The sequence below is a fragment of the Colletotrichum costaricense genome, assembly GCF_030867565.1.
Source record: "Colletotrichum costaricense strain IMI 309622 chromosome Unknown Scaffold_2.1, whole genome shotgun sequence".
Lineage (NCBI taxonomy): Eukaryota > Fungi > Ascomycota > Sordariomycetes > Glomerellales > Glomerellaceae > Colletotrichum > Colletotrichum costaricense.
Window position 1 is genome coordinate 1,723,093 of NW_026848231.1, and position 203,218 is coordinate 1,926,310.

Below are 203,218 nucleotides of genomic sequence, written 5' to 3' on the forward strand. Positions count from 1 at the left end.
GCCAAGTCGTCTCCCAACCCCTCCATTCTGCAAACGTCGATGCGTTTCTGAGGCCGCGGTCATGTTCTCTATCAATTCATCCATTCCGGGAAGGAGGGGTCTGCAGTTGCACCGATCTGACTCACTGGGTTCTTGTCTTTGATCTGCCTTGCACTGCGGCTAGCTCTACAATCTGTAGGGGTCCATTACCTGATACACATCGTTAAGGCACCCAGGCTTAGATGTTGACAACCTATACCGTAGACGAATCAGACTTCGCGAATCCCTGGGTTTTTAGGAATTACATTGCTACCGAACCAGGATCGCCATACCGAATATGCGCAATCGCGTGCAAAGATATGGTATTTCCATTCACATTGTCGTAACAAGTCACCGTGCACTGCCATGTCGAACCTCAAGTCGATGTTGACTAGGGGGCACTAAGTCGTCGAACCTCTCAGATTGTCTTGTCTGCCTCCCCAGGCACACTCTTCTGCCTGAGGGTGACTCAGTTCAAGGTCGGTTCAATATGAAGCTCGATTGTTGGTCCGTTGGAGGTTCGTTGGAGGTCCGTTGGATATAAATGCTCTGTGATTTCTTGATGCCTTGAATCTCTTTTGTTTCCAACAGACTCATCACACTACACTTCACACCAACAGTCATACACTACTTCATCACAAGACTACCACTGCCTCATCCTACTTCGACTCATACCCAATCCTCAATCCTCTTACGACCAATCGCCACCATGAACACTACTGCCCACGCTACCCCCATGATGCTCCAGAAGGAAAGCTCAGATGAGACAGGTTTCCCCGTTGACCCTCGTGAGTTATTCGAATCTAAACGTAACGCTTCCTGTACTAACTCTACGAAAGTCCCGGGAAAATAAGCCAAGTCGATTTCAGCTACAATGAAGCAAACACATCTCTATCGACGGCGTTTACGGGAATACACACAACATGAAAGAGGCGACACCACACAGCAGGAGCATGTCGTCTGCCTCACGGCGCTCCATTGGCTGGAACACACAAACTGTACTTTTACTAGATTGGGGGACACGGGTTGGATAGTTCTTTATTTCAGAATGGCACGATGTCGGGTATAGGGCTGCAGGGCACAGCATGTGTACCTTACCTACGCAGCCCTAAATACCGCCGCGGGATCTTGCATACAGAGGGGCGTTTTGGGACATTTCTACGACGATATCATTGGAGGACGACGATGATTCCGATATGAGGGGAGGGGTACACACCACGCTCACAGTTACGATACGAGAAGGGAAGGCTACGGCATCTCTGTTGGGCATCTATAGGCTGAAGTTGGCCTATATATACACACACTTACACCCTTACACACACACGCCCTTCATGCGGCTATGGGGCTTCTCTTGTGGCCACCCCTTCTCCAGCGAGTGAATGACCCTCTCAACCAATGCCATGCGTCCTTCATCCGCTTTAGGCAATCGTGACATGTCGTCGGGGTGGATGTACGCCCTTTGCGGAGGGGGCTAAGCGGAGGTGGGAGTGGGAGCGGTGGGATGTTGGGCCACCCGTTGTCGTCTGGCGGGTCCCTAATGACGAGGCTCGGAGGTCGGTTGAGTGTAGATCCTGACTGCATCTTCTGATGGACTGAGGCACCTGTAAGATCAGTTGAAGCGTGGGATAGCTCGTAGACAGGGGTGCATACCTTAAGTGCTGTCCGCTTCTGTAGTGTTGTTGCTACTGCAGTCAACATTTCTAAACATCACTTTGCACAATTCTTCATGGCGATGCAATCATTTCTAATTTATACAAACTTCTCTACGCGGCATTGCATTTCTTTTCGTTGATCATGTGTCTTGGTTTGAGAATCTCGGGGACCACGGCGATCCTTAAATATGAAGCTCGGCTTTGCCGGGTTGAATGCGATCAACCCCAAGCACTGTGAGACGGGTCACATGGTACTCAGAATTACCCTCAAATGGCGCTACAGAGAGCAGATTCTTTTTAAAAGCTTGTTTACGTGGTGCTGAGGTGACGAAGGGTGATGGAAAACACTGGAAGACTCTGGTGCATGGGCTGCTGAGGGGTAGGCATCCCGTGGCCAAGTAACACCACCACCTGATGGGAGAAAATATGGCAACAAGGGCTCATCGGCCTGCCTCTTTGATAGCCTTTATACTTCATTATATCAAGTCTACTCTCATATTGGATTGATTTCCACCATTTTAGTTGCCACTGTCCTAGCCTTTGCTAAGATTAGAGACAAAAACCTAGATTTATGAATGTCTTGAGAGTTTTAGGTTTACATAGCCATTGGCCTACATGCCAGTATTGGACTTGGAGTCATGTACGTATGGTTACACAGGGATGAAGAAGTAGCTACGCTAAAGAGAGTTGTCTGTTTATAGAAAGACATCTGCGGTGAAAGGACTTTTGAAGCATAATGGCTTTGTGGCGATGAAAAAGTAATGGCCATTCCTCTATTCTCTCCTTCAGGGCATTTGCAAGGCTGAGACTCACTGAGCTTGTGGATTTAATCGATCTTTACCTCGATCGATAGTCTGAGACTCAAGATTCATCTCCAAGTGTGATTTTCCTCTTAGAGATAGCCTCCGCCATGGGATATTCATGTGTCGTGGAGGACAAATAAGGTATGTAGCTCCCTTGAGGCAGGAGACCGTGTTGCATACTGGCCGAGACCCCTTACTATCAAGTGAGACTTCAGAGTTGAGCTTTTTTGATATGCTACCTAAGTACCTCAAGTGAGCCTAAATCTGAACAACAGGGCTGTGCCTAACATCTTCCCGTCAGGCAGTCGGCCTCCCGCATACGACCAACAGATGTATGAGTACCCAATCATGTACTCATCTACATTCAAACAAAATTAAAACCTGCTCCTACCCTGCCTTATTAATTCTTCTTCTTTTTCTTCTTCTTACCTCTTCTTCTTCTTCTTTATACCTCACCCAACGCACTCACCTCGAAGAACGAATCTGCGAATTTAGCTACGATAACCAGGATCAATCAACACCGACGCGTTACATCACCTTTCAATCGCCATGGACGTCAGGGACGTTTCTAATCTCGGCGATTTTGCCTCCTTAATGGAACGGCTCCAAGCTGCCGCGGAACGAGGTGGCCGCAGAAAAGGATACGTTCCTCATGATCATCCTCCCCCCGATGTGTTGGTGATGCAGTTCATGCTGGCAAGATCAATGCGCATATCACGCCCGGCAGCTTCTAGTGGAGGGTCGAATATTGCAACTACTCAGGTTCCACCGGCATATCTGCCCTGTATCCAGCCTGTCAACGAGCTAAAGCCTCTGCCAATCTCCAAGATGAGGTTGGAAGAGCACCACCGAGGCAAGCTAGTCATCGTACGGACAATGACGCCCACGGATCAGATCAACGCAATCATGGCCATTGCTGAGGACAAGGCCGGCACCGCCGTCTTACTCCAACTTTACAACCAGCCGGATCATAGGGTTATACAACCTGACGACATATTCCCGGAAGGCAGCATCTGCCTCATCAAGGACCCGTTCTTCAAGGCGACTACCGATGGCAAATACAGTTTACGAGTGGACCACGTTGACGACATCATCCTACTACCCGAGGGCGACGAACGCATCCCGTCGCAGTGGAAGACGTGGACTCCTAGTGCCAATTCCGAGAAGATCCGGCAGCAAGGAAACAATGCTGTAGCACAGCAAGATTGGGGAAAAGCAGAAATCTTGTGAGCAGCAGATATGATGACTATTGATATCGAGGAGGTTTTTACTGAATGCGGTTTAGATATTCCAAGGCACTCGACTCTGCTGCCACGCCTGAACATAAGCGTGCAGCGCTCCTTAACCGTTCCTTGGCAAACCTCAAGCTTCATCGCCCGGAGAAGGCACTGAGCGATGCCATTGAGAGCCGACAGGACAATGACCCAACCGAGAAAGGACTGTTCAGAGAAGCCAAGGCCCACTACGCGCTGGAACAGTTCTCGCTCTGCGCCGAGAAGCTACGTCAAGTTGTTATCCTGAACCCCGAAAACCGTGACGCAGGGAAGGAACTGGAGCGGACTATGTGCCGTATTCGTGAGCAAGATCAGGGGATCTACCAGTGGAAGCACATGCACAACCAGGCCAAGGCCACTCCCCCTACAATCGACTGTGCGACCTACACTGGTCCTGTCGAGGTGCGCCAATCCCCTGGACGTGGACGAGGGCTCTTCACAACCAAGCCCGTGAAGGCTGGTGAACTTCTTCTCTGCGAGAAAGCCTTTGCATACAGCTATGCTGGCGACGACGATACTGTCAGTCGCCAGAACATCAAGATACTTATGAGCTGGGACACAAAGAGGATGACGATGGGTGGGCAGGCAGATCTTCTTTCCGGCCTTGTACAGAAGCTCCATCACAATCCCCAGACTGCCTCCCGCTTCTTTGACTTGCATCGCGGAAAGTATCGACTAGACGAGACTGCAGAGCAGATTGGAACCGTGGTAGATACGTTAGTATCTCATGGGAATACGCGAAGGTCTCAGCACTAACTCTATCACAGGTTCCTTGTCGCGAAGATCATAGGTCTTAATTGCTTCGGTGCACCGCGAGCATCCGTCCTCCACTTGACTGATACGGCAGTTCAACAAGGAAGCTATACCACCTGCGGCATTTGGACTCAAGCGTCCCACATCAATCACTCATGTGTCGGCAACTGTCGCCGCTCGTTCATTGGAGACGTGATGGTGGTGCGAGCTTCGAGAGACATGGACGCCGACACGGAGTTGCTGATCAGCTACCGGCCGCCTGATGAATGTGCGAGCTATGATGAAACTCAGAAGCATCTAAAAAATTGGGGGTTCACTTGCCGATGTGAGCTGTGCGAAGAGAAGAAGTCGATCTCGAAGCAGACTTTCCAAAAACGCCAAGGGCTTTTCCGAGAGTTGAAGAGCACCATGAAAGCTTGCAGGACTCTAGCTCAAGAGTCCAAGGCACAACGGCTAATTGGCCAGCTCGAGGAGACTCACGCCGCCGGAAAAGGATCTTACCGTCTGGAACTATGGGACTCGTCCCTTGCGCTCGCCCAGAAGCGACTGGACAGGGGAAAACACTTAGAGGCTCTCGAGTTGTCCATCAAGAGTCTCGAGGCTCGTGGCTTCATTCTCGAGGCTAGCCGGGCTGTAAAAGCATCAGGCAAGCGCAATCTAAGGATCATCAAATGGGGTCCACCTGGCGAGCATATCGTAACGGCCTTCCTCGTCATGTTCCATGTGTACAAGATTGTGGCCCCTGAGCTATGCGCACCGGCGAGGGAATATGCTAGGACGGCTTACGCAATCTGCTACGGAGAGAATGACAGTATTGGGAAGGTATTTGAGGAGCTTGTGTGATGTTTGCTCACACATAGCTCCTTTGACAAGCAGGTCATACCAGGAGGGGTGGCATTCTCACTCTCATGTATCATACTGACTACTGGGGCTGACACCACGATGAGCCACTTGCTGCACAGAGTATAGCATTGATGACATACAATAAATAGTTTACAGGGGACCAAGAGAAAACACCAACGACCTTAGCGTGTTTGAATTGTGCACGCTGCTGTAGACTTCCCGAAACACCCAGCCTGTAATTGAAGTTATCGATTATCAGGTAGGTCTCAATGAGTGGTGAACAATTTCAATGCTATTTTCCGCGCAAGCCTAAATTACTACTGCTCCAGTTCTTGAAAGAACGGAAAGGCCAGGTCCTTCAACTGTGCCTTCAACTGTGTTGAGTACCTCACCTCTCGGAAGTGGTCGGTGGCTCATATGAAGCCTCGCCCATGTGAGTCACTGAAGTTCAGCTCTACCAGCTCGACCCGCCCGTCCTTCAAGCTATACACTCAGCAAAATCAGATTCAAGGTTCAGTTCCAGGTTATAGTTTATCTCATTGCGTCATGAAGCCGCAATTATGTGGACGCTTCTCAAAATTTAGGATGCTTCTTAGAAGCTACGCTGTTTAGCACTCAGCAGGTGCACCAGCGATGGATGTAAAGCTGTGAACAGCTGCTGCCAGATGAGTTGGGGGTCCCTCTGCCGGAAGGGCCTTATGTAATTTAAGGTTCTGGACTGACCAGGGACCCTGTAGGCCCCTGCCCAACCCGACTTTAATTGACGATAGTGGGACATTTCCAACCGCGTCTCCAGACGCGTCAAACCCCATGCAGCTCGTGATGGAGCTCTCTTCGTCCTTGACGGATTTATCTGCCGTATCATCGCCAGACTCATTCAGGACGGCCTTTCAATCGCCGGATGCCAACTCCGAAAAACCGACTCCCACAGATCCTGCATCACCCCAACGCATGTACTCATCCGCGACCCTGCTCCCCCGTGAGCTGAAGGAACATTGCCAGATCTACCTGGAAGAGCACCTCTGTACGTTAGCAAGATGCCCACCCTCCTCGCGACATACGCTGACTATGCTAGACAATGGCGCACTCGGCCTGTACAATAGCCTTCTCACTGCCGGGTTCTCGCGAAAGATCAACACCAACCCGAAGCGCGTCCCTGTCCCTCCGTTAACCCACCTTGCCCTCCTCAACACCCTGACCATCCACCCGAGCCATACGACTCGAGCCCCCGGCGCCGATCGTCTCGAGGTCTGCTCTCAGACGCTAGACTACCTGCGTAATTTGCTCGCCATTGTTGGACCCATCAATGCCGGCTTTAGGAATGCGTTCCAGTTCCATGGGGTCCAGTATGGCCGCCGGAACCGATACCACGATGAGGAGGACGAGGATCTCGACGGTGATCAGATCGGCAACAACAAGTTGGCCAACGAAGATAGCATATGGCAGCGCGCGCAGGACTTCTGGGCTGTTCTCGGCTGGGCCTTCAACTGCAGCAGACTACATCCTCACCGTTGGCGCTTCTGGAAGACCTGGCTGAAATTCATGATTGACGTTCTCGAGGCTGACATCTACGAACGGAAACGCCTTGATGAGGAGTCTTTGGCCTCATCACAGCAACCTCAGAACTGGACACGCATGCGAGAGTCAATCCTTGTCATGTACATCAAGCAGAAGACTGACTCCGGGCGAGGTGCTCTGAGGATGATCCTTCAAGCCGTCTTCGCTGACGGCTGCACCTCATCCTTGGCGAAATTTCCTGAGGTGTTCAACAAGGAGATAAAGGGGCTACCGAGCGAGGACAAGAAACGCAAACGAATGGCTACGCTTGATATCGAGAACGACCAATTTGGCGACTATTTCAACGAAGAGTTGACGGACGACGAACCCTCCGAGGCGGGTACACCGGGCACGCCTCGTACACCACGCACACCAGCCAGGAAAGCTGGAGATTTTGTCGCTGCCCCACTGGCAGATTCGATTCCCCTTCGTCTGAGACTGATGGAGCTCCTTTCCGAGGTTGCCTACAATATGCCCGAGGAGTTCATGGACCACAACGAATACACGCTGGACTTGTGCAGGTTACTCAAGCAGCAACCCCTTTCGTTCTTTCACCAATTCATCACCGACATGAGTTCGTACATCCAGCGATACGGAGCTGCCTTCAAGATCGACTTTCTGGCCGTTCAGCTCGATCAACTGCTGCCCTCCGGATATGAAGACCCGAAGAAGGTCATCAAGGGGGAGGACAGCGGGATCATCATAAACGCAGACGTCCTCGAGTTGTGCTACCTGGGTCACCATGCTAATACCATTGACCCAGAAGACAACGCCAGGGTAGCGCTGATCCTTGAGAGCCTGCTCTACACGATACCGGCGGAAGAGACCAAGGAAGCCAGAGACAGGCTCCGAAAAGCCGCGCTCAAGGGAATCGAGGCACGGAAGGCCAAGGCCAGGGGTACGAACCGGAGGAGCGCGACGACCCCGAGCCGTCGGGGCCGCGGAAAAAAAGGCCCCAGTCCGCGTGACATCTACGCCAAGGAGATGATGGATCTGGCGGGAGAGCGCATGCTTTTCTATATTGACATCGTGGGCGCTCAGGAACCTGAAGGCGACGTTGACGAGGACGAGAATATGGATGACTGAGGTGAGTTTTCATTTGCGAGGGACAGCGGCGGATTGCACGTAGAAGGGGATTTAGGCGTTTTTCAGAGTCAGAGACCTCATGATACCCATACTCGAAAGTATCGAGATTCATACATTACTTGTTACGCGTATGATTCTCTGCAATTACTCATGAAATCATGTGAAGATGGCTACATTATAGGCAAGCTGCGCCAATGACTTGAGTCCCGATTTGGTAGGTGGGGTAGCTGATCGCAGATGCAAAAAATCCCCAGAAACCCCGCCAAAGTCTGTCACTCACGTTCAACGACAACCCCTCCCAACTCACGAACCGCCAGTATGCCGGTGAGTCTTGCCATTCCTGGGCTCGTGGGAGAAAGAAGTTAACTCTGTGACAGTTGATCGTAGTATCGGGTCTCCCGACCTCGGGTAAGACGACCCGCGCAAAACAGCTGCAAGCCCACCTGGCAGCACGCATCGCCGCCGCCGCCGCCGCCGACGGCAGCAACAAACAATCACCACCGTACCGACTCCATTATATCTCCGACTCGACGCTCTCGATATCGCGCGATGTGTACGACCTCGACCCGAACAAGGTGCGCGCGCACACGCGCTCCGCCAACGCCTCGGAAAAGGACGCCAGGGCGGCTGTCTACGGCGCCGTGAAGCGCGTGCTGTCGGACCGGGATATTGTTATTTTGGACGGGATGAATTACATCAAGGGGTGGCGGTACCAGTTGCACTGCGAGGCTAAAGCTATGAGGACGCCGAGCGTCGTGCTTCAGATTGGGTGTGGAGTTGAGAGGGCTAGGGGGATAAATGAGGAGAGGTTGAGGAGGCGAGGGGCGGCTGCATCGACGACGACGACGACGACGACGACGACCGCGACAGAGGAAGCACAAATGGATAGCAGTCAGATCCCGGAGGACGCAAAGGAGGCAAACACAGAAGGCGAGACGAAGCAAGACGACACCGACGAAGAGCAGCAGCCCTACGACACGGACAACTGGGACAACCTCGTCTTCCGCTACGAGGAGCCAAACCCGATGACGCGCTGGGACAGTCCGCTCTTCACCCTCATCTGGGACGACGACGCGGCGCAGACGGCAAAAGTGTGCGACGACATCTGGGACGCCGTCGCGGGTACGGGGCGGAAGGTCATCAAGCCCAACCAGGCGACGGTCCAGCGCAGCCGTGACACGAGCGGGGATTACCTGTACGTGCTGGACCGCGAGACGCAGGATGTTGTGAAGAGGATTTTGGAGGCGCAGGCTGAAGGGGAGGAGGGCGGGGAGGTCAAGGTCTCCAGGGGGGATGATGGGGCGGGAGGGGAGAAGAAGGAGCTTGTTGTGCAGCTTCCTGGTCGCAAGGTCGGTCTGCCGCAGCTTCAGAGGCTGAGGAGGGCGTTTGTGGGTTTGAACCGTGGCGGGATCGGGCTCGAGGGCGTGGGCAACTTTAGCGCGGAGAGGATGAGGGAGAGCTTTGTTGGGTATCTGAACGATACGTTTGAGCAGGAGGGTTGAGTTCACTCTGCTCCTGAGGAGAGGAAAGGGGAAAAGGGGGGGTGAAGTGCTAGTTGTGGAGAGAGACAGAAAGGCGTTTGCGATAGAGGTTGTATAATTGATACCCCTGAGATGGTGTTCACGACGAATTGGGAATATTCTGTGAGGGTTTGCTTGTGACGTGGGTGAGGCGACATAGAGTTACGATGGCGCATCGCTCTCGTTATCGAAAAGTGTTTACCTTCAACACACACTGCCAAGCACTTGTGAGGCTGGGGCTAGGAATACCTTTTTACTTTGGTCCATCTGGCCTACCGCAGAGGCAGCTGGTTTGTGAAATCTCCTCCGGCGGAATGTACCCATCATGCCTCACTGTGGTCTCTGAAGAATTGACATTCTTGGGTCCTCAAATACTCGGTGTTGGCAGAGAATGAAAGAGACAGACTCTTGCGTCACTGTCTGTCCTTGATTGGTACAGCTCACGGAATCCGAGGGGTCGATTGCACACCGTCAGGAATGCTGCGGAGGTCTCAAGATGACCCAGCGAGACCTAAATGAGAGCCGCCACGCTGCCAAGACGATTTAGACACTTGAGAAAAGTCTAGATCATGCTGGCGTACAGATTCTGTGTGATTCTATCTTAGCCATGGTGTTGGTGGTGTTGCCTATTTTGGAGAAATGCAACTCGCCGAGGGACCTTCCAACTCTACACAGCAGTAAGGCAGATCGCCAAGATCCGCGTTACTGAGTCCCAGTCAGACCATTTTCTCCTTTCCAAGACGGCTTGGCATCTCCTTGGGAGAAGGTGGTCGACAGCAGAAGCTAGCCGGATTCCGGATACCGAAAGACGAGAAAAACAAAGTCTCCGTTCCAGGTCTCCCGATCGGGGGCAGATTCAGCAGCTTTACAAAGTAGCCGCCGGGTTCATCGTGAAGATTGTAGAAAGCATCCACATCATCCATGGACTCACCTGGCATACCGCTTCGGGACCTAGACTCGCTTACTTGGCCCGCGAAGAGAGCAGACACATCAGGTAGACAACCTCAGAGGTGCGACGGACTACGACGGACACACCCGACTTGGCGATAAATCATAGATCTCAGGTGATGAGTTTCACCACGCCCTGAATGCGAGTTACGAATATTAGGATAGGAGTCTCGATACAGGGTAAAGGCTTGTCGTAGGCCAAGAGAGGAGGGAACTGTGGTCGCGGCGAGTAGCGCCTCGGATGTTAACCTAAAAGGTTCGGGACGGGGAATGCAAAAGAAGCGGCAAAGTCTAGGAGACACCGGTGAATGCTAAACCGCATTGGAAGCGACGTGGACGGCGTCGTGTCTTGACTAGCCGACGCCGGCTCTATAGAAGACTGCGTGACTGGGATATGTGGTTTTGTTGCACTTTACGAGGTACGCAGTCCAGACCGAGACGACTTCACTCATGCCAGCTGGTGTGTTTGGCGAGGCGATTTGGCACTGGCTTGATAGCTCTCGTCGGAGCCTGATTGTCTGATTTGAAGCTTTCGACCGCTTCCAGCCCCAACTTTGAGATGCTGTTGACTTGTCTGAATCTCAGCATTAATCAGTCCTCACTATGACCAAAGCGCATCGGTTACTTGAGATATTGAACTCAGCTGTGTTGTCTACAGTGCTGTTCCTGGTGGGAATAATGCGTCGTGTGGTTTCCATTCCGAGTTAGATCTCAATCAATCAGACTCTCTGGTCAAAATGTCTACGGATACACAAATAGATCGACGAGCTTGAGGCGAGGTAGATGGTCGTTTACTGGCCAATGCAGAGAGTGTGTCGCGTGTCGTGTCAGCCGGCGGGGTTTGGGTGTGAAAGTCGAGACTCGGCCGCTTGCCTCACTTTAAGTCGGCCGGCCTTGCAAGCAAGTCGCGTACTCCTTAGCTCAGACTGAAGCTGGGTGATGCGGGTCCACGATAAGGAACACTAAAAAAAAACAAAAAAAAAACGCACAAGCTGGATTGAGCCGTACGACTGTGTCTGTGTTGAGTAGGAGCAGTTTGTGAACCGTGACACTAATGCTGCGACAGTGTCATGAGGGTAAAGTAGCCGTGTGGGCTGATTATTTTCGCTGGAGCTGCGTGCCAGAGTATGCGCGCCGTGCTATGGATGCGGTTCGTCTGGAGCGGGCAACAGCAAAGGGAACAAAAATAAAATTGAGAGACACCCGTCAGATTCAGAGACGGGCAGGACGGCAGCACGGGCAGGCGCAAGCAACGGCAGTGGCAACGGCAACGACATAACGGCAGGCTGCCCCAGCCTTGAAGATCGCTGGCCAGCCACGAGTGATAAGCTTTGCCAAGAGGAACAGAGCCAAGACGGGCAGGTGTGGAAAAGACGGGGTGTCGGGTTGGGGAAGTTTAGGAAGGAAGCACGAAGAACGGGGGAAAGAAAGAAAGCACAAGCCACCTCATCTGCTTACCTTCCCACGCTTTCCTTACGGATACCTACGGATGGCATACCACCTACCTATCTGATGCTGCAGGCTGTAGCCCGGTGGCAATCACGACACATTCGTACCTAAGAACACAACACTCACTTATTGCACCACCGAAGCCTGCCAATTCGTCCGGCTGCAAGCTCCCAAAGGTCCAAGAATAGGTAACTTAGCAAGCGCCCTCCCGTGCCTGCCTCCCATGATTCCATCTGTACCTACAGACCAAGGTACGCACGATTATCTGCGGGGTCGAATGGAGGCAACACCATCTGGTACTGGCCACTGGACTGGACAGTACCTAGAGCCAACAACAGGTTTTGGCCCGGCTGCCACCTGCCGTTCTGCTGATTGTCTGCCACTCCTCGTCTGCAGCAACGTAGGCCAAGTCGATATGCTTTGCCGGGCACCGACATCACCTCACTCTCCTTCAACACATGTATAATGTATTTATCACACCATTCGTACGAATACTTGCACATCAAGCATCCTTCCAAACAAGCAACACCCAGAAAACTTTTTAGAACCCCTGTGTCGATGAGGATTTGCCGTTGGCCTGAGCTCTTGATCCCCTTTTTGCGGACTCGGGAACGATGCAAATGGCCGAGAAGGGACGGACGGGAAGCTTGTTCCAAAGCAAAAGAAAAATCAATCCCAGCGCCTCATATCCGTCACAAAAGACAGGGCTACGCCGCCAAAGGACCTGCTTAGTGGTGGCCTGTCAGTGGTGGTTTTTTTTTGCACAAGTTTCCCCTGCTCATTTCCAACACAGGTACGTACTCGGTCAGTCACCCATTTGGACGATGGCCCGCGTCCATGGGTTGCGGATGACCCGCAGTTCTCGCCCAAAGACTCTGCTCATTGGACGCCCCTTGACCGGATGGATGAGCCCGGGGCAAGGGGCGTGGATGCAAGAGGGAACGCCGTGCCCGGGGACCCTGGCACAGTGTGGGATCCTTCCGCAGCGCTGGCCTTTCATCATTTCCTCATCCAGCTCAGTGGCCGCCGAAGCAAGCCAGCCCTGGAAGACTGTCAGCACTGGGGCTCCTTCCGTTCTCCTCTCCGTCTTGGTAGCACAAACCGTCCGTCCGTTCAATTCTTCCCCTCTCCGTATTAAATCGACAGCGATCACAAGCATAAACTACGGATACGCTCTCACCTCTATTTTATTTAGAGTTGGCAGAGCCACGATAGGCGACGATGAGACCGAATTTCCTGATGTCACCGCTCCCCCTCAAGCTTTCATCAAGTTCAGAAGAAAAAAGTACAAAGGTAACGAGTGATGAATCGACAGGGTGAGAGTCGAGTACCAGTCGAGGGGTTACACTCTTGGTCAGCCCTTTTACCCTTTTTCCGTGTTTCATGAGCCAAGACAAAACGCTCCGAGCTCAGTACTCAAGAGACAACTGGCCGGCCATCTGAATTCTGTACTTGATCAGCGCGGCTGCCCTTCTCCGTGTCAGGGTGCTCCCCTCGAGACGGGGAGGCTTAGACACCCACCGTACCACCGCACCGTTCTCGTTCCCAGCTTCAGCCAACCCTCGCGGACACGCTCTTTCTTCACTTCAACGGTGGGCACGGCGATGCAGCCTGCTATTGACTAGCGCTGGGCGTACAGTGTCGTACTCCCCAGAGTACGTACTCTTTCTGTATTAGATAATGTCTACTACTTATTTTTGTAGGTAGGGACACCCACGATGCAGGTGGCTGACGGGACTGGCGGCGTCCACTTGTCTGGCTCACCTGGCACGCTGGTCTAGGTATTCCAGAACAGTACCGAGTTGACTTCTCCCAATGTCGCCGGATATCGAGCAGCACCGCTTTCTGCTTGCCGAATCAGTTAGATGGTGGCGCGCCTGAGTGATTCTTCCTTATTGCCCAACGATAATTCAATAGTCGAATGCCAGCCTCAATTAGACGACGACGGACTCTCCACTGCTAGGACTCGTGACAGCCCGCGAAGAAGCTTTTTTGAACGAGCCTTCTGTCATACCACGCGATGCAGGACGTGAACGACAGCCGACAGGCTGATTTGTTCTCTAACACCAACTTTCCCCTCCCGTCTGATCTCGATGGCAGCGCTCGTCCTGAGTGCTCACAGTGCAAAGCTGACGAAGAAGGGGCATAGGCGGGGTCTTTGCACACCTTCTCGCTGCAATTTCAATGCGACGGTATTGAATCTCATACTTGGTGCCTCTTTGGAAGCAAGTCAATCAATTATTCGCAGCCATACCCTGGTGTCGGATAGCACGTGTCGTACCTACTGTACTGTGGTAGGTACGCAATACTGCGTATTTTGTCTCCCATCTGACAATCCCACGAAGCCGGAGCCAGCGTCCTCACGGATCGACGATGGATTGCGGAATGGCGTCCGGCAATGCCATGCAGAGTCGGAAGCTTCTTCACACGCCTTTTTGCCAAACGGCGAAGGACCCTTTTCTTGGTGTCTGTAGATCGCCCCGAATCTCGTCGGGTCTGCCAAGCTGTCACTACACGATCGCGGAGTGCTTCGCGACAACTCTTGGAAGAGCCAGTCCCTCTGACTCGGGAATTCACAGTACAGCGACTGTGCGCTGGAGATGAGGGCTACATGAGCCCCACTCCTCATGCCACGGCATCCACGTACAATCACCATGGTCCGAGTCGTATCCGATAGCATTGAGCACAGTTAGCGGAAACGCAGAGCCGGAGAGGGTGTGTAGATAATCCCAGTCCCACGGCTTACAGTGTGCTTCGCCTTCCTCGCACCAAAACCACGTACCGCCCCGGCACCCCCCTCGAGAATCAGAATGACACTGGGAGAGTCGCTGCTCCCCCCCAATTCTATCCCATATCCATCCGCGTCCCCCCGACTTGCTATTCCAAAACACTTTCGAGACGGTCTACGACTCCACCAGACGAGCAAGAACAGCCAGATCTGGCCAGCACCAATCTAACAAAGCGCAACACCGTACACACCATTCAGCACGCCGCCTTCCCCTCTACGGCGACTCAGCAGCCCCCCCGGAAGTAGCTTTTACACTCTCCTTTCCCCCCGGCCTCCTTCTTTTGCCCTCTCTCTCTCCCCCGTATTCTCTTGTCCTCCCAAAATCTCTCGGCGCCCAGCCTGCGATCCCTCCCACATCCCCCACACGCAAGCCTTCTTGGAACGCTTTCTACCGACAACCTCAACCTCGACCCGGTTTATTGACAATTCGATTGTGACCTTTGGCTATTTTGGTCTTCGCCTGGGAGAACTTGGAACATTGACGATTACTTCGAACTAACTACTCAACCTATCGACGACTCTGTGCGCGACTTCAGAACGCCTGGACTCGTATCCTCGACGCTCGCCGCACCCATCCGCCCGACCGAGTCCCGGAACTCGCGTCGCTCGACGACAACAACTCGACGCCTACGCCAATCAACACTGCGAATCCACCGACGACTGCGAAGCTTATTCGATGGCGAGTGTTCGCGAGTAGGACGAAGCCTCTTTCGATCCTCGCCTGCGGCTGGCCGCTCTGTTCTCAATCGACAAGCATCCGACGAGTCGGCGCCGCCATCATGGTAGATCTCGCCGCAGCCGCGAGTCCCTTGCCCTCTCTGGGCGCCGCTGGGGCAGCAGCCGCGAAAATCGCGACCGCCGCGCCTATTATTATTGCGAACAATGGCATCAACTATGAAGAAACCACGACCGGAGGCGCGGTACAATACAACGACCTGCGTGACCCTTTCTTCGCCTCCATCTTCCCCGTCTGTTACGCCCTCGCCGCGACGACAGTAACAGCATACATGCTTGTGATCATGCTTTTCATTACTCCCCGATCATTTCTTGACGGTGGAGTGGTATATCTGGGCCGACGCGGGTTTACGAGTGGTGGAACATCGAATGGAATCAGCATCGGAGGTCGACCATGGCTGCAGAAGGTGGCCGCCGTCACCGTTGCAATTTCTCTCACCATAGCAAGCGCCGATACGTTTAAAGTTGCCGAGCAGCAGTACCAGTGGTCAATTCAAGACGCCAAAAAGATGCAGTCGGAGGTTATGGACGGAACCGAACTGAAAGTCATTCGCCTCATTTCAGACACCTTTTTGTGGCTTGCACAAGCCCAAACTCTCATCCGACTCTTCCCACGTCAGCGGGAAAAGGTTATTATCAAGTGGACTGCCTTTGCGCTGATTACGTTGAACCTCATCTTCAGCGCCTTGAACAGCTTCCAGTATCCCACCAGCGGAAGCAATGGCAACGCCCGTCCACGAAGCTTCGTGGACGCCGTTCCCGCTCTCAGCTACCTATTTCAACTGTCCCTCGGCCTGTTATACGCCGCATGGGTCATTTACTATTCACTTATGAAGAAGCGATACGCCTTCTACCATCCCTTGATGAAGAACATGATTCTGGTCTCTACACTATCACTCTTCGCCATCCTTGTCCCAGTCGTTTTCTTCGTACTGGATATGGCACAGCCAGAATTCGCTGTCTGGGGAGACTACGTTCGCTGGGTCGGTGCTGCAGGCGCCAGTGTCGTGGTTTGGGAATGGGTAGAGAGGATTGAGGCATTGGAAAGAGAAGAGAAGAAGGACGGTATTTTAGGACGCGAGATTTTCGACGGCGATGAAATGCTGGAAGTCTCGGCGTCTGAGTTCCCATGGCTTAGGAGGAGAAAGAACAGAAACGGTGGTAGGGACGGTGACGGTAGCGAAGACGGACCTCAGGGTGGTTCTGGCGCTCAAGGTCCTCCCTCGGCCGAGCGAGGCAACCTTTGGCCAGGCATGACACAAATCGCCTCCAGATATCGCTCTAACCACGCCCACACCAACTCGGGAACAAACAATCAAGGCGGCCAGAGATCAAAGGGCGGTCTGTTGCGTCCGCCCATGTGGCCCTCTCGGCCCGCACCCGCGGTGACGCCCGTCAGCCGTACAGACACAGCCAGCGCAGCGAGCACCGTATATGCCGTAAGATATCAGCTGCCTTCAGAGACAACTTCACGGACACCCGAGGCAGTCATCCGAGCTGCGAACCAAAGAAACGCTGCAGCTGCCGTGTCGAGGAGTAACTCGACATCATCTAGGAGCGAATCGACAACGAGTGACGACGAGCTCTCAATGGCAGCGCCCGTGCCAAGACAAGCAACGCACAAGACCGTTGAAATCGACACAGAGGCCCAGGAGGACATGACAGAGAAGAACCGCAATGGATGGAGATCCTTAGTGGCCAATCCACTCTTCCGCCGCACTGCCCGCGATCCACCAGCGGAGGTGATGGCCCACACCGAGTCAAAGCCCGAGGTGCGTGGAGGTCACGATGATGCGGGTAGATGGGATCTCCGGGCTCGTTTGGAGGACTTTGCTGCGACGCAGGCCGAGAAGATCAGAGAGAAGATGCGACCAACTCCCGAGACAGATAGCCTTCCGGTGACTGTCATTCCTGCGCCACCAAGACAGGGAGCGGCACTGGCCCAACTATTGGAAGAGGAGCAAGACCATGAGCAACCGGGTCTCAGCAGAACCATTAGCGACGCCTCTGCACTCTCGCCTCAAGCTGCGGCTGGTCTGGGAAGGACGCAAAGCAATTTCTCTCGTCGGTCCCCTGCCGCAGGTCAAAGTCAAGAGCCTGCCACTCTTCAGCTCAGCAGACCACCCCTCTGGCCTGGAGTAAGAACTCAACATCAGGACTTTGAGCCGCATTCACCAAATGCGCCGCCTACGCCCTGATGATGAGTTTTACGCGGTTTACGAGTTTCTTTGTCGATTATTCAAAAGCGTGGCGCCGTGGCTTTCTGACTCTTTTGCATCGCGAGCAAGCATAACAGCGCATTACTACGGGAGAACGGACGACTCTGGCACGAGTCTCGATTGGTTGTTCAAATTCAAAGTGTATATTGCAGATGGAGTATATGGGACTGGGGAAAACGCCCTCACGAGGAAGCGGAAACCAAAAATCTTTTGCGAATAATGAGGAGGGGACCCAATTGTGGTTTCATGTACATGTTTGGGGAATACGGAACGAAAGCCTACAGTTGGGCGGATGCAGCGTATAGAAACGCGGCGTTTGGCGGCTTTGTATGTACTTCAGCCTGGCCAACAGGTGATCCCTCCCTCTCAGAGCAGGAGATGGTGATCAAGTCGCGCGCGCTGTATGAGATGGGGCCTCATGTTGTGGAGAGATATCTGCGAGCCGTAGTCAAACTGTGGTGAGGTGGTTGAAGCGCGGAGTACCAGGGGCCGTTTGGGGGATGGACATGAGGTGGTGAGAGGCAGATTTAGCGATAGCCGCAATGGTTTCAACACGTTCAATGGAACCTCTCCAAATTACTTGTTTACGGAGTACACTTGCTTGACGTGAATCGTATGACGGTCTTTTTTGGATCACCAAGTCAGAATGATGTGTGCTCGAAGAATCGTAGTTGACATCCATAGTTGTAAATCACGAACGTCAATAGCTGCACAGTAGTCAACAGTTGAGACCACGTTTGCCGTTCACCGAGGTGACAGAATCTATCTTTCTATCTCTCGTATACTTTGTATCCTTGGCCTAGCCTATGCCACTTGGCAAGGCCGAGCCGTAGACCTTATTTCATCTGCTTGACTGGTACGCGGGGCAGACATGACACGGAGGTCGCGCAGTCAGGAGCTTGAGGAGCGTGTTGTATCGCCACCACCACTACTACCACCAGAGATCGCCGGGGTGTTCCACCGGCAAACGGCGAGGTGAATGTGAGAGACAGCAAAAGTGCGGCCAGTAGCACCCCCGGTGAGAACTCTCCGTTTCCAAAATGACGGGAAAATCTTTCACTGTATTGGGTCTTGGCACTTGGCAACTGCAAGAGAGGCTGTGATAAACTCTCATTTGAAGGTTCAAGGGGGGTCCGCCTGAGAGTCCATGGGGCTTGAAGGCTGGACTTGGCAGACGAGCGGCCTGAAATACTGGATACCCTCGGGCATTGCTGGTGAGCATGGGCGAAATTTGGGGCGTCCTTTGTCGAGGGCGAGAACGACGGGGCCAAGAGATCTGCGAATGCAGCCGTTTGACAGTGGATGACTGGAACCGTCTCGGTGGCGTGAAAGAAGCATTCCACCTTGGCGCTCAGGGGAGTGTCTCTCTCTCTCTCCCCCGGATACCTCCAGCAAATTGCTGAAGATGACAGAAGACGTACAACAGGGCGCAGAGGGCTTCGCCAAGTTTTGCCCCGTCGTGGCTGATGGCTACGATGCGTCAGCAGCATGATTTCAGCGGCCCTCCACCGTTATGTTACAATCTCGACTACGGCGGATGGCGAAGGACATTCGTTCGTTCTTGACGGTGACTCTTCAAAGGCAAATATCGACAGAGCGTTGTAAGTGCACAAGGTTGTACCTTTATTAGCCCCCGACGACAGCGGCGGAAGATGGACTTGACTGCAGGACGATAGCAAAACTCCGAAGGCTGTGCAAGTGGTGTTATCCCGACTGTGTCCGTACTCCGAGATCTTGAGGAAAGCTGTGCTACGCCACCTACGCAGGCCATTGGGCACCAGAGCAGCGAGCCGAGGCGGATTGAGATGCTGCCATGAAGACTACGGAAACTTTGAGAGAGATTTAGATGACGATTTTCCCAAGGTATACCAGGCGTGCCAGGCCATCGGGTTAAGGTACGAATAGGCTGTATCCGTACTCCGTACTCCGTAGTCATACTCCGTAGCGGGGGCGGGAATGCATCCATTCCTCAGTGTGTGGCATGTGAGAGAGGGTCGGCGGGGCCAGCATCCTGGCGTGTCATTTGGCGGGGTTGAAAGTCTGAGATGGTGTCCAACTGGACATACTGAGTGGAATGACGTTTCTGAAGACTGCAACTCGTTCTGCCTCAACAAGAAACGACCTGCAGATTGATTCTCTATTCAAGTGGCACGAATCTGTAGAACGCAACGCATAGGCTCGGTGGATTGGCCCCGGTAGATGTGGTTCGATCCAAGGCGAAGGCAGTGTAGGTGGCTGTGAGGCCGACAATGATGTAGCTGCGCTAATCAATGGCAGCGGGCTGGCCTGGTCGATGCTCGTCATCGCAAGTCTTTGAGAATGGCAGAGGAAGTCGATATATGCGCCACGACGATTGTCCAAAGTTTGTTGTACATAACAATTGTTGATTAGCGAGAGAAGACAGTCTAGAAGAATCTAGCGTACGTCACTCTGGGGAATCTGTCAGGCATGAACAAGTATGAAGCTTCCGGGCGAGGCTTGCTAGAGGCTGTAGCTATGCAGCCTTGCTTATCATTACCCCCTGGAGCAGGAATCGCGCTCATGCCACAGCTCTATGCCCTGGAGCATCATCGTCGCCGTCGACTTGGGCCATAACAATTTGTCGGTTACGGGGTATGGTATTCTGAATCCGATCTCGATCGCAGAACTGGCTTGACTCGTTTGCATGGCTGCCAGCTCAACATTGTGACATTGTCTGGCCGGGTCAGATTCCAAGGCACTCGGTTTTGAGCTTTATGAAACCTAGGTGCGAGCCGGGGGCATCTCTGTTCGCAGGTGACCTGGCTGGGGGAAACCGGGGAAGAGTGCTTTTCAACTATGCCATGTTGTCCGATCCAGAGGGATGGCCCTGGTTACGTTGTCCACGTCGCTGTTGCGTTTGCATGTGTAGCTGAAAATGTGGAGGCATTGTGAGGCGTGGGCGGGCATCTGACTGCAAAGGCGGAAAGACGATGCAACAGCACGGCGCTGTAAGAGAAGGGAAGAGAAGAGAAGGGGGTGGTGCTGGCTGCATCAGGTTGCGATCGAGCTGAGTTACAACAAGTTACAAGTTACACAACAACGGCGTGGCCAAGCACCCAAGATGCAAGAACCAACAGTCGCATCTCTCCTACAGTGGGTACGCCAAATGCAAGCCCGATAGATCGTCCCGGAAAGGAGGTACCTTAACTCAGGTAAGTATGTATTCCAGGTCCCTCTACGACCCTTACCACCCATAAGGTACTTCGTACTTCAGCATGCATCTCAGGTCTCCCGATTCCCGAGCAGGGGGCCATCGCGGGTAAGATGGGGCACGCACCGGTACCCCAAGCAGGAACCGGCAGATTAACAACGCCTCCGGCCAGGCGTGTGCAACGATTTGCTACGAGGTGCAGCTTTGCCTTCGAGACACCTGTAGCACCTTACTGCAATTGTATAGCTTGCTGAAGTTGGTGTAAGCTCGTTGGCTGTCGTCCGTAGCTCCCGTCTCCATTCGGTTGGTCAATTTACCATCAACTCCTAAACGGTTCTTGGCGAATTTCTTGGATCCTTACTTGATCTTCATTTTTTCCCTTCCTATTTTTACATCTCCGTGGCCCTTACCCGGTTTGATCATTTGAATGAATCCTTCTTTTTTCCCAACATGCCACCATGCGCTTGATCTCATCAACGGCACCTGCACTTGTTTGCTCTGACGAAAAACCAGCGTCTGACCCCCCCCCCCCTGGGATTGACCGAACATCCTTCTCACCCAGCCAGTCCTTCTATCACCTCGCTGTTCCAGCTCCTGCTCTTTGACCGCATTGCGGTGGTAAATGGAAAACAGACGACTGGCCCCTCGGTCAGACGAATTCACACGACGAAACACAGAAGACTCAAGGAACAACCTTGAGTCCGACCTCGAGTTTCCCCCCCGTCGCACTTGTTCTTCAACAGCTCCACTGACCCGCCGACCACGTTCGCCCTGTCTTTCCTTGACCAAACTTCCATGATCGACAGCGGGCCCCCCTGACCTTCTTGACGTCTAATAAATCAGAACCTGGGAGCTCCTTTCCAACCCACGACTAACTGGCCCGGATTTCCTCCTCCGCACCCGCCGACAGCTTCCCAAACTCAGACTCGCTGGCTTTCTCCCCTCTCTTACTTCATTGCGACTTCATCCCGCCGCCCTGCCCTCCGAATCCACCGTCCAACTGCTTTAAATCACCCGAGACGCTGTCAGAAGCGTCCCTCTGTCACCATGGCCGACTCCGAACCCTTCCCTCTCCTCAATACCTCTGTCGACCAACTGCATTCTGCCATCGACCACGCCCCCAGCTCGTCACGAACAACACGACGACGAAAGTCAAGCGCACTTGGCCAAGACATTCGCGCTGGCGATACAGGCCCGGCACTTGCAACAGCCCGAGACAACACCTCCGTCATACCTGTAATTACCCCCCCCCCCCCCCCCCCCCCCCCCCCCCTCCCTCCCCCCCCCCCCCCCCCCCCCCTCTTCCCGCTCCGGTCCCACACCCCCCCCCCCCACCCCCCTCCCACCCCCCACACCCAACCACCCCCCCCCCCCCCCCCGGATCCCATCTTTGCTAGTCGCCCCGGGCCTTGTTCCTAGATACTGGGCTGTGTCCAACATTCAACTAACCTCTAGCCTACTATAGACTGTTCCTACAAAACGTCCCTCGAAGCGCCGGCGAGCTCGTGGCGGCTTCGCTCGAGTTCGACAAGCCATGACCAAACACACGTACCTCGTGCCCGCCCTCATTATTGGCCTTACTCTGGCCCTTTATATTGTTCAGCCAAACGACTCGAACCCGCTTCATCGCTTTATTTTTCTCTCATACCGCTTACCATCCGACCCGGTCAATCCTGATGCCCCTGCTCAATATGGCAAGGGGCTATGGGACATCGCCTTTGTGGCATTTTGGACCGTCGTCTTGACTTTTACTCGGGAATTCATCATGCAAGAACTTTTGCGGCCACTTGCTCGCGCCGCCGGAATCCGCTCGCGTGGCAAGCAAGCTCGTTTTATGGAGCAGATGTACACTGCCATTTATTTTGGCTGTCTTGGACCTGCCGGTCTGTACGTCATGAGCAAGACGCCCGTCTGGTACTACAGTACCCGAGGCATGTACGAGGACTTCCCGCATATGACACACGAGGCTGGTTTCAAGTTCTATTATCTTTTCCAGGCTGCCTACTGGGCTCAACAAGCAATCGTCTTGCTGTTGGGTATGGAGAAACCCCGGAAAGACTTTAAGGAGCTGGTTGGCCATCACATTGTCAGTCTTTCTTTGATTGCTCTTAGCTACCGCTTCCACTTCACCTATATGGGACTGGCAGTGTACTCCACTCACGACATCAGTGACTTCTTTCTTGCTGTAAGTAGACGCTATTCCATGTGAGGCCACAAAGCCAGAAGAGGCTGGTCGGGGAGCTATAGGCAGTGCTAACTCATTCAACAGACATCCAAGGTACTGAATTACATCGATTCTCCAATCGTCGGTCCTTACTTCTTCCTCTTCATGTGCGTTTGGATTTACTTGCGCCACTTCATCAACTTGAAGATCATTCTATCTCTGTTCACAGAGTACACTACTGTCGGGCCATTCGAATTGAACTGGGCCACTCAACAATATAAGTGTACGCTGTCGCAGTACATCACTCTTGGACTTTTGTCATCACTGCAGGCCCTGAATCTTTTCTGGCTCTTCTACATCTTCCGCATTGCCTATCGATTCCTTCGCTACGACATCGCTGAGGACGACCGCAGTGATGCAGAAGTCACTGATGTCGACGACGAGGCCGAGAAGAAGAAGGCTCTTTCCGAGAAGACCAATGGCCACGCTAGCGGAGTCAACGGCACTGCGCCTCAGGCCAGGCTTGTCAATGGCCGCGCATGATAGAAACCCTCGACAAAGAATAGAGCAAGGAGAAGATGCAAACTGAAGCACCGTAGGTGTTGTCGGTTGCCATCGAATCTTTCGCCTACGACTAAAGTTACAACCGGCGGATATACCCAATTGCTGCGAAGAGACGGAGGGAGACACCAGGACATGTCGAGCACCCATTCATCGCTATCCGAAGTCGCGATGGTTTGTCGATTTGGAACAAGAAAAGTGGCTCAGCAGTTGCCGAAACGTGGGGTGCAGAGCGTTTGAATCGCGACACGTGCTGGGATCGCGCCTCCTTACCGCATTGACTTGCACACATTCTTACGAACTGTGTGCGATAGGTGCAATCAACGGTCATGCGCCGAGGGCACAATACGTGCCCAATGAGTCCCAGAGAGACACTAACTGGAGACAGTCATTGTCAGACCGGTTTTAGGCAAGGAATCAATACCTAGACATTGGAAAGCATACGACTTCGGGTGTCGGTCATCGCTGATCGGTTAGCACCGGGAATACTTCTGCAAACAATCGGCATCTCTGAGGCTTAGCGACTATGAGCCGAGGTCAAGGCGTTTGTGGCCTTGGTGATGGTGGTGGTAGTGGTGGTCCCGAGAGGGGTGCGAGTGCGGAGGCAGACGAAGTGAGACAGATGTGCGTCTGTGGACGATGACGGCGCCTCCTCCTGCGCAACCAGGCAGCTTGACGGCATCCTCCCCCACACCGCCTGAATACGGTCTCACACCCACTGGGCTCTCGTGCTCCTTGTGCTCACGACATCCGAATCCACATCTCACTCATTCCCTCCCGCCCTCGTGATTTCATACCGCTTTAGTACCTCTGGGAACGAACACAAGACGGGAGATGACTCTTACCAGACTGAGACATTTCCCGGCCTATGGCTGTAGGTTCAGCGACAAGATCTGGAGAGACTCATGATGGGTTGGGAGGAAGTATCGCGAACGAGTAGACTAGAAAACTCTGCTATACGTGTGTCAAGGAAGGCGGGGAGGTAGAGAGGTGTGTTGTTATGTATGTTGTCTTACACTGGAGAAGAATGTCTTGATGTCTTCGGAGTCTCCAGTGTTTGTTCCTGTTATAGTCAATACTGTCTAGACACCCATACCAACGATTTCAGAACAGTAGCTACTGGTTCAATCCAGTTGTATGCTCCATTTCCGGTGTAGTCTTCACGTCAGATGCGTACAGTTGGACACGCAGGACTTTTTTGAACCTATTTTGAGCATTGAGCAATATTGGATCGCTCCCGGCGCAAGGCCACCTTGCGCGGGGATCGCTACCGTCTATGGACCTCGACCTTTGGGTTGCCGCGAAGCTACCGAGTGTAGTAGCTACAGTCTTCCATAAAAAAGCAAGAAGAGAGGATTGGCCTGAATAGCCGCCCGCCGTCTCTCTTTCCTCATCCACCCTGTCCGGTCTTTGATACTGTGACTAGGAAAAAATGCAAAGTAGACTTGCTGATGGTTCCTCCACAATTAAGGGAAGATCCATCGTCCATCTACACCCACTGCGACCGCGTGGGATTTGGAAAAAAATGATAATGATGCTGGTCTGCCGCCGCTGTCCGAGGCCGTTTTCATCCGGCCCACGACCCTCGAGATCCAACCCCTTTTGGCCACCCAACTTAACCTGGGACAAGAAAAAAAAAGGTAGGCCTCGTCGAATGTAAAGAATCTGGTATCTGCGATGCAATGTCGAACACGCTGCCCATGGTAGCAGGTGGCGATTTGTAGTCGAAAAACAAAATCTTATTGCTGGGAACCCATGATTAGTGTAGAAGCCGTCTCTCCTGTATAATGATGCTGATGATACCGAAAATGCCCTGTCCAATCCAGAGAGAAGAGACAAGTCGCTTGTCGCTGCTGTGAGGACACATGGTGTGTTGTCAACGCTGGATGGGTGTGTCGCAGCCGTGTGTCCGTAAAGAGCGTTTCTGGTAGCGAGAAATCGAGAAAAAGAACCCCCCACCCCCTGAAGAGTAACCGACCGAGCCTAACCGAGAGACCGTTTCTCAGGGTCAAAGTTTTTTGTTCTACTCGTGAAAGTCCTTTTTTGTGTTTTCGGGATCCTGATGATGAAGGGGTAAAGAAATGTGTGAACTCCAAACTCCGAGTCGCCGGTTTGATGCAATCTTAAGCCGTTAATCCGTTAAAACCTGAGTCATGAAAGGCCCAAGCCTTGTTGTGTTCGTGAAGGGAAATGTGCGGTACAGTTTGAAGGTCCGCAGATTAGGGATTAGTGAGAAATGGTGACGATGGGTGGTGTGTGTTGATGTGGCTGATGAGAAGTAGCTTTCGCCAGCAATGAAGCATAGGTAGCCAAATTCATGCCTTTGTCACACTTGTAGAGATTCTGGCTGGAAGAATCAGTGTCGTCGAGAATGGTGCGAGTCATCAGAATGATGTGAGTGATCAGAGTGATGCGATCGGTCAGAATGATGTGAGCGATCCGAATGGTGTGAGTGATCCGAGTGATCAGAGTGATCCGAATCGTGGTGAGCACTGTGTACAGACTCGACATCAGAGCTGTTAGAGCTGGACGAGTCCTCACCCGTAGTGCCGGCCTTGGAGTTGTTCCCTGAGCTGCCTGGAAGGATAGTCGAGGAGTCAAGGCTAGTGTATCCATCCGAATGTCCATCTGTCTGCTTCTTGAGGCCACCAATATTCGCCTTTCTAAGGAGCTTCTGTGCCTTCCTACTAGCAGCACGAGCTTTCTCAGCGGCACGTTCTGCCTGCACTTGTCGCTCCCACATCGAGGCGTAACGTCCGTTGGCGTTGACGAGTTCTTCGTGAGTGCCCTTCTCAGCGATGGTGCCGTTGTTGAGAACAATGATTTGATCAGCATGCGTAATGGTCGACAAGCGGTGTCTGCGAGCTATGTTAGAAAAAAACAAACCAACTGTGAGGCGGAAAAGGTGAAACTTACGCAATGACCAAAAGTGTCCTGCCCTGACCAAGGTGGCCAAGCCGATCTTGAATTTGTTGCTCTGTGTGGGCGTCGAGGGCTGACGTTGCTTCATCCAGCATGATGATCTTGGGGTTCTTGAGAATTGTCCGTGCTATTGCGACTCGCTGTCTCTCGCCACCACTGAGTTTAAGACCACGCTCTCCGACCTTTGTGTTGTACTTCTCTGGGAATGACATAATCCGGTCGTGGATGCTGGCAGCCCGGCATGCTTCAAACACCTCCTCATCAGTGGCCGACTGGTTAGCGTATCTGAGATTGTACATCAGGGTGTCGTTGAACATTGTGGTATCCTGGGGGACGACTCCGATGTAACGTCTGACCGAATCAATAGTAAGATTCTTGACGTCTTGACCGTCAATCTCGATGCTTCCAGAGGATGTGTTGTAGTACCGGAACATGAGGCGGAAAACCGTCGATTTTCCACCGCCAGATTCGCCGACAAACGCCGTGGTGGTGCCAGGCTTACACTCGAAGTCGAGATCCTTCAGGGCCTTATTCTTTGGATCGTAGTTGAACGCTACCTTGTTCCATCGGATGTTGCCGTTGCATTCAAGCAAGGGTTTGGCATCGCCGTCGTCAACCACGGTGGGCTTGACTTTGAATAGCTCCAGAAGACGCTCGCCCGAGATCATTGACTGTTGAATGGTCCTGTAGAAGGATCCGAATATGTTCAGAGGTGCCTGCAGCTGGTTGAGGAAGGTCATGAGGGTCAGGAATCTGCCGACATCCATTCCTCCATGGGTGACCTGGTAAGCTCCAAAGACCATGACCACAGTGAATCCAGCCATGAAAACAAAGGCTTGAATGACGTTCATCTTGTTGACGCCCCACGTTACCTGCTTTTCAGCGTCCTGGTATGCCTCGATAGCGTTGCGGTATCGTTGAAACTCCCACTGCTCGGCATTGAAATATTTGACCGTCTCGTAGCTGGTAATGGAATCGTTCTTGACGGCCTCTTCTTCTCTATCGGCGTTGGACATGAGCCTTCGCTGGTCTGCCCTAGTCTGTGCCATCCTAATAGTGAGGAACAGGTACCAGAAAGTTAGGCAGCTCACTATCGCGCCATAGGTCGCGTCAAAGTACCAGCAGAAGAACACAACGGCCAAGAGCAGATCGAGAATCATGGGTGCCACCGAGAACGTCACTTGCTCGAGAAAGGAGTTGATAGACGCGCCTTTGTTGAGTGCGGACAAAACCTCGCCGGTTCGCTTGCCGAGGTGGAAATCCAGGCTGAGAGAATGGACGTGCTCGAAGGCTGCTGTCGTCAAAGCCCTGTACGAGTTTTGTGAGATTGGTACCCATAAGATGGCTCGTGTCGCATCCAGAAGCATGCCTCCTCCTTGCAAAACCCGTAGGAAGATGAGCAGGCCCAACATATACCACGGAGCCTCTGCGAGGGTTAACTTCTTCGTGAGCCATCCAACAACAATTGGTACAGCTACGTTGATGGCACGCTGTGCCACCAAGAGGAGGACGCAGAGTGCATAGAGAAACTGCAGGTAAAGAGAGTTCTTGGGCCACTGGTAATCGAAGAACATCGTGTAGCTTCGCAGGTAACCCCACCATGTCGTTTGCGGCGCTTTGTCAGGTCGATAGAAGCCCGGCTCCTTATAGTCCTTGGTGATGTTACCACCTTCAGCCGCACCATTAGTGTTGCCGACAGTACTTCCATTCCTAGAGCTTCGTACTGATCGACCATTCAAATCTCGGCCGTTTTGGCTGCTGTATGACGTCCGATGACCGTTAAGCAAAGGCGTCGTTTCCTCGGCGCCTTGAGACGAGTTTTGCAGCTCAGTCTTGTCTGCCTCCTGTTTGGGCGTGTGGACCCAAGCAGCCCAGTAGATGCTGAGCATACACATTGTGAGTGCGATGCGGATGATGTAGAGAACGACGTCAGTCAAATCCCACTTAGATATATGCAGCGTTCTAGTCTCGAGTTGGGTTGTTTCGTCGCTTGCAAATCTCGGGTCCGCGGCCTTAAGCAAAGTGCATATGCAAATGACCAATTCGCCAATTAGAGAGAGAATCCAGGTGAGGAAGTGAGCTATCGTTGGACTTTCGTTCCATTCGAATAGTGTCGTGATGAGGTATAGGTAAAGGTTCGGCGATCCAATGAGGTACACCTGTTCCAAATTAGCCTGCGGGTTGGAGTATACATGGGGGATAACTTACAGTCATGGATTGGGACTCCTTATGTCCCTTGATGACGCCCTCGAGTTCTCCCATAACGTAGCTGAAGTGAGCGACGGCATTGGCGACGAACGTCAAAAATACGACGACGGAGATCCAGGTGAGCCATGATCGGGATGTTGGTGACAGTATCGGACCGTATTGTTTGCGTTTGGGTTCTTCTCCATCGCGGCGCTTCTTCTTCTTCGACACGGGTAGTCGCTTACCGCCTGGGCCCAAAGGTTCTTCGTCCACGTCGTCTTTCGGTGTCGTCAATATGCTGTGTGTCGCGGCAGAGATGACGAAGACCAGCAACAACAACAATGGGTAGTATAGTAATGTCGCCTGGAGCAGGAAACAGTAGAACGGGTCATCCTCTCGGCAGACCTCGTTCATTCTTGCCTCGTTTGCGGTCCGCATTGGCAGGGGCGGCTTCTCAACACCAACCATGGTGTGGACTATTCAGAGGAGGGAAAGTCAGATGTCAGGAATAATGATACAAGGGAAAGTAAACCCCCCCTGCGCGGGTGAGAAAGGGAGAAAGAGAAAGGAAAGAGCAAAGGAAAGAGAAAAGGAAACAATAGAAACTTACAATTCATGATCCGGGAAAAAGGGTTAATGATTTCATACCTTTGCCAGATATGCCACTTGCACGTCGTAGCTGGGACGCAGTCGGCGTCGTTCCCGTGGCAAGTTGGAGGCCCGGTACGGTGCGGTACCTCGATGTGTACGTCGCAAGGAAAGTGGGAGTCCACAAGAGAGATGCAGCCAGAGACACGAGATCTCGTTTCGGGACCAAGATGTTGGAGCGAGACACCAGTGACTGGAGACGCGAGTGGTCTGGCAGGCGATTACCCGCCCGTCTAAAAGGTTCTGGGTCTCGCTGGATGCAGGTGGCACCGGGGGGAGGTAGGGGTCTCGAGCGCTGAGACCGGGGGGTGTCGTGCAAAGCGTGCGTTCCCAAAGGCTCGTGGTGCCGGGGTTGCAGGTCGAACCCACAGGACCACAGGGCGGTACAGACGGGCCCTGTTGAGTTGGAGTCGTGGTGGGGTCGGCTGACTTGCTCAGTGGCGAAAAGCCACTCCGAAGTCCCTGGTAGCCGAGTCAAGGAAGAGTCAAGGACTTGTAGGATACTCGGCGGCCGAGGGCTGGTGGGGCGGGGGGTTTTCTGGCGAGTAGTGGGCTTGACTGCAAAGCAGAGGCAGGCTGTGCCACGATCTGAGAGGCAAGACAGGCGCGGCCCTGGGTGAGGTGAGGTAGTAGAAGCTGGATGACAGAGTGGATTTCGCCTTGGGTTCGCCGCCACAAGTGAGACCTTGGACGGAGGGAACCAAGGAAGTGAAGGCTTGTGACCTGGGTGGATATCCGTAAAAGTTGAAGAAAGAGAGGAATATCGAGAGGCCTCGGGTTCGGAGACGGAGCGTGACGTTGAGAAGGTATCCGTTAGGTACAAGTATTTGTGTTGACGAGACAGCGGACAAGCTATCTAGCTGCCGAGAGCCGGGGTTAGTACCAAGATTTACCCTCTTTGATTTTTCTTCCCCCTCTCTCTCTCTCTTCCGCCGGGTTGAAGAAGGTGTTGACGGAAGTTCTCAACCGGGTTTTCTAGTCGAGAAGAGGAGGGCAAGTAAAAATGCAAGTCCCGGGGAGGAGGTTGCGGGACTGGGAGGGCGTAAGGAAACAAGAAGGGCGTAAAAGAAATGGGATATGGAGAAGAAGAAATTGAAGAAATCGAGAGGAATTAGAAGACCAAAGCGAATGAAAACATGTGGTGGAAGGTTGGGATGGTGACGATGGCGAAAGAAGAAGGGTGGGAAGGGATTATGGCAGGAGACTGCCTGAAAGCAGGTACCAAGTACAGAGTACAGCGCCCACCTGCCACACATCGATTTCGAGGCAGGGACGAGTCGCCCAAAGTAGTAAGTGCGATCCAGGCCTAATGCCACATCCAGTTGTACCTTCCTAGCTGCAGTGAACGGAAGGTTGTACCTCCCACAGCAGACGTAGGTAGGTACCTGCCCACAGTACCTTAGGTAAGGTGAGGAGGGTGTGTACTCCGTAGCGCAGGATGAAGCCCAGCTGCCCAGTACGCCGAAAAGTACGGATACCCAAGCCTCAATCAAGGCCATGTAGGCTAGGAGGGAGGAAGTGAGGCAATAGAGCTGGGCCCGTACTCCGTAGTTTGTGTAAGGCAAGGCAATGGAAGGAGAAGAGAAGGTTGGTAAGGCGAGGTGGAATGGGGACACTCAAATTAAGGTAATGAATGGGACTTACAAGTTACCCCAAAAGGTACCTCGACATATCTGTAATATCGGATTGGCAGAGAGCGAGCGAGGTGTGCCGTGTTGGTGCTTGGTCTGCCAGGTTGTTGTCACAGGCTCAATTCCTCCGTTGGTAGGAGATGCGAAGCCTACGATGGCAGCAACCACCAGACAGAGCACAGAGGGTATCGCGCCTGTAGCGCAGTTGTGGTTGGCAGTAGTGGATCGACGGTGTGTCGGTGTGGTGCTTGTTAGCGACCAGCAGCGCAGCAGCGAGGCAATGGGTGGCTGGTGAGGTAGACTTGGACTATCGCTCGTCGGACTAAATGGTTCGTGAAAATGGATATCGATGTGAATGTACGGAGTATGTGTGAGAGAGAGAGGTGCTGGCACTGGCAACTGGCACCTCGGTGGGCAATGGGCAGTTGTAACTTGTGAGTGAGATGAAGTGGGCAGTGGCCGGATAGTTCAGGTGAGAAGGAGGCAGCGAGAGGAAACAAACGAGAGTCTGGAATCCACACACGGCGCGTCTATGTGGGGACCTGTCCCGGCTGGTTTGCGTGAGAAGTGGAGTACGAAGTAGTGGCCGGGGCTGATGCTGGTGTTCTGCCGGCGTTGTGGTTGTTGTCAATGGCGATGATGAGATCCAATGCTATGAAGACCGGGACGGCTGCCCTGTCGTATGGACCCAAGGTACCTTATGCACGTCGTGGAAAGGTAAGGTAAGGTAGGTCCCGGAGATGGAGTGAGTATCCCAATGGTGGGTGGACGAAGGAATGGATGATTGGACGGCTGGGTGTGAGATGCTCAAGGTATGGTAGGTAAGGTACGGGCACGTAGGCAGTACGTAGAGTAGACAGGTGGATGATACGGAATGCGAGGTGTAAGTCGATGTAAACGGAAGCCAGACAGCTGTGAGTTGCGAGGTGCAGCACCAACTGCAGCAGCTTCTGGGCCGGATGCCAACGAGGGCCTGGACTCGGTTGATGGATGGAAACAGGAAATCGCCAAGGGTCCTGTTGTGCGCCCTGGTAGTGCCGGGGCTACTCATGCATATGATATTGCTCGTAGGGGCTTTTTGGGGCCGTAGGGAGAGCACGGAACATGGAGAGATGGAGATGGAGCTTAAGATGGAGGGGACGCGAACGGGGGATGGAGATGAATTGGGCCCCCAAACAGGAACCGACGGCCAGGGGAAGGCAAGAAAAAGTAACACATCCGGATGCTACGCATGCAACGCGAAGAGAAGGTTAAATGTGGAGGGGGGGAAGGATGGGATTCTACGGATACATGCTCTAAAAAAAACAACCACGCGATACAGACTTGGACAGATTTGGTGGGAGAGAAAGCAGTATCCGGACAAATTATCCATCTGGAGACAAAAGACAACGACGCAGCCGAGGACCCAGTGACGATTCCAATATAAAAAGATTGGGGGGGTGTTCATTGAAGAATAAAGTGGAGGGATATCCGCAGTAACTTGTAACGATGGACGGATGATCAACGTCGGTCTGGATTCTCTTTTTCTTGTCTGCTCTACTGTATTTGTCTCTCGCCCGCCTTAGATACCTAGATCATAGAAGTACCTCATCAGGACAGACAGTCCAAGCAGAGTTGGATAAGGTAGGTAGGTAGTCAAGGTGCGACATGGCAATCCGACATGCTCGTGTTGAGAATACTCCATACACACTCTTGTATCATCAATTGTCAATGCAAATGACAGCAAGAGGCTGTGCCAACGTGCCGGAAAGCCGTCAGGTGCTTCCCAGAGTCTCGAGATCCCATGGTCTTTGACCGTCCTGTCAGTGGTGACCAACAGCCGTAGCCGTGTACGGTGGACCATAGTTCCAGTGACCCAGAATAGCGCATCTCATCTCCTTCTTACCTTTCTGTCACAGGCAAAGCGGAGCGGGGCGGGAGAACAGGTTGGGATGAGGGATCTGAGTCCCGAGACCACACACACCTTGGCTTAGCTCTTGCGATCAAGGGCGCTAGAGCCTTTCTTTGCAGACAACTCGACAAGTAGATAGAGCAGTTCGAGAGCACGGAGCGAACACCCGACCACCACTGCGATCATCAAGGAGGTGTTCCCGGGACGCCTCGAAGCGGAATGTTCTACGGTGTACACAGGACGGGTTTAAGACGGTGCGAGACAATGTTGCAGCTGACGGGGGGACGAGGGGGAGCTAGTTGGAACGACCGAGGTCATCCAGTCATCTGTTTTGTATGGGTAGTTCATCCTTGATCCAAGGTAGCTACCCGGCATTGCTTAGTACCGCTCTTCCCTAGGCTGGCGGTACATACAAAAGTAACAAAAGTTTATGAGAGATATCGGTAATAAGACACGAGGGGACGGGAAGCTTGGAAGGGAAAAAACGGAAACACGGGAACGGGAACGTCCAGAAGAATGACGGCACGCCGCACGGTAGTAAGAAAGAAAAAAAAAGTAAGACGAAGAAATACGTAACGATGGTGAGGGATGTTGAGAAACACAAAGTTACAAAGTCATCTTGACGGATGCCCCCCCCCCCCCCACCTGAGCTGAGAAGACCCGGGAGGAGGAGACTACGAGAGAGGAAGGGGGAGAATCGAATCAAAGATTGTAGCATCCAATGTCCCTCATCGACCCTTGTTGCTTGCAAGTTCTGAATAGAGGCAAGTGCGAATGTACCCAAAGGTTAGGTCCTGCCAGTCAGCTAGTGAGGGGTCCTGCAGTCTATGAAGCATCTTACCAATGGGTTATCAATAAAGTTCTTTTTTCTCTCTCTCTATGTTTTTATTCACTCAGTCATTGCTTCCATGTCGTAGGTTTTTTTTCTTTTTCTTTTTACCTCCTTCTCACTCGTGTTGTCCTTCCTTCGTCTTACCGACAAAATACTCTTGGCCCCCTCCATCTTGAAGATCCTGCTTCGAATGGGAATTGATCCAGAGTTCCGTTCATGGCACCAACGGAACGAGCTAAGTAATAAACTGGCCGTCATTGCATGGGACTTGCTGCATCTGCATTCGACTGCACGCGCTTGCTGCTGCTGCTGGAATTCCTGCCCAGTCCCGGCCTCGGGCCTCGTCGTGTTGTTTCCGGAGAGCTTCCGATGCGTTCCTGCCATGCCTGCCGTGGTGGTGCTGATTGGGCGTTTGGTCGTTTGGTGTAAGACTGTGAGTGAGGTGAGGTGAGGTGCGGTTGTCGCCGTCCGAGGTAAGAAGGTAGGGAGGTACTCAGTACTGAGTGAGGTACGAATACTTACCACTGCTGACGGAGTAATAGCTTACCTTACCTTCCTTACTTGCATTGCCAGCTTCCAAGTTGCAAGCCCTTTCCCTTCCAGACCCATCGCTGGTTCCATTTGGAAAGGGCCTCAGCTGCGGAATGGAAGGATAAACGGGAAGGGGAAACACCAAACCCTTGACCGATCCTTGCCTGCCTTGGACCTCCCCTCCTTCACGCCTCCTCGCCGTCTCCTTCTATTGACTTACGCAGTATCCGTATGCCTCGAATCCCTCTCTTTTGCTGACCGTTCTCGGATCGAGAACTCGGATCGAGCTGGAGTACCTACCTATTCAGTCCATCGCCAGTTCAGCATTTATTCTCTGGTTTCATTCACAACCGATTCCTACCTTACGATGATCATCCTTGAAAACAATTTAGCCGGGCCACTTTGACCCGTCCAGTCACCAGTGTGGTATGGCATGGCTGGGTCAAAGGCTGGCTTACGCCTCTGGCTAACCAACTGACGGACTGTCACTTCGCCTCAACTAACTCGCAGGCTAGCACACTTTCTCGACGCCAGGTCTACCTATCTCTCGATTCTATGAGTCCTCTGACTGCCATGTCAACATCCTCCCTTCTTTGTATCTATACGCAACACGCGTGGAATGTTTCTTGCTTCCTCGACCCCACTATGCTCGAATTGCCCGATGCCTCCGTTCGAGATGCCGAATCACTCACTGTGAATACGAAGGAAAACCAAACAAGGTTTTCGGGCTTGCGCACCCAAAACGCCAAGCAAGAACCTATTTCTCTAGATTCTAGACGTTGTACTGCCACGACAACGGGCAACGGGCATGTATGGTACAGGAGTAGTCCTCGGCCGAGATGCGCACCGACACCTAGACGCAAAAACAACCGCTTGTCAGCCACGACAACCTACAATATCAGCTTTCGCCTAGCCGACGCAGCCTTTCCGATCCGCCGCCGCCGCCGCTCTATGACTGGGTACAACCTCCTTCGTCGGGTTCTCTTTCTTTCTGCCCCGGCCTCGGTTTCCCAGCCCGTATCCGGTGTCAGCATCCGTCAAGGATGTTGCAAAAATGAAAGACCATCGAGCAATCATCAACCTTGTCACTCACGGCTTCCAGAACCCCTGGAACCGCCTGCACCGCTGCCGTCACTGCTTGCGATGCTGTCGCGGTTTGATATCAGCCCGCGCTTTTGGGTGGTCAGAATCCCAACCAAACGGCTTGCATCCAGGCCCTTCTCACCGCTTGAACTCCACCATCAGCTGCGTTAGCAGACGAGGGCACAGTGACGGCAGCCGCAGCGTGCATTTACGCATGCATAGACCGGACCAGCGAGTGAGCCTATGTGCCTACCCACCTGTGACCTAGACACATTCAGGAGCACAAGCAGGTCCAGGTCCGGCACCCACCATCTCAAAGACAGGCCGGACTACCCCTGCAACTCGGCGGCTTGGATCGTTCTCGGGGTGGTGAGTTGCTGTTGCTCTTTGGCTGAACCGTCCGACGCTTTGCGGCACTAGATGGTCTCTGGGATTGGTCGGGCGCCCAACAGCCTCTGGAACCTACCTACCAAAAGTATCCGCCCGTGGATAGGCGGATTTCGCGAGCACATCTCGCCCCCAACGAGAACCAATTCGAACCCTCCTATTAGTCGTAATCGCCATAGGATGGCCCAGAAGCTGCGGAGAAATGTCAAGGATTCCAAGACACAGGATCCCTTTTCGTCACTTTTTGTTCCTCCCGTTGCTTTACACGACCTGGACGCGGTCGATAAATCCGTCGGTCAACCGATGGCTCGATTCTCGTGTCACATACGGTAAGTTTTCGTGCTTAGCCGCCTGTTCAGTTGCGCTGAAGGCTTCCGATTCCATGGCTGCTAAGAGTGAGTGATCTACGCTGTTGCGTTTTGTCCGGTCGCTAGAGCCAGATCTGAGCGATCACACACGGTCAGCCTTTTGCAAGAGATGCGAAAACTAAAGCCTAGGGTTGTACACTAGAGGAGCATGAGTTGTGTTTCCGAACCCAAGTAAGCTTCTCAGCTCGTCCTGTTTACACGAGTGTAGACTTAACCACTGCAAGGAAGAGGTCAGTGACGGATCTGCAACGCCAGCCTCGAGTCACGTCGCCGCTGTAAGTTGCGGCTGTTGCAGACCGTTCGGGAGGGAAGTCGCCGAGGCTTTTAATAGCTGTTTCACCTAGACCGTCCGACACTTATAACAGTCCGATGTGTGTAGGACGCGCAATGAAATGTCGGATGAGACAAGCTGCGCCATTGCTCCAACAACCTTCCAACTATTCACGTTGACCTGGCGCGTCTCACACATCGCTTGCAATTACAAGAAAGCCCTCGATTGGGAACCGATGGAGCATTATCAGCTACCTCATGCAGATGGTCGGTGAGCGTGTGTGTGTGTGTGTGTGTGTGTGTGTGTGTGTGCCTCCCGAGCGGCCTACGGCCCGGTGTAGTCCCGTCAACAGCTGAAGGTCGCTGGCGGCCTGTGAAGATTTGGCCTTCCTTTCGCTTGCGGTTTCCTCTCACGATCTCCGTCTCACGCAAATGCTTCTCACGCGATACAAAATGATCGAGCGTTGGCCTTTGCTTAGGCTAAACAAAGCTTCTCGGTTTCGAGGTATAATTCACCTGCGCAGCCATCGTGGTTCAATACTGGACAGTAAACGTATCGCCTGCATCGAAATTCCCCGTTCGATTTACGTGTCTCAGCTGGGCAGTGAGCTGTTAGCCGCACTGCAGGCCGATGCATTTGCCCCTACCATAAAGACGAAGCCATCTCCGGCGGGCGTTGCCATCAAACATGCGGAGATCAGCCCGCCGTTGTCCGTCAACGTTGGAGGGCCGATTTGGGTACGGATGCAGCTGGTCCTCTCACCGGGTTGCTATGACCATGCTCAACCGCGAAACGGGAAGGCCGTCCGAATCACCGCCGGCATCTTCTGCAGGTGTCTAGACCACACTTTGACACCTCCGACAAGGGTGTCTACGGTAGATCCCCGAGAGTGATGACGGCCACCGACACATTCTCAGCTTCCAGCTTTCAATGTGTGTTTGTCCGTCCCACAGGGCTCCTCCACGTGGTCGAAGTTCCCGTCGCCGACAAGGCCTGGATTTCCTTCTACATTGCATATCGAGGACAGATGTGCCGCGCTGCAGGCTCATGACGTTGAAATGGAGCAAGTAATGATCTGGTGTCACAAGGCTGAGACGTCATTCATTCGACACAACATATGCACCCCGTATGCAAACTTACCTTGATTGGGGTTTGGGGGAACATGGCTCGTGGGGGATGGAAGGGGAATTCTCAGAAGTGGGACTGCACAGCACGCCAACAGTGCCCGTTGGTCCCCCACATCGTGACATTGACTTCTTGAGCCTCACTGGACGTCGTTGGCCATCAACGATTTGCAGCGATGAGGTCCTTGCCCAACCCGGGGCCGACCAAGAACACGCAGCCACAGTATTTACAAAGACTGAGAGCGTCGGTGACTCTGGTCAAGTTGACATATGTCTCCGTTACTTCCAGCTGCGTCGGTCACACTGCCAGACATCATACTACATGGTACGGGCTGCCTTTGTTACAACATGCTGGGTTTGATGCAGTAACCGAACAACATTGGTGAGATCGTCGCAGATCGGACAATCTTGCGGTCTAGACCTTTGCGATCGTCAGCAGGCCGTCCGTCCTACGTGCTAGTCAGCCACACACCGTGACACCCAGTGGCACGGGGCGACCCTCTTGGCTATCACTTGCTGCTGCTATCAAAGGCTGAGTTTCGATATATTGATGTCGGGCTTCTGGGAGGGCAAGGATTGACCACGATATTTTTTTCCCCCGCTAAGCTGGCCCGCAAAGGTTCAGAGTACCAGTTTCGTCTGTTTCAGCGGCTTGGAGTTTCCGTGTGCTGATTTACACTTTTCGTATCGAAACATCCCTTCAGTATTTGTGTTTTGTTGTCGTCACTGACTAAGTAGGGTCGTACCGATAATCGGGGGAGTGATAAACTCAAGTTTCTAGCGAGCCTGCCCCCCTGTTCTCCTACCGGCTGCCCTTCCGACCACAACCGACGACGAGATGGCAGTTTCACCTCCGGGAAGGTCGGCTTCAGGGTCCAATGTTCCAACCTCGATTATGGGTACCCGTTTCGAGATGGATGCGCGAGCATGGGATGAACTTGAATGGGGTGTTGAATACCAAAGACCACCAGTGGCTTTACTTTGAGGCATGAAAAGCACGAGTTGAGTCTGATGACGCTCTGACTCAGAGAAAAGCTGCGAGACCGTCTTGAATTTTTTTTTCCCCTTTTGCTTTTCTGCAACTAAACTCGCCTTCCACCGCCGTTGGTGGCTGCCGCTGCTGTGCGTCAATAGCCAAGGCGGGCGGGCGGATTGGGGTGTTGGGAAAGATGTCACAGCATTTGAGGTGACACGAATCGGTCGCAAAGTGATTTCCTCGGATAATACCCAGGCACCTAGGTTACTAGGTAGATACGTGCAGACGGTGCCCGCGTACCACGTTGTACGAGTTACCAAGCACCAGCTTTTTGTCAGGAAGAAGAAAGCTCTTGGTAGGGAGACAAAGGGCGGTGATGCCCAGCCGGCGGCACAATCTGAGACAATGTTCATGGATTTCTTTTCTTTCTTTCTTTCTTTTTTTTTTTTGCTTGCACCGTACTTTATCTTTCCTTACTCTAATGGCCCCAGTCCATATGTGAGATGTCCTGCATCGAGAGAGAAGGCGGTAGAGCGCCGGACCGAGGAAGCGATCTTGACAGCCAGCCACCCCTTTCCGCCAAGGTAGGAGAGCGGGAACGGATAGCTTCGATGTCACCTTCTCGTCACATGTTTTATTTTATTTTTCTTCTCTTTTCTGGAGCCAAGATACTGGTAGAAACAGGTAAGAATCTGAGAAAACTTATGAAGAGCAGGGTACAGTACCGGCGGTAAGGGGCCTTGCACGACACATCAGGCCTAGGTTCATATCAATTCTCCTGAGTTTCGATCTGATTCAGCAAGTTACAAAGTTACTGTACTCCGTAGCTACTTACACTACAATGCCCAGGGGGGTTGGTTGGTCGTTCAGAGTCGGAGCTTCTCCGCTTGTTCCAACTTCCATTACGCAGATCTTTTTGGGGGATGTAAGCCGAAGGAGCAAGGGTCTCAAAGTACCGTACTCCGTAGACCTAGGGGGGTGGCAGCGGCGGAGGGGAGGGTGCGAGAAAGAGCATATCGCAACGACTTGTCATCAGATTGGACTGACTTGCCATCTAGCCCGAGGCCCTCTTCCAAGTACCTCCCGACTCCCGTGTATTGCCAATGGCAGTATGGAGTATACAGCCCCGGTTACGAGTCTTCTGTTGACTGACTATTGATAGATCGTGGAGATCGTTCTCCAACGGTGGCTTGTCAGCATATATAATGCGCCAATGGACGCCGAGGAGCAGCTGCCTGCCGTTGGAGAGCGAGCGAGAGAGAGAGATACTTAGAGACTGAGAAATGTCTAGAAGAACCGCGGCTGTAACGATGAAGGTTCGAAGACACGCCCCCCGGCCGAGCTGAACCGGATGGGCAATGTAGCAGACCGCCATCCATTAGCTTGAAAAAACCCAACAAGTCAGGTCTTCGCAGTAAGGTGAGATTTTGAAAACGCTCTTTTCCGCGGACCAATAGGTTCTTCCGGAACTTCTAGAGGGGGTGAGGGGGGGCACGCGAGCAATGACCTCGAACGGCCGACCTGAGATGAGTGACGATTCAAGACAAACCGTTCATGGCTTCTTCGAATCTGCGCCAAGTCAAAGCTTGCAGCCCCCCGGAGGATGCATACCTAGATACATATAAACTCCATCACAAAACCATCAAATCGAGATGCTTGATAACATCCCAGGTCCCCCTCCCGACGCACGATATCACGAGGTAAACAACGTAGACGCGAGGCTCCCTGGTCACGTTCACACGGGAACACGTTCGATGGAGGGAAGCCCGCCGTCACACAGCAGAGCCAAGAGTTCCAAAAACACAACGTAAAACATCAAAGGCTTACACGCATACAGACGAGAAGGTCAGACCTACATCTTTCACGTCGAACGAGAACTTGCCTGCCGAAACGAGCCGTCATAGACGAGGACCCAAAAACCCACATTCACGGTTCCGGGACCTCGGTCGTATCTCACTCTCACACTCCCGCTAGACTGGTAGACGGGATTTCTCTCGCTGCTCTGTCCAACATCTCACGGGCCCACAGCCTGCTTCCAAAAAGTTCACTTGTAAGACGGCAATAAAGGTGCGGCCAAGCAAGACGTTGGACAAGTCAGGGGTCGCGATTGGATCTTTGGCTAGCAACACGAACAGCATCCAGTCGCGTCGCCGAAACACAAGAGACCCTGCAGCGTGCGGTGCTTATAGGCTCTGCCAGCTTTTTTTTTCTTCCTCAAGGTGGAAGAACGGCTGATTGGGATACCTATCGTGCCTAAGAAGCAAAGCATTGGACAAGAAATGGAGGTAAGGAAAGAAAGGTTGTAAGAACTAAAAGAAGGAGATACGTGTGATACGACGAAAACCAGAAACGGCATCCCGTGGAAATGGGTTGCAGACTGCAGTCCTTGGTAGCTTGTACATACATACGGGAGGCCCACTGGGAAGTTGGCTCCGCGGCAGCCCTCACATTTCGTTGTTACCCTCCTCCCTTCCCAAGAATCCCGCCTGCATTCGGCTAGCTGCGCCGAGATGGGGGAAAGTAGACTTTCAAAGTGGACTCTCGCGGCACGGTAACCTAGTACCGTGCCGGGGTTGTCGTTCGTGGGCTCGGCTCTTGGGGCTGGGGGGGTTTTATCAACCTGCATAGCGGGATAGTAGCGGTGAAGGGGGTCGGTGTACTACATGCCTGTCTGGGGTGGTTCAAGAAAACGGGTCCCAACTTGCTTCTCTTATCGTTAAATGGCCCTCCAAGTTGCGAGAAGGAAAAAAAAAAAGAATGAGGGCATTAGAAGGAAGAGAGAAAGCAATCCAACCCCCGGCCGGGAGGTGAGATATCTTGCCCCGGGAAACCTTCTCTACAAATGGAAGCATGGCAATGAATCGCTGCGCGCATCTATGATGCGACCAAAATACAATATAGATGGGACGCGACAGCGAGAACGCCATCCGGAGAAGTATTGGCTGAGAGTCCTGTGACTTATATCCAGGCATGTCTCGAAGGCTGTACTCCCGCGATCCGGCCGAATGGGAATACACCACATGGATGCCGCTTGAGATACTCGCCCACTTCCATCACGCCCTCGGTGTAGAGGTTGTCATGCAAGGTCGGGATGGTATAGGTTCTAGATAGGGCTTTGCTTCTTTGCGCAGGCGCCAGCGCCAACGACAGCGGGCCAGCGAACCCGAGAAATCGCAGTGCAACCGGAAGCAGGTTCGGGAATCCCCTTGCTTCTCGAATCGGTGAGCCGGGTCGAAGTCTTGACCGACAGTGTGGACTTCCACATGGGGAGTCTCCGACGCAGCGAGCGGACGCAACTTTACGACTCGCCTTGCAGTAACGTCGTCCAGCCTCCGGAAACCATACCCGGGAGACAAGAAGAAAGAAAAACGACGTCCCGCAGAGATGCAAGTCCCAGACCCCCGGTCCCCGGCAAGCGTTTTGGTTCGCGTAGGCGGTCCAACGTGACCGTTGGTGATCTGCTCGCCTCGCATGGCTCGGTGATACAGCGCCTGGCTCGGCTACGCACACTAAGCAGTCGTGAAAGGAGCATCTTCTCATCGTCCAATACGCAAAGAACGTCTTCTCGTCTTCTCTGCGGGCCAAGGCCTAGATTAAGGGGGGCGGAAGAGACGGGGGCCCTGCCACACTTTCTCGGGAAGCGATTATCGCTGCGGGAAGGCCCGGTTCGTGAGAGTAGTATGTCGATGCGTATGTAGTGGATGCCAGGCCGTAGGTTTGGACCTAGTTCCATGCGCGGTGCGGTCATACTTTTCGGGGACGGGCCGGAGGAAGTCGGCCGTCAGTGTGGTCCTCATGGGGAGACTGTGACATCGCCGCCCGCCCGCCCCGCCGCGGCGAGGGCGGGGCGAGCTCGCCTTTGAACTTCCTAGCAGCTACCAGACTTTCTGGACGCATGTTGGAGACGGTGTACAAGCGAGATACTTCCCGTGCGCCTGCCATTGGTATTACTGGGGGTTAGATCCTCTCGAAAGTGTATGCAGTGCGCGGAAAGACAAAGTCTATGTGACTTGTTGGAAGATCAAGCAAGGACCTTCACCGACAAGCGGTCGAGATATGAGCTGTCATCGGGCTCTTGGCCACCAACTTCGATGGCGGTACCATGGCTCGGTGTTCGGAAAAAGCTGTTAAAAGGGAGTGTGAAATGAGTGAAAATGCGCGGAAAAAGACTGTAGTTGTCAGGCAAATTGGCTTGACAGTTTGAGACGAAGTGTGAGTTTGATGAGAGTTGAAATTCTTTATGGTGCTCCGTTTACGACATTGGTTATCCCCATTCCACGTTGCTGTGTTGCCTTATAAGTCGTCTGGCGTATCATCCATCTCACACGAGACTACCGGAAGAGGAGTGGATCTCGATGGTTCGGATAAATGCGAGTTGAAGTTTGATGGTCGTTCAATCATGACTATGAAAGTAAAGTACAGATAGTCTGGCGGATAAAATGGAAGCTTGGGGAAGACGGGTCCCTCATTTTCTGACAGAAGGAAAGTGGGGTCGGCAGCTTTTGGTGTGGAGGGGCGCTCCTGCTCCATGGGAAACTGAGGTGGAGTGGCCCTCCAGCGGCAGGTGGCAGTCTCCTCCAGGTTTTAGGCGGCTCGTCGTCGCAAAATCCAGGCCGGCCCCACGTGCCCGCCGCCTGCCAAAACCAGAAAACCCCTGCATGATTTCAGCCTTGCGCACCAGTGAGCACCGCCAGCTGCTGAGAACCTGAAGCTTCCCCGGAGGCGGCTCCAAAAAAAAGTCAGCCTTGCCACCAAAGATCACCACTTTCTGCGACCGCGAATGCTCAATTAACCACAGACACTGCGCTTTTTGACATCGATACCCAAGAATTTGCTTACACGTCTTCTAATCAGTATGTCTCTGGATGCTAAGCAGATATTGTACCTGCTAACAACGGATTCCAGGCTCCCACTCCACCGCGTGCGCGACACCTGCCTTACGTAGCAGCTCCATCATCAATCGACCACGGTAAACAATACAGCCCTGCGCTGCCAGAATTACCACCAGCGACACTACTTCATATCACAAATCCCTTACGGATACCAATACGAAGCCTCTCCAGGCGCATTTTTACCTCGAAACCCTACACATACACCTAGCAGATCAGCAAAGATGAGCCAGACACCGTCAACCCCAGTGAAGGTGCCACCTTCGGCCGCAAACCACTCAGCAGCCACTCTAGACCCAGAGCTGAGATCACAAATTAACACATTACTGCTTAAGGACGGTCATGTCACAAAGTAAGCCCTCCCTCATCCTCCATCGAACCCCACATGGCGCTGGTTGGGAAGAGAACATCGCGAAAGCTAACCATCTCTAACCTCTCCTTTCCAGAATCCAGGAACAGCTCCTCCATTCCCTCCACGCAAACCAAGCAAACTGGCCCACGCTGATCCAGAACCACGCCCTCAACCTCCTCCGCACAGGCGAAGTCTCAACCTTCCCAGACCTCCTCCGCCGCGTCCTCGACGACGTCCGCCAGGACACCCTCGACCCCTCAGCCCCCTCCAACGCATCCCCCTCAACAGCAAAAACAAACGGCGCAGCATCGGAGAAGGATAAGGACAAGGACAAGAAGACCAACGGCACCGCCTCCTCTACGCCGGCACCCGGTGGCGCAGACTCGAGTGCCCAGCCGAACCTGGCCATCCCTTCCGCTGTTATTGACGAGGCCATCAAAGTCACACAAGAAAGCCTGGAGGCTGTCTGCGAGATTGACAGTACCAGCTGAAGATGAGGTGTGAGCTTGGGAGATGGAGCTGCGCAGAGATGACGGTGTTACCACGGCAATGACGACGGATTGGGAAGAAGGCTATAGCAGCAGGCCTTTGGGAGAAGATGGTCACGAAAGGTGGCCAATGATGAGCACTGCCTGAGGTTGGGAGGCGACGCCTCTGTGATGTTCACAAGATGGTTCACTCAGCTTTGAGATGCTTATGGAGCATCTCTTTGCTGGCTGGTTTGAGCAAAGTGCTATTGTCGATGATAAAAGCTATTGATGTCAGATAAAGACGATGCCGAGACGGGCATCGTGTGTACACATAAATCAGATTCTTGGGATAGTTCGTTCCGCAGAAGGGACGAGCACACGAGATTCAACTTCTTTACGTAGCCGACTATGATTAAGGGGGCAAAAATGAATAGGTTGACCAATATGCTTCATCCTCAGCATCTCTGTACCATTCAACCCCATTCTGTCACGAGTGATTCCCCGTGCGCATCCTACCATTCTTGCAGACTTGGAGCTCCACCTCGCAATAACAACGACTAAGTGAATTAAGCCAAATAGTCTTGTGAAGACATGGTCTCACGCAATATCACACATCGATCTGGGAATTAGGCTTGATATGGTCAACTTATCATGGAAACTACCTGTCTACCAACTCCGTCCGCCCCCAGATTTCCGTCGATAGGCTCGAATTTCTGTGACTCGGCCCATCATCTGTACGCGTGACGACGCAGATGCATCGGAGAGCAAGGAAAAACTAGAATACAACGAGGGCGTGCTTGCATTAAGTGGCACTCTAACCCACCCATCCCTTAGTCGTAAAGATCATCATCGTTGCCTGCGTCGCCGAAGCTGTTGGCAGCCTCATTTGCGGCACCCTCGCCTTCGGGGAACTTGAAGTACGCGCCAGGACCAGCGTTCTTCATTTGCTGGGCAAAGGCCTCGTACCGGCGAATCTCCACGTCGCTGACGGAACGGCGAGCCATTTGCATGGCCTCTTCGAAATGGCGCTTGGTAAGCTCAGGGACGGGGTCCTCTTCATCCTCATCCATCGCCTCCTCGCCCGCGGCCTCACGAGCCTTGGTCTTCTGGATATCGGCGGTGATGGCCTCCTTGATGGCAAGCTTGACGGCACGCTGAGTGATGAAGCCAAGATCGGCACCGGAGAAGCCGTGGGTCTTGGAGGCGATGAAGTCGATGTCGACATCACCAGCAACAGGGGTCTTGCGGAGCTGAGCCTTGAGAATACCAGCACGGGCGGGCTGGTCGGGCAAAGGCACGTAGATGAGAGAGTCCAGACGTCCAGGACGGCACAGAGCAGGGTCAAGCTGCTCAGGTCTGTTGGTCGCGCCAATGACGAAGACGTTCTTCTTCGAGGTCATACCATCCATCTCTGCGACGGAATTAGCTCATGTTCGTCTCATTCTAGTCTTGAATGCGGGAAAGACTAGAATGCGGGAAACTTACCAGTGAGAAGCTGGTTGACAACACGGTCAGAAGCACCACCAGCATCGCCCATTGATCCACCACGAGCCTTGGCAATGGAGTCCAACTCATCGAGGAACACAATACAAGGGGCAGCGGCGCGAGCCTTGTCGAAGATGTCACGGATGTTGCTCTCAGACTCACCGAACCACATGCTGAGAAGTTCGGGGCCCTTGACGGAGATGAAGTTGGCAGCGCACTCGTTGGCGACGGCCTTGGCCAACATCGTCTTACCGGTACCGGGGGGTCCGTAGAATAGGACACCTCTCGACGGGGAAAGACCGAACTTGAGGAACTTCTCGGGGTGGTCGACGGGGTACTGAACGGACTCCTGCAGCTCGGCCTTGACGGTCTCGAGACCACCAATATCCTCCCAGCGAACGTTGGGCACCTCGACAACGGCGACCTCGCGAAGGGCGGAGGGGTTGGAGACACCGAGAGCGAAGCGGAAGTTCTCCATGGTAACACCAAGGGAGTCGAGGACCTCAGCGTCAATGGTATCCTCGTCGAGATCGATAAGGTCCATCTTCTCACGAATCTGCTGCATGGCGGCCTCGGAGCAGAGGGCAGCGATATCGGAACCGACGTAACCGTGGGTCTCAGAAGCGATCTGCTCCAGGTCGACATCATCACCAAGCTTCATGTTCTTGGTGTGAATCTGGAGAACCTCGAGACGTCCGGTGGGGTCGGGGATACCAATGTCGACCTCACGGTCGAAACGACCGAAACGACGAAGGGCAGGGTCGATGGAGTTGGGTCTGTTGGTGGCAGCCATGACGACGACGTTTGAGCGAGCCTTCATGCCGTCCATGAGGGTGAGAAGCTGAGAGACGACACGGCGCTCGACCTCACCGTTGGTCTTGTCACGCTTGGGCGCAATAGAGTCGATCTCGTCGATGAAGATGATGGCGGGGGAGTTCTTCTCGGCCTCCTCAAAGGCCTTGCGCAGGTTCGACTCTGATTCACCAGCCATCTTTGACATGATCTCAGGACCGTTGATGAGGAAGAAGAAAGCACCAGTCTCGTTGGCGACAGCTCTTGCCATCAACGTCTTACCGGTACCGGGGGGACCGTAAAGAAGAACACCACGGGGAGGCTTGATACCAATCGACTTGAAGAGCTGAGGATGACGGAGAGGAAGCTCGACCATCTCGCGGATCTGGGCCATCTGCTTTCTGCAGCCACCAATGTCGTCGTAACCGACCTCGTTGAGGTTGCCCTCCTCTTCGTCACGCTGGATAGGCTCGCCCTCGCAGTGGATGACAGTATCTTGTGCGACAATGCCGTATTCGGGGGGGTCGACCTCGACAACCTTGAACTCTACTTGTCTCATACCACCGCGCACGATGAAGAGGTCGCCCTGGCGGACAGGTCTGTAGGCCTCACGGAAGTAGGGAGCGAGGAAAACGTCGAAGAGGGAGCCGGTGATACCCTCAACGGTATCGGCGATGGGAAGAACAGCAATGCGCTTGGCCTGTGATGGGGGTCAGTAACTTGTCCTCAGAGAAGCCGTGTCCTGTTGGCACATACGTATTTGATATCCGGGCAGGGGTGGATGGTGATCATGTCACCGTGCTTCACCCGCAGGTTGTGGCGAACGACTCTGTTGATGCGAGCGCTGCCATCGTCCAGCTCATCGTCGGCGAGGACGATCAGGACGGTGTCCTTTCTCTTCTTGCCACGTACGAGCACGGTGTCACCACGGAAAAGCTGAAGAGCCTCCATGGTGTTCTCGGAGAGGGCAATGATGGAGTTGTCATCGTTGACGGCATCGGTAACCCTGCGTCAGTTAGCGTCATGAAGCTTGCCCCACGCTTTCCAAAGCTCACGTACATCAGCTGGTTGGGCTTCTTCTTCTTCTTGAGGATAGCGGTCGCGGTGTCATCTTGCTGTTTGCTCAGTCAGTATCAAAATAATTATCACGATATCCGGTTGCGTCGATCGAGACTCGGGGAAACAAACATCCTTGACCTCAGCACCCGAGGCATCCCTGGTAGTAGGTATCGTCAGCATAGTTCCTTCCTTTTGCGAGCCACATTATGGAGTAGGAACGATAGATGTCTACTCACATAAGGTTGACCTTCTTCTTGTGCTCGGCAGGCTGTTCCGACGGAGGCGCCATCTTGATCGACTGTTTCTGATGATTCGGGAATCCGTATGCAGTCGTAGTGTGAAGGTGAAGGCGGGATCCTCAGCTGGGTGGGGTAGCTGTCAATGGTAGAAATTCCTCTTCGGCAGGAAAGCAGAAAGGAAAGACGATTTGTGTTGGATTTATATCCCTTCCTACGGTGTGAAGGAGAGAATTCGTGGTTGGGGCGGAGATAGGGTGGGAGGTTTGCAGATGGGAAGCTTTGTTTCGGAGACAGGCAGGTGCAGCAATGGAGGTAGTAAAGGCCAGCCAGCAAGAGCAGGAAGGTGTGAGGTGGTGACGGGAGGCGGCGGCAATCCCTGGGTCTGGTCCCCAGACAACCAATGAAATCATAGAGTGGGGCGGATTAAGTGCACTCCGGTGCATTCGGTAGCTTAAGTAAGGCACCGCTCCAGGGGTCGAATCTGGCCCAAGCTCTGCGATTCAGGTGGTGACGGTGTCGTCAGGGCAGTGGAAAGTGTTGGAAGCTTCCACTCTTGCTGACCTTGAGGGTCCGACGGTCTCCAGACAGGTAGGCAGGCAGCCTTTGGGCCACGCACTCTCTCAGCGACTCGGTGTCGCACGCACGGCCTCCACCTAATCCACTATGCTATTGGAATCCACCAGTAAATCCGTACTAAGTCTTATCGCCTTTCTGCATTAGTGAGCTTTTATCGATATGGCAATTGCACACCTTGGAGTTCACCGAGATCACATCACATCACCATAATATGGATCTTGTCATTAACTGCCTTGTCGCCTCAGACTTGCTTGAGATGGACTTTGCGGTCCTGGCAGAAGGATACGTAAGGATGTGCCTACCTTATTTTCCTTACCAAAAATTCTCGCGTGGCGGGCAGAGACAGACGGAAGGAGCGAGCGACTTCTTTGTTATTTCTGCTACAAATCGTCCAAAGGAGCGGCGAACCCGGACCACCAGCTGAGCTTCTGTGAATCCAAAACGTTTGTTCATTTCCTCCGAAATTCGCCATCCGGGCAGCCCCATACCCAAGACTCAAGAGTAAGACTGGGCGCTCGATGCATCCGGAGGCAAACGAATGACGGCTGGCTGGAATGCCAGCCCACTGCAAACAAACGAAGACACCTTTCCCCCCCTCCATCATCCACTTCTCCGATTCTGCTTCTCTACAGGCATCCCTGAAGAACGAGTCATCCGGCGACGGCCTCCCGCGCCATCATCCACTCCCCAAATCCGCACACCCATCCCCAATCAAACGGCAAAGGTGCGATTATTCATCGCCTCCTGCTGGGAAAGCGGCCACGTCGCCACCTTCTGCCGCCATCCAAGGTATCTGGCGCCGCCGACCGCCGCATGGTCAAACATTGGTACCGCGTCGGCGTGCCGCATAGTCGGGAGCAGGTTGATGTGGTGCTCCAACAGCCCGAGCCCGAGGATGCCGACTCCGGAGCGCGGGCTGCCGACGGCGATCCTCGCGGAACGGTCTTGCGTCTGCAGGAACGCCTCGGTCAACCAAGAGAGCGCAGGGTAATTGTTCATACGGCGCCCGATGCTATGGTCGTGGCTTGAGAGGTCGGTCCGCCTACGCACATTGATTAGTTCTATGTACACTTTCACAGCTTCCCACTTCAAAACCTGGAGCGGACTTGCTTACCCCTCGGGCGGACTCCCGGCAACGGAGCCAGTCTCCACCATAACGGACCTGAAGCTCATCTGAAGTGGGGTTTCGGCGGTCTCGTGATGTAACGGGACGGACCGAGCTGTCTATAAAGCCGAGGAAATTTGGCTTTTGGTCGTTCGTCTGGATTTGTCTTTGATCTGAATTTGGAGTATGTCGATCTGTTGAAGGTCGCAACTCTTTTGTTGTCTGTGTCGGCCCAATGGTGAGGAACCAATACCACATCCCACGCTGGAACCTTTCCAGCAAAGTCGCAGGCCAACAAAGTGTTCTTATATCGGTACTGTACGACTGTCCATCCGCCCTACGGAATCTAGATGATCGATCACAGCTCGGCGTCCTCCCGCTCTCGTTGGCCTCCCATTTCTTCATTGCCAGGGGTTATAGTGAGGCAGGCTGCCGCTGCAAGATGGTCTGCAGCCCCTCTAGGCTACCTTACCTTGCTTGCAGATTTGGGGGCCATATGGCTGTATAAGCCCCCCCCCCCCCCCGTGTCACAATCCCATCACACGACACCGCATCGCTAGCCTGACGCTTCCAAACACGCTTGTCCACCATGCCTCTTTGTTCTCATACTCTCTTTTTCGACAGACTCCTTTCCATTCCTGCACAACCGTCACTAGTACTCCATAGACGTCGCATCGATGAAATAGTCGCTGTCAACTACATCGAGTTCCCAAGAAGTAGGGAACCAAAACATGATGCAATGGAACCGCATGAGCCTCCAAGCTCGATAATTGCGACCCGATCTGGTCAGGGTAACAGCACAATGACGAGACAGGCATATCCCACTAGGAGGCTGGCGGTTCCTCAGCCTCAGCCATGGCGTGACTTCCTCCCCTCCCCTCCCCTCTCCGCCGCAAGACAGAGTTGGGAACATTCTGTCGTGATGGCGCATAGCTGCTAGTGCGTTAAACAACTTGAAATTGGCTGCCTGTAGCAAACATCGTCTTTACACAGCCCCTTCTGGTCCGTCTTCTGGAAGACCCAAAAATCCCCTACGGTCTTCCCAAGCCCAATCTGACCCCGCCGTAACCTCCAAGTCCACCTGGGTAGCAACACACGACCTCTTGGCCCGTGGTTCCCGCTCCCAAATCTCGAGGCATATCTACAGCCCCTAATTCTGACGCTGTCGTGCAACTACATGCTGTTCTTTTGATGGACAGCCTTACAGCAAAACCTCGTATTCGAGCGCCATGCCCACGATTTCAATCGTGGTACCTAGGAAGGGCTGAGACTGTTGAGGTCTCCCAGGATGCCCCATACGTGTACTCCATCGCTCATGAGGTCACCCATCAAGCCCAGAGTCAACGTTTCTACAAATCATATCCCTAAATCATATTCAAGACCATAATTATGACCAGTCTCTCATCGCAGCCTCATTGTCTTTCAAGTTGCACTTCTTCTTCTTCTCCCCGTCCCCCCACATCCACATTTTGGTTGCTGTCCCGTCCGTCAGCACTAATACCACATCTATTGATGCAAGCGCTGCACCTCCCGGCCCCCAACGCAACCTTCACCTGCCACCCCGATCTTTTGTCTTGCCCCGAGTATCCACACGGGGATCCGGCCGGTTGCCTCTTCCCACGTCCAGCGATTGCAGGGCTCATGATGAGACCTACATGGATCTACCACACATTTGGTCTTGGTTTGCGCTTTTGATGCTTCGCAGCTTACAAGACAACACTGAGAGCGAAATAGCAGCATGCAATTGATAAGAGAACACCGGGCCATGCTCGGTGATAGCTGCTGCTAATGGAATATCATACAAGATCATGTCCACCATCCCCCCCGATGCGGATATAATAGAAGGCAGGCTGTGCGCAAACTCCTCTTCCCGTATGCTGTCCCTCTCCCGTCGTGCGATAAAGAAAATGCCTGAACAATGCAGTTAAAAAGACTCGCTTTTATGACCCCTTCCCCATGAATAACTCCGTTGTGAATCACCCTTTTCCTCGTCAGGGCAGAAATCACTGCTCTTGAGAAAGCGCTGGCTGGTACCGCATTTGAAGAACCCACTTGTTGTCAAAGTCAATGCCTCTCCGAATCTTGGTACCCGCCTTCTTCCAGACTGTCGCGCCGAGACCCATGTCGGCAATGAATAGCTTCCAGTCTTCATCTTCAGCCACAGCACCATGACCGTCAGCCGCTCCGGCACCGTGAACACTCGAGGGGTCCGTTTCGGAGACAGGTGCCATGGCCTCGAGTAATCCCTTTTTCGGCGCGCCCATCGCCACCACATACCGAGGCTTGACATACAAGCGCCCACCGTCGATGATGCTGACCTTTCCAGTGGATGGGTCGATGCCCGTTGGTACATCCACCGCAAGAACAAAGGCCTCGTTTCGGTTGGCCCATTCTATCAATTCATATACAGTGGCTTGGTCGCCAGTTCGAAGCTCCTCAAACGAGATCGCCAAGCCTAGAAGAGCATCGATGATGAGTGTTACCGATGTTGCTGGGGTGGAAGCTGTTTTGCGAAGCTGTTCGAACAGCTCGATCTTGTTGTGCACGCGACCTCCAAAGTTTCTGTATATTCTCACTTGCTGTCGCATGTCTTCGAGCAGATCTCGCTCACGCTCGATGCCAACGACACAGACTAGTAAGTTGAGACCCTTGTTGCGTAGGTGCCGGGCAGCCGCAATGGCTCTTATTCCGGATTTGTTGTTGCCGGCGAGAATGACGACGGTCGCAGAAGCCGACAAACTGTTGCTTTGAGCATTTGCGCCACCGGTTCCGAAGCGGACTTGAATCGCGGGGTCCTCCAGAGCTCGCAATGTCACCTCAGCGATTCCTCGGCCTGCATTCTCAGCCATCATGTCTTCCGTGAGCCCGACCTCGTTGGCTGCGATGTTTTCCAGGTTCAGCATTTGAAGAGCTGAGACGGTCTCTAGTCGTCGATTTGACGGTTCGAGATAAAATCCGGACTGTGAAACGTGCTGTAGGTGGTTAGTACCATGAAGACTTTTGGGGCTGTCTTGAGAACGAAGCAACGCTTGGGACTGTCTGTTCAGACGTACGTTGGAGTTGACGCGATTGAGGGGCTGACTGGTAAGTTGCGCGCTCGCTTTCCGCGATTGCGACCTCCTCGCAGCCCCTGATTTGCTATCCGCCCTGCGGCTACTCTGAGCACTCCGGACATCACGACCGCTTAGTCGATCAACTCCATTAGCGGCATCGTCAGCCTCGCTGTTCCAAAAGTCCTGACTCGTCTTTGCCGATGCGGCTGGCAGGTCGAGTACATTCTCAGAATAGTGGAGGTTCTTCCCTCCAGCTGTTCCTGGCTTGGGCAGGCGGTTGTGCGAAACCAGCCGGTCTGCCTCGTCAACCAAGTCCTCCTTTCGCATTTGGTCGAAGATGGTACGCTTATCAAACTTTGCCAGGTTGTTTTCGAAATCGAACTCGACCATATCTTCAGTAACGTCTTCCGAAGCCCATCCGTTTTCGGGTAGGTCTTTCTTGCCCTTAAGGCCCCGTTTCAGTGAGTTGAAGGGTTGGAAGGAAGGCGAGCTTTGCAGCATCGGGGTTTGCCTCCAGCCTTTCCCACGGTTAGTCGCATTACCGCGGATCGGGGTGATTTCTGGTATCGTTTCCTCCGTTGCGCCGTTTCGAGCTTTTTGCTTTGCTCGCCGCCTACTGCTCTTCTTTTGTGTTTGACCCTGTACTTCGCCAGCATCCTGCGACACTGCGCTGTTTTCCGCGGCAAATCGTTGTGCGTTGGGCGTCGAGTCGTCCACCTCCAGCTCCTGCAAAGTCTCGCTCAGGCTGACAATGTCGTCCCTCAGACCTCCGGTTAGGTGGACGCCGGACAAAACTCCTGGCTGCCCCGGCCGAAGGTCCATCGGTGCGCCTGCAGCCTGTTGGGGTACAGCTTCCGGGAGTATCTGGCTTTCGCTCCCACTCACGATACCGGAGTCGGGCCTCTTTCCCATACTGAGGATGGCGGGGTCCGCAAAGGCGGGTTGCGCAGGTTGATTGACGACGGGAGCAGGAACAGGACTGACGCCCGGCGCTGTAAAGGTATTGGGCGCAGCATCCTCCTTGAATTCGGAAAGCTCGAGGACGTTGGCGGCATCGATGATGACCCTCGGGAGCCAGTGGTTTGTCCCGTGAGTGAAGACTATGTGGGCGCTTGTTAGTGGGACCGGGCATCTAGTGACGTTGATGGAAACATGAACGTACCGTTACTCAGCGTGAGGCTGATGCCGGGCTCTATAGCACTGACAGTGCCCTTCAGCATCGTACCGTGAGGCTGCCTCAATGTCACCAGCATTTGCAAGCCGATGAACTCCATGGTGACGGATGCGTCGCAGCGTCTGCGTGCTGAGTCGTTGACTGTGTCAGGATGCACCAGAGCAGCGTTGGGTTGGGGCTTCGTCGCAAACACAACTTGCGCGAATTGACCGAAACTTGAGCTTTGGAGATATCGCAAGTGGCCAAGAAAGATCGCAAGATGGAAGCGGCGGCAGTAAGGTGCTGTTGGAGTGCAGAAATGAGGTTGACGTTAGCAGTGAATATGTGTGTTGACCTTGGATCTCGACGAATGACCAGACCAGAGAGCTTGCTTCCCCCAATTCCCCCCTCGGGCACATTTACCTGCTGGGTTCAGGTTCCCTTAACTTTTTCCCAATGCTTATCGATAAGGCAAGCGCAGGGGACTTAAGCGCAGGGCAGGCGCAGGTCCCAGGTGCAAGGTCACGCGGATTTCTGCTGGTGGCGGGCAGCTACAGGCTACAGCATGCCCTGCCCAGGAAGAAGGGACGAACGTCATGGACACAAGCTTCCGGGCCCATCTGGGGTACGAAGTTACCAGCCCGAGGTACCTCAAACTAAGGTACTTGAAGCCTACAAGGTAAGTACCTCAAAAGGTCGGTTGACTCGCTAATTAAGGGAACATACTGTGATCATAGTTTCTATCAAGTGCGCAGCACCTCCCAATCAATCAGGAAGGTAAATACGCCGGATTAACTACGTTTCAACGCACATAGTAGGCGTCGCATCCAAGGAACCTAGGTTGTTATGACTCTTGGTTGTTCTCCATCCATTTGTTGAAGAAGGTGACAGTATATGCAGAGTGGGCAACGATTCTGCTCTTGGCGTTCCTTAACTTACCTTACCTTACTTGCCACTGCGACAATGAATCAAGTCGCCAAAGACAAATATCTTCTAATATTGTTTTCTCTTATTCATTCGTTACAAGAGCAGAGGTATTTCCGTCCAAGACGTGCGTTCCGAAGCGAAACCAGAGCTTGCGAGTCCAACGCTATCCATGTCCAGACAATCATGAAGACTAAATGAACCCCTTCCAACCATGCATAGACCGGCCACTCGAGTAGAGCCTTTGATCACGAGGTGCCTCTAGAACGCCGTATTATGTTACTGCCAACACCCTTCCTGGGTCCCATCTTAAAACCCGCCGTAGCTCGCCATTGCCTCCTCCTCCTCGTCCAAGTCGATCACCTCAACGCCTTTCCTCACAAACGATTGAGACCGCGCGCTCGCTCCAGAAGTACTCCTGACGGGTTTCGTGTCCTTTTCCTTGTGCAGGAAATCAGCCATACTCGGCGGTTTTTTTGCAATGGCTACGTCGGCACTGTAGAGCTTGTTGTAGAACCCTACGACCCGAGGGTGAGCCATCACTTTGTCCTTCCGGAAATTCAGGACCTGTAGGCCTTGTTGACAGGTCGCTCGACTGAGCGCGACATAGGCCTGACCCTTTTCGAATACTTTGCCCAGATCGACCTTGACTCGTTCCAACGTCTGACCTTGTGCCTTGTGAATCGATAGTGCCCATGCAAGGATCAGAGGCAACTGGCTTCGACTAGCCTGCACCTCGCCATTAGGCAACTCAACCTTCCAATCTTCTGGAACGCAAAGGATGGTACGGGTACATCCATCCACCGCCGCGAATTCCACGACAGGATACTCGGCTTTGCCCCTAGTAGCCTGCTCTACTTCTCTGCTGAAAGCTTTGATCTTGCGCCTGGCCCTTGCTTCTCCATCCTCGTCAATGTCCTCGACACTCTGCATCATGAGTGCTGGATTCCAGTGTTCAAAGTCGTCCTCGCTCATGAAATTGACCACTTTTCCAAGGGAACCGTTGACAAGTGTGTCGTCCATGTTTTTGATGAGCATGACTTGAGCACCAACCTTGAGCTCAATCATTTTGGGTGCCATCATATTTTGGAGTAACTTGTCGCGTATTTGGGGGTCTCCGCTATCGCCTGCGTCGTACCGTTTGGGTATTCCGGGCAATCTGCGCAGTCGACTTTGGTTGGCGTTCTCAACCTCATATCGTGTAGGGAACAGCTCTGTGACCTCCAGGCCATCTGTGGCGGGAATCGCCCTAGCTAGGCTTCTAAATGTTTGCACGGTCTCGTCGGTAATTCTGCCAAGACGCATTTCGTTCAACATATTGGCAAAGACTGAAATTGGTTAGCTACTGCGCCGGTCTACAATGTCCAGACTCGTGTTTCATTTCGACATACCTGGATCCCTTTGACGGAACACCTGCGTCAAACCAATCGTGTGGTCAATCGTAGTGTTCCAAGTTGCCGCTTCGAAGGCGAATTTAGAATCCCTGCCTTTATCACCATCAGGTACCGGGGGCAGCTGGAAGAAATCCCCCGTAACTACAAGCTGGATTCCGCCCCAGGGCTTGCCGTTGTTTCTGATGGTTCTGCCGATTTGTGAAAGCTTGTCAAACAGGTCGCCGTCCACCATTGAGACCTCATCAAGGACGAGGATCTTGGTACGAAGCCAGCGGTTCTTCGCTTTGGGGTTTCGCCGGATCTTCTTGACCAATGCCTGGACGTCTTCCTTGCCAAGGCCAATCCCAGAAAAGCTATGCAGTGTTTGGCCTCCGATATTGCAGGCTGCGAGGCCTGTCGACGCTGTGACAGCTAGCCTTTCCGGATCTCTCGCCCATTTCTTCGTGAGCTCTGCGATGATCGATCTCATCAGGACCGACTTTCCAGTTCCGGCCGGACCTGTAAAGAAGACACTCTGGCCTTTGTTGACAACGAGGTCTTGGACGTGCTTTTGCTCTTGAGTGAGAGCAATTACCGATGCCTTGGCTTTGGGCTGGTTGCTTTTCGTCACCTCTGCTCGAATCTGGTCCATAGACCACTCTTCCTCATTGGCGGTTTTCTTGGATTGTGTTTTCAGCTGTTTCTTCTGCTCCTTGAGGGCGCTGGCAGTCATATTCCAGGTCTCTTTCTTCTTCTTGGGAGCAGGCGTGACACCACCATCCGCCCATCGAGAGACCTCCGGCTCGTCTTGTGGCACTGGGATGAAGTCCTCCTCAACTTTCCATTTTGTTGGCAACTTGCGCTTCTTGGGCTGCGGCGCCACTTGAGACTCGAAGTTCTCTGGGGACTCACGCTTCAGTGAGCTTTCGGCAGATGTGGTGCGTGATAGTTGAGGGTGGACGAAATGTGATGCGGGAGACGAGGACCACGGTAAAACTTGTGTCGAAGGTTCCTCGGGCGGCGGGTTGCTAGCCTTCTTTGCTACAACAGGGGGCTTGGGGAGTGATGGTAGAGCCGACGGGGCTTCGAAGTCCAGGTCAAGCTGGTCGTCGTCGCTGAAGTCATCTTCGGCAAAATACACAGCGGGTTTCGAGTTGGCCTGCCCACTTTGGGTGGAGATAGTATCCGGTTCGTCTCGAAAAGAGTCAGACCTGGTATAGAGAGAGGCGAAAGATTTGCCGTTAGGCGCGGATATAGAATCCAGAGCAGACCGATTGCTGCTTGCGAAGTGCGTTACACTTGCAGTCCTGCCCGGCGGGGGTCGTATCGAGTTCGTCGTCGCGGGTGGCGCCGTGGTCGTCGGGTTCGTCTTTTTGAACTGGTCTATGATATTTCCATTCTGAGTGGCGCTGGGGCTGCTCGAGGGAAACAGTTGCTTGGCCAATTCATTCTTCTGGGGCGGCGGAGCGCTGGCCTCGTAGGCCTTCTTCGCTCTGGCTAACATCGAATCGGTATGGGGACCTAGATCCGGATGGGAGGCAGAGGTGTGGACATGAGCGACACGAATTGCTGCTCGGTGGGTGAGTTGGCGGAGTACTGGCGGATATCGAATGGGAAAGAGGCTGGTGATTCCAGCCGTCATCCGAGGGGCTGTCTTGTTGACATTTGTTGTGTGACTCTGTACGTGAGAGGCTTTGCTGTATCGCACGCTGACCGAGGAAGGAAAGAATTCGATCTGCGTCTATCCTGGAAGGGCAATCCCGATTGTGGTCGGGACGCGCCTGGACGCGTTAAGCCCCTCCTGAATCTCAGCGCGAAAGTTGCTCCAGATCAACTTGGCTTAGTCATCCAATTAATCACCACTACCCAATCTCCTCACATTGCCACATTCAACCTCACTCTTCCATGCAGCGCGTCAAAGGGTCGTAGCCGTGAATTATGCCACCTGTTTGTACGACTTATCCCCGATGATCATTGGCCGTTTGTCTACCTTTTCTACGATTGGAATACGCACATACACACTAAAGACATATCCCACTTTCTTTGGAACAACTGATGGACTGTTGGCTACCTAAACGGACTATTCAAACTGTCCAATAGCATGTTACTCAATCACCGTCATTGGCTGCGGACCGTCCACGTTCACCACGTAGCTCCTCTCTTTTGCAGAAAGAGCCTGCGCCTCGATGCAATGTCGTCGAAGGAGAAGCTGTTCGTTCGCCTCATGTTGGGCGTGGGGGATTGACTATCTGCAGTCGACCCCAATAGCAACCTTTTAGGCACAAAGGTTGGGTAGAGCTCCTCCAGCCGGACCTGGCACTACTTATTCAAGCTCTCGCCTTCCATGTTTGTGCTGTGCTACCTCGGCGTCTCTGCAACCTGCAAGCTGCATTGCCAGATTTTATTTTCACTGGGACGAGGAAGATCTTCACTTTATCAAACTGATTGTTCGGATCTTCCATTGGTCAATTTCACTATGCTGCCCTCCGGAAAGACACTGCCTGTCCGACTTTTGTTTCGACTAAAGCATTAACACAGAATAGTTTCATTCTTGCCGATCAACGAGGCGTATAGCTATCGACGACATCCTCAAGCGTGGAAGAAAACCCCGGAAAGGACTGCAAACTTGGGCTACCCTAGTTATGGTACCTCGCCCCTGATCGCCCTAGCGGTTCAAACGGATTGTCATGGTGCCGGCTCATGTACTGTTTTGCTTGTCGCGCTCTCTCTTCGTACGTTTCCTCGTCTCGAAACAAGGCGTCTCTTTCTAGAGAAGACCGACGGAATCGAGTTTCCAGTCGTCGCCTCCGTGTGTCGGCAGCCAGCTCCTCCTCGCCCACACGTCGATCTTCAAATCTCACTTCATCACGGATCGTCATCTTCCTCACATTATCCAAATCATCTTCGTGTCTTGCACGAACAACCTCTTCCGAATCAACAATGCGGAAGCTGGGTCGCCTGTGGATGACACGGGGCGGGAGCACAACTGTTCGACGGCGGCCGAGTCTGTTCAATAGCTCCATGTCTTCCAGGTCGTTGTTATAGGCCGTATCTGCTAGCCGCCGGGGCCGAAATGCTTCATGCTCGAAGCGGTCGACTCCGCCAGGCATTATCAGTGGTGGGGGTGGAGGTGAACTAGGCATACGACCGCGAGGAACATCGTAATCAAAGAGGCGACAGTCCTGTTTCGTATGGTATCGACGGTGGCTACGGCTACGGCTACGGCTTCGACTGCGACCGCGACTTGGATGACGGCCGCGGCGGTGATTATGCCTGCCGGAATCGGAAGACCCAGTGACGGATGTACTCGGCGTCCGGTCCGACTCGCTCCAACTATCGTCTGAACGCGAGCTTCTAGAGCTTCCTGAGCTTCTAGAAGGGATGTCATAGACCTTGGTTTTGCCCTTCTCTGTCTTGATGACTTTGACGTCGGTTTTCTCTTTGCCAGGCTTCGTCAACGGGAACGGAGGGCGAGGCGGTACAACCACTGGTTGCGGGTGAAGCCGCTGAAATTCTTCATGTTGCTGTCGCATCGCCAACTCATGGCCTTGCTGCCGTGCCAATAACTGATGATCAAGATGGTACTGCCGCTGTTGGTCACGCAGGCGTTGTTGATATTCAATCTCCCGTTCTCTCTCCTTGAGAATGGCCTTTGCATCCTCGCCGAAGCGCGGCTCTCGTTTGAAATACACCGTCATCGAGATCGTCTCCAGGAGGTTCTTCTTCGACTTCCTTTCTTTAACCTTGGTTACCACGACCTTCTTAGCCTCTTTCCCAGCCATGTACTGGCGGTACTCGATAGAGTCCTTGCTAAGCTTCCTGATCTTGGTGCTGATCTGCTGCAGAGTGTAATAGAACCGTCTGTCAAGGTTATGTGCGTCGAGATTGTTTTGCGCCTTTTCGATCTGACGCTGCTGCGTCCCTGTGAGGTCGAGCTTCTTCTGCATTGCTGTCTTGCCCTCGGCATCAAGTTGACGGATGGTTCGAGTTATGGCCGGCTTGGGGAGGTCCTGGACCTCTGTGCGGATGACATTCTCCCAGGTCGATTTGACGGGGTTTCCTTCGTCGTCAATCTCGTTCGGGTCATGAACCTTTTCGAACCGGTATACGACATACTCGGACAAGGCTTCGCGTGCATCAGCATCGGTCATGCGTTCGTTGCGAAGATCTGATCGCTCAACAAGACGCTTGCGCCGTAGCTCAGGTGGAATCACATCGTTGGGAGGCTGAACCGGCATGGGCCGAGGCATCATCATTGGGGCTACCATCGGGGCTGCTGGACGTTGAACGACATGATGAGCCGGCGGTCCGTGGACGGGAGGCTTGGGGACCGGTGGTGGAGGCGGTGGATGCGGTCCGCCTTTCGCCCCTTGAGGGTGTTTCGGCGGGCCGGAAGTGAGATTGATAACACCGGGTGGAAGGGGAGCCATGATGGTGACGAGAATTGTAAGGATGCTAGGACTCGGAGGCTATCCTCGAGGGGGGTTGAAAACAGGTAAGGCACGTCTTATATGATGAATCCGTAACCGACGTCTCATGAAACTAACATTCAATGAAGTAGGAGGGAGATACTTATGCAGAGTGGAATGTCGTACCAGAAGAAGTCGAGAGGGTTGTGGCTGTCTCGACTCGGAGACTGTGCTAGACAAAGTGAGGCGAGCGCAGTCCTTTGTGGAAGGGTGTATGAGACACAATGAGCGACGGGAGGGTGTGTTGGTACTTTTGCTGTTGGTCTGTCTTGATCTGTGTTCCTGACTGTAGGATGCAGGTCTGGGCTCGGCGACAAGAACGGAATGGCCACCATCAACAACTTTGGCCGCAGCAGCACGTATCTCAACTGCTTTCTTTCCGATGATACGAGCCTTGTCCTTGGAGTGTCCAGTTCAGCTATCCGGCCTCTTTCGTCTGTTGAGGGGAAGAAAGAAGATGGGAGAGAAGGGTGGGAAATAGTGGCCTTGAGAAGAGGGGGCGGGCGTTGCGAGCTTTCAGGAAGCCAGGAAGCTGACTTTCACCGCCAGGAATATGCAACTGTCTACCATACGCGCAACCTATCACTCAACCCAGCAAGCCACCTACTCATAAAATACTTCGTCGCTCTCGAGGCATCCATTTGCACCATCCCTGTCGCTTCGGTGAAGTGGTGGGCACCGCCCAGTCGAGCGCCACGTTCCTCGCCTTTGGATTGGCAGCCTGGTCATCAAACGGCAATTACTTCAACTGCGATACTTGAGACGCCTGTCTCCCTCGCCTGAGCCAGAGAGTTTGACCTGGTCGATGGATGAACTCGACAAAACGAAACAAAGTCTGAAATGCTACTCGGAGTCCAACGGGCCTCGGCGACTGTGCATTATACGTACCGAATATGCCTGAGTCGTCTGTATTAGAACTGCGCTTGGAATCAGAAGCTGTCACCATGTCTTGGCAAACACGGGCCTCTACACTACACACCGAGAGCTGCTCGTTTACCGTCTCTGCCGGTGCTCATTACCCCGCAAGAGACTGACTTTGTCTTGCACGGGCACGGGCGGATTTGACGGGCGGGAGGGAGGGTCGACCCGGAAGGCGAATTTTGCGGACAGTGGAAATGGTCCGCGCCGCACGAAACAAGGCAACCATCCGGCTGAATATCTGTCAACCTCGATTCCTTCACCGAAGACGTGCCGCTTTTTCTTGAGGTGTGTGGAGGACGCGCATTAAAGAGTGTGTCCAGCTGTATGGCTTGATCGGCAAATCCACGCAGGCTCGCGGTCAACACTGTCCAGGGCCGGCTCAATCGGATATAGGATTCTTACACTTCTGGGTTCCATCATCGACCCCAATCAACGACCACGACTCCCCCTCAAAGACGACTCCAATTGGTGAGGGGTGCATCAAATGACTCCGATAAGGAACATCCAGCAACGACCTGCAGAAATAATGTTACACGGCAGAAGCCCTAGGTGCTTGGCCAATCAAGCTGACACGACACGAAGGAATGGGCAAGAATACAAGATTCTTGTCGGTCATAGGATGCGAATTCGAGATGCCAGCGATCGAGACATGCGTACGTCTTTATGCAGGACGTGAGAGAGATTATTCTGAGTCCGTAACAACCGAGACATTAAGGCTGTTCGTCGACGAGGGTGGTGCAGTCGGTACCGCCCTCGGCTTCGTATCAAAGATAGGATTCGAAGTGCGCCTCTCATCCAGGTTGTGGTCTGGACCGTGCGAATTCTACCTCGATCTTTGGAGCTGGCCTGGTCGGTGGTCCATCTGACACTTCGACAAGACCATTCTGAATGGAGCATCTTACGTGGCTGGTCTTCTGATACGAGTCCAATCCAAACGCCAATTTTTTCGCAGGCGCCTATTTCCCCCCATGTCCACGTCGTTCTCATGGCCTCACAACATTTTAGAGTGCTCGAATGATGTGTAGTGGCGGAGAAGAATGAGACAATAATGCCAACTGGTCTCAGTTGCCATTGCAGAGCCGCACCTTAACTGACGTGACTGACAACTGCTCTGATCGGTTTTATGCTTCCTTTACAAGCACCATCCATGCAATAATGAAGGATCTTTACTACCTCGCGAAGCCTCTTCAACTCCTTCGATCTTCAAGAGACAGGGGAGGCCTGTCCACACCGTCTGCCAGTTAAGCTTGATGATATTTAGACGCCGCGGCTGATCAGCAGAAGCCTAGACCAAGGCTGTCTGCTGTGTCGGTACACAACATCCACGGAGCTGGCACAAACTCGCATTTCCTGACGACACAGAATTCTAAGACCTCGGCGACTTCGATGCGTGTAGTCCCAACGTTGTACTCATCGGCACTGCACGTCGAGAAGCCCGGGTCCCACAGCAACTGAAATCGTCTTTGTGCAGGGCCTTTGCGCGACGTTGGACACGCATATTCTCACATCAGAGGTGATACAAGAAAAATCTCCTCACGTACCCTGGGATCTGTCTTCGTCGTAGCCATTGCAGAGATGCCTAATGCCACAGGGACTTCCCTGCTCACCTCATGTACAACGCGTACAATCGAGCGATCTGGCGGCTTTCCGTCAAACTGCGGGTCTTTTCTTTGTCCTTCAGAAGCCGAAAAGCTGTACTCCATGTCACAAACGAGAGGCCTGGCTCCTGGGTCTCACCGTCTACAAGGCCGCCGCCATCTGTATATATGCCCAACGGTCGAGGGAGGACAAGAGCTGTCACTCTCGCCGTCTCCATTGAATTCTCAACTGATCGTCATGTCAGTACATTCAAGAAGTTTCGGCAAAGTGGCACTATCCTCGAACGTTGAGTGTTTGGTGTAACATCTACAAAGCACCTGGCTTGAAGAGGAATCAGTCAGTATGCTGATAATCCCTGCAAGCAGAAGAGCCCTTGGCTTCTACACAACAAGACACCACCCCTCATTCACATGTACCAGCCTGCGCCCGGTTGCAACACCAAGGGTGTAGATGGGTGCAGAATTCCCAGCTTCTCTCAAAAAAAATTTTGCCCATTCTCAACGAGGCTAGCGAAAGTGCGGTTGCCTCGTCTCTTTTGGCTGACGCGACTGACTTGTTTTCTGCACATTGTAGAGCCCTTTGGCTGGTCATCTACGACGTTCGGCCTTCCTTTTCCGCCTCCCTTGCAATCCATCTCTTGCCCACTAAGTGTAGTCGGAGATGGTTGGCTCATCTGTATAACGGCGTCAAGTCGATGCCTCTTTAAAGAATTAATCAGCAAGGCAGCAGTAAGGTGATGATGTGCCCAGATACATACTCGGTATGACGCCAGACGTTGAACACGCAAAAGGCGTTGCCTCGGCGGATAGAGCCTTTTGAGACAGCGGCTCGACCCGAGGACACCATCACACATGTCTCAACTCGCGCCACTTATCCGACCGGATAAGTCCGAGGTCAAGAGATCAGTGCCTTTCCGAGAGAGTGTGTGCTTACGGCTTGGATGCCTGGCTCAGCCTGCGGTGCGAGATGCTGGCCCCTTTTCGTCCTCTGCGGGGGAACACACAGGTTGTGCCACTACTCAGCTGGCACTTTTCCAGATTCGAGATAAGGACAGCGCTTGCAGAGACAAGACTAGTATACCTGAAAGGGGTGGTATTCTTCGTCTTGAATCGGTGGACAGCTTGGGGACCTCACGATTGCAAGATGATTCTGTTGCCCAGTCGCATCGATGTTCTAAGGAAGAGAACTTCGTCAACATGATGAATTCCAGTCACGGTATGTCTGAAAAGAGGTATTGACCAACGAGATTCAAGCCACAAACATGAGGTAGATGATTTAGAATAGTATGTAGCGTAGTCGTATCTCGTACACATCGCCCCAAGTCGTCAGAGGTAAGCAAATCAGGTAGGAAGATCTCCCATGCGTAACCACAACTAAGTATACAGAAATAGGATTGGGAATTTTTGACCAAAGTCTAAGAGGGCTTGTTTCAAACAGCCCGGTTATGAAGGTTTTTGATGAAGGGAATCAACCTAGGTAGGTCGTTGCATTGATCGTATTGAAGCTATGCAACACATGATACCTCACCCCTTATTGAAGTTATCTCACTTACCAGCTATGTTGAGACACATTTCCTCGTCGTGAATATCTCAGTAACATACTCAATTGTCCATGGTGCAACAATAGAAGCCATTTGCAAACAAACTTTCCACGGCTTGTTTTTGTTTGCTTCTGCTCAATGGGCTGGAGGCACCTTCCCCCCCAATCCACTACTGCCCCCTTTTCATTTAAGACCGTGATGGTATTCACCATCAAAAATCGCACACCGCCCTTGCCTGAGTGAGTATCCAATGAAAGCTTCACATCAAAAGGACGAAAAAGTCTCTTGCCCCTCCCTCTCTTGGAACAAATTCCTCCCACAAACAATTCAACCCCACGAAAGTCTCGTCGACAATCAACAACAGACAATCTCAAACACCCTCTACACCTCACATCACAATATCCCATCCTGAATTCAATCCTTCACTCACACCGCCAAAATGAAGAGCATCACCATCATCACCTCCTTCTCGGCCATCTTGGGCGCAATCGTCACCTCTGCTGCTCCTGCTGAGCAGCCGGTCAAGGCCGACATGGCCACCATCTGCGAGGCCACTGAGGCTCCCTTTGCCAACGCTGTCTGCCACCCCTTCACAGCCTCCGATGGCAGCGTTTTCGCCGTCTTCACTCTCAATCCTGCCAAGTCCAATGAGGGTAACTTCGACAGCGTGAAGAATGCTATCAACTCTGGAGCCACCACCTGGATTCCCAACAAGAAGACTGGTAACGAGGACTTCTGCGACAACGTCAATGGCCTTCACTCTGGCCACATCAACCCCTACATGCCCCTCGTCTCCGACTGCCTCGCCATCAAAGACTGGGCCGCCTCTAACGCTGGCCACTGGGCCGTCTCCAAGGCCGACTTGGACAAGCACCGCTGGGTCGCTCTCTCTGTTGTTGGCACCTGCGCCTTTGTCGTCGGCGCCACCAAGGAGAACCGCCCCGAGGCTGCTATCAACATTGGCAACCAGGATGTCACCGAGATCATCCAGCAGGCCATTGAGAAGCACAGAATGATGGACCAGGTCGAGGTTGCTGGTCGCTCTTCTTGCATCGCCTCGGGTGGCAAGGTCGCTACCGACTGGTACATCGCCAACCCCGACATGATCAAGTGGGACAACTGAGGAGTGAGCATGCCTTGTGATATTTGGCTCCTGAGAATAAACATCATTACAGGGTCGATATGGATTCACAAGAAACGGGTTGCAAGAGCGGGTAGTTCGTGGCCGCATCTTGGAATTCTTTGAGGTCACATTGGAAGGAGGATACTTTTAGTCTCAATACACAGGCTTCGTTACGAACACTATGACTGGACTCATGTGAATGGAATACTCACTACAATAGTCAAGTCTAGTGCCTTGAACTACAGAAGGTTGACTTAGCCTCAGGTGGACAAGATATCTCACCTTGACCCGGCTATTGTGTTACACAGCGCACAGAGAGTGAAATACTTCACATCTGGGCCTTGTATGTGAATATTGTGTTTTCAGGTTCCCTCATTCAATGATTGTCATACCTAAGGTATCATATTTTTCTTTCCCTCTTCACCTCACGCTGCTCCTCCGTGCCTTCCCCTTCACAACTGGCGTTTCTATACACCCACAATCGCACCTTCTCCCTTTGTTTTCCCTCCTTCCTCTACTATTAAGCGAGAAAATACAAAGATTTCAAAGCACCTTGTTCACTGCCTCGAGCTTCCAGTAAAGCAATTACCATCCGAGACTACTTGCTTTTGGTCTTCTTCACCTCTGCCTACCCGCCCGCCCCTCGACTGCCAAATACGACGGATACCACAGCCAGAAGCAGACAAAGTTCTACATTTTTTTACTCCAAGAGACAGCTTCCATCTGTATCACCAATCGAGTCTCCCACATAACAACCCTCAAGATGGTTGTCATAGTTCGTCTTCTCGCTACCGCTACCGCTGTGATGGCGCTTGCCGTCGCCGCCAACCCGGTTGCCCAGGGTCCTGGAATCATCCGCGATCCTGCCTGTGGCTCTCTCTGCGCCTTTACTGAGCCGCCTTGTCCCAAGGCTGTCTGCAACGAGGTCTTTCTCGGCAACGGCAAGTGCAAGGCCATCTTCACCGTTCCGAAGGTCGATAAGGCCGACTCCATCGATGCCGAGGGCGCGGTCTCCTCGGTTGTTGAAGTCAAGCAAACCAAGAAGAGTGTCGACAACATCGCCAAGGATGACATCAACACCGACGATACTCTCCTTGCCAGAGAGACCCTCATTCCCGTTCCCATCATCAATCACTTCAGCACCTCTTCCTTCTCCAAACGTCACATTTTTGAGAAAAGCGAGAAGTCCGAGAAGGTCTGTCAGGGACAAGGCGTTACCTGCTACAACCGCGACCAGAAGGCCTTGGCTAAGGACTGCATGGAGATATACAAGCATATGGCCAAGACATCCGGTACCTGGACCTTCTCTGACCTTGATCTCCGTGGCACCAAGTGGGTTGAGTTCATGCGAATCGGCACGTGTCTCATCGCCGTCGGTTCTGAATTCGCCAATGTTCAAGGTTCTCCGATCAATGGCAAGAGTTCCAAGATCGGCAACCTCGACATGTATGGCATCTTCGCTCAGAGCTTCCATCACTGCGGCAAGGACGATAGCATGGAAGTCAGAGGCAGTATCGGCTGCAAGGAGTTCCCACTCAGTTTCTGGATCGTCGCAACGGACAAGTACGACTGTTGCAAGTCCGACCCGCCTCTGAAGCACGATTAGACGTCTGGAATCACCAGCAATATCTGAAAGGTTGGAGAAGGATACAAGGGAATACTCGGGAAACTTGGGTTAGCTTTGGTTCACAATCATCAACTTTGAGAACACCGCCAAGGAACTGTGCATTTGGTAGTTGCAGTCCACTGCGTAGCTATCAGTAGCCAGAAAAATGAAAAATCGCGGTTCATCCGACACAAAACTTGTCTGTCTCATTGTGACATGTGTTAGATGCCAGGAAGGGTTGACGTTGTTCCATGTTGAGCCTCATCCTCTCCATAAACCTTCGTGAGTCAGGCATTGTTTGACCTAGTCCTCTTATCTCGTCGGGACGGAATCCTCTTCAGAACATAGAGTTTAACTCACAAGGGACGACTCAGTAAATGTGCAAAGGGCACGCATCAGATGGCGAACATGACGGACGGTCTCCGTTGTTTCGCCGTCCTTCTTGGCGTCTTGCCACTACCGCAACAACAAAAGTGTAAAGAGAGACATGGAACGATAGAACAATCGAACGGTGCTGCATGGAAACAATAGAAGTCAGATTGATCCATGTCGTTTCCCGACGCCGTTGTCGTTCATCTCACAACGAGCTTTCTCATCTTGGCCAGACCTTCTCGTTTTCATGCCCTCGCTCTTGGATGTTGACATGGTGTTACATCAATCCACCCCGCACTGATCCGAGTTCGTAGATCATACTCGAGAATGCAACAGCAACGGCTCCGATTACGACGTTTTGCCAAAATTTCGGATGTTCGGCAATCGAATAGCACCCCAAACTTATCCTACAAGCCCCAACAACACCCACACCATCAAGTTCTGGTGGAGTGAGGGTTGCAGTGTCAAACAAGAATCTACCGGCCCGTCGGAGTAATTAGAAATCGAAGTTGCGCCAAACGCGATACCTCCACGTCGTTTGTGTGTATGACTGTCGCGGGCCAGGCGAATGAGCACGGCGCGCGCGAGCGCGCGAGAGCCTTGAGTTTTGAAACCTGAGCAACCTTTCCGCCAGCCTGCTCCTGGCTCGGACCAGAAGCATCGGCCCCCGCGCGATCTCATGCGCCCAGCCTAAAACTCGTAGAGTGCCCGCGTCCATCATGCTTCCCTGCTCGGGGTCTCCCTCGTCTGCCATTCCAGCCCTGCGGTCTTCCCGGTAGAGAAATCACTCTAACACGGATAGGCTGATCCCAAAGCTTCGATCGACTCTGGTGCCTGAGCTTTATTCCCAGGGCCCCGCGGTGAGGACGGAGGAGGGCCAAGTGTGTCGTTCTGAGTTGCGAGGAAGAGCAAGACTTGGGCACCTAGTCGGACCGTGCCGACTCTTCCTTTCCCGCTCGCCTTGTTGCTTGGGAGATCCTTGGCCTGCTTCTGTCCTGTTCACTCGGCGCAATGGACAGTCCGGTTGGGTTAAGTTGAGCGGATGTCCCTGGAACTCTTTTAATGTTGAAGTGACTGCCGCCACTTGTGTTGTATTTCCAGGTCAACGTTGCTCAGAAGGAAGAAGCAGACAGTTCTACAATCCATTCCTTTGGTTTTGGTTGTTGATTTTCTCCATGCTTGTATATATGGGTTCCGATATTCTGCTCGGCGAATTGTCATCTCGGTCTCGGTGTAAGACGTCATGCCTGCGGCAGCGCTCGCTCTGGTCGCCATACTAGCTGCAGCTGTTTCGTGCGTACCGTCGACCCAGGACCTCAGGACCGACATAACCATCATTCGAGACAATGACCTCCTGGGTGAGTCTCAACCAGTGTCACATATCCAGAAGCCTCTGACTGACGATGGCAACCTTCTAGACTCGAAAAGCCCAGCGGCCAATACAAGCGCTCTCTTCCTCAGGGCCCGGGTGCCTTTACGAGAGGCCAAGTCCATGTGCAAAGATCTAGGCGAACAGCTGTGGAAAGCAGATTCAAACTCCACGCAGAGGATATTAGACATTCTCGACTATCAAGAGCCCGATGTTGACTTGTCAGCAATCTGGATCATGCCCGAGAACGGCGATGATCCCCAAACGATCAACCTCAAAGGCGAGGTCTCCTCTGCCGACACATCCGACACGAATACCGTTCTGTGCACGCAGACGGCGCCCTACTCCAACGGCATAGCCCAGGACAGCAGTCCGAGGTGGCAGACTGTGGTGTACTCCAACAGAGAAGCAGTACTTGGCTTTCGCGATAGGAATAGCTTCCGCTTTCATGGCATGCGTTACGCTACGAGGACGAAGCGGTTTGCATACCCTAAAATGTATCGAGGCTCTGGCGGTAATGCTACCGCACTCGAATTCGGATCCCCTTGCTATCAGGGGTTCGGCGGCACAGAAGATTGCCTGTACCTGAACGTTTACACGCCGTATCTTCCCCGTAACAGACGCATCGACAGCGGTCTCCGGCCGGTCATGTTTTGGATTCACGGTGGAGCTCTGACGAGTGGCTTTGGTAGTGATCCCCTGTTTGACGGGGGTAATCTGGCATCTCGTGGCGACGTAGTCGTCGTGACCATAAACTACCGGCTTGGGTCTCTGGGCTTTTTGGCCATTGACGATGGCGAGACAAATGGCAACTTTGGTCTCGCTGACCAGATTCTGGCGTTGGACTGGGTCCGACAACACATCCGAGACTTTGGTGGGGACCCAAGCAAGATCACCATATTTGGCCAATCCGCCGGAGCTGCCTCCGTCCGCGCGATGATGGCGTCTCCAAAGGCTGCCGGGAAGTTTGCGGGCGCGATCCCGCTCAGCAACCTTGGAGGCTTGGCGTACGGGACGTCATACTCCAAGTACTTCTCCATCGAGGAACAGCTAGACCTCGTGGGTAACGCCATCCTCGGCACCACGAACTGCACCAACGCAACGTCGCAGCTCGACTGTCTCAGAGACGCGCCGCTTGGAAGTCTCGGACCAGGAGCGCGGTACCTCGTCAACGATGGTGTCTACCTGACGACAGATGAGTTGTCTCTTAGAGGCGACTCTCTCAATGTCAACGTCATGATGGGCATCACATCTGAGGACGGCTTGCCGTTTCTGATTCTCCCGCGGAATGGGACAGTCCTCAACGATACCCAGTGGCTCACATCTCAGGGCCTCCCAGCTCCGCCACAGCGTCTTTTCCCTCCGACAGATGTCAAGAACCAGACGCGGGCGGCGTTCGGGGTGGGTGCCAGGCTCGCCACCGACGCGATGTTCCGCTGCGTAGATCAAGCTACGGCGTACGCGGGCTTGGAGAACGGCGTCCTTGGGTCCAAGGTGTACTACTATGAGTTTGAGCGGACGTACCAGACGCCCGAATGGCCGCGACTCGACATCTGCGAGGCACCGAAGTCAAAGGCTCACCCCAATGGAAATCCTGAGTCGCCCATCAACAACCTACGATGCCACTCGGGCGAGTTACTTCCGCTGTTTGGCAATCTTGTGCGTCAGGGAAACCCGCTCCGAGACGAGAACGACTTGCCCTGGATGCAATATCTCGTCGACACATTCACCTCATTCGCAAGGACTTATGATCCTAATCCGGATAAGGCCTTCCTCAAGGCCAGAGGGTTCGACAGCACGTTGAGGGCATTGGAAAAGGCCGGGCCCTGGGAGCCGTCTGTGAAAGGCGACATGAAGATGAGGGCCATCGATTGGCCCGTGAAAGACAACATGATGAGAGGATTCAAGGATGTCGAGCAGTGCGAGTGGCTCAAGTTGCCGCTTGACTTTTACGTTTGAGTAAATAACTTACAATGGACGAAGGGGAAAGATGCACATACCAGCATTCAGGACTTACATAATTAGATACTTAGTACATGGCACCGAGTAGAAGGGTTTTATACAACCCCTAATAGATGCATTCTTTGTTAAACATGAAACGGAAAATATCACCTCACTTTCCAATACCCCCATTCGATAGCCAACGTCTGGCGAGGAAGCAACTCACTACCATGGGTGATACTACGGTCGGAAATGGAACCAACTGCATGTGCAATCAAGATAGCTGTGGCGAAGCTATCTGCGGCAAGGTCTTATTGGGCCACGACTGTATGGTCGCATGTAGGGTCCGGGAGGGGTAAATCTGCCTGACAGCCTCGTCTCGCTGACTTATTCTTGCTCGACAGTAGAATGTCGAATTGCTTCATCCTTCTCTCTCAAGTCTCTTGTGAACGTTCGCGTCTCCTCGTGTCGCCTGTTAGTTGCGGTCCCACGCGCCTGGTACATCGCCCTCATCATCGATGGAGGCAGCTATCGGAGCGATTGGGCTCTCATTGCAGCTCATCGACTCTGCCATCAAAGTCAAGAGAGTCGTCACAGCTTACCGGTCTGCATCGGCGGAGATCAACCGGCTGGCACTCAAGATCGAAAGAGTCGAGGTAATATGCGGTGCGATCAAGGACAGTCTCGAGGGAGACGTATCTTCGAGACAGTGCTCTGAGCTTATCAAGACCTGGGGTGTATGCGTTCTCAGAAGTATCTCATCGACACTCGCCGAAATCCATGCCATCATCACAAGGCTGGAAAGGGGGGGTGGAAAGAGACGTCCCTTCAACACCGCGGGATTCACATTTCTGGAATGCAAAGATGATATATCTCGGTTGAGCAAGTGGCTGGACGATGATCTGAATTACCTGCAGCATATGATGACTGCGGAGATACTGTGCGCCTTCCGAGTTCTACTTCTGAAAGCTCCAGACTGACTCGGTAGATAGCTCTAGGTGCAACATCGTCCAGCAGCTGACAATTCGCCGTCAGACCGAAGCATCTTCGTTGTCGAACATGAGCTCTACTCATACGCAGCCTGCTCTGCAACAAGATTACAACGGCGATCTGCCACCCCAGCCAAGACATACAATAATGGCGAAAACAGACGATCAGAAGATGATCAAAGCATTCGGCTTTCGGTTTCAAAACCAAACTAGGACAGTACTCAAGAAGTCTAGCTCTCAAGGGGCACAGGAGGTGTCCAACACGAGCGAGATCAAGACCTACACTTTCGGGCACCGCAGTGTTTCCTACAGGATAGAGCTGCATTGGTCCATGAGCACGTTGAGCCCCATGGTCTACGCCCTCGCTGTCCGCCATGTTCTCACCAGAGATAAAGACGAAGATCTGGTAGATTGGATATTAATTATTATGGGCAGAGGAGACTTGCCAGCGCTACAAGACCTACTCTCTACCAGGACAATCACTTTAGGCACCATGCTGGGGGATAGGACGCTGTTTGAGGTAAGATCTGGTGTTCAGAACTCGGTGGAGATCTTGGGAGGACTAACTTCTTGTCGGTCACAGTCGGCAGCGATTTGTAGCCAGCCGTCTCTTTGCCGCTTCCTCGCCCAGCAGAATCTTGATCTGTGCATAGATGAGAAGTAAGACCGTGAATGCACACATATATTGTCCAGGTATGCGGGTTAACAAGATGGCTAGCATCTGTAGGCCTGACCACTGGGCCGGGTTGATTGCACATCGATTTGAGCCTTCCCATTCTCGGCGCCGTGTTCTTGAAGTAGATGAAATTATTCAACTCACACAACTATCCAGACCCATGAGATTTAGGCTACTAACCGGTTGTGTTGAAGATCTAGATTCTCTGATTGTTGTATACAAACGGTGCAGAGTGCCTGCCGTGGATCAAATGGAGAGAAAAGCTTTCTTCGGTGCTGTCTGGGACATGGCAGTTCGCCTTATGGGGAAGCAGGCCCGTCAACATCCATTTTGGTGCCTAGAAGATCAGCGAACAAAAACTTGGACTCGCTTCTTCGTTGAACTGATCAATGAAGGCGTAGATGTCCACAGAGTCTGCAACTTCCAGGTCTACTATGGATTTAATCACTTACCGAGACCCGGAACCCTGCTTTTCCATCTTACTCGAAGCTCTGACTGCCACTATATAGTCGGAGCTGCCCTTTCTCACTGGGTAAGGATTTTGCTGGTGGCTGAGATTGATATTGCCAAGTATCTTCAACGCGAAGAACCCAGTTTCCCGCAATACATCGATTGGTTGTTCCCCCCATGCAAGGCCAGGGCATGGTTTACAGTGGCAGGCACAACAAAGATCGAAGGCTTTGACGTACCTCTGTTGCATCGGTATGTCGACCCGTATAGCAAAGCATACGAAGTCAGGAACGAGTTTAAAAACTTTGGCAAACTTCTCAAAGGCCATGTTTGGCCCGATCACGGACACTTGTCGACAATAAAAAACACGCATTGTCAGCAGCACGTGTTGTGGAAATCTTGCGAGATCGATGAACTCGAAGAGAGTGAATGGCCATTTGTTTCCAACCTTGTACGGGACTATGAACCGAGTGACCCTTTTCCTTATTGGGACTATCGACACCCCGACGGCAATCCTCCTGCAAGTTTCCACTACGCCCAGAGACTTATGCAGGAGAGGTTCAACAGAAGGCAGTTGAAAAAACTCTACCGATCTGGATATCTCAAAAGAGAAAAACGACCGTTGAAGATACCAGGAGCTTGGCCAGATTCCGCATGGTAGTTTGGAATGGCGATTGCGATCTTAAAAGCTTTTCCGAGATGATTTCCACCTTTCTCTTCAGCGGTTGAATTTGGGAAAGAAAACCAACGACACTTTCACGAGTCCAACCTGCGCTGCTCATGAACTACACGCATGAGAACCGCCACAAATTTGATGTCAGCAGAAGCAAGAGAACACCCCATCAATCTGGCTGTCTCAAGAGAAACAAGAAACCGAGAGGCTTACAAGACGACCGGCGTTGATAATCGAGAGAGAGAAGGTAGAACAGACTCGAAATTCACAGAATGCGTTCATTTCAACTCTCCTGTCATGGCGGCCAGGGTCCATATGTAGTAAATCGGTACCAGTCGGGTTCATGTGAATGTTCTCTTCATTACAAGATCGGTAATTGCCAGGCCAATGCTCCATCATGCATAACCGCCCTTGGCCAGGTTCATGCGGATTAGGCGCCTGTCTACGCTCAGGAAATAGTGAAAACCACCTTCTTTCTGACAAAACCTCTTAACGAGGAGGATTGGGCAGCGGCCTGGGCCCGACAATCTGTCTACGACCCGCCCCGATGCCCTGAGCACCCCGGTTCTGGTTGTCTCCTCCAGTGTATCCCGCCCACTGGCTCACATCCCAGCGGCCTCCAATGCCACCACCGATACCGTCAACCCCGTTGCCACTGGGAACAGCCTTGGCCGTCTCTTTTTGGGACTCCTCCCACTCACGCTGGCGTTCACGTTCCATCTCCATCTCTCGCTCGAGCAGCGACTTTGAAGCCCAACCACCCGCCTTAGTCTTGGTCTGGCTTTGAGCGCGCCGGCGGTCCTCGCCATCTTGCTCGGCAGTAGCGCCAAGCTCGCGTGAGTATGTCTGCTTGGCGACCAATGGCGCAGGCGCTGCGTTGTTGTTGAGATATCTGTCAGTTCGGCTAGGCGGGGCCCGCGCGGCCGCCTGATAAGCAGCAGGATCCGGGAGGGGCCGACCACCAGTCGTATGCGCTACAGCCTTTTGAGGAGGCGAAGCGACCGCCATCGGATCGGGGAGAGGTCTCGGCGATCTTGGTGGCGGCGCGGGGGGTTCGTCATCTTGATGCGAGTCTTGATGTTGCGACCACGCCGTCTGGAGAACCTCACGCTCATTTCTGGACCATGAGTCTTGACGGCTAGGGGTTCCATCGGAAGGCCGGCTCCTAGACCGAACGCGTTCCTTGGGGTCTTTGGTGACGGCCAGTGTCCTGCCCGTTCGTCCCTGGCGTTCAAGTTCATACTGCCTTTCGCGTTCCCTGGCCTCTTCGAGCTCTCTCTCCAGTTCAGCAATCCGATCGGCTCCAGTCTTCTGTGCTTTGATGCCCTGCTCAGACTGATATTGGCTCAGAAACTGGCCCCGGAGTCGTGCGTCGCTCTTGCTCCTTAGACGGCTTTGCTCTTCGTTCAAGCGTGCTTGAGCTTCAGCCTCCTTCTTGCGGCGATCCTCGTCCCTCGCACGCCATTCTTTTTCCTGCCTGTCCCACTCAAGCTTCTCCGCTTTGGCATCCTCTTCCGCTTGCCTCACTTTCAGTAGTCGTTCTTCCTCTTCTTCTTGTTTTCGCATAGCCTCGCGTTCGTCCTCCAGTTTCTTACGCCTTTCCGCGTCCTCTTGCTGTTGCTGTTGGCGCTGATACTCCTCCTCGAGTTCTTTCTCCTTTCGAATGCGCTCCTTCTCGGCCAAACTAGGCACTGCAGGGCCAGCACTCGTGATCTGCCTCCGACTGCCAAATGAGATTCCTAGGTTTCCTTGGCTGGCACCGCCCATATAGCCGTATTGGGCGATGTTCCAAGCGGGAGACGTGGCGCCTTCGTGTTCCTTTCTGCTCCAGCTGGTAACTGGGGAAGTAGGTTTAGTCGGGCTCCAGCGACCCGAGCCGGAGTCTCCGGTCTTGGCGCTGGTCAGAGTAGGCCGAGGCGAGCCGAAGCCTGATGCATTGGAGAATCCGCGCGACCTTGTCGGCGATGGGGTTCCGCGACCAGTTCCTTGGGGACTCATCACTCCTCCCCGGCTCCGGCTTCCGATTGCCGTCGGGAACTTGGCTGGGTTTGCTGCGTTCGCGGCTCGACTGAAAGCGCCCAGGCATTGGAGCACTTGGGCAGGGTCTTTTTGTTCAAATAAGTCGACGGTCAGGAAGACATCGTGGTCTTGAAGGTTGAGAGGAGGTTGTTTGCAGGCGCGCAGAAAGTGAGAGATGTTTTCCATCTGTACGAATGGCATGGCCGACTTCTTGAATTTGACGCCTGGTGGTGGTACCGCGAGATTGATCAACCTAAGGTATCTGGGTCAGTATTGGTAAGTATGGGATATGTTAACCCACGCACTTGCAGAGTGCAACGCCATCCTTCAGTCCCTCCAGCAAGTCGCCTGCTGGTAGTCTTTCACCCAAGACCCCTTCGATCCAACTGCTGACTTCTTTTGCAGCAGCCGGTGTGTACTTGTCGAGGCGCAATTTGCGCAAATCCTTGTCCAAGGACGATACAGAGGCCATGATGGCGTCGTTGACTGGCGATTGATCAAGATAGTCTTTCGTATCGTTGTACCAAATCGAGTCTTGCGGGTTCAGGAGCTTTGAGGTTGGTTTCGCGAGGGCGTTTCAGTAGGGTGACGGTTAGGCGCTGACGTCGGCGGGGTCCGGCGATGACGGAGTTGAAGTAACGGATGCAAGTTTCTGTCGTTCGGCGCGCGTTGCGCGGGACTTGCTTCAGATGATATCGATCGCGTGTCTTCAGTCTTTTTGTGGGTGAAAACAAGTGTTAGGCCAATGTTTTGCGGGGGAATCAAGGCAGTCGGGTGGCAGGTTGAAGTGATTGGAAGGCCCGATGAAGAACGGCCGTGGTGGGGATGTTTTAATTGTTTATGCATCTAGAGCCAGGCGCCGCTGGCGGGAACCTGGATAAGGTGACAGGACCCAGGGTCCGGCTGGACCGCCGCGGTCTTGCGGAGTGACGTGTGCGGTGGTGGCTGGCGGGGCCAATGCAACTCTGATGCTGCGAACGCTCAGTCGCGGGTTTCCATTGCCATTACAGAGGAAATATGTGGCTGACGATAAGATACGCCATTCCTCGGCCAAATTTCAAGTGGCGGTGCAGTCCAAGGTTGACCTCATTACTTTTCTAGGACTTGGCGACTTTTGCATCTAGAAGCCATGGGTTCCTGATCGAAGATATTTCTTTCCCAACCACCCATTCCAACAGCGCAAATGTCTTCAACACGGATATCACCAATTTTAGAGGCGTGGTACAAGTGGAAGTCGCTCAGACTGCCATGGCGCAAACGCTTCCTTGTCGGCATGTTCCCTTCCCCGTCCCCGGCCCATCGACCCCCATTGTCAACGTCCGAGGAGAACTAACACGCTCGGTTCTAGGCCGTGACCTGCAGGGCTATACTTTCTGGGAGTTTCGCGAGTCACGGGGGAATGGTCCCGGCCGCTTCCGCCGTATTGTTAACTATCCCCGATCAATCTACCTCTCCGACGTGAAGGTGTCACCATTGTGGCATCAATGGCTGCGCTACACCCGAGAAGACCCCCCGACACTTGAAGAACAAACAAGAGAGGCATTTAGACAGGAGCGGATGAAAGTTTTGTCCGCGCAGGCCGACGCGAGATGGGAGGCAAAGCCTAGGCTTACCGATGCTCCAGGCCAGCAGACTGGTCAACCTCTGCCGTCATTGAACACTGCGCGGTCACAGCCCACGGCGCCGGAGCTGGAAGCAGCCAACACGAATGCAAAGACGACAGAGCTGCCAGAGGATCAGGCTCAACCTGCGACCGATGCGAAGAAGAAATATGGCAAGGATCCTTGGGCGAAAGCCAGTGGACTAAGCGAGGGCTGGCAGCCAGAAGCTTGGGTTCCGCCATCAGGGAAGAAATAACAAATTAAGAGGCGGCATGCCAATTGTGTATTACTAGACGCCAGAAGAAATCTGCGCCCATGTACCAACAATAATTGAAACCGAACCCGGCTGTCGAGTCCATGAGATCATCCTTGTTACCGTTTGCTTGAAGAATAATGCCCTAGCAGCGTGTCTGTATTTGCTTGCCCTCCAATGCAAACGCCTGAACGCCTATTCCCTGCTATTCCATGCCCAAGTCCTGACGCCACGTTTCGTAATAAGAGCTCTACTGCGTAATCGGTGCTTTAGTCGACGTCTTCCCTCTTGGTCTCCTTCTCTATAGAGCCCCGAAGTCTCTCCTCTTGTCTCCTCCAGTGGCTTCCCTCCTCGTAGTCTTTGCTTATTCTCAAAGCGCTCCTGAGTCTCTCGCTCTCTTTGATCTTAGCGTCTGCCATCTCGTGCACCTGATGGCTTTTGAAGTGCTTCCGTACGGGACCACCACCGCCGCCGCCGCCGCCGCCACGGCTGTTCTTTTGTTTCTCGAGGTCGGCCAGTAGTTTCTTTCGCATTTCGTCGCATCGCTTCTCAACTTCTTCCTCGTCGAGGCTAGAGCACCGTTAGTATCCTTGCAAGGCCAGGGGCGGGGGAGGGGGGTAAGCTTACCCTTCATCTTCGAGGGTGTCGCGCAGATCAAGGACCTTAACCTCGACCTCACGCTTGCGGTCATGCTCTAAGATCTCTTTATCGGGCTGTCGCTGCTTGTGACGGAGCGAGTCGGCGTCTTTGGGAGGATAGGGCGCGCCATAGTCGCGTGGGCGCATGTGCGCAAGGTTGCGCTGAACATAGCCTGAAGTACCGCTGCCACGAGGCGTTGAGAGACCGACGTTGTCGGACATGGTTATCGAGATTATGTGGTATATATCAACTCTAATCGGAGGAAGTAAGGAATGCGCTGTTGATGTTGATCTCTCGAGTCGGTGTTGGCGGGAAAATCAAGATGTATCTCGGTACTTTGGATCTGCAAGAGACGTCACCGAGACTAGACCCTTGGCAATGGTACCACGGACGAAGTTTAGTTGGGCTTCGAAAGGCGGTGAAAGTGTATAGAGAGATGGGGGCCGGCAGAAAAGTTATGACGGGTGGGATGGTGGGGTACTTTTCCGCTTTGGGCGACAGGAAGACTCACTTAATGTGAGAAGACTCATCGATGTAAGTGAGGAACAGAGCAAATTTCACCCCATCACATTTTTTGCCGGAACCTCGGGATCCGAATTTACTCGTGTCCTCGACTATACAAACTGAAATCGCTGTATAGACACTTAGGCCAAGCTAGCCTTCATTCTCAACAATGCCGTCTCTTGAAGGTCTCACTGAGGGGCAGCCAACCCTGGACGCCATAAATAATGCAACTGCTCAGGAGACCGAGGAACTTACCTTTCCGCCAGTCACGAAGGAGCATGTTTTGAACTGTTCATACGATAGTTGGTTCCCGAAGTACCGGACTGTGTCGATCAGATCCAGAATCATCAAGCTGTCGCCTGACTTTGTCCAATACATCCGTGACGACGGCATTATTCTCGCCGACGACGATGAGCCGCAAGAGGACGAAGCAGAGGAGGAATGGTCCGCTTCATCGAATACAGCCGGCGCACCACGACGGAATCAACATCTCGAAGAAGATGATTCCGACGACGAACCCGAAGCTGACTGCCGGCCGCCCAATGAGCGATTCCCTGAAATTCACCAAGAGATCAAGGAGAGGATCAAGGAGCTGGGCGGTTCCGTTGCGCCGAAGCTGAACTGGTCAGCACCGAAAGATGCCGCTTGGATTTCGCCGCATCAGAACACGCTGAAATGCACAACGCCCAACGATATTTACCTCCTGCTCAAGAGCTCTAGCTTCGTGAGCCATGACCTGGAGCACGCCTTTGAGGACACCGTCCCCTCCTCCGCCAACAGGCCTTTCCAACCGGTCCTGGTCCTGAGACCCTTCTTTGCGCCAAACCCGGCCCTCGAGTTCCGGTGCTTCGTCAAACATCGCACTTTGATTGGTCTTTGCCAGCGTGACTGGAACTACTACCCCTTCCTCGATGGCTTACGACCCGCGTTGGTATCTAAGATCACCGATTTCTTCGAAGACCGCCTGCGCTTCACCTTCCCAGACGGCTCATTCACGTTTGACGTCTACGTTCCCGGTGACAGTGATTCACGCGACGAGCTTGGCAAGGTGCGCCTTATCGATATCAACCCCTGGGCGCCTCGGACAGATAGCCTACTCTACAGCTGGGTGGAATTGCTAGAGTTCAAGGTTCCAGGACCCATCCTAGGCTCAGTTGTCAACGAAGAAGAGATTATTAGAATAGGCCCAGGTGCCAACGAGGAAGACCTTGTTGATGGCAGCGGCGTTGAAGAAACGACAGACGATGAAGACATTGACGAATTGGTGCCTGAATTGAGGTTGGTCGAGAAGGATAACCCTGCTGCCTTCAACTTCAGCACACCGCAGTACTCGGCGCACAAGCTTCCCAAGGAGGTCGTTGAGGCCAGCATGTCAGGCGACGGTGGCTTGAGGGAGTTCGCCCAGAGGTGGAAGGAGATGACAGAGGCTGAGGGTGGAGGCGATGTCTGGGAGAACCCTCCCACAGCTGAGTCGTGAGGTTCATCGCAACAAGATAAATGACTGAAGGATCATGGTTAGAATGATCCGGCCCGCGGTCAGGTCAAGATTCAAAAGAGCTTTTTCGAACTGGAAGATTTAGAAACGACCAGGATATGCTCCCCCCCCCCCCCTTTGCGCATGTCTCTTGCTTCCTGTCCCAACCTAGTTGCTTGGAAGGTTCTTCCCTCACGTTCCAAGGGATGTCTTGGCTCAGCCAAGGTAGAGGTATGAGATGGCCGTTTTATAAGAGACCTGCATTGCCAAAGCAGTGTAGGTAGCGAAAGTCCATTTTCCCTGCCATGTGCCTGCGTCTCCATTCTTTGGCATTAAGACGTCGACTGTCACATGAAAGCCATAATCATCAAGGTGAGGTTCAGGTAGTGACGTGATTGGTGACATGACACCTTTTTCAACTTACTGGACCGTTGTGCTCTCACCTCCAGGCCTCTTTCTATCGATTACATAATTCTCGGCAAAGCTTAGGCGGAGAACTTCTGGCCCGAGCTCCCAACTGCACCACAATGGAAGCACCCAAATTGTGAGTGGGACCGAACAGCAATCAGCAGCTTCTTCCCGCTCAATCAACACCAGCTCTTTCGAGGCCCCCAAACTCCTCATCACACACTCTCTGCAGCTGACACCAGCTGCCCACTCTCAACGCCACTTATCATCGCCGACTAGCTAGAGCTCCCTCACCGTCCACCATCGTAAAAGAGGCAGCGTCCTCTTCGATTACCCCATGAGTGCCCGAGGCGGAAGCCGACCACCTCCTCGAGGCCGCCCAAACAAGGTGACGAAGCCCACAGCCGGCCTCAAGAGGGACGCCCACGGCCGCGCCAGCCGACACTCCTCCGTGGCTGCCGACCAGCTCGAGCAGCTCGCCCACGATGCGGAGGCCGAGGCCGAACACGAAGATGACGACGAGATAACCGCCCCTCCCCAACATCACCAACATCATCACCAGCAGCAACACCACCCGCACCCCTTCGACCTAGCCACCGCAGGCATCCTAGCCAACGGCCCCCCCGGCACAGTACCGGGCGCTGACCCCGATATCCATCCCGATCTACACAGCCTGCCGGCCCAGTTCGCCATGGAAGCCCAGATGGGCGGGCATGGTCCTGGCGGCATGTCGAGGACGGCCGAAGATCTCGCTTCCGAGAGTGGATACGGTCAGCTACTCATCGACAGTGCCCTCGCCAAGCGACTGGCCAACAATGAAGGAGAGCGACTTGCAGTACAGCGTCGCCAGGATCAAACTCTGAACCTCAAGAGAAGGAGCAATGTCGAGGCACTACTGGCCCATGTATCGGGACAGGAAGCTCATAGTCCCTGCAAGAGCTGCCATAAAGGATACGGACCCTGGAATGGATGTGTGGTCGTCAGTGGCCAGATGTGTGGTAGCTGCGCCAACTGCTGGTTCAACGCGAGCGGTTCACGCTGTTCTTTCCATGGTAAGCAAAAATGACCCACAAGCTCGACCAGATGTCAAGGTGTTGAGTGACTAACGAACTTGGCCACACAGAGAACAACCTCCCTCAGCACATGCCAGCCATACAGCTACAGCCTGTGCCACAGGTGTCGGCGAATACAAGCTTTGCCGGCACAGCGCCGATGGCTCCCGGCATGGCCCCCGCAGGCCCCAGCTTCGGGCAGCCAGGCGCCGATCCGACCATTGCCCATTTTGTGAAAGATGTGTTGGAAAGAGCCATGACGGAGGCACGGAGCGATAACCCCCACGTTCGATTCCAGCTCCGGATCGAAACGGCGGCGCGGCAGCTAGCATTGGCTAGCGCCGAGTACGCCGAGTTCCTCGCTCAGCAGGGGGGTCACGATCCGAGTCAGCATCCCGACCCAGAGGGCTCCGTGCCGGAGGCGGCGATGGGGGAGGGGGATAACGGGGCGTGAGAGAGGCTCTGTTCACCTCTATTCCCCTCCATGCTTTTTGCTTACATCTCTGAGTACCGAAGTATAAAAGACGAGATGAATTCGATCATCGGGACCGTAAGGCGTCTTCAGGTCTGCGAAGTTTATTCGGAGTTGCCAAGATAGGGTGCCCGAGTCGCCGACTCTGCGCCTTAGCAGTTGGGCAGCAACTATCACGACGTATGGCCACAGTTTCTTTGGCGTCATCGTACCACTTTGCATTTGGGAGCAAGTTGGAGTCAGGTGTTCGACTTACTCGCTCATCAATGTCCTCCCTTTAACTCCCCTTGGCGCTTGCATCGTCAGGCGCCGCCCTGTATGCGAACACATGGACTCGGACAGGAACACGACAACGTCACGACGAAACAGGACGCGAGAAGGATTCGGGATATTCCCTGCTCAAAGAAACCAGAGTAGCCATGCAGCCAGAAATCAGGATGGACAACACAGACGACACTGAACAATAGCGGACATCGGAGGACAATGGTAGTCTGGCGGCTGGCTAGACCTCGAGCATACAGTCGTGTTCTAAGAAAGGGCCGGCTCACAGTTACTTGGATTTGGTCGTTAATAGTCGTGCAAACGCAGATAGATTGATACCAAGAGCTTGTCAAAAAACGCATAGGTGAAACTTTCACTACACCATTTCCGAGCCCATACACTGTAACCAGCGGGTCTAAGAGGGGCAAGCGAATATCTGGATGTATTGTCTCATTCATCCTCATTCGCTCACACTTGACTTCTTGGCTTACACAGTACAGCATCTCATACCGGCCACACTCCATTCCCAAACCTATAGGCTATGATATTGATCACAAGTCCGTCTCTGCAGGGGCTAGGATGTCTACTGCTGTCACACAGCCGGGGCTGTACAAACAATCTCGCCGCACCATGGTCCCGTCGCGGGAAGCGAAAACACACCCCTTGGGCCCTTCCCATCTATATTCCGTCTTGTCATATATCCTCTAGTTTGGGAAAAGATCCAGCCGATTTGCCTTTATCATCCGTTGCTGCTACGCCATTTCACCTAACCCGCCGGCTCCGTCCCCCAGCCTGACGAATCGTCTGACGTTCAACGTGAGGCCACCCATCCATCATCTGTTGCAACAGTCCGCCTTACACTACGCTGAGATGCTCACACACCTGGTATGGATATGGTTGATAAAGGGTGAAGGGCGGACAGCCACTTTACAGACTCCAGATGCCTGACAGCGTAGCATGCGCCCTCCCGCTGCTGAATCTCTCGCGTGCAAACCTCTACCCGAGTAACCTACCTTCAGCGAGTACAATATTCTCAGCTTCTTTCTCTCCATGTCTCATCAGTCCAAACTATCTGCCCAATCAACTCGTCGGTTTCGGCTTCGCTCGGGGAGGGCAAGAGGGATTCATGCTCCGTCTGCGGTCTGCGGACTTATTCCAACCGTGCTCTTTCTCCTAGGGTACGCAGCTTACGCACCGGCATGTACTGGATCAATCTTCGTCCCAAGAACGACAGAGAAACCCCCATATATAGTTCACAATCGATCCCAAGTCAACTCACATAAACCTTGGGAGCCCGATTTCAACGCCCCCCGACGGAAAGCTATTTTACACACAGACACACACCAGCTGCCAAATTAGCCCCCCGTCTCCTTTCTCAGCGGTCAACGTGAACTCTGATCTGCCCGTAGTACTCCACCCCACCCGTGATGGTCTACAGCAAAATAGACATTTCTCTATTCCCGGGAAGATGTGGACGGTGCCCGTGGGAAAATGTTCAAAGCGCGATCCCTTCCGCAGTCGGTGGGCATAGGCGATTGCGAAAGAGAGCCCTACAATGCTGTGTAAGTGTATTGGTGTAATTAGTGTACATGTAAATTTGGGCAAAAAAAACAAGAACAGCAAACGCAATCTGGATGAAACGTCACGCCGGCACTCCACACAACCCCCAACTTTATCTCAATTCCCTCTGTCCTTTTCGTGACCCCCCTTCTCATCTAATCTGAAGCCTCCAAAACAAGTACACGTGTGTTACGGAGATGTTGTAAGGAGCGAGATCGCATCGTGCCGAATTCCCCGACTTTGTGAGGCGAAGTAAGGCAAAGCATACCCAAACCCTACCCGTCCAAGTCTTCTTGCTCCGCCCTTTGGATTGTTGGAAATGAAAGGGGCCCTTTAACGGAGTACTCGAATCCGGTCTACGTTGGAGACGGTATTTTCTGTATCGAGCAAGGTCACGTCGCAAGAATTGGCCAATATAACGACTGCGTATTAAACATATCACAACTCATATAACTCGTTGGTCTGAAGAAGGGAATGGAGGGGCCGCTGCGGGCAAGGGCAGGGCATACCAATCCTGCGACGTGTTTGAGAATCGGGGGAGAGGGTGAGCAACAGCATTCGTTCTTCAGACGGGATGAAAGGAGATGATCCTTACCCAATATCACGAAAGAACGAAGCCCCCCCCCCCCCCCCTCGCCTTCCGACCCCGGCACCGGATCTCACCTCCAGCATCACCAACACTACATGCCACCAAACATCACTGTCTATACTTGAGGCAATCCGTCTGTGTGCAATGTGCAGATTCGGGGGCGGCGGCGGGCAACCACGCAACGCAATACCCGCCAGCCCCATGAGCTTAGCTCGCCTCCGCCTGTCCTTGGTAAAAGCACTTTATGCCCAAGGGCCTGCCATCCTTGTCGACGATCACTCCAACGGCTTCTTCACCATCGATTCATCCCCCCTTCACCTGCGTTTGCACTTCGCGATACCTATACATGCCAAGCTTCAATTCACTCACCTCACGAACGTACCTATTCCCCCCTTTTCCCTCTCGTCTCGAGTGGCAAAGACCCAAGCGAATGGCAATAGGTAACGCCACCTCCCAAAGCAAGCTTGCGCCACCATCGCTTGCTTCCACACACAAACACAGCCGACAACCGCGCCTCCCGTCCCGTCCCATCCCAAAATGTGTCGTCAAAGTCTTGAACCATATCTCCTTATTGCAGTACTGGAAATGTGTGCGTGCTAGTGCGTTCTTGGAGACCTCTCCGTATACACGCGGCCACACTCGGCTCTCCCAGCCCCCCGCGTCCCTTTCCCATTTACCTTTCCCTCGTCGCCGTCCACCCTCTATCATGGAACTCAAAATTCTGGACCAAAGAAAAGCGGACAGAAGAGGCGGGTGACGAAGACGAGGAGGCGGCCGCGGCGCGGCGGCATAGACAGTGTAGAGTAAAGGACCCCTTGCGGCCTTAAACTGAATTTCGAGAAATAAAGATGGTGTGGTGATTGTGAGGCAATTGCAGTTGATGACGAAGACGAAGACCTTCAACCAGACTTATACCAAGCTACGCTACACTTCGTCCGGGAGGCTTAGGTATGATTAGGCGCTTTCCCCTTACGTACATTACGGGAAATATATCCCATGAACGGAAGCGGTGTTGCCTTGCAAAGACCGCAAACGGCGCAATGCGGAGAACGGAGGCGGGCACGACGACGCCGGTCCTGGATGTGGCGCCGGTTCTCGACCAGCCTTCCGTCCTAAGCTAGCTATCCATCTTGGCCTACTGCGCGACGGCAGATGGCGATCTTTACAATGGGATTCTGATGGATGTTGAAGGTGATCATGTCTCGCAGACTAGCTGCAACCGCAGAACGCCATGTATCACCAGATCTCAACGCTCCTGGATGTGCATCGTAGACAACACCCAGTAGACCTTCCCGTCGCGGGTTCACCTCATGAGTGAGATGCGTAAAGAGCCTTCGAGGAACGGCCACTTAGCTACGCATCATGTCACAATTGCACGATATTAAGGAGATTTTCGTAATTAAACAGAATATTTAGCCACCTTCCATCCATCAGGCTCTCTCAAATGCATTCAAGTTCATTGCTTCTTTTCCTCTTGCTATCCTTCCATGGGGGCCAACTTCCCATCTCTCTCCTTCTCTCCTGCCCCCATCTCACTCTCTCACTGCCGCTGCCCGCCCGCAGTAGGATTCCGTCTTCCGCGGCGAGCCCGTCTGCTGGTCGAGACATCATGTTTGGTACAGAACTACCTCCCACCTTTCCCCTCTTATTCCTGAACGCGGGCCAACAATAGCACAACCAAAAACGTATACCGCCTGATTCGCGAGGCAATATACGAGGGGATAGCCGGGAGGTAGGAAGAAAAATACAGTCGCGTAATCAAGGGAATCTTGGGAAACCGTCGGGTCGCCGTCTCATCGTCGGGAAGAAAGTTAATTTCATGAGCCAGCCTCCCCACGACGCTTTCTGGCTTGGGTCATGCAATTAGAAGTAAAGGGTATTGTAGAAAAAGCAAACGTTTTTGTTGTTCAAATCAGACCGCACAACCGCAGGTTCTCTTGAATGATGATGTCTAGTTAAAAGGTTAGCTTGAGTCTCTTTGTGCGCCTTGTCTCACGCAGTGCATGATGAACGTTGGACGTACCATTCACTGCCGCCATGACGAAGCGGATCTGAGTTGTGTCTGTCGCGCAGGTGAAGTGCGTGTAGATTTGCTTAGTCTCATGCTGGTTCAAGCTGACGAATCGGTTGAGAATGTAGTCGCACGCAGCAGCATAGTCATCTCCGCCTTCGTAATCGGGGAAGTAGTTCTTCATCGGGCTGACGGGGAGCTTCTCCTTGAAACGATCGATCTTGTTCAAGAAGAGGATGATAGACGTCTTGATGAACCATCTTGAGTTGCAGATGGAGTCGAAGAGAGTCAAGGCCTCCTGCATACGGTTGACAGTCTCGTCCTCGAATAGCAGCTGGTCGTACTCGGAAATGGCGACCAGGAAGAGAATGGTAGTGACGTTTTCGAAGCAGTGAATCCACTTCTTTCGCTCAGATCGTTGACCACCGACATCGAACATTCTGTAGGTCAGGTCGCCAATGATGAATGTGGTTTCCGTGATACCCGTTGTCTTGACACGCGATCGGAGGACATCCTGGTCGTTGGGCATGTAGTCAGGAGCGGCGATACGCGCGATATTATCGAAATAGCTGGGTCTCGTTAGCGCACATGGCAATTTCCCACACGAGGAGCAGTCACTCACTATCTTGCTGAATCGTTGAGCTGGTATTCGCGAGAGCGCTTGAAGCACTCTTGCACACCTCGATCCTTCCACAGCGCCTCAATCGCGCTTCCAACTTCAGGAGGCAGAACATCGCCCTCGATCTGGGCGGGCTGCATGAAGATGGTTTGGACGTGGTACTCCATGCGCTGGTCCTCAAGGGGCAGCTCCAAGGACTCCATTGCCTCGAGGATGACACGCATGGATTGCACCGTGTTGCTGAAGATAATCTCCTTGAAGGATTCCCGTTCATCGCGTGAGTAGCCGCCCTCGTGAATCAGCTTCATCTGTTTCAGAATTGTCGACTTTCCGGATTCACCAGCACCTATAGAACTGTTAGAGAATCATTATGCAGCGATGCGATGATTGAACGTCGTCGGATGGCGCTAGGTACGGCGCGCACAGAACATGCAATCGCGGGCAGATGTTGACGTACCCAGAAGAAGCATCTTGATCTCGTTGCGCTGCATCATCTTATCCCTCTTCAGCTGATTCTCGATTTCCTCATTGCGGGCCTTGCCCTCCTTGTCCTCCGTGCTCATTCCGCAACCCATTTTGGCGGCTTGGTGTCGTTGGAAACGACGACTGGTAGAATAAAATTGATGGGATTAAAGGGAATTGGGGATTCAGTAAAGAATTGGGCGTTGCGCGTTGGAGACCTGAAAGAAGCAAAGCTTGTTAGCCAACCACGTCGCAGGTGGATGTGATGCCGACGGGCAAACGAGAGAGACGGGTCGAATTGTTTGGGGGCGACGGGCTGGAATGCGAAGTTGATCCAGGCGATGGCGGATAAGAGACGAAGAGTCGAAAGGTCGAGGGAGGATGCTACCATCGAGCGAGCGGGCAGGTGGAGGTGTTTCTCCTTTCTAGGCTGTCTCTTTTGCGTGTCTCGTTCGTTTCGCTTTCTCAATTCCCAGTGGCTCCATGTCGGCGCCTGCAAGTTGGAAGATTCGTGGTGCGTGTCTCTCTCTCTCGCCTGCATGCGGTAGGAAAAGTTGGATGAAACTCACCTCTTGGTCGTTGGATTGATGATGGAATCACTCAATCGACGATGAGTCGTCGAAAGACGCAGCAAACAGGAAAAGAAAACACGAGCCGTTGGGCGGACGGTGGGAGGATGGGATGGTCGCGACAGGATTGGGAGACCAGGAGCAGGAGAGGGAGAGAGAAAAGAGAGGAATGGGTTGGGAGGTGCCTCTAATGTGGAGAGGAGAGATGGGAAAGGGCAAGGGTGGAGGAGTTATGAGCAAGGATGGCGGCGACGGTGCTGCGAGGAACCAGAGGGTAGTGGGAGAAAAAGAGTGGGCGGCAGTCGTCGCCGGGGCGGACAATGCGCTTCGGGGCGAGGTACGGGGATAAAAGTACACTGTGTGAAAAAGACGGAGAGAGGCACGGCGGAGGCGAGGAAATGGCGAATTGGCGGTCTTTCCAACTTGGTGGACAATGAGGAGGGGGTAAGGCACGCCGCATGGGGGGAGGGCACGGGGGGGGAAGGAGGGAACCAGTGGCACCAGCCTGTGGTGCCAGACGTGGTCCACGGGGTTTCCTACCAGGCTGGTGTCTGTCTATGTACGCTGTACCTGTACCGATATGAGGCGTCCCGTTCTTTTGGACTTCAGATTGACAGCCCCGACTGGCTGTACCTGGCCATGATGGAGGAGTTGGCAGCAAGACTAGTGGCTTTTTGGGGGCCATCGCCGGGCGTCCTCGACACTGAAGCAGCCTGGTGGGGGACGCTGGACTCTGGAGGCTCCTTCCCGTGGCCAGTGCGCGGCAACGCACCTCACTTCACTTCACACCTCAAACTCGGGCTCACTTGACTTGAACTCATCACCAGCTCGCACTTATTTCAGCCATTTGCATTTCACATATGTATATATACACACTATGAAAGTACTATAATTTCCATGGCTTTCGCAAGCAATACATAAGAAAAGCTTCAGAGATCAAGGCCACGAGCATAGATAGGTACGATGTGGGCAATGCTTTGGACGCGAATATCCAGCTACCTTCCAGTAGGTACCTGTCCGTACGGCGCGTCCCTCTGGCTATACCTTAGTGCAGGGGCCAACAGGGGCTGGGAGTTCCAGAAGCACGGACAAGGTACATGTCCTGGCCTTGGTTTTGGTGCTAAGCTGTCTCTGGTGCGGCCCGGTACGTATCCACCTGTACCTGCTTTATGTGATATATCGCCTTACATAAGGGCATGTACGTACTTCTCGATGCATTTAGCCCCAGTTTCTCGTCTGGCCTCCCCGGTCGCTATTGTCTTAGGTTGTCCTGTCATCGCCTGTCTCTTCCTTTCCTGAGCCAAGCTAACGTCGATGTTCAGCGCCGTCTTCTCGCCCCGAGCTGACACTGAGAGATGCGGTTAGAGGCACCGCAGATCGGGAAGCCGATGAGATGGATGCTTTGTACCGTCCACAACCTACCTATTCCTTACGCGCCTACACCCACGCATACTCCGTACCTACACTACCTTTGCTCTGCTCCTGTGCAAGTGTCAGAAACACACGGCCAGACTGACGAAGACCTCGCCGACCAATCGACGACAACCTGCTAGACCTGGATGGAGACGATGACCAGGAGTGTCTTCCAGCGGGCGTGGATCCGCACCCAGGCCTTTGCAACGTTGAAATCACCGCGACCGGGCCAATAGCCAGTGGAGAAGAGCTCGGCGAGGTCTCATCCAGCCAGAGGTTGCCCGCAACGAAGCCGAAGTCCCCTGGAGTCCCTGGCGTCTCTGGGCGGGAAAAGAACAGGGGAAAGGGGTCTCGCACTGGTCTGCCTGGCCTGACTGGTCTTGAAAAGTCCTTGTTCGCCGCCCTGACTAATGTAAAATTTCCTCGCGCTACCACTGACCATAGACCAGGCACGGAGATGGCCTCTCTGGGCCCTGTGTGAGCTCTTCCTTCGGCCGGGTACGAATCCGCTAACTGCAATGGGACTCCATGTCTCTCCTAGACTACCGCTACGGATACAATCTGTTGCTGTGTGGTAGTTAATATGGATCAAGCCACCTTTGGTGACTGGTCTAGGAACAATAATTAGGTGAGAAGCACGAGCCAATGCCAATACGAACCGGAACTTTGACATATTATCTTGAGCTGACGCCCATTTAGCAAATTGACGGTTCGCGGTCTACAGCGACTTGACAACATCATGATGATTCCTACGGGTGCAATCTGTGAACTCCGTAAGCGTCGAACGGCAACCCATCCTCTGCCGACCGGCAGTAGCATCTGCGGATGTGGAGGACTCGGGAGTCGGTCGGGGAGGGGGGACCGCGGGCGGGCTCAGTCCAGATTCAGTCCCAACCAGGAAGAAGAAAATCTGCACGCTTCCTTTTTCGCAACCATCTGCACCATAGCCTGCAGCTGCAAGCAACGCCAGACCATCCGCCGCGGCCAAGCAGACGAGAGATCCACCCATCCACAACCTACCCAACATGGATGGGTTATGGAACATTGGAATTCGAGTAACGTCCTTCCATCGAAACTTCCATTGCAATTCTCGAAACACTACTGTCCTCGTCAGCCGCCTCCCTAGGGCAAGGAGGTGAACGAAGTTGTTGCCGTGGGCAAGGTCCTATCCACACCTTCAGGTCCTCCACAAGATCTACCCACCACCACGGCCTCGTTCATTACGGTGGCCACCCATCATGGAGTGCGGGTACTCCGTATTTACCAGGCCTTTACCCTACATACTCGTTGGTATGCACAGATCTGGATCTTAGTGTTAGTTGGACGCCAAACTGCATTGCACACTTACCAGACAAACTAGCAAAAGACCCAAACTCTCCATACACTTGGCCGTCACCTTTTGATTCGCCCGCAAACGCTTCTGCAATCTGCACTGCCTCGACCTTGCTTCAGAAGACAGACCATGGATGTTGAGGTGGGACAAAGAACCCGCATGCTCAAAGGCAGCCTTCTCTCAAAACAGGCCTAAAGTACATGGAGACCAGTAGCATTCCCTTTCTTTTCTACTCCAAAGTGGGAACTCATGCTGTCAACTCAAAAAAAGAGCCAGACGCCAATGGGCCGGTCCATCGCTCTAGTTCTCTTTCATCCATTAGGAAGAACCGGGGCCGCATCGGAGCTACGGTCCCACGGCCATGGCGGCTACTCTACTCATCACCGTTCTAGCTCGTACAAGCGTCTCTGCCACCACATTCGGCGTCAACGATATTACCTTCAGACCTGGAAATCGTATGCATAGTCTCGTCCTGAGATCGTCCTTGCGCTTATTGGGGCAGGCAGCGGAATCTCGGATTGCCGTGATATCGGATTATCGCGAGAGATCCCGTCTTCTTGTCCACCCTTGCGTCCACTTAAGATGTTTGGCCGCTCCACCTCTTTTATGCGGTATACCACACGCCGTCTATCGATAATTGGACAGTGTTGGCCAACTACTCTCAACGAGATCGTCGTCTGGGACACATTGAAAGATCCTTTTGATCAAAGAGCGATATGATCAAAAAAACCCCGCTTGCTTGCCCTGGCCTATGTGTTTGCTTCAAATCTCGTCTCATTTAGCAATTCTCTCTTGTGTGCGTGGCGCAAAGTCTCCAGAAGCAAGAAGCTAACGTAATGGGAAAAGAGTAAGCAAAATATACTTAGACACATACAAATCCTATCATCAGGGGCAGTGGCGTCCAACGCCTCGATCAACTGTTCGAAAGCCCACTTTGGATCTTGACTATCTGAATAATATTCTAGCCGGCTCACATTAGGAGCTGTCATCACGCCAAGACAAGGCTCTATGTCGAATATTCCTCTACCCAAACCCAATATCAAATAACTGGTCGACAATAACAGCATTGTTTGCGGCAAGTAGTCATTTCACTATTTCCGAGTTTCCAACATCTTTGGGCCTCCGACTCAGCCCGAGATGTTTGCTTTTTACCAGTCCACGTACTCCTTCGCGTCTGCCCTCGGGCGCTTGCTACTTTGCTGCAAGCTGCCGCCAAGGTGATTCACCTACATATGAGTTCAGTGCTCAGTACTGGCTACCGCTACACACGATTCTGCTTGCACATGGTACCATCGGCGGATCAAAAGCTAGTACTAACAAAATCCTGCCAGTAAACAAGATCTACGTCTGAACGCGATAATCTGTTCCGGTACCCAGATCCCCATTGACGCACGGGCTTTATAAACCCGAAAAGTCGACCTCGATGTCTGTTCAAAGAATCGCTCGGCCGTGTTTGAGCATCGAGCAAAGCAGGCTTTGCACTAAGAAAGCCACCGACCCAAGCTGCTCGGCAATAGACGAAGCTGTGAAGCTCAAAGAGAGACATCATTCATACTGACTCGGTCCTGTTGCATTGATTGGCTGCCAGAGCGCATCGACGGCTTAGATCTTGGAAATGGTACTTGTAGGGCAATCATTGCAGCCAGCCAATAAAACGCCACACGAACATGATCATGTATCGAGAGCTAAGCACCGCATTAACCACAAGTCACGGTATCGAGATGGGCGCTCCGACTTGCGATACTGCCGGAGCCACCCTCTTAGTCGGCCGACTTAAAATATGAAAACTTACTTCTCTGGAAAGCAAACAACAGAGCAAACAGACCAGAAGCGGTATCTACTTCGCAGGCTCACCGGGGAGAACCGTCTGAAGCCCAGGGCATTCGGCGCTTCGTCGTTACGTCTAAACCCTTACAGGGCGCACAGATTATCACGTCTTTCACATCGAAGTCAACGTACGCGTTGACACATTGGAGAGGGTAGGTATCTCTTGATTTACCGCTCAGTGCCATGAGAGCCAAAGCCTGGAGTTTGGGACGGTTAGACTCCACCATTTTAGCTGCCTTGAAACACCAAGCCATCTTAGCCGACCATGCAAGGGCAAAATATCACCCACCCTTGCTGGTAACTGTATACATTAACACAGTCAGGCTGTTGTGAATCTCATTTGCGTTACGATAATACGATGGCGGTCGAAGCCCCCTCGAGGCGGGCACAGAAAGATCGGACAGTGATCTCGGGGTTCCATTCCGCTGACCTGCAGGCGTGCACTTCCCGAACCTGTTTGGACTTGTCGATCATCACCAAATTTTGGACGGTTTTCTGGGGGGCACAACGGGGCTATCGAGAATGTGCCCCTACCATGCGGTATCCGTACCAGGTAACACCATCCTCACTGTCGAAAATACGGTCTGAAGTGGATTCTCAGTATTTCATGCAAATGGATAGACCTTGCTCTGGCCCCTCATTTGTTGTAATTCGGAGTCCAGACTTCTTGCCTCTCAGGTCTCACTCGATGGCACGTCTCAAAGGCGAGACTCTCTACAGTGTGCTGGTGGGGAAGCAGCTCCAGATCGACAAGCCAGATGAGGGACATCTGCTTTTGCAAACCAAGGCTTTAGCAGCCGCCGTCCGAGAGACTTTGACAAGAACGCCGTCTAAAGCGGCTCTCAAAAGGGAACCAATAGAAGCATTTGACAAGCCGGCGTACCTAGACATCTCACATCCGAAATAAGGTAATTTCGCACATTCACTAGATGCATTGCAGGCAGCCGGTCGGAAACTACCAGAGAAACTATTCCCGCCTGGTACAGGGAGGCCACATGGCAGACGAGCTGCCTCTTCCTCGAAGCAAAGCGGGATCCATCCAAGCCATTGGCAGAGGCTGGGGGGCTCATAGTACGTAGTCATCGCACGCCTGAAGAGGCAAATCTGTGGAGTTGCAAAAAGTCGTTCCACGGGGGATCACGAGAGGGCTCTTTTTAATTGAAGAGGACCCAAAATTGTGGAGGCTCTCTTCGTTTCCGAGGCCCGGTCCCATCCACTCACACCGTCTTCGTCGTCAAGGTCGTCTTGCCCATTTGCCTCTGCCGCCCACTGACCCAGTGCAACTCCATGAGTGGACGAATAGCAGTGCGTACAGTTGGTGAACGCGCACTAAAAAGTTGGCAGATGGAGCGTTCCCTGCGCGTCGTCCTCTTGCATGTCATGCAGGTACGAAGATGGTGCTCTGCAAGGTCGTTGTAGTAATGAGCGGCACCCTCTTACGATCATCTGCTGTTCCCCTGAAGACTCCCCCTAGTGAAGGTTACCTTTCGCGGAAAATCGTCATTATTCCATCTGGACTTTGGTCGGCTAGTTCGGACGGCGTGTGCTTTGACCTTGGATACTGACGATTGGGTTTCTCCTGTTATGGAGTATTACACAGTAGATGCTGAAGCATCCGGAAAGGAGAAAAACGAGGAGGAAAAAAGAGAACGTGGTGTTCTAGAAGGGCCCACCGAAGCTTTCCGCCCCTGAGCCTGCCTCTTGTGTAACCACCATCTGGCACATCATACAGACGAGCTGGCACCCAATCCATGACTCCAGCGCTCCTTCGTTGGCCACCGTGGATATCGTCCTCCACTCCGGCTGTTCGAGTTTTGTTTCGGACTGGACTAGATCCTCATGGATCCGGAAAGCTGTGAAACGAAGCCTCTCCGCTGTGTGCTCTAGACGAATACTGTTATGCGGATGATTTGAATTAGGACAATTGGGAGACATCCAGAAACCGCGGAACATACGGTAAAGCGCCACCAACCAGAGTACGGGTTCAAGCGATGCCTGTGGCGTTCGCAGCCGCCTGAAGAGCTAGAACGATGTCCAAGCATAGCTTCTGCCCCTGTAGATCACACAAGTCACTTGAGGAGAGCTTGTGCGTCCCCAGAGTCCTGGACACAGAAGACACAGCCACACAGCATAGGAATGGAACCTAGACTGATAGACCAAGATGGGGCGAATGGGTTCGCCCATCATGGAACCGGTCGTATGGCAGAACCGTACTGCACCGGGCAGCCAGAGACGGAAGCCGGACCGGCCAGCACAAGCGTCATCGGCCGGAGCAGAGCCCCGCAATTACGTTGCCGGCACCGAAAAACAAGCTTGCTTAGCGCCGTCATACCAACCTCTCTGCCCGCATCTTGGACGCGAACTTGAAGCTTGTTTTGCTCGCGGCCGCATTATTCCTTTTCATTCCTCTGCCAATTCCACCACGGACAGCGTCTTGCAGTCAATTGAGCGCGCAAACGGGCAAACATGTCTATCCCTATGAACCGCCTGGGCGGCCGCGGTAAGCAACTTCGCCATGTTTCGTTTTCGAATCCTCCTGGAGCCATGGCTTGAAATCCGAGACCGCCACAAACAGGCCCGCATCAATACAATGCTGCTGCTCGACATCTGGGGCCCGGACGCGCGCTGACACGAGCATAAATTTTGCAGCCTTCAGCCACGCCGACAACGACGACGACGATACGGAGCGCGAGTACGATCGCCTCCGTGACCTCGCCCGCGAGGAAGCCAACAAACGCAATCAGGCCTTTGAGCGCGTAAGTGGCCCCAGCCTAAGCCTAAGCCCAAGCCGAAGCCTTGTCCAAAACACGTGGTTTTGAGTTTTGTGTGATGCCGCAAGACTAACACCAACCCTCGATGCTCTCCAGTCTCAACAAGCATACCAGTCGGGCGATGGCGCGGCCGCCAAGGAGCTCTCCAACGAGGGCAAGCGCCACGCGCAAAAGATGGAGGACTACAACCGCCAGGCGTCCGAGTTTATCTTCCGGGAGAACAACGCCGCCGGCCGTGTGACGGGCAGCTGCGTCGACCTGCACGGGCAGTACGTCGAGGAGGCGGAGCGCATCCTCGAGGAGCGCATCCGCGCCGACCGGGCGCGGGGCCAGGAACACTTGCACGCCATCGTCGGCAAGGGAAACCACTCGACGGGCCACGTGCAGAAGTTGAAGCCGAGGATCGAGGCCATTTGCCGCGAGATGGGACTCAAGTACTCGACCGAGGAGAACGCCGGCCGGATCTACATCAACCTCCAGGGCGGGGATGCAACGATGCCGCCGCCGCCTCACACTGGTGGTGGACAGCAACACCACGGAGGCGGCCAGCAACAGCACCATGGCGGCCAGAACCAGCAGCACGGCGGGCAGACCCAGCAGCACGGCGGGCAGACCCACGGTGGGCAACAGCAGCACCACGGCGGCCAGAATCAGCAGCAAAACCAGGACGAGACTGGCGACTTGGTCGTCAAGATTCTCAAGAAGCTGGAGAAGGCTTGCTGTATCGTCATGTAAGGGGGTTTTGGTCTCTGTTGTGGCCTTCTCCGCTTGCTCCCCCCTTTATGGCTTTCGGCTGCCGGTACGCATCATTGTATGCGGCCCGGCCTTTTTTTGAACCTTGGATACCCAGCGGACTCAACGTGAAATGGTAATGTCTTCTATTCTTCTGAACCTATGTATATTTAGGCTTGATACCCTGGCGAGACGTCACTGGACTCGGTCGCTTTGGGATTGGATATAGGGCGACGTGGGTTTTGTTCACGTCAGGATGATTTAAACACATCATTTAAGAATTTTTTGATATAATTGGAACCAATTCCTCGTCCAAGGTGTTTGCTGTGTCTTGAAAGAAATAAACAAACTCGATACCTCCGAAATCTCGAATTAAGATTGGTCATTTGAATTTGACGGCCGAGGTTAACGCTTCAAAGCTGTGTAGAGAGCCCTCGCCAGTGCCGGATGACAACCAATATCGGCTCGGCATTCAAAGTAGTAGAGCAGAGTCTCCCAGATAAAGGCAGTGACTCTCGCGCATCGGAATTCCCATTGAAGTCTATGCATTTATCCGAGGTGAAGCTCCAAACGAAATCCCGATAGGTTCTTATCGTTATCGGAGCTCCAGCGCTGTCCGATTTATAGAGATCTGATTGGCCAGCGCTGACCGGGGGTAAGGCAAGCTTGCCTGCCATCCCGTTCGGCGCAGCGCTGCTCTGCTGAGGAAGTGCTTTAACCAAAGAAATTTCAACCATCGTCATCGCCCCCGGAATCAACCACAACTTCCATCACGTACCGCCCGGCCTCGCATATACCCTGTCAACTTTACGAGTTCATCAGATCAATCACATCTCAAAATGGACGCGTAAGCTTTATCCCCCTTGAATGATCCCCTGGAATTACTAGAGGAACATAGAGATCAGACATAGCGACTAACGCGCAATTCTCTATTACCAGCCTTACCAAGACCGAGGAGGCCCAGCTCCAGCAGAGACTTCAGAAGCGCCAGGTCAAGGAGTTCATGAACGTACGTTTCTCTCTTCAACCTCCCATTCCGCCATTCACAAAAAAAAACACGAAACAATCCGTTCCTCCGTCTCCCATGTTTCTTTCCTCCTTTGGTCGCTGTTCGAAAAAGCGATAAGACTCCCAAGACTCTGTGGCTAATCCTTCCCCCCCCTTTTTACAGCTCTTTGGCAACCTCGTCGACCACTGCTTCACCTCGTGCATCGACGACTTCACCTCAAAGTCCCTCTCCTCCCGCGAGACCGGCTGCATCACCCGCTGCATCCAGAAGCAGATGTTCTCCCAGCAGCGCCTCAGCGAGCGCTTCCAGGAGCACAACGCCCAGATGACGGCCCAGATGCAGGGACAGTAAATCCACAGTCGAGAAAGAAATCCCAAATGATGTAAAAAAGAGAGAGAAGAGAATGGGCACGCAGAGGGTGTTCGATAGAGCGAGCGCGCGCGCGCGCGTGCTGATGTAACAGTATTCCCAGCAAGGCAGGCGCAGACAAGCCCAGTCGGAGGGGGGAAGGCCCTGGGATTTGCAACATTTACCACACACGATCTCCAAATTAACGAAGCCAGGCGAGTGAGGTGGGACGGAAAACCACGAACGAGGAGGGTTTCCTGTATATTACATTATGTCACGTTTTCCTTCCTCTGACCGGTGGTTAGAAGACGTGGCATAGTACCCTTATGCGGGTTTGGAATAAACACCGCTGTATGAAGGGAGAAACGAATGGATAAAATATCTACTCCATGAGCCGTCGAGACCGTTTGATTGTATGCCATCAATTCGGGAGACAAAAATCACAGTGAAAACGGGCGTTATTTTGGTCGTACCCAGCAATCTGCTAGGGGTATCCACAAACTTGATCCTACGTAGACTATGGGATTTCCCAGTGACGATGGCTGGAATAGGTATGATGCACCCACGTTTATCCTACACACTTAAACGCCTAAACCCTTTTGTCGTTGTTCCCCTCCAAATCATTCATTCCCTTGTGGCCGACGATAACCCCTTCGGCTTCATTATTTCTATCTCAACGTCCCTCCTCATCCTTCCTCAAGACTCTTCGAGGTCTTCGCTTAATACTTCCCTCACAGCCTCCAACTGCGAGAGGACCTTGCTCTCCAGGACATTTCCTGGCTGGCCAGTCTCATCCGACGCGCCAGTCTTGATGCTCTTCCACTCCACCTCACGCTGGCCCAGCGGCAGAAGTCTGTCGCGCAGCAACTTGCGGCTCGATAACCAGAAGTCGATGTTTTCCAAAAGGGAGGCAGCATCCCATTGGATCTCTGGGATATCACGGTTGTTGGCAGTTCGCAAAGCGGCGATAACTCTTGTCAACAGAGCAAGAGAGTGCACCTCTGATACTGCAAGGAGCGTCACATAGTGCGGCGTCTCTCTCGATGCTGTACGACTGGCGCCAGGTGCCTCGAATCGGTCAACGCTAGACTTGAGAAGCAGAGGGAACTGGTTAAGAACGTAACCCAGTTCAGGCGCAACCGTTCCGCCCAGGGCAGTGAGAAGATTCAGCAATAGGGGCAGAACACCCTTGACCCAGATGCTGTAGCATCGCTGGGGTCCAACAGCTTCCGAGAAGGGAGAGATATTTCCGCGGCGCATAAAGTTGGTGATGCCTGCCGAAGTCAGGTGGCTCAGCAAGCCGTCGCAAGCCATCTGTTCTGCCACCGCCGGCAGGGTAGAGAGCTCCAGCAAAAAGAGCAAGCTCAACTCGCCATAGATCGGGTCGCCGTTGATGGAAAGTTTGTCAGCCCAAGAGAAAAGTGATGTCGCTGCGTGCACGGCATCATATGATGCCATAATGTTGAGTACCTGTGTTTGACATTGGTCAATGGTTGGCATGTTGAGACAAGCTTGCAAAATGGCCGTAAGCAGAGCAAGGTCCTCAGGTGCAACGGCAGCCTCGGAATCGTGCACAAGGGCAACGAGAGTTCTGAACCCCTTTGCGACTACTCGGTCGAGAAGGTTCAGAACAGTCTGAGTAAGTGTGATCGAGAAGCCGTCACCTCCGTTCTTCGAGGCCCCCAGGAACTTCTTTTCCGCAGCACTATACGCACGCAGGGTAACATAGATTGCCTTGAGCATCGTGCGGTAGTACGAGATTGATTCCGGGTTGAAGGGCTCCTCGACAGCGCTGATGATGGTGAACAATGTTCCCAGAAGTTGGTTCACATCGTGAGATGAAATGGGACGACCAACGAGACGCTGAACGAGAAGCAGACTCAGATCAGCTCGCTCTTCGACAATCCGCATGAAGATATTCTCTGGGCCTTGGTTGGACCGATTCGCTTCGAGACATTGCTGCGCAACTTGCAACATTTGTCTGGCGATGGTTTCGTTTTCTGCCAGAGAGCTACTAAGCTCAAGAAGCAGGTATTCCCATGCGTGGAACAGCGACTGCGGCAATATCAGTACGGGCCGAAAGGGCAGGTGGGTGTCCAGGTGAGAAACTTACAATCTGCGCGTCAACTAGGGACAGGTTGGCGTTGGCAATCCCCATCTCGTTACGAAACCCATTGTTGCGACGACCATGCCAGCCTGGATCGAAGCTCAACATCTCGGTTGCACTCTCCAGATCATAGAAATAGCTTCTACCTAGCTCGCCAGGTCTCAGTGATGTCCTTTTGAAAGCTTCTAACGAAACTCCGGGGTATTTGCTTGTGAAGTTTTTGGCAAAGTTGCTGTGCAGAGAAGTATTGTAGCTCGAAACTTCTACGCCGTCCCTTAGATAGTAGTCTAGGTCGGATACCAGGCTCTTGGCGAATATGTCGGCCCCGCCCATCTGCCGTAAGTGATAGAGCTGCATGGCGAATATCTCGGCAATGTAAGCGGCCATTTTGGCATCTGTGGCAGCCTTAACGGCATCTGTCTTGCTTGTGACGGTAAAGCTACTGAGGTCCTTGACGTAAAGGCGCAGAGAGTCCAAGAAGGACGAGTCTTTTTGCATGGTGAAGATTGTCCAAGGCCAATGGTTCTGAGATGATGCAACGAAATCGAGGATCCTGACTGCCTCGCTTGTTTCCAACTCTTTGATCTTCTTCAGCTTTGCAAAGGCTGTCGCTAGCACCGAGTTGGGCGTCGATGAAGCGTCCTTCTTGACGCCCTTGAGGGCATCTCTGGGCGTCTTGCCTGTCAAGAGACAGTTTGATAGCCACTGCTGGCGGTTCTGCACAATTGTGGAGAAGAATTTCCACGTTGTCTGCACATCCTTCGCAACGAGGAAGGGCTTGTCGAGTCGCGACAAGACTTCGATAAATGACCGGGACAAAAGGGGACCTAGGTATCCCAGAAGGGAAGGAGGATCATCGTGAGCTTTGGCAGCACTCAGCACCAGAGCCTCCAGGAGGAGCAATGCTGGTCGCCGGAATTGCTCGCAGATTGCACATAACCTTGCCAAAATCGATGACGTCTTGAAGAGGTGTTCTTCAAATGTCGCTGATGGTCTGTCCAGGTAGCTCGCAACACGTAGTAAGGTTGTCGTGAATCGCAAAGCGCATGTGAGCTGTTCCTGAGCTGAGGCTAGTCGATCTTGGTAGAATGTTGAGTCGGGGATTTGGAGACCATTGACCAAAGTTGTGAGGAGCGGCTGGAACCTAAGAGACCCTGTTGAGGGCGAGAGGAACGCATCGATAATGTAGGACGCTGCAGGTTCCAAGCAAGCCGCCAGCGTATCCGCGCTCTCTTGGTCACCCATCCCGTAGGTGTGCTCGATGATCTGATCCATGACAGGGACAACGTGCCGAATGAGCAGTGCTTTGTGAAGCTCTGATCCGAAGCGCCAAGTTGAGGAGGTCTCAAAGACGTCAACCGCGGCTTGAGCAATTGCGAGGCTGACTTTGCCCAAGACTTTGTCCGCCACGCCGAGCCAAACGTTGTTCGATATTTTCTGCCGTCCAACCAGCTTGTTGCCGGATTTGCGTTGAACAGCGCTGCTCTTGACGGTGTCAATGAGGCTAGAAAAAAGCCGTACAGCCGAAAGCAACAGTTCATATCGGTCTCCAACTAAGTCGAGATTACCGGTGATCTTTGCCAATTTTCCTGCTTGGGCTTCCGAATTGAGAAGTTCGCAACGCGCCAAGTAAGACCAGACTCTCGTGGGGCAAAGCGGCAGGATTGCATGTAAGAATTGAACGCATGAGTTGAGCACTGCGATGCCCTGTCCTTCGGTCGCCTTCTCGTCTTGCATATAGGCATCCATGGTCTCGCAGACAACCGCCACAAGGTCTTTGTTCCCGGAGATTTGCTTACCAATCTCATCCAAAAGCTCTTGTCCCGACTTGAGCGATGTTTCGCCGCTCAAGCCCTGCTTTTCAGACTTCAGTACCTCCGCGCGCAGTAGTGTTGCTAAGAGAGCAATAGTTTCTGCGGTTTCCTCTGGCTGGAACGCATCCAGCTCGCTGCGGTAAGTCTCAGGTGCCAGTTGGATTTCGAGCCTCTTGCCAAGCAAAGCAAGAGCAGAGTGCTCATACTCCAATAGAACCACGCGACCCGTATCCGTCACAAAGCTTCCTACTGTTTCCGCAGGTATCCTAAATACGTCGTCCACCCGAGTTCTGCGATTCCATGCTGTGGCAGGCGTGAAAAGCGGTATGTCTTCGAGTAGATAAAATGTGTTGGTATTGTCCTCCTCCTGGGCTAGCTCGTACTGCTGGTAGTCATCGGGGAGAATGAAGGTAAGTGATGGAGTTTTGCGCAAGAGGTTGACTACCGTATCCGTCCGGTCGTCAGCAACGGTGCAGTTCGCCAAAGTCCTGCAAAGATTGAGGAATGGCAGCAACTCAAATGGATATCGGTTGAGGGCCTGGTGGAAGTAATATTCGAGTGCAACATCGTCGTGGAGCACCTCGGCCAAAATATCACTTGAGGCATGCAGCGAAGGCTTCGAAAGGTCCCAATATTGCTGGCCAGCTCCCAGGACCGAAAGGAGAGAGGTGACAGAGTCTGACTGATACCCTACGAGGGGATATGTGGCTTTGAGGAAGTCGACATACGAAAGCCGGATTCTGGAACTCAGAAGTGCCGAGAAGGCTCCGTCACTGGAGGCCCCAATAGCCAGTGCCATCTCGGACAAGACTTCGTAAGCCCGTCCATGCGATGTGACAGCTACTGCCAGCTGCTCCACAACCTGCAAGTCCTTGTCCAAACCCGCATTGGTCAGGAAAATGTCAAATGACTTGCCGTCGAGAGAAACAATGCTCCCTGCAGAAAGACGGCGAGCGGTAGTGGGCCGAATCAAGACACCAGCCTCGAAAGTCTCCTGAGATCGCTGGTTCTGTAGCGCATCTCGCTTTTCGATTCGGTCGTGATGCGAATAGAACATGCGGTGGACAACGACGGTCCATGCAAATATGATGGGGCTTTGGCTCTCGCAATCGGCACTGGCTGCGGCGAGGATTGCATTGTGGACTTGCTCCAATACTGACGGAGCAGTAATATAGGGGTCCTCGTCTCCACGATATTCAGGGGCCTCTTCGGCGAGACACTCGATAGATCGTGTAGGGTTCAGGAGCTTGATAGATATGGCTGAGATGAGAGATCTCAGGGGCATGATTAGTGAGGCAATGGCATCAGTCGGCTGTCTGCTGTTAGTCCTGGCTTCCCAAAGAAGTCTGATTCTTGGTGAACTCACCGCGGTAATCCCGTTGAGAAAACCATAGTTATCCATCAAGGAAAACCACTGGCCAACCACCGCGGATGGTACAAAATCGTCGCCGCTGCCATCGACTGACTGAAAGACGACCGACAAGGCGTGTACAACTTCAGTGAGTGCTGTCCGCATCCATTCCAGCTCGATTTCTTCTCCCAGCAGGCTTTTATCTTCCACAACTGCTTCGAGCCCCTCGGCCAGTCGACCAATAGCCTCAGTGACATACTGCAAGTAGGTCGTGAGCAGATTTTCGAGGTATTTGGGACGCTCGTTCGCGGCGATCAACTGAGTTGTCGCGATCGGAAGATCAGCCGCAGAGGCTGGCGATGAAGGTTGGGTGTAAAGCACGTTCTCCTGCACCAAAGCAGCAGTCATCAGAAAGTGGCGTCTCTCTGCAAGATATGTCTGGAAAATTCGCTGTCGCCTTGACTCCTCTTTCTCGAATTCTGCCCAGATCGTCTCCGCATCCTGGGCGGCACCAGCGATAGGGACGAAAGATGACGATTGTACGTTTGCGACGCCAGAAGCTTCCTGGAGGTTGATTATATCCTGGGAGGAGAGGGTTCCTGTTAGGTGGCTAGCTGGTCGCGACTGGAACTCGATGACTGTCGCGCGAAGCGCAGCAACGAGGTTGACCTTGGCATTCTTGCTCAACCACTGCGCATCCTCCTTGATAATTTTGATGTCGAAGTTGTCGTTCGGTTTGGGAGTGACGTGTATAGCGGCGGTCCTCGTCTCGAAGTTCGACTTGGTGTGATCGCTCGGCGGCGCAAAGGCGGTCGACGGATCTTTTATGAGTGCTCGTACGAGATCATCTTGTAAAAACTGTACAACAGCTTCGCTCTTCCGCCTGGAGTCATCTTTGTCCGCCAGTGCAGCTGCGATGAGCTTCCAGGAGCTAGTTCAAGGATCAGTTTTCCGGACAATCAGCAAGTCAACAAACGCAGGTCTACCCACATAATGATGGTGTCTCCATTCAAGCATTCCTCCAGAGGAGGAAAGTATTGACGGTCTGCCACTTGCGCCATTGCCGCAGAGGTCGATTGGGCAGAGCAGTCAAGGTCCAGACTGCATCAGGCGAGGCTGCGATGAGCTATGTTGCTTGAGATGCAAATAAAGTAAGTGGACGCGCTTGTACGCACTTGGACCCGCGAATGCTTTTGCAGCCTCTCTGCAGGTGGATGACTGGAGCTCCCAAAAAAAGTGAGCTCAGGTTCCATGGTTTTTCCGGAAGTTGGCGCTAAGTCTAATTCGTTTTAGCGCCCGTTCTAGGCTCAATGCCACAATAGGCAGTCCCGGGCGCCGGGTCGCGATATAGCGGCGGGGCGGCCTGTCAGGGTATATTGCAGCTTGCCTTTAGGTACTTGTGCACTGTATTCTCAGTCGCAATGATCATCAATTAGTACAGTAAAAGTATACTCTCCGATATACTGTGCTACAATCAACTTTAGTGAGTCGCCGCCTTTTTATCTTCATTTCAACCCGTCCCATTGACTCACCTCATTCAAACCTCGAATGCCATTACCACCGAAGCGATACTTTTCGTGACAAGAGGCATTGGGATTCAGCAATTCTCTGCTGATTTGACTTACATTCGGCGGCCCCGGCACAATTTGCAAAATGCCGTCCTTAGATATCATCGATCACTCACCCCAGCATCCGGACCCTTCGCCACCAATTCCCACGGCATCCAACTTGATCTTGATCGACAACTACGATTCCTTCACCTGGAATGTCTACCAATACCTCATTCTCGAAGGCGCGAATGTGACGGTCTTCAGAAATGACAAGATCACGCTGGCAGAGCTGATTGACAAGAAGCCAACTCAGTTGATCATCAGTCCTGGGCCTGGACACCCCACCACGGATTCCGGAGTCAGTCGAGAGGCAATCAAGCACTTCTCTGGCAAGATTCCCATATTTGGTGTCTGTATGGGTCAGCAGTGCATCTTTGACGTCTATGGTGGAGAGGTCGGATCCGCAGGGGAGTGGCTTCACGGCAAGACATCCCCTTTGACACACGACGCCAAGGGTGTCTATGCTGGTCTGCGCCAAGGCCTTCCAGTTACCCGTTATCACTCTCTAGCCGGTACACGCGTGACACTTCCAGATTGTTTGGAAGTCACTTCTTGGGTTGCGACAGAGGACGGATCCCCCGGTATCATTCAAGGCGTGCGACACAAGGAGTACACCATTGAGGGTGTTCAGTTCCATCCCGAGAGCATTCTCACCGCAGAGGGCCGGACTATGCTGCGAAACTTTTTGCAACTTCAAGGTGGCACTTGGGAAGAGAACAGCCGGCTCCAGAAGGGCTCCGCGACCAACGGCGCCTCTGCCAAGACGACGTCATCTGCGCCGGCTGCAAGCAAGAAGAACAACATCTTGCAGCAAATCTATGCCCACCGAAAGGCTGCTGTTGCAGCTCAGAAGCTTATTCCCTCGCAAAGACCTGCAGATCTACAAGCTGCGTATGATCTCAATGCCGCTCCGCCTCAAGTCTCCTTCATTGAACGCCTTCGCCAGACCCCCTTCGATGTGTCCCTCATGGCGGAGATCAAGCGAGCCTCGCCCTCAAAGGGCATTTTCGATATCAATATCAATGCCCCGACTCAGGCGAAGAAATATGCCCTTGCAGGTGCCAGCGTCATATCCGTGCTGACTGAGCCTGAGTGGTTCAAGGGCAGCATCGAGGATCTGAGGGCTGTTAGACAAGTTCTGGACGGTATGCCCAACAGACCAGCGATCCTCCGCAAAGAGTTCATCTTTGAGGAATACCAGATTCTTGAGGCCAGACTTGCGGGCGCCGATACGGTCTTGCTTATTGTCAAGATGCTGGAGACGGAACTGCTGGAGAGGCTGTACAAGTATTCTCTTTCCCTGGGAATGGAGCCGCTGGTTGAGGTCCAGACAGCCGAGGAGATGACGACAGCCTTGAAACTTGGATCCAAGGCAATTGGCGTCAACAACCGCAACTTGGAGAGCTTCGAGGTCGACATGAACACAACAAGTAGATTGAGAAGCATGGTCCCAGAAAATACCATCATCTGCGCCCTGAGTGGTATCAACAGTCACCAGGATGTCATTCTTTGCAAGAACGATGGAGTCAATGCTGTTCTCGTGGGGGAGGCCATTGTCAGAGCGCCGGACACAACCAAGTTCATCAGAGAACTCTGTTCTGGTACAGACGCTGAGCCTGAACCGGTCAAGACCCAACCCCTTTTTGTCAAGATTTGCGGAACAAGAACTCCCGAGGCTGCCCTTGAGGCTGTCAAGGCAGGTGCGGACTTTGTCGGAATTTGCTTAGTTCCAGGTGCGAAGCGTTGCATATCTGATGAGACTGCTTCCGCCATCTCAGAAGCGGTACACACCTTCGTACCTACCGCCACACGTACAACAACGAGCATCCCTACAAAATCTGCTACAGATTACTACACTGCGTCTGTCGCCAGACTATCGAGCTCGCGTCCGCTCCTCGCAGGTATCTTCCAGAACCAGCCACTAGACGAGATTCTCGAGAAGCAGAAGCGTTTCAACCTGGACATTGTCCAGCTTCACGGCAATGAGCCGGTTGAGTGGGCCAACCTGATCCCCGTACCTGTTATTCGGGCTTTCAAGCCGAGCAACGTTGGCATCGGGAAGCGAGGCTACCACACCATTCCTCTGCTCGATTCGGGAGCTGGCTCAGGCAAGCTCCTTGACGTCTCCAGTGTCAAGGATATCTTGGCAAAGGATCAGGAGCTGCAAGTCATTCTTGCTGGCGGTCTCAACCCCGACAACGTGCTCGAGGCAGTCAAGGCTGTTGGGGAGTTTGGTGACCGTATCGTAGGTGTTGATGTGAGCAGCGGAGTGGAGGAGGATGGCAAGCAGAGCTTGGAGAAGATTAGAACGTTTGTCAAGAATGCGAAGAGCTTTAGATAGAGAGTTCGTGAAATGAGAAAGTGCCTAAGACTCTGTCAAGCGATCCAATCGAAGACTGTGATATTTGAATATCTGGACTTCAGCTCTGCCACAAAGCCCAGACCTTGATGTTCGCGAATAGTCCTGTCCATGATTCCACATCCTCGCATGACCCAAGACTGCTCTAAGATATGTGAGTAAGTTCAAATTGTGATTATTAGATTGTCAGTTTGCGCTATCCGCTTCTGTTGGATCAATAATCCTGCCTTCAGCTAGATAAAAGGGCAGATATCGACGATACTCAAGATGCCATAGGTTCTCATGAGATCGATGTTTGTCGCATTTCCAGATTTGTATTTTGGATGCCATATTAAATTGATTTCTTGAAATAATTCGGAAGGCATGGTGAGACTTCGCATCTCTCGCGCCTTCCTCCCAGTCTTTCGAGTGCTTCTCCATTTGTATCCTCCCTCCTTCCTTCCCTACTGCCCAGGTTCATTCCTTTACTTCCTCGAATCTCTCCGTATAAAACAGCCACCCTTTTCCCACCAATTCTCTCTTCCACCCCTTCACCCTTTCTACACCCTTTCTACCTCACTCACAGTCTCAGACTGACCTCTTCACACTTTCATCATCAGCATTGGAGACCCTTCTTGCTCTTACCAACTGAGAACGCCCTTTTACCTTTTTCCCATCCAGTCTTACTCCAGCTCTTCACCCTTCTTACCTCGCTTGAAGTCTCAAGTCGCTCTTGCCTCATCTTCATCAGCAGCATCACAGACTTTGCTTCTCTTATCCCGTTGTCACCAAGTGAGAATTATTCTTATCAAGCTTCACTTGCAACCATCGACCAAAGTTCATCCTTCACAATGGTTCGAGCAATCTTCAATAAGATGGTCATTACCGCTGCTGGAGACTTCCCTAGTGGTTGCTCCAGAGAGCAGATGGTCCAGTGGGTTAAGATGCGCAAAGGCAAATTCTCACGTCATTTGGACGAGAAGACGACCCATCTGCTATTCACCGATGAGGAGTTCAAGTCCAAGAACAAGCCCCACCGAAGTAAGGTCACCTTTCTCTTCAAATAACATTTTCCCCCTCATGCTTCATGCCTTTCCTTTTGTTCCTTGCCCAGAAGCTAATTGTCTTTGTTATCTCTCAGTCAAAGAAGCAGAGAGAAGAAGCAAGACGAAGGGCGCGAAGAAAATTCACATTGTGAGCTGGAGTTGGTTCACCAAATCTTGCGGCGACAACATGAAACTCGCAATGAGGGAATACAAATACGATGCCATGAAGATCAAAGAGAAGAAGGATGCCAAAGCAGAGATCGAAAGGGCCCGGGCTGCAGCGTCTGCTTACAGGTGGATTCGTCCTGGTCAGTGAAGATTCATCAATACTATTGCTTGAACACCGTTGACGTATCAATCCAGAAATGTACAGTGTCGCCAAAGACCTGACCTCCTTCGAGTACAAGGTTGATCTCTTCCGATCGTCTGAGAATGAGGATGGAGCTCTGCACGAGAAGTACGAACTCTACGTAAGTCACAAGCGTTTATCCTTTCTGACTGGCTATCACAAACTTGAAATCGAGTCCAGCTGACATGTGGTGCTAAAAACTCAAGTTCTTCCGGTCTCACTCCTCTAGGCCGCACTTGTACTGGTTTGGCGCGAAGCTTTTCCATAAGAAGGACAACGGCAAGTGGGTTGAGCGCGGCATTGAGCGCCCGAGTCCCTGTTGCTCATCCTTCCGGAACGAGTACGACAGATTCAGAAAGTTCTTCGAGCTGAAGACCAAGATTCGCTGGGCAGACAGGGTCGCCAGAGCTGGAACCCAAGAGAAAACTGCGTTCAGTTACTCCCCTCCGGTAAGATCATCCTACCAATCAAATTGAGGCTCGAAATATCAATCAACACTTGCTTACAATGAACCTTAGACTGGTGGAAAACCCGTGGGTTGCAGAATGGTCGGTGCACTTTACAACAAGGCGCTCAGAAGCAACAAGAAGATGCTTCGACGCTATGCTGAGCTCTTTGGAGACGAGTTGCCGTCCGACATCCAGATCGAAGACGCATGCAATGACGTCTTGAAGGACATCATCGACGAGGTTTGCGCAACCCCTGAGATTGATGCCAAAGACGAGAATGAAGTCAACGAGATGATCATGGCCAAGATGACCCTTGGCCCTGGCAAGAATGAAACTATCGACTCTGACATGGAGGGACACGCTGAGACCGATACTCTTTCCGATCCTGGCGACATGGCTCAGTCTTCTTCTGAGATTGAAGATATCGTCATGGAGAGTCACGATGAGGACCTTTAGACGGACCATTGACAGAGCTTGACAGTAACTCACTTACCTAGAATACTGGATTTATTGGAACCTCGTCTGGTGCAGACGACGTTACAGGTATACAACCCCATGGGGTAATTGGCAGTCTTACTGATGAGATTGCGGATGCCCTTGATGCAAGTCTGCAAGAAGCAACAGCATAGTGAGTTAAACTTGAGCAACTACTCCACTGGCCAGCTACTTACCGTTCTTCAGATGCATCTGAGAAGAGACATACCTCTTCTTTCTGGGATTTGGAGGTAGCTTTTTTGGGCGAGATTTTTGGCAATGGTTTTGAGCTTGGACGACAGACGGGAATGGCTTTGCATTTCAATTCCCCTTTTCACCATGGACTTCTACATGGAAAGTAGCAAGAAGAGGCCCATAGCTTTCATTCAAGGTTAGGTAATACCTTGAGAAGACGAGAGCGTGGCCGACTTGATTAGATCCGAGCAATAATAAATGGTTTCTGCAGCTTAAGCTTTGATTTCCTGTTGTAGTACGTGTGGAAATTGGAAGAAATCCCGGGTGATTGAACCCTTTCAGTACACGAACCAGCCGGTCTTTATTTCTGAGCGATAGCTCTTGAGTTTGTGAGAATCCATGTTAGATGCATGGGTATCTTTCGAGATGTCAGGGCTGGGATCTCTCCACTCGAGATCCCGCATGTCGGGACGGATGTCTCAGCGGCTCTGATCAAATTAATAATTGGTTGCCTTTGCTGTGGCCAAAAAATCATGTGGCTGAAGGAGCTTAGATGACCACTCAAGTGCCCGCGGAGGGCCGATCTAGTGGCTTGCAGATAGCAGGTCAGACTTATATGAGATGCTACGTTCTAGACGCAGTAAGATGGGAATCTGCCCTATTACCCCTGGCAATTGACGCCATGGGATCGACACTGCCTCGTACTCATTGGACGACGACTTTCAAGCTGGTCAATTAGAAAGAGGCTGAGTATGAGACAGAAAAACCAATCAATCGTTGACGATCAATTCTCACTCAACCTAGGCCCGCGCGTGTCAGATCCCTTGAGATACATAGAGAAAATGGGGTCTCCGCCAGAACTGCACAGGTCCTCCGCTCCTTTTTCGTCGTCATTCCTCGAGAATCAGATGCGAAGTTTTACATCGGACACTGATTCTTGGCTCAATCAATGATTTGAGGAGAGTCTCGGTGGACTTAACCATGTTGTTTCCTTATTCACTAATCACGTTGGCGGGTTTCTTGCCACTCACCTTCACCATGAGCCTCGAAGGGCGACTTCCCCAAGAAACGCTCGCGATGGGTTTCCCAGAGCACGGCGCTGGACTTTCCCCGGCACCAACGACAGCTCCCAGCGAGGAGTCGAGGCAAATGATGCTCGAAGCCAGAAGTCTACCCCCCAATGCCTGTGGAGTTCGTCGCCTTGATAATGGAAGTAAGTCTTGACCCATGGCTCCTGCGATTCACGGAGCTGGCTGACGATATCTTCCTTGCTGTCAGCTTTCGAGACATTCTCTTGCGTCAGCAACGATTGCTACAGCTCGGGACCATGGTTCGGATGTCGCAACGTCCTCAAGACGGAATGTTTTGATGGGAACGCGCCTGTTTGCCAGCAGACAACGTCGTCTCTAGGCCAGAAAGCGCTTTGCTGGTATGTCTTTTCGTGATCTTTTTCATTGAACACGTCCCGAAACTAGACATACCGGAGCCACTGGTCTCATTCGTGCCTCCGGGGTTCGATAAGTTCAAATGCTAACTGATATCCAAGCACTCGATCAGGTCCGAGCCAGTTACCGTATTGCCTGACACTCCTGAGGCCTGACGACTCAGGACAAAAAACATGGCTCCGATGCGGCAATCCTGCCTACAGTGGACAAAAAATCATGGTGATAGGTACCGAGTCCGACGACCCAGACGCGACCAGGACTGTAGACCCTTCGGACACTGCAACAACCACGCCACCTCCGTCCGGATCATCCTCGAACTCGACAGGTGCCATCGTCGGAGGCGTGGTCGGTGGGGTGGCTGTGGTAGCCATAGCCGTCTGCGTCATCGTCTGGTTGGTATTGCGGCGGAGGAAACGCTTGAGGGAGGACGGGTGGCATATTCCCTTGACGCCAGGCTCTCAATCGCAGCACACTCAGCCATATTACTCTCAAGCTGGGTATGAGGAGCATGATGACCCTTCCAAGGCGCAACGCGGGCCGATGCCCTCGCCCACACCTCTTGTTGAGGTGCAGGGAAGCAACGTGATCGACAACCGAAGACCGGTGGAGCTAGGAACTTGAATCCCCCAAAAATGAACTAGGTGTTCATGTGTCTACGCTTTGGGGGGCATGGGATTATTCTTATACATATAGCGGTGGCGTAAGGAGTCGATCAGTGGGTTGATTTCTTTCATTATATATTATGCTTAACAATCAAATACATTGGGAGATTGCTGGATCAAGCCGAAATACAATCCTGAGGGAGCTTCAGAGCATGCCGGTATTTTCTTATCTTAACTTGTCTTTATCTCTTATGAATTCTCATGGCGAAATCTGCCAAGAATGGATCTAGTAACATAATCCCCATTCATATGAGCCCTCATCCTTTGCGATTCCCTTCACCGGCTTGACATAAACCTAGTAGATGCACTTGAGCTCAATTATATGCAAAAGTGGGCAGGGTCCTTCGCTCCCGGCTGCCCACGCTGGCGCTGGCAGTTTCTCGTATTTGGGACTACTTCGCCGACACACATGCTTCAAACATAGGCCGCTGGTGTTGACGGGCGAACCATGTCTCACACAATCTTAGAGAACCTGCCTCACTTTGAAGGTTACACAATACGGAAACTTGCTTCCAGATCTCTGCACAGCCCTCCAAATAGACGACTCAGAACGAGAATAGGGGTCCAAGCTGGTTTCTCTGTTTCCTGGTGACTTCAACTTTTTTAAGACCACCACATTCCCGTCAACGGAGTGTACCACTTCCACCACTCTTCTCATAACCTTGCCAGACTGCCTTGTATCTATCTCGGAGTAGTGATGAACTCTTCCTTCCTCGTAGCCATTGCTGCGGCTATTTGGCTACGCCTGGTACTCGCGGAGCCTCAACACTTGAATGGAAATTCCATACCACGTCCAACACTGGCACCGAACTACGACAAGTATAGAGCAGCCCCAACAACAACTTTGACACCTAGAATCAACCTCAATCTACGGGCAGAGGCATTGGAGCCTCGATTACTGCGCATCAATACATGCGGGATCGTAACACTTCCTTGGAGTAAGTCTTCAAACGCCCCTCTAGCTTGAGCCAAGTCAGCCAGCATAAGAAGTCGAATACTGACATAAATCAAACAGCTACATTCCCTCTAGCGTGCGAATATCCGCAACCGTGCCAAACAGACAATGGCTATATGAAGTGCGATAATATCGTTGGACGTACATGCTACGATGGCACAGCTACCGAGTGTAGATCCAAGGTTGATCTCAATACCCGCTGTTGGTACGTTCACATTATGTCTTATGTCAAGAGACAATGGCTAATATCTATCTTTCTAGCACGAGTTCGGATGATCAATGGCTCCCAACCTGCGTGACATATTACAAAGAAATCGATAGGGATAACTGGGTATCGCTCCTCGATTGCCAGTGGAAAGCACACAGCGGTCGAACGAGCTTAGACTTCGTCCCGGCATCGATCGAGGACAACTTCCTCCGCGGCACCCAAACAGCGCTGGCTTCGGCTGATTCCACAATCACTCTGATGTCTTCCACATCGGCCTCCGCCTCCGCGCCAGCTTCACCATCGCCGGCGAGTTCTTCGTCCAACATACCTACAATCGTAGGCGGTGCCGTTGGAGGCTTAGTAGCGGTGGTCATTGGGGTCTGTGTGGTTGCATGGCTTCTCATACGGGAGAAGCGAGCGTCGAGAGCCCAGGATGCCTTGTCTCCGTCGCAGGATCCGACACAGAGCGCTCAATTCTCAACTCTGCCGGAGGTATCTGTCCCTGAGAACCACCTGCCTCTCTATCCCGGGGCTGAGGAGCGACATAAGTATCAGTCAGTGTCCGCAGCCCCGCCATCCGTTCTCAGTGAGGCGCTTCTGGCGTCTTCTCCGTCGCCGAGACGCACTATCAACGTTAATGATACCCCTGTTGAGCTCGAGTGATAGATGTAGAGGCACACAGAAGTTCTGTCCACAGTATTCCAGGCTTGTGGTAGTATAATGTATCTGACTTAGTGATATAATTAGGCACGTGGAGGATAGCAAGGGGTGATTTTCATTCAACAATGCACTCTTAGTTACTTTCTTACAAGTAATCATCTACACGCGCCATCAGCTGAAATGCTTCAGCATGAGTCCACGCCGATGCTCAACATCACACGCCATCGACGGTCGTAGCAGTCCCCTTGACCGCCATCCCTCCATCATCACCCTCAATCCAAACATCCCACTTCCTCTCCCCTTCACTCGCCTCCTTCTCTCGCAGGCAAAGCGTCATCTCCCGACCGCAGTACAGCGGCGCCAGGTTCCGGTACCCGTACCAGCGCACGCTCTGCCCTTTGCCCTGCCTGTTCAAGAACGCGAGCACCAGAGCCAGCGACAGAGGCCCGTGGACCAGCGTCGCGGGATGGCCCTCTTGCGCAGCCCACGCCGGGTCCAGATGGATCGCGTGCGCGTTGTACGTCAGCGCGCTGAAATTGGTGAGGAGGTTCTGCGTCGGCGTCAGAGTGAGAGACGCTGTCGGCTTATGCGGCGCTAACCCAGTCTCAAACGTCAGTACTTTTCTCGTTCTCCAAACTCTCTTCCACGGCTTGGAATGAAGACTGAATTTGCTGCTGACCGCCGCTCACCTTTCAAACTCCGCCGCGCTGGAGCAGAAACATCAACATCAGGAAGGAAAGCCAACGTCCTCCTCTCCTCGACCGCCGGTCCGCTCTCACCACGACCAGCAGCAGAAGATGCCCCATACCGCCGCCACAACTCGACCCACACCCGGCCCTTCTCGGCCCTCACATCCTCCACGCTCTCGACACAGCCGACCCGGCGCCCATCCAGACGAAGCACATCCTCCCAGCCCTCTCGGAACCGGACCTCGCCGCCCGCCCAGAGCCGGCGCGTAAAGGGCGCCCCGGGGCAATGGTCTGGGTCAGTGCCGTCCGGCATCAGCCATGAGGGCGGCGATTGGAGGGGGAAATAGGCCAGGTGGTGGCCTTGCGGCAACGGACTCGCAGGCCCGGAGGATGGTGGGTACTTTGGTGGATAGTCGGCGGACGAGGTGAAGATGTCAGCGAACAGGAGGTTAAGGAGATGGGAGGGCGTCGGGGAGAGGTGGTCTGGGATTTCCTTGCTGGTGTGCAGGATTTTGGCGATTCCTGCCTCTACCGATGAGGATGCATTCTGAGTTGCAAATCCCCGACGAAGGGTGTTGAGGAGCAGAGGCCTCATGTTGAAGTTGGCATTGGCGACTTACACGCCTCAGTAAGTGGGATGTTATGAGACTGAGTTGGAGGTCATGAATATGCATATAACCAGTTGATAGGTCATAGTCGCATATCGGATAAAGATGCCTGTGTGAAACTGCGGCCCCAAGTTGACTGTGCCTTAAGGGGGAGGGGAACTGGGAATGTACACCAGGAAAGTCATTGTTCCATGAGGACAAGGGCTGCTCTCATGGGTTACCCATCTAGGTGTAAGAGCTGAGGTGGCAAGTCACACAAACACGGTAGTCCTTGTGGCACAGAAACATCATTCACGCTTAATGAACAGGCTCGGGCGAGCCTGAAAGGGCTGAGTAGGCATTTAATTTCATTTTCATTCTATCTAGTCGCGATCAACAAGCGGTCGCCTCCCGACCGCTCTTGAGTGTCCTCTGTCTGTGAGAGGATCATCTGGTGCCCATGTTAGTTGCACAGCTCCAGCAGTGGCTGAAAGGATGGTCTCACATGTAGACTAGGTCTCAACTCAAGAGGCCTTCATAACAGACCGAAGCGGGCTCGGGCGCGCCACTTGGTGGGTGAGGTGAGCCGGGCTCATCGGGCTCCTGTCTGCAAGGAGCTGATGGGCGACGTTCGGCTTGGGCGCGGGCGCGGGCTGCGACGCTGTGCGCGCGGATTCCTCTTCGCTGTCATGCTTCAGAGACGGTACTTGAGTCGATCCCTCGTTCTCGAGGGCCTCGGTTGGTCAATCTAGGATGGTCAGTTTCTTGTAGTTGGCAGATAGGGTGCTGGAAAGTCACAAACCGTCGTAGTAGTCATCGTCGTCATCAACCTCAGCCAACTGCTCGAAGTTCACCTTGTAGCGGAGAATGCCACCGATACCACCAAAGCCCTTGACGAACTGGTTGCCCTCGGTGGAACGGTCAGAGACGAACTCGAGGTTGGTACCGAAGTCCTTGTAGTGCTCTGCAATCCACTCAAGGAAGGATTCTTGGGTAACGACTTCCATCTCCTGGCCAGTCTCCTTGTCCATGAAAATGGCACGGTCACCGGTTTCCTGCTGCTTGGTAGTGTGCAGCAGGTGCTCGGTGCCCTGGCTGTCCTTGAGCTTCCAGCGGGTGATCTCCAAGTTCTCGAAGACGATCAGAACCTCCACAGCGCCCAACTCCAGAGCCTTGAGGGTATCCTCAATACCGTAGCAGACACGACCGGTGTCCTGGCTGATCTCCTCGAAGTACTTTCCGATGAGCTTCTTCTCCTGGATGAACTTGACGTTGCCGAGGGTCTCGGAAGAAAGCTCGATAGCCTGGTTGAAACCGTTCTCACCACCATAGGAAACGTCAACAACCTTGATGACCTTGGTGGCCAGACGGTTATCGAACAGGTCGGAAGCGTTGAGATCAGTCTTGAAATCGGCAGAACCAGCCAAAATCAGACCAGCGACGTTGGGCTTGTCATTGGTAATGAAGTTCTGGACGGCCAACTCGGCAACCTTGCGGACATAGTTGTGACGCTTCTCCTCACGAAGACGGGCGAAACGAAGAGCGGATTGACCACCACGACCGTGCTTCTTGGGAAGATCGACAGAGAACTTGTGAACAACTTCTCTGGTGTTTCCGGAAAGGGTTCCGAAAAGGGCTCCGTTACCGTCCATAATAATGAAACCAAACTTCTGATCCGACTCGAGAAGCTCGGCCAAAGCCTCTGTGTGGAACTTGTTGTCACAGAGGTAAAGGGAGGTGTTGATGGGCTTGAAAGGCTCAAAGTCGATGTTGACCTTTCTCTCCTTGCCTTCCTGGGTCAAGATTTCACCACAGTAAACAACCAAGCCGTTGGGAGGGACCTTATTGTACAGCTTGAGACGCTGCTGGGTCGAGGTAATGGCTGAAAGCACGGACTGTCTGTTGACTCTGGACTTGATGTTTGACGCAGTTCCCTGTATAAAGTCTCATTAATACCGGTCCGGCTTGAATGGTGTGCGATTGTCGCAGTCGTAACGTACGTATTCTTCAGCCAACATCTTGGCGGCTCGGGAAATCTGATCCTTGGGAGCTGTGGTGGGGTGTTAGTCGAACCCGGCATCGGCGACGGCATGGCGGTCGGGAAATAAAAACGTACGAATGATGAGCGAGATCATGGAAGTGCCGTTACCACGAGCGGCCTCGAGGCGCTTGATCAGCTTCTTGACCTTCCATATCTCGATCTGTGTTGCACCCCATAAAGGGAATCGTCAGCCTGCATGCTCGGAGCGCGGGGCAAAAAAGGAGGGGCTCCGAGGCCACGATGTAGGAATACGGGAAAAAACTCACGTTCTTCTCGGCCTCGTTCGCCTGGGGGTCCGACATCTTGAATGAGGGTAATTAAGGGACTCGAGGAACGACAAAATGAGGGAACGCGTTCGCGTGACGGTGAGGGATTTGTCGTCGACGTCGCGCGGTTCTCCGGGCGGGAACGATGCGTTGCGATGCGGTCGGGTAGTTGCAAGGAAAGAAAAGTTGGTGCTCCACGTAGGTAGGTCGATTTTTTGTGCTGTCACCGTGGAGCGCACCAGGATCCGGCTCTGGCTGGGTGTACGCCCAAAACCGGGTAGGGCGCTAAACCGCAAGCGAGTCATAGGGTGCCTACAGCCTGGCCACTCTAAATTCTAGCCACTCATCTCCCGACTTTCACACGTACCACCATGTTTTGCTGGAGCCGCCCGCCCCATGGTTCATCTTCAACGCCGTATGTCTTTGGAATTTAGGCACTTCAAACACTCATTACACTGGACTCTGACTATCGCAATGACTATCGAGTGAGTCACTGAGATAGACACCCTCAGATATCTATGTAATATTATTCGGCGATGTCTTGCAGGATAAGGGAAGCAGGCTGCAGCCCGTTTAAAAAGGCACAATGTAAGGCAGGTTGTGAGACAAAGCCAATGTGCTGTATTAGTTGCTCATTCAACCCCACTCGATCTTGTGCCGCTAAAAGTTGGGCCACTGAATTTCTGTGTGCCGTCCGGATATCGCTTTCTTTGGGCGGAACGGCTGATGACCTCAGCGGTGGATCCGCCATGCAAGTAAGGGTGCATAGGATCATCCCGTGTGCTGGATTAATGAATGACCAATGACCATGCAACTAACGAGCTAACTTTATCGCAACCTCCTAACGCGCCCATACCCGTCCCCGCGAGAGCTTCCCGAAGTCGCAGCTCAAGCCACTACCTGCTGTAGCTCCTGTTCGTCATACTTAAACAGCGCCAGACTCGCAACATGGCTTCCTCCGTACCCATCCAAATCGCAGAGACGATACAGACAGCCCACATCAACCGGGCACCCTCCCCGAGCCACGACCTCAATCCCTCCACAGCAGCCTCCGAGAAGGAGCCAGTGACATTAGACCCCGTCCCGACCCAGGACGATCTCGACGATGATGAGCTCGACGACTACATTCCACGCAGTGTGGTGAACCCGAAGCCGCGTACAGCAAAGCTTCCACCCATGCCCGACCTGCGTTTCGAGCAGAGTTACCTCAACAGCATTTCCAAGGCCGATACCTGGGGGCGGGTGGCGTGGATCACCGCAAGGGATCAGGTAGGTTGCTCGGGTGCAGCGGGCGGCGGGGTGATTCAGTACTGATCTGATGTAGGTGATGATGCCCCTGATACAAGGCGTCGTTTACAACTTGTTCCTCATCGGCTGGCACCACTGGAACAAGAACGCTCAGGTCCACGGCAGTTCGATAGGTGCGAGGGTCCGGAGGTGGTGGTATAGCGTGAATAACTGGCAGCTGCCCCCGCAAAAGAGCTCAAACTGGAGGACGGCATTTACAAAGAAGGAGCTGTGAGGGAAAGGAACACATAGCATGAAAGGGTCAGGAAACATGATTGGCGTGGTATCTGTACATCTAAAATCGAAGCAGAGTGTCTCTGCAAGCCAGGTACTTTTCAGTACCGCTGCGTCTCGTGGTGCGCATATCCCCCGAGAGTACTAGCCGTAGTACCGTCTATGAACGAGCGAATGCTCCTACAAATAATTGTTCAATCATCCTGATGGTTCCCATCATCTATCCCTATCCGTACTCCGCCTGCCAAGTTTTACCGCCAAACGCCAAAGGACTTGTGGTAGCCAGTTCCCAATGAGCCCTACTCGCGCACACCAACATCCACTTGTTGCAGCATGGTCTGCAGCTTGTCCGGGCTTCCTCTAAAGGCCAAGGAGGTCTGCACAGCGGCCGGGCTCAAGGGCGGTTTTGTAGTCGCAACGTTGATGACAGGCTCTGGGGTCTTGTTTCTGGGTTTGGCGACAATCTCGTCAACCATTTCGTCGACTCTCGTGGGGGCTTTCTCATCCTCTGGGGCGGGAGTCATCATGGCCGTTTTCGTCGTGGTTGGGGACTTCTTGACCGAGAGCTTTACGATCAAGCTCTTTCGAGGTTCATCGGCCAAGTCTTCATCTGCCATGTCCACGTCTTCGTCTAATTCGTCATCGTCTTCCTCACTCTCATCTGGGACATGGTCCTCTTCTTCGTCGTCACCCAAATCAGGTTCGCTTCCGTCATCATCGTCTTCATCCATAGAGTCACGTCCATGAGTCCGCGTGCCCTTGGATGACCATCCGTTGGTTCCATGGTTAACCGCTGCAGCTCTGCGTGGCCGTCCTCCAGGACCGGACGTCGGTTCTGAGGGCTGACGGGAATCCTCTGAGTCTCCGTTGACACTACCTGCTGCACTGCTTCCGTTCATTCGTGGCGGGGCTCTGATCTGACGTCCGCTGGCGGTGGTTACTGGGCCGGTTGGTTCCGCAGGGGTGCTCGTTCCAGTGTTGCGCGTCGAGCGTCGATTGGACGAGTCTGTAAGGAAGTCTTCGTCATCGGAGTAGGTGTACTTGATTCGCTTGCCTCTCGTACGACCCTCGTAGGAAGAGAAGCCAGGCTCAGGACGTTTGAAGCGGGCTTTCTGAGCCTGTCGATACTCTCTGCGACGTCGTTTCTGCTTCCATTAATCATTGCCCAGAACAATCCCTTGTCACACTGGACTGGAGTTCGATGATGGATGCTTACCTCCTCGGTACCCTCAAAGCGAGGAATAGCCGCCAGCATCTTATCTGCAAGCTTCCTAGCCTTGGGGCCGCCGTCCTTGGTCTCCAATTTCTCGCAAAGGGCCCTGAGCTCATCGATTGATCCAGCTACTGACCACCAAGTGCGGTTGAAACCGGCAGGGTTACTCTCCCGATAGACGCGGAAAGCAGTATCGTCCAAGCCCTCGATCAAAAAGTACCGTCTCTTGTCACTGTCTGAACCCCAGGGTTGGACCGAGAGCGGCTGGTTCAAATCGTCATCGTGACGGTTTCCTTTGTAGGATTTGTTGATGATGGTCTTGACAGTTTCGGATGCTGAAAGAGACCACAAGGCGAATGCGCGAAGGAGAGACAGCTGTGCCAATTGGTTAGTGAACTGGTGCACAGACAAGTAACGCACACTTCAGTGCTTACTCTCTGGGTGGGTGTGATGCTGTGAAAGGTGTTGCTACCCGACAGTGGGTTGACACCTTCCCACGACCGCGGCCATTGGGACTTGTGGGCGGCAAGAGCGTCGTCCAGAGCTTTGGAGTATTGGCCGGCCCTATCACGCCAATTAGCAAACCAAAAAGACCATATTGTTTGCTGTCACGTCCACGTACTTGACGTCCTGCTTTCGGTTCAAGAGCAGGAACAGTAGAGCGCACAGGAAAGCTTCGACTCTTTCGCCAGGCGGGCTGCCAATAATGTCTTGTTCAAGCTCTTGCGGGCCAAAGTTGGCCAAGGATTTCGGGAACGCATCGTTGAATCGGCTGCGAAACATAACCAGAAACTGGAGGTGGGTGTTAGCTTGTCCTATGACGTGGGGCGCGCTGTTCTACGCGTTTTTTTGCGCGAAACGACGCGACAGGGTGCATACAGCAATGTCTGGATTGTCAATGAAGGCATTCTCGTGTGGCGGCGATGGCGATCGCTTGCGAGGCGGCGGCGAGGGCTCTTTGGTCGCGACGGTGGCTTTTTTGCCTTTGGCAAGCTTAGGGAAGAACTTTCGAATGTCACCCTTGGTCGCAGGTTCAGGCTCAGCTTCGGATTCGACGTCGGAAGGAACTGGCGACAACGAAGACAGCGAAGACAAATCCGAAGAATCGTCGTCAGCCATCTTGGCGATTTTTACTCCTCGCGTTAATGGCTGTAGTGTGTGCGGGTGGTGTTGTTGTTGTTGAAGTTGGATGGGGGTGGGTATCGTAGTAGGTGGAGGTGGTGGTATGCGCGCTGGTGTAGTTGCGAGAGGAAGTTTCGACCGCCCACTCGCGGGACTACTTAAGTCACGTTTGAGCCGCATCTCCTTTCGGTCTGGTTCTCTGATAGGCCCGAGTCATTAAATCTAAAATACCTACGGCTTTCATTCCTCTTCGCATATTCCCCTTCTCATATATCAAAGACGCGTAGCATGGCCTTGCACCCGGTGAGCCGCCTCCTCCTCCTCCTTCAAGAAGCCCTTTGCCTGCCCATGCTCCCTGCCGCTTGCTGCTTGAATATGTGCCTGGCGTTGCAACATCTTGTGGATTGTGCTTCATGAGTCCTCTTGTCCTCGAAGACGTTGGAGAATCCACGTCGCTCATACCCCACCCGAGGAGCTACCGTGGGATATCCTGGCCTACCTTGCCTTACTAAACCTTCTCTCAACACCAAACTGCAACCCAGCGTCTCCTGCTGAGCACCATAGTAGAAGCCTTAAAATATTACATCGTTCTCCTAAGGCGTCCTCATAATCGAATCATCGTGGATTTATGATGCTCATTTGGTGACAGGTGGGTCCCATGGTGCAGACTAGGACAGAAGTGACCGCGCAAACTAAGACATCCTTCGGCCGGGAAGCTTCTCGCGATTGTCCAACCTGGAAGCTGACGCATTCTGTTGATGATGCTATTCCCAACCACTGAGTTGGTAGCATTGGGGCTTTGTCGCTGAGACCCATTTTCCTTCCATTCCACCTACCTGCATCAGCTTGTTGGTCACTGCGGCAGCCGACCTACAGCTTGCCGAGAGCCTATCAAAATCGGGCGGCACCTGATGCGTTTTTGAAGCCATTGAGCAATGTGGCGATATAGAGGTCTGTCTTTTGGTCGTAGTCCTGTGGATTGCCTAGCACTTGCATTGCATTCCACCTCGTTCTCATCCACCGCAACATCCCCTCCCCCTCGTCACATGACAACGCAGCTCGGCCAAATCAGCCGGGGCTAAATCATTCCATGCTGATCGCCCGCCTTCGCAACTTTGCGTCTGCAGGCATGCTTGACGCTCGGAGTGAGGCTATCTACAGCCTTGATTCCATCTTTGAAATATTCTTGCCCCTTGTGACTGAGTGAACAGGGCTATGTGTGGTGGGTATAAGCAGCCTGCAATCCAACAACAGGATGTTCCTTTTCGACAATGGCTCGAGATAAGGCAACGCCTATTCGTCGATTTCGGCAAGCCTGCGGCCTGAAGTCATCAACATCAACACCTCACTTGAGGCGACGGGCCACTTTGCAGTGATGCGTGCTCCCGCATATTGGACCATACTCGGCCAAAGTTTTACGCGAAGAACCCTCAAGAGTAAATGCTTCGAACGCAACGATGCACTTCGCGAGGAACGGCCTTCGCCGACTCCGGCGAAGGTTCCGATGACGTTGATCGCTGGACCACACCAAGGCACCAAAGACTCCGGGGTCCTTGTAACCTCACCGGATTCCTCCCAGAGACCCAAAACATGACCTGCCCACAAAACGCACCAACACCGGTCGAACACGGCAGACCTGGCAGAGCATTAGAAAATGCAGCCACGAGAGAAAAGCAGGAGACAGCGAAGGGAATGAGGAAACCTCATCGAGCAGAAGTAAGTGCTCACATAATCCAATTGTTTCAAATCTTTCGTGCATCGTCAGAATGACTCATAATGAGTGAGAGACACTGCACGGCATGACGGCGTTGAGGATATCGTGAACTTGGCTTCAGTAGGCCATAATGAGACGTTCCGAAGGTGAGGGTAAAGTGCGGAGATCGTAACGCGGTGCAAACGTCCCAGGGTCGAGGATGAGTGGCCAAGCAGCAGTCAGCTTATGGGTCCGATTCTGTGGAGACCACTTCATCTTCCCGTCCGTGCTCTGTCAAAATTTTGGACAATCTCCCACGTATTTCCTTTCACGTGATGTAACACGTGCTCAAGCGAGGAGGGCTGGAGAGGAAGTCCCACGCACCACTGCAGTTTCCGAAATTTGAGCCATCCTGCTTGTTGACGGAATTTGACGATTCAACCTCACCACGACGACAACACCTAGCCCTCCGAACGCCAGAGGACTGCCAAGATGGGTCGCGTTGTAAGTCAATGTTCTATCCAACACTCGATTCTTTATTTGCGGAACGATATTGGCGCATTATCGACTTGCTGCTCGTCGCATTCGACATTCCAACAATTCGAAACCCGCGAACTTTTTTTCGAGATGGACAAGGGACAGGACAAAAGGCGCTGACATACTCTTCCTCAGATCCGTAACCAGAGAAGAGGTCGTGGCTCTATCTTCACGGCCAACACCCGCCTGAACAAGGTGAGATTCGACATCCTCGAAATTCGCGATACGACGACAGTTTTTCCTAACGATTTTCTGTGCAGGCCCCCGCGAAGTTCCGCAACCTCGACTATGCCGAGAGACACGGATACCTCCGTGGTATCGTGAAGGACATCATCCACGACCCCGGCCGTGGCGCTCCTCTCGCCCAGGTCGTCTTCCGCGACCCCTACAAGTTCAAGCAGCACACCGAGACCTTCATCGCCAACGAGGGCATGTACACCGGCCAGTTCATCTACGCCGGCAAGAAGGCCGCCCTTACCGTCGGCAACGTCCTTCCCCTCGGCTCCATGCCTGAGGGTACCGTCGTCTCCAACGTCGAGACCAAGATCGGTGACCGTGGCACTCTCGGCCGCACTTCCGGCAACTACATCACGATTGTCGGCCACAACCCCGATGAGGGCAAGACCCGCATCAAGCTTCCCTCCGGCGCCAAGAAGGTCGTCCACTCCGAGGCCCGTGGCATGATCGGCATTGTTGCCGGTGGTGGCCGTACCGACAAGCCCCTCCTGAGTACGTTTTGGCCCCTGGTTCTGGAAGGATGAGATAAAGGGTAAGACGAAGCAAGGGAAAACAGTTGACTAACGAATTTCTACAGAGGCTTCCCGCGCCAAGCACAAATTCGCTGTCAAGCGTGGTGCCAACTGGCCCAGAACTCGTGGTGTTGCCATGAACCCCGTTGACCATCCCCACGGTGGTGGTAACCACCAGCATATCGGTAAGGCCTCTACCATCTCCCGCTACGCCGTCCAGGGACAAAAGGCCGGTCTTATTGCTGCGAGACGGACGGGTCTGCTCCGTGGTACCCAGAAGGTCAAGGAATAAAGGTCATAGTCTGGCTGGATTTCAGGGTTCCATTGGGATGGTGTTACGCGGCTGGCATCTTTTGAGGGTACTCGCAAGGGCAGTTCATCTGGTAGCTCTTCGGCAAGTACTAAAAGGCATTTTGCGCATTGAATGATCACGCCATGATTCCCCCCGCTACAAGAGGGAGAGGAGAACGCCAAACCCAACTGTGATGAGTGAGACGCCGGGAGTTTGTGTGGATGACGAACAAAAAACGGGGTTTGGGACAGCAAATGGAGTGAGGAGGAAAGTGGCCTTTGGATCTTTCCTCCTAAGCCCAGCTACCATATGTAGTTGCGGTTTCCTCTTTCAATTGATCGATTCGGAATTTATATTGAGGAGCTGCTCCTGTCTCGTGACATTTCTTCATTCGGCGAGTGGCCTGATGATATGATGGCCCCAAAAACAAAAACGGCGCTTTCCCGCTCTGACTCGGTTCTACGAAACCTGACTCTTCATAATTCCTCGACAGAACCGCCAAAATCACGGGAAACCTACACTCGGTGATTTGATATCGATCCCCGATTCCCCTTGCTTCACGCTTCTTATAAGTGTGCTCCACATCAGTCACTCGCGCGCAATAATGTTCGCTTGCCAGAGAGTCACCGCCTCGAGGTGTCTCACCCAACGCTGCACGTCCACCAATTCTCTCAATGCAACAGTAAAGAGAACCTTTGCTACTCGCCCTCGCCCCACCATCCCTGCTGCCCCTGTCCTCTCATCACCATCCGCAGCGACAGCACCCTCAGCCCGAGCTCCTGCCCACACCCCTCCAAGTCGACAGGCTCCCGGTCAGAGTTCTCGCCCTGCTGTGCAAGCACGTTTCTTCTCTGACCACCCCACCTCCTCCGACAGGTCCAGCAACCCCACCATCGGCATCCCCTCATCCAAAACTGGCCGACGGAACACCAAAATCAAAATCTTTGAAAGCTCCCACAACCTCCATCACTTCCACACCTCATCCATACATCCCAGAACACCTCAATTGAACAAAATGGCATCCCAGGATTTCCGTCTTCTCTGCCTTGAGAACCCTCTGCTTGGTATGTGTTTTTTTCTCATCATTTAAATAGCTTAGAGCACAGGGGAACACATGTTGCGCAACCCCGCCATCTTCGCTTTAACCCCTCCCTTAACACCGAGCTGGGACCAAAATATTGACAACTAACACCGCAACCCAGACATCCAAGCAGTTGGTGACAAGGCTCTCCTCGAAAAGTACGGCCTCAAGGAGAACGATGCCATCCTCGCTGAGGAGAAGCACCTCGGCATCTACGAGGACCTCCTCAACAACTACGACGCCAAGCTGATTGCCGGCGGCGCCGCCCAGAACACCGCTCGCGGTGCCCAGTACATCCTCCCCCCCAACTCCGTCGTCTACCTCGGTGGTGTCGGTGACGACAAGTACGCCTCCATCCTCCAGGATGCCGTCAAGACCGCCGGTCTCCGCGTTGAGTACCGTGTCGACCCCAAGATTGCCACCGGTCGCTGCGGTGTTGTCATCACCGGCCACAACCGCTCCATGTGCACCGAGCTCGGCGCCGCCAACCACTACGACCTTGAGCACTTGACCCGTCCCGACGTCTGGAAGCTCGTCGAGAACGCCCAGGCCTACTACATTGGAGGCTACCACTTCACCGTCTGCCCCGCCGCCATCCAGAAGCTCGCCGAGGAGGCCGCCAAGAACAACAAGGTCTTCGCCGTCAGCTTGTCCGCCCCCTTCATCTGCCAGTTCTTCAAGGACCCCCTCGATGCCAGCGCCCCGTACTGGGACTACGTTATCGGCAACGAGACCGAGGCAGCCGCCTACGCCGAAGCCCACAGCCTCGGCACCACCGACCTCAAGGAGATCGCCAAGGCCCTCGCCAACCTCCCCAAGGAGAACAAGCAGCGCAAGCGTGTCGCCATCATCACCCAGGGCACCGAGCCCACTCTCGTTGCCGTTCAGGGTGAGGACAGCGTCAAGGAGTACCCCGTCAAGCCCATCTCCAAGGAGCAGATCAACGACACCAACGGAGCTGGTGATGCATTTGCTGGCGGTCTGATGGCCGGCATTGTCGATGGCAAGTCCCTCGACCAGTCCATCGACATGGGCCAGTGGCTGGCTAAGCTCAGCATTCAGGAGCTTGGACCTTCGTAAGTTGATCCCATATGACACCTCATGGCAAACTTGTCAAATTTTCTTGCTTCATTCGCTAACTGTGAACTAGTTACCCCTTCCCCAAGCAGGCTTATTCCGCGTAAGGCATTTAGCCTTCCCAACCTAATGCATTGAGCATTTCAGTTTCTTTTTGTTCAGAATAGTCTGGCGTTGAGGGGGTCAAAGGGAAAACGGTTTCAACAACGGCGTTGGCTCCTGAGAGAGCTTTCAAATGAGTGGCAATCGCACTTTGCATCAACTTGCAATCTGGGCTCGACACCTTTTACGACCTTGAGCCCATGGGTCATGAGATATTTGGTAGAAAACAATGCGAGGAGACGATTTCGGCTGGACAAAAAAAGACCAGCCCAGATGACAAATCCTAGACCAGAGTCCACTTCCCCGTCGTATCCGTCGTATCGTGTCCAGTGAAATCCGTCCAAAACAGTAGTATGAGCCAGTATAATTCAATCGTGCGATCGATTCATGTCGCTGAAGCTTTGTGTCAGCGGTGTAAGATCATGGAAGGTGCTGATGGACTTACATCGCAGTAGCAAATAAAGATGTGTTCAACTTCCAATCAAGCCGCCGGGTGGGCCGGGCAGGCATTGGGACAATAATGTCTGATCCGAAAACGAGTCCTGGATATGCGGTCCCCAAAACTTAACGACGCATGTTCTGGCCCGGGGCACGCTTCACTTCATCAGCCATGGCCGACTGAAGAATCATGTCGTTGTATCCAGCCGTGTATCCGTCAGTAGCGGCACCTCCGTTCTGTCTGACCATGTTCTTGTAGTGCGTAGGGTCATCATGCATATCAGCAATGGGACCTCGTCCAAAAGCGGTGGTCGCGGTGTACGCGATACCGTTGCACGGCGTGCTCTGGTAGATACTGCTGACGTTGGAGAACTGAGTACCCGAAGCCGGCGAGAAGTTCTCTCCGCTCATAGGCATGTTGGGACTCTGAGGAAATTGAGGACGAGATCCGCTGAACGAACGGGCGTGGGCGGCCGCCCTGGGCTGCAAAGTATGGGGGTTGTTGGCTTCCGCATACGGACTGGACCACAAGTTATATGCTGCCGAACCTGACAAGTCACGACTCAAGGGTCTCGAGTCTGTAGGTTGTCTGCCAAAGGCCTGCAGAAGGCGGTCCTGGTGAGCACTTATGTCGGGTGTACTGGCATACGGACGCTGTTGCTGCCGAGCCATGTACGGGTTCTCTCGTGCTTCTCCGAATGGATCGTCCAGCCGTGGGGTACCCGAGGGTTGAGCAGTCCTCTGGAAGCCAGCACTGCCATCGAATGATCTTCTAGCAGCATCCCTGATGGCACGGTCTGGTGGCGTCAGCTCTTGCTTCTTACCCTGTGGTGTCGGGGTGTAAATCATGTTCCAGGGAAGGCTCGGGAATGTCTTTGCTGTTGCGGATCCGAGGGCGGGCGGGCTGTTGGTCGGGGGCACACCAAATACCTCGTTGGCCATGGCTGAGTTCATTCCGTACGAGGTGTCCTCGTGGCTCTCTGCAGGAGAGACGTGGGCCTGAGGAGGCATCAGGAAGTCATTAACCATGTGAAGCATATCAGCGTCAGAACTGAAGTCGTAGTCTGACTGGCCCTGCGCTTTGCTGCGGCTGGGAGTGGGGTGCGACCGCACCTGCGGCGGAGCAGCCACTTGGGGCGGTACGGGCAATGCAGCAGTCGGGGTCGCGTTTCTGATAGGAGCCGGCTGCCGTGAATCCTTTCGTTGCGCCGGAGGAAAGTCTGCAGCAGAGCTTTGCTCAACTGGAGGCTGGGAGGAGGTTATCGCGACAGCTGAAGACTTTGGCGTGTAGCCGTCCTCGTACTTGAAAGTAAGCCCCCTTGGCGACGAAGTGTAGGAGAAAGGAAAGTTGGTGTCGTCGTTGGCGAGGAAGAAACCACACTTGATCGTTTGCAGGACCCTGGAGAAGATCTCTTGGAGAGGGCCGAAACGCTGCCCACCATAGTGCTGGATTTGAGGCTTCAGATTTCCAGTATCCTCATCGTAGTTGAGACGGCAACTGTCCGGCAACTTCGTGTCGCAGAGAGGAAGCATTCCTATAGCTTCCTGGTCCTCAGGAAGCAGGTACGGAGTGAGTTTGAGATCTTCGTTGCCATACATCTCGCACAGAGAGGTGAGTGCCTTGGCGAATCCTCTGTACATGTCCTTGATGGACAGCTCAGGGGCCTCTTGAGCGTTCACAATCTCAACACGGCACGCCACGAGCCAGGCTGCATACAGGCGCACGAACGGGAGAGTGTTCTCGGTCATTGTAGACGCTTGGTCTTCAGTGCTCTCTGGTTCGCCGTTTGCTTGTTGCTCAATGAGTCTTTCCATTTCCCTCTTAAGGAACTTGCAAAACGTCATGAAGAAACGAGCGTTCAAGCGGAGAAGGAACTGAGAGGTTCGGAACGCGGCAGTGGCCCAGTCACCTGCTGTGAATTAGAAAATGAGTTTAATGTTCATCATGATGATCACATACCTTTGGCCTTATTGTTGTAGACGAAGAATGCAGACATGTTGAGCAAAACCATCTTCAAAAGGATTGCCTGGGTGTTTGGGGCCTTGATGGCCATCTCAAGATGGTTGATGACTTCCTTCTCAAGCCCCTCGTGCTGAGGGAACGGCTCTCCTTTGCTGAAATGAGAATGCAACTTTACGAACCAGGTGACAAAGGCCTCTTGAGGATCAGGAGGACCTGTGCGACGAGCCGGCGTAGTTGGCGCTGAAAGACTCTTCAGTTCCGATTCAAGGTTCTGTGCCGCCATTGGATGAGGGTCTTGAATTGCCATGGCGCGGTAGAAGTGATATATGATATCAAGGTGCTTTCTCTCATCCAAGTAGATGATACCCATCTGGTGGTGGGCGAAGCCAGAATTGGGAAGGATGTCGTGGGCGAGAGAATAGTACGTCAAGGCAGCTTCGTAGCTCGGGACCTTGTGTCGCGCCTGCATCCGGTATCGAGAAAGGTCGCCGAGGTGAATGAGCACCAGATGCACGTATTTGAGGATGATCTGGCGAACGGCAGGTGTGGTGTTGGCCATGGGGTTCGCCTCTGCCAGCTTTTCGGCTTTGATGCCCTCGGCAATGCGCTGGAGCTCGGGAATCGGGTAGACGGCTGACATGCGCTGGACAAACGCGACGTAGAACTTTTGCGCCGTCTTAAGAAAGCTGCTGTACATCCTATCCAACTTGCGCTTCTGGACGGCGAGCTGCGACGATCTCAGCTTGCCCAAAACCTTTCGATATTCGGCATTGACAAGGCTGTGGGCCTGCCAGAGGTTGGCTTCAACCTTCTCGGTGGAGGAATATTCGAAGTCATGGAATATGACGTGGAGGCAGGCTAATCGGAGGCTGAAGACAGTCAGCAAGGATATTGCGACCCAGTACATTGGGCTGGATTCGCTACGTACGAGGAAATGACGCTTTCCAGAACCTCGAAATGCTTCAGCTCGTTGCCGTCGGTGTCGCTTTTGAGCTTGTCTACCTCCCTCTGGAGGTGCTTCCGAAGCTTCTGAGCTTGGCTGTGGTCAAAAAGTCAGCGTCGGAAGGTAGGTGCCCGGAGTCGCATGGACCCCGAAATGCCCACCCAACTGGATAAGATATGCCACAGGCAATGCTTGGCGCAATCCAAATTTCGAGCTGGGCATGAGGGAGAAATGGTAACTTACTGCCATGCCTGCTTTGCAGCCTCAACATGTTCCGCCATTTTGGAGAATGGCGGAGCTGGGCCCTAACGTTGGCGATTGGAGGAATTTGGTGTTGGTGGTGTTGCGATTATTTTCGCGATGGGGTGTTTTGTTATTGTGGAAGGTGCGGGACTCCAAAAACTCAGGAATGGGACAAAAAAAAGAGCCCAAGCTACGTGCTGTGCTCACACGCTCTCAAGACCAGTCCCTGAAGGTGCGCGCGATCCATAACTTGGGAGGTGAGGTCGTCGGAATCCAAAGGGTGAGGGCGACAATGGTGGTGGGATCGGGACAGCGGCAGCGGCGTCGTCGGGTCCAAGGCTTGTGGTGGCACGTAATCGGGGTGATGAGAGAGTCGGGAAGAACAACATTGGGCAGAGGGTCGGAGGGAAAGAGCGACGAGCGATGCGCCACCCAAAGCAGACATTCAAGAAAGGCAACACTCAGACGGTGTGGAAGGACGAGGGTGGCAGACAGAGGCAGACAGAGAAGAAGGAGGAAGAGGATGGTGATGTCGGGTCTCCATGAGGGACGCGAGCAGAACTTAGCTCATGGGACAATAAAGTGTGCACCTCTCAGTCTTTACCATCTATCCACATCATCCATCCATCCATCCACCTTCCATGACTGAGCCTTGGGGAATCAGTTAATATTTTAGATGGAGCCCCTCAACAGGCGGGCATATATGGACCGTGCACTGCACTTTTTGAGATTGGTCCCTGTTCGGTTCCGCAGTCCCTCACTGAGTCCCTCATTGACACACTCTCTCCCTTAACGAGGGATACTTGCAGCTGCAGCATGACCCAAGCTAGGTACATCATTCATGAGCCTTGCCATGTTGTTGCTTTGTTAGGAGCCTAGGCCCTTGTTTGCAGTCAGGTCCTCCCCATCTACAATGATTTCAATGATGACTTGTCCATCCGTCCCTGAACCTGCGAAATGAGCCTTGAGCATTGAGCCTTGCAGTGGTCTTTGACAGTCAGTGCCCCACCACGGCTCCGGCCTTTGATCTGCTTTCCGCCCAAAACATTCGATTCCATTCACCACTGTCGGACGTATTGTCGCCGACATTGCAGACCTGACTGGCTCAAGCCTCGGCGCAACATATTTGTATTCTTGCTATCCTTACGGAGTACACCCTACGGATACCATACACTGCAGGCTGGCTCAGTCGTCCGAGCCCCTCCACGGATCCTACCAAAAATTAATTTCAGGACATAACTCAGCAGAGCAGTGCGACGCGGGGGAAATTCGGGTGCCTGATCTGCAAGTAATCAACCCTTCCCGTCACTTGGCCTTCACTCAAGATGAAACGCTCACGAGAGGCCGAAGAGGAACACCCGTCCTCTGGCATTTCCGCAGACGAGCGTAGCCGCCCGGAGACGTCAACTCCAGATGACCGTGCTACCAAGATCACTGGACTAGAGCCTTCCGTCGAGGGAGCATCTGAGGATTTTGCCATGAAATGCTCCCTTCCGCCTCACAAGGAGGCCCTGACGTTCAAGACATACGACGACTATGAGGCGCACTACATAGCGACGCACACCAATAGGTGTCTGGAATGCGGGAGGAACCTACCGTCAAGCCATCTGCTTAACGTGCACCATGAGGAATGCCATGATTCCTTCGCCGCTGTGAAGCGGGAAAGAGGAGAGCACACCGTAATATGATTTCCCACTTCCTCTCATCATCGGCTCCTCTCTTGCTGACATCGGCTACAGTATTCCTGCTTCGTAGAGGGCTGTGAGAGAAAATGCTTGACTCCGCAGAAACGCCGGATGCATCTCATCGACAAACACGGGTTTCCCAAGAACTACTTTTTTGCCGTGACTAGGGAGGGTGTCGACGGGCGACGGACACTGCTCGTAGAAGCAGGTCATCACCGGCGGAAATCATCAAATGCTTTCAGTACGACCAAAGAGTCGAAGCGCAGATCAAGTATACTGGACACGACCACTTCACAAGGCGGAGAAGAGTCACAAAAGACAGGAGATGCTGCAACCAAACCAGAGGCCAGTTCGGTCCCTGCGCAGCCAGCGATAACGGAACGTCCAGACACGGAAATGGAGGATCTCGCTGGCGCAATGTCGGCGCTGAAGTTTGTGCCCAACAGCGTGCGGTTTGGCAGGGGCGGAGGACGAGCAGGCTTTGCAAAACGATGAGAGACGTCACGAATGATACCACTACTTCGATTAGCGTTCAGGCCATGATGATACCAAAACGGTCAATTGAAAGGATCACTACCTCTTTCCCGTAAACAACGACCCGAGTGATCGTAACCAGGGCCGGAACCAGTCCTGCCATGTAAAGCGCCAAACGCCTGCCCTCCACGGGGTGCCCATTGTCGACCGGAAGCCGCGCTGACAGACGGGGTCGTGAAGGTAATCTTCCTGGAAAACACGTACACGACTAGAGATTCTGCTCTTCTAGTCACTGGATGCGCAGCCATGGCATCCGCAAGCGACGCACTGGACCTCTTGGTCCCCTTTGAGCTGGGCCTTCGGAACTCTACATATGCAGGTCGAGTTGAAGTTCGTCTCCTTGGTTTGGACACAGCGCAAGCAGCAAAGCTATAGACACATGTCAGCAAGATGACTTGTCGTTCTTGATGAGCATGCCAACTCACCTTTTCGTAGCCCTGCTTCTTCCACTTGGCAATCAGCATTGCGTCCGCGTAGCCGTTCTTGAGCAGCCACTCGTACAGCTGCTTGCTGATGGCCTCCTTTTCGTAGTACAGGTCGTAAATGTAGCGGCTCCTCGCGTGTGCGATCTGAAAAATCTCCCACTGCGCTTGGTGCTTCGGTCCCGTCGGCGGCGGCTTGTTCTGCGCGTCCTTCATCTTGTTTTGGAAGATGAGGAGCTGGTCCTCGATGTCGTTGAAGCCTTCTGGAGGCGGCTTGCGCTTCGAAGATCGCATGGGAGGCATGTTGGGCTCTTGATTTGCGTGAGTGTATTGTGGGTGTTTGAAATGGCCACTTGAGTTGGGATCCGAAGGGTCTCGCAGTCTCGTCAAGGCTCACTTGGCTTCGCGTCGCGGTTGTAGGTAGATGACGAAGGAGTTGAAGTTCAAAAGCCCAGGATAATACCATAGGTAGGTAGTGGGGCAAAAAGCTCCAATATCTTATCAGGCATGCCACTAACGCCTTCACACCTGCGCGCAGAGCGCTGGATCCGAGCTGACTAAGGAGCCACACGTGATTGGGCCGTCCGGAACCTTGGAGCTTCCCAAGATTCCCGTTCCACCCAGCCAGACAGCGTCGACGACCAGGCCGTTCGGGAATCACGTAGCGCAGCAAGCAAAACCGCCCTCTTCACCAGCATTCCCACGCGCCCACTATGGCCATCACACCGACCCAATTCGCAAAGACGACCCGGCAGTGTGAGTTATAGAGACCAATTGACCCCGAAAATCCCACTGATCCGTCGAGCAGCGGCCAACTGGAACGACGCAAAGAGACGGGTTCTCGCTTCCTACAGAGAATGGATCCGAGCTGTATGTTGACCCCCAATGCGTCCCTATGGAAGCCCCGGCGTAGACTTTCGATTCGCGAAAGGCGCGCAACGATGCGAAGACGATTCGAGCGAGAAGGCCGACTTGAAGGGAAGCTGGGGGCATGAATCAATGCTAATTGAGGAACCATTGGGAAACAGGCGCCTGAGATTCAGACGATGTACAACGTCCCCCTGCCCGTGTCCGTCCTCCGTACCCGGATACGTGAGGAGTTTGAGCGCCACAGGTTCGCCAGCAAGCTCCCCGTGGTGGATGTTCTCCTGTTCAAGAGTCACGCCGAATACCAGGTATGCCATCCCGAGCGACGTTCCCCCGACGCACGCGCGCATCGAAGCACACCGAGGGAGAGAGGGATGGAGAGAGGAGGATTTTGGTGTCATACGGGAGACCAATTGGACCCATGACCGTTACGATTGGGAAGATATAAGGCCGAGAGCTGACATGTGGTTCTAATCACGCAGGAGACGATGAACTTCTGGAAGCAGACGACGCACATCATGTCCTACTTCAAGGAGGAGAACTTTAGAGGAGACAAGCGGTTGCCCAACAGCTTCATGACTGGATTCTTGGAGGTGAGTCTTACACAGGGTTGCGAGCAAGCTAGAGCGAGGAGAAAACACCAGGAGGCGAAACAAGGGGGTGAAGGGCATCCGCAGACACTTGATGCTGTTTCGAGATGGAGCGCTAACCGTACTTTACACAGGGCCGCAACTAAGAGCGCTGGAAGTATTAGAGCTCGTGTACATAAATATACAATTTCAAAAAACATTTCCGCAAAAGTCACAAGAACCCAACCAACTGAATTGGACCTATTTCATTTGTTCTGTCTACGCCATTGGTTCTATTTTCGGTGTCTCCATTCCCATGTAAAAAAAAAAAAAAAACAAGAAATAACGCCATTTTCCATCTTTTCTACAAGATGCGTTCGCTATGAACGACCAAAGTCCTCCTTGGCGCGGATAAACTCCTCGGCGACGGTGTCGCTAAGGGCCTGAAGGTCCTTGAGACCCTTTTGCAGAGCCGCGACGGCGGTGCCGTCTGAGTTACACAGTCAGTAAATCAGGAGTGAAGAAGGGATCGAAGAAAAAAATAGGCTCACCATAGGTCTGGATCCTAATGTTCATCTTGGGTTCCGAAGGGTGAGGGATGGCGTAGGCGCAGAACTCAACGTCGGGACTGTAGTGAAGGAGGGGTGAGTTTTAGTATAACGGAGGAAAGCCAGGGAGGTCTCTCATGACAGGAATTCGACGCTGTTTGAGAGAAAAATAAAAATAAACCTACTTCTTCATAATGACATATCTCAGCGCATTGCCGAGCGTGTGCCCCTCATCGATAAACTCGAATGAGGCGGCTGTGTCTGTTGAGCCGGGCAGCTACGGACAATCTCACAGTCAGCCTCTCGCTCGCAAATCACCGAAGCAGACAGGCTCACAATCTTGACGCGCTGGGGCTCCTCCTCCTCTTCCTCCTCCTGCTCAGTCGACTCCTGTCCCTCCTCCTCCTCTTCCTCCTCGGGCTGGTGAGAGGCGGGCGCCTCGTCCATGGGGACGTCTTCCGAGTCGGTTCTGCCGGGCATTTTTGCGCTCTTTTTGGTTACTCTTCAATGAGGCTGACTCTGAGGAGTGTTATGGGAGAATCAGTGACACTCAAAGTGAAAATTGGCTGGGTGGTTCTTTTCGTCGCGGGGGGTGTAATTCAACTTTCAACAGATTCGGACTTGCACTGCGCGCCTGCAGGTCGGTCTCTCGAAATTTTTTGATAACGGACCCGCGGATCAATTGATAAGCTGGCAGCTGGCGACCACCACATATGTCTGGCACCAGCTGCAAGCGATGGACTCACCAATCCGGCGTCCCTACCACATGCAAGCTTACATCGCATCGCATCGCATCGCAAAATGTCACGGTCAAGAGGCGTCACAACGAACAAAGAAGTTTCGATGGGAACACCACCTCGCCTCGCGCCTCGCGCCCTCTCCAAGATCCCCAGATTTACCTCCTCTGCACAAGGACCATCTATAGACTATAGGGGAAGAGAGCAGAAAAGTTTATCGCTCGGCAGATACCTGAAAAGGGGGGGTGAGATTCGACGAGACGCCCGTTCTCCTACCTATCATATTCATGTTCAGTTGTTTAAAAAGAGACCAATATTGCTACGATCCTGCATCTACCATACATGAGTTTTGACAACATCGTCATAGTATGCAAGGCATTACCTGCTTACCTGGTTGTTTGCAGCCCGCAAACCAATAAAAACCCCCAGCTGTGATGGACCTCATCTTTCCGCGTGGGGAAAAATCGAGAACAGTACGGAGTAAAGAGAGCGCAACCATCACCACTACCACCACCACTACCACCACCTACTTACAGGCGCGCGGCAAGATGCAGTCACGCACGTAGTTCCGGTTGTTGGACGCACGAGCAAACCACCTACACCACCCTGCAGTTTGCAGCTTGCTAGTTCACGTCGAATGCTCTGACTGGTTCCGCAGAAGAATGATCCAAAGATCAATAGCGCGCTTCTTTCTTTCTTTCTCTCGTTCCCCAGTTTGTTCTTTTCCGGAGGAGAGGATTCCATCACCCTGCATTTCTTGGAAACCAATCCTGGGTTGTTGGGCACCTCGAAACCAGGGTAAGCTTAAACTCGTGTACCGACACTTTGACTCATCTCGATGGTGAATGAAAGCAATCAAGATTGTCACCGTAATAAGCGAATGCTTTAGTATCCTCAGTGTAAGCAAGTAGTTGAAAGAATACTGCGTACTCAGGCCCAAATCTCGCAATAAAGTCCCATCGATTCGCACCCCGTGTTCGTAGAACACTATGGACCTCCAAAAGCAAAATGTCTCGGTCCGAATATCAAATTCAAAGATGCTCGAGCCCCAAGGGGCCCCGGCGGCGCCTCCCCGAACCCGACAGCCCAAGTTCCGGGTTGAAGTCTTTCCTTCTCGGTGAGACAAGAAAGAAAGAGAAAACCCACCCCTTCTTTCCCCCGTGGAACAAGGGCCCTCTTCACCGCATCGTGTCCACGGACCATCCAACTCCCGCGTGGTTGACGTCCCCGGGGGCGGCGGCGTAAGCGCGCGGAGGCGATAGGAGAGGCTGGGAGAGAGTTCGGATAAGACATCATACATGGCATGCATGGACATCATACGGCATCGCGAGAGCCTTGCTCTTCGTCCTCCCCTTTCCCCCCTTCCGCCTTCCGTGCCCACTTCCGTAAAAAAAAAAAATCCCTATCAATGGAACAAAACAAAACAACCGGGGCAAGGAAATCAAAACCTGATCGCGATCCCAGAGAGCCAAAGCGTTACGATACAAAGCCGACAAGGCCGTTCCGGTTTCCCACCCTTTCACTCCTCGCATTCCCCTCCCAGTCAGACGGCCTGCGTTCGGATTCTGTTCGTTGGCTGCCAAACCACACTCGACCAATTCGTGATCGTCCGGCGCTGTCACATCGGAAACGAGGTTTGATTGGCCGCCAACCGCACTTTATTGTTTCAAGACAGGGTCGGTGTAAGCCATATGATTGGCTCGTTTCCTCCATTCTCAAACCGACACCCAGTTGGTGAGTTTAGCTTGGTGCGTCGTTGAACCGGGGTTGGTCAGGTACATCTCGCACTAGGTCTGGGAAGTCACTTGTAATTGTGAAGGTGTGCTATGTAAGCAGCATTCAGTCCTCGCTCACCAGCTGCATGGATTGACGGATGGTTTGCAGATGACGAAGGTGAACAACGGCCGTCGTCTGTGAGTCCTACCCAGAGATGGGACGGAGACGTTCAAGGTGGAGGAGGCGTGTTCGGCGTATATGTGGAAAATGTATGTGCAGGCCGAGGGAAGAGACGTCTTAACTCGGCGAATCGTCTGTGCAGGCAAAGCGAATGCTACTCACAAGCCAAAAAACAACAGCCGCGTTTTTTTCTTCTGCTTGATGCCGCTGAGGAATTCCAGGATGAAGATGTCTGTACCACCGTTCACAGTACCAAGGAAACCTGCCTGCAAGTGGAAAGAAAAAAAGGTTGTCGTCCCGAAAAGGATGAAGAGAAATTTTTAGGGGATGTAACGTCGACGACGAACCTGGAACTGTGGTGGGGTTTGGGGGTTACATGGGGGGCGTGAACATGTCGTTCGGTGAGGGGTGCGAATGCGAATGGAGATCGGTGCTGACATACTGGATGAGAAACGACCATTCGTATCTATCCGTACTGAAGACTGATAGAACCAAAGAGGTATTAGCAGAGTATCCGTCGACGTCGTGGTTATACTACCTTCATCTATGATAATCATATCAATCCCATCTAGACGTTGTGAATCGGCATGGACGCATTAAGAAACGGGAAATTTGACAGTTGGCGACGTGCGCAGGAGGTGGCTCTGGCGTCGGTGACGACGACGGCATGTAGAATACTGCAACTCTCCGACTCGTATTCTTCTGCATTTCACTCATCAACTTCATGCCAATGGTACGTGCGTCTTGTGCCACAACTCAACTCAGCCTCTTCTCTGCCAACTGTGATACAAAGAGAAAGAGGCTGGTGACACATTGACACATGGGGTTGCGGCTTAACGGTCGTGGGATATGGCCAGGATCTTCAGGGACGTTTTCACATGGATCTTCCCCCTCCAACCCCCCTGCTCTTCCTGGCCTTGCCTGGCCATGACATTGCCGTGCGGAGAAGACAAGAGACAGAGTGAACCGGCACCAGCTAATCTCGCCAAACTCAGCCTTCAGGAGGCTCAGGTCAGGTCAATAGAACGAGGGGCGGGTTTCAGCAAAGGCCTGCCGCCCTACGAGTGGCTACCGATCGCCAGTGGTGGCTGTCAAGGCCGGAAATCCAGCGAGCGGAGACTCAAGACAAGATTGAGCACAACAACGCTGCCCAGGTCAATACGAAAGCCAGCTGTTGTCAACGTCAACCCGAGCGACTGCATATGGTGCTTTCTACGCGGCAGCGAGGAGCAATCAGAGTCGAGGAAATAACTTTCTGGCTAGCGGAAACGCCGTCTCTAGTCCAGAGCTTGCTTGGTCGTGAGCCGCCGCGCGCGACACAGGAGCGAGAGACGACCCATACTGTTGGCTGACCAGACTTGAGACTCGGACGGCCGATTGGGCAATCTATCATGTGCAGATTCATCCATGTGGAGTCTCTGGGTCCGTCAGGTGTGATCAGGGGTGGCGGACGTGGAGGGGTGATACTGGCGGAGGAAAAGGTGGAGAGGTACTATATTTCACCGGTGAGAGTCTCGTTTGAAGTTTGGTTGAAATATTCCGAACCTATCGACGGAAATTTCAGGCTCTATAGTTGGGTTGGCAATGAATCGGTTTGATCGTTTGTAGTCTGGTCAGTGGCACTATGGGGCCGAAAGAGAAAAAAGTAATTCGAGAAACACACGGCAAGGTCTTTTCGATTGTCGAGTATCGGATGCCCCTCCATTCATGGATGCCTCTATGAAGTTTTTCGGTCCAGTTTTCCACGGTGAGCCAAGATAGCGGGCGATAGACATTCGCACAGGCTTCGGTTGGAAAATGTGCTTGTCGCGACGCAGATGCTATGTACAGGTTAGCCTCTTTCTCGGGAGCCCCACCAAGGGATCGCAGGTAGCTGAGAAATTGTTCTCACCTTCCAATTGCCGTCGTCGCCCCCAGTGTTCGGGTTTTCTCACTTGGGGGCCGCAAGTGGCTTGAACATCTGCCGGATAGGAGAGAATCGTGAAGGGCCGACGCCCGGACGGGCCAGAGCTGCCTAGTGATCGCTCCGTCTGATGTGGCCCGCAAGGGGGCTGCAGCGCTGGCGTGCGGCAGTGACGAAGAATGAGCATTTAATAATACCACAAGGGCCATTAGGAGTTTGGAGATGGCCGGCAATGTGTGCGGGAAAGCACAGGCACAGGCACCAAGCGCAGGCGCAGGCGGTACCAGGATATCTAGACGCGATGGCGTAGGCACAGGCCACCCGGGCTGGCCGTCTGGCAGTGTCTTTCAGGGTCCGGTGACAGGTTGAAAGCTGCCGTCTCGAGATCATCGGCTTGCCCAAGGCGTGGTTGACGCCTCGGCGACAGCGGGTTGGTACCAATATCGCGACTGATGGGCAACCCATGGAGCACCTCCGTCCTTTTGCGCCCCACGACAGACTTAGCACGTAGGAGGTAGACTTGGTCGAAAGCATGCCATCTAATACTGCGTGGTGCTCCACGGCAGTGAAAGCAATGGACGTTTCCATATATCGCTGTGATGCTGCGGTTGAAACAACCGAGTCCCGGCTTTGGATGATCCACTGGCAGGGCAGGCCCCGTCATGGCAGGTGCGGAAGTGGTTAGTGCCAGGGGCTTGATCTCGCAAGGTGAGCGAAAGTCAAAAGTTGTGAGAGAGCGCTGGCTGAATTCTGGGTGTTGCCAGGGCTGTTTGGGCACCACAGTCGTGTTGCACGTAGGTAGTTGAGCTGAAGGCGGAGACCTGAACTGCACTGCGTACGTATTGGTGGTACGTACGTCAACGAGGGTCTCAGAAATGGAGTCGTGATAGTTTGGGTCGTCTTTGGTTTATACGATACAGATAGTGTTGCGTGGTAGCGGCGTAGCTGAGCTGACTAGCGGTTCTGAATTGCCTCTGCTTCGGAAGCGGATGACGAAACAGGTGCCAAGCCACTTATCGCGATGCAACGAGAACTCAGTGTCCTCTACTTTGAGCCGCGGTGATTCTCGTCGGATGAGGCCGCCATGATTCTGTGCTGCTGTAGTCTACGGCACGGCAAGCCTACCGAACCGAGCTTCGACATCGAAAAGAGGGCGAAAATGAGTGAGGGGATTGTGTTGTCTAGGGACAGAGTTAAGTGTATTGAAGCCCCGCCAGGGGCGTTTCCGTCTGGTCTTTTGGATAGCATATCCGTCACCTTATTGTTGCGCCTCGGACCTTCCTTGGCTCGATCTTGACATTGGTATCTAAGTGCAAAGGAGGATGGTTCCGATTGCTTGTCTGTTGAGTTTCCCCGTCTTTGATAGAGTGCGGTAATCACGGTAGATACATGGATGACATAGGTAAGGGCGTGTTGGGAGCAGGCTGAGCAGGTATTCCTCATACTCGGCAGGGTTACAGGTCACCCTGGCAGGTCGGGGATGTCTTGTCTCGCACGAGGAGAATTGTCATCCGGTGTCGTCAAAGGCCAACCCATGGCCCATGGTGCTTGATTGATGAAGTGCAGTCTGTGCCAATCCTGACAATCTGGTGGGAGAAGTTGTGTATCCTTGGGGAAGGGTACGCAGTACTCCGTAGTGCACTACGTAGTTGAGGAGGGTGAGGGGCACGGGCGAGTGGGTGAGCGGTGGCTCGTGTGTTGCAGGATGGTTGGCATCGAACCCAATCAGAAACAATAGTCTGCTATTCCTGCCGCAGCGTGGGCCAACCGTCGCGGCCTTGTGAGCTTCGCCTGTGGTAGCCGTCGATTGGTGGTGAGGCACGACACAGCGTACCTTTCGATAGGTTGTGACGGTAGAAGAGTTCCATGGTGGAAGACACTACCACGCGCTAGGTACCCGTCCTTTGGCCACCAGGCATCGTACCGTGGTAGCGTTGCTGAGATGGCTTCCCGTACTTGAGATGTGGTAGTAGGTAACTACCATGCTGTGGTAGGTATGGAGTGACTTGCAAGAAGTATCCGCACCCAAGTAGGTAGGCAGGTATGCCATGCCAGGCACCTCAGGCACATGAGCAAAGGTGCCTTGCCTTAGCTTCCCCGAGGTGCTGTGGTAGCTTCCCCCTCATCATTCTAGTTGCTGGGCTTGCATTGCAGCCAGTTCTCGTCTGTGCATGGATATCGAGATTGGGATAGAGAACAAGAGGGGAGGGAGCATTGCCATTGTTGTTCATCATGCCATGGGCCCGCGATAGTTGTTTCTCTCGGATTCTGCTATTAGGAGGTCGTTGAGAGTATCCATCTCGTGGTGGGTTGGATGATTGATCAGCATCATCGGCCAGAGAGCTCCAGTCAGTCCTGTCATCCCTTCACCGTCAGTTTGTATGTGAGCCCGAATAGGAAGTGTAGACTGTGTGGGAGTTGTGGACTAGGGGTTCCGAAAGAGCTCAGTGAGGATTTAGACAAGGAAGTGGGAGGATGTGAACAGGCAAGGAGGAAAAAAGAGCAGGAACCCACTCGGGGGAAACTTGACCTTCAATGTCAAACAGCCTACTGTGTACGGAGGTCAAGCGGCGCCCCCGCTCACCACATCCCACGCCCCTTTTGAGATTGAACACGATCAGGATTCCCACCGTCTTCCTCCGCTCTTTCTCTCTCTCTCTCTAAGTACCTTGTTATCGAAGAAAGTTAATTCTTTTTAAGTTACAAATATAAGAATATAGTTTTAATAAAATAGTATAATACTTACCTAGTACTTAAATTAAGATACTTTTTTAAGCTTATTATAAAAGAAAAATAATTATATTACTAATTACTTATTATTAAGGTCTATAAGTAGTACTATAGCTTTAACTATAATAGCTTTATTTATAATAAGTAAAAAGTCTAATTATAAGTTTTTTAAAAGCCTCTTTTTAAGAGCTATAAGAGCCTTTAAGTTAAGTTAAAATACTTATTAAGATATTAATAACTAAACTAATTTTATAATAACGACTTTAATAAAAAACTTAATAAATAATACTAAAAGCTTTATTAATATTAAGTACGATTTATAAAATATAATAACGTAGCCGTAAAGTATTATTAATATATCTTATATTAAAAAAGGTATTATTAATATTAACAAAACGGATAGGGCTATATTAATATAGTACCTCGGCTTTTTTTTATAGCTTAAGGATAATTACTTTAAATAATATTAAAAATCTATTAAAAAGCTCTCTCAAGTACTTTAGTATATTTATTACTATTTTTATAATAATAAAACTCTTAGTACTTATATATAAGAGTAGGTTATTTATTTTTAAATAATAATACTAACTTATTAATAAGCTATTAAAACTACGATTCTAGCGATCCCTTAACGAGGGAGAGGGTAAAATAGAAAAAAGGATAAGTAAGAAAAGGGTTAAGGTTAAATAGTATAGAATTCGAGGGTAGGGTAGCGTCTATATGTACTGCGGTAATCCTCTAGTAATGCAAAACGATGGAGTTAAACAGTGCTCTCTCTCTCTCTGTCCTTGAACTGGAGTCTTTCCAGCAGCGTGGATGACAGCCCCAGCCCTGTCCCGTCCCGTCCTGTCCTCGCCTATGCTAGGTTTAGTAGTATCTCTGCGTAAGGTGGTCGAGTTGTTTGAGGCAAACCACATTGCCACTCTGCGAAAAGTACCAGGTAGCCCAGTAGCACCTCCACCATTGCTACACGCCTGCGAACCAACCAACAGCTGGAGAAGGCCCAGCGCACCCGAGCCGACGGATGCCACTCTGCATCTTGTCGTCGCTCCTGACACTGAGTGGTGCTTCACCAGGCGGAGGCGAGGGGAGAAACGTAGAAGCGTAGAAGCAAGAGGAGAACAAGAGAAGAACGGCCGCAACCGTCAGATGTTGCTGTCCAATCAATTCCGTGTTAATGAAGTGTTGAAAGACCGAGGGCCTGGGTTCTGAGGTGGCCTGGAAGTCTAGACTGCCTCCGCCGCACCACCAGCCAATGTCACCACGACACTCTCTGTCGTGTGTGTGTGTGTGTGTGTGTGTGCTGGATAGTGGGAGAATACCACAGTGGAATCGCATTTGTGGCATGAGTGCCATGATCAGGATACTTCGTAAGGTAATCCGTACTGAGAGAGGGGGCAAGTCAAGCTGGAACTGCTGGCAGGTGCATCCATAATCCTGTAGTATGTATACTACGTACAGCAAGCACATGGGCGTTATACACACACCCCTTCCGATGAGAGAAGCCACCCCTCCCCCCTTCCTGCCCTGGAATACCTATTGTGTACGGAAGTACGTATATATCAGCCAGTCAATCGCATCTCTTGCAGCATAGATCCCGGAAACCCTCAGCACATCCGACATTTGTTGTAGTATCGATGGATTACTGAGGTGAACTCAGCGGTACTCTGAAGGGAGTAGTGACAGGTAAACTGTATGCGGGAATGAGAAGAGTAGAGCAGAAGGAAAGGAGAGAAAAGAGCAACAGAGTAGGTAACAGAGATGGGCCTGGTGTGCCGGCTGGGCCATAATTGTGTCACTCCCGTGTTCCCCTTTCATAAGAAAATAAAACAACCACAGCTGCCCCTCTACTCCGTGACCCCCTCCCCCCCTTCCACCCCTCTTACCTCCTGGTGTGTCGCTTTCCTCCAAGTCTCCATGATCCATCCTTCCAGCTGCTTGTCCAAGGGCCCTGGTCAGTTCTTGATCGTCTTGCTCCATCCAGTCTCACTTTATACCACTCTATCCCGTGCCTTACTGCGTATCCGCTCTCCGTAAGGATACCTTACAGACCTTACTCCGTACGGATACCTGTGCAAAAGTGAGGTAAACTAAGGTGGCCAGCACTTTTATTTCTCGACAAACTTGTCACTGGATTGTCACCACACCCCCGTCGTTGCACTCTGTGTATGGCCTTTTACCCCCTTGGTCCCTGTTTTCTTGACCTGTCCTCGACTTGTCAACTTTGGGGTCCCCGTCCCCGTCCCCGTGCCTGTTCCAATCCCAATCCCCGTCTCATCCTCGTCCGAGTCTTGAGTATTGAGAGTCTGAGCCTGAGCCTGGAGGTGTCTCGACGCTTGCTTTAAACACCACCCCCTCCCCTCCATCCTTTTCAACTTCTGTTTTGTAACCCTCGTCTCGTCCAGCGCTCGCTTCTCTTCCCAACCTTCTTCACCCCGTCCATTCTTCTTCTTCTATTTCTCCTTCCCCGATAACCCCCCTCTCCTCCTTTTACCGGTTTCTCAAAACCCCCCCGCGCCTGGCCTTTTCTCCTCCCGACGTCGCAGACCAAGTCTCTCGCTTTTTTCTCAAACAAAACAAACCACAACCTTCTTCTTTCGTTGATTTGACCTGACGACCCGACGGACCTTACGCTACTACTTTTACTACCAGCTTCCACCCCGTAGTCGACTCCGTCTCGCGCCAACTAATTAATACGACCATATACCCTCTTCCGCAAACCAAAACTCAACATTGGGCATCTATCTACCTACCCATTCGGTTGACTCGAGAAAAGAGAAAGACAGAAAATACTTTTCCGCCAACTAAACCCCCCGCGGGCCCTGATTCGATCTGAGACTGATCTGCTCACTTTTCTGGACACCACCTGACACACGAGCCGACCTGGTCGACCCCATTGTCTTTTGTCAATCAGTCAATCCGTGCCGACAACCTTTCCTAGGCACCACTAATTTTGGGCACACAATCGGCCGCTGCGCATTCCACAGCTCCAGCTCCTCCCCGTCGCAGTCCGTCTCAATTCAAGAGCGGCCAGCCAGCCAGCAAAAAAGCAGCAAAAGCAGCAGCAAGCAGCTCTGTCTCTTTTCTTATTCCTACAACATTTCGGATTGTTCCGTCCCGCCGCCATCTCTCACCTAGTCAGCCAGACCAAGCCGCTTTCCGTCTACCCACGCTCCGACTTTTCACGGCCCAGCAGCAATCAGCTACGGTACCTTGACCTTTAGAGGCCTTACCTTTAGAGGCACCACACCATCACCTCCACCACCGCCCAGTGCACCCACAACCCGCCAGGCTAATTCCTCCCCCAGCCCGCTCTCGGCCATTCTCGTAAAGCTCAAAGCGCAAGCTCGAAGCGTCAATTGCTGCGACTTCGCGCTTCGCAAGAAAGGGCAAGAAAAACAAGGACAAAGAGTCGTCCACTGACTACTCACCAAAGTCACTGCCACCAAGTCTACCTTAGCCGACAAACCAAAAAAACCGACTTAAAGTCGAGTCCTCTCGCTTCGGCCTTGGCGACCCCAATCCTCTGACACAGAAAGAGTTGCAGTCGCGCACCTCCTCGTCAAAAGTCAGACGTCGACAACTCCATCCATCTCGACCCATTTAAAACTGGAGCATCGAGCAAGGGAGAATCGCGCATCTCAATCACCCAGCGTTTGACGACATCGCCAATTCGCCCTCTTACTAATTTACCAACGACTCGTTGCATCTCGATCAATTCTGCACGGGTTTTTCATTCTCCGAACTTGCATATCGGCAATCGTCAAGCCAAGTGAGGCTCCTTTTGCAGACCATACAGCAAACAGGCGTGTCGGGTGCAGCAGCAGCAACCCAACCCGACCCGTCTCCTTTTTTCTCGCTTCATTCCTCCCAACCTACCAACAGCAACTATGAGCACAGCGATCGCAATGGCTCCCTCTCCGGCCCCTCACGACAGACCGTCGTTCCCTTCCGACCTCGCTCCCGCGTCTTCCGCACAGCACGGCGCTTCTTCGCCTGCACAACAAAGACCTCTTGCACCAACTGGAACTCCCAATGCGACGGCGCATCGGTCAGGCAGCGGCAGCCCTAGGGGTGCCGCCCAAGCTCCCAAGTCATCTCCTCCCAGCGCGTAAGTTGCATCTCCACGTCCATCCTATCACCTCGCAACCGCAGTCAATTGACTCTATCTTCCCTTCCAGCGCGAGACATGCCAGCGGTGCACCAAAGATCGTCGTGAAAAAAGAACCCAACTCCCCCGACTTGCCGACGACCCGTCACAGGCCACGCAAACTCGACCTGTCCAACAAGGGGGCACACCCGGGCTCCAACACTCCCGGCACTGCTAGGCCCATGACTGCTAGGGACAACTTGGGCATCCAGGAGGTCGGCCTTGCCTGCCTCTCGCCCGGGTTCGTTACCCAGGACCCCATCATGAAGGAACAGCTCCAGCGCAGCATGAGTGTGAGGGACCAGCAACGCATGATCATCGAGCAGAGAATGCAGCAGCAATCCGCGAAGGGCGATGGCCCTGACACCTCTGGAAAGGACCCTGTGTCTCAGTTCGCAGCAAAGACCCCCGGCCTGTCTCGCAGGAACAAAGCCCAGCTCTCCATCCTGCCGCCCTCCGCTGAGTCTTTTGCCAACGAGCGTGTCATCCAGTCGGCCCCCTTGGGACACTCCTTCACTGGCCGCCAGCATCCTGCACCGCTGTCTCGTCACATTACAAACCAGCCAAACACTCTCTCCAACACTTCTCACATCCACCACGTCCCTGCCAACCAGACAAACAACCGTCTCCCGCCCATCAGTGATGTCTTTGGACAGGTTTCTGGCCACCCCGACAATGCTCCCACCTCTTTGTACCCCCAGACCAGCCGTCCCCCCATGGCATCACCTGGCCACCCCCCTCAGATGCAGCATGGCCCCCCTACTTCCGGACGTGCCAGAGAGTACAAGTCAGCGGAAGAGGCACAGCACGAGATTGCCGGTGGTCGCCCCGAGCTGCTCCCTAAGATCGTACACTACGGAAACGCTCACCAGCCTCCTACGCCTCCGTCTCCTGCCCCGGGAAGCAGAGCCGCTGATCCCAGCCGCAGCGCAAGCAGGCGCCGCACCCGTGCCGAGTACGAGGACGGCAGCCCACCATTGGGCCATGGCCCTCCCCCCCAGCGAAGAGGACCATTCGGCGCCGGTCGGGACAGCCCCGAGAGCCAAAGGCAAAAGCGCGAGGAGTTCATGCAGCTCTGCGCCAGAGCCTGGGACCTTTTCCACTCTTAGAGAGTCTTTTGTCATCTTTGTTCGATTCTTCCACTTCAACGAGTAGGCCAATTGCGTCTCACTCGTAGGTTTCGATTTCCTGCGGGATCCGGCCCCGCCCTTTCGTCGATTCAATCTCGGCTAGCTTGCATGAGTTTGAAGGAGTGTCACGTCCACTGTGACTCTCCTTGCTTCTCTCCTCCAGTCGGAGGAAGAGGAAGTAAAAAATATATATCGCAGCAGGATAGGATTTAAATCAGGGATTAATGTCTGCAACTACGAAGAGCTTCCTCCTGGGCACGTCTCCAACAATGAACGAAACCGATCATTACGAACTTCAGCTTTCTCGAGGGAAAAGCGATGGACTATTTTCGCGCGCGGCTAGGCGGTTACGAGGCGGTTGGCGCTACCGGCTCTGGTTTGCTTCTATTCTCCAAGGGGCAGTCACGGTTTGAGGAAGAATTTTACGTTCGATTCTTGCACTGGAAGCTTAAGATGTGCGCCAGGGGGCGTTTATTTGCTTTGTCATTTTTATGTGGTTATTACCGGTGTTTACGGGAAAATGACGGGTTGGCACGAGATTCATGAGCAGAGAAGAGGGTGCAGATTCCTCTCTGTATGTATTATCTTGGGGTCGTCTGCTACGGGGAAAGAATGGTGGTCGAGGGATATATCCTCGGCGCGTATCTCTTTTGTGTTTTATGCTTCCTGCTTCTCACCTCGGGAGCCACCAACCTGTGCGCTATTTTTGTCGCATTGGTTTTAAGTATATCGGAGCAAGAGGTACTGAAGATTCGACACGCATATACAAGGGGCCTTGAGGCTTTCATTCTAGTTCAAGATCAAATCGTTCACTCGTGTGTGATGTGACATGTGTGATGTGATAGGATGCAATGTGACATGAATTGTGACTGGATAGATCAGGAGGTGGATGTGAAGGGGCAGCACTATCAACATGACGAGATGTGAGCCCAGCTTTTTCACGACATTGAAGGAGGGAAAGCCAGGAGTTATAACTCTGGCAGAAGAACACATGAGACATACAGAAAATGAATTTCATGGGAGTAAGGCAACAACGAAAGCTTTGGAACCGGCGACGAAGACATTCACGTATCTCCATTACAAAGAGTCCGGAGCCATTCAGAGGCAGAGCGGCAGCCCGGCCGGAAGACGAGCAACAGGGGCTCGGCCTTCGACATATGAATAGACCCGGCGAGCCGAGTTCTAGCGCGTAGAGCCGAGCACCCGGAAGATGTCTGCATGGTCTCCACAGCCCCCGTCTCCCATCCCTGCCGGCGCCATGCCGGGTGTCGGCGAGTGCCCCCCCCGGCGCCGGAACCGGGACCCGGGAACGGTGTGGGTCATTCTGCTATCGGACCCGCCGGCCCCTCCGCGCACGTGGAAGCCTTCGAGAAGACCTGGCTTTCACGGGGTGCGGTCCAGTCTTTCCGGATGCGGTACAAGGCGGTGCACTAGAAGGTCTACCCGCTTGGGAACTACCTTCGTGCCCCGTTCCGGTGGTCGTTACGGTGGGGAGGAGAAGGGGGGGCCTAAGTATGGCTCCGGCGGTATCCGCGAGCCGGATCCGGCGCCGTGGGTTTCTTTGTACTTCCTTTGTCGTGTTGGGGGCCCAGGGGGGGGGGGGGGCTTTTGGGATGGTAGTACCGTAGGTAGTGTAGAGCAGGGCCAGCTGAGTCCTAGGAGCTTCGAGGGAGTGGCTTCCAAGTAGCGCTGGCGGCTAGTCTAGAAACTAGGATTCTCTGCCTACTAGGTAGTTCTCTTTCGAAGAAGAAAGACTGGGGGGGAGGGAAGAGCAAAGAGCTTGCTTTGCTGACCGCCGAATCTGGGTAGAGGGTGCTATACTATACGCCACGCGGGCGAGTGGAATGGGGCTTTGTTTCCCTCAGATCATTGATGTGGAGGGGGAGGGATCGGTCGATGACGCTGGTTGAGTCTATCGAGATTCTGAGTCTACCCAACTTCGGAATGAGGGGGAGGGGGGTAGCGACGGTGCATGAAGCGTTAGCCAGCTTACCTACTACGCTATCCGTTACCCTATACCTACCTTACCATACTTTGCCTGGTCATCACCTTCCTTACCTAGTCTCCAAATTCCCCGCCGCAGGACGGAGGCGAACAACGCTGTCTGAGATCTTGGACAGATCTTCTAGTGCGGTTGACCACGGGGTGGGTGGCCGGCCAGTCCACGGGTTCAAGAGAGACTACACAACAAACCGTACGTTCTGGCCTAGGGTATGAGTCAACTTTGTCCCATGGAGGAGGAGGCTCTGTCGTGGAGGGGTAGGGTTTTGCTTTGAGAAGAAAGAGGCGGTGTATGGGTTTGGTCATTCCTGTCAGTCAGGATAGCCCATCAATCTGCTCTTCAATCCGAGTCCGTCTGTCAGTCTGCCAGTCATAAGTCTGTCAGTCAGTTCTCCCATGGAACGTAAGAGAAGTGCGGGTGTTGCTGCGTCGGCTTTTCCCCTCTCCGTTGAGGCTCTGGGCTCAGGAAAGCTCAAGGGCCTAAATGTGCCTTTGGTGAGTGAGTGTGAGTCGGGTCGTCTCGTGCTCTAGGTCCGCGTGCCCAGGCCAGGCGAGTGCAGCCCAGTCTTACCCCGGTGTCGAATCCGGGAAGCCTACCTTGCGCTGACCGCTCCCAACAGGGCAAATGAACAAACCTCCAGTACTGTAAAGGCGGACTGAGCATGATACTCGCCAAGGAAGGCAGACTGCCAGACAATAGACAAGCTATTTCCAAAAGGGGGGGGGGGGGTCCCAGAGGTAGAAACAGTAAGAACTACTTACCGTGTAATGATGAACCCTCCAAGCAAGACACTTACTTGTCCCCCGTGGCGAAGACAAAAGCAGAACTTTCCTTCAAACCCAAGATGCAAGAAACAGGAAGAATCGCAAGTTCAAAAAGCGTTCTTGTCCGCCCTGCTTTCACCAGATCGTCAGGTCTTGGCGAGCGACGAACGGTCTTGGGCATGTGGCTTAGGTTTTTGTCCCCCGCCAAGAACTTTCGCAGGTTGCACTCGGCAGCGGCCCCCCTTTCCCTTCTTCTGCCCCGGAAGTCTCGGTTCGGTACAAGACAAAAGAATACGGACCTTCAGACGGAACCTTACAACACACACCGGCACACAAAAAAAACGTTGGCGCCCGTCCGTTCGGTCCTGTCGGGTTCGTCGAGATAAAGTTATATCCAAGAAAAGGAAGAAAGACAAAAAAGCAAACAAGATGACTTCATCGCCGGGGGATGTTCTCCACAGCCACCGGACACCGCGCGTCCGGCCGCCCGGAAAGGCAGTCCCCAACTTTCCCAGGCAATTCGATGGGGAATTACCTATGGCGGGGTCCCACTTCTTCCCGGTACTCAGATCTGGCCCGGGCCCCATTCCCAGATCTTGAAGCCGCGGGAATTGTTTACGGGCCCCATGTTTTTTTTGCCCCCATGTTATGTTTGCCCCCAATTCGCCTGTTATTCGTCATCGGCCATCCAGAAAGCTGCAAAGTCATCTGCCAAGCTGTGATGTAGAGAAGTAGAGTTCAGTATAGACAGGAACACACAAGCAATGTGGCTGTAGACCAACTTTATAACTGCGCCCCGGCTCTCTGGTAATGCCCACCTGTCATCGTAGAAACTGTAACAGGGCACTGCGGCTTTGCGTGTCCCAGTGATGCAATAGATTCGACCTGTGCTTCCGTGGTTCCTACCACGGATCAGCCTGTGCCCAGGACATGGGACAGGTGACCAGGACAGGTCGCAAAGACCGCCAGACCCAAGCAAAATTCATGGCAAAGAGTGGTGAGCACACAGACAAGAGCAGTCACAGAGACGATCACGCCTAAGGATGCCGCTCCTCTTTGCTTTGTTCATTAAATTTTTCTTTCTTTAGGTCTTTGGCTCAGAATACAGCCACTCACTATAGGAGCAGAGCGAGTGGACTAGAGGGTTTGCTGCTGGGAGACCACACGATCAATCCAGAACATTTGATTCTGGCGAATGTGCGGGACACATCGGTTCCATAGCCCGCACACGCATGCAGTCTCCCAAAGACATCGTTCCCAAGACCGATGCATCATGGCCTATGCATCCGGTCCTTACCGATTCCTCCTGGTTCTCAACCATCCCACCGAGCCTCTTCCCCTGAGGCTCAACCAAGTCCATCTTCCGTTTCCAGGTCGTGAGTGCCCTTGCGCATCTTAAATCCGTCGCTCATTATAGCTTCGTTCCATGGGGGCTTGAGGACTGCTGGCCAAGTCAACCCAGAGATGTAGTGGACCTGGCTCTGTAGCGTAATTCTGCCGGTGCCCCGTTCCAAAGACGGGGGTGTCATATGTACGTTGAACAGTAGGTTGTTGTGGTGTAAGCAGCATGGGAGGGTAAAACGCCAAACGCCGATGCTCGCAATAACAGGGTCGCATGGGGGTGTCGTAAAATCGTCAGGTAAACAAGTGTAAAAGGGTGTGAATCGAAGCAGGCTGAAAGAGGGAGTCGAAAGACCGCCGGTTGACGCACGCTGTCTGTGCAGACGCATTGTTCTATCATTGTGCCGGGTTGGAAAGTTCCGGTCATTGCTGTTCCGCCGTTGAAATGAATTGTTGAAAGTCTTGTTGACAATAAAGAAGCTGTCCACCGAAGTAGTTCCAAGACGAAGTCGTTATTCAAAGGCCCTCTTCACCAGCCTTGCAGAGCTTGATCTCGCGTCCCCACTCTGACTTGAGGACCTGGGACGCAGTAATGCGACGGGTGGGATTAGGATCCAAAATGGAATATATCACGTTCCTACAGCGCGCCTAAAGACTGTTAGTTTCTGGACGATACTATAAGCAAATCCGATAGACTTACTCTGTGCAAGGACTCAATCGGTCCGTAGCCCTCCTCATCGCGGCGACCTTCCAGGTATCTAGCATAGAACTCGTCCTCGTCTTTGCGGGCAACGCGCCAAAGGTGGCGACCGGTACGCATGGCCATGTAAATGACACCACAGGCCCAGACATCGACAGCGCGGGCGTCGAATTCCTTGTCTGTGTACTCCTCGGGCGCAATGTAGGGAGCAGAGCCACAGAGGCCGGACACCATGTGAGGATCCGTCTCCCAGGCCATTCTGAAGCACTCGCCGTTGCCAAAGTCTGTGATCTTCAAGCCACCACGAGTAGTGAGCAGCAGATTCTCAGGCTTCAGATCACGGTGGGCAACACCCATCTCGTGGAGGTACTCCACACCACGCATCATCTGCTTGAAGTAGCAATCCGCCTCCTGAACCTCCAACTTGCCGGCTGAGAGGACGAGAGTGTATAAATCACCACCGGCGCAGAACTCCATGACTTCGCAGTAATCTCCCTTGGCGTCCTTGAGCAAATCCAGAGTGTGGATAACGTTGGGGTGACGCAACGACGAGGAAATGCAAAATTCGGCAGTCAGTCGCTTGCTGTACTTCTTCTCCGTCTCCTCTGGGCGACGGCGGAATTCCTTGACGGCGAAAAGTCTTTCTACTCCATTCTCGACCTTCTTGTGGGATATCCTGACGATTCCAAAGGCACCACGGCCTACAACCTCCTGACATTTTCCGTACTTTTCTACAAGAGTGGTCGTTGCGTTTGGGCCGTTCTTCCTGTCACCAGCCATATCCTCCTTCTCGGCCTTGAGCGTGTCGACCCAGTTAGAGACGAGCGACAGGTCGTTTTCGGCGTGCTCTTGCTTCTTGCCGATGAGGGTACGCCACATGTCGGAGAGCTTCTCCTGCCTGCGACTTGACTTGAGGTGGTGCTCGTGGCCACCTTGCAAGTCCGGGCTCGCCATGAATCGATGAAGGTCTTTTACGGGAGGTTTTGCGGGTTTGCTGGCTGGTTTCTCGGGGACTTTCTCTGCGGTGGTGGTAGAGGGTTTCCTGCTGGGAGGTTGGGGCTTGTCGCTGCCATTAAAGCTGGAGCCGCGGGGTCGATGGGGGACCTCAATAGCGTTTCGGCTGACGTCTTTGGTCGAGAACATGCGCGTGAGCTTGTCCTTCATGGAGGGTTTCTCGGCAGGTTTCGGCAGGGCCTCGTGGGACGAATTGCCGTTGGTGAGGGACTGGCCATTTTGCGGGGTCAAACGCGGCGATTTTTTGCCGTCAGACTTGACTGAGGAAGGTTTGGAACTGGCCGCCGAGGCGGTTGTTGGGCTCGCCATAGCGGGGGATGCGGAAGGCATGAGCGCGCAGCAGGTTTGTTTGGTGGGTGAAGGTTCGTTCGGAGGGGCCCTGGTGGTAGAGAGAAAGGGTAGACGGGACGGAGGCGGTATATACGCGAAAGCGAGCGAACCGACGGCGGATGACCTATCGCCTCTTTCTTGGTCTGTCCTTCTTTTTCTTTTCCCCTTGTGTGGCTGTTGTCTCTCTTGGTTCCGGCTATCGGTGACGCAGATAGGCCGCAGATGGGTGTCAGCCGCAAGGGAAGCGTGGGTGCAGTGCAGCTGGCAAGAATGAACAGCTATGCACAGCAGGGCGGGCTGCTGGAGGGGCAGCAGCGGCAGGTTATGCAGAATTGGCTGGTAGTGGTGGTGGGGGTAAAGTCTGCGACTCAAGTAAGTCTTTGGCCTGTCTGGTCTGGTCGAGTCGAGTCGAGTCGAGTTGGGCCGAGTAAGACTCGGGAGTGCCGTCGAGTGTCAAGGCTCGGGTCTGACAAGGGAAAAAAGGGCTCGCTGTGGCGCAAAGAACGCCTCGGCGCAGTGGGAGGGCTCGGGCCCAAGTAGACGTGACTCGCAGGGCGGACAAAATAGCAGACCTGTTTCAACCCCCTTTTCTTTCTAATTTTGTCCCCGTGGTGAAAGGTGGGAGTGAAAGGGGGGGGGGTGCTGTAGGTGGTATTCAAAGTTTTAGAGAGAAGAAGTCGGAAGGGAAGGTAATGAGACGAAGAAGATGGGATGGGCGTAGGGATTAGAGGATTATGTAGGTGTGTGTGTGTGTGAGTGAGAGAGAGAGAGAGGGGGACTACAGGAATGGAAACCTGAGCAGAGGCGGTCGGAGCGAGAAAGCGAAAGAAAAAAAAAGTCTGGCCCCAGCAGGCGACAGCGGCGGCGGGTAGCGGTCTGGTGGCAGACAACGCGTAGGCGGGCGGGCGGCGGGCGAGCGAGCAGTCGATAATACCAAAGAAATTGGGAGGGGACGGAGGTGAGAGGGGGTAAGAAGTGGAAGTCAAGGGGGAGTGGAGGGGAGAGCAAAAAAATACAGCGGGACAGGCAGGTTGCGACAGCCGGGCATGTGGTGTTAGTGAGTACTGCGTAGGTGGTGGCCTGGTGTAAGTAGAGCAAGGTAGCGTAGGATGTGTAGCGTCTTTTGAGGTAAAGTAGGGTCAAGGTGGGGCCTAACGAGGGAAAGATTGGATTGCCCTGCAGCTCGGTACAGTTGAGGAATTGGAGACCTCAGGGCAGAATGCAGACGGGCTCCGAGTGGACTGGCGAGGACCACGACTACCCAGGGCCGGAGGTGAGAGTTGAGAGGTGAGGTGAGATGAGTGAGCTGGGAAGTGAAGTCTACTTGGTACGGATACCGTGAGCTAAGGTACCTGACCTTACTGAAGCTGTGAAAGCTAAGGTAAGGAAGGTACTAGCCACGGCCTGCAGAAAGCAGATGGGCGGGAAGCAGCAGAATGGAGACTTTTGAGAACTGGAGACTCGAGACCTGGGATCCTCCACTCCCTCCACTGCGCTGGTACTGGTACTGGTACTGGTACTGGTACCGCTCTAGGTACTGGCAATGCTGTTAGCTCCAAGCAGGTAATCGGGGTGATTGACAAGTACTGCCAGGTTATTATTGCTGCTTTGCTTTGCGTCGCCGTCGAGTGGGTGGTGTCGCTTTTGCTGAGGGAAAAAAAAACCAACACAACAGGCCGCGGGCGGCGGGTGGGCGGTGTAAGCGAAGTGAGTGTGTCGGGGCCGGTCGAGAGCTTCCAGGTTCCTACGCCGTACAAATGTACCGATACAAAGCTACTCAGCACGACTGTACGACGAGCCAGGTACCATGTTCAACACGACTTAGAGGAGCAATAAGCTGTTCCAGGGAGGAGGGCTGGAAAAAGGCTTGTTCTCGTTGTTGTTGCTGTTGCTGTGCTTGCTGGTCAGCAGTCACCGCCTAAACCGAACTTTGATCTGTCAGCAAAATCCCCCCACGACTTGACTGCCCTTTTCCTGTCTTCGCGGCTTGCCTGCTCTGCCTCCCCGTCGTGAAAAGGGTGGCAGGAAAGTCTGGCCTACTTCCATTTACTACTGCTCGGCACCAGACCAGTCGCGGACCCGTGGTCGGTGTGACTGACTGCCGTGTGTGGTCCTCGATGGAACAAGGCCGAAATTACACACCTCTTTGGTAATCCAGTCCAGTCCTTAATGTCACTTGTAGCCCGCCTGTAAACTGTGGTACACTGGTACTATGGATTACCAAGAGCAAATGGAAAGGAGAGTGCGAAGGTCCGAATTGCGACAGCTGTACGGGCGGCCTAGGCTCTAGCACTTTCGAATTGCCTTGGCCAAGAACTGCGCCAGCCCACTGTACAAGTTGGCAGTTGCCTCGCACATAGACAAGGACTTTCGTCTTCCAGGTTGTCTCCTTGGTTCGGCCCTGATTGTGGTAAAGTTGGTGGAAGATGACTGCAAAGGTGGCGCGTGAACTGCTTTTGGCTTCAAGGTGGTTTATTCGCCGTTCGTGTGGAGAGATGCCTCCTGAACTCGCTTGTAAGCGGCAGTCGGCAATCCCCATCAGTCGCCTTTCTTGTCACCTTTTTGCTACTTATTACTGTAACAGTTTGGAGGGATTCTAACTAGTCTGTCAAGTTTCCCAATTTTGCTCCGAACGGCACCTTGCCCACCCGGCCGTTGCTGTTACGATTTGGTCTAGCCTCCGATGGATCAAGGGGCTACTAATAATCAAGTGAGTGATATCAAGGGCATGACAGAAAAACTTTTCCCACTCGCAAAGTGTGCTCGCAAAGTGTGAGTGTCTGGTAGGTTTATCATTTCGGTTTTTTTTTTCCTCTTTTTTTCTAGAATGTGGCGTATTCGTTTCCCATTTCGACGGAGACTACCCGATCCCTCAGTTTGGGTGACCGGGGCAGTGAACAGGGGCAGGGCTGAGTTGTTGAGCCAGAGTCTGTCTTTGATGCGAAAGAAAACGCTCAAATATGTACCGAGGCAAGAGACAAAGATACAAAATGGGTTGCTGACAACCAAATAGCTACTTACCCAGACTAACACTAGAAACAGGTACGGATACATCAATGGCAGCCAGTGTTGGTTAGTCCATCTCCATAATAACAGAGAGAGAAAAAAGTCCGTCCATCTGTCACTCGGGTGGGAAACCCACCACAACCACCACCGCCATGCGCAGTGCGGATACAGAGCGGGAAGCAGGCAGGCGACAGATGCAGTAACAATAACGTAGCTGCATCGGACGGGGTCTCTGATGAGTGGACCAGGCGTGGGCAGAGACACAAAGATAAGGTTAGGTCAGGTTAGGGTACGAGAGGCACAACTTGCAAGAACCCAAGACCTTTGTCTACCTACAAGGTTCAACGAGACTTCGGGATCCTTGACGTGGGTTCCGATGAGGATCCCTCAGGAACGGCGCTTCCGTACATGACCGATGGAAATGGCGGGATCAGGTAAACGACATGCAAGACGCGCAGCCCTGAGGGTCTCTCTGCCATGTCTGCCTCTCTGGCCAAGTCGAGCTCCGTCCACAGTGTCTCGTCTTTGGTGCTGCAAATCGACTAGTTGAGCCACGGAACGGGGTGACGGGGTGACGGGGGCTTCTGCCCACAACACCAGTCCGCCGACTGGACCATTCGGCTGCCGGAAAGCCTATGAATGGAGAACCAGAGTATGCATTTTTGGTCTGGGGCAAGGTGCAGACCAGGGACGCGCCGGTCAAGGGGTGACTTGTCCTTGACTAACAAACATGCCCGTTTTACCTAGGCTGAACGATTTATTACTCTTGGGTTTGTCAGTCTTGTGTATTGGTATCCGCTTTGTGGTCAAGACGTTGCTTGGCTGGCTCCGGTACGTCGTCTTCGAATTCAATAACCATCTCGGCCATCTCCAGAGCGCGATTGTAGTTGTGCATTGGCCAGGCTCAGGTACGGAATACGTGAGGTGCTTTGTATTAGACACAGCGGAACGCCCGCGTCTGGCGCTCACTCATTGCCCGCGGCCACCTCGTAGCAAAGACCCGCGGCCTGCGGTGGTGACCGTCTTCGATAACCCGCAGCTTGCGAGAGAAGAGCCTGACATAAGCAACAGTGTCTGCTGACAGCGCTGCAAAACTTAGATACTCCGTACTTTGAACCAAAATTGGACGAAGCCCTACGGCCCCTGCCAGCTGCCAGGAGCTTGCTGCAGCGGATGGAGTCGGCTTGTGGCGATGGTCGTCGTGTCATTACGTAGAAAGGCACCGATCATTCCTCCAAGCAGGCCCTTCGCCTGGCTCGAGGGCGGCATTGCCAGCGAGGCAGCTTATCAATTTCCGATTGAAGAGAAGGCAAGCGCAAAGATGCCGTGCCAGTTGGCATAATTGTCCCTGGCGTGCGTGCGTACCTTGGTGCGGGCTTGCGAGGTAAGGTCAACAGCTGGAGGAGCCGTCTGCCGTGGACGCCGGCTTAGCGGCCGTCGCGACTCAATGACCACATTGTCTGGGATGTTGTGTGTAGTGCGTAGCGCGAATCCGTAGTGTAGGGGCACATGTGTCAAAGGGCATGGAAAGTCAAGCTTCCCGGATTTTGCTGTGCGGTTTGATCGATGACATGGAAGGCAGGGCGGTGCCGTGCAGGAAGTTCAGCCCTTGTGTGGTCGAATCGGGACCCGCCAAGACGACATCTGCAAAGAGAAAAGCGGCTTTGCGAACGGCAGTGGACAGGGCATGGCTGGCTGCGTCCTGGCGCGAGGGAATGTGAGATTCAAGATGCGACTGCGGGCCAAAGCCGGAGGGGCATCGGCGAGTGAGCACCCACACAGCATCTTTCTGAGCCCTGTTGGTGCACTTTGGAGGGGTTCGCTTCGCAGGGTTAGAGCCTTAAAGTCGAAGGCCAAGACGGGGTCTGCACAGGGTGGACAAGGGCCGTCGTGTGGACTGTGTGCAAGTCTTGGAAGGTCTTGGACGACCTCATGGCGTGTGACAGGATTCGCAGAAGAAGCTTGATGGGATTTGTGTGAGAGGGAGAGACAGAGAGAAGGTTCCGTGTGTGTTTCGTTGGTTCTGAATGCATGGGCAATTGGTGAGAGCGATTGGCCGGCAAATTTTTGTACTGTTGGCCTATTGTCTTTTTTTTTTCTTGTATTGCTTTCTGTTTTGTGATTTTTCTCTCTCCATTTCTCGCCCCTCAGCTCGGCTTATTTCGGTACTTCAGAGTTTGTGTGAGGTAAAAAGTCGAGAAGGGGGAAATGAGAAATGGCGACGGAAAAAAAAAAAAAAAAAAAAAAAGGTGAAAAGAAGAAGAACGTCTCTAGGTACGTCTGCAGTGCAAAGAACCTAAGGTAGGTACGGGAAAAGAGTAAGAAAGGCACTGCGTAGGTACTCGAGTACGTGGCTTTCTGTGTTAAAGGCAGGTCCTCTTTCCTGCAGACGCCCAGTATCGCGACAAGCGCCATACTGTCAAATGATATTAGCCGCATGCTTCCCCCGCACAGTGCCTGCGCAAGCCGATGACGTTTGCAGGTGCGGGATAAGTACTTGCAGACCAAAGTAAGCAAGGCCCAGGAAATACCAAGCCGGCAAGTGGTACCGCACCGTTCTCCGTTCTATCCTCTGCCTATGTACCTCATAGTAGGTATTCCGTTGTTCTCCATTCTTCATCGGCCCCAGAGCGAGAAAGTCTCCCCTTCCTTTTTATTTTTATTTTTCTAAACTTTACCCCTTGTACAATGCTATGGCCTTGTTGGCATGTTTCTCTTCATTGTTTATCCCGTCCTTTCTTACTCATCTACCGCAGTACGCAGTATTAATTCCTCTCGTTTACAGTCTTGGCTTTTCTGCGTATTTAGTCCGGTCTGGCTCTGAAGATGTCCCCCTTGTCTGTTCTTGCCTTTCACCTGCCTTGTACTTTAAATACGTAGTTACCTCATATTACAGAGACGTGAGAGATGGAAGATCATGACCATCCGTACTGATGACAATGACCACAACATTCAAATCTCGAAATTGGGAAATGGGAACCGCCGCTTCTCCAATCATGTGGAGCCTCCCAACCAGACCGCATTGAATCTCGGCTTTTCCCTTTCGCTACCTGTCTCCCCGACTGCACCGTTCGTACCCTGAACCCTCTCGCATCTCCAAATCTCCCTCCTACTCGCTGGGAAGTCGTTGGCCGTATGTGCTTAACTACTTGTTAGCCGCTGCTGCACGCAGCGTAGTCCTTGCCGTCTCAACAACACGCCGCCCTTCCTTCTCCCATCCTCCATCACCCCAGGTCGTGTGACTCTCAGTCTTGAGACTAAGGTAGGAGGCTTTCGGGTTTGTCTTGAACTGCGCAACCACACAAACCATGGAGCCCCCATGCACTTGTGTAACGTTTCTTGGCACCCACTCCTTGCCTTCTCATCCTCCATCTCATAATCTCATTCTCAGCAATGAGCTCATTGTCTCCCCATTCTTCTTCGTCCACACCATTGGCTCGCTATCAACTGTCTTCCCCATTCCTCGCCATTAACGCTCCGCTTCCTCGCCGCCGACATCCGCAACTCCCACCCTCAAGGCTCTGGCACCCTGCAACTCCATGCCAGTGTTCCATAAGTCCAACCAGCCTCAACCCTCTTTCTCCCGCTCTTCTTTTGTCATCCCCAGATACACTTCACTTGGGGTTGCGGTTCAAAACACTCAGGTGAGACCCAGTTGAAGCGCCCCCAGGCCTTGCCGTCTGCAGACTTACCTGAATAACCCAGGGGATTGGTCTACAACACCGACGCCCTGCCTCCAAGCCTCCAAGAGCCTCGGTTTGGTGCCTCTTATCCGTGCTGATAAAGTCGTCAAAGATGTCTCCGTACCTCTCCGCAAATCACCTCCGTGAGCCCACATGGTTGTTGCGGCCCATGCGCCATGAGCCATCCCCTTTCGCCTGGTGCATGCAGTGGTGCCGCCGCACTCTGCCAGTACTCTAGTCGGACATGCGGCAGACACGAGCAATCAGAGACATGTCAACACAAGACGAACCTGCCAGTACCCGTTCCAAATTACCGGTACGCTCGCATCATCTTATTGCCCATGGGCCATCTTGCTCTCGCTAAGGCGGTACATTCTGCCCCCCTTCCCCCGGTCCCTCGCTGCCGTCTTATGGCTTCACTTGCGAACAGAGACACACGCAAGCAGGCAGGCAGACAATAGTACCTACTTGTTCGTACAGACATGATCCTGCCACCACTTGGACAACGCGACCACAACACACAACACTCAACACTCCACTCCTGCCTTTTGTCTTTCCGCTATGAGGCATTTCCAGTCCATGTCTTTCAGCCCCCTCATTGACTACTCACATAGTACCTGCAATAACTCAATTCGACTCGTCTCTCCGATGCTGTGGCCGCGCCCGTTTCTGTGCCTCTTCTCTGGGGACTGGCGCAACTCTCGGCTTTCCTCATTGGCTCACACTAAGACTTGATTCGATACTCGTCTGCTTGATCCAGTCTCCGGGTGACCTGCAGACTAGCTCAACCAAACGCGTCGGGTATCACTTTGGTTCTCTCCTAGCTACAGCAGCCATGTTAGTTGCAAAGCTGTCCAACCATCAACGGCCTCGGAGGTCAGAGCTCTCTCTCTCTCACTCTCTGCCCTTCACACCCATTTCTGCCAAGCCTCTCTGTGGTTGCCGGCCCTGCCTCTCATATACCTACTTACCTGACGGCATGTGAGGTTGAGTTGGGTGTCTGCACGACTCTGCAGAACGAACAATAAGCATGGGATAGCTGCAGCTGGCGGCCTCTTAATTGCGGACCTCTGCCCCAGGCTCCTCATCCTACCCGGCTCGGCTTGCTTGGCTTGGCCTTGCAGCTCTCATTTCATCCCATGAGCAGTAGCTGCTGCAGTCTGCAGCACCAGCACCAGCACCAGGACGACTTCCCCTCACCGTCTCGACAGAGTTCCACGGCCTCGAGCGGTTAATTCACTTACTCCTTCCTGGAAAAGGCTTGGCACCGTCCATTCGGGGAAACTGGAAACCGGGGCAAGTGGCCGGACGACACAACCTTGAGTTCCACACTCAACCGAAAGTCCGCAGACCACAACAATCGACCCATCTCAGGCGTAGGCGAGCGAGTAGACGCCGCGCGGGGATGAACCAGGAGGATGCCCTGGTATTGGTGCCAAGAACAAATCACTTTTCCACTCGTGCTCTGGCTAGGCTCAGTCAGTGTATGCCGGAACTGGCTTCTCGTCTACGGCGTAATCTCTCCATGTGCCCTCACCCCCGCGTCAGGCGCTCCTTTGGCGCGAAAGATAGCATGCGTCTCTCGGATGTCCCAAGAAGAAACAGTGCGTTGATCTGTTTGACAACAAATCCTGAACATGAACGTCACCACCTCCGGTGCGTTCCAACGGAGCCTACCTACGTAGCCTTAGGTTATGATACCCTCTTACATCCCAGCCGACAGATTGGCGGTGATGTAGACACCACCTCACCTCACCTCACTGCACCTTGTAAAGCCAGGCGAAGCTCGTGCAAACAAGCTCGCAGCTCAGTGGCTCGTTTCGTTTACCCAGCAGTTCGGCGCATTTTATAAGTTCTGGTGTCGCCAATACGGCGGCACCCTCCCGCTTTGCAGTGCTGCACCAAGCCGCCCGGCGGAAACGTCAGCCGGAACTGTTGGCGAGGCATGTGCCGCGGCTGGCCACCTACACGGCAAGGTATCAAGATTTCGAGACTCTCTCTCTCTTCCTTGACAGACCTCTGCAGAAGGGATATGTCGTTTGTCTGACCCCAGTCGTCGCGTCCCGATGGAGCTATCTGGCGGGATTGGCTCAAACGGTCTCACCCTCACGCTCAATTGGCTATTCCAGCTAATCAACACAAAGTCTGGTGCAACTTGAAGATGCATCCCAAGCTTCCCTAGAATCCCATCCCCCATCCCATTCCCCCTTCTTAGTGCCCACAGCAACCCCACGGGTACCTGGGGTGTTCATCGGGACTCACTAGTCAGCCCTACTGCGATCATGTAGAGCTCCGTATCTCACGCGCCTGTGTCCTCTTCTCACCCTTGTTGATTCTTATCTTTTCTTTCGTCACCACAGAAGGAGCAGTGAACGAACGAGGTGGACCGTCGCAAGCCGCTGGGCCTGACCGGTCCGGTCAGGGGGTTGGTTTGCCGGTGGCTGGCGGGACAGAGCGGTGAGCGCAACGTCCGTCCCGTTTCCGCTCACCCTTTTCCCCCAGCAGTCGCCTCCCGTGGCGAAACTCGGTGCGTTGAAAAGAGATTCCGATGCTTGATAATCGGAATTTTGTCATTCGGTGTGCTTTGGATACCTACAATTTCAGCACGTGGCAGGCCAAAAGTTACTTCAGGGGGAGGGGGGGTTGAATTGGCGGCTATCTTTGAATAGGTCATTCCGCCTTTCAGATATAAAATGCCTGTCTCATCTTTTATATCAGTTCTCATGAGTGCCATGGCGCCATGCACGCGAGAACAGAGAGCGCTGGTGATTGGGTTCGGCTAAAGCTTATCCTGTTCTTCACATTGTCTCAATATCCCGTCTCCTGAGCCTCGACTCTCGCTTGTCGAGTTTGGAATGGGTTGCTCTCGGGCGAATGCGGATTTCTCTTGGTCCTCCTGTAGACAGATATGACGAAGGAGGGATCAAAAACATGCAACGTTTCTCAACAGTGTGTGTGGCAACGGACGGGCGACTCGTTCAGAAGGCTAGGTAGGTATCAGGCTGCCTTGAACTCGGCTGGAGCTGAGGTGAGACCTTGTAGTTTTGGTAAGCTTTGTGGTTGGTGTGCTGAGACACTGTGAGTCCTCTAAGTGAGTGAGTCGGTGAGTGAGGTGAGGTGAGGTGCAGGTGCCGTACATTCTTTCGTTCTCAGCTGCATCGGGTGCGGCTAGTATATTCCTCATCGTCATGGACAGGAAACAAAACGAGGTGCGCGCCAGCCCATCCCTTTTGAACTGCGGATCAGGTCTTGACCTGTGCTGCTGAGGGATATGGTATTGGTGTGAGCTCAGAGTCAGCCACGCCTAGACTTCATTTTTCTTTGCTTAAAAGTATGTGGCAAGAAGTCGGAATTGTTGGCGTACGTGGGAGCGGTGGTACATGTCTCGACTGACCCAGCTGGTTTATGATCAGTGTGGTCTGATATTTTATAGTCCTGGAACAATGAAAGTGAACAATAAGTTTATCTTCATCAACGGAAGAACTGGCAGAGCCACCCCTCAGATCTTCATGTCTCTGGTACTTATACAACATCCAGGTGTCTGAAAGGAAGATGGTTGATATATAATCGGAGCTTCTTATGTTCATCGTCCTGGACACCGAAGGATGTTGCCTTTTGGCTGTTGATCGTCTCTTTTACGTGTATTCCAAAATCAATGCGATTGATGGATGGGAAGAATAACTTCGTAGGAGTTCCAATGTTGAGGAGAAACAAAATGGCTTGACGTGCTGTGTTATGATTATGATTGTTGACGGATACCAATGAGCCAAGTGAGCTGCATGGACCCAGCTATATGGCTCCAAGCAGACTTCTCTACCCCTTTTCCGACGAGAAAACAACTTGAAGAGCCTGTTTGTTTTGCGAACATAAGTCTAGGTCATGGGTTTCATGGATTTTGTCGAAGGGGGCGTTCCGAAATTAGACTCTCATATTTCGTACAGGATGTGACCTCTCTGTGAGATTAAATCACATCTGTCATCGTGCCGTAGCTTACAATAGTCTGACTATACCATTAGATCTTACAACTGCTTAAGAGATTTCCGAGCTCGACGCTACAAGCTCCATCAGGGAAGAGAAAAACTAGCCAGCACCGTATCGTAGGAACCAGAACCAGATCTCCATAGCGAACTTGAAAAAGCCTTCCCACTTCGTACTTATCCGCCCGCCGAGGCCGACAGCATCATGAAGAGCGCTTCTCATCCAGGATGAATATATTTATTCTTCAACTAGTCTCGTTCCCTGGATTTGTATTTCATCGTCTTTGAATGCGAGAAAAGTAGGCGTTTCATACTCCGAAATCAGAAATGAGACGTGTGTTGAAATTGAAGTAGACGCCGCTGAAGCTGGAGTAGTTGGTCAGGTAGTACAGAGACACATTGATGTTCGATGTGCCTTCACCCGCGTCCACTGACTTTCTCTCGGTAATCTGCCGTCTTGCCCGCTGGTCGTAGCTGAATTGTTCTAGTTTGTCCGTGTCCAGGTCTACTTATCCAACAGCATCAATGGTGAGTGTAGGTCCTGCCAAAATCTTGACAGAGAAGAACCTGATTGATCTGGCTCGAATCTAGAGACACATTGACAAGACCAGAGAACGTCAGCTTTTGCATCGTGCTTGCAAAGTCAGAGCTAACAGCCATAGAATAGACGTAGTAGAAATATACGTCAATGGTTTCTTCCAAATAAGACGCCAGTTCTTGGTGATATCACTTCCCAAGAATGGGCTCACTGCGGTATTCTCTCAGTCTCAAACGCATCTAGTACATATATACCCGATTCCGACTTGGTTGCTCACCGTATTCCGTCATGGCGAAGCCATGGGAGCGTGAATTCTCCTAGGGATGTCATCTTCCATCCCTGGCGACTTCATAACGGCGTTCCAGTTTCCGCGAACGCTGGAACCTAGGCGGCTAGTGGAGTCTTTCCGAGCCAGTGTGAGGTTGAAACCAAAAAGGGAAGACGACAAATTCGACGTTCTTATTCAAGAGACAGGCTGGTGTATGTTGATCTGGAAAGAAAAATTGGCTTTGAAAGCCTGCAACCCAATGGTTGCTTGGCGTCATTAGACTTGTCTGGATAGAGGAGGAACACGATGGGACTGGGTTTGTCTCTTTTGTCTTCAAGGAAGCCGGAGCATGAGAATCATCTGTGAGGGGAATGAAACTACAGTCTGTCTTGTCCTGAACTACCTCTGCCGAATGAGCTTCAACTCCCAGGTTGACAAGACCGTACCTGGGTCTTCCCATATTGACACATTTGGACCACAGTCAAATGACACAGAGGTTGTAAGGCATCAGATTGATCCAGAAGACGAGAGCTCACATTCATTTCAGGTCAAAGTCTCGGAGACACCAGCATGAAGATGCGATTGTGGGTGTCACGCTGTAGTCTTCACTGGTCGCATCGATGGCTGCGCGAAGATTTGTGGAAGAAATGAGACGACCTCTTTCATATAACGTTGTCGCATTGGAAACATGTTACAGGGAATGGGATGCTCTAATTCACGGGATATTAAAGGCGTTGAGGCGAGATTTGCGATGATCCATCGAGGACCTAGGCTAAAGGCGTTTCCAAAGATGTCACCAGTCTCTTGTTATATCGAAACCCTAAGCACAGGACCAATGAGCCCTTCTCTAGAGGTGTATCCCAACCTTGGCGGGCTTGTTTGACGACGCAAGGGTTGAAGGTCGACATCGTATGTTGCGGCTCTGGACAGATCCTTGTGGTCTATTGGTACAAGCCGAAACCTTGATAGGCCGAAAATGGTGCGCATCTCTAGTGGACGTTCAACTTCGATATTGTAATCCTCTAGGGCTCTACATATTCACCTAAGAACCCATGGTGCCTGCGTATCTAGGGCATCAGACCTGGTGAGGGACTAGAGTCAACAGACATGGTACAGGACAAATGTGGCTAACATATGGAGCGCAAGCGTGGCTGGCTGGTGATTTTCCTAGCCTGATTTCTAGAACCAACACCCAACTTCCCTGAGCAGCATCACGGGTGGGTCGGTAGGCTTAAGCCTGCGCATGATTACCACGTTGGTTCGTGGATATCCCCTGTTTTCTGCCTCGTACCTGTACATATACTTGCTTAGACCATCTCTCAAGAACTGAAATCGCAATTAAAATGTGTTGTGAAGCAGGCTTTTTTGCTCGACTCTTCTTGAAAATTTCTGGCAGGCGAATGGAATGGTTTACGCCCTGTTGTAGGGGGGCAAGAAAGGTGTAAGTTGATTTGTCGAAGCTTGAGGCGAGGTACACTACGGTATCTCGATTACGGTACTGACTTAGTTGCACTATGGCCTTGAACATCCTCCCGACTCCGCTGCATCCGCGCAGAGCACCTAATGACCCCATGAAGCAGCAATGCAAATGAAGATTAAGTATGGGTACTTACGAATACAATCACATCGTTAGCGTAACGTGACTAGGATCCAGCGGTTCGTTCCAACAATCATTCACATGGGACTCTGACTGGATTGTGTACTTAAGAGATAGAAGACCCCCAAAGTGGAAGGCTCCTTGCCATCAGCCAACAAGCAGATACCGCAACATCTCGTGCAGACCTCGCATGTAAATTCTGCCTTCTGTGGCAACCTCTCAGTCGGGCCTGTCCTCTACAGGGTCTTCATCTGTCATTGCCTTCATCGCCACCTCACCCCTGGAGATTTCCGCCCTCATCTTCTCGCATCTTGACAACTGCGACCTCAAAGCCCTTCGGTTGGCCTGCAATAAAGTTGCCATCTTTGTCCGTCCTCATCTTCGGTTCAATCGTGTCTTTATATCCGCTAGTCCCCTCGATATTAAAGTCTTTCGCGCCATTGCAGAAGACGACACCTTCCGCCGTGATGTCCGCGAGATCATCTGGGACGATGCTCGCTACGAAACACCACCGCCTCCAGATCCTAGACTGCGGCACTTGGATGAAGACTTGTATGATTCTGATGATGAGGAGGATGAAGACGACCGCCCAGAGAAGCCCCCGCGTGGCGTTCCTTTCTGGTACTTCAGACACTGCAAAAACAACATTGAATACTTGGAGATTAGACAGGGTTATGATGCTGAGACTCTACCTCAGCATCTCGAGACTGCGAAACAGCTCGAGTCCCAACTCCCTCTTGATATCGCCTACACACACTATCAGGAGCTGCTCGCAGAACAGAACAATGTGCTTTCTACATCGGCCGATATAGCCGCGTTCGAATGGGCTTTGGAGAACGATAGGTTCCCGAGCCTAAGAAGAATTACCTTGACACCCGCAGCACATGGCATTCTTTTTCATCCGCTATACCCGACCCCTGCTATTCGCGCTCTACCCTACGGCTTCAACTACCCGCTTCCTCGTGGCTGGCCAGTCCCTCCTAAGGACGGAGATAAAGCGATGTCTGGGGACTGGGAGAGCGAGAATTACAAAGAATGCTGGCGAGGATTCCGCCATGTCGTCAGAATCCTTGCTCATCAGAAAAGCACAAAGATCAAGGAGCTCATGATTGACGGCAATCAGATCTGGTCTGGCCTGCCCTGTAGCATCTTTTACGGGCCGGAGCCGTGCGTCGAGTATGACAACCTCGTCGCCGTGATCAAGAAGCCAGGCTTCACAACTCTCAGGCTGAGCCTCATTGTAGGCGGGCAGGAAACCAACAACTATCTCGCTTTCCGTAACGGGCGCCTGAGAAAAGCTCTAGAGGCGGACTTGCGACACTTTTCTCTCGAAACTGGCGAGGACGACGATCTCGAAAACGGGGATTATCCTTCGCATTGGGTGAGAGATCACTTTATCCCTCTGCGATCCGTCTTCCCCGTCGAAACATGGAAGAAGTTGGCGCATTTCGGGCTGACGCGCTGGCTTGTGAGGCAGTCGGACCTGCTCGAGTTCCTCGCCGCGCTCCCGCAAACTCTACGCTCTGTGGAACTGAGCTTCCTCTCGTTTATGAAAGGCCATGGAAACTACAGGGATCTGCTCTTTGCGATTCGTGATACGCTGGGATGGCAGGAGCGAACAGCCAGTGCAAGACCTCGTCTGCTCATCCGAGACTTTCCCGGTGTCCTGTTGGCTGGGCGGGCTGTCTGGGTGGAGGACGCGTTGCAGAGATTCTTGTACGATGGTGGCGAGAATCCATATCCGATACCTCCGCGTAATGCCGTAGTTACGGGTCAAACCATCACTTGGGAACCTGGAATTTTGACAGTGGGCCATGGTTTCGGGATGGAGAAGGACGCCTTGGAGCCGCGATTTGAACGACCTTACGAGTCGGCGGATAAGCTTATTGAGATGGGGATCTCCAGGAATTGGAAGGGGGCTTTCTAGATTCCTTGATGGGGATGGATGTGAGATCACAGGAAAGATGGCTGAAAGTTGCCTGTACTTGGTGAAATAAAAATTTCCTCTGAAGCTTGTTGAAGGGGCAAGACAGATGGACGTGTAAGTGATAGGGAGATAATTGTATCGAAGACGAGAGGTTCGAGACTCTGCACCCACAATCGGCGTACGCAAGAGAAACCGCGCATTTCCATCACTGGGGCTGTAGAGACGGAGTTCTCTGACGACACCCTTCATCACGAGATTCGCTGATAAAGCTGTTTGGGTAGAGTTATCCGTACTACGAGGTAGTCACCATGCAAGAAAGAAAGGACCATATTGACTGGGGTCTCATTGGTTTGACTGTTTCATTCAGTTGTTCTCACTTGGTATCAAGTAGACTTTCACGCTGGACATCTGATCATCCTAGTAGGCCGACCATGGGCAACCGTATCAACCTACTGCTTCATCCATACTCGCCCATACTTCCAAAATCTACCACTGTTCCGACTTTACAGTGCTAACCTCGCTTCTAAAAGGCCTCCAACATCAGTGCCTAAAATTCGACCTGTTCATCGTAGTCACATCAATAGTCGACCCCATCGCCGCAGGCCCATACGCCCCGCCCTCCATCGAAGCCATCATCTTCCTCATCGGCGTGCCATCCTGCCCTCCCGGGCCCCTCAAATTCACCGCCTCGGCAAACATGCGCAGCTGCATCGGGAACCGCGGGTCGCCATACCGCTCAATAATATCAGCCTTCTCCACAGCGGACCCCAAATCATAGTAAGCATCAGCGCCCTCCTCCTCGTCCTCCTCGTCCTCCTCGTCCACCCCGCCCACGCGCTCGCACGCCGCCTGCTTCTCCGCGCTCCACCACGCCGGCAACAACCCCTTCCGCTTCGCGGCGTTCTTCAAAAAGCGCCGGAACCCCTCGAGCCCATTGTCCGCGCCGCCGTAGATGCTGTCCTCGGCCGCGTCCCCGTCGATGTTGTACTCGTCCTCGACGTGCAGGCGGTACGCGTCGATGAGGAGGCGGTAGACGTCCGCCTCGGGCCGGTCGTGGAGCCAGGTGCCGTTGTCGAGGCGCGTAAAGGGCCGGGTGACGGGCTGGTCTAGGCCCTTTGGCGGGGATAGCGCAGTGCCGGCGGATGTGGGGTTGCCGGCACCGGTGCCGGAGGGACCGCCACCTCGGGGTTGTGCGGAGGCGTCGGTCCGGCCGCACGTCTTTTTGTGGGATTTCCAGTCGGCCTTTTGGCAGTCGCGGGAGCAGTATGGTGTTGTGGCGCACTTTGCGCAGTTTTTTAGATTGACCTGGGGCGGACCCTTTTTGCAGACTGTGCAGGACGACATGTTTTTTTCCGAAGGGGCTTGAGTGGTTGAATGTTGTGGGATAGGTATCTGAGAAGAGCTCAAGATGATGTTGGTTGTCGTCGAACGGCAGTTGGCCTATATACCCAAGTATCCAGGTATCTGTCTGGGGCCACCCCGGTTGACCTGGGGTGCCTTGCATGCACGTCCGGGGTTACCTTACCATTTTGGCCATATCACGTGAAAAAACATAGTCAACTGATGGAATTGAAGGAAGGGCGTTGTGAGTGTCTGAATGGCAGGTGGAAGTTGAATGTTGCACATAGAAGAAGAGGATGGACTAGATTTGGGGGAAGGGGGGCTAGGGAAAGGAACTGGTCGCAGTTGGTTGTTGGTGGCAATCTTTCGAGGACAAGTAATGTGCGACACGGGATAAGCAACTTATACTAGTAGCTATTACGTGCCATGCGGGTTGAGAGGATTGACATGCTTGTTCACCCGGGTTACCTTCAGCGTCTCTAAAGACAGCTCTCGACTGAACCACGGTGGATCTCGCTGCAGGTGTTCAAAAGTTGAACCAGTGATGAAATTCTGTCTCTCGTAGTGGACACGAACAGGTATCATATTCAAAAGGAAAATACCAGACAATTAGAGCTGTTTTCATGCTTGCCCGTAAAACGCCAGGCCGTATGTGCCTTCTTGGGCACTCACATCTCGTCTCGCCTCCCAGCGCTCTTAACTCTCCTCCTTCTCGTCGGCAGCCTTGGCTTTCGAAGCACCAGTCATGCTATGAACCAAATCAGCGAACCGTCCCTTCGAAGCAGCCAGGTTCGTATCGGCCTTTGGCGTCCCCACGGGCGTGACACCCGCCGACGTACCCTCCACGACATTGGCGACCTCCTTGTAATGCTCGCGGTCTTTAACGAAGCGCGTCAGGTACATCGTCTTCTGCCGCGTCTGCTTTCTCATGATGCGCTCTACCTCGGCCTCGTACGCCTTGTCATAAATGTTGAAGTCGACGTTGGTCGGCGATTCGGCCACGGCGCCGGCCGAGGGCTCATCCTTGTCGAACTCGTCCCGAGAACCGATGCCGATGCCGAGGATGCGGGGTTCCGAGTCAGACCTCTCGGGGGGTGCGGTCTTGGTTACGTCGGCGAGGCCGTTCTTCTTGAGGAACTCGCGGCGTTTTGAGAGAAGGGCCTCAATGTCTTCGTGCATCGCACCCAAGCGGGGGGAGTCTGTCTGGGAACCTTCGCGTGATTTGGCGTTTCTTTGCCTTGTGAGGATGTTCTTGAACTTATGAATTGCTTTCATCTGCCGTGGTTGTTAGCTTCTTTGTAGCGCAGCAACAAGCAAGTGGGTGTGCTGCTCACCACACAGAGGAGATGGTTCATCTTCCGCGTGAAAGCGCGGTTTAACTCAAGCTCGTTTGGGGGCTCCACAAGGTTGGAGCAGTTTTCTTCCTTTGATAGCAGAGGGTCTGTCCCCTGTTTCGTAACCCATGGATGATCCTATTTCATGGTCAGCCAAACGAAAACCTAGCGCCACGGAAGAAAAAGTAGTGCTCACCCGCAACTCGTGCATCTGGATGCGCTTCTGAGGGTCCTTTTCCAGAATTCTGCTGATGAGGTCCACAAAGTCGGGATTCTCATCCCCGGGCAGCTCAGGAGAATCTGTCTTGATAGCTTCGTACATCTCAAGCACACCCTCTTGCTCAAACGGGATTTTGCCGTAGCGTAGACAGTACAGCGATATGCCCATGGACCAGATATCCGTAGCCTTGCCATCGACGTCGCCATGTCGGACCACGCAGAGCTCGGGTGCAAGAAATGCCGGGGATCCTGCCGATTTAGCCGTCTTCATGGGGTCTCCCGGCTTCTCAAACATCTCGGAGACGCCAAAGTCAACAATCTTGAGCACATCGTCGTCGGTAAGGAGAAGGTTGTCCGGCTTGATATCCCGGTGAATGACGCCTTGCTCATGTACTAGACCGTGTTAGCCTGGTTGGTCAGGGTATACGTGGCAGCCAACTTACAGTATTCGATGCCTAGAATCAAGTCTCTGAACCAATAACGACAAGAATCTTCACCGTATGGCTTCGCCTTCTCGTTGAGTCCGACCTTCATCACGACTCCCTTCTTGCACATTTCAAGGACCATGTACAGTGAATCTTCCTCCGGGTCGTCCAGCACCTCAATCAGCTGGACCAGGTTCGGGTGGTTCAGCTTCTTCATGATGGCAATCTCCTCTCTGATAAAGAACAGGGCATCGTTGACGTTCCAACCAGCGTTGCCCTCCTCGCCGAAATGAGGCGAGAGCGGCGCGTTGAGACTAACACGGGGGGCGAAGCGCTGAGGTCGGCGAGCGCCCTGCCGCAGAATGTTGGACTGCGCGCGTTTACGAAGCCGGACTTTTGAGAATTCCTTGACGGCCTACGGATGGACATTAGCATGGGAAGGGTTATCGCTTGGAAGCTTGGGAGGCTTATACGTATTCGGTGCCAAATTGGTCGGTCGCAAGGTGAACAGCACCATAGGAGCCCCGGCCGATTTCCTCTTTAATGACATACTGGTTGATGCGGTGGTGACTTGAGCCATCCTCAGCCTCAGTACCATATGCTGTCACGGCGTTGAGCGTTTCCTACAGTAGTTTCTCGGTGAGTTTCTCTGGACATTGTTCCGGTTCGTCGTCATCGCAGCTACCCCGCCCCCACCACGCTCAACCAGCAGCAGCGGGACAGGTCGAAAGCTGAGCTTTTCAACGAAGCTTGGCAAAACAAAACCACACGCACCTTGACTTCACGGTGAGCTGAAGGCGTTCGACGGTGATGCCTCATGGGGCTCTGAAACTTTGATGGTTGGGCAGCCGAATCGGATCTGTACCGCGTAGGGCGAGGAAGAGGTTAGAGTAGCTCGCCGCGCAGTGGTGGAGCGCGCGGGGGAGGCAGTGCAAAGTTGCAGCGCAGCGCAGAGAAGCAAAGTGAGTAAGTAGTGCAGTGACTGACGTACATGGGGGCAAGCGGCGGACGAGTCTCGGCGGGCCCTTCACCGTGGAACCCTACCGCAATGGTGGGTGAAGACATGCTTGAGGTAGCGAGGGTCGTCGAGGCCATGGCCGTCGTCGGCGGGCTCTGAGGTTCGCCAGAATCCGTCATGGTTTCGCCTTGCGCGAGGCTGGGGAGTTGTAGATGGGAGAGTATGTTGTAAGCTTGACGTTGTGTTGGAGAAGCAATGTTGGAGAGGCGAGTGCCGGGTGGGGTGAGAGTGAGAGTGAGAATGAAAGTGAGAGAGCTAGCTACAATGCTCTGCTTTTGCTCATTCGGAGCTTTGCTATTCAAAATGGCCAAGCTTAAGGAGCACCCCAAATCTTAAGGCAATACTAGGTAGGTATGACGGGTAGGCGCGAACGACCGGACGAGCGAGCGATGGAGCTGGCGACGTTTTGAACCTGGAAGCGCGCGTGTGAGGTGGGAAAAGCGAAAGCGACGTCAAAAGAAAGGAAACAATAAGCAAGGGCACTAGGATTCGCGAAAACGAGACGACAGCTGAGCTTTAAAACCTGACCGAAAGGAAACAAGGGCCCGGGGGTGGGAAGAGAGAAAGAAGTACTTTGTATTCGAAGGTGGGAAAAAATAGGTAGGCGTTTCTCCTTCAGCTCTTCAGGCTCAGAGTGAGCCCCCTTCCAGCCCCCACGTCTGTTATTTTCCCCCAAGGATCACCTCGCAGGTCTCCAGTGTTCTCAACGCCCTACAAAAAGCCCAGGTTCCGTCTTATCCATTTCCGCGGCTCCTCATATCCATGCCCAGCATCGCTGTCCGTTGTCATTGGGCGCATCGTAGATTCCCATCATGGGCTGACTAGTGTGCTCCCCTCGTAGGGCCAGCTCGGAACCCCTCCTTGCGCCAAAGAATCACGTTCCGTCCGGGGGGTCCACCACAAGGCAGAGTGACACCCCCTGCCAGCATCTGTACCTTACGCAATCGGACCAGCTCCAGCTCACAGTTGCAATTTCAAAGGTCCACCGAGGCACCTACCGACCGAGACAAGCAACGGTAGCCGCATTTCGGGGCTGGGGCCACTGAACGGCCGACCACACTCAATCGTCCCGCCCAAGCTAGCTACCTTACTTCGTATCTTCATGAGCATCCTGCGACTTTCAACCAGTGATACCCAACGACACCGAAAACCAGCGAATTCATTGACGGCCCAAAAGACGACCAGATTCGAATCCCGAATGCTCGAGATATAGAATCAATCCGCAATCTACGTACCCTGCACACCTCGCCGGCATGCGCCCCTAAACGACCAACCTCCATCCCTTTCCGCCTCGCCTCGCCTCGCCTCGTCGACAGACGACACCGAAACCCGGCGCAAACACGCGCAACCCCCGCGCCGCCGTCGCGACCGTCCCCTAGCCCAACATGGTCGTCTACTCCTTCTACATCTTCGACCGCCACACGGAATGCATCTACTCAAAAACCTGGCTCCCCGCCGAGCGCCCGCCATCCCAACAACCTCCCTCATCAGCCGGGACGGGCGCCGCACCACCACCATCACAGCAGCTCGGCCGCCGTAGCCAGGTGAACTCGGCCAAGGACGACGCCAAGCTCATCTTTGGCACGGTTTTCTCCCTCCGCAACATGGTCCGCAAGCTCGGCGGGGACGACGACGCCTTTATCAGCTACCGCACCTCGGCCTACAAGCTCCACTACTACGAGACGCCCTCGAACCTGCGCTTCGTCATGCTTACTGATACGGCGACGCTGAGTATGCGGAATGTGCTGCATCAGATTTATATTAACCTCTGGGTTGAATACGGTACGGTGACAATTACCCACCCTGAGGGCTTCCTCTCTTTTCCTGACAACGGATCATAACTTGCTGACCTCTTTTTGCAGTCGTCAAGAACCCCCTTGCACCAGCCGAACACAAGGGTGGCGAAGGCGTCAAGAACGAACTTTTCGAGCTGGGTCTGGATCAGTTCGTCAGGGGCTTGATGTGAAGGACACCGTTCTCGCCGTTCGGCAGCCAGGTTGGAAAGGAACAAAGAACAAGAAAACACCAAATCCAGGGAAAGACGATATGTGAGTGGGAGCCCTTAGAACTGGGGAGGAGAAAGGGGAGAATCCCAACAACTCAACACGGGAGAATTCGATGTCGAGCCGCAACGAGCTTTTGCCAGGCTGGCATCATGGAACAAACGTGTCTACGAGATGCATTGTAGTCCCTGGCACCGATTGCGCACTTCATGCCTAAAGAAGGAAACCCCCCACCACAAACATAGACGAAGAAAAGGCGTCCCAGAACCACTGGACGGCCTGACAACAAGAAAGAATCATCAGTAGAATCGCGGGCTGAGCAAAATGGATCAAAGGAATGGACGGAGGCTGCGCCATCTCCAGCTCTGGGCTTAACCCCCGTACTTCGTTGATACAGATTCGAGAGATGAACCGTCTATCTCTTGACCATAGATTATACAATGATACCTATATTTCCAGCTCCATCCCTGCCTTACATTCCCACCTGTCCTGTCCATAACCCCGTAAATATCATTAAAAATGTCATAGCCAGGCTCACACACCTCGAGAACACAACATCAATCGAGGTTCGGGCCACATGTACATGTTATGTCTCTCTATTTTGGATGGAAGGCCTACTTGCTGTCCACCGCCCTCCCCCACGCGCTCTCAAAGCTAGACTGCGGGTTCACCATCACGAGGCTCTCCTCTCCGGTGCCCTGCGTCGTCCCCTGCGTCTGACTTGGGAAAGTTGCAGCAGTACCCTGGCTGGCGCGAGGCGCTTCGCTGGCCCTCACGTCAACGGCGCTCGCCATGATGCCCTCGTCGTCGTGGTGGATCTCATTCTCCCAATTGCTCGAGTACACCACGGCCGCAAAGCCCTCGAGGTCGGCGACCTGCTCCATCTCCTGTAGGTACTCATTCGGCATCCCGTTGCCAATGATGTGGGCTTGCCTCGTGAGGACCGAGAGGATTTTGGGCAAGAGTACGACCACCTGCGACGAGCGCGGTTCCGACTCGGCGAGGTCCGGCTTATCAAAGGCTGCTGACGAGAGCTTCTTATCCACGAGCAGGGAGAAGCCGGCATCGAGGATGAGCGTGAGCACGTGCGTGAAGGAGGGCGACTCGATGAGATCCGACGTCTCGTCGAGCAGCCTTCTCACTGCGGGCGACGATGACGGCGAAGACTGAGACGTGGCGCTCTCGGACAGCATCACAGTGCTCTCCTCCAGGATGCCCGACTCGCGGAGGACGTGGTCCTCCTTGTCCCGCGGCGGGAGGAGGTAGGGCAGCCACTTTGCGGCCCTGCGCTCTTCGGGCGTGGCGCCCTCAACGGCCTTGCGCACCGCGAGCGTCAGCTCCGAGAACTGCTCGAAGCTGAGCAGGTCGCGCGGGCTCAGGTGGCCAAAGACCTGGCGGACGGCGGTCTCGACGCGCTGGCCGAGCTCCTTCCACCCCTCATTCAGGAGCCACCAGCTAAAGGTCAGGTAGCGACGGTTCGTCTCAAAGTCGTTGCCGTAAGGCTGGTCGAGGCCGTCGTCGTCATTGTTCTCCAGACTGATAGTCGCTTGGGCAGTACCAGTCGCCAGGGATATAACGCTCGAGAGATAGCTACGGCGGCCGAGGAGGTTGAGTTGGACTCTTGTCAGCATCGTCAGCAATGCGAGGGTGTATAATAGCGTGAACGCTCTTGTTATGGCTGCGATGTCAATGTTAGAATCTTCCCCTCTCTCGCCTTCTCCATCACATCAGATAGGCGCCACTCACAGCTGATGGTCAGATCATCCCACAACTGCCTCTTCGACTTCCGACTCTTCTGCGCCGCCGCGCCGCCATCCTGTTGCGCACCCTCGGCGGCCCCTCCCGCGGCGGCCGACGTCGGGGCCGGTACCGTCAACTGGCTCGTGTGCACACCGCTCTCGCTCTGGACGCTGCTGCTGACCATGCTCCGTCCGTCGTCTTCTGTCATGGTAGTATCTGCGATGCTCGGCGGGCTGCCGCTGCCGCTCTTGAGGCTCTTGGTCTGACCCTTCATCTTCTGGATCTCGTAGGTGATCTTCTCCGTGTTCATGACCTCGAGTATATTCGTCGTTGCCGAGGGAAGGAGTGCGAGCACAGTAAATGTGCAGTCTTCTTGGTTTTGCTCGAATCGGCGGCGGAGGCTGCGATTGGGACACGGCGGTGTTAGTCGGGGGAGGGTCATCATGGTAGCTTAGAGGAGGGTATCTTGGGAATGTAGCTCACTTCTCCTTGGCGATGCGATCGCTGCTCATGCGCTCACGCGCATCGTTGATCTTGCCCATGACATACTGCGACACGACATAGCCCGCGCCGACTACACCCACGCTCACAGCGAGCGGTGTCCTATTTCGGCGGAACCATCGCCGAGTGGCTTCTAACATGGCTCGGTCTGGCGCGGCGAGCGACTCAATGTCCGATAGATTAGCCTGGCTGTTGATGGAAAGATAGAGTCCGGTCCGGAGTATGGTAGAGGGGAATGGAGGGAAAGGACCAGAACGATTGAAGTTCAACAAAGATTGCGAGAATAGTTGAAAGAACCCCGGATTGAAGCTTTCGAACCGAGTTAAAGAGTTAAAGAATAGAAAAAGGCGGTCGTCTTGCTAGGGGAATCATATGAAAAAAAAGAAGATTGGGAGATTTTTTGTCTATTAACCCCCCCCAAAATTGGCTATCTGGGCGAGCTCTAGGAAGGCTGGTCGGCACGTAATGATAAGTTGGAGCAGTTAAGCAGACCAGGAGGGGAGGAGCTCGCGCCTGAAAGCCCAGTGACTGGCTACTGCTCTCTGCGAGTCGTGAACCGTGATTACCTCGGCCCAGCCACACCCACGTTCCCGCGTCATCTTAATTTAATGCCCGTGTTTCCCAACTCTCTTGCCCCAACAGCTGTGGCTGAAGTGCCGGTACCGCAACCGCCGCCGTATCGAGCGCTTCCCCGGTAAGGTAGTGTAGGTACATCACTGCTCGCCCTTGCTGCCCACCACCAACGACTGCCCAAGTATCGTAAGTACAGTGGGGTGTCAAAGGTTCGTGTGCAGCGCACAGTATCCCCCAAAAGCACTACTTTTCAACAGCAAATAAAAAGTTAAATATAATAGGAAAAAGAAATCAAAAATTACTCGATAACTAATTAGCTATTATATTAGTATATATCTAAGTTGCACTATGTTTTCCTTAATTACAAAAGCGTTAAATAAATCTTTTAAAAAATAGGTTTTAAGAGATTTTTATTATAGTGGATTATAGGGCCTATTAAGTGCGAATAGCACTGTACTTCCTAGTAAAATCTTTTTTATTTTATATTCTACTTTTATATTATATTATAAAGTATTAATATAACGTATTTTAAAATATATAAAAAATAGTTTTATATACTTTATATATTTAAATATTTTATTAAAATTTTAAATTATATTATTTATACCTAAGTTAAAAAGATATCTATAATAATAAAGAGACGTAGTTAGTGGGCTATAGGTGACGCACTGGGAGGGTGTACACGAACTTTTGACACCCTACTGTACCTTACCGTACGGGCTGCTACTGCACAAGGCTATGGCCACTCTCTACTCCCCAGGACCCAGCTCGGGGAACTTGGGAGTACCTTTCCCAACCAGGAAGAGTACCCCTGCTACCGATATCCCGTCCTCCCCCCGCCTCTGTCCCTTCCCTCCCTGGATCAACACAGCGGTAGTGACTCCCCGCTCTCTTCTGCCCGCCCGCCCCCTTATCGGTGCGGCGCATCAATGCTGGGCTCAAGTGTGCCCCTCAGTACATCTGACACCTTTCTTTGGGTCATTCCCTCACCTTACCTCAGGCAGAGGGAGAGAGTATCTGTCACTCTCCTTCACGCCAACCGCATCTGTCTGTCGAACAACCAACTCACCAAGCAAAATCCCGTAATCGAGAAAAGGCACGATGCAGCAGAGCAGCGCTCCAGAGTTCATTCTCGAGGCCTTTGCGGACCCGGCCTCCGTACGGGATGTCGTCAAAGGTACCTACCATCTCTGTCTCCCGTGTCCCGTCTCCCATCCCCAGTCCTCTTTCCCATAGGTAGCCCGCAGTTCGCGCGCGCCCCGCCAGACGTCATATCCGCCCTCAAAACGAACGACAACACCTTCCGAACCTCTCAGCCTCGCGATGCGACGGGCGCGGGCCTTACCAGTCCCCCTCCAAAGTGCAGAACCCAAGCCATGCAACACGAAACCATATTAACCATAGTGATGGCCCTTGAACAGGAATAAATGCTAATTAAACAACCTCGTCACCGTGATACAGGAATCCTCCACACAATCTTCTTCCACCGCTTCTTCCCCGCCGTCGTTCCGTACACCCGCGAAGTCCTAGACCTGACTCTCCCCTACGTCGACGACGTCGAGCTCGAGACCATGATCGAGCAGCGCGCCACCGCCCTCGTCCGCCAGCTCGACGCGGAGCGCTCCTCGTCCGGCTCCGGCGGCGGTGGTAGCGGCGGCGGGCGCGGCCAGCTCACCGTCCAGTTCTTTGAGAAGAAGCGTCGCAAGGCGTGGCTCATGCGCGGCGACGAGGAGGTCTGTTGGGAATGCTGGACCGTAAAAGTCACGGTCGCGGAGCCCAGGACGGAGACTGGTTGGTTCTACCTACCCCTTTGCCCTCCTTTGGCAACCCGGTAGAGGGGGGCGCACTAGTAGAGGGACGTACAAAGATGAGAGGCTGACCGTTGTCGGTGAAACTTTTCCAGAGCGAGCCAAAGTCCGAAAAGCCATGGAGACGACGCTCATGACGACCGTCATGAAGGTCATCACCTTCGTCAACGCGCACAAGGATCACATCCCTCCGATAACGACGCAGGGGTCGAACCCGTTTCCCTACCAGATCAATATTAACCAAAAGGAGTCAGGGTGGGCTACGAGGATGGGCATTTACTAAACTTTGCGCATTCGGGCTGACGACGACACTGTGAGACTATAATGAGATGTTTTTGACAAGATGCCTCTTGGTTTTTTTTTTCCAGGATTTGATGCGAATTCTTTTGGACAGTCTTTCCATGTTCGGCTTGGGGACGACGACATCAACGAACCTAGGATGACGACGGCGACGCTGCTGGCAGATATCGTAGAGGTGGTACACAACATTCTGAGGCGTTCTGGGAACAAGGCATGATTCAAACGAGAAATAGACATGTAGGACATTTGGGGAAATTTAGAGCAAGACAATATGATACCCGTTCTTGAGTTCAAACATCGGACTGAGAGGTCACCCACGCATGCCGAAAACTAGCTTCTTCGATGATTCGATGATTTATGACGACTTTACTAGTTCCGAGAAGATGATTATCTTCTCAAACGTACGTAACACCACACAGCCGAGAGTCATACTGATTTGAACATGCTTCTAAGCCACCGGGCTCTTGATGATGTCGGATATAATTTGATTGTTGCGGATATCATGTGGAATGCCCACATAAAGGACAGTACAACCATATGAATGGGATATAGAACACTGTATAAGTTATTCGCGACAGTCATGTCATCATTGACATCTTGAACAACATTTGCGAGAAGGCTCTGTTTAGTGCGTGTTTCCATAGAATTGATCACTACCAGTGTGCTTAGCAATAGGTGCGAAGCCAATACGCTACACATCCAACCCGGATTTTCCTACACAGCAAGAAACACAAACAACAAAATGGCCTATTCCGGCCAAACAGCGATAAAAAAAGCAAAAAGCGAATATCGAGCCGAACCTAACCTGGTCCAAGGCCGACGAAAGCAAAAGCAGAAAAACGCACAAGAATCTCATGGTGCCCTCCGTGCCTCTCAAGAATGATGATGTCCCTTCGCTTTCCCTCCCTTTGCCCATCGGAGAAAAAATAAGGAGAGCCAAGACATTATATGTGCACTGCTTCGTCATTATCATAAAGCAAACAATCATGGACAAGAGAATTGTGAAAGCCTCGAAGCCCGAATCAGACATTAGTCTTTAAAATCAGCCCAAAGTTTTTTGTGTTTCCCCCGCGCGCTCCATTATCGTGTGAAGTGTGTCGAAACAGGCCCTGAATGCCTGAATGCATCGGGACGTCATGCCAGTAAGTGTGTTCATACATCGTAACGGTCGTCATCGTCGTCTCGTTGCAAGAGACTAGAATTGCGTGGTGTAGCTTCGTCCAAACGCAGGCTTGCTGGGCTTGGAGCCGGAAGCCTTGGGCTGGGAGCCAGAGCCAATCTTCTCAAAGCCTTGCAGGATGTCGAGACCCGAGTACTCGGTGGTCTCCTCCGACAAGAAGTCTGTCGTGTCGAAGGAGAACGAAGGCCAGTCGCCCTCGGCCGCTACCTCGTAGAATGAACTAGATATCTTGGTCGGCGAGGGGAATCTCCATTGCACGGCGGCGTCGTTGTTGGCTTTGATAGGAGAGGACAGGCCGTCAAAGACCTTGCTAGGAGTCTCCCACATGGCAGAAGGTTGTGCGGGTGCCTTCAGGAAGGGCGTTGAGAGAACCGACTTGTTGCCGTTACCCGAGTCATGAGTATCGGCCAAGGCATTGGCAGAGTGAGTACGCTCAAGACGGGGTCGCTTTCCACCAGACTTCTTGGAGGGAGACTCTTGAGGTAGGCCGTCGAAGAAGTCGTTGTCCATGTCCTGGAAGATGTCAAAGTCACCAGCGGCCATCAGGTTGTAGTTGTAGACGCTCTCGTCCAAGTTGAAAGCGGGGCTCCACGGAGCGTTGCCGTCACCGGTGCCGACCATCTTGCGGATCGGGGACTGCAGCATCTGGCGGACATTTTCGCGGTGCTGGCGAAGATTGGTGTTGGGCGAGGCAGAAGGCGGGGCCTTGGTAGGCGGCTTCAGTTTCATGGCTGGCGTGAGCGGTGGCAGCATCTGCCCTTGTTGGCGGAGCGGCGATGAGGACGGTGGGGCGAACGCGTTATACGACCGACCCTTGCTAGGGCTATCGTAAGACGACGCGCGCAAGCGAGCAATCTCATCCTCTGCCCTGCCAGCGCGACTGCGCTTGCGAGGGCGATCGGCCTCTGAGGTAAGAATGCCAGTCTTTTGCGGGCGCAAAGCAGAGGATTCGAGAGACGAGATATAACCACTGTCATCCATGGACGCGAATTTTCTCTTGTGAGATCTGGTGATGGACGACATAGGTCCGCGGCCAGGCGGAGGAGGCGTGCGGCTGCGGGGCTCCATGTGTCGCGGAATGGGCGGTGAAGAATGCATCGTAGGCGGCAGAGGAGAGCATTCGTGGTCCAGCTTGTCCTGTCCATCTTCAGGTGCGGCCGAGTCCGAGACAGGAATGGTGGCATCGGATGAGAACTCAACGGCAACGGTAGCCTGAGAAGTAGGCAAAGGCGGGAGCGTTGTTGCATGTCTGATCGGTGCAGGAGGCGGAAGAGTCGGCTCCTGGATCGGCATGTTGGCCGGCCTTGAGGGTTCCATACGGGTTGACATGACAGGCACGTTTTCGGCGGTCGTTGCCGTCTTTCTTGCCGGCTTGTCCTTCATGAATTGTTGCTCCATGCCCTCCTGGATCGTCCAGTAATTTCCCTTGCCCGGGTCGTCCTTTGGTCGTTCCACCTTGATAAAGGCCTTGTGAAGGCTGAGGTTGTGCCGAATGCTGTTCTGCCATCCCGACTCCTCCGCCTTGTAAAACGAGTACGTGTCTGAGATCCACTTGTAAATTTGTGCGAGCGTCAGGCGTCGCAGTGGTGATCGAAGAATTGCCATCCCAATCAAAGTGGCGTAGCTGTGGCCCGGTTTCGTCCCATCGTCGACGATTGGAGGGAAAGAGTCGTGAGGTGGAAGACCGGACTCATCGGCCTTTACCTTCTTCAGAGGTCGTGATTCCTTGATCGGTGCAGCCTCCATCAATGTGCGCTTTCCGGGTCCCTTGTGCATATAGAACTGATCAAAGTTGATGGTCGGTGGCGCAGGATACAACTGCGGGTGAACGTTCTCCTTCCCGAATCCGGCGGCCAAATCCACAGAAGGAGGCTTCTGTGCGACGGTCTTGAACTTGGATAAGTAGGGCTTCTTGTGTAGCGAATCGGTGTTCTGGTTGTTTGCTGATGGTGGCGCCATTGGCACCATGTTTAACTTGCTACCCTGGGACTTCAACGGGGCGTGGTGCGATTTGATGTTGCCTGATGATGCCTTTAGAGGCGAGTGTCTGTCGGATGCGAGCATCGGAGGGTTGAGGACGACATTGTTGTTACTTGTTGCGCCAAGCGGCCTCCTCGGTGGCTTGGAGGCGGCAGGCATGGGTGCGTGGTTGATCATTGTTGTCGAGTTCTCGAAAAAGTCGTCTTGGTAGATTTGCAAAGGCTCATGAGAGCCGGTATAGCGCGTGGGTTTGGCCATGTCGGCCGAGTGTAGTTGAATGATGTCGTCTCCAAACTTGCGTCAAGTGCGTTCGCGGCAAGTAGTGGGCTGTGGGAGGGAGGGCATGTCAGCGAGCCGCAAAGGCATAAGGTTAGATAAGTAGTTGACGGTGTGGTCTTGACTCTGTCAACCTGACAGGGCCCGGCTTCAAGGTTCTTGAACCCGAACGGGGTTTTGCATGATTGAAGGGAGGAGAAAGAGAGAGGAGACTCAAGGCTCACCTAGGTCGGGTCTAGACTTTGGAAATGAGTTGTGGGTCGTGAATGCAAGGGGGCCTTTTGGCGGTCAAATTGTAAGTTTAGCGACGGGATCGCTGGATCGACACGATGCGATCAGGCAAGCGACGGCGATATTCTGCGAAGAGTGGTGCCCGACAAACAACGTTGAAGAGCGGCGACGACGATGTTGTGCGAAGTCGATAAAGCACAATGGGGTGTGAGCGTGAGTGTGTGTGAGTGAGAGCGAGAGAGTCAGAGAAGAGCAGCAGACGAGGGTGAGGGTGAGGTATGGCTTATGGCTGCAGAAAGGTGAAAAGAAAAGAGGGGATATCAGGCACGATAGCACGCGAGGGAGAGGAGGGTAGGTAAGATGTAATAGGCGAGCCAGCGGCAGCGGTGGTAGTGGTGGTGGTGGTGGTGGTGGTGGTAGTAGTAGCAGGCGTGCGTAGGTCAGAGCAGGCAGTGAGGAGGAGTAGGTAGAGCAAAGTGTGGGAGTCGGCGGCAGAAGGATGGATAGATGGATTGATTTCAGCCAAGGCGAGTGGAGAGGACCGGGATGTCTTTGAAGAGGTGGGCGGCCAGCTCAGCAAGCCCAGAGATGTCCGGTGGGGCCTCTGGAGCACGGGAGGAATGGGCGATTGGATAAGAGGAGCGTGGGCTGTGACACGACCGACCAGGCTAGGGTACGCCGAAGTGGCAGCAAGGGTGTGTAGTGTAAAGGACCTCCGTAGTCTGGTTAGATGCAGGGAGTGTAATGGAGCAGGTGTGTGTGGTGTGCGCGAATGTGAGTGAGCGTGAGAGCGAGTATGAATGTGCGTGTGCTTGATATCGTCCGGGGTGCGATGGCATAGGCACAGGTACAGAAGGTAGCAGCATGAGCAGCATGCATGGATGATGGGTATGGACTATGGAGTAGTGTTAAGTGTGAAGAAGGTGGAGGAGGATCATGGATGGGGGATGATGGGATGCACGGCAAGGTCGACCGTTTGCTGGAACACGCCGTCCCGGGGGAAAAAAAAAAGAGGTCGAAGTTAGAAGCCAACCGTCGCCGAGCGGGAGAGCGATCAGAAAGAAGTGCGCACACTTGGGACTGTAGTAGTGCAGTCCAGTCTGTGTAAGGTATCCGAAGATATACTACCTTAGGTGACTGGATACTAAGTCGCTAGACAGAGAGCTGCTCGCATCCGGGGTCGGTGCCCTTAGCCGTCACCGTTTGGTTTCTGTCAGGCGTGGAGGATGAGGATTTGCGTTTGTCTATGCGCGTTTGCTTGGGCTACGCCGTCGAAAGAAAAGAGAGGGTCAGCCAGCCAGGTCGGTTGAAGTCGAACAGACTTTCACCCGGCTCCAAGTCAGGTCGAAGTTCGAGATACGTAGTAAGAAGAACAAGCAGAAGAAGCTCAGGGCTCCCGGGGCCAGGCCTGTCAGACTCAGTTCCAGTGGGGAGGGAGGAGGGGGGAAGGGCGTCCGCGCGGGTTACGTCCGGCAGACAGAGGAGGAGAAGATGTGGACGAAAGAGGATCCCAGACTTCCCTAAAGCCCAGAGGTGACGACGATTGTACGAAATATGAATGGGCGAAAGCTGGCGACAGGACGGGAAGGCTATGCTATGCACGTACTGTATGCAAGCAGGTTTTGCAGTTCATGCGAGAGTCCGTGGTGGGCCGCCGACGGGCTTTACTGTAAGTCTGTAAGGTATGTACCACAGTACTGCGTACGAGGCTCCTCTTTTTCGCGCGCTGTCTTCCAACAGAAACGTGAAAATGAGCGCGTGTCTGCCACCAAGAAAGGTTGAATTTCCACTGCATATGCACCAGCACCACTGAACCACCCCCAAGGTCCCCTACTTCCCAGCACGCCACAGGGATGGATGCTGTAGATAGCAGCTAGATGCTGTAGATAGCAGCTAGAGCCTCTAGATGCAGCTTGACGGGCAGCGAATGGTGTTGCATGCAGGGCTCTGCCGGGGAAATATCTGTGGATGCTGTGGGCAATGGTGCAAACTGTGATATCGCTCCGGTCCTCGACTCTTCGACTTCGTCCTTGGTGGTGTTGCGACTATCTCGAGACTACCAAAGTGTCAAAGGAAGCCCAGGCCAAACATGGTCGAGTCCAGCTGGTAGTGCAAGACCCGAAAAATAGACCATGGAGTTTGCCTTTTCTTGCTCTGGCAATGGCCGAAATGCTAGTCTTCCTCACGGTTGTGGCTTGTTCGGCTAAGCGCTCGTCTGCCGTCAATTGGCTGATCTGATCTGATCTGGTTTGCAGCCGTGATGAAATGGGTTTCCTATCTAAGAAGACACACAGGCGAACAAAAATGGTAATGGCTGTGTGGCGCGATTGCGATTGTGTGCGAGCCTGTGAGGGCTCAAAAAGAGGTCAGTGTCTCGCTCTGCGACGGCTCTGGTGTCCTCTCTGTGGTGCCCTCATCTGGTCTCGTTGGGATGGCCTCTTTCTTGCGCTGGCTGCTGGGATTGATTGGGTCGAGGGTTCGAGGCACAGGCCATGGATGATGGAATGAAGTCGGCGCGTAGCCGACGCGTCTCACCGATTTGGGAAGAAAACAACAAACGCGTCCACCATGAGCCAATCAAAACGGCCAAATCACATGACTGCACTCCTGATTGGCCGCCGTGCCCCCATCCGATGAAACTGGGTCATCCCAACTCATGTGCCCATTAGGGGTAGGAGCCAATACGGAAAGCAAACCACGGATAACCGCTGGAAAGGCTGGACGACATCTTTTTTCTTTTTTGTCAGACTGACACCACTTGAACAAAATTTCATATTCTTCCCACCCCATCTTGGTCTTTTTAATGGCTTAGGCTGTCTTGCAACGATTGTCCCCGCTGTGAAACTGAGACCGAGACCCAGGTACCAAGACCACCCCCCGTCTGATGCTGGCCAGATCGTCAGGTACGGAATGTGACGGGCGTCTCACTTCACCTCCCGATGATATAAGATGAGAGACGATTGCGCGCGCTCATTCCGCCTGATCTCATCTCTCGCCTCGTGCTCTGCGTTTTCAAAAGTCTTGGACGGCTAGACGGGTCTTCTTGGGCCGAGCATGACCAACCTGTCCGTGCCTATCGAGGATCCCATCAGAACGATCCAAATTCTCGTCAATGCTTTCCTTCCATCATCCCAGCTGTTTAATTCCCAACCGCGAGGAACAGACTTCTAGAACTGGGCTAGATGGGGCGCTGCTCAGAAAGGGTACCCATGGCTTTCTAGTGTAGGTCAACAATGACTAAAAAATGCTCGAGCCTCGGCGCAGGGAGCACTCTGGAGCGCCCATCGCCGGCCGTGAAGACACTAACAGCAGCTGCACGGATATACGTTGGGAAACCTTGGAAGGCTAATAATGCCATGGATGATGAGCGGTGTCGAATGGGTCTTTGCCCTCTGCGGAAAGGCGACGACAGCCGCGGTGTCGCATTGGAGCGAGCCTGACGAATAAGCATGCCATGTCTAAATGGGCGACGTTCAACGAACGTTGGGTGGACGGGTTGCAGCCCGCGGTCTGAGTTTTGTGAGTGTCACTAGGTATTCGCCTCAACCCATGTCTATCAATCACAAGTAAACGGAGGTAGCCATTGATCTGTTGTACAAAAAGGCAACGTCCAGGCCGTGGCGCCAACTGCGACAAGACTGCTACGACATGTGTCTCTCCACCGGGCCCGAAACTTGAGTGTTTAGAAGCACAGCGAGGCCAGGTACGGGGAAAGGGTCTCGGAAAGCAAGACAACATCTCATCATCGGCACTCCTTACTGTCAGGCACAGGACCACGGGAGCCACTGGGGGCTTACGGGATGGAGAGGCATCTGACACTAGTCATGATACCGGTGACCTGTTCGCTCCAATTCTCTCTGTAAAGTTGCCTTGGGTCTATGAGTCCATGATCGCTGCTACGTGCTTGACGGGATGGAGATATGAGACTCCCGAAGTGAAGCCAGCCGTTGGTGAGTATCCGTACTCGGTACCTTTAGGTAAGGTCGGTCTAGGTATTGCCGCACGACCCAAATGGCCCAGGGCATCCGATAATACGAAATACCGAGAGCGGGAAAGTCCCTTCCCGAGCTCTTTCCCCCCCATCCGTGACATCATCCCTTCTCGCTACCGCCGTAGGTACTGCGTAAGGCACGAAGTACTGCCAGCATGCTGCAATGACCAATCCCTTCGCACATGTTTCCTGGCTGCTCTTTCCAGAAACCTCGTGTCTCCGCCAGTGCCCGGACGTGGCCCCAACTCTCGATCCCCAATCAAACCGTTTCCACCTCGAGCCGTCTCATTGGTTCCGCGGGCTGACAATGTTTCAACCAGAATTGGGACCAACTTGCTAGGCTTTCCCAACTTCTTGCCCGTTCTTGCCTGTTCCTGTCATCAGGTCCCACCCGGTCTCGAAGCCACTCCCCAGTCCAGAAAGTACGTACCGTTATACGTACCTGAACTGAGCACGCTGAGGTAGGTGCTGCAATTTGCAACTGCCAACTGCACCTGGACAAGTGGGAATGCGTGCAACTTGCAAGTCGCAAGTGCGAGCAATGTCTGCGTCTGCAGGCAGGTGCAAGTGCAAGTGCAACGCTCTGGCTCAGCTGGTGTGGTGCAGACCAAGCAGGGTTCTGGGGAGCAATTTCTCTGTTTCCTACCGCTGCATCTCTTACCACTCATTCTTTCTCGTCCCATTCATGATTCCCCCATTGGCACTGACATTCACCATTCACCGCTCGCCTTATCGCTCCAGCCTCCGGTACCTGACGGGCGTCCTCTCCCGTGTGAACCTCCCTTCCCAATTCTGCGCAATCCATTCACAAACCAAGAGGGGTCACCAGGTACCATACCTGTCTTGGCTTTTCCACTGCCAGGTTCAGCCCAGTCGTCACACCCTGTCAGTCGATCTTCGCATAAGATGCAAATCTTCCCTACGGGAGATATCCCATCTCGCACATCATTGACAACGCATCTAGCTCGCCCCGAATTCTGACTCTTCGCTATCCCCATCTCGGCATCTTTCCCACCTCGTGCTCTACTGACACTGGAGCTTCCTCCCTCTGTTCTGCCCAAGAGAAGGGGGGGGGGAGACATCGAGATCCCCACGGAATCCGCTCCGGCGATCAAATTTTTACCCTCACTTCCCTGTGCCAGACGATATGGAGTAATTCATGGAATCGAAATTCAGAGACACATGGCAGAAATGCAACAGAGTTTTCGTCATTCTCTGACTACTCTTTTGTCTTCTTGTTCCTCATTCTCGTGCGTTTCCTGGCCCGGGCGCAACTGCCAGCTCACACCCGTTGGATGTTTGATGGGACTCTCATCTGTCCGTTTCAATGCACAAACGCAAACGTTCGCAGCGGACCACAACCCGCGCGCCGCTGCATCGCACTACTGTACTCCGTACGGCTGCGTTCCTCTCCATCATTTCCCTCTCATAGACTGTCACTCTCATTCTGGTACCCCCGGAGCGTGTATCCCTGCCTGCCCGATATCAATAGCGCTGCTTTTGATATACCCGCTCAAAGTGCCGGCCGTTCTCCCATTCTCATTCCCATTTCATCTCTGATTCAGTACCGACCTGGTCCGGCGTGTCGTCTCTAGCGTGACGATACTCCATAGTCCATTCTCCGTACCAGAGGAGAGGACCACCACCGCATATGCCAACCTACGGCCTGCGACCTGCCTGCTCTACCTTACCTTATCATCTCCAAGCAAACTTGTCTTTCCAACCCCAGCTTCATCCCCCATGTCAGGCCATACCGAAGGCCCCATATCGCCCAGATAACCCGACGGGCTGTACTCCGTAGTCCAGAAAAATCAAGGCAGCCGAGGAAAGCTTTGGGCGCATTTCAGCTCACGCGCACTGTCGCCGTCCGTCCGTTTACCGATCCCACGTTGAGTCTGTGATCCTCAGCACCCTAGAAAGAAGCATTGACGACCAAAAGTTGGCCGACTCTAGATGCCCAATTGCCGCCAGCAATGCCTTCATTCCGGTCTTCCCAACAATGGACAACGCATTTGCCATCTCATTTGCTTTTTTCAACATGGCCCATCCGTCCGCCTCGATTTCGACTTCTTCTTTTCGCTAGTTTTGCCAAATACTTTTGCTTTACGTGCGAAAGCTGGTGTGGAAAACGGGTCCCCCGGCTCTACTGTCTAAGTCTTGCAAGTTTGGTTCGTAAAAGACCAGATGACAGGGCCCCCGTCCCATTCACGAAAAAGCAAGCATGAAGCATAGGCCAACGTCCGATCTCCGGCCCATTATCCACGGCCCATTATCCAGGACATTTCAGGCCATTCATCGCATTCTAATTCCTCCCTCACATCAAGCCGTGTCGTAAGACGCAGGCGGGTGTTGCTCTGTAACTCGGCCTTTCCATTGTTGGGACTACCTCAGGACGCTCCAGAAATATCCCATCCCGCTTCCTTCGAGAGCATTCGGCGTTCTTTTACAAAGCGCCACCCCGGAGCCCAATCGGCCCTTACAAACTGTAACACACAGACTCGGAGGACCGAGACAAACGATCTTCCCGAGTCTCAATAGCACACCAAGTCTGCCCGTTTTCACCCCTAATCCTTCCATGGTCGTTTCCAAACTTTTCCATGAGGCCAGAAAGAGAAAAAAAAAAGTCCGGTGGCTGGGAGGATTTCCCAGGGTAGCTCTAAACCGGGGTTCATCTTGTATTCCACCTCACGAGCACCTCATCCGTGCATATGTTTCATCGAGGTCGTAGTGCTGCACTCGCTGTTCCTCTGACCGTGACAGCCTGGGTCCGGGGCCCAACGAGAAAGATATCCCCAAAGGCCAGAAACTCTGCAGAGCACGTCGCTCTCTCTCCCGAGTCCCCAGCATGTCCTGCAAAAGACTCTACCTCCGACGACCGACGTGGACTCACCATCTCGCCTTTACAGCTGGTGAGCTGCTCGCTCTGCCAGGGGCGAAAGTGACTTGCAGATCCCAAGAAACGTTCAACCCTCAAATGTGGGTGAGAAGCTCCAACACTCGAAGAGGGGGGAGGGGAAGCACAGGACCCGTAGATCCACCCCCTCCTTCTTCATGTCGTTCCTGTCCCAAGCTTCCTAGCCGAGTGCAACCGTATTTCAACCTTGAACGTTGAACGTCTTTTTAATGATAGCTTTTGCTCAGCCTCCTGTACCTCCATCTCAGTGGCAACTCTCTCAGTGGCAGTAGTAGATACTAGGTAGGAGCTCTCACGCTCTCTGGAGCTATCCCGTCCAGGCTCGCTTTCTTTCGTGTCGAGTTGCCACGAAGAAAGACTAGGTCGATCGACCTGCATATCTAGCCCCTTCATTAGAGCGTTTTCCCTCTTCACCACGGTGTTCAGTCGCCCTCGCGCCTACATTAGTCTCTACAGCTAGGAACCCGATCCAAAAAGCAGCCCGCTCCCGAGAAATCCGGTTCAGAGAGAGGGGGGCACCTTGGTGATCTTGGTTTGCGCGGAGAAGGATTACCTGCAGACTGCAGTAGCCAGACTCGCTCATGTCGTAATATGTTGCACATGAAAAAGAAGAACCTGCAGTAGTGCACGATAGTAAAGCGAGATATCGCAGCTTACGCCACCTTGGCCACCCTCGTTCCCCCCCATTCAGCGCCGCATCAGATGGGTGTGAACCGTTTGACCACACCTCTTTCTCTCTGCCCTTCCCACCATCTTCTCATGGATCCAGGAACTATCAGACGAAAGGACCTGAATGTCAACAAACACACAACTACCTCTCTCAAAAAGAATGAAAACGCGGCCCGAAGTCGCGTTTGGCTTATATGCAATGACACGGCAATAGAGGAGACCTAACTGCAGGATCATGGTATTTACATTGATTGCTACATGGCTCCCTTTCACTATTCTAGTAGATCTTCACATTGTCCTGCCCGTCATGGGCCGAAAGATGCGTGTAAACCCAGCGTAGAAACTGATACACACAGGACCTTGACTTAGCTCAAGCTCCAGAAATCCCCATCAAGGGTTTCTCGAAAAAGAGAAAAAAAAGAACGCAAGACATACCAGAACCCTCTCTTGGCTCCCTCATCCTCATAGCCTTACTCTACCTGCCAACATGACTCCAGACTTGCCGTCCCTACCCACGGGATACCAAAAGAATAGAAGAGTTTAAAAAGAAAAAAAACACCCCTCTTAACCTGCCAAGAAAAGATCCACCCTCCTCACCTCGAAGATCAACTACAACAGGAGGTATACCCCCAAGCCAAAAACTCAAAACCTCTTCGTAGATCGGAAAACCGTACCCCGAAAAGACTCGGGAAGAGGGTAGGACTCAGACACGGCACAAACACCTTCACACCACCACAATGACGCCATCACCGCCCGCACCGGCCTGACCTTGCGCTTCTCTCCCTGCGTAGACTGAGAGAGAGACAGACGATCCTTTCGATCAGGCGTCGGAATAGGAAAAAAAAAAAAAAAAAAAAAAGACTAGAAATAACTTTACGCCACCCAAGCTTCTCAGGACCCCTCAAGGACCAAAAAAACAAAAAGAGGAGGCACTCAACGCACACGCAACGCATGGTCCCGACAACACCAGAGCTAGCGCAGCTTCGCGCCGGATCCCACAGCTCAGGTTCTTTGTTTGACACGACGGACTGATCAGCCAGCCGGCCGGGCGGCGGCGAGAGAGAGGGGGGGGGGGGGGAGGTCACGGGCCAAGAAAAAACGAAAGAGACGTGAGTGAGGATAAAGAAAAGAAATTCGGGGTTTGCATTACTAGTTGGTGTGGGACATCTGTATGATAATGGGAACAATACCTACTGCTGCACGCCTCCAAAACCCCTTCCTCTCTTAGCGAACAAATCTTGCCACATGTGAACTGAACCTACTCCCAACTAATCCTGGAAACTACCTGGACATAGCTTTCTCCTCTCGTCATCTCTCTCTCTCTCCATGCCCTGCCCCGTGACATCCTTCACCTGCATCCACAGCCAGCCACATCCAGCACGGACTATTGAAACTAGCACCTAGCATTTAATCCAAAACGCGGCCTGCAGTAGCGGCACCGCTCTTATCGCGAGTCTCAGTCTTCTTCAGGGCCTTGCCAAGTTGGATCTCCCCGAGCAGACCCGCGGGCCGTCCACCTGCTGGAGGCCCTGACGGTGCGTCACCCGCCGGTGGTGGGGGAGGTGGTGGCGGGGGAGCTCCCATGCCTGGAGGGGGAGGAGGCGGCGGCGGCGGCGGGCCACCTGGTGCGGGCGATGCCGGCATCGGTGGCGGAGGAGGGGCCGAAGGAGCCTCGGGTGCCGGGCCTGGTGGGGGAGGAGGAGCACCGGTAGCTGGCATAGGCGGCGGGGGAGGAGGGAACGCAGGTGAGGCGTCGCTACCCATAGCCGGGCTGACAGGGTTAGACATCGGCTTGTCTCCGGTGGCCGAAAGTGGTCGCGGGGGGGCCATGGTTCCGAACAGTATGGAAGCCAGAGCCGCAGCGCTACTGCCGCCAGGACGGTCATCATCGTCGGAATCTTCATCGTCCTCCTTATCCGTGCCCCAGTCATCGTCCTCATCAGGGCGCTTGCGGGAGAAGGGTCCGGAGGGAGCCGGGGGAGAGGCAGCTGCGGGAGCTGCCTTGCTCTCTTGCGCCATACGGTGGAAGGGGTTAGTAGACTGCGCAGCCGCCGGGGGTGGGGGAGGGGCGGCGGCAGGTGCGGAAGGTTCGCTCGGGGCCGAGGTGGATTCGGATGAGTGAGAGAGCATGCGGTGGTACGGGTTGCGGCTCTCGTTCTCGGTCGGTGGGCTTGTGACCACCGTCGGAACAGGGGGCGGAGAAGGCTGCTTCTCGAGCTCCTGACTACTGATCTGGCTACCGCCCTGAGTAGGAGTAGAGGCCTGAGGGGTGATTTGGGATGGGCCATCTTCGTCGTCCGATGAGCTGTCATCATCGTCATTCATAGCCTCGAGCTGGCGTTGGAGCTCCAACTCGCGCTGACGGGCAGCTTCAATCTCGGCCCTCTGTGCTGCCAACTTGGCCTCCTTCTCCTTTTGCTCAGCAAGTGCTGCCTTCTTCTTGCGCTTCTCCTCTTCCTTCTTGAGCTTGCCCTGCTTGACTTGTTCCTCAAGTGCCTTGAGGCGAGCAGCTGCAGATTGTCGTTCGGTCTCAAGATCATCTTGCTGCTCTCTAGCGCTCGCCCTGTGTATCCATTAGCATATGTTTGTCTTCGGTTGTTTTCCAACAGACTTACTCCAATTCCTTGGTGGCACGCTGTTGCTCCTCGTGCTCCCTGGCGAGACGCTCTTCTTCGGCCTGTTTAGCCGCTTGCTCTTCCTCCGCCTTCCGCGAGGCCTCTCTCTCAGCAGCATCGCTCTTGGCGGCCTTCCTCGATGGCGGCGGGGGAGGCTTCTTGGCAGCCGGAGCCGGAGCGCCCGTCTCCTCGGCGAGCCGGGCTTGACGTTCAGTCTCACGACGCTCATCCTCCTCCTCGGCCTGGCGCAGCTTAGCGGCACGCTCGGCTCTCTCGCGCTCCATTCTCTGGGCAGCCGTCTCACCAGGCTTAGTAGGAGCCTTAATACCCAGGGCAGCAAGTCGCTCAGCCATACGCTGCTCAGCCTGCTGCTTGATGAAAGCAGCACGCTCCTCGGGGGTCTTGTAAGAAGAGTACGAGCCTCCGGGAGTAGTGGTGCGCGAGGGAGGCGCAGGGCTCTCGAGGCGGGCGGCGGGGCTGGCCGCGGCAGGCTCTCTTGAGGATGCACGAGCAGCCGAAGGCGAAGACGAGGAAGTAGGGCGACGGTCCTGTGCCCGAACACGCGCAGCGCGGCTAGATCGCTGAAGATCAAAGATGAAATCTCTGACTTCATCCTCGACGCCCAGAGCATCCTCCCAGCGTCGCTTCTCGTGTTCGTTGGAGGCCGTCGTGGTGCCTTCTTTCAAGTTGTCTTCAATACCGCGAGCAAAGTCACGCACAGAATCTTCCACGTCTCTGACCATGCTCTCGTTGTTCTCCTTCTCGGTCTTGATTTTATGGTTCTCTTCCTCAAGGCGCTTGGGGCCTTCGTCGTCGAAGCTCGACTCAACCTTCTTACCCGTCAAGGCTGCAGTACGTTGCTGCATCATAGCCTTGGCCCGAGCCTTCAGTCTGTCAGACTCTGTTACGGCACCGCCAGGACCAGTTCCGACAATAGCAGCGGCACTGTTCGGGTGAGCCTTTGCATCCTTGAGCCTGAAGAGCTCGAGTCTTGCTTCTGCAATAGCCTTTTCGGTCTTGCGGACGGCAGAGGCCAGTTCAGGGACCTTGTCTGTGAGATTCTGGAGCTGTCGCTTCAAGGATCGTCTCTCGGCTTCCGAGTCTCCCGACGAAAGTGCAGCATCCGGGTTCGCATCAATGTCGTCCTGGATGCGGCGAATGCGGCGGTACAGCTCCTCGGCCTCCCGACGGTCACGTCTGTCGAGCAAGTCGTCCTCCTCCAAGTTCTTCTCATCAGCAAAATCCATGGCGTCGAGGAGGACTTCCTTCTCTCGGATCTTCTTTTTCAATTGATCAAGTCCAAGGTCATCGTATGCGGTAGAGGATGGCGACTCGGGGCGGGGCGAGTTATTGCCAACACGGCGACGAGCACTAGACCTATATCCGACCTGTTCATCGTTGTTCTTGAAAACTGTGGCATCCTTACGCCCAGTGCTCTGGCCGCCAGGGGTGCCTCTCAATGAGTGAGTCTTCATGTAGCTGACACCAGTCTTCTGAGGAAGCAGAGCTGCACCAGACTTGGAACGGAACTCTGACTCCTGGCTCAACATTGATCGGATGGTGCCGATAGACTCATTGAAGTTTCTCGTCGAGGGAGGAACAAGCTCAGGCGGCAGCTGGTTAGGCAAGGGATATCCATTGAGCTTCCTGTAAATCAAATGCATAGCAACTGCGAATTCGTCCAGGTTCAGGCGACCCTTGTTACCATTGTCAGCAAGGGTCCAGACACGCTCGAGGTCCGGCTTCTCGAGACCACTCTGTCCAAAGATTTCAATGGCGACATCTCCGCCGATGAAGCCTTTGTGAAGTCCATCCCATGCCTTGAAGAGTGCGTCGTAGCGTTGCTTCTCCTCCTTGGTGATAGCCCAAGGAATGACGGCATTACCCTGCAGACCCTGCGTAGTGAAGCTTCCCTGCTCCCGGCCTTGCTGAGGCATCATTCTAGCCTGAAGAGCATCGATGTTGGGCAGGCCCGTGGAAGGGGCGTTGACAAGACCCCATTGGCCGGGGCGGCCGGTAGGCTGCGCGTTCAGAGGCGCAGCCATTGGACCTCCGCCCGGCGTGAGGCTATTGCCATACCCGGTGGGCATGGGTGGCATGGGTGGTCGTGGCCCGTTGTATCCCGTGGGTTGCGGGTTCATTCCGGTCGGCTGCGCATTAAGGTTGGGGAACCCAGTCTGCTGAGGTTGCAGCCCTTGTGTCTGCCCGAAGCCCTGAGCTTGCTGCCCGGGGAAACCGGTCATCTGTGCTTGCAGAAGCTGGGAGTTGGAAGTTTGAGGCTGAGGCTGATGAATCGTGGGCTCGGTGCTCGACCTGCCGGTAGCAGTGCTGCCAGGTGTATCTCGGCCGGCGTCCTCCGCAATGCTGAAGTTGATAATGTCCACGACGCTGGACACCTCATTCTTGATGTTCTCGGGCAATGTCGAGGGTATGGACTTTCCAGTGAGCTTCAGGTTGCACAAGTACATTGCGAGGGCGAATTCGGGGAAGTGAAGCTCTCCAGATCGTGTCGTGTCGGCAAGAGTCCTGCATATACTCCGTAAGCACAACTTACTACAAAGAGCAAGCTAGAAAGGCACTGACCAAATGTGTGAGAGCGAGTCGCCGTCCAAGCGTGATCGCATCAGCAGGTCTCTCGCCTTGTCTCCGGACATTGTCGTTGCCTGGCCTTCACCAACCGCAGACTTGAAGAGAGTCTCAAACTTGGACTGATCCGGAGCTGTGATGAACGATAGTCGAATGTTTGGAATCTTGTTGGCAGACTTAGGGCGCCGACCAGCTGGCTTCGGCGTGCCCCCGGTTCGGAAAGAAGCAGCCATCTGGCTAAAGCCCGTGGCTTGGGGCTTGATAGGAGTCGGGGCAGCCGTCTGCTGCTGGCTCTGGAAGCCAGTAGGTTGAGGTTGCTGGGCTTGCGGGAAACCAGTCTGCTGGGCTTGCAGCTGGCCTGGGAATCCAGTCTGTTGAGGCTGCTGCTGCTGAGCAAAACCAGTCGGCTGAGGCTGCTGTTGCTGTTGCTGACCTGGGAATCCAGTCTGCTGAGGCTGCTGCTGCTGCTGCTGCTGCTGCTGTTGCTGGAACTGCGACTGGTACTGCGAGGGGATCGACGGCATCGGGGGAGCGCCGGTCTGGAAGCTCTGCTGCGGCTGCGGCTGGCCGGGGAAGCCGGTGAACTGGGGCTGGAGCTGTTGAGGAGCTTGCTGCTGCGGTTGCTGTTGCATCCCCGGGTAGCCGGTGAACTGCTGTTGCAACGGTGCCTGGCCGAAGCCTGTGGGCTGAGGAGCAAAAGGACCCGGCTGCTGCTGCTGGCCCGGCTGCTGGCCGAAAGAGCTTCCACCATATTGCTGCGCGCCGGGCCGTTGGCTATTGCCGCCCAGGAAGGCATTCGAGTTCGAGTACATGATGGGCGGGGTGATTGGTGCCGACGAGGATGTCGGGCTTCGAAAAGAAAAGGACAGAGATGGAGGAACTCCTGATGGAACGGTTAGGAGACTCGGACGATAAGGGGATCGGGAATCGGGTGAGACGAACGTCACGAGCGGAGGATCTCCGTCGATCAAGGTTGGTTGAAAGAGCTCTTTGCCAATTCCTCTTGTGACAGTTGCAAAAGCAAGAGGTCGCGGAGGTGGCGAGGATAGGGAAAAGTAGAAAGTCAGTGGTGGCCGGAGTTGATGGCAACGCTGGATGACGAAGCGCTCACAAGTGTCCAGCTTGACACGGAGGTTTCAGTAGGAAGGTGCGGCGGCTTGAACGGGGGGGCCAGTAAGGTGAAGTGGTTGGTTTGCCCAGTTGGAACCTGGCAAGCCTGGCAGCAGAGCGAAACAGGGATCTATCAGTGTCCAAATGTGGCTTGGGCTCCAAGTGGGTCTCCTATTGCAGAACATTACGTGATGCCGCATGGACTGGAACTACGTACAGTTATTAGGTGCATATGTCCTTAGCGGAGCGCCTTTCTTCAGCATCCTCACGCTTCGCAGGACCATTGTGTCCAAAAACCGAATCTGGGCCAGAGCTTCCAACAATTGGTTTGTTTGGGAATTCTTATAGGCAGGATAGATTCCTGTCAATTGAGGCTGCAAGTTCTTCAACAGAAAGGCTAATAAGTGCAAGGTATCTCGGTTCGAGTCGGCAAGGTAGTGAGCCCAACCTCGCTTCTTACTTCCATTCGCTTAAACGTACGCTCGGTCCTCGTTAAACGCATCGAAGCTTCTCAGGTGTGTGCCGTCCAAGTCCATTCATTGTTCAGAGGCGTCCATGGAACTTCTACTGACAAGTGTGCTCTGCCACATTCCATCCTATTACAGACTTACAGAGCAGGACTACTAACATCGTTCCTATGCCAAGCAGGCGAACCGCCCAAACAGCCACAGCTTCTACCCCATACAACATTCTCACTCCTCGTGTCTTGCAGCCTTTGCCCCCCTCCCCGCATCTGCAGCATCAGAGTTTCGACACGTCGGTCCGCGCAAACAAGGAGATGGCAGCCAGTGGTCCCAACGCATCGGCAAATACAAGCCGCCTGCGCGTAGCGTATATGCAGGGATTGCAGCAAGTCTTGGTGGGTACTGCTCAAGTGAAACATCTCAGCCTCTACGGAGTACGGGTACAGAGTAAGGTGTCGCTGCGCCCTTACTGAGTCCAGACACCATTCCACCTGATCCGAACATGCGGCCCTCCTCTCCCCCGCAACGCCGGCTAATGGCCAGCAACATCCGGATCCGGGTGGGTTCCGCATGCAGCGGCCCGAAATCCGGGGTTGGCGATGCGTGTCATGTACGGAGACATCATCAATGCAAGACGCGGAACTACTGTTACTCTCACTATGAAGCGGACATGGTCGAGCCATGTTGAATAATCTCACAATTATGTATTATCGGTGAGAAACTGACTACCCTCCAACCAAAGCATGCTCCATCCTCTGATAGTATTCCTACATTGGGCATAATCCAAAACAAAGTAAGTATGCTGAGCGAGGAACCTCCAACGCCGAAACTGTAAGCCAACCGTGCCCATGGCACGGGATAGAATCCAACACTAATACTAGAGCATTGCTGCGAGTCTGGGTATCAATCCCGCGCGGTATTCCAAAAAAAAAAACAAAACACCCGTTCCTCCCTTTTATAAACGCCTTGTTAAACAAGAAAACACAAAAAATGATGTTGCCGTCGCTAATGTCTAATGATTTGGTAAACGTGGGAGATTGTATGTGGGACACATGAGTTGGTGTCTTTCGTGTTTTTTTCGTTTCGCTTTTCTTTCGTTCCTTCTTTTTCAATGTTTTTGTTCTTCGTTTCGATTGTGTGTTTGATTCATCTAAGTCTCGTGGTCGACACTGAGGGCCCCGCTTTCCTGCCGACGTCCTGGTCCTGGCCTTGCGTCGAATCGTCGAGGTTGAATCCATGTTGTATCATGTGTTTGAGAAGAGAAAGATCGAACTCATTAGCGTTCTCATCGATGATGCGAGGTGCATCGCGAGACGGTGGTGCGCTGGACGCAATTGAATACTCCTTGACGGGGCTCTCAGCAGGAGCCCATTCGGGAGGGGTTGGAAGACCGGAGGAACCGCTGGCAACCTCTGTCGCGGGGCTTTCCATGACTTCCTCGCGAGTGACATGGTGAGGAGCTGCCGAGGCACCAAACTCTTCCATCCCCTCCAGAGGCGGAGTATTTGCGCCAAAGTATACGCTGCCGCGATAGCCAGGCTGCATAATCTTGCGTCGGGTCTTCATTGCCTTGATGGCAAGGCCTCCGAAGACAGTGCCGAGCTCAAGGGCGATCCAATCCTCCTGGCCTTCCACTTGAGGATCCCACTGCATAATCGCCATTTCCTTCTCAGAACTCAAGGTCCGATTTCTCTCGAGAAGACGTTCAATCTGAGCCGTCTTGACGCTCCATTCGTCCTTCAAGTTCTCCATGAGAGCATTGTTCTTGTCCATTTCCATTGCAAAGTTGTCAAAGGTGGCCTTTGAAAGGACCTTGGACGCGCGGCGGGCTCGAGACGAAGTCGGCTGGCTCGTTGGCATGCCGACGTTCTGGACGCTGAACTTGATAGCCCGGCTGAGCTCAGATCGAGAGAACGGGCAAAACTCCTGGATAGAGCTATTGTGGTCAAGAGATCTAACCATGTGGGATAAGTTGGACAGATTGAAGTTATTCTCCTGTACGTCGAGTGTCGTGAGGGTTTGGTTGAGTTGGATCGCATGTGCCAGATCACCAATGTTCAAGTTCAACTTTTGGTTTCGGATTCGCAGGTGACGCAGCGTCTTGTTCTCGGCGAGTCCGGAGAGAGAGCGCGAAAAGCCCAGGCCGAGTTGACCCTCGTCGAGCTTGGCGGAAAAGCCGGAGAAGTCGAGGTACTGGACCGATTTGTTCGTGGCAAAGAACTCTGACACGGCCATGCAGGCGTCCTCGCTGACTTGTCCAGGGGTTGAAGTTCCCACCAGGCTAAGCAGTCGGATCGATTTGTTGACTGAGAGCGCGTTAATGAGCTTGATGTAGTTGTCTTCGTTTTGAAATTCAACCATGTCCATGAAGAGGGACGTCGGTCCGAAATTGTCAACAATGGCAGATACCAAATCGTCCGTGCCGTTCTCGAGATAGTTGCCACTGATAGAGCAAGTAATCACTCTTGCTTCACCCATGCTGCGGAAGAGAGTTGCGATTTGGGAACCGGTCATTGCACAATTATTGAGGTCAAGCCTGCGGAGATAGTCGGCCTGTGAAGACTTCAAGTAGTCGCCCAGGACTTGCAATGTGGCGTCATTGAGCTAGAGCAGAATCAGCAACTGCATGAAAACAAGGTTCACTTGACTTACGTTGATGTGTGAGAGATCCAGCTCCTCAAGTCCCCATCCCATGATAGTCTCGTCGAGGAAGATGGTATCCTTGGCCTGAGTGAGGCAATTTCCTGCGATGCCGAGTTTTCGCAAATTGTAGAAATGAGCCAGGTTCTGCTTCACGGCCATGTGATCCACGTGTCCAATATTGCGAGAAGTATTGAGAGCCTCCATCTTGTATCCCTGGGAGGGCAAAGCGTCCCAGACTTCCTCCAAGCTTCTCTCATCAAGGTTGCATCTAGAAATGTCGAGCTCCTTGAGAAGATCGGGAATATGGAGAACGCCCACTGTAAAATCATTAGCCAATTGAGTTGTGAAAACCCATGTAGTCCACTCACCAAGGTCGTCAACTTCAGCTGCCGTCAGTGGGTTCCCACCAACCAGCAAAGTATCACAAGGAGTGCTGCGGGTTTTGAGCAGAAGAAGGATAGGACGAACGACCTCGGGATCCTTCTTGGTCCCGGCACGAGCGCGTGAGACACCAACAATGTTCCGCGATGCCAGAACGTTGGTCAAGTCTATCTTACGGACAGAACCAGAGGTGAAGGCAACGGCGTGAATTTCCTGGGATAACAGTGGGGCAGTCTTGATGATGTCTCGATGCATGGGATCGATGACAAATCCTGCCACGGTTAGCTTGAATGCTTGATAAGGTTCAGGAATTGCCGGCTTACCATCGCGAGAAATGTCAGCTATTGACTCGTCCCATCCCGGAACATCGGTCAGCCCGCAAAGGGGCGAGAAATCGACGTCACGGAACGACAGAGCCTTGAAGTAGTCATTGAAGCGGAGGGCCTTGAAGACTGCCAAAAGCTGGAGTGCCGTGTATCCACCTGCTTCCTTCGCAGGGAGAAGTCGAAATTCTGGGCAGTGCTCCCGGCGTTCGCATTTCCAATTCACAGTCCATTCGGGAGGCTTGCACTGGAACGTCGCACAATACGCCTCGAGGGTGCGCTTAAGTCCACCATAGTCTTGTCCAGTTGGAAGGAGCAACTGAGCGGTGAGACCCCTAATGTCGAAAATGTGCCGTTGCATGTGCTGAGGCCAAGCAGGCTTCACTGCGCGATCTGCCTTCATGAACGTCATGACGATCTCTCTGTACCACCGACTAGCCAGCTCGAGTCGTTTCTCGTTTTCACAAGGGAGTCTTGAATAGGGGTTAGTAATACTGGTGGCAGCCCACAAAATACACCAGACACATACCGGAATCCAAGAACGAACCGCTCCTCGTGAGGGACCATAGTCGCTTTCAAGCGGACCAGGGACGTCAAGCCAAAAACTACGGTGTTGATTTCGATGTCCTGGGGAGCTTTGTATACGGAAGTCCTGGCGACTCGCACAAGATAGCACTTGTTCTGGCCGAGAAGCAAGTAATACGATGATCCGTCACGAGACTTTTTGGCATTTTCAATGTTCTCGGCTTTGGTACTGAGGAGGGTGGTGCGTTGAACGACTGGAAAGATATCCAATGGGCAGCCTCGGCACGCGGGCTCTTGTGTAGCAACAATGTTGTAAATGGCGGACTCGACGTTGGGAGCAATGAGCCCCTTTGGCACAACAGCTGAGCCCACAGACTCACGAATAGCATGGCGAATCTCCGACATCCACTCGTCTCGCTCAGTAGGCATTCCAAAGAACAACTTTGTGCAAGCCCAAGATACCATTGGCGAAGTCTCGGACCACCAAACATCCAATCCAAAGTGAGGGCTTACACCCTCTTCGTTGAAAATGTTGACGATCCTACTCAATGGAATTTCGACCCGACCATCAGAGTGTGACCCATCCTGACTCAAAGTGGAAGACGTCGAAGACCTCTTCAGGCGCTGAGACGGCGGGGCAAGCTCAGCAAAGTTCGCCCTTGCTGACTCGACACTGCTGAATTTGATGAGGTGCCCATCAGTTAAGACAACATACTCGGCGCGCGATTTCCACAGGCGGCTGTCAGTCTTCAAGGCTCCGTGCTTGAGAATCTTGATAGGAACCGGCGCTGGCGGCTGAGGGCTGAGATAGTTGGGAGTCTCCTCGGACATGTGCGAACTCGCGGAAGAGTCCTTGGAGGCTCGTCGGTTGAGGCGGTAGAAAATAGAGGACGAATTTGAGCCGCCGGATCCGTTGTTCTTGTGAAGAACGCGTTTACTCTTCATTTGGAGGCCGCTCGAGGCCTCCTCAGACATGGACGCAAGGTCGGTTGAGGAGGAACTGCTGCTGACCTTCCGGAAGGTCTTTGCTAAGAAACTACGCCTCTTGCCACCCAGCGCTGGTGTCGAGACACTCCGAAGCTCTGCGGCGGAGCTTTTAGTTGCGGTGTGCGGCTCTCCATGATGTGTTGTCTGAATGGTGGGCAGCATTGACCGTCGGTTCGCAGCAGCGTCCATGGTCGACAGATTTGACGTGCAGTAATGGGGGGTCCAAGCCCAGCCTATTCCGTCGTCGTGGGAATGCCTCGGCCAAATCGGGCCTTCGAGGCCGTCAAGGTCGAGTAATCGATTATTGGGCCATGTAACGTTATCCAAAGGCAAGTCGTCGAGATGGGTTCAATACTATGGCGATTGCGCTGTTTACACTGGGTGGGAAGAAGGTGAGAGAGGAATGAGTTGAGCGGGACAATAGAGGGCGATGTATCTCCGTCGTCGAGCTAACGAAGCGAAGATTGGAGGGTTCGAGATAGTAGAGAAAACGAGGTTGTCAGAAGGTAGGAGTAGGTATCAGAAGATGAGGGGATCAAAAAGTGTGTGCACATGAAAGTGGACGGCGGAGGGGTGTTAATAAGTGACGGTCCTTATCCTCTGGTCAGAGAGGGAGAGGTGCGTGTAGGTTCTGGGAGCAGGGAATAGCTGTTTGAAGAAAGGACCGGAGTGCAGCAAGCCTCCGGCAAGAACCAGGAACCTTGCTGGGAAGGGTAAGGGAAGACTGGAGGCAGCGGCGGTACTTGGTAGGCTAGGTATCCTTACGGTCTTGCGGATAGCGTGGTAGCAACGAGCGAGGGGTGAAATTCGGACGATTAGGGTGAGTGGATGCGGATGGATGTCCCGAGTCTTGGAAGAAGAGGACCTGACCCTGGCCACTGGGAGAGACAAGGCAGCACGAGTCGGGCAAGGTGCGGTCAGATCAGGGACTCGGTTGGGCAAGGGAAGGATAAGATGGGATGAGATATGAAGAGTCGGGCGAGTAAGCATGTGTACATTGGCCGGATTCAAGGCGAGTGTGAGTGA

At 53.3% G+C, this 203,218-nt stretch overlaps 74 protein-coding genes across 74 annotated transcripts, besides 2 other annotated features; 43 read left to right on the top strand and 31 right to left on the bottom strand.

The window, feature by feature from the left end:
- Nucleotides 1-727: 727 nt before the first annotated feature.
- CCOS01_02206 (uncharacterized protein) lies at nucleotides 728-871 on the top strand (the record flags this gene model as incomplete). Its single annotated transcript, XM_060450398.1, has 2 exons — nucleotides 728-806; nucleotides 858-871. 2 exons carry the CDS (start codon nucleotides 728-730, stop codon nucleotides 869-871), a joined length of 93 nt encoding a protein of 30 aa, XP_060319048.1.
- A 2,151-nt stretch (nucleotides 872-3,022) lies between these two features.
- Nucleotides 3,023-5,343, top strand: CCOS01_02207 (uncharacterized protein; the record flags this gene model as incomplete). The annotated part of the gene is made up of 3 exons (XM_060450399.1): nucleotides 3,023-3,699; nucleotides 3,759-4,463; nucleotides 4,515-5,343. The coding sequence occupies 3 exons, from the start codon at nucleotides 3,023-3,025 to the stop codon at nucleotides 5,341-5,343; spliced, it is 2,211 nt and encodes a 736-aa protein (XP_060319049.1).
- Nucleotides 5,344-6,153: 810 nt separating this feature from the next.
- CCOS01_02208 (uncharacterized protein) lies at nucleotides 6,154-7,986 on the top strand (the record flags this gene model as incomplete). The annotated part of the gene is made up of 2 exons (XM_060450400.1): nucleotides 6,154-6,367; nucleotides 6,419-7,986. 2 exons carry the CDS (start codon nucleotides 6,154-6,156, stop codon nucleotides 7,984-7,986), a joined length of 1,782 nt encoding a protein of 593 aa, XP_060319050.1.
- A 318-nt stretch (nucleotides 7,987-8,304) lies between these two features.
- Nucleotides 8,305-9,488, top strand: CCOS01_02209 (RNA polymerase II elongator complex subunit; the record flags this gene model as incomplete). The annotated part of the gene is made up of 2 exons (XM_060450401.1): nucleotides 8,305-8,310; nucleotides 8,364-9,488. 2 exons carry the CDS (start codon nucleotides 8,305-8,307, stop codon nucleotides 9,486-9,488), a joined length of 1,131 nt encoding a protein of 376 aa, XP_060319051.1.
- A 4,813-nt stretch (nucleotides 9,489-14,301) lies between these two features.
- On the top strand, nucleotides 14,302-14,580 carry CCOS01_02210 (uncharacterized protein; the record flags this gene model as incomplete). The annotated part of the gene is made up of 1 exon (XM_060450402.1): nucleotides 14,302-14,580. The coding sequence occupies one exon, from the start codon at nucleotides 14,302-14,304 to the stop codon at nucleotides 14,578-14,580; it is 279 nt and encodes a 92-aa protein (XP_060319052.1).
- Nucleotides 14,581-15,470: 890 nt separating this feature from the next.
- On the top strand, nucleotides 15,471-17,624 carry CCOS01_02211 (uncharacterized protein; the record flags this gene model as incomplete). Its single annotated transcript, XM_060450403.1, has 1 exon — nucleotides 15,471-17,624. The coding sequence occupies one exon, from the start codon at nucleotides 15,471-15,473 to the stop codon at nucleotides 17,622-17,624; it is 2,154 nt and encodes a 717-aa protein (XP_060319053.1).
- Nucleotides 17,625-21,864: 4,240 nt separating this feature from the next.
- On the top strand, nucleotides 21,865-23,524 carry CCOS01_02212 (TLC domain-containing protein; the record flags this gene model as incomplete). Its single annotated transcript, XM_060450404.1, has 3 exons — nucleotides 21,865-22,053; nucleotides 22,283-23,002; nucleotides 23,087-23,524. 3 exons carry the CDS (start codon nucleotides 21,865-21,867, stop codon nucleotides 23,522-23,524), a joined length of 1,347 nt encoding a protein of 448 aa, XP_060319054.1.
- A 2,244-nt stretch (nucleotides 23,525-25,768) lies between these two features.
- On the bottom strand, nucleotides 25,769-29,268 carry CCOS01_02213 (ABC transporter; the record flags this gene model as incomplete). The annotated part of the gene is made up of 5 exons (XM_060450405.1): nucleotides 25,769-26,034; nucleotides 26,084-26,400; nucleotides 26,459-28,623; nucleotides 28,673-29,127; nucleotides 29,262-29,268. The coding sequence occupies 5 exons, from the start codon at nucleotides 29,266-29,268 to the stop codon at nucleotides 25,769-25,771; spliced, it is 3,210 nt and encodes a 1,069-aa protein (XP_060319055.1).
- Nucleotides 29,269-29,784: 516 nt separating this feature from the next.
- Nucleotides 29,785-30,234, bottom strand: CCOS01_02214 (uncharacterized protein; the record flags this gene model as incomplete). The annotated part of the gene is made up of 1 exon (XM_060450406.1): nucleotides 29,785-30,234. A coding segment is annotated over one exon (450 nt), but the record flags the coding sequence as incomplete, so codon positions are not given.
- A 3,609-nt stretch (nucleotides 30,235-33,843) lies between these two features.
- On the top strand, nucleotides 33,844-34,104 carry CCOS01_02215 (uncharacterized protein; the record flags this gene model as incomplete). Its single annotated transcript, XM_060450407.1, has 1 exon — nucleotides 33,844-34,104. The coding sequence occupies one exon, from the start codon at nucleotides 33,844-33,846 to the stop codon at nucleotides 34,102-34,104; it is 261 nt and encodes an 86-aa protein (XP_060319057.1).
- A 635-nt stretch (nucleotides 34,105-34,739) lies between these two features.
- CCOS01_02216 (uncharacterized protein) lies at nucleotides 34,740-35,438 on the top strand (the record flags this gene model as incomplete). The annotated part of the gene is made up of 1 exon (XM_060450408.1): nucleotides 34,740-35,438. One exon carries the CDS (start codon nucleotides 34,740-34,742, stop codon nucleotides 35,436-35,438), a length of 699 nt encoding a protein of 232 aa, XP_060319058.1.
- An 8,068-nt stretch (nucleotides 35,439-43,506) lies between these two features.
- On the top strand, nucleotides 43,507-44,125 carry CCOS01_02217 (uncharacterized protein; the record flags this gene model as incomplete). Its single annotated transcript, XM_060450409.1, has 2 exons — nucleotides 43,507-43,634; nucleotides 43,729-44,125. The coding sequence occupies 2 exons, from the start codon at nucleotides 43,507-43,509 to the stop codon at nucleotides 44,123-44,125; spliced, it is 525 nt and encodes a 174-aa protein (XP_060319059.1).
- Nucleotides 44,126-44,934: 809 nt separating this feature from the next.
- Nucleotides 44,935-47,729, bottom strand: CCOS01_02218 (AAA family ATPase; the record flags this gene model as incomplete). The annotated part of the gene is made up of 6 exons (XM_060450410.1): nucleotides 44,935-45,515; nucleotides 45,590-47,081; nucleotides 47,138-47,387; nucleotides 47,441-47,496; nucleotides 47,570-47,597; nucleotides 47,677-47,729. 6 exons carry the CDS (start codon nucleotides 47,727-47,729, stop codon nucleotides 44,935-44,937), a joined length of 2,460 nt encoding a protein of 819 aa, XP_060319060.1.
- Nucleotides 47,730-47,798: 69 nt separating this feature from the next.
- CCOS01_02219 (uncharacterized protein) lies at nucleotides 47,799-48,122 on the bottom strand (the record flags this gene model as incomplete). Its single annotated transcript, XM_060450411.1, has 1 exon — nucleotides 47,799-48,122. One exon carries the CDS (start codon nucleotides 48,120-48,122, stop codon nucleotides 47,799-47,801), a length of 324 nt encoding a protein of 107 aa, XP_060319061.1.
- An 844-nt stretch (nucleotides 48,123-48,966) lies between these two features.
- On the bottom strand, nucleotides 48,967-49,428 carry CCOS01_02220 (uncharacterized protein; the record flags this gene model as incomplete). The annotated part of the gene is made up of 2 exons (XM_060450412.1): nucleotides 48,967-49,297; nucleotides 49,370-49,428. The coding sequence occupies 2 exons, from the start codon at nucleotides 49,426-49,428 to the stop codon at nucleotides 48,967-48,969; spliced, it is 390 nt and encodes a 129-aa protein (XP_060319062.1).
- Nucleotides 49,429-51,363: 1,935 nt separating this feature from the next.
- CCOS01_02221 (DFDF domain-containing protein) lies at nucleotides 51,364-53,687 on the bottom strand (the record flags this gene model as incomplete). The annotated part of the gene is made up of 3 exons (XM_060450413.1): nucleotides 51,364-52,332; nucleotides 52,414-53,513; nucleotides 53,576-53,687. The coding sequence occupies 3 exons, from the start codon at nucleotides 53,685-53,687 to the stop codon at nucleotides 51,364-51,366; spliced, it is 2,181 nt and encodes a 726-aa protein (XP_060319063.1).
- Nucleotides 53,688-54,799: 1,112 nt separating this feature from the next.
- Nucleotides 54,800-57,367, bottom strand: CCOS01_02222 (DNA repair and recombination protein pif1; the record flags this gene model as incomplete). Its single annotated transcript, XM_060450414.1, has 2 exons — nucleotides 54,800-55,818; nucleotides 55,882-57,367. The coding sequence occupies 2 exons, from the start codon at nucleotides 57,365-57,367 to the stop codon at nucleotides 54,800-54,802; spliced, it is 2,505 nt and encodes an 834-aa protein (XP_060319064.1).
- Nucleotides 57,368-58,499: 1,132 nt separating this feature from the next.
- Nucleotides 58,500-60,293, bottom strand: CCOS01_02223 (uncharacterized protein; the record flags this gene model as incomplete). Its single annotated transcript, XM_060450415.1, has 1 exon — nucleotides 58,500-60,293. The coding sequence occupies one exon, from the start codon at nucleotides 60,291-60,293 to the stop codon at nucleotides 58,500-58,502; it is 1,794 nt and encodes a 597-aa protein (XP_060319065.1).
- Nucleotides 60,294-60,656: 363 nt separating this feature from the next.
- CCOS01_02224 (uncharacterized protein) lies at nucleotides 60,657-61,115 on the top strand (the record flags this gene model as incomplete). Its single annotated transcript, XM_060450416.1, has 1 exon — nucleotides 60,657-61,115. The coding sequence occupies one exon, from the start codon at nucleotides 60,657-60,659 to the stop codon at nucleotides 61,113-61,115; it is 459 nt and encodes a 152-aa protein (XP_060319066.1).
- A 2,139-nt stretch (nucleotides 61,116-63,254) lies between these two features.
- CCOS01_02225 (uncharacterized protein) lies at nucleotides 63,255-63,443 on the bottom strand (the record flags this gene model as incomplete). The annotated part of the gene is made up of 1 exon (XM_060450417.1): nucleotides 63,255-63,443. One exon carries the CDS (start codon nucleotides 63,441-63,443, stop codon nucleotides 63,255-63,257), a length of 189 nt encoding a protein of 62 aa, XP_060319067.1.
- Nucleotides 63,444-64,831: 1,388 nt separating this feature from the next.
- Nucleotides 64,832-65,515, top strand: CCOS01_02226 (uncharacterized protein; the record flags this gene model as incomplete). Its single annotated transcript, XM_060450418.1, has 1 exon — nucleotides 64,832-65,515. One exon carries the CDS (start codon nucleotides 64,832-64,834, stop codon nucleotides 65,513-65,515), a length of 684 nt encoding a protein of 227 aa, XP_060319068.1.
- A 763-nt stretch (nucleotides 65,516-66,278) lies between these two features.
- Nucleotides 66,279-67,121, top strand: CCOS01_02227 (uncharacterized protein; the record flags this gene model as incomplete). Its single annotated transcript, XM_060450419.1, has 1 exon — nucleotides 66,279-67,121. The coding sequence occupies one exon, from the start codon at nucleotides 66,279-66,281 to the stop codon at nucleotides 67,119-67,121; it is 843 nt and encodes a 280-aa protein (XP_060319069.1).
- A 1,615-nt stretch (nucleotides 67,122-68,736) lies between these two features.
- Nucleotides 68,737-70,821, top strand: CCOS01_02228 (carboxylesterase; the record flags this gene model as incomplete). The annotated part of the gene is made up of 1 exon (XM_060450420.1): nucleotides 68,737-70,821. One exon carries the CDS (start codon nucleotides 68,737-68,739, stop codon nucleotides 70,819-70,821), a length of 2,085 nt encoding a protein of 694 aa, XP_060319070.1.
- A 500-nt stretch (nucleotides 70,822-71,321) lies between these two features.
- CCOS01_02229 (uncharacterized protein) lies at nucleotides 71,322-72,456 on the top strand (the record flags this gene model as incomplete). The annotated part of the gene is made up of 3 exons (XM_060450421.1): nucleotides 71,322-71,743; nucleotides 71,796-72,312; nucleotides 72,376-72,456. The coding sequence occupies 3 exons, from the start codon at nucleotides 71,322-71,324 to the stop codon at nucleotides 72,454-72,456; spliced, it is 1,020 nt and encodes a 339-aa protein (XP_060319071.1).
- Nucleotides 72,457-72,628: 172 nt separating this feature from the next.
- On the top strand, nucleotides 72,629-73,579 carry CCOS01_02230 (uncharacterized protein; the record flags this gene model as incomplete). Its single annotated transcript, XM_060450422.1, has 1 exon — nucleotides 72,629-73,579. The coding sequence occupies one exon, from the start codon at nucleotides 72,629-72,631 to the stop codon at nucleotides 73,577-73,579; it is 951 nt and encodes a 316-aa protein (XP_060319072.1).
- A 501-nt stretch (nucleotides 73,580-74,080) lies between these two features.
- CCOS01_02231 (uncharacterized protein) lies at nucleotides 74,081-76,082 on the bottom strand (the record flags this gene model as incomplete). Its single annotated transcript, XM_060450423.1, has 2 exons — nucleotides 74,081-75,863; nucleotides 75,916-76,082. 2 exons carry the CDS (start codon nucleotides 76,080-76,082, stop codon nucleotides 74,081-74,083), a joined length of 1,950 nt encoding a protein of 649 aa, XP_060319073.1.
- Nucleotides 76,083-76,858: 776 nt separating this feature from the next.
- On the top strand, nucleotides 76,859-77,467 carry CCOS01_02232 (uncharacterized protein; the record flags this gene model as incomplete). Its single annotated transcript, XM_060450424.1, has 1 exon — nucleotides 76,859-77,467. One exon carries the CDS (start codon nucleotides 76,859-76,861, stop codon nucleotides 77,465-77,467), a length of 609 nt encoding a protein of 202 aa, XP_060319074.1.
- Nucleotides 77,468-77,733: 266 nt separating this feature from the next.
- On the bottom strand, nucleotides 77,734-78,324 carry CCOS01_02233 (pre-mRNA-splicing factor CWC21; the record flags this gene model as incomplete). Its single annotated transcript, XM_060450425.1, has 2 exons — nucleotides 77,734-78,034; nucleotides 78,092-78,324. 2 exons carry the CDS (start codon nucleotides 78,322-78,324, stop codon nucleotides 77,734-77,736), a joined length of 534 nt encoding a protein of 177 aa, XP_060319075.1.
- A 452-nt stretch (nucleotides 78,325-78,776) lies between these two features.
- Nucleotides 78,777-80,084, top strand: CCOS01_02234 (uncharacterized protein; the record flags this gene model as incomplete). The annotated part of the gene is made up of 1 exon (XM_060450426.1): nucleotides 78,777-80,084. One exon carries the CDS (start codon nucleotides 78,777-78,779, stop codon nucleotides 80,082-80,084), a length of 1,308 nt encoding a protein of 435 aa, XP_060319076.1.
- Nucleotides 80,085-80,608: 524 nt separating this feature from the next.
- On the top strand, nucleotides 80,609-81,995 carry CCOS01_02235 (uncharacterized protein; the record flags this gene model as incomplete). Its single annotated transcript, XM_060450427.1, has 3 exons — nucleotides 80,609-80,625; nucleotides 80,802-81,541; nucleotides 81,613-81,995. The coding sequence occupies 3 exons, from the start codon at nucleotides 80,609-80,611 to the stop codon at nucleotides 81,993-81,995; spliced, it is 1,140 nt and encodes a 379-aa protein (XP_060319077.1).
- A 4,335-nt stretch (nucleotides 81,996-86,330) lies between these two features.
- CCOS01_02236 (G-protein alpha subunit) lies at nucleotides 86,331-87,628 on the bottom strand (the record flags this gene model as incomplete). Its single annotated transcript, XM_060450428.1, has 4 exons — nucleotides 86,331-86,374; nucleotides 86,447-87,003; nucleotides 87,057-87,399; nucleotides 87,511-87,628. 4 exons carry the CDS (start codon nucleotides 87,626-87,628, stop codon nucleotides 86,331-86,333), a joined length of 1,062 nt encoding a protein of 353 aa, XP_060319078.1.
- Nucleotides 87,629-87,876: 248 nt separating this feature from the next.
- Nucleotides 87,877-88,077, top strand: CCOS01_02237 (uncharacterized protein; the record flags this gene model as incomplete). The annotated part of the gene is made up of 1 exon (XM_060450429.1): nucleotides 87,877-88,077. A coding segment is annotated over one exon (201 nt), but the record flags the coding sequence as incomplete, so codon positions are not given.
- A 212-nt stretch (nucleotides 88,078-88,289) lies between these two features.
- Nucleotides 88,290-88,894, top strand: CCOS01_02238 (uncharacterized protein; the record flags this gene model as incomplete). Its single annotated transcript, XM_060450430.1, has 2 exons — nucleotides 88,290-88,421; nucleotides 88,694-88,894. 2 exons carry the CDS (start codon nucleotides 88,290-88,292, stop codon nucleotides 88,892-88,894), a joined length of 333 nt encoding a protein of 110 aa, XP_060319080.1.
- A 2,136-nt stretch (nucleotides 88,895-91,030) lies between these two features.
- On the top strand, nucleotides 91,031-91,222 carry CCOS01_02239 (uncharacterized protein; the record flags this gene model as incomplete). Its single annotated transcript, XM_060450431.1, has 1 exon — nucleotides 91,031-91,222. One exon carries the CDS (start codon nucleotides 91,031-91,033, stop codon nucleotides 91,220-91,222), a length of 192 nt encoding a protein of 63 aa, XP_060319081.1.
- A 1,223-nt stretch (nucleotides 91,223-92,445) lies between these two features.
- CCOS01_02240 (uncharacterized protein) lies at nucleotides 92,446-92,607 on the top strand (the record flags this gene model as incomplete). The annotated part of the gene is made up of 1 exon (XM_060450432.1): nucleotides 92,446-92,607. The coding sequence occupies one exon, from the start codon at nucleotides 92,446-92,448 to the stop codon at nucleotides 92,605-92,607; it is 162 nt and encodes a 53-aa protein (XP_060319082.1).
- A 2,516-nt stretch (nucleotides 92,608-95,123) lies between these two features.
- CCOS01_02241 (smr domain-containing protein) lies at nucleotides 95,124-96,163 on the top strand (the record flags this gene model as incomplete). Its single annotated transcript, XM_060450433.1, has 3 exons — nucleotides 95,124-95,157; nucleotides 95,307-95,413; nucleotides 95,525-96,163. 3 exons carry the CDS (start codon nucleotides 95,124-95,126, stop codon nucleotides 96,161-96,163), a joined length of 780 nt encoding a protein of 259 aa, XP_060319083.1.
- Nucleotides 96,164-96,999: 836 nt separating this feature from the next.
- Nucleotides 97,000-97,520, top strand: CCOS01_02242 (Tim10/DDP family zinc finger; the record flags this gene model as incomplete). The annotated part of the gene is made up of 3 exons (XM_060450434.1): nucleotides 97,000-97,007; nucleotides 97,100-97,169; nucleotides 97,332-97,520. 3 exons carry the CDS (start codon nucleotides 97,000-97,002, stop codon nucleotides 97,518-97,520), a joined length of 267 nt encoding a protein of 88 aa, XP_060319084.1.
- A 693-nt stretch (nucleotides 97,521-98,213) lies between these two features.
- CCOS01_02243 (uncharacterized protein) lies at nucleotides 98,214-103,850 on the bottom strand (the record flags this gene model as incomplete). Its single annotated transcript, XM_060450435.1, has 3 exons — nucleotides 98,214-99,572; nucleotides 99,631-103,720; nucleotides 103,780-103,850. The coding sequence occupies 3 exons, from the start codon at nucleotides 103,848-103,850 to the stop codon at nucleotides 98,214-98,216; spliced, it is 5,520 nt and encodes a 1,839-aa protein (XP_060319085.1).
- Nucleotides 103,851-104,442: 592 nt separating this feature from the next.
- On the top strand, nucleotides 104,443-106,740 carry CCOS01_02244 (indole-3-glycerol phosphate synthase; the record flags this gene model as incomplete). Its single annotated transcript, XM_060450436.1, has 1 exon — nucleotides 104,443-106,740. The coding sequence occupies one exon, from the start codon at nucleotides 104,443-104,445 to the stop codon at nucleotides 106,738-106,740; it is 2,298 nt and encodes a 765-aa protein (XP_060319086.1).
- An 848-nt stretch (nucleotides 106,741-107,588) lies between these two features.
- CCOS01_02245 (uncharacterized protein) lies at nucleotides 107,589-109,037 on the top strand (the record flags this gene model as incomplete). The annotated part of the gene is made up of 5 exons (XM_060450437.1): nucleotides 107,589-107,778; nucleotides 107,879-108,091; nucleotides 108,147-108,253; nucleotides 108,339-108,581; nucleotides 108,651-109,037. 5 exons carry the CDS (start codon nucleotides 107,589-107,591, stop codon nucleotides 109,035-109,037), a joined length of 1,140 nt encoding a protein of 379 aa, XP_060319087.1.
- Nucleotides 109,038-110,288: 1,251 nt separating this feature from the next.
- On the top strand, nucleotides 110,289-111,316 carry CCOS01_02246 (uncharacterized protein; the record flags this gene model as incomplete). The annotated part of the gene is made up of 3 exons (XM_060450438.1): nucleotides 110,289-110,463; nucleotides 110,529-110,679; nucleotides 110,797-111,316. 3 exons carry the CDS (start codon nucleotides 110,289-110,291, stop codon nucleotides 111,314-111,316), a joined length of 846 nt encoding a protein of 281 aa, XP_060319088.1.
- Nucleotides 111,317-112,054: 738 nt separating this feature from the next.
- CCOS01_02247 (uncharacterized protein) lies at nucleotides 112,055-113,183 on the top strand (the record flags this gene model as incomplete). The annotated part of the gene is made up of 3 exons (XM_060450439.1): nucleotides 112,055-112,295; nucleotides 112,373-112,517; nucleotides 112,574-113,183. 3 exons carry the CDS (start codon nucleotides 112,055-112,057, stop codon nucleotides 113,181-113,183), a joined length of 996 nt encoding a protein of 331 aa, XP_060319089.1.
- A 211-nt stretch (nucleotides 113,184-113,394) lies between these two features.
- On the bottom strand, nucleotides 113,395-114,464 carry CCOS01_02248 (uncharacterized protein; the record flags this gene model as incomplete). The annotated part of the gene is made up of 2 exons (XM_060450440.1): nucleotides 113,395-113,774; nucleotides 113,870-114,464. The coding sequence occupies 2 exons, from the start codon at nucleotides 114,462-114,464 to the stop codon at nucleotides 113,395-113,397; spliced, it is 975 nt and encodes a 324-aa protein (XP_060319090.1).
- A 786-nt stretch (nucleotides 114,465-115,250) lies between these two features.
- On the bottom strand, nucleotides 115,251-116,799 carry CCOS01_02249 (eukaryotic peptide chain release factor subunit 1; the record flags this gene model as incomplete). The annotated part of the gene is made up of 4 exons (XM_060450441.1): nucleotides 115,251-116,390; nucleotides 116,457-116,506; nucleotides 116,573-116,657; nucleotides 116,764-116,799. The coding sequence occupies 4 exons, from the start codon at nucleotides 116,797-116,799 to the stop codon at nucleotides 115,251-115,253; spliced, it is 1,311 nt and encodes a 436-aa protein (XP_060319091.1).
- Nucleotides 116,800-117,711: 912 nt separating this feature from the next.
- On the top strand, nucleotides 117,712-118,285 carry CCOS01_02250 (uncharacterized protein; the record flags this gene model as incomplete). Its single annotated transcript, XM_060450442.1, has 2 exons — nucleotides 117,712-118,032; nucleotides 118,088-118,285. The coding sequence occupies 2 exons, from the start codon at nucleotides 117,712-117,714 to the stop codon at nucleotides 118,283-118,285; spliced, it is 519 nt and encodes a 172-aa protein (XP_060319092.1).
- A 298-nt stretch (nucleotides 118,286-118,583) lies between these two features.
- Nucleotides 118,584-120,616, bottom strand: CCOS01_02251 (uncharacterized protein; the record flags this gene model as incomplete). Its single annotated transcript, XM_060450443.1, has 5 exons — nucleotides 118,584-119,429; nucleotides 119,501-119,872; nucleotides 119,932-120,061; nucleotides 120,120-120,289; nucleotides 120,377-120,616. The coding sequence occupies 5 exons, from the start codon at nucleotides 120,614-120,616 to the stop codon at nucleotides 118,584-118,586; spliced, it is 1,758 nt and encodes a 585-aa protein (XP_060319093.1).
- Nucleotides 120,617-122,804: 2,188 nt separating this feature from the next.
- Nucleotides 122,805-123,890, top strand: CCOS01_02252 (60S ribosomal protein L2; the record flags this gene model as incomplete). Its single annotated transcript, XM_060450444.1, has 4 exons — nucleotides 122,805-122,816; nucleotides 122,985-123,044; nucleotides 123,110-123,578; nucleotides 123,664-123,890. The coding sequence occupies 4 exons, from the start codon at nucleotides 122,805-122,807 to the stop codon at nucleotides 123,888-123,890; spliced, it is 768 nt and encodes a 255-aa protein (XP_060319094.1).
- A 1,015-nt stretch (nucleotides 123,891-124,905) lies between these two features.
- On the top strand, nucleotides 124,906-126,155 carry CCOS01_02253 (pfkB family carbohydrate kinase; the record flags this gene model as incomplete). The annotated part of the gene is made up of 3 exons (XM_060450445.1): nucleotides 124,906-124,954; nucleotides 125,093-126,047; nucleotides 126,122-126,155. The coding sequence occupies 3 exons, from the start codon at nucleotides 124,906-124,908 to the stop codon at nucleotides 126,153-126,155; spliced, it is 1,038 nt and encodes a 345-aa protein (XP_060319095.1).
- Nucleotides 126,156-126,714: 559 nt separating this feature from the next.
- CCOS01_02254 (telomerase activating protein Est1) lies at nucleotides 126,715-129,775 on the bottom strand (the record flags this gene model as incomplete). The annotated part of the gene is made up of 4 exons (XM_060450446.1): nucleotides 126,715-128,498; nucleotides 128,549-129,420; nucleotides 129,480-129,590; nucleotides 129,738-129,775. 4 exons carry the CDS (start codon nucleotides 129,773-129,775, stop codon nucleotides 126,715-126,717), a joined length of 2,805 nt encoding a protein of 934 aa, XP_060319096.1.
- Nucleotides 129,776-131,062: 1,287 nt separating this feature from the next.
- On the top strand, nucleotides 131,063-131,917 carry CCOS01_02255 (zinc finger protein; the record flags this gene model as incomplete). The annotated part of the gene is made up of 2 exons (XM_060450447.1): nucleotides 131,063-131,416; nucleotides 131,477-131,917. 2 exons carry the CDS (start codon nucleotides 131,063-131,065, stop codon nucleotides 131,915-131,917), a joined length of 795 nt encoding a protein of 264 aa, XP_060319097.1.
- A 264-nt stretch (nucleotides 131,918-132,181) lies between these two features.
- CCOS01_02256 (uncharacterized protein) lies at nucleotides 132,182-132,681 on the bottom strand (the record flags this gene model as incomplete). The annotated part of the gene is made up of 2 exons (XM_060450448.1): nucleotides 132,182-132,325; nucleotides 132,382-132,681. The coding sequence occupies 2 exons, from the start codon at nucleotides 132,679-132,681 to the stop codon at nucleotides 132,182-132,184; spliced, it is 444 nt and encodes a 147-aa protein (XP_060319098.1).
- Nucleotides 132,682-133,091: 410 nt separating this feature from the next.
- CCOS01_02257 (complex 1 protein) lies at nucleotides 133,092-133,981 on the top strand (the record flags this gene model as incomplete). The annotated part of the gene is made up of 5 exons (XM_060450449.1): nucleotides 133,092-133,134; nucleotides 133,187-133,248; nucleotides 133,407-133,553; nucleotides 133,728-133,838; nucleotides 133,970-133,981. 5 exons carry the CDS (start codon nucleotides 133,092-133,094, stop codon nucleotides 133,979-133,981), a joined length of 375 nt encoding a protein of 124 aa, XP_060319099.1.
- A 213-nt stretch (nucleotides 133,982-134,194) lies between these two features.
- CCOS01_02258 (uncharacterized protein) lies at nucleotides 134,195-134,842 on the bottom strand (the record flags this gene model as incomplete). Its single annotated transcript, XM_060450450.1, has 4 exons — nucleotides 134,195-134,304; nucleotides 134,366-134,442; nucleotides 134,548-134,639; nucleotides 134,699-134,842. 4 exons carry the CDS (start codon nucleotides 134,840-134,842, stop codon nucleotides 134,195-134,197), a joined length of 423 nt encoding a protein of 140 aa, XP_060319100.1.
- A 3,080-nt stretch (nucleotides 134,843-137,922) lies between these two features.
- Nucleotides 137,923-138,246, top strand: CCOS01_02259 (uncharacterized protein; the record flags this gene model as incomplete). The annotated part of the gene is made up of 1 exon (XM_060450451.1): nucleotides 137,923-138,246. The coding sequence occupies one exon, from the start codon at nucleotides 137,923-137,925 to the stop codon at nucleotides 138,244-138,246; it is 324 nt and encodes a 107-aa protein (XP_060319101.1).
- A 944-nt stretch (nucleotides 138,247-139,190) lies between these two features.
- CCOS01_02260 (uncharacterized protein) lies at nucleotides 139,191-139,742 on the bottom strand (the record flags this gene model as incomplete). The annotated part of the gene is made up of 1 exon (XM_060450452.1): nucleotides 139,191-139,742. A coding segment is annotated over one exon (552 nt), but the record flags the coding sequence as incomplete, so codon positions are not given.
- Nucleotides 139,743-142,344: 2,602 nt separating this feature from the next.
- Nucleotides 142,345-143,061, bottom strand: CCOS01_02261 (uncharacterized protein; the record flags this gene model as incomplete). The annotated part of the gene is made up of 3 exons (XM_060450453.1): nucleotides 142,345-142,552; nucleotides 142,599-142,901; nucleotides 143,015-143,061. The coding sequence occupies 3 exons, from the start codon at nucleotides 143,059-143,061 to the stop codon at nucleotides 142,345-142,347; spliced, it is 558 nt and encodes a 185-aa protein (XP_060319103.1).
- A 2,358-nt stretch (nucleotides 143,062-145,419) lies between these two features.
- On the top strand, nucleotides 145,420-146,887 carry CCOS01_02262 (uncharacterized protein; the record flags this gene model as incomplete). Its single annotated transcript, XM_060450454.1, has 2 exons — nucleotides 145,420-145,739; nucleotides 145,810-146,887. Coding segments are annotated over 2 exons (1,398 nt in total), but the record flags the coding sequence as incomplete, so codon positions are not given.
- Nucleotides 146,888-151,020: 4,133 nt separating this feature from the next.
- On the bottom strand, nucleotides 151,021-151,404 carry CCOS01_02263 (uncharacterized protein; the record flags this gene model as incomplete). Its single annotated transcript, XM_060450455.1, has 1 exon — nucleotides 151,021-151,404. One exon carries the CDS (start codon nucleotides 151,402-151,404, stop codon nucleotides 151,021-151,023), a length of 384 nt encoding a protein of 127 aa, XP_060319105.1.
- A 127-nt stretch (nucleotides 151,405-151,531) lies between these two features.
- On the bottom strand, nucleotides 151,532-153,038 carry CCOS01_02264 (uncharacterized protein; the record flags this gene model as incomplete). The annotated part of the gene is made up of 2 exons (XM_060450456.1): nucleotides 151,532-151,663; nucleotides 151,716-153,038. The coding sequence occupies 2 exons, from the start codon at nucleotides 153,036-153,038 to the stop codon at nucleotides 151,532-151,534; spliced, it is 1,455 nt and encodes a 484-aa protein (XP_060319106.1).
- Nucleotides 153,039-154,253: 1,215 nt separating this feature from the next.
- Nucleotides 154,254-154,895, top strand: CCOS01_02265 (uncharacterized protein; the record flags this gene model as incomplete). Its single annotated transcript, XM_060450457.1, has 3 exons — nucleotides 154,254-154,332; nucleotides 154,403-154,440; nucleotides 154,473-154,895. Coding segments are annotated over 3 exons (540 nt in total), but the record flags the coding sequence as incomplete, so codon positions are not given.
- An 870-nt stretch (nucleotides 154,896-155,765) lies between these two features.
- Nucleotides 155,766-156,113, bottom strand: CCOS01_02266 (uncharacterized protein; the record flags this gene model as incomplete). Its single annotated transcript, XM_060450458.1, has 1 exon — nucleotides 155,766-156,113. The coding sequence occupies one exon, from the start codon at nucleotides 156,111-156,113 to the stop codon at nucleotides 155,766-155,768; it is 348 nt and encodes a 115-aa protein (XP_060319108.1).
- A 9,394-nt stretch (nucleotides 156,114-165,507) lies between these two features.
- Nucleotides 165,508-168,055, top strand: CCOS01_02267 (uncharacterized protein; the record flags this gene model as incomplete). Its single annotated transcript, XM_060450459.1, has 2 exons — nucleotides 165,508-165,510; nucleotides 166,352-168,055. 2 exons carry the CDS (start codon nucleotides 165,508-165,510, stop codon nucleotides 168,053-168,055), a joined length of 1,707 nt encoding a protein of 568 aa, XP_060319109.1.
- Nucleotides 168,056-168,595: 540 nt separating this feature from the next.
- Nucleotides 168,596-169,399, bottom strand: CCOS01_02268 (uncharacterized protein; the record flags this gene model as incomplete). The annotated part of the gene is made up of 1 exon (XM_060450460.1): nucleotides 168,596-169,399. The coding sequence occupies one exon, from the start codon at nucleotides 169,397-169,399 to the stop codon at nucleotides 168,596-168,598; it is 804 nt and encodes a 267-aa protein (XP_060319110.1).
- Nucleotides 169,400-170,092: 693 nt separating this feature from the next.
- Nucleotides 170,093-172,511, bottom strand: CCOS01_02269 (uncharacterized protein; the record flags this gene model as incomplete). Its single annotated transcript, XM_060450461.1, has 7 exons — nucleotides 170,093-170,671; nucleotides 170,731-170,868; nucleotides 170,927-171,342; nucleotides 171,393-171,789; nucleotides 171,848-171,997; nucleotides 172,149-172,233; nucleotides 172,366-172,511. 7 exons carry the CDS (start codon nucleotides 172,509-172,511, stop codon nucleotides 170,093-170,095), a joined length of 1,911 nt encoding a protein of 636 aa, XP_060319111.1.
- Nucleotides 172,512-172,992: 481 nt separating this feature from the next.
- CCOS01_02270 (uncharacterized protein) lies at nucleotides 172,993-173,217 on the top strand (the record flags this gene model as incomplete). Its single annotated transcript, XM_060450462.1, has 1 exon — nucleotides 172,993-173,217. A coding segment is annotated over one exon (225 nt), but the record flags the coding sequence as incomplete, so codon positions are not given.
- Nucleotides 173,218-173,777: 560 nt separating this feature from the next.
- CCOS01_02271 (sybindin-like family protein) lies at nucleotides 173,778-174,358 on the top strand (the record flags this gene model as incomplete). Its single annotated transcript, XM_060450463.1, has 2 exons — nucleotides 173,778-174,123; nucleotides 174,255-174,358. 2 exons carry the CDS (start codon nucleotides 173,778-173,780, stop codon nucleotides 174,356-174,358), a joined length of 450 nt encoding a protein of 149 aa, XP_060319113.1.
- A 651-nt stretch (nucleotides 174,359-175,009) lies between these two features.
- Nucleotides 175,010-176,776, bottom strand: CCOS01_02272 (peroxin-3; the record flags this gene model as incomplete). Its single annotated transcript, XM_060450464.1, has 3 exons — nucleotides 175,010-176,073; nucleotides 176,142-176,536; nucleotides 176,619-176,776. 3 exons carry the CDS (start codon nucleotides 176,774-176,776, stop codon nucleotides 175,010-175,012), a joined length of 1,617 nt encoding a protein of 538 aa, XP_060319114.1.
- A 1,534-nt stretch (nucleotides 176,777-178,310) lies between these two features.
- On the top strand, nucleotides 178,311-179,300 carry CCOS01_02273 (uncharacterized protein; the record flags this gene model as incomplete). The annotated part of the gene is made up of 3 exons (XM_060450465.1): nucleotides 178,311-178,386; nucleotides 178,671-179,000; nucleotides 179,113-179,300. The coding sequence occupies 3 exons, from the start codon at nucleotides 178,311-178,313 to the stop codon at nucleotides 179,298-179,300; spliced, it is 594 nt and encodes a 197-aa protein (XP_060319115.1).
- A 708-nt stretch (nucleotides 179,301-180,008) lies between these two features.
- CCOS01_02274 (uncharacterized protein) lies at nucleotides 180,009-180,347 on the bottom strand (the record flags this gene model as incomplete). The annotated part of the gene is made up of 1 exon (XM_060450466.1): nucleotides 180,009-180,347. The coding sequence occupies one exon, from the start codon at nucleotides 180,345-180,347 to the stop codon at nucleotides 180,009-180,011; it is 339 nt and encodes a 112-aa protein (XP_060319116.1).
- Nucleotides 180,348-180,512: 165 nt separating this feature from the next.
- CCOS01_02275 (fork head domain-containing protein) lies at nucleotides 180,513-182,735 on the bottom strand (the record flags this gene model as incomplete). The annotated part of the gene is made up of 1 exon (XM_060450467.1): nucleotides 180,513-182,735. One exon carries the CDS (start codon nucleotides 182,733-182,735, stop codon nucleotides 180,513-180,515), a length of 2,223 nt encoding a protein of 740 aa, XP_060319117.1.
- A 917-nt stretch (nucleotides 182,736-183,652) lies between these two features.
- Nucleotides 183,653-183,717: a sequence feature (Short protein (CCOS01_02276, KAK1536956.1) was converted to a misc_feature.).
- A 425-nt stretch (nucleotides 183,718-184,142) lies between these two features.
- Nucleotides 184,143-184,158: a sequence feature (Short protein (CCOS01_02276, KAK1536956.1) was converted to a misc_feature.).
- Nucleotides 184,159-186,446: 2,288 nt separating this feature from the next.
- Nucleotides 186,447-187,440, top strand: CCOS01_02277 (uncharacterized protein; the record flags this gene model as incomplete). Its single annotated transcript, XM_060450468.1, has 2 exons — nucleotides 186,447-186,517; nucleotides 186,588-187,440. 2 exons carry the CDS (start codon nucleotides 186,447-186,449, stop codon nucleotides 187,438-187,440), a joined length of 924 nt encoding a protein of 307 aa, XP_060319118.1.
- Nucleotides 187,441-187,683: 243 nt separating this feature from the next.
- On the top strand, nucleotides 187,684-188,005 carry CCOS01_02278 (uncharacterized protein; the record flags this gene model as incomplete). The annotated part of the gene is made up of 2 exons (XM_060450469.1): nucleotides 187,684-187,860; nucleotides 187,940-188,005. Coding segments are annotated over 2 exons (243 nt in total), but the record flags the coding sequence as incomplete, so codon positions are not given.
- A 3,960-nt stretch (nucleotides 188,006-191,965) lies between these two features.
- On the bottom strand, nucleotides 191,966-196,571 carry CCOS01_02279 (uncharacterized protein; the record flags this gene model as incomplete). The annotated part of the gene is made up of 3 exons (XM_060450470.1): nucleotides 191,966-193,121; nucleotides 193,174-195,699; nucleotides 195,757-196,571. 3 exons carry the CDS (start codon nucleotides 196,569-196,571, stop codon nucleotides 191,966-191,968), a joined length of 4,497 nt encoding a protein of 1,498 aa, XP_060319120.1.
- A 1,908-nt stretch (nucleotides 196,572-198,479) lies between these two features.
- CCOS01_02280 (leucine rich repeat protein) lies at nucleotides 198,480-202,381 on the bottom strand (the record flags this gene model as incomplete). Its single annotated transcript, XM_060450471.1, has 4 exons — nucleotides 198,480-199,937; nucleotides 199,986-200,293; nucleotides 200,345-201,153; nucleotides 201,210-202,381. 4 exons carry the CDS (start codon nucleotides 202,379-202,381, stop codon nucleotides 198,480-198,482), a joined length of 3,747 nt encoding a protein of 1,248 aa, XP_060319121.1.
- Between the last annotated feature and the right edge of the window lie 837 nt (nucleotides 202,382-203,218).